Source organism: Brassica rapa, chromosome A09 (assembly GCF_000309985.2).
Source record: "Brassica rapa cultivar Chiifu-401-42 chromosome A09, CAAS_Brap_v3.01, whole genome shotgun sequence".
Taxonomy (NCBI): domain Eukaryota; kingdom Viridiplantae; phylum Streptophyta; class Magnoliopsida; order Brassicales; family Brassicaceae; genus Brassica; species Brassica rapa.
The window spans coordinates 31972776-32252088 of record NC_024803.2 but is presented as its reverse complement, the minus strand read 5'-3'; the positions used below and the strand labels follow the sequence as shown (position 1 = coordinate 32252088).

At 34.9% G+C, this 279313-nt stretch overlaps 21 protein-coding genes, 6 long non-coding RNA genes, 2 other non-coding genes and 4 pseudogenes across 45 annotated transcripts; 18 read left to right on the top strand and 15 right to left on the bottom strand.

Moving 5' to 3' along the window:
- Positions 1–1584: 1584 nt before the first annotated feature.
- On the top strand, positions 1585–3511 carry LOC103840923 (cyclin-D3-3). The gene is made up of 4 exons (XM_009117440.3): positions 1585–2510; positions 2602–2803; positions 2893–3023; positions 3118–3511. Exons 1-4 carry the CDS (start codon positions 2031–2033, stop codon positions 3364–3366), a joined length of 1062 nt encoding a protein of 353 aa, XP_009115688.1. The 5' UTR covers positions 1585–2030; the 3' UTR covers positions 3367–3511.
- Positions 3512–15407: 11896 nt separating this feature from the next.
- On the bottom strand, positions 15408–18023 carry LOC117128548. Its single transcript, XR_004451911.1, has 2 exons — positions 16088–18023; positions 15408–15963 (listed from the first exon to the last, which is right to left on the bottom strand). It is a non-coding gene; the product is annotated as an uncharacterized LOC117128548 (long non-coding RNA).
- Positions 18024–39894: 21871 nt separating this feature from the next.
- On the top strand, positions 39895–40893 carry LOC103840922 (transcription factor MYB77). The gene has a single exon (XM_009117439.3). The coding sequence runs from the start codon at positions 39933–39935 to the stop codon at positions 40731–40733; it is 801 nt and encodes a 266-aa protein (XP_009115687.2). The 5' UTR covers positions 39895–39932; the 3' UTR covers positions 40734–40893.
- A 229-nt stretch (positions 40894–41122) lies between these two features.
- LOC103840920 (protein ASPARTIC PROTEASE IN GUARD CELL 2) lies at positions 41123–45317 on the top strand. 2 transcript variants are annotated; one of them, XM_009117438.3, is made up of 12 exons: positions 41123–42624; positions 42708–42828; positions 42902–43329; positions 43395–43551; positions 43631–43713; positions 43793–43892; positions 43981–44053; positions 44133–44312; positions 44390–44517; positions 44614–44715; positions 44791–44888; positions 44973–45317. In XM_009117438.3, the coding sequence occupies exons 1-12, from the start codon at positions 42395–42397 to the stop codon at positions 45148–45150; spliced, it is 1878 nt and encodes a 625-aa protein (XP_009115686.1). In that variant the 5' UTR covers positions 41123–42394; the 3' UTR covers positions 45151–45317. The 2 variants fall into 2 exon arrangements, with proteins under 2 accessions (XP_009115686.1, XP_018510600.1); XM_018655084.2 differs by having other exon boundaries at positions 44791–45317.
- A 53-nt stretch (positions 45318–45370) lies between these two features.
- LOC103840921 lies at positions 45371–49055 on the bottom strand (annotated as a pseudogene).
- A 1917-nt stretch (positions 49056–50972) lies between these two features.
- On the bottom strand, positions 50973–53306 carry LOC103840918 (casein kinase II subunit alpha-2). Its single transcript, XM_009117437.2, has 10 exons — positions 52980–53306; positions 52691–52820; positions 52406–52600; positions 52172–52329; positions 51979–52069; positions 51832–51897; positions 51652–51734; positions 51505–51568; positions 51359–51427; positions 50973–51223 (listed from the first exon to the last, which is right to left on the bottom strand). Exons 1-10 carry the CDS (start codon positions 53231–53233, stop codon positions 51164–51166), a joined length of 1170 nt encoding a protein of 389 aa, XP_009115685.1. The 5' UTR covers positions 53234–53306; the 3' UTR covers positions 50973–51163.
- A 3806-nt stretch (positions 53307–57112) lies between these two features.
- LOC103840917 (putative BTB/POZ domain-containing protein At3g49970) lies at positions 57113–59797 on the top strand. Of its 2 annotated transcripts, none has more exons than XM_009117435.3 (5): positions 57113–57367; positions 57463–57532; positions 57600–58154; positions 58239–58739; positions 59071–59797. In XM_009117435.3, the coding sequence occupies exons 1-5, from the start codon at positions 57312–57314 to the stop codon at positions 59590–59592; spliced, it is 1704 nt and encodes a 567-aa protein (XP_009115683.1). In that variant the 5' UTR covers positions 57113–57311; the 3' UTR covers positions 59593–59797. The 2 variants fall into 2 exon arrangements, with proteins under 2 accessions (XP_009115683.1, XP_009115684.1); XM_009117436.3 differs by having other exon boundaries at positions 57115–57367; positions 58242–58739.
- A 1151-nt stretch (positions 59798–60948) lies between these two features.
- LOC108869779 lies at positions 60949–64363 on the top strand. 3 transcript variants are annotated; one of them, XR_004451887.1, is made up of 4 exons: positions 60952–62536; positions 62640–62709; positions 63041–63647; positions 63973–64363. It is a non-coding gene; the product is annotated as an uncharacterized LOC108869779 (long non-coding RNA). The 3 variants fall into 3 exon arrangements; XR_001956183.2 differs by having other exon boundaries at positions 60955–62536; positions 63041–63245; positions 63339–64363; XR_004451886.1 differs by having other exon boundaries at positions 60949–62536; positions 63041–64363.
- A 2806-nt stretch (positions 64364–67169) lies between these two features.
- On the top strand, positions 67170–75035 carry LOC103840916 (serpin-Z10). The gene is made up of 3 exons (XM_033278489.1): positions 67170–67419; positions 70421–70887; positions 71055–75035. Exons 1-3 carry the CDS (start codon positions 67170–67172, stop codon positions 71835–71837), a joined length of 1500 nt encoding a protein of 499 aa, XP_033134380.1. The 3' UTR covers positions 71838–75035.
- Positions 75036–75687: 652 nt separating this feature from the next.
- On the top strand, positions 75688–76593 carry LOC103840982 (annotated as a pseudogene).
- A 163-nt stretch (positions 76594–76756) lies between these two features.
- Positions 76757–88308, bottom strand: LOC103840915 (scarecrow-like protein 32). The gene has a single exon (XM_033281140.1). It carries the CDS (start codon positions 78124–78126, stop codon positions 76870–76872), a length of 1257 nt encoding a protein of 418 aa, XP_033137031.1. The 5' UTR covers positions 78127–88308; the 3' UTR covers positions 76757–76869.
- Positions 88309–93706: 5398 nt separating this feature from the next.
- On the bottom strand, positions 93707–104257 carry LOC117128549. The gene is made up of 2 exons (XR_004451912.1): positions 101214–104257; positions 93707–101111 (listed from the first exon to the last, which is right to left on the bottom strand). It is a non-coding gene; the product is annotated as an uncharacterized LOC117128549 (long non-coding RNA).
- Positions 104258–105487: 1230 nt separating this feature from the next.
- On the bottom strand, positions 105488–106543 carry LOC103840914 (LOB domain-containing protein 38). Its single transcript, XM_033281191.1, has 2 exons — positions 106252–106543; positions 105488–106152 (listed from the first exon to the last, which is right to left on the bottom strand). The coding sequence occupies exons 1-2, from the start codon at positions 106433–106435 to the stop codon at positions 105599–105601; spliced, it is 738 nt and encodes a 245-aa protein (XP_033137082.1). The 5' UTR covers positions 106436–106543; the 3' UTR covers positions 105488–105598.
- A 15518-nt stretch (positions 106544–122061) lies between these two features.
- On the bottom strand, positions 122062–123414 carry LOC103840979 (uncharacterized protein At4g02000-like). The gene has a single exon (XM_009117492.1). The coding sequence runs from the start codon at positions 123412–123414 to the stop codon at positions 122062–122064; it is 1353 nt and encodes a 450-aa protein (XP_009115740.1).
- A 2017-nt stretch (positions 123415–125431) lies between these two features.
- On the bottom strand, positions 125432–125505 carry TRNAV-AAC. The gene has a single exon. It is a non-coding gene; the product is annotated as a tRNA-Val (tRNA).
- Positions 125506–126547: 1042 nt separating this feature from the next.
- TRNAG-UCC lies at positions 126548–126619 on the bottom strand. Its single transcript has one exon. It is a non-coding gene; the product is annotated as a tRNA-Gly (tRNA).
- Positions 126620–128153: 1534 nt separating this feature from the next.
- On the bottom strand, positions 128154–128837 carry LOC103840913 (60S ribosomal protein L26-1). The gene has a single exon (XM_009117431.3). It carries the CDS (start codon positions 128752–128754, stop codon positions 128314–128316), a length of 441 nt encoding a protein of 146 aa, XP_009115679.1. The 5' UTR covers positions 128755–128837; the 3' UTR covers positions 128154–128313.
- Positions 128838–129851: 1014 nt separating this feature from the next.
- On the top strand, positions 129852–132232 carry LOC103840911 (BTB/POZ domain-containing protein At3g49900). The gene is made up of 4 exons (XM_009117430.3): positions 129852–130119; positions 130249–130318; positions 130734–131252; positions 131334–132232. The coding sequence occupies exons 1-4, from the start codon at positions 129941–129943 to the stop codon at positions 132075–132077; spliced, it is 1512 nt and encodes a 503-aa protein (XP_009115678.1). The 5' UTR covers positions 129852–129940; the 3' UTR covers positions 132078–132232.
- A 1212-nt stretch (positions 132233–133444) lies between these two features.
- LOC103840910 lies at positions 133445–136123 on the bottom strand. 3 transcript variants are annotated; one of them, XM_009117429.3, is made up of 3 exons: positions 135819–136123; positions 134793–135366; positions 133445–134541 (listed from the first exon to the last, which is right to left on the bottom strand). In XM_009117429.3, exons 2-3 carry the CDS (start codon positions 135327–135329, stop codon positions 133687–133689), a joined length of 1392 nt encoding a protein of 463 aa, XP_009115677.1. In that variant the 5' UTR covers positions 135330–135366; positions 135819–136123; the 3' UTR covers positions 133445–133686. The 3 variants fall into 3 exon arrangements, with proteins under 3 accessions (XP_009115677.1, XP_009115676.1, XP_009115675.1); XM_009117428.3 differs by having other exon boundaries at positions 134793–135350; XM_009117427.3 differs by having other exon boundaries at positions 134793–135355; positions 135819–136122.
- Positions 136124–138152: 2029 nt separating this feature from the next.
- On the top strand, positions 138153–144036 carry LOC103840908. The gene is made up of 2 exons (XR_004451910.1): positions 138153–143358; positions 143445–144036. It is a non-coding gene; the product is annotated as an uncharacterized LOC103840908 (long non-coding RNA).
- LOC103840909 (telomere repeat-binding factor 3) lies at positions 142768–147759 on the bottom strand. Of its 4 annotated transcripts, none has more exons than XM_009117423.2 (7): positions 145897–147759; positions 145239–145414; positions 145015–145163; positions 144803–144887; positions 144628–144711; positions 144153–144469; positions 142768–144058 (listed from the first exon to the last, which is right to left on the bottom strand). In XM_009117423.2, exons 2-7 carry the CDS (start codon positions 145386–145388, stop codon positions 144052–144054), a joined length of 792 nt encoding a protein of 263 aa, XP_009115671.1. In that variant the 5' UTR covers positions 145389–145414; positions 145897–147759; the 3' UTR covers positions 142768–144051. The 4 variants fall into 4 exon arrangements, with proteins under 4 accessions (XP_009115671.1, XP_009115674.1, XP_009115670.1 ...); XM_009117426.2 differs by having other exon boundaries at positions 145239–145404; XM_009117422.2 differs by having other exon boundaries at positions 145905–147759.
- A 2655-nt stretch (positions 147760–150414) lies between these two features.
- Positions 150415–155888, bottom strand: LOC103840907 (cysteine-rich and transmembrane domain-containing protein WIH1). Its single transcript, XM_009117421.3, has 4 exons — positions 155224–155888; positions 154923–155139; positions 150773–154686; positions 150415–150715 (listed from the first exon to the last, which is right to left on the bottom strand). The coding sequence occupies exons 1-3, from the start codon at positions 155267–155269 to the stop codon at positions 154641–154643; spliced, it is 309 nt and encodes a 102-aa protein (XP_009115669.1). The 5' UTR covers positions 155270–155888; the 3' UTR covers positions 150415–150715; positions 150773–154640.
- Positions 155889–162079: 6191 nt separating this feature from the next.
- On the top strand, positions 162080–186364 carry LOC103840904 (F-box/kelch-repeat protein At2g22050-like). Its single transcript, XM_033281154.1, has 2 exons — positions 162080–165781; positions 182699–186364. Exons 1-2 carry the CDS (start codon positions 165215–165217, stop codon positions 183332–183334), a joined length of 1203 nt encoding a protein of 400 aa, XP_033137045.1. The 5' UTR covers positions 162080–165214; the 3' UTR covers positions 183335–186364.
- On the top strand, positions 184606–186386 carry LOC103840903 (F-box/kelch-repeat protein At2g22050). Of its 3 annotated transcripts, none has more exons than XM_009117416.3 (2): positions 184606–184801; positions 184843–186364. In XM_009117416.3, the coding sequence occupies exons 1-2, from the start codon at positions 184756–184758 to the stop codon at positions 185619–185621; spliced, it is 825 nt and encodes a 274-aa protein (XP_009115664.1). In that variant the 5' UTR covers positions 184606–184755; the 3' UTR covers positions 185622–186364. The 3 variants fall into 3 exon arrangements, with proteins under 3 accessions (XP_009115664.1, XP_033137070.1, XP_009115663.1); XM_033281179.1 differs by having other exon boundaries at positions 184741–185789; positions 186132–186386; XM_009117415.3 differs by having other exon boundaries at positions 184741–185738; positions 185831–186364.
- Positions 186387–187183: 797 nt separating this feature from the next.
- LOC103840902 lies at positions 187184–188959 on the top strand (annotated as a pseudogene).
- Positions 188960–190420: 1461 nt separating this feature from the next.
- On the top strand, positions 190421–192342 carry LOC103840976 (protein arginine N-methyltransferase PRMT10). Its single transcript, XM_018654120.2, is given in 6 exon segments — positions 190421–190436; positions 190693–190893; positions 190975–191080; positions 191163–191313; positions 191315–191353; positions 191512–192342. Coding segments are annotated over 6 exon segments (810 nt in total). The 3' UTR covers positions 191809–192342.
- Positions 192343–192588: 246 nt separating this feature from the next.
- LOC103840901 (phytosulfokines 3) lies at positions 192589–208534 on the bottom strand. Its single transcript, XM_009117414.3, has 4 exons — positions 199814–208534; positions 199167–199232; positions 193348–193410; positions 192589–192780 (listed from the first exon to the last, which is right to left on the bottom strand). The coding sequence occupies exons 1-3, from the start codon at positions 199928–199930 to the stop codon at positions 193354–193356; spliced, it is 240 nt and encodes a 79-aa protein (XP_009115662.1). The 5' UTR covers positions 199931–208534; the 3' UTR covers positions 192589–192780; positions 193348–193353.
- An 8053-nt stretch (positions 208535–216587) lies between these two features.
- On the top strand, positions 216588–219000 carry LOC117128527. The gene has a single exon (XM_033281166.1). The coding sequence runs from the start codon at positions 217845–217847 to the stop codon at positions 218919–218921; it is 1077 nt and encodes a 358-aa protein (XP_033137057.1). The 5' UTR covers positions 216588–217844; the 3' UTR covers positions 218922–219000.
- Positions 219001–223042: 4042 nt separating this feature from the next.
- LOC103840899 (basic leucine zipper 4) lies at positions 223043–223933 on the top strand. Its single transcript, XM_009117411.2, has one exon. The coding sequence runs from the start codon at positions 223244–223246 to the stop codon at positions 223814–223816; it is 573 nt and encodes a 190-aa protein (XP_009115659.1). The 5' UTR covers positions 223043–223243; the 3' UTR covers positions 223817–223933.
- Positions 223934–228786: 4853 nt separating this feature from the next.
- LOC103840975 lies at positions 228787–231621 on the top strand (annotated as a pseudogene).
- Positions 231622–235287: 3666 nt separating this feature from the next.
- LOC103840898 lies at positions 235288–238464 on the bottom strand. Of its 2 annotated transcripts, XR_627742.2 has the most exons (3): positions 237017–238464; positions 236778–236899; positions 235288–236325 (listed from the first exon to the last, which is right to left on the bottom strand). It is a non-coding gene; the product is annotated as an uncharacterized LOC103840898 (long non-coding RNA). The 2 variants fall into 2 exon arrangements; XR_004451907.1 differs by having other exon boundaries at positions 235288–236899.
- Positions 238465–243737: 5273 nt separating this feature from the next.
- On the top strand, positions 243738–250715 carry LOC117127816. Its single transcript, XM_033278488.1, has 10 exons — positions 243738–243744; positions 246135–246253; positions 246429–246503; positions 246713–246767; positions 247467–247666; positions 247763–247805; positions 247906–247954; positions 248039–248096; positions 248174–248261; positions 248342–250715. The coding sequence occupies exons 1-10, from the start codon at positions 243738–243740 to the stop codon at positions 248647–248649; spliced, it is 1002 nt and encodes a 333-aa protein (XP_033134379.1). The 3' UTR covers positions 248650–250715.
- A 1727-nt stretch (positions 250716–252442) lies between these two features.
- Positions 252443–257606, top strand: LOC117128536. Of its 5 annotated transcripts, none has more exons than XR_004451866.1 (9): positions 252443–252593; positions 252672–252871; positions 252952–253010; positions 253111–253301; positions 253379–253466; positions 253547–256479; positions 256545–256745; positions 256839–257002; positions 257123–257606. It is a non-coding gene; the product is annotated as an uncharacterized LOC117128536 (long non-coding RNA). The 5 variants fall into 5 exon arrangements; XR_004451869.1 differs by having other exon boundaries at positions 252538–252871; positions 253111–253159; positions 253244–253301; XR_004451868.1 differs by lacking the exons at positions 252443–252593; positions 252672–252871; positions 252952–253010 and having other exon boundaries at positions 253056–253159; positions 253244–253301.
- The last annotated feature ends 21707 nt before the right edge of the window (positions 257607–279313 follow it).

The window sequence follows — 279313 nt, the reverse complement described above, 5'->3', positions numbered from 1 at the left end:
TTTTTCTGTTAAAAGATTTTTTTTAGTTGTATTTATGTATTGAACGTTAAAGTTTGGTACAGCTTTTTTTTAATAGCATAACCGATACATTTTACGTTTCAAGGCTTTCTTGGCATCAGTCTTTAGTATTAGTCTTTTTTTTTGTCACTGTCTTGGTTCCAGTTTTTAGTATTAGACTATTAGCATATAAAGCAGTGAGAATTCAAACTGAGTTCATCCCAATCAAGATATTATATTTTAAAAGGACCTTTATAGGATGCACAAAGAAAATCATAAAACAAGTTTAATGCACTAAACAATAATATAAAAGCGCGAGCGTTTTGCAGTATTTAAATATTGTTTGAGTTTTACTTTTCAAAGGTTTATGTCAGCTCGTTGACCATATAAATCTTCCTATTCGTCCACGTAGATTTTTCTCTGGCATATGTGACCCCACGAGCATTTTATACGATTACTTCAGTTTGGAATCATTGCTTATAATAAGAGTATCTATAATCTAAGTCTATTTTCACATCTATAATACCATTTAAAAGCAAAATCACACTAATCTATCTCTATCTGTGTCTCTAAAATTTATATTGCTATCTTTCTTCTGTTACATAAGAAATAATATTGTTCCATATTTTGTTCTATGTTTTAAAAATACATATTTTAAATAAATACATTAAAGCAAAAATTATCTATATTCTAGAGTTCTTTTATTTTAGAGGTTAAAAACATAAATACACTCGAAATAGTCTAATCGGAGCAGAATATAGAAAAAGAAGATCTAAATACTCATTAGTTTGTAATTAATGTTTGCATCAATTTTACTTGATAGACTTATTTAAATGTCCAAAAATAATGTTGTAAAATACAAAACTATCTGCACATTTACATTTATTTAGAGAAATATCCTCGAATATTACTAAAATTTTCCCAAATAAATAAATAAATTTATATATTTAAATTGAGCTTAATGATTAAAGTTTGAGTTTAGTTTATAGAAGATGAGATTAGGATTAATATTTAAGATGTAATTTAATAAATTCTATTTTACATATTTTCATATTTTCATTTTATTTTATAATAAAACTAAAAAATGCTATTTGTGAGATTTTTCTTATACTTATACTTATAGTTAGAAATTATAAGAATATTAGAACTATTTTTATTTTATGTTCTCTGTTTCATACTATAAACTGTTTAATATTTTTGCACATTATTGAAAGTAACTAAATATGTTGCTTTACTTCCAGTAAATGTATTAATTTTTATGTCTTTGATAACTAATGTAATAAGAGAATATAGGTAAAATAAAAAATCTGATAATTTGTGCATAAAATACTATAAAATGATATTTAAAATGAAATAAATTTTCAAATTTTAAAACGATAATTAATGTGAATAGAAAATTGAACGAGTTAAAAAACATAAATTACCTTAAAGGTGGCAAACATAGTTAATGGTCAACAATTTTTATGCACCAATGAAAATTTCAGCATCACCTCACGAGCGCGTAAGCTCCACTTTCCAAGGGAGAGCAACATGATCGCATCGTACCGACAGGGAGAAAGAACGTGTAATACAAACTAGACAAGAGCGTGAGTGTAAAGATTTTTGTAATAACACGTATCGCAAGCTTAGTAGCTACCCCTCTTTTAAAATAAATCATTATTATCTAATTAATCTGAATATAATTTAAATTATTAAGAAAAAACAGGGGAAGTTATTTCCATTTCTGAGGATAAAACAAAATAAAGTACGGTTTCATCAATTTTCTCGCGGGCCAAACATCCGAATAATAAAAGACAAGAGAGATAATATAAAATTAAATTAAATTAAATTAAATTAAACAAATAACAAAAAGAAAAAAAGGGAAAATAAAATAAAAAGAAAAACAGGACAGGCGTGAGATAAAACCCTACATACTTTGTTAGAGCATTTGTCTTTCACTTCTTGTCTCTCCCCCCTTCCCTCACAGAATAGACAAAGGAGGGAGCTGTAATGGCAGAATAAAACTCCGATCTCATTCTTCTCCAACGAGGAAGATGGCTTTAGAAGAAGAGGAAGAGATTCAAAACGCACCGTTTTGTATGCTTTTCTGCGAGGAAGACAGTTCTGGGTTCGATGAGGAAGACGAAGATTCCTGCGACAAATCTGACGGAAAGTTTCCATTTTTCCATCTGGGTTTTCTCGATCGGTCTATGTCCTGGGAGGAAGACGAGTTATCGAGTCTGATCTTCAAGGAAAACGACTTCAGACCCTCTCTTACCGAAGAGGGTGTCTTAGACGACGAGTATCTGGCTTTGTGTCGTGAAAAGGCTGTTGATTGGATCCTCAGGGTAAAATCTCATTACGGGTTTAGTTCCTTGACGGCTCTTCTCGCTGTTAACTACTTCGATAGGTTTATAACAAGCAGGAAGTTTCAGACAGAGTTTCCATGGATGTCTCAGCTTACAGCTTTGGCTTGTTTGTCTTTAGCTGCAAAAGTTGAGGAGGTCCGTGTTCCTCTGCTCGTAGATCTCCAAGTAAGTTCACTCCTTTTTCTCAGATTTCATCTCGTCTTTGTGTGAGTAATGTCGCTTGACTGTTCTTCTGTGTGTGTGTGTTTTGTTAAAGGTGGAAGAGGCAAGCTATGTCTTTGAGGCTAAAACCATACAGAGAATGGAGCTTTTGATTCTCTCTACTCTTCAATGGAGGATGCATCCCGTGACTCCAATCTCGTATCTTGATCATATTATCCGTCGATTCAGCTTTAAATCTCACCAGCAATTGGAGTTCTTGAGTAGATGTGAATCTCTGTTGCTCTCCATTGTTCCTGGTAATAATGCTTACACCTCTCTATACATGAGTTTCATCAGATCTCTTGGATTCTTGTTGGTGCTCAATTACACTGTTCTTGGTTTTCAGATTCGAGGTTTCTAAGTTATAGCTCGTCTGAGTTAGCAGCTGCAATAATGGTCTCTGTCTTTAGAGGTTTCAAGACGTGTGACGAATCTGAATACGAATCTCAGCTCATGACACTACTCAAAGTTGATTCGGTATGTGGTGTTGTTACTCGTTTGGAACAATAAATGCCAATGTAGCTTGTTATTAGGATCAATAACTGATTCCATCATTATTTAACGTGGACAGGAGAAAGTAAATAAATGCTATGAGTTGGTGTTTGACCACATTCCAAGCAAGAAGAGGATGCAACCCGCTAGTCCAACCGGTGTATTCGATGCGTCATTCAGCTCTGATAGCTCGAATGAGTCATGGGTTGTATCTGCATCACCGTCTCCAGAGCCTCTATTCAAGAGGAGAAGAGTGCAAGAGCAGCAGATGAGGTTGTCTTCAGTAAACAGAGTGTTTCTCGATGTGTTCTCTAGTAGTCCTCGCTAATAATTTCATCAAACGATCAAAAAAAGTCTGTCAGATTTAGAAACATCATGCGTTTTGCTCGTTTATTGTGTTGATGGACGGTTTCAAATGGTGTACTATTCAGTATTTGATAATTTTAAAACAGAGATCTTTTTCTTGTGATCTGCATACTTGTTTCATGATTGAATGATGATCTAATTTCCACCTACCATCATCCTTTGCAATTGTCATGGAAAGATTATAATCAAAGACTAGAAACCTGTCTTTTCATTGTGAGGATCTTTTAGAAGGACCAAAATTTGCCATTACACTGCTTTGTCCTTGTCTGAAAAATCTCATGACATCATTGGTTATTTACTTAGTACATGTTCGAGAATTTTTTTCCATTGAATTGAAGAGAGGACTAAAGAGTTGGTTGGGCAAATAATAGTTTTGAATAATCAAATAAATTGTTATCTTCACAAGCATTGTTGGCGTCCATATAACTTATTTGTTGGTCCCATTTTCACAGGGTTTGATTTGAAAGGATATGAAGTGAGATCAAACAATTGGGTTGGTCTTAGTACTTGTTTCTTTTCAGTTGTGGTGAAAAGCAAAACTTTGTGGAGAGATATGAAGACAGCATACGTACACATATCATATATGTGCCCCATTGCTATGTCATGTCATAACATTAAATAAAAATACCTTCCATGAAGAGTCTTGTTACAGAGGACCAAATAGCATTGAAGAGGTTCACAAAAAAAAACAGGAAAATATAAGGTTTTTGGTTGAAAAGGAGTGAATGTACCAAAACCAATCAAATCCAAAAACCAAATTACTCTCACAAGGATTATATCTCCTGTGATATTTTCAGGTACCTTGTATGTTTCTTGGAAGTACTCCACTGCATTGTAAAATTTTTAATATTAGTAAAACTTTCAAGAAAGAAGAAAAAGCCATTAAATTCTTCAGAAAATAATCATAAAAATGTTAGGCCCCCTTGACCAAAAAAAAATATGTTAAGTGAAGCATGCAGATAAGAAGAGTTTTATAACGTTCCAAAGATAAATCAGGTGTATAAAATATTAGATGTTAACCTCAAAACACGATTAAGCTATTCCACTAAAGCTTATTACATACATAAGCAAGAAAGTGGAAACATCGCATTATTATCTTCGTTACAGAACCAAAGCTGTCATCACTAATGATTATGACTTTACGAGTCCATGGAAAATTCAACATTGGGTCTCCCTATTCATTACTACTAGTCTTTTGAGAAAATATGCTATACCCAATGGTCAAAAAAGCGGTCAACACTACACATGTAGATGACTCAACGCATAGTATTTGATACAACTAAATATTAGAAACAGCCCTAAAGGATTACAGAATAAAATAAGAGTTATTTTCACACTAAGTCAGTTAACAAGTTTTATTAACACTCAAAATCAGTTTGTACTACTGAAGTAAAATAAAATAGACTAAACATATATAATATAATAAATAAAATATCATTTTTTTAATATCTAGTTTGGGGTCCGGATGCCTAATTATCTCCTATAGCAAAATCCAAACCATAAATCTCTTGATTAGAGAAGATTCTTTCTTGAGATGAATTAAACTTATGACTTCTCGGATCTCTAGTATATATATTTTTATTATTAGTTGTCAATTATGAATTTATTATTTGTAAAAAATATCATAATTTACAAAATAATAAATTCAATTATTTATTGTTATAAGATTTTATAACATAATAGATACATCATCATAATATGTAAGTACTAAATTTATGTTTTGTTATTATATTACTATGATTTGTAGGCGAAGAGAATTTTATGGTTTGTAAGTCGTATTGTTTAAATGTGGGCCTTTTGGTTTAATTATGAGTTAGGTTTGGGTTTGATTTGGTTTGAGTTTGGTTTGGTTTGGTTTATTTGGATCTAAAAAAACTTTAACCAAAATCAATCCAAATTAGTTTGGTTTGTGTTCTTCATTTGACACTAAATTATTATTTTATTCATATTTAAGCATAAAACTAAACATCACACTAAACATATTGGAGATTTAATCCAATAAGTTTATATTATTATCTTCAAACATAATATAAATATCAGAAGTAATTTTTTGGTTTTAATGTTAATATATGAGATTCACATTTTTTATTTTATTTTTTGTTGTGTTTATTCTATTCATTTTAAAGTAAAATATATATATTTTTAGTTTAATTGTTTAAGTTAAATAGTTAAATATATTAAATCTTAATATTATTATTTTAGTTGATGTAATTAAAACCAAACCAAACCAAACTATTTGGGTTGATAAAAGCTTGAACCAATAGGTTTATGCATTTTGTTTTGTTTAGTTTAAGTCGGTTGGGTTTGGTTCAGTTTGGCTTTTTTGCTCACTCCCTAAACACCGTCGAAAAGTAAAACGTTTTGTATGACACTCACTAAATCTATAAGGAAATTCAATAATTAAATTTTTCAAAATCATGTGTGGTTTTACTCGTAATTACCGAATCAAAATGCTATAGCTTTTAGTGGTAAACCTAGGTAGATGAGAATGAGTACATACACGGATACACCCACAATATTTTTGAAAATAGTATATTTCTTAACAAATTTAATGTATACACATATTCTAATATGTAACTTTACACGTATTCTAATATTTGTGAATCCATTTTTAAAAAAATATTTGGATTAGCCGCTGATAGCCATAGCTAAGCAACATAGGAAGTTCTATAATGAATAGATTCCCCGCGATTATTCAACAAAAATAGTATCCCTTAACATTATTTGCAAAATGATTTAGATACATGTCTTCTCTACAATTAATTTCACTAAATAAATGTAACATATCATATTAGAAACTAGGGTCGGTCCGCGCTACGCGCGGGACATTCTTTATATGTGATATATGTAACTATATAATTGTATATATTTTGTTAGTTTTTGTAAAAGCGGTGTATATTAACTTTTATGGTTTTAAATAATATCATGGTATATAGTGATTATGTATGAGTTATGGATGTTGTTCTTGTTGTATCTTTTTGATAATTATTAATCTATGATTGGTTGGTCAATTATGGGTTGCTATAATTATTTTAAATATTCAACTTACACAGAGTTCCTTAACCAATTCTTTTCCAATATTATGAAAAAATTATGCTGATATTGAATGTTAAAAGAATTTACAAAACATAGCAAAAAGTAGGTGAAAAGATGTTAAATCAATATTCTAAAAGTTGTCATTATATATAAATATGGTATCTTCAATAGTTTTTCTTTTAACACTGTTTTCATTTTATTAAAAGAAAAATCAGCATAAAAGCATGAAAGTACAAACCACAATGGCCTAGAGGCATATAGCCTAGACCACAATGTTGAAATGAGGTGATGCAAATATGTGATATGAAGCTAGAGAAGGTTAGAGGCTTAAGGATGAAGTTAGGGATGTGAGTGTACGGACAGGCCGTACAAGGTGGCCGTACAAGGTAAAGAAGAAGTTACCATGACCGTTTAACCAAGAGGGGAGTAAACGGATCATTCTTACCTTCTACCATGCTCTACTTGGATCAGACCGTTGAGAGAGCTTGAGGAGCGCATCTGACAGGCTGTGCCAGGTTGTGACAGACTGTCAGCATCCTAGTCAAAGATCCAAGATGCTTCACACGCGGGAAGAAGCTCATTGGATGCTTTATGATATGCGCTCCTCTCCTGGTTGACTACACATGCTTTAGCTTATCTTTAAACCTTGTAAACCCTAAGCTCTCATACTATATAAGTTGTAACCTCATCTGATTAATGATTAACGAGATTGAATCACTCTATCTCTACTCTCTCTCTAGTTTAAATCTCAAAGTCTCTTAATCACTCTCAAACCATGATTCTTGTTTAAATCTTTCACTAAACTTCTCCTTAATCGTTCTTAATCTCTCAATACCTTCTTAAATCTCTAAAATCTCATGGTATCAGAGCCAGGTTGGCTTTGGTATTGAGAGATCTTAGTTCCTTTGTGTGATTCTTACTCATTCCTTCTTTGTGTTCTTGCGTTTGTTCTTGATACTTCCGGGAAGTCTTGTCAGTTTGTTGAAGTGTCTTACCCTTGGTTCTTTGGTCCCGTGTGTTCTTGAAGATCTGGTGTGGTAGAAGCTCAACTGAAGTACAAGATTGAAGACTAGAAGTAACTAGAGGCAAAGAGAAGATGGAAGGAAACTACAGTAAGCTTGTTATGGTTCCGGTTGCCTTAAAAGGTGTAGGGAACTACTTGTTGTGGTCTCGGCTGGTGAAGACTGCTATTGGGAGGCTAGGGTTGTGGAACCACATCACGGATGATGGTCCAGAGCCAGTGGCCAAAGGGAATGAGGAAGCTGAGGGTGGAAAAGTACTCACTGAAGCTGAGGTGAAGAAGAAATGGGTTCAAGAAGATCTGATGGTGCTGTCCGTGCTACACAGTTCTATTGAAGTCCCGTTGCTTGAAGCCTACATCTTCTGTGAGACACCTAAGCATCTATGGGAGACGCTCCAGAAGACATTTGGAGATGTCTCAAACCTTAACCGTGTGTTTGAGTTGAAGAAAGCCATCACCTCCTTGATGCAAGGTGGTGTGGAGCTTACTACACACATTGGGAAGTTCAGAGCTCTTTGGTCTGAGCTGGATAACCTGCGCCCAAGCACCAGTGATCAAGGGATCATCATGGAGAGGAGAGAGCATGATCAAGTGTTTGGGTTGTTGATGACCTTGGATGTGTGCTACCAGGATGTCATAAAGCACATGCTGAGATCGTCAAGCCTACCAACAATGGAGGAGCTGTGCTCTCAACTGCAGAAGGAGGAAGGCTCTCTAGGCTTGTTTGGAGGAAAGGGGGAGCTACCTATGGCTCATCAGGCTGAGGATGTGCAAGCAAACAAGGCGGGTTACAAGAATGATGGAAGGAAGTATGGTGACCGCTTTGAAGGGAATTGTGATCATTGCAAGAAGCCAGGCCATAAGAAGAGCCAATGCTGGATACTTCACCCTCACCTCAAGCCAAGCAAATTCAACAAGGAGAGAGAAGCCAGAGCTCACATGTCCACCGAGACAAACAGTGGCAGTGCATCCGGGGCTGGTACATCCTCACAAGTGAATGAGAGTGAAGGGCGAGCTCTCTCTTCTCACCACTCAGGAGGAAAGAACCTAGAGCATGAGGTGATCAGGAAGTCAGACATAGATGCACTCATCAAAGCTCTTAAGGAGTCTGGTAACAAACTAAGACCCAATACTCTTGGTTATTCTTTTGCTGCTCATACTATGTCTAGTAGAACTGATAGGTTGCTAGACATACTAGAGAGTCCCTTGATTGGTAAAACTGAACATAGCATTGCTAATAAACTCTTAGGAGTTCTTGAAAACTTAAAGAATAACAATGATCATCCTAGAAGTCATCTAGCTAAGGATATACATAAACCTTTGATTATTGATTCTGGTGCATCTCATCACATGATTAGTGATAACAGGTTGATTACGGATATAGAACCTACCCAAGGTCATGTCATGATTGCTAATGGAGATAGAATTCCTATTAGAGGCATTGGTAGGTTGAAACTGTTTAATAAAGAGTCTAATGCATTCTACATGCCTGAATTTACTTCAAACTTGTTATCTGTCAAGAGATGCACTACTGATCTTAATTGCAATGTTATTTTTAGTCCTAATGATGTGAAGTTTCAGGATATTAAGAGCAGTAAGTTGATCGGCCAAGGAGCAACTAAGGGAGACCTTTACATGCTTGAAGATCTCTCTCCTATCTCTAGTTCTTGTTTTTCGTTTAGCTCGGTTTCTTTAAGTAAGGATGCTTTGTGGCATGCTAGGCTAGGACATCCACATGTTAGGGCCTTAAGCATAATGTTACCAGGTGTCATGTTTAAAAATAATGATTGTGAAGCTTGTATTTTGGGAAAACATTGTAAGAATGTGTTTCAAAGATCAGTTACAGTTTATGAGAAATGTTTTGACTTGATCCACTCTGATGTTTGGACTGCACCTTGTTTATCTAGGGATAATTACAAGTATTATGTCACCTTCATTGATGAAAAATCTAAATACACCTGGTTAACACTCATTAAAACAAAGGATAGAGTTCTTGATGCATTTAAAAACTTTCAAAACTATGTTACTAACCACTATAATGCCAAGATTAAGATTTTCAGGTCAGATAATGGTGGGGAGTATACAAGTCATGCATTTAAAGAACATCTAGCTAGCCATGGAATACTTCATCAGACGAGCTGTTCTTATACACCCCAGCAAAATGGAGTGGCTGAAAGGAAGAATAGACACCTCATGGAGGTGGCAAGATCAATGATGTTCTATACGAGTGTGCCTAAGAGGCATTGGAGTGATGCAGTGATGACCGCAAGCTACCTAATCAACAGAACACCAACCAAGATTCTCAATGATCAGTCCCCCTTTGAGGTTCTTAACAAGAGTAAGCCAGTGCTGGAACACTTGAGGATCTTTGGGTGTGTGTGCTATGTGCTAGTACCCGGAGAAATGCGGAACAAGCTAGAAGAGAAGAGTACCAAAGCTATGATGATTGGATACTCAACGTCCCAAAAGGGATACAAATGCTTTGATCCAAATACCAGAAGAGTATTGGTATCAAGGGAGGTGAAGTTCTTTGAAGAAAAGGGCTATTATGATGGGAAGAATTGGGAAGAACTTGAAGATCTATCCCAACCATCAGACAGGGCTGCAAGCTTGAGAAACATCTTGCAAGGACTTGGTATTGGAGTGTCATCAGATCAGTACAAACGCCAAGCAACACCACCTGTTAGAGTTGAAGAATCATCTCACTTAGAACATGAAGGGGGAAGTGAATCTGCTGATACTGAAGTTCAAGGAACAAGTGAAGCCGAAAATCAACAACAAAGCGCAGACTCTCATGTTCATAGTGAAGATGACTCAAGGGGAAGTGATCAACATGGAAGTCAGGAAGCTAGTGAAGAAAACCAGATACCAGAAGAAGCCGTGGAAGAGAATGTAGTAGTTCCATTGAGGAGAAGCACACGGTTAAAGAGAGATGCTTCCAATGGGTAAACACAAGAGTGTACTACAATGCCCAAGCTGTGGAGCATCCCTCTCAAGCTGTGTGCTCCTTTGCGTGCTATCCAGAAGAGCATTGCGCATTTATGATCAGCTTAGATGGAAGCTATGTGCCTAGATCATATGAAGATGCAATGCTACATGAAGACTGGAAGGAATCAGTAGGTGATGAAGCTAATGCCATGATAAAGAATGACACTTGGTTTGAAAGTGAACTGCCAAAAGGAAAGAAGGCAGTAACCAGCAAGTGGATATTCACTATCAAGTACAAGCCTGATGGGACTATTGAGAGAAAGAAAACAAGACTGGTGGCTAGAGGATACACTCAAACATATGGGGAAGACTACATTGACACCTTTGCTCCGGTTGCTAAGCTCCATACAATAAGGATTGTATTATCTCTGGCTGTGAATCTTGAGTGGGAGCTTTGGCAGATGGATGTGAAGAATGCCTTTCTTCAAGGAGAACTAGAAGATGAAGTGTATATGCATCCACCACCAGGCCTAGGGCATCTTGTGAAATCTGGAAATGTGTTGAGACTCAAGAAGGCTATCTATGGGTTGAAACAATCTCCTAGAGCATGGTACAACAAGCTGAGCACTACTTTAAATGGGCGTGGATTCAAGAAATCAGAATTGGACCATACTCTCTTCACACTTACTTCACCCTCAGGTATCATTTGTCTACTTGTGTATGTTGATGATATCATTATAACAGGTAGTGATAAGGCTGGGATAAAAGCCACCAAGGAGTTTTTAAAATCTGTATTTGAAATTAAAGACTTAGGAGAAATGAAATACTTCCTTGGAATTGAGTTGTGTAGATCTAAGGAAGGATTGTTCATTTCCCAAAGGAAGTATACACTTGATCTTTTGAAAGATGCAGGTATACAAGGAGATAAGACAGCAAGGATGCCTCTTGAAGATGGATACAAGGTTCCACGTGAGGGGGAGATTGAAGATAGCAAGGTCTTTCATGATCCAAAGCTATACAGGAAGCTAGTAGGGAAGCTCATCTACCTTACCATCACACGTCCAGATATACGCTTTGCTGTGAATCAAGTGAGCCAGCATATGCAAGTCCCAAAGGAGCATCACTGGCGAATGATGGAGAGACTCCTCTTGTACCTGAACGGTACATCAGGTCTTGGAGTTTGGATGGGATGCAACAAGAGTACTGAAGTGGTGGGCTATTGTGATGCTGATTGGGCAGGAGATAGAGCAGACAGAAGATCAACTACCGGCTATTGTACATTCATTGGAGGTAATCTTGTGACATGGAAGAGCAAGAAGCAGAAAGTAGTATCTTGTTCAAGTGCTGAAGCTGAGTATAGGGCAATGCTGAAGCTAACCAATGAGTTGGTGTGGATCAAAGGGATCTTGAAACACTTGGAGATAGAGCAAGCTACACCAATGACTATGCATTGTGACAACCAAGCAGCTATACACATTGCATCCAACTCAGTGTTCCATGAGAGAACCAAGCACATTGAAGTAGACTGCCACAAGGTGAGGCAGATGATCGTTTTGGGAGTAATCTTGCCATGCTATACAAGGAGTGAGGATCAGTTAGCGGATGTATTCACCAAGGCAGCAAGACAAAAGACAATGGAGTCCATACACATCAGGTTAGGACTCATTGATCTTACACCCATAGAATAGTCCCCTGATCATGAGGTCTTTACTCTTTTTCCCTTATCAAAGTTTTGTCCCAAATGGGTTTTCTTTGGTAAGGTTTTTAATGAGGAAGATCTCATGGTCCTTCCAAGCTTAACTTGTTCCACATGGTTAAGCTTGAGGGGGAGTGTTGAAATGAGGTGATGCAAATATGTGATATGAAGCTAGAGAAGGTTAGAGGCTTAAGGATAAAGTTAGGGATGTGAGTGTACGGACAGGCCGTACAAGGTGGCCGTACAAGGTAAAGAAGAAGTTACCATGACCGTTTAACCAAGAGGGGAGTAAACGGATCATTCTTACCTTCTACCATGCTCTACTTGGATCAGACCGTTGAGAGAGCTTGAGGAGCGCATCTGACAGGCTGTGCCAGGTTGTGACAGACTGTCAGCATCCTAGTCAAAGATCCAAGATGCTTCACACGCGGGAAGAAGCTCATTGGATGCTTTATGATATGCGCTCCTCTCCTGGTTGACTACACATGCTTTAGCTTATCTTTAAACCTTGTAAACCCTAAGCTCTCATACTATATAAGTTGTAACCTCATCTGATTAATGATTAACGAGATTGAATCACTCTATCTCTACTCTCTCTCAAGTTTAAATCTCAAAGTCTCTTAATCACTCTCAAACCATGATTCTTGTTTAAATCTTTCACTAAACTTCTCCTTAATCGTTCTTAATCTCTCAATACCTTCTTAAATCTCTAAAATCTCACACAATGGCCTAGAGGCATATAGCCTCAACGTATAAGCATAACAGAGATGCAACAGTACGAAGAACAAAATATAAAAGGATGTCAAAAGAGATCAAATTGCTTCAACTCATCCTCAATAGTTACATGACTTCTTAGAGCATCTCTAATCTATTGCTTTTTTTTATTATTTCTTTAATAGCAATTAGAGATCAAATTGATTCAGCTCATCACTATCACTTCTTCTATAATAGAGACTGCTATTTATTTTATAAATAACATCACTACTATTTTTTTAATATAAATTTAAATCTTGCTAATTTAGAAGAATACAATGGAGCATATTACACTTTTTTTAGACTTTTTCGATTTTAGAAGTAGAAAGAGTCAAATACTTTAAAGATGTTCTTAGGTGATTTATAACATTAATTAGTCCTCTTTCGCAAATGAACATGTGTATATTTGGTTCAAAATTTGGTTTATTTTGAAGAATTTTATCATATATGTGGTTTGAATTATTATGTTTGTGATTGTTTTCTTATTTTATTTTATGTTTTTTGGTTAAGATTATTTGATGTTAGAATTTTCAACAATTAATTAAATCTCGCAATTTATGGTTGAAATAATTTTAAACCGGATGTATTCTTCTTTACTTTGGTAATATAAATATTGACTTGTTTGTTTTATTTTATATTATTTACTTTCATTTACTTTCATATCTTGTCGGTTTATAGCATTTTTCATCTGTATTTTGAAAATATATACATTTTATTTGTATATCAGTAGTAAATTTATACTTATTTTTGGAAGTCATGACATAAATGCATATATTTCCATACAATATCATTAATCTCTTATTATATCATGAAATTTTTCATTTATGCTCGTGTGCTTAATTTGTTCTTAGTTATTATCTTGTTATATTCTGTTTCTCAATTACTTTTTAAATATTTTTTAAATTATGTGTTAATCTTTTGTGTGTATCTTTGATATTTTGTCAGTTTCTTGTAACTTGAGTCTAATAATAAAAATATGCCAACAATTATTAGATTGATTTTTTGTTTTTTTTTTCTTGACTTTGCTTTAATGAAACGTAAAAGAAAGATTGTTAATGGACTTCCACAAACTGCATTTTTATGATTTTTTGTATATATTTTGAATTTGAAATTTCGTTCTGTTTTATATTTTTGGTTATATTATGTAGTTCACTAAATTATAGATGGTTATTTTTGTATATATTTATTTTCATTTATATTTTTTTTAAAAATTATGATTTGATTATTTATTATTTTTTTAATTGTTAACGGTTGAAGAACATATATATCATTTCCTCATTCTGCCAATTGTTTTACTCTCCCGGTGTTTTTTTTTTTGTTAAACCTCTCCAGGTGATCTTATAAGCTTGTGTGATGGTTAAACATCTAAGACATGGCAGCTTTCTGAAATGTTGCATTCTATAAAATAGCTTAACAAACATAACCATTCCTTTTGTTTTTCACTAATATCAAATCGCAAAATATTGTTCCCCTCCCACCATTTTTATTATCTTCTACCATCATCCAATTTTTTTCTATACATAATAATTTAATTTTCAGATATTGCCGTCTCTCTTGAACCATTCCAAATCTCTTCTATCAAAGTTAATCTTTTTAGGAATCCGTAATTTTTTTATAGTTTTTTTAAATAATCGAACTTAAAATCAGCCATACAACTCAAACACATCATTGGCTGATTTTTTGTACGCAAAGCAAACTTGCTTGAGGGGGTGAGAGTTGTGATGGATACAGCTAATAATGGGATCCCGCTAATGATCTAATTAGGGGTGGGCACTTTACCCGATATCCGAAGTGGCACCCGAACCCGATCCGAAAAAACCAAACCGAAATCCGAACCGAAATAGCAAAATACCCGAACGGGTATTGAATAAGGAGAGATTGGATACCCGAACCCGAACGGATAATACCCGAACCCGAATGGATATCCGAATATAACCGAACATATGTATAATTAACTTTATGTTTCTAGTTTATATCTCTCATTTTATATAAAATATTTATATTGATACTACACATAATTTAAGTTCATATGATATACATACAATTACGGAAAAATGATTTGCTACTCACTTAAAATGCATGTCAAGTTTTTTATTTCAAAAATTAACAAAAAGTTATATCCAAAATTAAAAAAAATAACTAAATTAGTGCCTTTTTAGTTTTAAAATGTTATGTCCAAATCTATTAACCATTCAATCTATTAAAAATAAAAAATTAGTTAACTAAAAGTTATATTTTTAAATACAATAAACTTGAGAAATGAAAATTTTAATTTTTTTTTTCAAAATCTAAATATCCGAACCCGATCCGAAATAACCGAATCCGAACTAAAAATACCCGAACCCGACCCGAAGTACATAAATACCCGAACGGGTTCTAGACCTCTATACCGAAATACCCGAAAATCCGAAATACCCGACCCAAACCCGAACGGGTACCCGAACGCCCACCCCTAGATCTAATATTCTTAGACACATTGCCTAAAATTTATTTACACATGCCACTCAAAAACTTGTCTTTGTTGATTGAGAATACAAAGTAAATTAATGAATCCGTAAAGCTTAAATAATAATAATAATCATTCACTAATATAATTAAAGAGGAAAAAAAAAGAAACTTGGTTAAAGGTTTAATTGAGCAAAAATCTCTCTAATCTTCCAAAAAAGAAATAATATCTATGATCTTTCATCACAAAACAGAAACCATCAAAGGAATGTCTCTTTATAAATCACGCCCACAAAATTTAAGTGGGAAAAGGGATCTAAGTGAGGACCAAAAGACTCTTCAAAGACTTTTTGTTCTTGTAGAGTTGTGGTATTACATTACGAAATTGAAAAGTACATATAAATATAGAATGTATATATTAAAACAGGTTTACAAAATATTTGAACCGGTTTGTAATTTCAAATTGGTTTACACCATTAAACAAAATTAAAAAAAAAATGCAAAACTAAACCTAATCTAGAGGCCGCCGTCTTCTTGTTGAACTCTCCATAAAAAATACAAAACTAAACCTCCGCCTTTTTCATCCTGCCTCTTCCACCGTCTGTTCGTCCAGCTTCTTCCACCCCGTGAAGCTTCTTCTCCGTCCTCCTCCATCAAGCTTCTCTGCCTCCTCCAACTTTCTTTACCAAGACAAAAACAAATCGAAATCAAAACTCGCAGAGAGAGAGAGAGAGAGAGAGAGAGAGAGAGAGATAGAGAGATACAGAGAGAGAGAGACAGATACAGAGAGCGAGAGAGATTTACCCGTGACATAGCGAGGCAGGGAGAGAGAGAGATCCTGCGTGGCGCAGAGAGGAGAGAGACGGTGAGAGAGAGGAGACCGGTGGTGGTGACTCTCGCCTTCTCTACCGTTCAGTCTTAGTCAGTCTTTTCTCCAGCTCTTTCCCGTTTCAGATCTAATAAAGAATCGTGAAAGTCCCCGGCGTCGAAGAAGAAGAAGGATTTTCTTTTTTTTTTTTTTTTTTTTTGTGAATCTATATTAGGGTTAGAAGCCCATCACGAATTATAACAAAATAAAGCCCAAGAAGAATTCACTTAAATGAAACGATGTGGAGAGAAGCGTGGACACGTGTTGGCTTTACAGAAACGGAGTTTCCACGTGGACTCCCAGGAAAACCACCAACATTTTTATATATATATAGATGATAACATGTCTTATGGTTGATGTGACATAGATATTTACATTTAATGGTTATTCATATATTGTATGTAGTAAAATTTATAGAATATAATTGTAAATTATACATTACCATTAAAGTAAATCACTAAATCTATTCAAATATGACATTAAATAGTATAATAATAAAAATATAATAAAATTTTCAAATTTTCAAATGTTATTTATTTCTATTTTGATTATACAATTTTATTACTACAATTGTTTTTAACTTTTTTTAAAAAAAAATTATAAAATTTTAATCGTAATATTTATCAATTTCTTTTATATCTACGAAATTTAGAAATACTGCTTAGTTATAATTTTTTATTATTATACAATATTATATCAATTATTTTTTTAATTTTATACAAATTTATTTAATATATTTTTATCTAAAAGAAGTAGATAAAAAACATTGTCTAAGATTATAATTTTAAATATATTCAAATCTATTTTTAAACATAAATTAAAATAAACAATTTTTTTTATTTTATCTTTATTTTATGTCTAATTAAATAAACAATTTATATTAAAATATTAGTAAGAAAATAATAAAATTTTATTTTTAAATATAATTTAAATTTCAAAATTGAATTACTGCACCTAGGTAGTAAGAAAACACCTAGTTAGTAGTATTTGATCTTTGGTTTTTAGGATTTTAAGATGACGTGATTTACCCTCACATTTTGGGCCAAAAGTTAGCGAAAGTAGGTGGAGTTGGCCCTATTCCGTCCAATTTCGTTTTTTATATGCTTACTGGACTCCGACCGGTTAAACCAGACAGGTCTAGATACGCACGTGCACGTTAGTAGGACACACATGTGTCTCAAAAGCAAGCTCAACACATTTTTTGTTATTTTGTACGGAAAGTTTTTTTTTTTTGTTCAACGTACGGAAAGTCTTTAGTTGCCTAATAAGCAGCTAAATGGTGTCGTGTCAACCGGTCAAAACGTGAACTGCCCAGGGATATTTTGGGCTTCTTATGGTAACCGATCCGCTTCGTAATTAGCAGAGGCCTACCGAACTTTGTTATCTATACTATTAAAACAGAATACTTTTTATGAATCTGCCCCTGAAATTTACTACTAATTACAAAACATTTCATTCTCTATTTAAATTATTTTCAGTGTTATTCGATTGATAAAAAAAGTCCAACGTATTTTCTACTTACATTTATGTTTTCTTAGGCCCATGCAGTAGCGAAAAATCTTATTTAAGAGATTTATGGAATCAAATCAAATAAAAAAGAAAATCTCCTAACTTGAGGAACACGCAGAAAATATTTTAACTGTTTAACATGGTAACTGAATTTTCCAAAACTAATCTTAAAATATAGACATTAAAAAAAATATCCCCAACTTCTACTCAATAAATATTATTAAATATTTCGGTTATTGTAATTTAAAAATTATGCATAAATTAAAAATATGTTGAATGAAAAATGTAAAATCTATTATATTTTTCATATAATATTTCCTTAATAAGTTAAAAAATTATAAATAAATAAATTTACCAAGCATATCATCACAATATGATTAAATTTATTGAGTAGAAGTTTACCTTTTTAAAATCTTTTAACTAATTAATTAGTTCACAAACAAACATTTTAATTTTAATATTAATTAAAAAAATAAAGAAGACAATATTAAAAAAACAAATAAAAATCTATTAAAATATAGATTAGAAAAATATTTATTAATTTAAACGAAATTTAAAAAAAAAACAATCTCGCGCTTTGAAAGTGCGGGTCAAAATCTAGTTAAAAATTAAAGTTATTTTTTTTTCCAACTGGATGATTTTGATTAAAAAAACGGGCCAAACCCAGTACAAAAACTCACACTAAAACCCAACAAACCAAACGGGCATCCCCAATCCCCAATTGGGCCCAGACCTACGGCCTAACTTGAGAAACCCTAGAAACCTAAAGAAGTTAGATTCGGCCGCCTCGCAGATCCGACTTTTGTTGCTTGGACACGTGTTGCCATCCTCGCCGTCGAGGGTACACGTGTCACGAGGCCATCGCGTCATCACCGCTTCCTATCAACTCCGGAGATCCAACCATCGGATCCACCGGCCAACCCGGAGCTCCATCGCTCCGTCACTCTTCACCTCAAACCATCTTTGGGGTTCTAAAACCGGAGAGAATCAATCGCCGTGGCGAGATCTCATCCACCACCGTTAACCAAATCTACCCAAAGATAAATCATCGCATGCATCACCACCCTTTCCGCCGGAGCACTTCACTCTCCTCCGACGAACACACAAACAACCGAACCAAGAAACAAAACCAGTAAGAAGAAAACAAACGATATAAACCTAAACCCTAAAGACTAGGGGACGAAGCCGGCGACGCAAAGATGTGGAAGCCTTCACCCCCCGGAGACTAAAGCCGATAACGTCGGAACTGAAGAAGCTTCCCAGTCACGGAGACAAAAGACCGGCGGTGACAGATCTGTTAGAGTCTCCGCCTCCCGGAGATATAACTCGAAACACTAAGGTCTTTATCTGAAGGAACAAGAGCTCCGGCGACGGCACGGACGCTCAAGCGCCGGCCGACCGCCGAGCCCTCTGAGTTTTACTTTCTCTCTCTTCTCTCCCTTCTCTCTATCAACAGTGGAGAAATTAAAGTTACTTTTATTTGGTATCTTTTCTTTTGGTGTCTTTTTTTAACGCTAATTTATTATGATCTTACAATTATGATATAGGAAAGATTACATAGACGATTCGACAACCGACAATACTACCTGCCTTATGAAGACCACACCTAACTGCATCATCTGAGCCGTCCTATGAAAATCCATGCCTGACCAGATTTACTTGCACCATGTTGAAGATCCCTTGCAAGCTTTTCCTCTGTAGTCTGCATAATTGTTTAATAAACCGCTCTCTCCGGGACTTGAAACCTGGATTTTCTGTAATCTGCATTAAATTGCATAGTCTGGGATTCGAATCCCAGACCTGGGTGTAGAAGTCTTTAAACCTTAACCAATAGGCTACAGTGCTTCCACAACTTTTGGTGTCTTTTTTGGACTTTTTTTTTCAAAAACCAAAATAAAAGAGAAAAAAAACCTCTCTCTCATCTTCTTCATCTCGTGAAGACATCGTCATCAACTCCCTAGCTCCAGCAACCATCGGAACAGTCACCAGAGGCGTAACTTTCTTTCATCCATATGGTTTTCTCTTTCCCCTCTCCTTTCTTGCTTTATCCAAAATCCGAATTTCTGAGCTGTCAAGGCCACGTCCCACGTTTCATCAAGAATGATGGAGCTGGGTCCCAACTTCGTATGGAGTAATGGCGAGACCTAAGGAGGACAACATAAGTAAGGGTTGGCTTTTAGAATCGAGGATTTTGTCATATCTGATTTTCCCCTTTTGAGATCTATAATGGAGCCTCTCGATGACGGCGCGTGAAAACAGCGAGACATCTCTTCGACCCCAGATCTATATGTCCTTGCGATGGAGAGATAACACGACATAAAGAAGTTGTCTTTATTTGATGCTTGAAGATGACGCACAGTGAGGGTTATGTCGACGGAGCTAGTAACCAAAGGGTCCGTCTATCTGTCTGGTAAGGCCTCATCTTAGTTGGGAATGTGACTGGGCTTCTATTTAGGAGTAAGTGGACGCAAAGCGCGTCGTATCCGTATCCAAAGGTTGTATGGATCGAGTAGCGGTTCTTCCTATTGGTTCATGAAGTCGTATGGTTTTGGTTCTTGGACGGTATTGTTTGGCGTGTGTGTGCAGCATCGATAAATCGTGGTAGAGGAGGTGGAGGTTATCGCGTGGCGGGCTATGGGAAGCAGCGGTAATTCCTGATCATTGATCTTTATAAAGGTTTAAAATCAGATAAAATAACTTTCTGATCTCTATCGGGTATTTTCAGCCTTTATCTAGTATTAGTGTCGATTATGGTCTTCTTGTTTTGGTACTGTAAATTGTCCATGTGTGGGTTTTAGTCGTCATCTTCATGTGGATTCTTCTGTATGCGAATTTTTTTCATCCCCTAGTTTATCTCTTAAGTCGCTCTGGTATGAATTCTAGTAGACGCATTCATGTGGGTTCTTGTATGTTCTTTTGGAATGAAATGGAGCACTTTTCCTATGAAAATTTATCTGTTATATTTTCTTTAACTTATTCATCAATGTATTTTAAAAAATATACAAAATGCAATTATTAGAGAGTTGTAATACTCTTCGGACATGATTTGTCCAGAGAGCTATGATAATTTCTCATCTTTGATACTCGTTTTTTGTGTAGAGCTAGTTGGTCCAAAAGCGCACAACAGTATATTGTTTATTAAGTTTGTGGTGAGTCGAGTTAATGTAAATTCTCCTAGCTATCATTAAAGAAAGAATTGGAGATGTCTGTATCAAAAGACTTTTAAGTTTTAAATTATTTTTGTCATTATATACTTCTGTTCTCTTCTTGTAAAACTTGAATTTTCAGTATTGTGACGGATGTTAACTCATTTAATTGGATCAAACGTTTTTTCTGCTATGTTTAGGTTAAAATTCAGCTTTTAAAATTGATTCACAAAAGGGAAATTAACCTCCAACACACACACACACGCGCGCACACACGTGTATATATATATGACCGATATTTTACCTCCAACATATATTTAGGGTGTGAATGATAAATTATGGAGTAACTAAGAGTAATTCAATTGGAGTAATTATGAAAATAGTAGAGTAATAACGACAAGAAAAAATAAAGGTCAAGCGTAATTTAATATCCACGGCATTGCTAAGAAACAGAGAGCGAGAAAAATAAAGTTTGTCACTTTCTCTAGATGACGGTCGTACTGTGAGAAGACGATCTTGTGTTCTAGCTGTTTTAGATGTTTTCTATTTCTAAATGGTTTTCAATTTTAAATAGAGCTTCAAATCTCAGATTTAAAGCTGAGAATCTCAAATCGGACTCCGCTGACTCTGATCTTGACAGATATGGTTGTCTGTGGTGGTTGGTTAATGGTTTTCTTTTTTTGAACAACGGTTGGTTAATGGTTATCGGCTGTAAAATAAGGTTTGTATATGGAAAACTTCTCTTTGCTTTGACGTGGTGTGGTGGCGCGTAGAATGCACGTGGTGAGCCTGTTCAAGGACTGATGGCGAGTTTTAGTTTAGTTGGCGGGCGTTTTACAGCGACAATTTTCCATTACTTACGTGACACCTTGATTTTCTCCTTTTTAATTTCACTAGAGGCTATCCCGGGCTACGCCCGGGCTTTTTCTATATATAAATAAATATAATTCTATCATTCTATCATTTATATTTGATTAAATACATATTAAATATATTTAGATTGATTATAGATATAAAACTATTAGACAAATTTGAACTTTATCTTCTTTTGTATTGTTTTACTTAGCAGTGGACATGAAATTAAATTTTATGACCCTTGTAATAATATATATATATATATATATATGTATATATATATAAATGTTCAAGAGGTTGAATAAATAATTAAACCATATTTTTGATTCATTTATGCTGTTTGTTTGGTTTTTATGAATTTTTTTTTAAATTTACAAATTATGAAAATTTATTTATAATTTTTAAATCAGCCAATATCTATTTTCTACAAACAATCAAATGAAGGAGTTCTCTGAATCATGTGTTACTGACACTTTGCAACCCGTTTATTAATTTTATATGTATACTTTATTATTTTTTTAAATATTTATTTTTATATAAAAAGTGAGTATTTTGGGGTCTGTGAAAATTTCAATTGGTTCTTTAGTACACTGATACTAATTAGTTTGCTAAGTTTACTATATGTTGAAAGTTTTGCAGATACATGTCACCAAAGTTATCGCTAATCTTAATTGTTATGGAAATTAATGTCCCACAAAATAAACATAATCCAACCCTTTCGATCATCTGAACTTCTAACGGTAGTTTAAAAAAGAATTGGGAAAAGGAAATTTTTGATTGAAAAACATAATACTATAAATCGGAGTTGGCTATAATGAAGCAACGCCAAGATTAATGATTGGCATGAGACATTTTTCTTCCGTTAAGAACTTTTGAAGACTGCTTCTAAACTTGTCACTGAAGGATCTCCAAAACAATTTTATCGTCTAATTTTATCTTTCTTTCTTCCCTCACCAACCTTATTCTCCTTTTTCTCTAGGACTATGTGTTTTCTCATCGTTCTTTATCTCATCGTTCTTCATCTTTGTTTTCGGATGATTGCATTTTCTGGGACGGGTTATGAATAGAGAAGACATCAAAAGCTTTACCTCTCACCTCCTTTGGCATCCCTTCAGAAGAGACTCCTGAAGATATTGGAAATTTGATCATTTTGAGATTCCTAAGCCTTTTTTTTTTAATTCTTTGGCCTTGTCGTTTGCTTTATATGAGAAAGAAGCAGAGAACTGAATGAATCAGATTTCTTTCTTGTGGAAAAACAATTTTGAGTTTTTTTCAAAAAAAAAAAACAACTTTGAGTTTTCCTTGCTTTCTCCCATCACTCTAACCGAAAGTAAAGTCTTTCATAACTCCCTCAACATAAATCTAGCAGCTATCATTAACTCGATATTGTTTCTATAACCGCTAGAGTTGCACATCAAAAACAGAGCCAAACGATGCTCCTCCCCTAACATATGACACTCCCGGACGGAATATCAAGTAGAATTAGTTTCAAAAAGAAAGAAAATATAAGTAGAAACTCCGAATAAATCCCTGCAATTTTCCGCTACGCTGAAAACACATATATTCTTTGCTAATTCAATACGTATGTGATTTCTACTTGATAAGAGAAGAATGCTTGTATTGTTCATAATCAATATGACTTGATCATTTAACAAAAAAAAATAAACTTAGTTGATTAAGACGTCAAAGAAGTATAAATTTAAGGAAAAAATATTATAATCAAGTGTAAACTTTTAAAACTCAGAAGAAGTGTTTGTATGTATTGCTCAGAAGGTTCACAAAAAAAAACTAAAATGCTAGTCTCATTTAACAAAAAAAAAAACTAAAACTTCTTGATTGTGGGCTTACTTTAAAATATTTAAAAGGATTTTTTAATAGCTATTTGCCCAAAATCTCTTATCAAGTCTCTGTGTATCACCAAAGAAAGATGGCAAACCAAAATGTGATCTTCTTCTCAAGTCTGTGTATCATCAAAAAAAGATTAAGACAAACCTATTCACCCGAGGTTACAATTCAGAAAGTAACTATAAGGCGTAAATTCAAATCATTGAAGTTGTTACAGAAAACAAAGCAGATTAAGTAAATCAAATAGATTTTCATCTCCATTATGGCCAAAGCAAATACTTTGCTTGTTTTGAGCTATGGACAGAAGACTCTGCATAATCGTTTACCAAAGACAGGTAAAAAGACAGCAAAAGATATTTGAAATAAACTTACTCAGTAGATGCATGAATCACATAGGTTTACTGAGTTGAGGTTATCGATGTATCTTAAGCAATGTTGCACCAACTGATCCGTAGTTCCGCCAATCACACATACGATCCTCCTCCTTCCTGAAATTTGAAAGATCTTCTAAATTATCAACATCACATGAAAAGAACAAAACGTAGATAATGAAAGTGCCACATATACAGTACCACATGGCTTCATTTACTAAAATATGATTGAGCAAAATCGGGAAAAAGCAATTAAAACACATAAGCATTAGAAATAATCGCAAAGAATATGAGCAAATTCACCACACCACAAATCTGAATATAACCTCTTAATCTTGTAGAAATATATCTTCATGTTAATCTCTTTTTATTGAGCTGTAGCTCTTCTCTGTTGACTTCAATATGAGCACCCACCCCGACTCCATACCAAATCGTTTTCCAGAAAAATCTTGAACCTCACCTTCGTTGTCAGATCCATCCCGGAACCGTCGTTCCATTTGTTGGGCTGGATTGTAGAATACACTGTAACTGTATATATATGGGAAATGGAATATATTATAATTTGTTACAATGTTGAAGAGATGAATAATTGATGTAGTAAGTGGTGAGAGATGGTGAGTAATAAAAATTGTAACGGAGATTTTATGTTTGCTTGGCTATGGTGAAAGAGCTGAAGGGTCTTTTGGTGGTAAAAATTATGTGGAGATGTGACTTGGGTTTAAAATTTTTAGGCCTATATTTGGGTTCCGTAAAACACATATTATAGAATTTTAAATGGGCTATGAAAAACAAAGCTCTTTGTTTAATTTCGTTTTAGGAAGAAAGAAATGATCTTGATGAGGTGGCTCTTCCCTATTGGCCTGAATTAATCTGCCTACGTGGAGGGGTTGAGAGTGGAGGATATTCCCCTTTTAGTATTGTAGGATTACCATCTAGATTTCTTAAACTTTGTTATGTTCTGTTTAGTTGTTTTTGTTTTTGTCTCTTTGAGCATTTTTAATGTAAAACTCCATTTTTTTTTCCATAATGGATTAAAATATAACTAGCTGATAACCCACGCCCTACACGGAAAGAGATATATATTAAATTTATTAATATATATTTAAAAGGTGAACATTCGGGTACATTTTCGAGTCCGGTTAGAGTCTTTTCAGGTTTTGAGTTTTCAGGGTTAAAAATTTTAGCTGCATTCGGGTATTTATTAAATTTTTATTCGGATCTTTGTGGGGTTCGGATAACCCATTAAATTTTTTTTTGTAACTTTAAATTCATTATATACTTTAAATTTCTAAAAATCTTAAAAACAAATAATATATTACAATTAAATTTGAACAAAGTGTGTCAAAATAACTAAACCTAACATATAAATTGGTTTACCTTGAATATGTAGATATATGGCTTCGAATGTTACGAACCGCCCTGCCGCGCACCGCAGTTAACAGTAACAAAAATCTTTACATATACCATATATCTATACGTTTTATAACTGTTAAAACCGCACCGCAGTTAAACCGCTTGTCCCGCACCGCTCAAACCGCAGTTATCATTCGGAGCCATAGAATCAATAGATATTTGAAGTATTTTTGGTATTTTTGTATTGTTTAGCTATTTTTGACATTTATTTTTGACTACGTTTATATATTTTCAAGTATTTTGGAAAATTTCAAAATATCGTATATATTTTAGATATTTTTTTTAGATATTAAGTCTAAAAGTGACTAATATGTTTAGGTATATAAATCTATTTCGTATACATTTGGGTACCCAAAATTATTTCGTTCATGTCAGCTTCGGTTCTGGTTCCATAAATATTAAAATTTTGAACCCGTTCGGATATTTAACTAAGTTCAGTTTGGGTTTAATGCTATTTTTGGATTGGATTCGTTTCGTTTCTTCTGATTCTGACTTTTTTTGCCAGCCTTAATATATTTCTAGATTTTTAAGTTTTATTCGTATAGAATAAGAAATATTTTATTTTATCTATGTGTAATTATAAAACATATTTGTTTACGTATTATATATTTATATAAAATGGTGTGTAATATTTCTTTGTCACTTAAAATTATTCTCTCGTATTGGACCTGCAACTTATAAAGCAAACAATAGATAATATGTGGGCTAAAAATATAGTCTTCTCAATAGTGAGACCACCAAAGGTATAATATTGTTTCGAGAGGGGTACGATTTTGACCTTGATTTTCCAACTTTATTGGCTTCAAATCGGAAATCGAGTTAAAGGAAGCCATTGAAAATGAGGAAATCAAATAAATATGGTATCGCTGGTGTGTTGGTAATTTGGTATGATTGAAAGAAAATGGGTCGTACTAATCTTAAATAAGTTAGATGGTGGGGATTAGATTAGGAAAGAGAGAATATGTCACTATATTTATGAAAAATATATCTCCATATATACTCATCTATAGAATCATGTATTGTTGCCAAAACAAATCATGTATATATCATTAAGGTACCTTTGATGCAATTAATAAGATCAATCAATACCTTAAATAGCACTAAATCTACAGAAATCATATCAATTTGAATCTGTAATTTAAGAAATTTATAATGCGCATAATAATTTATGGGACATAAGTATAACCAGTTTCGAAATATTTTGTTATAGATTCATATGCATTATGGGAAATAGATTTAAATATCTATGAGATGTATATTGAGAATACATTGACAGTCTTTCATTTACTTGATTAGCAAGCATATAATCACTTGGTAAAAAAAAGTCTACTCGTGTTGGTGAAACTTTTGGTTCATGTTTAGTAAAAACATCAAGGCGTTATCATAAACCATAGCCATCTTAGGTAGAAAAATCTAATGCATAGCTAAACAACATGCATTAAGTATAGGCTAAACCATAGTTAACCAACAGATAAACTATATATGCAAACGAAGATCAAAAGAATTATGTTCAATAGTATATAATCAATTGAAGTTAGCGTATGTAACTCTCTAATTAAAATTTGGATCTGCTAAATAGCATTAAACTTATCATATAACAAAGTATTCCTTAGTTGTATGTTTTGTTTAGTATAATGTTCCCTAGCAAATTAAAGTTGGACTAACAAATTCTTAAATTGATTCTAATGATGCCACCTCAGCAAAATAGTGATGTAGTTAAGTGACACATCAACAAGTTTCAATTGTAAATATTACAAAATTTAAGGTTACTATTTTTTAAATGTTTCTCAATTAATATATAGCGGATATGAAGTAACAATACTCCAATCTCACTATATTTCTCATTAATGAACAAACAAAAAAATAGATTATTTCTAAGCTATGTTTGTTTGCCTTTGAGTTTTGATCAGACACTATTGTGTGGGCTTTGAGATATTAGTGCTTGCATGCAGATTCCCAAAACTCAATTATGGGTCATAGCGATTTTTGAGAGGGTTCAATGGTTTTAGTTCTTGTTACTTCAATAGATTGGGAGCTTGTTCGAGACTGACATAGACCCCAACCATTTGCTTGTTAATGCAAGTTCTATGAACGGCAATGTGTGAATTTTGGTGGCTTTTCAAAATGTTTGAGGTTGGTTAGGGGTTTAGTTTATGTTCTTTCAGGTTCTAAGTTTGTTATATAGCAATCGCCCGCTTGTGTCTTCAAGATTTAAATATCATCTAAATCGCAGACTTAGATTTGATGTTCAGATTTGTGATCACCTCTTTCGAGATTTGTTATGTATTTGAAAAATAAAATTTTAGATGACAAAAAAGTGTAATCTATTTTTTTGTTTAAAAACAGTAAGAACTAAAGAGAATTGCATTGTATAACCAACACAAAAACTTTAATTAACTATATAGCCATATGAAGCTTATGGTTAGAATATGTTATATATTATTAGGTTTTTGGACAAAAATACCTTTTTAAGTTTGATAAAATGGTCGTGAAAATGTCTATCCTCTTTTTTCCTCTTGTGTTTATATTTTGTTAACAAGAATTTCACTCCATCTTAAATTATTTACATTATAGCTCATTAACACAATATATATAAATAAGTTATCATATTATAAAATTATCTGTAATTTTTACATACGCTATAAATTACTTTTTTTAAAAAAATATATATTTTTATCTTAACATGATCTGGTTAAATAAAAATTTATTCTATTATCTATAATTGATATAGAGCAAAATACTCCTCCATAATGTCAATATGATTTCAAAATCCATACTATATTATATATGCATATAGAATAGTTTAATATCATGCACAGTAATAAATAAATTAGAGGAAACTTGCATTATCTATTGGAAATTGTTTTTCAAAACTCTGTTAATTTGAACTCGTAGTGTTATAACATACTCCTTCAAAATACATAAATATCCATTTGTAAAATTTTCAATCGAAATAAAATCCATTGGGATATTATACTATTTTACGGACACGATATAATATGTTATAAATTTTTTCCATTCTCTTTATTTTCATCTCATCTTCTTCCATTTCTTATTATCATCGTTATTTTTCTCTCAATTCTCCTTATGATCCTCATATCTCCTCCTCTTTCTTATTTTTCTTCACTTCGTCATGATTTTCGTTTTTTTTCTCTTTCTTTTACTTCTTTTCATTTCTTTCTTTTCCTTCTCTTTCACATCTTTTTCCATATAATATTGCTGTGATTCAATTTCTTCCTCTTCATATTTCTCATTCTTTTTTTTATCATTCTATCTATCCTCCTGACACTTATTCTCATTTTTGTGGTTTCTTTTTTACTTCATCTTCTTTCTCATTTTTTCTTTTCATTTTCTTCATTTTCATTTTCATTTTCCTTTTCCTTTTTGCCTCCTCCCTCACCTTTTTCTCCCATATAATATTGCTATAAAACAACTTCTTTTTTTTTTGCATTGTCGCCTTCATATTATATGCTATTTAAATATAATATAATATTTTATTTTATTAAAATAATATAGTATATTAAACATTTTTCTTCTTTTCATTTTTTCTGCCTTTTTCTCATTCTCCTTCTTATACTTCTCACTTTTCTTCTTGCCCTCCTCCTACTTATTTCTTCACTTCATTTTCATTCTTCTTCTTTTTTCTCTCTCTTCATTCTCCTTCTATTTCTTTTTTTTTTTTCCTATCTTGCTCTATCTCTTCCTGCTTACTCTCTTCTTTCACATTTCCTTTTTTTTTTCTAAAATCTTTTGCAGTTATTAAAACGAATAAACCAAATGATTAATATACATATTGATATTAGTTGTTTGAACTATACTGTATGTGTAATATATGCAGTATAATACATAAGATGTACATTTCATAAGATGCAAGCACACAAGCATAAAAAGATAGTTTTGTCCAACTTTATTTCAAATTGTCTCATCCATCACCCACTTTATTACATATTTTGTTAATATTGTCCCTCAATATATCTAGTATGCAAATTAACCCAATATATAATACCGTATATAATTCTAATTACACAGTACCAAACGTAAGAAAGATAAAAAATATTTTCATCTGATTGGTAAATATAAGTGGAACTAAGAGAAAAAATGGCCTTAAAAAAACTAGAGAAAAAATAATTATCACTAGAAGATTATTGGTAAAGTGCTTCTCAATTAAACTTTTATTGTTTTCTTTGCTTTGAATCATCATGGCTATTTAATCGATGTTTGTGACTTGTTTTATTTACATCACAAACTAACCTTAATCCATTAAACATAATCTTTAAGATACTGTTTATTAAAACAATATCCAAAAAAATACTTAACATCATTTTTTATTTGTTATAAAAATAACTAAACTATTTTATCTCTTAATTTAATACTCAATTTATTTTCCAATACAGAACTAATATCTAAATATTAAAAAATTCAATTTTTAACACAACAAAATTAAATAAATAAATAGGAAGAGATGAAAATAAAAGTGAACATTATATTGCATACATATTAAAAATTAAAGTCTATTGAAAATAAACAAAAGATCTGGATATTGAAAGCAAGTACTCATTTCTATTCAAATGGTTCTTCTTCACATACTTACTAAACCAAGTTAGATAGCAAACACAAACTGAAAATTATGTGTTTATTTTGCTGAATCAAAATGACAAATTTTCTTTTAAGAAACATCACTAAAATAACAAGATATCAAGCGCATCAATTACTTACGAATCTTCGGGTCTACTTCACTTAGAATCTTTTTAATATAATACATTTTGGGCTAGTCATTTTATGTGATATTGTCTTTCACTCTAATATAGCTAAAACTTAAGAGATATCACCTAGTCTATAACACATCACCTATAAATTTTTTATTAAAACCAACAAATTTTTATCAAAGTTATTGTGTTGATGTTGGTCTGACATTTGAGTTATCACTTTTATAACTCAAAATTGTAACTCAACAACAATACATTATAACTCAAACAAAACTTTAAAATTTTTAAAAAAATTCATGATTTGTAACCTTTTTTTTTTTTATGTCTAATTCAAACGAAATCAAGTTTAATGCATGTCACCAATTAAAGCTTCTATAAAATGTTTGATGTCGTTGGTTTTACGATTACTTTGGGAAAATTACCAAAAAATAACTTACATAATTTCTATTTACTATAAAGTATCTAAACTATCTGCTCTCCCAGTTTAATACCCATACTATTTTTTGATAACCAACTAATACGTAAACTTTTAAAATTGAAAATCTTACACCGCCAAACTAGCGACATTAACGAATCTGTTTGACGGGGTGACGTAGTTAGTTTGAAGGTGTAAAACTTTCGATTTAAATGTTTGGGCAATAACTGGATATCATAAAATATTTCTTTATTAAATGAAAAACTAAAATAGTTTAGATATTGTTTTAGCAAAAAAAATTATGTCACTTATTTTTTTTTGTAAATTTCCCTATATTAAACAATGAATTGGTAAATCGTCTATTACCTTCTGCTTCTTATAGTTTTTTCTAGCCCTGCGGTTTACAACCAAACCGAACTAAAATTTTCAGTTTCTGATATATGTTTCATTTTGAGTTCGGCTTAATTCGACAAACTGTGATAATGAATTTGGTTACCAGTTCGATTCACTTTGGTTTAAACGAATCAAACGGCTAGCCGCCTTTTTATAAAAACATAAAATAATTTATACCAAAACTATACCGATTTATGCTGAAACTAGATCAATGTTAACCAATAATAAATTAAACTGAACCAAGTTAACCAAATTTAACCAAAAATTGCAAAATGTGTTTTTTTCCGCTTCATATGCGTGTGCAAACAGATTTACGTGTATGTGACAAGATTACACAATTTTCATTCATATGTAAATCCTCAAAAACATTAAAATCCAATCTAAAGAGATTTGTGATTAGTTTATTAATACTAACGACAACTAACTCAACGAACGTACATTTGTTTTTCTTCTCTCACACAGCGACTCATTTAATGACCGTATGTTTGTATTATATGTGTTAGTTAAACTGTATTGCTATATAAATATACTAGGTTAAGACATGCGCCTTACGCGGAATAAATATTATATATAAATTACTTTTACGTATTATGTATTCTTTTATATATTATAAAATAATAAATATATGTTGACAAAAAAAATATATAAAATAATAAATATATATTGAATAGTTGACATTTTTACATATATAATTAAATGGGTGAGAACACATAAATAAATTTAATAATACAAACAAACATTTTTTTCTATTTTATATGGCATGTAATTGAAATGTAAATGATATTAACATATACAGTATATTTTTAATATCGATATCTATTAAACAAAGATTTCTACTCATATTGCTTTTTAATCATTTGTATATTTATTATAAAAATATTAAATCACTGCTAACAAAATTTTCGTTGTGGGATGTTTAAAAGTTTTAGTAATTTATTATTTTTAAAAAATCAATTAAAAGTTTAAAATTTAAATATTAAGTTGTCAATGTTTATTCACAGCTTTTATCAAAAAAAATGTTCAAAGAAAATTTTGAAATTTAAATATTTATGTATTTTATATGGTATATACTGTTTAATTTAAATGATATTAATATATATATATATATGTGTCTTTTAATATTAATATTTATTGAATGAGGTTTCATATTTATATGATTTTGTAATCATTTGTATCTTGTCATAAAAAAAAAATTAAACTATGGATCGCAAAATTTTTAATGTGTAAATTTTAACATTTTTAGTATTTATAGCCGTTTAAAAAAAACATAATATATACTGAAAATTAAATATTAAATATATGGTTAATGTGGTTGTTTAATTTATTTTAATAAGTTAAAATTAAAAAAATGATTGATGATAGACTAATTTTAATCATATATTTATTGTTCAAAATCATTAATTGTCATATATACTTTAGCAACATTAGGCAATTTCGTAATTTTTATTTAAGAAAAAAATAAAGAACATTAATAATTAATTTATGGTTATTTTAATAAAAAACTTATTATATATCTAAATAAACCAACATATTTCTCTAATGATTCTAGGAATCATTGTGGTGAGGACATATAGCTACATTAAATGTTGTAAGACTTCTCTTTTAATATATACTAGATTTTGAGCCGCACGCCCGTGCGGGTGTATCTTTTAAAAAAAATATGATGCTATTTGATTTTTATGTCACTATTTAGGGTTGGGCAAAAAATTCGAATTCGAATAATTGAACCGATCCCAATCCGAATAAATAGTACTAAATCCGAACCGGAATTGATTAAATATCCGAATATTCAAAATTTTGGTATTTGAAGAACTGAAACCTAATTCGATCCGAACCAAAGTATTTTGGGTATCCAAAATAGATTTATATACTTATATATATTAATTATTTTTAGATTTAATGAATATAAAAACATCCATAATATATATGATACTTTTAAGTTCATTTAAATGCTTGAAAATATATACAAATAATCAAACGTAAATATCTTAAATAGTTAAAATATACTCAAAACTCCAAAAATACTTACATAATTATTAATTCTCTATCCAAATATTTAAACCAAACCTATTTAAATTGATTATCCAAATTTGAACCAAATCTTCAAAGATCTAAACTGAACACGAAATCTCAAAAAGACCCAAAAACGAACCCGAACGCCCACCCCTAATCACTATTTTATATCTTATATGTGTCATCATAGGTTACAAAATATGTGTTATCATACAATTAATCATATTTTATATATATCATCAAATCATTTTTCTTATAATTAATAATATTTTATACGTACAATCATATAAATAATCACATATATTATATTTTAAAATTTAATGTGAAATATAAAAACCATAATTTAAGTTGGTGTTTGAAATTGGGCTGTGTATAGTATTTTTCTTATATATATTGGAAACATTTTTATTATAGTTATTAGAAAATATGTTAGTAAAAATCAAATTTTGAATATATTTATATTTTTGAATGAATTTTTGATATAAATAAATTTTAAATTATTATTTTAATTTGAATATATATTTCAAGTAACATAGACCCATTACTTTTTAATATAATGTAATGGACTTCCAATTTTTTTGGTACCATAAGCCCATTATTTTTTTTCCTAACATACTGCTATTCATGTTTTCAAACAGTACTGTTTCCAAACAGTACTATTTCTTAACTACTATCTATATTGCCAAACAATCTCAATGTGTACTTCAACTTTAATAATATAGATGAGATTGAATTTTATGTTTAGCAAAAACCTTACATTAGAGCTTGATCCATCAACCACGTGGGTATTGATTTTTACTTTTTATAAATTGTGTAACGAGATTTCTAAACATACGTGTTATTTGAATATTTTTAGATTTTTACATATTAGAATTGAACCTGCTCAGATTATGATCATACGGAATTGACTCGAAACCCATAAAAAAAATTTATAATATTCGAATGAAACTTAATTTCAAAATCCAAAATGATACCTGAAAATACAACACATAACCGAAAAAAACCCAAAATCCATGCATGACTGATTTTGTATACAAATAAAAAAAAATTATTAACGGTTTTGAATTTTTGTCACAAATGAAACAATTTCATTCGAAAACATGCTGAATTATTATGGTAAATATTTAAAATATAATGTCGAATTATGATAATAAAGACAATTAATGAAATTAAACAGTAAAAAATAGTAAAAAGTAATGTACAAAATGTCATAAAACACTTATAAATAGTTAAGCACTGTTTTGTATTTTGCAATAATGCATTTGAATTATTTAGAAAAATAATAAATTAAATTGTTACAATTAGTTAAAAATAAATAATGAAAATCTATACGATTATATTTAAAAATATACAAGTATTATTTTGTAATTTAGTTTTAATAGAACAGATATTTTAAAAATATAATTAAATTTATTCTTTTTGAAAGCGAAAATAATTGAAAATTAGCTAACAAACCCGACAATCCAAGCATGGATCGTAACAACAAACAGCAAATAATATAATTTATTTTTTTAGGTCTCGCATCGTGCACCGTCTTGTTCCTTTTGACAACAACCTGTTACCAATATTTTAATCAAGAGAAATTTCAATCCATACAACAATTATTGGAATAATTCAACATCTCAGATATTTTAGATAACATGGTCACCAGATGTTCACGTGCATCCTTCAAATCTAGCAATAACCAGGCGTACACATCAAATGTACGTGCAATTATATAATACTACCCAATAATATACATTTCATCGAAAAATATACATTTCGTAACATGCCAATCCTTTCATGTTAATTTATCTTATATCAAGAATTATCAAGAAAGGACCAACTATTAAGAAAGTGGTTCCTAAAATTAAGAATTGAAAAAGATAAGTGAAAAGACATTATAGAAATATGTAAAATCAACTACATGTTTATAATAAAGACAACTTTCTCAGGTACTTGTTAGCAAGAAAAACTTTCTCACGTACTATTAAAACTTGGAAAAATTGTTTCTTTTTAGAGTAAAAAATGATAACTATGTCCTTTTAGACTAATATCCATTTTGTGTAAGTTTTGTCTATAATACCCTTTAATATTTTTGAAAATAAATTTAATAAATAGTTTTACAAATAATTTTTTTTTGGAAAAATGATAAATATTGATAAAATACCTATATGAACTTAGTGGTATTTTTTTCATTTTAAAAAAAAAGTTTAAATCATAAATTTCAGACTATGTTCTAAATAAAGTAGAAATGACATTCTACGAACTAGAAAACGAAATCCACTTTTTTCATTGAATCTACAATGTTTAGAATATGTGATCTACGTAAATAAGAGTATTCTAAAAATACACATTCCGCGCTTAACCTACCGATCTAAAATCTTTAGAAATCAAAATCTACACATTAGTATAAATCTAAAACACGTAGAAACCGACTTCTACAGATTTACTGTAAATCTAAAACATGTAGAAATCAAAATCTACACATTACTATAATTCTAAAAATCTGTAGAAACCGATTTCTACAGATTAGTTGTATTCTACGGATAAGAAATCAGTTCCTAAAAATATGGAAACAAAATATTTGGGAATATTCACTTTCATATTTAAAAAAAAATTGATTTAAAAAAAAAACAAAAAAAAAACAAATTCATTATTTATTGTATTTAAAAATTATAATTTTAAAGGCATTATTACCATTTTGAAAATAATTAGCCTAATGGGACATAAAATATATGAGATTAGTCTAAAGGGACATAGTTGTCATTTTTTTGCTCTAAAAAAACAATTTTCCCTTAAAACTTTAACATCAGTCATACATCTGTTTTTTTTTACGACATCATAGATCTAGAATATACTTCCGTCATTTCATAATAAAAATCGTTTATGATTTTTGCACACATATTAAAAAAATTTGTTTTTTTTTACGTCAACTGATTCATTCATTGATTATATCACATCCAAGAGTTGTTTATACACCAATCTTACATCAATAATAGACAAACTTAAACACAAGTAGAAATGATCAAGAAGTGAATTTCTACGATGCTTTGGATACCGAAGCCTTACTCGCCAACCGATTGTAAACCGATTTCTTTTCTTCTTCAGAATCAACCCCAAAATAATGAAATCGTCGTTTCTGGCCATCGTCTTTTTGATGAGATTAAAAGGTCTTGTAATATTATTGATGCCAAACATTATTTGCTCTTCCATTGATCCGTCAAACCTCCATGAATATAATATGCCTGGGTCCCAAATCCGCTCATCAAAACACAATAACACACTTCGAGATTGAATATCAATCTCATTTGTTAATTGAAGTCTTGGATACCGGGCATCGCAAAGGATAAAGAGATCCTTCACGGAGATTAATGATTCGTTGCGGCTGAAATCAAACCATCGATATACTCCCACAAAGAAAAAGGTCTCCATAACCGGAGGGAATTGTCTAGATAGATATGCAATGTACCTTTTTGATTGTGGATTCACTATCAACACTCCTTGACCCAGTAAAGTCACGCTGACTGCAACCTCCATTATCATCAAAAAGGAGAGAGATGATTGTAGAAACCTTCTCAACGGTAAGTTGAGTTATATACAAGGTTAGCAATATAGTTTTTAATCTGATTTTGGTTCATTTTTCAGGTTTTTTTCTTTATAAAATCTGTTTATAAATAAATTGCATCCAAATTAAAATCTAATCGAATATGAATAATTGTGTATGATTTCGGTTAAGAGTTTAGTCAAATCTATCATTAATTTCAAAGATATTTAAAATCTACTAAAATAAAAAAATATATATATAAATTATTTATTCCAATCATAACACAAATCAAATAAATTGGTCTTTTCGTTAAATCTGCATGGCCTATTCTGGTCTATATTCCACGTACAGTCGATGCATGGATTACCTTTACGAACACCATCTCTATAATCATCATAAATATCAAACGAATGTGCTTGTTGAGCCCACATAAAACGACAGAAAAAGAGTGTTGTTCCAAAAATATTTGGTCTAAAATAAAATGACCAAGAACTATCTGGTGCGATAGTTTGGATACCAAGATCATTATTCTTAGATTTACAATGGAGTACTAGTGTTAAACCACCACCGAGACGATTGCTAATCTGCACCGTTGTTTTCATAAAAGCCCATTTTCCTATGTATGCAGGAGCGTCTACAACAACATTTTCCACTCGTGACGCTGCCAAATGAATGAATAGCGAGATGACCATCACATGAACCTGCGTTTTCTTCATAGTTGCTACCCTTTTTAAGGTCAAAGTGTTTACTACGAATAATATTTTGCAGTGTTAATGATGAGAAGTCTTTGATGAGTCCACATCTCGTTGTTTAAAAAGAAATAGTTAGCCAATAGTACAACGTATATTGAAACAAAACTGAAAGTTAATACCTAATCAAAACATGCATATTACGTTTACAGATTTTACATTACTGTTGTTTATATATATAAAGATATTTTCCCATAAATATGTAATCCTTCACCATTTTGGGGTTGTATCCTTTAAATCACCAGCTAGTCTCTGGCATCGTATATACCAGCCATCTCAAAGATATCTTGTATCATTCTATCGTTTAGTAAAAACTAAAGACTTTCCTGAGAAAAACAAAAATATAATCCATCACCAATAAATGATATGATCCCGTAGTGAATGCAATGCTAAAAAAGTTTAGAATATGTGTTGGATTGTACGTCAAAAGAATCAGAACAATTGGTTTAAAATCTTTATAATATGTGTTGTATACCCTTTTTTTTTGTCATCAGACTCATACAGATTCTGACATCCAAACCGATGGCTCCATATCCATGTAAACAGCAAAAGAAGGATGTTTCCTGACACTGCATGCAAGATTGTCCGCTTCTTATTTTGCGTCCTTGGTACATGAATAATCTCTGAACTAAGAAACTTTTTTTAAGGGTCTTGTACCTTCCAAATAACTTACATCCAAAGTTACTGTTGAAAAGAAAATAAAAACAAATAAAAGAAGAAAATAAGTAATTGTTTTGGATTGATCGCCTTTGTTATCACATTAAAAAAATCGTTATTTTTCTGTTTTATCCATATTTAATACATTGCTTTGTTTGATTTTATTTGTTAATGAATTAAAATTAAGGATAAAAACTAGAAATTTTATTTAATATTTAAATTGGAAATGTAAAACGACATTTATAATGAAACAAATTTAAATCTAAAGACATTTAATATGGAACAGAGGGAATATCTACCTTTTTTTTTAAATTCATAATAAGGGTTGTTCAACGTTTTTGCACATAGATTAAAAATTAAATAATTTTCTATTTTAATTCCATTTAGTACATTAATTTTTTTAATTATTAAATTAAATATAAGGGTAAAAGCTGAAATTTTATTTCATATATAATTAAAAATATATGCCAACACTTAACACTTATAGTGAAATAAAATTTAAATGTTAAAAACGATATTTAATATGAAACGGAAAGAATACTAAATAGAATATTACATGTCATATCTTCTTAAGTCCTTATGTATAATAAGCTAGGAAAACATCAAAAATTTGGTTGAATTCTCCGGTATATTCCGGTTAATGTATATTTTTTTGTAAAAAAAAAGATTAAATCCGGATTTATTAAAGACACAGATTTAATTTCTAAGCGTGGGAAGTGCAGAGTCCATGACAGACCCTCTCTCGGGTATTCATACAGATGTATCCATAGCCGTGGTGAGTAGAACAATGTGACTTAGTTTTTGCAGTAAGAAGATCGAATCCAAAACATGTTTACATACAAGACCCGTATATTACCACTAGACTACAAGACATGCTCCCAGTTCATGTATATATATCAAGTGTAATCAATTATTTTATCATAAATGGTTAAAAATATTATTATTGACATTAAATCGTTTTATTGTTTTATAACTAATTTAACATAAAGAAAACGAGAACGATATGTTTAAAAATAGTTGTATTAATAAAGAATAGTTATGAAACCGTTCAAGAGAAGGTTGGGGGAAGGTGCAGATGACGTTGGGGACTAAAGTGCGTTACTAACGTTAAAGACAGTTACACAACCATTTTCAAAAGAGTCCAAACTGACACGTGGCAGTTTGCTGAATGGACGACAGTTAGTTGTTTGTTGCGGATTACAGCCTGGATTTTTGCCTCCAGTTTTAAACGTTTTTTAATTAAAATGGTAATAGATGATATCACTTTCCAACTGGCCAACTTCTCTTTGTCGTTTTCGCCACGTCATCAACTTCAATTTTTTTATAAAAAAATTCCGACCACTCACTTTAATCTGGTGGCCGTTTCTTTGTAACATGTTTATAGAACCGAATATTAATTAATAAATCAAATCATTTTGAACCATCTATATCATACAGTGAAGTTAACTTTCCTGTATATCTATATAATTTTGAATTGTGACATTTAACTGTTGCTTTTATCCCGCGTGCATTCCGTAAACCGAAATCACAATTTTGGTTCATTATGTACCAAAACTGCACCTACTTTAAACTTCTGTAGTTTCAAAAAACAAATCTCAAAACAGGCGTTTTCTTTTGTAAAATAGTTTTAACAATATGAAAGAAAAGGTATATTGGTATACAGGCTGGCTAGGCCAGTCAAAAGTCAGAAAATGCATAAAAACTGTCTTTACCCAAACGGCCAAACCTAACCGTTATCGTCTTTAATTTTTAGATATTTAACTAATTTAATTAATTAATTGTATTTAAAAACTATACTTTCTAAAATTTGCACCTCAGATTGTGCGAATAATATCAGAGCTTTCCTTGTAGGTTTCCGTGATTTTGTCGCTTTAACTTCCCACTTAACCCCACGCGTTCTCTACTCGCGTGACCTCACTCCTCTCCCTCGACTCCATCGTACGATTGCGTAACAGAAAAAAAAAAAGAGTTAGACACATCAACGCAGCAAGATGGTGACACGTGTAAACCTACAGCTGTATCCCAAAACATTCAAAACCGCTTGCGTGGAAGAAGCGGTGCCCATGGGGCCATGACTTTCTCCACCGACTCAGTCGGTTACCGGTTACGTTTCCCATTTCTCTGTTATAAATACTTTTTCTTCCTCTCTTCAGTTATTGAAAGATCCTCTCTCGCCTGATTCAATGGCGGATCGCGTGAAAGGTCCATGGAGCCAAGAAGAGGACGAGCAGCTGAGGCTGATGGTGGAGAAGTACGGACCGAGAAACTGGTCGGCGATCAGCAAGTCGATTCCAGGTCGATCTGGTAAATCGTGTCGATTACGGTGGTGCAATCAGCTATCTCCGGAGGTTGAGCATCGACCGTTCTCGCCGGAGGAAGACGAGACGATTGTCTCCGCTCGCGCCAAGTTCGGTAACAAATGGGCCACGATCGCTCGTCTTCTCAACGGCCGCACGGACAACGCCGTGAAGAACCACTGGAACTCGACGCTCAAGCGGAAATGTTTAGATGGGAATCCGACGGCGGAGGAGGAACAAGATCCGGCGAAGAAGAGGAGATCGATGAGCTCTGAGTCCGTCCCTCCGGTGGACACTGGGCTGTACATGAGCCCTGAGAGTCCCACCGACGTTGGTAGCGACTCCAGCGCGGTTCCTCCTCAGCTTTTTAAACCAATGACGTCTTCGTCGGAGGAGGATCCGGCAACGACGTTGAGTCTGTCGCTGTCGCTTCCCGTAAGCCAGGAGTCGAGGAACACGGGTTCGAGCGACAACTCGTTGCCGTTTCCGAGGTTTGAGAGGCAGATGAAGATTAATGTAGAGGAGAGAGGGGGGGAGGCGCGTAGAGCTGAGTTTATGACGGTGGTGCATGAGATGGTTAAGGCGGAAGTGAGGAGTTACATGGCGGAGATGCAGAGAAACAACGGTGGTGGATTCGTCGTCGGAGGTTTCTATGATAGTGGTGGAATCACACCTAAGGTTGAGTAGTTTTTTGGCACGTGTGAGAGAGAGAGTTAGGTGATCGAATCGGTTTGGGGATTTGAAGAGCAATTCATTTTTGGGTTGTGGTGAAATGAAAAAGAATGTACAGTTCAATTAAAATTGGATAATAATAATAATATTTATGGAATAATCTTTACCCAAAACATCTGAGCATCTCTTTGTTTGATGCTCATCGATTCAGATCTCAAGTGAATTGAGTTCGTGAACGTTGTGTTATCGAATTTCTGGATTTAAATTGGTTACTGATCAGTGGACCTTGTGACATAGCCTGCGACATATACTCTCAAGTCAATATTTCTATGATTCATATTTTATATAATTCCTTGTATCATTCCGTTGGACTCAATAAACCGTGACTAGCGAGATCTAATAAGTAACAGAGCCTGTGCGATACATAGTACAGTGTCAAAGCCAACCAAACGTATGATTATAAGAAATATTTTGTAGATCCTAGAAGAATTTCTAAAGTGGTTGGGTCGATAAATTTCTTGTTAAGCATTTTACAGTTTTAATTTTCATTTGACATCAAAAGATCACCATGTTTCGTTCTTTTGGTTTAAATAAGCTAGTCTCATATGGATTAGCAACTCATAATTACCGGATATACGCGAGGTCATAAAATCTTCGTGCTCGATCGAGCTGTTTTCCTACGTCTTCCTGAAGAAATAAAGTTCTTGATATGTTAAAAAAGCTCACTGGAAAAAGATGATAGGTGATAAAATTCGAAACCACATCCAAAGACACAACCGTTACTTGCCCAAGACATCAACTTGCATGGAATGAGGCGTCTAAGAGCATTTTCAATGTAAAACTCCATTTTTTCTTCTAAAATAGAGTAAAAGTGAAAATAGAGTAAAATTACTACAACCCTACTTCATTTTCCACTCTATAATGGAGTGATGAACAAACAAAAAATAGATTACTCCATTTATGAAATAAATTTCATTATGGAGTGAGATATGAAATTGGGTTGGAGCATTTATTATTTCATATTCACTTTTACTTCTTTTCCTTTCCTTGCATGTTTTCCTTCTTCAGCTATGTTCCAAATTTCTGCATCATGAGTTGGCGAGTTCTAGTGTGTGTCCATCGAATAGATGTCTTTACAACTAAACTCTTTCTCACTCAGCGTTTTCCGAATGTACTTATACTATTCAAAGAAACATGTTCAGTTGATCCTATGTTGTTTCTACTCCTTTGTTTCTCTATCTATATTAGGTCATCAAAAGTTGCCAAACAGAACATGATTCAAAAAAAAAGGTCTGGAATATACGACATTTTCAAATGGTGGGCACTAGCCGGAAGATAAAAGCTGATTTGTAGATTCATTTTCATGCGACTGTTTTAAACTTTGAATTAAATTAAATAATTCAACAGTCCATAAAAGTATTTCTACTGCTGGTAGAAATCTCTGTATAGTCTTATGCTTGCACATTCGTCTGTCTTTTTACTCTTTACACAAAAATAATTAATGGCTGCTAAACTTATGAACACAAAACTACGTCGTTTCCTGATTTACATGGCCATTAACTGTGTTTTGTCTCAAAGCTAAAGTGGCTTTGGTTCCAAACTTCCAGTAGATCTAACGCTTGTCTTTGTCCCATCTTCTTCCCTCCTCTTACACTGAGAATTACGCCGGCGATTAAATGGCGCTGGCGTCGATCGGCGCGACGGTCTCACTCCTAATCTATCTCTCTCTTCCATGTTCAAATGCGTCAGGTTCTCCCGCCGCTGGATCACGCCGTCCGATGGTGTTCCCGTTGTTTCTCTCTCAACCCAATTCTTCGAGATCTATGTCTCTTCTCCATCGAAAGCTCCACTCAAAATCACTCCCTCACTCTCGCATGAGACTCTACGACGATATTCTTCTTAACGGGTATCAACTGAACAAACTTCCCTTTCTCTCATCAGCACTCTCCGATCTTGATAGAACGTAACGTATCTTCGATCAACATGCAGGTATTACACGACACGGCTGTGGATCGGTACACCCCCACAGATGTTTGCTCTCATTGTTGATTCCGGCAGTACTGTCACTTACGTTCCTTGTTCCGACTGTGAACAATGTGGCAAACATCAGGTACTAATAATACTCATATAAAAAAATAAATAATAATACTCATATCAATAATAATACTCATATAAAACATCAGGACCCAAAGTTTCAGCCGGAGATGTCCACCACGTACCAACCAGTGAAGTGCAACATGGACTGTCACTGTGACGACGAGAAAGAACAATGCCTTTACGAGCGAGAGTACGCCGAACACAGCAGCAGCAAAGGCGTCCTCGGAGAAGATCTTATATCGTTCGGGAACGAAAGCCAGCTTACACCGCAACGAGCTGTGTTCGGCTGTGAGAATGTGGAGACTGGTGATCTCTATAGTCAACGTGCTGATGGCATTATCGGGTTAGGACAGGGAGATCTCAGTCTTGTTGATCAGTTGGTGGATAAAGGTTTGATCAGCAACTCTTTTGCTTTGTGTTATGGAGGGATGGATCTTGGTGGAGGCTCCATGGTTCTTGGTGGGTTTGCTTACCCGTCTGATATGATGTTCACGGACTCTGACCCTGATCGTAGGTATGCTACAAAGAGTTTGTCTTTTGTGTGATTGGTGAATGGATACGGTTTAATACCATACACAGTTCATACTACAATATAGATTTGACGGGGATACGTGTCGCTGGGAAGGACTTGTTGCTGGACTCGAGAGTGTTTGATGGAGAACATGGCGTTGTTTTGGATAGTGGTACAACGTATGCTTACCTCCCTGACGCAGCGTTTTCAGCTTTTGAGGAAGCTGTAAGAACTCTCAAATCTTTGTTTTTTTTTCTTACACGACTAGGGCTCTTTATCTTGTTGTTGTTGTTTAATTGTGTAGTTAATGAGAGAAGCTTCCCCGTTAAAGCAGATTGATGGCCCTGATCCGAACTTTAAAGATACTTGCTTCCTTGTTGCTCCAAGGTATTATGTCTTTGTGATCTATTTTCAAAACATTTCAATCAAGGGAAGTTACTGAAAGTTAGGTTGCGTTATGCTCAAGCAACGATGCGTCTGGACTTTCAAAGATACTTCCATCAGTGGAAATGGTGTTTAAGAGTGGACAGTCATGGCTTTTGTCCCCTGAAAACTACTTGTTTCGAGTAAGTGATTCTCGTATGAGATTTTATTTTCTCTCTATAGCTAATGTTGTAGCAGGCTGATATGATTACTTCTTTTGTTGAATAAAAGCATTCCAAGGTGCATGGTGCATACTGTCTTGGTGTATTCCCAAATGGAAAAGACCATACAACTCTTTTAGGAGGTAAATAGATTATATATTTACTCTGTTTCTGGCTACCTTCACTTTATTACACTGGTAATCTTATGTCTTGTGTTGCAAGGAATTGTGGTTCGCAACACACTTGTTGTGTATGATCGTGAGAATTCTAAGGTTGGATTCTGGAGAACCAATTGTTCTGAGTTATCAGATAGGCTTCATATTGATGATTCAGCACCACCACCTGCCACATTGCCTTCAAATGATTCAAATCCAACCCTCAACACATCAAGCAGTCTCCCAGGTTAGTGACAACTAAAATAAAATAAAAAAACTTATTATATTTAATGTCTACTGATGTTTTGTACATATTTTCCTCAGGAGGGGAGATTCAGATTGGTCAAATAAATCTTGATATCCAACTAACAGTCAATTCGTCATATCTGAAACCTCGCATGGAAGAACTCTCCAAGGTATTATCCAAGGAGCTGGATGTCAAATCTTCACAGGTGAGCCATATTGATGAACACACTATAGTCTATAGCTTGTAAGTAAGTCTTCAACCCTCTTTTGTGTTGCTAATGTATCGGAGTCATTTGTCACAGGTCTATATATCGAACCTCACCTCCAAAGGAAACAACTCTCTCATTGGAATAGTTGTTGTTCCTACTGAACCTTCTGGCTTTTTTTCCAATGTCACAGCAACGGTATACAAAAAAACATCTCTTTTTATTGCTAGATTTTTCATCTTCTTACTTGACTTTTCTTTATTCTCCTTGTAGAGCATAGTTTCTCGGTTTACCAATCATCAAATCAAGCTTCCTGACATCTTTGGAAACTACGAGCTCGTTAGTTACACACTCGAGCCTTCAAGAAAAGGGTACAACACACTCATTCTTAACCTTAAAAAAAGAAGAGATTGTCTCAAAAGAAAAGTCTCTTTTTTTTTTGCATTTGGTTTTAGGGCAAGATGGGTGATGAAAAACACCATTGTGGTGATGGCAATAGTGATCGTTGCTGTAGTTGTTGTTGGCTTAATAGCTTATGGAGTCTGGTTGATGTGGAAACGCAAACAAGCATCAAATCCATATATACATGTAGATGAAGCCATAGTCGCTGAGCAAGAGCTGCTACCTTTATAAAAAAAATAACCCTCCTAGTACCTTGTTTTCCTCAACCTTATCATACAAACTGTTTGGTCTTTACTCAAAAGACAGGATACCAACTGTCTTTTATTTTTATGGCAAAGGATACCAACTGTCTTTATGATCTTTTTTTTTTTGCTTAGTAAATAATACCAAGTTTACTACTTGTATATCCTTTTCACTACTGTCTCGCTCTCTCATGTAAAAGATTGTACAGTGCAGAAACTTTAAGCCTAGTTCTCATATATCTGTGAATAGATAGAGTATAAAGTTACACAAAGGTTTAAAACGAGTAAGGGGATCGATCCCATAGACAGTTTTTAAAATAATTTAATCACTGGTTGCTTCCTTCAACACTGTTTATCGACTGAGTATGGGTATTAGATTTATTTGGCTTTACTGTCAGGCCAGGGTCAAGCTTACAGAAAGGCAAGAAACGCAGTTGAGTGGCTTCGTCTTCCCATTCAACCTCTTTGATCCACTCTTCCTCTCTGTGTTCTATGGAAAATACATCAAACCTGACAACGCTATTAGAATCTAATGGAATCTTTCTCAGCATCAGACAACCTTCAATGCTTATTTTGCTTAAACATGGAAAAGACAAAGGACTCCAGCAAATGCTCTTCAACATAGGTGAATGAGATAAGTAGAGGCTTCTTAGGTTTTGAAAAGGAACACTTGCAGCTTTTTCCTTGCTTATAATCTCTTCCAATTGATGTGAGGAAGTAACTCTAAGATCAACAAGGTTTGGAGCAAACACCAGCCACGTCAAATCTTTTAGAAGATAGCATATACTTATATCAATTCTGGAGAGGTTTGTGAAGTATGGAGTTGTGAAACCAGTATTGTTCGGTGATAATGTTTTGCTCTCAATCTGTATTTCCCCCATTCTGCATCCCGATAGGTTGAGCCTACGTAGATCACATGTAGTTTGCAAAGTCAATACTTTCGTTGATTCTCCAAGGTTGTTGATGCCTACCTTTTGAATGCATTTCACCAACATGTGAGAGCTTAACAATTTCTCCAAAACTATCCCTGAACTGACCTCAATGGTTAGCTTTTCTAGATATTCCAGGAGTTGCAGCTCCTTCAGCAAGCTCATATCTAGCGTCTTGCTGGATCCTTGTAGTCCAAGTGGCCTTAAACTTGACAAATTTAATATACCTGAAATGCTCTCAAGCTTCCGTGTGGACTCCAGATTCAAGTGGATTAGCTTTCCCAACTCTTGTAAGCCAACATGAAATTGCTCCAAGCTTGTTCGTGACAAATCAAGATACCGCAACGATACCAACTGAAACAGCGGTAACTCAGAGAGGTGTACATTGCCTGACAGATCCAAGACAACTAGCATTGGAACATATATGAAGAATCCATGGGAGATATGTACCAATGATTGGTTTTTCTGAAGGAATAAAGTTGTAAGTTGAGTGCATTCGGGGCTGCCATATATTCTTTCAATATCATTACGCATCAATGACATCTTTCTCACAGCCTTCCAATTCTTGACATCTGGCATATTGCGTAAATCAACACCGGCTTGCACTATCCATAGAGCCATGTCACGTACCACATCATGCATAGTCACATATGATATATTATTCATTTCTCCTTCGACCAATAAACATGCGCGGACAAGGGTGCCAAGTATCTCATATACTTGGTTTATAGCCCTTTCTCTACTTTGGCTTTCATCTATGAATCCCTCAGATATCAATAATCCACCAGTCTCTCTTTATCTATAAGATAATCTTCAGGAAATAGAGAGCAATAAAGAAAACATGATTTCACCACCTCTCCATTTAAACTGTCATAGCTATACTTGAGAATAGGAAGGATTTCATCTTTCATGCCTGAAAAATCCGCAGCCGATAAAGTCAAAACGTCTATTGGATGACGCCATTCTTGTACCGTACTTTTGCATGACATAGTTTCCCCGATTACATTTTCCAGAAACTTGTCTTGCAAGATCAGGAATGTCTGCATGGATTTTCAATGTGCTTTCTCCAACTTTCTTTTGGAACAACTCCCATGCTTTGTCGGGGCCTAGACAACTGACTTCCATCAGTTCATCAACCTCCATGCGTCCACACACGTCTCTAGAGCGAGTGGTGAAAGCTACTTTGCATCCATTTACTACATCCGGATAAGGGACTCCATGTTACGTGGCCCATTTAGCTGAGTGGCAATTTGATTAATGGGCTAGAGTATGTGGGCTGGGTTTAACCTAATCTAAGCATTCGTATAAAAGGAGAGGTTAGAGTTAGAGAGAGCTTTATCTAGAGATTAGATCACTCATGTTCATGGAGAGGTGAGAGTACTCTCAAGCAATTCTCTCAAAGTTACTTTCTAAACACTTTTATTATCAATCTATAATCAGTATTTCTCTTGATCAATCGATACCTAAAACGTATCACTCCAATCGTCGGCAAATTCACTTTCGCCCATATATCATCCAAGAACAACACAAACTTCCGTCTCTTGAGAACGTTGTGTATGTCAAGGGCTCTACGGTTCTCATTCTTTTTATCCCACTCCTCATTCCAAAACCCTAGTTTTTTTGCTATGTCTTCTTGAATCCTAAGGATGTCTAAATTCTTAGACACCACAACCCATATCACAACGAAGCTACCTCTTGTTTTAGTAAACTTATTGTTGATCCGCGCAAGAAGAGTGGTTTTGCCAACTCCACCCATACCATACAAACCCAAAACCCCAACTCCATCGTCCATGAGACGGTTCCATACCCTCTCAAGCAATGTTTCATGACCAACAATTGTGGGTTGGATAGGTATCTCTTCAACCTCAGTTACATGAACTTCCTCAGTCACCACATCAAGTTCTCCTTGAGAACTGGTTCTCTTAGCCACTTTCAACAGCCGGTTTACTCTTTTGCCATAACAGTAGCTCATTTTCACATTCTTGGAGCATAATCCACAACAACACAACCTTTGGAGTTCAATGGTGCTAGTACGAAGCAGATCGTTAAATTGATTTTCGATGTCAAGAACATTCTTTAGCCATACCTGGACTTGAGCAAGCATTTGACGACGTCCTGTAAACTCTTCTCTGCTTATCCTTGCTTGCACATCATCTCGCTTTGCCTTGAGCACTTCCATCTCTTTATGCAGAGCTGCTAGATTCTCTGAAAGGTTGTAGATGTAACTTCCATTGACGGATAAACATTGAGAGATTTGATTCACAACTTGATCACATGAAATGGAGACAGACAAACAACTTCCCATTTCTGAAGAGAGGGAGAAGGAACAATAATTCAGAGAGAAAAACCAGAGCTAATTATTACACAAAAATGAAAAAGATAAAGTTGTGTGTTTAATATTTTAAAGACTACCAATGATTTTCAACCACAAACTTTGGCTCCTACAATGATGGCAAACAAGTCAACAATGTCACTCTAGCATGCAGAGTTGAAAATAATGTGTTCGACTAAATTAAATATATTAGTATAAATGTGTGTTGAAAGAAAAATTACAACTGCAAATGGTTTAATGTATTATTGGATTTTCAGAAAATCAATATTAATGAGTTTTAAACCGAGTCCCTATACGCACCCAGATTTGAAAACTAGAACAATGTCACTCACTAGTCATTATACCCACCCATAGTTGATTTTATTTTGAGTTGAAATTTAATACTCCCTGCGTTTAGTAAAGATACACGTTCTAGAAAAAAAAATTTGTTTCAAAAATATACATCTTTAACTTTTTCAATATATTATTTAATAAAAAATAATAAATTTCAAAAAAAATTAATGATGTTTATTGGATTTCTATTGGCTAAAAGTTATGAAAAATTATTATTCATAAAAAACAATGTATTTACGGTCAATTTTTAATGTGTTTTTTAATATGTGTAAAAAATCTAAAATATATATCTTTTTGAAACGGAGAGAGTACTTAACTAGATTTTAGCTAGCAAGGGGTTTTTCTTAGGGCTGGGCAAATAAACCGAACCCAAAAATCCGAACCGAATCCGATCCGATAAAAATGAATCCGAACCAATCCGAATCCGACATAAATACCGAATGGATCTTGTTTTTTGGTATTTTGGGTTATGGGTATTATCCGAACCGAATGCGAACCTAAATGGATATCCGATAGAACCCGAAACATTTAAAATTACAAAAAGAACTTCTACCAAATATGATCTTAATTCTTAATATGTATCCAAAATACTTTAAGATATTATTGAACTTGTAAAATAATTATCTATACATGAAGGTTGATGGTGGAATGTGTCGGTTGAAGCCTGAAGTTTTTAGATTTTGGTCTTGTTTTCATTGAATAATGAGAACTTAGTTTTTTTTTTATGATTTCATTTATGTGGTTTTCTTTCTATCACTAACTATGTTTATCCTTCTCTTGATTTTGGATGATCACGTTTGATGTTTTTTCTTATTTTTGAATCAATTTTACTTATGTTTTGGCTGTTAAAATATGTACAAATCATGTATTTTAAATCCGAAGAACCGATTTTATTTATGTTTTAGTTACAAAATAGGTACAAATTAGGTATTTTTAAACCGAAGAACCGATTGGGACCCGAACCCGAAAGTACAATGGGTTATACCGGTTCTTTGAAGATTTACTAACCCCGACCCGAATTCGATAGAACCCGAACCGGTCACGAACCAAACTTTTATATAACCCGAATGGGGCTGATTTTGATAAACCCGAAAAACTAAAACCCGAATGGATAAAACCGAAACCCGATTGGGACCCCGAATGCCCATGCCTAGTTTTTCTTCTTCTGATGTTTAGTTTTCTTTTTCTTTTCTCGGCAAACTATATTTGTAGATATATTTTCATACAAAGTATCAACACATTTTTTTAGTGAAGTATCAACACATCTTTAAACTTTTAACAGATATTGTCATACAAATTATAAAAATGAAAACAAAATAAAATATAACTCACCCATAATTAAAATTAAAAATTATAGAGCATTTATAGCACAAAATAAACTATTAATATAATTTCAATAGAGTATATATAAATTTTGAAATCAATTAATAATTTATTTTGTGCTAAATATACTCTATAATTTTACTAAATTTTAATCATGGGTGAGTTATATTTTAGTTAGTTTTCATTTTATACTTTATATAAAAACTTTATTAAGTTTGAAAATTCACATTTTATAAATAATTTATATTTAGTTTGTTTTGTTACATATAACCTACTATACATGTTTGTATATATCTTTCAAAATATTAAATAAAATATGAATTGCTATTTATATAAAGTATATTCTAAAATTTTGACTTTAAAAATCTTAATAACAAAAAAGTTAACAAATTATTTTTTAAAATTATAATTTTATGAAAAGCTTAATATATCTTAGAATTATAATTTTACAATTCTCAGTAATACAACATCTTGAGAACGAAATTCTCGCTCAACAGTAGCTAAGCATCATAATTATCAAATTTCAATATTATGGGGGGGGGGGGGGGGGGGGGGGGATTCTATTTTAATGGAGTGATATTAAAGTTTCTTTTCTTATTTTTATTTTTATTTTTGAAAATATATACTATTCAATGAAATCCACATTATTGGACAATATAAAAACTTCAAACTTTGCAATCCCTTTAATTTAAATATTTCTTTGTTCTTAAATATTACTTGGCCATTGGTTATATCCTCTTTGGCTTAAGGAATGTTTGGTGCCTTGTAAAGTAGTTTGATGTTGTTGTCTGATGCTTGGCATCTTGTTTTTTTTTTCACCAAGCTTGGCATCTTCTTTACTGATGGTTTTTGTTGTATCTTGATCATCTTTTAATTTTAATAGAAATTTTCAGATGAAAATAAAAACTTGATTCCTTTTTATAAATATCAAGATTAAACAATAGAAGTTCTACAAAAGTTTGAAAATAGATGAAAATACTCGGATAAACATTTAAAGTTAAACATTAACACCACTTCTTTAAGAGATAACAACAACTTATCGGGAGGACAATCCACCAGTTTCAGATACACACTCAGAGACGTCTCTATTGAGTTCTCATTCTGCTGCTCTCTGCTGCCTTGACTTGTGCGAAATAAGGATGAGCCTGTCATATTCACAAAAGTATCAAACCTAGCTAATCAATCTAATTCTCATGATCATAACCATGTAAACAAACAAGATTCTCTGATCATAAGCAGACCAAGAAATATCAGTGGCTGAATAATGTTCAGTTACATACCATTGCCTCTTTTGCAGTTAACCTGTCTTGATGATCATACCGAAGTAGCTTGTCCAGGAAATCAATCGCCTACACGTAAAGAAAACACAACAAGTTAGAGAGCTCGGGGAAGCAGCAGTGGCAAAAGTCAAATGGATCTGTGTTACCTCAGGTGAGACCAAATGCCTATTGTCAGCATTGATGAATTTGGACCAAGGCTTCCTGCTATGTCTATGGAAATAGCCCCGAGGAGAGTATTAATCATTGGCATTACTATCTATTATAATATAGGGAATACGTGACTTATTGCTTACCTCCCAACAAGTGCCTCTAATTGAGCGTCAAGTTCTAACTGATACTTGTTCAGATATGCATTCAATTCATCGGTTCCAAGGACCTGAGTCAAGAGTCAAACAAATACTCTTTAGATTTGAAAAAACAACTTGATGCTCTCTAAAATCACAATACACATTGCTAAAAAACAATTAAATTACCTTTGCAATTTTAACAAGCTGATCCTGGTTGTCATGGCCATAGAAGAAAGGTTCCTTGCGGAATATCTACAAGGGAAGATAATTAGCCAAATCAGATGAAAACATGGTGCAGATAGATAATAATATAAATGTAGCAAAGGTACTCACCATCCCAGCAAACATGCAACCGAGGCTCCACATGTCCAAGGAATAGTCATAGTCCTGTAAATCCACTAAAAGTTCGGGTCCCTTGAAGTACCTGATCCAACAGATAACATTTCATCGAGCTTTGTTATTGATAAAGACAGTATAATGTAACATGTTTACATTAAAAAACAAAAAAAAAAAGAGATAACAGAACCTGGAGGCCACACGGACGTTATACTCTTTGCCAGGATGATAAAACTCAGCGAGACCCCAATCTATAAGGCGAAGTTTGCGCAGCTCATGGTCGATCATGACATTGTGTGGCTTCACATCTCTGTGCATTATACCTTGTGAGTGGCAGTAGTCCAATGCCTGCAAATTTCAAGGTTATAACTAACATTTATATGTTGTAATGGAGTGATAGATACAGGGATTACACAAAAGTTACCTTCAACAGCTCATAGATGTAGTACCGGATGTCATAGTCAGTCAAAGTAGGATACAGAACCTTAAAGTCAGTGCTGTTAACATACTCAAATATCAAGCTTGGGGTTTTTGAGTGTTGGTCTCTGACAACATCAAGCAGCTTCACAATATTTGGGCCTCCACAGAGATTCTGAAGTATCTTAATCTCTCTTCTAATCTGTTAAAAGGATCACATAAATAACAATTCACAAAAGCTACTCTGCAAAAGAAACTATCTTAACTCTAAGTAATGTAGACAGACACTAACCTTCTTCTTCTTGACAGGCTTAAGGATCTTGATAACACACTTCTCGTTGCTGTTCATGTTAATCCCCTCGAAAACCTCACTGTATTTGCCTCTCCCCACTTTCCTGACTACCTCGTAATCATCTTGCTCCCTGAAGAAACCAAACACAAAGAAGAAAGCTTCAACCTTTTAACAAAACCATCATCATATACAGAACTAAACCAAGCAACTTCTCCTCAAACAGATCAAATATCAAAAGGCTCAAACTTTAGTATCAATCCCGCAAAAAGACGAAAGCTTTGGATCTTACCCCCACTCAACATTGAGAGACTCGTAATCCCAATACTCTTTGGGACGGATCACGTTCACGTCAGTGTAGACACGAGCTTTCGACATCACGGTGGGAAGAGAGATCTCTTCTTCGAGTGGATATGGATCGAGATGAGGATCGAAGCTGCTTCCGTTAAGAGAAAGCGCCGACGGCGCACGCGAGATGAAGATGGCGCAGCTCAATAAGAGGAAGCGTCCAAGAGATGCGTAGGAGGAGGAGCTGATTAGGCGCATATATCATTCAGTGCGCTTCCCCGTGCTGGATTACTCTCCTTTAGTAGCATACACTGACTCAATTATGGAAAGAAAAGTTAAAAAAGAAATATTATACTAATTTGTTTAAAACGGTGCGTGTTGGCTTAACCCTAAAAGGCTTCGAAGCCGTTTATGTACTTCATTATATCTCTGGGCCTCTCTCTCAACCTCCTTTCTTCCTGAACCAATAACAATTAAAAGAAAAGTTATTAAATGAAAAAGCCAGGTTTTTTTTTATCTATTAAAAAGCCAGGTTTTAGTAGATTATTACTTATAAAATCAATTTTTTAATGTTGTTAAATCATATAATAATAATGATACTATTCTGTCTGTTTTTATTAGATAAACTTTTATTGATTTTTTTTAATTTAAATGCCATGACATTTTTATTTTAAACTTTATTAATTTGTTTACTATTATATAATTTTTACCTAAGCCAATCCAAATAAGTCAAAACTAGGTTCTGACCCGCCATTCAAAAGGTGAGTATATTTTTGTTTTAATTTTTTTTACAAATTTAATTTTCATATTTATATTTTTTGTAATCATATTTGTGTTTTTCTTTATAATCATATTTGTGTATAAATTGTAATCAAAATATATTTTATAAAATAATAGCAATGTAAAAGTTAATCCGGCGTACGCTTGGTTCTTTGTAATCTTATGCCCGTATACCCATTTTTTTGTAATCATATTTGTCTTTTTTAGATCTTGATCCGCGGATATAATGTCGCTTTGTAATTTTTTTGTTTTTTTTATGTTTCTATAAATATGTAACATTTTCTGTAGTTTTTTCTTATATGTTATACAGTTATATAACATAGGGCTATCTTAACGTAGTGGTTAGTGTATATTTACAGAAAAACGTAGGGATAAGCGGTTAGATAACCAAATTTCTAAAGCTGAGATTAATAGATTTGATTCCTGGAATGTTATTTTTTGTTAAATAAATACTCAGAATTTAAATTAGATATGGCAATATTATTAGGTAACAAATAGGAGTAAAGAAAAAATACAAAAATATACTTACCCTTTTTGAATAAAGAAAAAGCATATATCACGTTTTAGATGCAGTTTGACTATTCCATGTGGTATTTAGAAGGTGGTATTTACATGCAGTTATCAAATAATTGTTACACTAAACATATATTCAATATTTAAAAGGTGGTTATGGTTATCTAGATGCAGTTATAAAATAATTAGTTAGATTAAACATATATCAATAAGTCATGTTCCTAATTTAATAGAATAGATTTTGGGCAACCAAAGCCAGAAGCTTTCCGAATGGATTATCTAAGAAGACTTAAAATTAGTTGTTTTTATTTATAGTAGATATTCAGTGCCTATAATGAAGGCTTTTATTCAGGCACATATGCTTCATTATAGGCACTAATTATATCGTATCTATAGGAAATTTCACCCAAAAAGAAATTATACACTAATGGTGAGTCACGAAAATTATATCATATCAATTAAATAAGTAAATCAAATTGAGGTGGTTTGTTAATTTAATACAAATGGTTTAAGTCAGTGGCATGTAATGATAACTATTGTGGAAAAGTCAGGATTAAGTACAAAATGTAATTCAGTTTTAATATTAGATTATGTCAAAATGGATAAACTAACACAAGCCAATCTCCATATCCAAATATTTTAAGCTTAAATAGATTATAGATTAATTCTACTATTTGACAAATGGATCTAGGCAATCTATAACTTTTTAAGTTAATGATTAAATAATTTTAATAACTAATCTTGAATAATAATTTTATAATTTAAATAGTTATTGAACTAAAATATTATTACTATTTTGGGTTAGGCATAAAATATTATTTAGATTTTGATAAAACACAATTTTGTGGTTTCGTTGGAATAATGATTTTATGGTTTCGGCAGGATAAACATGATTTTGCGATTTTGACTGTTAATACAATTGTACGATTTTGGCGGAAAACATGATTTTGCGGTTTTAATGAAAAATCAACTTTGTGGTTTTAGCAGAAACACAATTTTGTGATTTTGGAAAAAAAAACATACTTTTACGATTTTGACAACAGAAAAATGATTTCACGATTTTGACAGAAAAATGGGTTCTAATGAAATATTTGAATTTGTGGTTTTAGCAGGAAACACAATTTGTGGTTTTGGAGGAAAAACATTTACTATTTTGATTAAAAACATTTGCGATTTTGATAGAAAACATGTTTTCATGACCAAAAACTTCACTTTATGGTTTTAGCTGGGAACACAATTCTATGGTTTTGGAGGAAAAACATATTCAACGATTTGACAAAAACATGATTTTGCTATTTTGACAAAAAAAAATGTTTTAACGATTTTATGCAAAAATATGTTTAGCAGTTTTGGCCAAAAACACTATTTTGTTCGACATTTTCGTGAGAAAACATAACCTTCAGGTTATTATAGAGGGGAAACATGGTTTAGCGGTTTGAGGGATCCACATAGAGCTAGGAAGAATCTGAGTGAAACAGTAGCTAAACCAAAGAGTTCGAATGGTGGTAGAATATCATTACCCTCCGTCCAAGGTATGGAGAAGCTTCCTGTAGAGTTTCTTCCAGGTAAGAAAGCTGAACAAACCACGTTCAAACCGGCTATTCCGAAAGCTGAACCGATCAAGAGGAAGACTCATGGAATCGAGAAGCGAGAAGCAAGGAAGATGAAGACAGAGGTTTACCGAGAAAGCGGTCGCTGTTTCTGGTCCATCTTCGATTCATCTATAATGTAAAACAAAACGTTCTCGCAGACTGTTAAAAACCAGTTTTCTGTAATATTTTTTTTAACGGTTTCATCATGATTTTCAAATCTTTGATCTTTTTGGATGTGGACGTCTTTAATGTTATTTATTACTATAACTAGTCAAATTTTAAGAAAGTGATTGAACAAAAGACACCATTTATAGGCTTATGGCAAAGATTCAGTTGCGTCTCAATCAGAAATTCAATAACCAAACAAAAATATATACAGATCTGGTAATTAAAACTTGTAGGGATACATATATACAAGATTCATGTTCTGTCACAAAAATCCAACTTTTTTTGTGAAAACAAAAATCCAACATGTGTATTCTCACTCTCTTTTCTTCTTCAATCATGATTCATTCATTGTACATGTTCTATAAGCTGTATGGACAAACACATTTTGGAAGTATTGATAAGTCGACAAAATATAAAATCTTGAAACTTGGAGAAAGAAGCAGACACTAGAAAATTGATGTTACTCAGCCAATAGTGATGAGTTTGATAGTACAAGATGAGTAGTTCTCTTAGCCAGAGAATCGGCCTCGATGTCACTTAATCTAGGAACATGATTAAATCCGATAGAATAATTAAAAGAGTTACATAATAAAAAAATGTACCAGGGATGACTCTTTGAAACCCTGATGCAATATTTGCCTTTGGAGTTGAGCAACGAGATAAAAGATTTAGAATGTGACTAAAGAGAGAGCGTGCTGCGATGTTACCTTAGTGAACAATAGTTTGACCTTTTTCTTGAGCTTTGAGGTTTTTGATTTGTTTCATTCCACATTTTTTGATCTGTGTGTCATTCCACATGTTTTTGTCGGTAAAAAAATATGATAATCGTATTTCATAGTTTCATATTTGGCGGTGTGATCGATCAAGGAATTTTTGTTTGTATTGTTATTATTATTGTAGCTTATTATTACGAAAAGACGTCTCATGTAAACAAGTATCCCTACCTCTTTGAAGTTTGAGCCACATACTCCAAAAACTGTCTCAACTCTCAATCTTGAGCTCTCTTCCTTGTTAACTACGTAACTACCCTCCATGCCTCTCGCTTTTGTCTCCTCACTGACAGGGCTAGTTTAGGTATTTTCGTAGTTTCATCTGAATCACCGAAAATAATAGGGAGGAAACCTTTTTGGTGGATCATCCCTATTCTTAATCGTCTCTTTTGTTTACGTGTAACGATTCCAACTTCAAATGATTTCTCTATATATATGAGTTACACTGAAAAAGAGTCTTGTAAGTAGTTCTATGGTTTATTTCTTGAGCAAGAAGAAACAGAACACCATTAAATGTCCGCAAAGAGGAAGGAGCTTCTGTCCTTAGCCATGGAGAGAACTAGTGAATGGTTTATCACTCTCTTCCTATATTTTCGTCTTATTCTTTTGTTATCAAATGTGAAAATCACTTAAGTTTATTTTCTTCTCGCACAACTTGTTGCAGGATTTCATCTCAAGAGATTCCAAGTGATATCACTGTTTACATAGGAGACACGTCCTTTTCCCTCCATAAGGTGATTATTTTCTAGATTCTTAGTGATATACACTTTTCTTAACACTCAGTCTCTGTCATGTCTGCAGATTCTTCTGTCAAAATGTGGGTTTATAAAGAAACTTACTTCCGAGTCAAGCAACGATTCGAACATCAGCGTCATCAAGATCCCAGATTTTCCAGGAGGTGCAGAAGCATTCGAGCTAGCCATCAAATCTTGCTACGGAATAAACTTAGAGATGAACGCAGAGAACATCGCCATGCTGCGTTGCGCAGCTGAGTATCTTGACATGACAGAGGAACATTCTGTTGCAAACCTTGTGGAGACAACTGAGGTTTACTTAAGCGAAGTGATCCTCAAGAGTTTACCGAGTTCAGTTAAAGTTCTACAAAGATCTGAGGGTTTGGTTCCTATGTCTGAGAGAGTGAAGCTTGTGAGCCGGTGCATCGATGCAATAGCTTATGTAACTTGTCAGGAGAGCCAAAACAAGGAGGATGTAGTTTACTTGTGGGCTGAGGATTTATCTGTTCTAAGGATTGATATGTTTCAACGTGTCTTGATAGCAATGATGGCTAGAGGGTTTAAGCAACACACACTTGGTCCAGTGCTTATGCTATATGCTCAAAAAGCTCTTAGAGGGTTGGTGAGATTCTTGATGTTCTTTAACATAACAATGTATTTATCTTATTTTACTACTATTATAGAAAAAAGATTAATGAAATTTTAGCAGGAGATATCTGGACGAGGGGCCAAGAAGATTGAGGTGGAACAAGAACCGGAGAAAAGAGTGATTCTTGAAACAATAGTGAGCCTTCTTCCAAGGGGGAGAAACGCAGTTTCAGTGAGCTTTCTTTCAATGCTTTTAAGAGCTGCGTTGTACCTCGAAACCACAGTAGCTTGTAGGCTTGATTTGGAGAAGAGAATGGGATTACAGTTAAGACAAGCCGTGCTTGATGATCTATTGATTCCCTCGTTCAATGGAGACAACACAATGTTTGATGTGGACACTGTTCAACGGATCCTCATGAACTATCTCGAGTTTGAAGTTGAAGGAAACACTGTTGATTTTGCTACTGATATTGGTGAACTCATGGAGTCTTATCTTGCTGAAGTCGCTTCTGATAGAAACATAAACTTGGTGAAGTTCATGGGCATAGCAGAATGCATTCCAGAGCAGTCTAGGATAACAGATGATGGCATATATCGAGCCATTGACATGTACCTCAAGGTATAAATTTGCTACAAGACTGAAGTTTTTGTTGATTAGTAAAAAGTCTTTAGTCATAAAACTCCTCGACTATTTTTTAATCGGAAGAAAATCAATCAAGTAATTTTTTAATGCTTAAAACTACCAGCTTACAAATGCTATTTATCTATAATGCTATCTATTTTGGATGGAAAACAGTTAAAATGAAATGCAGTGTTTTAGTTAAAACCATCAACTATTTCTTAATGAATATCTTAAAAAATTCAAAGACAGTACAGTACTGTAGGTTAAAAGAGTATGATCCAAACAAGAGAGATCTCTAGGCTCTACAGACTTTGATGTTGTTGTGCAGGTGCATCCAAATATAAGTGAAGTGGAGAAGAAGAAAATATGCAGCTTAATGAACAGCCAAAAGCTATCGCAAGAAGCTTGTGCTCACGCAGCACAAAACAAACGTCTCCCTGTACATATAGTAGCCCAAGTTCTGCACCAAGAGCAACAAAGTCTCCGCCAAGTTTTATGTGATTCAGATTCTCCAGTAGCCGCAACCGCAATTGCACCAGAAAGTCCTCCTCCTCCTACGCTAAGCTCCTACAACAATGAGCTATCCAAACTAAACCGGGAAAACCAAGACTTGAAGCTCGAGTTGCTCAAAGTGAAAATGACGTTGAAGGAACTGGAGAGGGAGAAAGATTTTGAAATCAAGAGTTGTTCGGATTGTTCTTCGGTTTCAACTGCTTCGGTGGTTAAGTCTCCATTACGGAGAAAGTCATTTATAAGTTCCGTTTCTCGGAAGCTTGGAAAGCTTAACCCTTTTGGCCACACACAAAGACGAACCATGACGCGTAAAGGCCGAAGACATTCTATATCTTAGAGACAATAAACACTTGTTCTTGTTGATGTTTTTTTCAGTTCCTGTTTTAAAAGGAGGTTTTTCTGTATCAACATGTTTCATTGTATAAGGAGAGCATGCGGAGAACATCTATTGAGTTTCTGTGTTTGGTGTAATCCTAAATATGGGTCATGCAATGCATATGTAACGCATCTTCCAGCTTTTACTCAATTTTTTTCATTCCCAAGCTAGAAAATTCTCATTGTGACAAAAAAAAAAAAAAAAAAAAGCTAGAAAATTCTCATAAATAACATCACCCTCCGCTGTGTTCCATTTCATCTCTGACCTATCCTGTGTTTGTTTTTCTTAGAACCAAAAGGCCATTACCGACGGAGGTGCCAATGTTAATCTCTGCAAGGAAGCTGACAAGTTCTGCAAAGTGATTTCGGGGAGACTGTCTCGTGGAAGTTGCAGCTTCAATGGTGCATGCATTACTGCTGGGAGACTGTTTCGTGGATGTTGCAGCCTCAATGGTGCATGCATTACTGCTGTGGTTCTAGTACTTTATATTCTTCGCCTCTACCTACTTAGAAGTTCGTCCCTTACCTCTATTCTTTAGTTTGGAGCAAAAGGAAAAAAAAAAGACATGGAGTTGGGACAATCAACTGAGATGCAATCATGCAAAACGACGTCATGGTGTTACTAGCCAAGCATGTAATCGCTACCGTTGCAAGTGGCTCAAACTTTGTCTTCTCACCAATGTCAGTCAATCTTTTGCTCTGCCTCATTGCCGCCGGTTCTAGTTGCGTCAGTAAACAACAAATCCTCACATTAACGCAGTCTTGGCTAAGACGGTATCTGTTGTCCACGCCAATGGCACTGAGAGAAGTGATTTGCGCTTATCTATGGCTACTGGTGTTTGGATAGACCAATCTCTCTCCATTAAGCCTTCCTTTAAAGAGGTTTTGGAGAACTCCTTCAAGGGTAATTGCAGTCATGTTGACTTCTTTAACAAGGTAACTTCTCTATGTTTTCGGCAACTTTATATATCATTTTATAACCACTTTAATTTATATGTGAGATTCCTAACCATAACATTGCAATTTTTCTTTGTTTTAACATTGAACTAGATTTTGACCCGCGCTTGGAAAGCGCGGATTTTTTGGATTATATTATAATACAAAGTCTTATTATATCGAAAATATAAATTTTAACAGTTATATAATCTATGAATTAGTATATTTGATATTTTATATGTTCACTTTTACGTAAATTTTTTTAGGCATGATAATTATATCCGGATCAAAAAAACAAACCGAACTGACACGAAAATATAGGTTTAGTTCAGGTCCAGAGAAGATAACCTATTGGGGTTTTTTTTGGACCCGCATGTCTTTGTTTGAGTCTGGATCCTACCCTAGACCCGATCATAAATATGTTGTGTTTATTTGGTATATTTGGATATTTTGAATATGTTTCCGGTATTATGAATATTTTTTTTAGGTTATTGGTTTACGATTATAGTTTTTGATTTCAGGTAAAATTTTCAAATTAAATTTTTTTTTGAATATTTGGATAAAATTTTGGGTATTTTCAATTCAGTGTCAGATTCTGAATAAGATTTTGAATTTTTAGGTATTTGAATTTTTTGGGTATTTGTTTGGAGTTTCAAGTACTTTCCGTGTTTCGGATATTTTTCAGATTTTTTAGATATTTCGAATCTTTTTAGGATCCTAAATACCCGAACAGATGTGGATCCATTACGTCCATATCGGGTCCAACAACCTTTTGATATAGATTTTTAACGTTATTGTACAAAAACATGGTTAGTGAAATATTTTTTAGAAAACTCATTTTTAAATATGAAAATATCTATCAAACTATAGACGGTTGAAAATTTAGTATATAATATGAGATTTTAATGGGAAAAATTATACATGATATGATTACATTATTATAAAGGAAATATGAAGTTAAAATGTACACATATATATCGTGCAACTTCTCTTACTTTAAATTATATATTATATGATAAAATGATAATATAAAACATTAGTTTCAATGCTTTTATGATTAAAAGTCAAAATGGTAAACATAATAATAGTAAATTAGTAATGATTGAGATTTAGGAGTGGTATTTTAATAAATAAAGGAATTGAATAAAATATTGTTAGAGAAATATATGGTAACATATTGTTAGTCTAAGTTTAAGGTAAGACCAAAAAATAATGAGTTAAATAAAAGGGTTCAAACAACTTTGTTAGGTAGATTTTTTAAGAATTCTTCCCTTTTAATAGTATTGATTTGTGGGGATTGTCAAATTTTTATGGCCTTTTTGCAGCCTGCTGAAGTGATTGATGAAGTGAACACATGGGCTGAATTCCCACCAATGGACTCATCAAGCAGATTCTTTCACGCGATTCCATCGAAAAATCTAACTATATTAAAAGGAAGATATACTCAATCCTAAAGCTATCCACGTATGATTAAAAAATTAGCCAATCAGAACTCTCTTTTTTAACACGTCATAACTGTTTCTGTCCAAAGAAGAGAGAAACTGGGTTTTCGTCTGGGCTGTCCAGAGATAAAAAGTCAGTTCAAGCCCATTAATGCTTAACCTAACAATCGTGGAAGCGTTGAGCTCATCTTCCCTATCCCGACTCTTAAGCTTCATCTTCACAGGTTGCGATAGTAACTCTGCTACTGCTTCCTCCTCTTCATCAATCAATGATACTATTAAATCTCATATTTATTGTTTCGTTATACCTTCCTCTCCTTCTCCTCATATATAAAATCTATCATATCTTCGTAGAGAATTACTTCGAACCAAATTCAGAAACCTCCTTTCAAGAATCTCAAGCTATGGTGATTGTTAGCTCTTTACCTTTGTGAGTTTACAACTGCTGCAGTATTTTTTGAGATCTGAACGGAAGATTTTCGTGCCACTTTGAAGGAGCACCCCCAAGAACGAATATGTTTTTTTTGTGTAAGTTTCAGACAAATCTCTGGATATAACTTTTTTTCCTGACGAAATATCATTCTCAGTCTTATTACGTTGAATTATTTGTTCCTGCAATTCTTATTTTCAGACTAGCGCAAGGTCGTACTCTCGGATCTCTGGCCTATCTGTCTAACGCAAAGCTTGGATCTGTATTGCAGGTCTAATTCCTTAAAACTGATACTATCAAAAAAAGTTCTAATTTTGTTTCTTAGCCTCTGTCTAATGATTGTGAAACAACCATAAAGCTTTTTACCCGTCATCTCCAGAATTCAATAAATAAAGCATTTTCACTACAATCTTATTTGGTCAATAGTTTGACTTATAACATCTTCCTCATAGGGGTTTTGATGGTTTCAGGCTTAGTTGTTTGTTTAAACTAGGTTTATATATATATTATTGTGTCTTCATAAGCTAAAGCTCCAACCTTATTTGATTTATTTTTGTTTTTGTTTTTGTTGTTCTTTTCGGGTCGGATTCACTCGTGTACAGAGTCTATGCGGCGAATTCCGATGGACAGATCGATTCGACAAGAACGTACGCGGAGCTTTGGATGGGGACTCACGAGCCAGGTCCGAGTTACTTGGAGGATGATGCTGATGGCGTCACGCTTAGATCGTGGATTGCTGAAAACCCTGAGGCTCTTGGAGATAGGGTTTTGGAGAAATGGGGTTGCGATCTCCCGTTTCTCTTCAAGGTACATTGTTAAAGATCTCTGCTATTTTTTTTAGGATTTGGAGAGTTGAATTTCTTACTGTTGTTATGAGTCGCTTGAACGACAACTATGCAGCAATGAAGTCATGGTTCGCCATGAACTTGGACAACGTCAGGAGTCACTCTTGAGATTCAGATATTTGAGGATTTCAAATGCTTTAATGCTTCTTATGTTCCTGTCTTCGAGGGGCTACAAGAATCTCATAGGCATATCTATTATTTCTCTTCACACAACGATAATGGACGAAGACAAAGCAAATTCAAAAACCCCAAATATCCCATGAAGTGTAATATTCTTCAGTCCCAGCTTAGAGATCTTTGACATATTTTGATATTTGAGCTTCTAGGCATTTCACAGATGGCTATGAGTGATGTTCTTCGTGAGGTATGATCCATTTTCTGTACTGCATTTCTACTGGTTCATTGTAGAGAAGTTATTCTTTAACAAAGTTTCCACCTGTTTTGATGAACCGAAAGTCGAATTGAGATGCATTAACAAAGAAGCTATGAAACAAAAAGAAAGGGGAGGTCTAAGCTCTCTCTAGAAAAAGCTAACGTTGCATTTTTAATTAATCAGCTTTTAGTAGACAAATGTCTTGAAACTATTCATTGTTTGTGTTACTCTTTGTTTCCTTTTTGTCTCAAATGTCTCTTATTCTATAGCTGGTTTGTATTGGTTTATTTGGTTCCATATGAATTTTCCTTAACAGTGTGATGATGATCTGTTGGAGAAGACAAAGTAGAGATCACTCATAAAGAAGTCCATGATGCTGTGTTTGGAGGACCTGCCAGAAATAGAGAGGAAGCCAGTAAAGAAGCTAAAGAAGACGTTGAAAATGGTAACCAAGGCTTTGGGTGTGCTAGAGAGGACAAATAGACACAAACTAGCTCAGTGAGTAAATCATGCTGACTAATTACTTGTGATACAGTTTGGAATTATAATATGCAGAACATGATCATATTATTATCGTGAGAAATTACGTACTTCTGTTTTTTCTTAATTCCACCATGTTAGTTTATTGCAGAGTTCTTTGTACTCTTTCCATTACTTGGCATGTCACTGGAATTACATCTTTGAATTTGCAATCTTTATTTTAGGTATTTAAAAACAATCGCAAAGAAACTAACAAAAGAAAGACTTAGACTCTAAGTCTCTAACAAAGAGAAGTAGAATGATATAACCATTGAACCACACAAGAAAAAAAATTCAGTTGATGAGCTTTGGCCTCCTCTCTAAAGTCACCTACAAGATTAACCGTAACCACATTAAACAATAACGGCTAACAAACTTTTTAAAATTTCTGTTCACAAAAAGTAAAGAAAGATTAAAAAAAAATAGTGTATGAAGTTTAGCAAAAAATATTAAAGACACAAAGTAAGAAAAAAACTAAATCACTATTTTTCAATGGAAATTAAAATAACGGGTGTGACTGGTAACCATCGTAGGAACATTAAAAATGAATAAAAAAATAATGAATAGAAATAAAATTTTGAAAATGATAAGAAATGATGGTTCCTTATCAAAATGAACAAGAAACAATTTTGTATTATAATTCTCTACAAAAAAAAGAATGAAAATGAACGAAGAGGAACCACAATTCCTCATAAATGGTAATTTTTATAAGGAACGTTAAGGAATGTTGTTCTTCTCCTTATTCCCTTGGTCACCAGTCACCAGTCACTCCCAATAAGGCTATATCGATAGAAATAATTTGTATTTTCAATTTGTGATATTAGTACAAGATTTTAGAATGTTTTTACTGGAAATGATTAAGTAATAAGAAAATAATGTTTTTGGATCATAGTTTTGACTAAAATATATTAAAAACTCCCCTAATTGGTATATAAAAATCATTTTTAATAATAGCGTAATAACCTGATTGTATTTTTTTAAAAATAGTAATTGTAAAACCAACTAATATATAATAATAAAATTTAAAAAACTTTGAATATATATTGAGAATATTTTGATTATCATTTTACATTGAATTTCAATCTAGAATAATATTTTAACTATAGCTAGATTGTAAGATATTTTTTGTTTATAACTAAACATAAAATATAGTAATAATAATTGCTCGAAAAAATATAGTAATAATCATATTTTCATAGAATTTTCCGTGTATTTAACACATACAACATTTTTAAAAGTTTTTTTTATTTAAAGCAATGAGTAGCTTTACGTATTGCAGATTATAATCGTAAGAAAATATATTATAAAATATTAAATAACATATAAATAAAAACATTAATATGATATAAATAATATATATAACAAAGAAATATGTGATGTGCAGATTAATAATATACTAGGTGTCTTGCCCGCATATGCGGGCTTAATCGTTTAACAAATATTTATTAGTTTATTTTTTATTAATTCAAAAACCATCATAATAACTTATTATTTATGTTTTCAAAAAAATTAAATCAAACATATATATATATATATATGACAAAAATATAATTAAATATATATGTTTAATTAAAATTTATTAAAGATAACATTGACTTTAACCACTAAATTTATTATAATTGTTTTATAGTTTATTTTTAAATTTTATAATTGAAAAATATGTTTTAAGATAACAACACAATATATAAGACTTATCTTATTTTAAAAAAGTTAATATTATTAATAAAAATTCGTTTTTGGTTATATAATTAATTATATATAAAATTCATTAAGGGTATTATAGATATTAACCGCTCTAACTTTTAACGTGAGAGCTCGATTCCAAAAATTTACTTCGCAAATAATAGTATAATTAATTAAAATTTATTAAAGATAACATTGACTTTAACCACTGAATTTATTATAATTGTTTTATAGTTTATTTTTAAATTTTATAATTGAAAAATATGTTTTAAGATAACAACACAATATATAAGAATTATTTTATTTTCCAAAAAGTTAATATTATTAATTAAAATTCGTTTTTGATTATATAATTAATTATTTAGAAAATTCATTAAAGGTATTATAGATATTAACCGCTCTAACTTTTAACGTGAGAGCTCGATTCCAAAAATTTACTTCGCAAATAATAGTATAGATTTTCTTAATTACTTAAATATGTAAGAAAATATATTTTGGATAATAACTAAGGTTTTAACAAATTCTTTATTCATTTCGCATCTGTAAGAAAATATATTTTAGATAGTAAAAAAAATTGTAAATTTTACTCGATTCTAATTCAATTTTTATTTATATTTTTATAACATAGAAGTAATATTTTGTAAAAAATGTTAAATAAAATGTTATTTGAATAAACCCGGGCGTAGCCCGGGCAAAATCTCTAGTCATCTATAAAATTGTTTGAAACTTATTAAATAGGTTTGAATTTGCCATCTTGTTGACTTTCTACCCCCACCAGCCAAAATCTTCATTTTTAATGTATTACTTTAAATGAAAGTCATTTTCATTATATATATTATAAACGATCTACCTAGTGTAATCGTGCTGAGGTGATAAATAATGACTTTTTACGATCTACCTACCATCGGTGAGAAGTTGTACGTCTCAAACATTTTTCATAAAGCTTGCATTGAGGTGGATGAAGAGGGAACTGAAGCTGCAGCCGTTTCTGTTGCCGACATAAGGTTCCTATGTTTGAGGAAAAATCCAGATTTCATAGCTGACCATCCATTTCTATTTACGGTGAGAGAAGACAAGAGTGGAATGATTTTGTTCATGGGTCAAGTTCTTGATCCTTCAAAACATTGATTCAGTTGCTGATGGCGTGGGAGGGAAACATTAAGTCAACAATATGTTTTTTTTTTTTGTAACAGTCAACAATATGTTTTATTCTATATATTTTGTTGTATCTATCATATACTATTTTTTTTGTGATAAATTGGGTTTGTAAAGCTAGCAACTGGGTCCTGGATTAATCAAGGTACAAGAACCATGAAACTGATCAACTCGCCTCTGATTGCGGAAGCTTTAGCTCTCCGATCGGCTCTTCTCTCTGCAGAAGCATTAGGGCTCCCAAAGCTCCGATGTAACTCTGACAACTCAACGCTCATCAGAGCTATCAACACCGACACGCAGGTCAAGGAAATCTATGGTATCATCCAAGATATCAAGCTCATCTCCTCTGCTTTTGTCGCTATTTCCTTTCATCAATTTGCTCGATCTTTGAATGTGGAAGCCGACTGTTTGGCAAAACAATCACTTTCTTCATCTCTGTTTTTGGACCCCTTTGTGGGCTGAACCTGGGCCTGAGGCCTTCTTTTAATTAATGAATGCATGTGTCACAAAAAAAAAAAGCTAGCAACTGACTTTGCTGGTTCTGTCTGTTTGCTATTTTTTTTAGTAATAAAGTTATTTGGTAGTCGAAGAAAAAATAACGTCTTCCAAATGATCAACTCTAGAGTATGTACAATGCTAACAAGATTAGTGGTACTCAACTTGAGTACCACTAATCTTGTTAGCATTGTTAACATGAGGTATAAACTCTTTTCTTCAAAAATTGTGAAGGTGATGTTATTGGAAAAGCCATTTACCGGACTGAAATGAAAAACCACTAACCCTCTGAATCCAAACAACTTGTTTCTCATACACTCTAGGTTTCTTTTTGAAAATCCTCTCGCAAATTATTACCTTCTTCTTTTTTGGGTAAATCGACAATATCCCAAGTTTTATTTTTATAATTTAGAGTCACTAACTCTTCTGTCTTGATACTTATTCGTTCTTTTTCGCATCATTTCTTATAGTTTTCCGAAAACTGGATGGATCACCTATATGCCAACTGCAAGAGTATAATTTGACTATATCTTTAAAACAAAACCTGATAGAAGAGTTAGTTAGATACACATTTCTGTCTGCTCGCATCGTTTTTATCCTTTTTCTCTGTAAACTGTTCACCACTGTTTTCTATTAATCTAATTCCATTAGGCACTTCCTGATCCTGAAATAATTTAGAACCTAGGTTCAATGGTTACAAGTACTCGGTGTGAGCTCGCCTGCTGCACCATTAATTATTGATTAACGATCACATCTTGACTAAACATTCTTTTTTTTAGCCTTAGAAATTGTAGATGCGGCTCCCCGAACAACCATGTTTTCTAACAACTAATATACGATTTCAGATGTTATCTGTTTCTTCATCATAGCTCCTTTGCATATATTCAACATGTCTTTTCGTGTTCTTTGGACTTGAAACCGGCATATATGAAGCATGCCCAAAAAATCAGATCTTCTTATTACTGGAATAAATGAACATCATTCAATGTTGTGATGGTGCCATTATGCATCTGAACTTGATCAGCCTACACCCACGGTATTTCACATCTTGTCATCCTATAGGCATAGGTATTTGGGTCCTTGAGTCGGGTTCGAGTCCTCCAGGTCCTAAACATTTGGACACAACTAAGAACTTAGAAAATTTTGGGTCGGTTCCGGTTCAGGTCCCTTCGGATCCGGGTTGGTTCTAGACTAGTAAACAATTTCTATACCTGTAAAAGAACTGCAAACTTTGGATACAAACTGTTTCGGTTTGATGTCCGGGTCTTGTAAGTTATTTTTGGGTCTTTTCATGTTTTCGATCGGTTTATTTGTAATTTTTAAATCTTTTGAGTATTTTTTGGTTTTTTCTTGTATTAGGGTTAGCTTTTGTAAATTTCAGGTCTTTCGGTATTTTTGGATCTTTTTTATATTTTTGGTTCGGTTACTTGGTAATTTTTTGATCTATTTTATAATTTCGGGTAGAATTTGGGTAATTTAGGTCTATTTATCCTATACCAAAATTTACACCATAAATTTATCATGTATCTGAAGTAGATATTAGGCTAGGGTTATTAAAGTTTGGGTCTAGGGTTCGGTTTAGGTTAGAGTTCGGTTTAGGTCGGGTCCAAGATCTGCGGGTTCTCCGTAATGAGACCCAATGGAGGTAAAATGACATTATTCGTACCTGATCTGAACCGTTTTTTTAGGTCTGTTCCGGTCCGGTTAAAATGCTCAAATCTATCATCCGCTGATAGAACATAACCCTTGTTTTCAACATTATATGTTTCAAACCAATCCTTTTATTAGGAGTTAGTATGGAATGAAAAACATGTATCAATTATCCATGAATTTGTGTGATTTCTTGTGAAAGCCGAAGAGTGATGTTTGTGATGGGTTAATTTTAAGGGTTTCACTTTTTAAAGACTTTGCCTATCGTGTTGTAACTCATCTGTTTATCTTACTTGGTCAACATTTTTTATAATACGAGACTTTTCAAACCGTTGTATTGAAGTATTCAAATCAAGATAAATTTTTCAGTTGGTTCGATCATTAACATATAATATCCGTTTCGTGAGGCCATGTATCGCTTACATAATTACATCTATCAGTTGATGTATAAGAATAATACTAACAAATTATGAATCATCTGAGAAAAACACATTTTAAAACAAGGTTTAACTCTCCATCCAGTATCAGTTGATTGACTTTCTACCGCACAACTCTTTGTTTTCAATTCTGTCAAATACAAAGAAACAACTATCTGTATTTTATTTGATAATTTAAAGTTTGTTTTCAATATACTGACAAAGTCATTTTCAGAAAATATTAAGATAGGTTCTTAATTTGTAAATGTGCTGGAGGTGATGAATCGCAGCCTGTTCAACTTTTCTGAAACTTTGAAAACAATATATAACTAGATCTTGTGCGGGCGATTATTTTTATTTTTACACTCATAATTATTTGCTTAATTACATAATTACTTAGATACTTAATACAAAATTGTACATGAGTTTAATATAATTACATAATTAATTAGATACTTAAAAGGTTTATTTTAGTAAAAATGAAATACACATTTATATTTTAAATAATTATGAAATTAATTAAATAGTTAAAAGTTTTGTTTAAGTGAAAAACAAAATATATATTTATATTTTAAATAAAAGCGAAAGTAATTGCATATTTTAAAATGTTTGCTTTAATGAAAAATGAAATATTTATATATATATATATTGTAAATAAAATATGAAAATATTTTCTTCAGGTGTAATTCAGAGAAAATATAGGAATCCCTATTTGATTTTTTTAGAATAATTAATAATTCAAATATGTATACAAAAATCCATTTAACTAATTTTCTAAAAGATGGTCCAAATAAAAAAAATTACACATGAAATAATTCATGACTTCTCTTTTAATATAATGGATAGATAATAAATTACCGCTGTATATATATGTAGATCCATTCTATACATTATCAAATCATCCGGCACTTTCAAGCCTGAAAAAAAGCTATAAAAAGAACATGGAGAAGCAAAACGACGTTGTGGTAAGATTAGCAAAACACGTCATCGATACCGTCGCTGAAGGCTCCAACCTCGTCTTCTCACCAACGTCAATCAATGTTTTGCTCAGCATCATTGCCGCTGGTTCGTGTGCCACCACCAAAGAACAAATCCTCTCCTTCCTCATGTCACCATCAACAGAGCACCTCAACACTGTCTTGACAGAGATAGTATCGGTTGCCTTAGCCGATGGCAGCGAGAGAAATGACTTGAGCTTGTCTACGGCTAATGGTGCCTGGATTGACAAATCTCTACCCTTGAAGCTTTCCTTTAAAGAGCTTTTGGAGAACTCCTACAAGGCTACTTGCAGCCAGGTTGACTTCTTTAACAAGGTAACTCTTCTATCTTCTTTGTAATGGTTTTTTATTCAAAATAAATTAGCAATTAGTGGATTGACTCAGGTCTATAATATACTATGGTAACCTTGCAATTTTCTCTTTGTGTGGGTGTTTATCACGTTGAATTTTCTGGTTAATTTGATGATCGCTTATTTTTGAAGCCTGCGGATGTAATTGATGAAGTGAATACATGGTCTGAAGATCACACCAATGGACTCATCAAGCAGATTCTTTCAAAGGATTCCATTGAGGATATCCGTCAAAGCACACTAATACTTGCAAATGCAGTGTACTTCAAAGGAGCTTGGAGCGAAAAGTTCGATGCAAGATTTACAAAAGATAATGATTTTCACCTTCTTGATGGCACCTCTGTGAAAGTCCCGTTTATGACCAGCCATAAGGACCAATACCTAAGACGCTATGATGGTTTCCAAGTTGTGCGCCTCCCTTATGTAGAGGATCAACGACAATTCTCCATGTACATTTATCTTCCTGATGCTAGCGACGGATTGCCTACTCTCCTTGAGAAAATAGGCTCCGAACCAGGATTTCTTGATAACCATATTCCAGACTACCAAATAGAATTGGATGCTTTTAGAATTCCAAAGTTTAAGTTTACTTTCGATTTCAAAGCGTCAGATGTTTTGGAGGATATGGGGTTAACTTGCCCGTTTATGTCTACTGGAGGCGGTCTAACTGAGATGGTTGATTCACCTACTGTCGGTGCGAAGTTGTATGTCTCAAAAATTCTTCATAAATCTTGCATTGAGGTGGATGAAGAGGGAACTGAAGCTGCAGCCGTTTCTGTTGGTGTCATACGTCCCCAGTGTTTGAGGAAAAATCCAGATTTTGTAGCTGACCATCCATTTCTTTTTACGGTAAGAGAAGACAAGAGTGGAGTGATTTTGTTCATGGGTCAAGTTCTTGATCCCTCAAAACATTGATTCAATTGCTGGTGGCGTGGAAGAAAACATTAAGCCAATAATATGTGTTATTCTATATATTTTGTTGTATGTATTATTTGTGATGAAATTGGGTTTGTAAAGCTAGCAACTGAATTTGCTGGTTCTGTCACTTTTTCTTTAATAATAAAGTTGTTTGGTAGTAGAAAAAATAAATAACTTCATCCAGATGATCAACTCTAGAGTGTGTATAAACAGAAAGAGTTTAATGTTCCGTCGCGTACCACTAATCTTGTTAGCATTGTTAACATGAGGTATTAACTCTTTTCTTCAAAATTTGTGAAGGTGATGTTTATTGGAAAAACCATTTACAGAACTGAAGTGAAAAAACCACTAACAAACTACTTCATTCTCATACACTTTTGGTTTCCTTTTGAAAATCGCAAACTATCGCCTTTTTCTCTTTTGGTAAATCGATACATCCCAAGTTCGATTTTTTTTTTTTGGTAAAATTTAAATTGTTATCAAATATTTGTTTCCAAGTTCGATTTTTATTTAGACTAACTAACTCTTCTGTCATGACACTTATCCATTCTTCGTTCTCACTGTTTCTTATAGCTTTCAAAAAACTGGATGGATTACATATGCCAACTGCAAAAGTTGTAATTGACTATACCTTCAAAACAAACCTGATAGAAGGCTAATATACACGTTTAAGTCTGCTAGAATACGTATGAAGCATGTCCAAAAATATAGATTCTTTTTCATTACTTAAATGTTAACATCATTCAATGTTGTGATGATGCCATTATGCTTCCATACTTGATCAGTCCTACACCTACGACATTCCACACTTTGTCGTCCTCGGTCCTCTGACCGAACATAACCCTTGTTTCCAACTTTATATGTTTCAAACCATTCTTCAATAGGAAAACTGTGGAATGAAAAACATGTATCCATATCCATGAATTTGTGTGATTCTTTGTGGAAGGCGAAGAGTGATGTTTGTGATGGGTTACCTTTTAAGACTTTGCCTGCGGTGTGGTAACTCACCTGTTTTTCTTCTCATCACTTGGTCAATATGTCTTATTATACGAGATTTTTCAAAAGGTTGCACTGAAGTGTTCAAATCAAGATTAATTGGTCAGTCGGTTCGAGTATTAACATAATTTATCCGTTTCGTGAGACAATATATCGCGTACAACTAGTTGATTTATAAGAAGAACTAGATTTTGACCCGCGTTTGGAAAGCGCGGATTTTTTGGATTATATTATAATACAAAGTCTTATTATATCGAAAATATAATTTTTAACAGTTATATAATCTATGAATTAGTTTATTTGATATTTTATATGTACATTTTTACGTAAATTTCTTTTACGCATGAGAATTATATCCAGATCAAAAAAACAAACCGAACCGACCCGGAAATATAGGTTTAGTTCAGGTCCAGAGAAAATAACCTATTTGAGATTTTTTTGGATCCGCATGTCTTTGTTTAAGTCCGGTTCCTACCCTAGACTCGATCATAAATATGTTGTGTTTATTAGGTATATTTGGATATTTCGAATATGTTTTCAGCATTATGGATATTGTTTTTTGATTTTTGGTTTACGATTATAGTTTTTGATTTCAGGTAAATTTTCAAAGTAAAAAAAAATTGGGTATTTGGATAAAATTTTGGGTATTTTCAGTTCAGTGACATATTTTAAATAAGATTTTGAATTTTTAGGTATTTGAATTTTTTTGGCTCTTTGTTTGAAGTTTCAAGTACTTTTCGTGTTTCAGATATTTTTCAGATTTTTTAGATATTTCGAATTTTTTTAGGATCCTAAATACCCGAACAGATGTGGACCCATTACGTCTATATCGGGTCCAACAACCTTTTGATATAGATTTTTAATGTTATTGTACAAAAACATGGTTGATGAAATAGTTTTAGAAAACTCATTTTTAAATATGAAAATATCTATCAAACTCTAGATGGCTGAAAGTGTAGTATATAATATGAGATTTTAGTAGGAAAATTTATATATGATATGATTACGTTATTATAAAGAAAAGAAGAAGTTAGAATGTACACATATATGTCGTGTAACTTCTCTTGCTTTAAATCATATATTATATGATAAAATTGATAATATAAAACATTAGTTTCAATGTTTTTATGATTAAAAATCAAAATGGTAAATATAGTAATAGTAATGATTAAGATGTATGAGTGATATTTGAATAAATAAAGGAATTGAATAAATTATTGTTAGAGAAATACATGGTAACATATTGTTAGTCTAAGTTTAAGGTAAGACCAAAAAATAATGAGTTAAATGAAAGGGTCCAAACAACTTTATAAGTAGATTTTTTAAGATTCCTTCCTTTTTAATAGTATTGATAATAACAAGTTATAAATTGTTTGAATATAATATTCTTTGTTTCAGACTTCCAGTTGATTGACTTTGAACCACAAATCTTTGTTTTCAATTAGTCAAATACGAAAAGAATCCTCTCTGTATTTCATTTATTATTTTAAAGGCATCGGCCTCTGTATTCACTTCATCAATTACTTTCTTTTCTTAGAAAATTGTGAAAGCGATCTTATTTAGAAAATATTTTTAGATAAGATTTTTTTTTTTATAAAATGTTAAATTTATTGATCATCGCAAAAGAATAGTATATATACAACTATAATGAGTTTTTAGAAATTATAAAATGAAATTTGAAATAGCCAAAAGACTAAACTGCACTAGCATGAGCTTCAAACCAACGTATCATCAGTCCATGTAGTTTGGGATTGAGCACATAGTTTGTGGAGGAGATGCGATTCCTCACAGCCTTGTCAATTAACCTTGCTAGCTGATCCACCGAATTGTTACTGGAGTTGTGTTTCTTTTCATTTCGCTCACGCCAGATAAAATATATGGTGGCTTGCAGGATCAGTCTCAATATAATGAAAGTCAGGCGATCATACGAACCCGTAAGAAGCCTAGACAAGGTAATCGAAAAGTGATTAATTGCTAATTAAAATAAAAAATATTGATGGAGTTTTAATACTCATCCAATAAAATTTCAGAAGAGGGCTTTTGAGACTTTACTAGATGAGTATTAGAACCCCATCAATCATTTTTTATTTAATTAGCAACTAATCAATTTTTAAGAACTCATTCCTCACTCTTAGAACATGATTAGTGATAATATCTGACCAAATCTCTGAGAATGAAAATAACAAAGAGAAATGATAAGAAAAAAAGAGAGAAGGAAGGAAAGGCAGATATATGATTCGTTGGGAAAACACGTGAACAAAACTTAAAGAGACTCTTTGTTTAGGTGTATCTCTCAATGATTCAATTTTCTACACTTTTAAAATTTAACCAACAAAATTAAGTATATTGAAAATGTAAAATCAATTTTTTTCACCAAAATTAGGAAATCGTGTTTTTTTTTGCTAAAATAAAAAAAATCGAGTTTTCTCTACAAATCTGCAAAAAAATAAAAAGAATTTTTTCGTCAAAACCAAAAAAAATTGAGTTTTTCTGCCAAAACCGTAAAACTAGTTTCCCACTAAAACCATAAAATTGCATTTCTCATCATAACCGGAACATCAATTTTTCGTCAAAATCACAAAATTAGGTTTTCAGCTAGAATCAAACTAATTTTTCCGTCAAAATTACAAAATCGCGTTTTCCTACAAAAATGCAAAACTAAATTCAAAAATGTATTTTTGAACATTATACATAGGTCATTGTAAAAAAAAAAATTATGCTGTTTTAGTCTTTTTTTAACTATTAGTATTGAAATGCTATTATTATAATTTTTTAAAAAATGAACAACTTAATATCTAAATGTTGTATTCAAATGCTACATCCATATATTGCATCAAATACAAAAAAGGACATGGCCTTAGATGTTAGATTCTTAATAATAACGTTGCAATTTTCTCCTTGTGTGAATTATGTTTATTACGTTGAATTTTCGGAATTATTGTTTGATGATCGCTTATTTTGAAGCCTGCTGAAGTAATTGATGAAGTGAATACATGGGCTGAATTACAAAAAAAGTTCACACCAACGGACTCGTCAACCAAATTCTTTCAAAGGATTCCATTGAGGTTATCCGTCAAAGCACAGTGATACTTGCAACTGCAGTGTACATCAAAGGAGCTTGGAGCGAAAAATTCAATGTAAGGTTCGCAAAAGATACTGATTTTCACCTTCTTGAAGGCACCTCTGTGAAAGTGCCCTTCATGGCCAGTTACGAGGGACAATACCTAAGACACTATGATGGTTTCCAAGTTGTGCGCCTCCCTTATGTAGAGGATTAACGGCAATTCTCCATGCATATTTTATCTTCCCGATGTTAGAGACGAATTGCCTACTCTGCTTGAAAAACTAGGCTCCGAGCCAGGTTTTCTTGATAACCATATTCTAGACTACCAAATAGAGTTAGCTGATTTTAGAATTCCCAAGTTTAAGTTCTCTTTCGACTTTGAAGCTTCAGGTGTGTTGAAGGATTTGGGCTTGACTTCACCATTTGGAGGTCGTCTAACTGAGATGGTTGATTCACCTACCATCGGTGAGAAGTTGTATGTCTCAAACATTCTTCATAAAGCTTGCATTGAGGTGGATGAAGAGGGAACTGAAGCTGCAGCCGTTTCTATCGGCGTCGTAAGGCCCGTATGTTTTATATTTGATAAAATATCCAGTTTTTGTAGCTGACCATCCATTTCTATTTACGGTGAGAGAAGACAAGAGTGGAGTGATTTTGTTCATGGGTCAAGTTCTTGATCCTTCAAAACATTGATTCAGTTGCTGATGGCGTGGGAGGGAAACATTAGCCAATACATATCTTTGTTGTGTCTATTATTGGTTGGTTCGATTGAATTGAGTTTGTACACCAGTCACTGACTTTGTTATGTTCTTGACTGCTTTGTTTCCTACAATAAAGTTGCTTCTTGACTCATATATATGGTTTAGTTGTTAGTCCAAAATCCTAATTCTTCATAATTAAAATTATATATAACGCAAAATACAGCAATCCTAAATACTAAAATCCAATCAAAAACCAAATCAACCCCAACTACATTGGAACCCAAACGGTAGCAAACACAACACTATGACCTTTCCACGTCAGCACAAGACTCTCGTCGTCATCATCCTTCTTCATTCCCCATCCAACGGCGTGCTCCCCTAGCATCGCCTTCAAATCCGAAACCGCCTCTTCTCTAACCCTAACTCCACCGAAATCATTATCTCTCATCCTCTCAAGCCACCGTCCCTTCGTCTCCGTCCTCTCAACCCTCTCCACACCTTCCTTGGCCACCACGTTTTCTATCTTCCAGCTTATCTCCGCCTCGTACAACCTCCTCTGCTCGCTCATAAAGGTGTCCGTCGTGTCAAAAGGGATCCAGAAGTAGTTAAACGCCGATCTCAGCCGCGTGACGAGATTCTCCGACGTGAGATCTGCGTCTTCTTCGATTAGGGTTACCATTGTGGGGTTCAGGGATCGGAGTTGGTTCAAGAACACGTTTCGGAGAGATAAAGAAGATGGTGATGATGGAGTTAGGGTTTCGTCGGGGATGTAACGGAGCATCATGTGGCAGTTAACGACGAGAGCTTCGTTGTAGGAAGTAGGGTACATCCGTAAGTGTTGGAGGAGGGAGGAGAAGCCATCGGAGTACGTTGAAGGGATGATGGTGAACTGCATTTCTATGTTTCTCGAGGTGGCGAAGTTGACGAGCTTTGAACCGAGATCTTCGTAGGAGATGTTGATGAATGGCGGGAAGTTGGAGGCGGAGGAGACGACGGTGAGTTTGAGAAGCGGTGGCTTGTTGAGTTTGGTTGCCATGGCGTCTATGAGAGTAGGGATTTGCATACAGTGAGTCAAACTTAGGTCAACGATGTGAACCGTTGAGTAGCCTTCCACGGCGGTTAAGATCGCCTCGTTGGCCGCGATGAATCCGAACCTGTGCCACGGAGTTAGGTCGATGAACCCGGCGAGCTCCACGACTGAGAACCGGTGTATTTCATCTGCCGGCGGTTGGAAGACGGTGTTTCCGAAGGTGGAGAAGAGTGTGGGGATTTTGGAGACGGCACGTGAGAGCAACGCGCGCACGAAGGCAGATGTGAGTCGTTGGGTGGAGGAGTCGCCGTCGGGTGAGGCAATGTTGTTGAGGACCCAAAGGAGTTGGTGAGCCAGTGCCGCGTCGTTGGAGTCGATGGCGGTGGCGCAGTGGAGGAGGAGCTGTTCCATGAAGCTAGCGTCGCCGCCGCTGCCGCAGCGTTGGGATTTGAGAGAAGGGAACCGGGTCGGGCTTATGATCCCCGTTCTGGTCATTTGGGTCCGGTTTAGAGAGAAGTTGTGTTACTAGCTAGTCTCTTCTTCTTGTGGTTTTGCATGACACATAAGGAAACAAAAAGAATAAAAAGCGTAGAGAAGGTGACGAAAACGACATGTCCATAATATTATGTATTTTCACGTTGATTAATTAATTTTATGTATTTAATATTCTGAAAAGTGAAGAACGGAGAGAAACGAGACAAAGAGAGGGATGTGGAAAGAAAGAGACGAGTCAATACAGAGAGCCGTGTAAGTATGTGGTAACCTTATCATCGGGAAACACACCGTTTCGGTCGGTCGTTTATGCAGGACAAATCAATACAAGAGCAGCTTTTACTATATAGACATCTATCTAGCTGAATTGTTCGGTATGATTATATCTATCCACATATGTTTGTGCAATATGTCTGAAATAGCAAAAAATAGGAATCTCTAGTTAGATTGTAGGGTGTGCATTCTATGATCGATCATTTGGTATGTTATTTAGGGAAAGTATTGCATTTTATATCGTTGACCCGAGCTGTGGTAAGTTCCATATATGTTTTTTTGTTATAATAGGAGTATATAGTAGGGAAAAAAGAGTACTGCTTGAAGGCGGGTGACATGTGAATATGTAGTGTCTGGTTTGTATTGTATTCATGTGTGTATGTACGGCTGAGTTTTTTTGTCATCTAGGTTACTATTATTCTCTTTTCCCTGAACAATCGCATTCATCAATAAAATCACTGCATGCACTTTACAACGAATTAAAGAATATTAAAACCATACGATTGGCTATATGATTTTGGTACGCCTGTATTTAGCATCCGGATGTTATAGATCAGTTGATTGAATTCGAAATTTAGATGTCAAAGAGCCTAGGAACTTGGCAATTTAATAATTGTATTTGTTATTGGAAATGCTGTGTTTAATTTGATGATATCTAATATTTATAAAAGTTGCAACCTGTCTACAAGCATAGATTTATAAGTTTTTCGCTGAGTTCACCCAAAAGGTGAACCAATAAATAATACTTCATCCGTTCCTAAAAGATCCATGTTATAATTTTTTCACACTTATTAAGAAAAAAATTTAAAATTGCATTTTCCAATACATTGTTTTCCTTAATTAATTATTCCCAATAAATTTTAACCAATGAAATTTTATTAAATACAATTGTATTTTTTGAAAAGTACAATTTTTTATTAATTAATGCCTTGAAAATATAAAAAAATGTCTCTTTTTAAAACAATTTTTTTTAAAAAAAAATGGATCTATAAAGAACAGATGGAGTAGTTAATAAAAATTTGTCATGTCATATTCTGTTTGTAAAAAAAGGAAAAAATAATCAGAAAATAATATTAATGACAAAAAAAATTATTATTAACTATTATTTTAGTGGTTCACCTTTGGGGTGAACTCAGCAAAAAACTTATAAATCTATGCTTGTAGACAGGTTGCAACTTTCTCATTAATCTAAGCCCAAAACCTAAGCCTTAAACCCTAGAAACCCTAACCCTAAACTCTAGGATAGGGTTTTAGGATTTCAAAGATTTTGGGTTTAGGGTTTTGATAATGTCTAAGGTTTAGTGTTTTGTTGCCGGCGTTAACAACATTGGATTTTCTTTTTTTCGGCAGTTAATACTATTTTTTATTATTTTTTATTTTTCTTTTTCCAAACAGAATTAATAAAATGTAGCAAATTTTTATTGTTTATATATCATTTTAGTGGTGAAACAAGAAAAACTTTAGATTTATACAAGCAGCATTATATTGAGAAAGATAACAAACAGATTAAGTAGGCACGTGCAAAAATATAAGATAGTTTCACACGTAATTGGATATTATATTTGCTTTGGTCCAAAACAAATAACTAAATAACTAAATTTGTATTCAAACGGGAAACAACAATGTAGAATTTTAGAAAAGAATAATTATAATTATAATTATAAAGATAAATATATATATATATCTATATATATATCTATATTTATATCTATATATATAGTGAAATATAGTGAAGAAGATATCCAAAAAAATTTAAGCGTGTGTGGATCCGGATCAGTAATACTGCAATCAATATTTGGATCACATACTCCAAAAATTAATATATGCATTTAATTTAGTACTCTCTCCATTTTTAATACTTGATGTTTTAAAAGAAATTGTTCCAAATTGTATAACGTATTACATTTTCAATGTAAAAAATTATTTACTTTTTATGTTGTTTGATATTTATATTAAGAAAACTATTTTTTTTATTGATTGATTTGAGTTATGTGAATACTTAAATGATATTTTTGTATAGAAAATATAAAAAATACTATTTTTAATGTACGTGTATAACTCAAAAAACAGAGAGTATATATATTTTAACTTACAACTATTATATTTTCACACAAAGAGATGAAATAGTTAAATGATGTAAAAATATCTTAATTTTTATTTTAAAATTTTTAAGATATAAAATTTACATTTTTTACCTATAATTTAAAAGTATCTGATGAAAATGTTTGCAATTCAAACATTAAAATTTAGAAAATATTCGCCAATTCAGTGAGTTTATATGGATAAATTGTTTAATACTTTTTCACTAGACATGAATTTTATTATTTCTTGTAAAAGTTATTCAAAAATTTTGCAATATCATGATTGTTTACATATTCTAAATTGGGCTATTTGCAAATATAACCTAACACTCAAAGTCAAACCTAAAACAAACTCGTGCTTTTTTAGATTTTTCTTTTGTCTTATTCACCCCAGAAGTTCATATTATTCACGAAAATGTCATTAATTTTTTTTCTTTTGAAAATCGTCTTTTTATTCTCTCAACCTCATCATTTTCAAGTATTTACAAGATTGTCATTTCCATCAATACACCAACCACCAAGAACAACCAATTTGAAGCTCTTAGTGCACCTAAATCGATTTACACTCCTTCTTTCTCAATTCTTATGAACTAAAAACAACATATCTTTCACTTTCTCTCCATATTCATCCAAAAACTCAAGATTTTGATTCTAAATTTTTTATGTTTCGTAGAGTCATTAAAGCTTACGATTCTTGGTGGGTCACTTTTGTTTGAGATTCTGGGTGGTTGGAGAAGACTTATGTGTGCTAAACAAATTATTTCACTGGTTGAAACTAGAAAATCAATATTTTTTCCAAATATGTTCGCCAAGACGACTTCTGGATAAGTCTTCTTGCTGTAGACGACTTACATAGAAGTCTTCTGTTCAATGCAGAGGTTAGTTTTGCAATTGACTTTTAAATGTGTTTTTAGAGACGACTTACATGGAAGTCGTCCATCTTTGTTTGTTAAAAAAAAATTCGAGACGAGTTCTATGTAAGTCGTCTAGGGTAAACGGGTTAGTTTTGCATTTGACTGGATTGTGTCAGAAATTTGATTTTTCTTGGACGACTTACATAAGTCGTCCAGTAAAAAATTAAAAAATCAATATTTTGTAATACCTAGACGACTTCCATGTAAGTCGTTTCAGGTTAGTTTTGCAAATGAAAAATAAAACTTAAAATTTTATTTTTTCTAGAGGACTAATACGGAAGTCGTCCGTTAGACGACTTACACGAAAGTCGCCCATGATTTTATTCCGAGATTCTGGTCAAACCTTGCTTATCTTGGACGACTTTCGTATAAATCGTCGGTCGGACGACTTTCGTATAAATCGTCGGACGGACGACTTCCGTGTAATTTGTCGGACGGACGACTTCCGTGTAAGTCGTCTAGAAAAAAAATATTTTTAAATTTTTATTTTTTAGTTGCAAAACTAACTTGAAACGACTTACATGGAAGTCGTCTAGGTATAACAAAATATTGATTTTTTAATTTTCTACTGGACGACTTATGTGTAAGTTGTACAGGAAAAATCAAATTTCTGACACAATTCGGTCAAATGCAAAACTAACATGTTTACCCTATAAGACTTACATGGAAGTCGTCTCGAGATTTTTTTTTAACAAACAAAGACGGACGACTTCCATGTAAGTCATTTTGGTTAAAAGTCAATTGCAAAATTAACCTAAATGGACGACTTCCTAGAAGTCTACCAAACGACCTCCTTGGATGTCGTCTGCGTCAATGTTTAATAAGCTTTCAATTTCTCTAAGACTAATTTTTTTTAAACATTTTCTTGTTAATTCATGTATATTAGTCGATATTTGAGCTCCCGAATGAAATTCATGGAAGTCTTCTACGTTAGTTTTTGTAAATTTATTAATTAACTTTAAGGTATGTTTATTTAATATTCAAAGTGTTAAGTAACTTCAAGAATATCAATTAACATGGTTAATATGTTTTCTTAGATCATAAGATACACTTTTTAACTTGCATGAAATTTGAAATTTCAACTTTCACTTAAAATTTTGAGTTTTCTGCTTAAATTTTAATTTTCTGCTTAAATTTGTCGCTTATATTTTCATTTCTCGCTTTAAATTTAAGTATTTTGAGAAGACTTCCAAGAAGACTTCTAATGAAAGTCTTCTAATGAAAGTCTTCTAACTTTGAACTTATGTAATGTTTTATTTTTTGTGAATTTGACTAAGGTTTCTTGAGAATTCATCTCCCTTAGTTGTAACAAATTTAATTAATTTTGTGTTATTATGTTTTGTTATTGAAATTGTATCAATAACTTAAATAATGTCAAGTAATCTTGGCAAGATAATATTGTGAAAAATGAACATATTTACCACCGAGCGTCCTTCAACCATCGGTATAAAAACTGATAACGGGATTTCCTGACCTTCCCTATCGTCCCCTAACAGAGAGAGAGACATAATCCCAACGAGACACCAGAAACCAAGATCATCATAGAGGCCCTCCACGCCATGAAACCCATCCAACAAGCGAAAATGGAAAGCAAAGATCCTTTTGGCGACTCGGGCATGGCTGTTCTGTCTCGTTGTGCAGAGACCGAGAAGGGAGGACCGCAACTGACAGACAAGGCCGCCAGACTGTGCAGTCTCAACCCTAAGATAACGGTGACGAAAATGAAAATAGACAAAAAAATGGTTTGTCCCGTTAGATTTACTCGATATGCTCAGAGGTGTGATTAAAAATGCTTTTATGTGTGTGCATTTTATGCAACTTGGAGAACATAGGCTTCTTGCAATCTGCGAGTTAATATGCACATTTTATGTGTAACCTTTGTCATTACAAAATGAAAGGAAAAAAAATCATATTATGTTAAGTTGTAAGTTGTAACCGTGTTATGGTTTTGTGACTTTTGTAAAATGTCCATGTACACAACGTAGCAACATGAGAAAGTCCACTAGGCTTAGTCAAAATAACACATAGTAGAATTTTCAGGCCCATTTGAATTATTTATCTGTTACTACTGTTTTCTAGTCTCAAAAAAGAAATTGTTTTATTTGGACTAGGATTCCGAGCTAACGGAACCAGTGGATTATTTGGTTTTTCTGGTTTTGTTGGTTAGTTTGTTTCGTATCAAAACTAATTGAGAAAAAAAAAGTTTTGATTCGGTTCAGTTATCTATTATGTGAGGTATTTAAAATTTTATTTCAAACTAACAAAAATTATTTAGGGATATATCATATATTATAACCTAATCGACACCATTTTAACTGATTTGTAACAAGGACAGTTATATTTCCATTGCCAAATGTCTACATAAATATGGATTACCTATTATGGAGGAAAAACAATACTATTGAACCAGAACGAGATAGAAATACTTATCCTTGGATAATCTGGTATATTTGGAAGGCTAGAAATGACAAACTTTTCAGGGGATAAACAAAAATCCTTTGGAGCTAGTTCGACATGCAGAAATTGAATGTCAAACCTGTTTTGATTCGAACGAAGTGGTGCAAACAGTGGTTCAAGATAACAACACGGAGGGACCCCAAGTCATAAGCTTGGGTAACATTTGTTTGTTAGATAGTTCTTGGACAGCCTCTGCTCACTTTAGTGGATGCGGATGGATTTGGATGGACAGTGGTGGGAACATTCAACTTCTGGGGACAAGAAACTTCACTCGACAGGAATCAGCCTTACATTCGGAAGTAGAAGCATTGCTGTGGGCAATGGGGAATATGCTTCAACACTCAACGTGCCAGATTTTTGGGAAAGATTGTAAGGAGCTGATTGCAATGACAAATGAACTTCATGCTTGGCCAAGCTTTGCGACAGAATTGGAGAGGATAGAGACGTTACAAATGTGCTTTCCGGACTTCAACATCATTCATGTTCCACGAGCGCAAAATCATATTTCAGTTTTAAACTGTTAGATCCTTCCATTGGGAGTTACTTTTTATTAGTTGTTATATTCCGGTCTAGTTACTCAAACCACCTCAAGCTTTAGTAATAGAATGATTTTTTAACGTCAAAAAAAAAGTGATTTGTAATTGTCGTTGTCAAAAAAAAAACTGATTAGTCCATTGTCTCACTGACAGTTGAAACTAACCAAAATTATTTAAATTCCAAAATATACACCTCTTTTTTTGACTTCTTATTTTTATCAAGGACTATATTTCCTAATTCGTATATAAAATTATGTATAAATATGTACATATACCGAATGAGGTATATGAGATTAATCAAGGGTCAGAACTCAGAAGCTATTATAGGACCCAAAGCTGAAGAGTGAATATGTTCCAGCGATGAGGGAACCAGTCACATGAAAGTCGCGTGTCGGATCCATTTAAAGTCCTTGTCGCGATCTCTCCCTCAAATCTTTACTGATCCGAGCTCCTTTGAATTTATGAGATTACCCTTCAAGAAAGGATTACGATCCGCAAACAATGTGACGTTATATGTCTATTCATTTTTGTAGAAAATGTGACGTTATATAATCAAGTTCCTATAATCAATGATCATGCTAAACTTGAATTACTCAGACATCAGAAGAATCAATAAAGAAAAAATGAATTTGAGTAAATCTTATTATACATATTATAATTACTGCCAAGACTAGAATCAATCAGACATCAGAAGAATCGATAAAGAAAAACAACTTGAATTATCTGATTTCATATTACTATCAACCTTTTCTGCTTTAACTACGGCCAATAAAGCTTTGAAGGGACAATATGGCTCTTGTGCTTTTTTCGTAAATCCATTTCCAATGTATTTTGCAAAAACAAATTGTTAAAATTGAAAAATTATATAATAAAAATAGAGTTTATTCTAATGTATTTCTAAAATAATGTTTCTCTATTTGAGAGTAAAATTTTTTAAAAAATATTATTTTTTTAAAATAAAAAATAGCAATTTCATTTTTAAATGATAACTGTAAAACAAATATAAAAACTTTGGAAATGCACTAGTTTGAATAAGGATAGCACAAAACCATAAAAAATCTTGTTCATCAACGAAAAACTGTAGACCAAGACTTTATTGTCTAAAAAATGTAGACCAAGTCTTATGGACATCTCCATTTAAAACAGTAACAATTTTCATATCAAATAATAGTAATAATTATTTGAAACAATGATGTTTTTAAGGAATTCGCACTAGATAGACAAATTATGAATTGATATTAGGTAAACGGACATGCAACTGTTGATTTTTTAATAATACCAACATTAACCTTATTCAATGTGACACAGAAGTGGACCTACAACTAACACAACTCCTTTCTTGTCCATGCCAACAACAGGCTTCTGTATTAATAATGAAGTTTTAAAAATTTGAAGAAACTTTTCTACGCAAAAAAACAGAAAAAAACTAAATTCATCACCACTTCCTATTTCAATTTCTCTTTCTTCAGCCTCTATTCATATCTAGAAGCAACTTTGTTCTCAAAGGTGATATATTATTTTCCCAAATCAGTGATTTACCTGAAGATGTCTTCACAAATTTTTGACTTACCTGAAGCTCTAGCCGGTAGATGAAGAAACTGTTTTTCCCGACATGATCTTTGCCGACAGAGAAGATCTCTTTGTTTTTGTTATAAAGCATCTTCTTTGATCTTTTTCATTCTAATATTTTTATTCCAATTATTTTTTTTGAGTTTTTGAATGGTATGAATCTCTGTTTGTTATAGGGAACCATATCAGATTTCCACTGGCTCTGTTTGTTTCTCTTGAACAGATTAATAACCGAGAGTGCTTGTGCGGAGAAGATGAACGGAAGTTGCGTGATGATCCATGTTATTGTCCTCGATTTTTTTTTCTGGTATTTATGTTTTTGTTTCCCTTGTTTGATTAGTTTGAGTTATGCGTTTGTAATGGTGTTTATTTTTTGTGATGATGATGATGAGCTCATTTGTTTTCTGGAGATTTTTCTTATGGTGATATATCTAAATCATGATTTGTTTGATCGTTTCTTTTCTTTGTAACTGGATAGAATGGTCACTACACCCCAACAAATACCCACATTTCCAAATACTTTTGAAATCTGCATGAATACCTAATTACCGTATATATTTTGTATATTCACCTAAACGAGCCATGTTCTTATCTACAAGATAATTTTTTTTAACGAAGTACACTTGAAATATCACAAGCTAACTTGACAAAAACTGAATGCACGAAACCACCTATATATACATCGATCGTGGAACCAATAAAAATAATCTTGTTTGAAGAGATTCCACTAAAGAAAAAATAGAAAAGTCTATATAAGTTAGTTACTTATCTCTTATCCACACAAAAATGTTGCAGAAAGTTTTACCAAAAAAAAAAAAAAAAAATGTTGCAGAAAGAAATACGTATATTACTTTTGTAGTAATGTGCAAAACAAAAATTCATCAATATTCAAATATATTAAGATTTATGATTTAGTTAACGTGCCTTTACCGGTTTGATATGATATTAATTGAAACATAATATTCAGTTAATAGTTTAGCTTTATTTAAGAGCCAGGTGATGATGCATTTCTGACGATTTTATTAGGTTCCACATCGTTTTGTTTAATGTTGTTTTCTACCTCCATGTCTTTATAGATCACCATTTTTGTCGAATCTAGAATAAAGTGTTCCACAAACATACGAGTACTAGTAATATTTATGTTTACTTTTTCTTACTAATTTGTAATATTTTCTTACCTATATAAATCTCGTTTTTAAAGACTACATAAACTCATTTTAGTCTTTAATTCTTAATTACTAATTTGTTATTTGTAAAAAAATATAGGTTAAGAAAATATCTAGTATTCATGATTTTCTTAGGGCATCTCCAAATTTCAATGCTTAATTGCTTACCTTAGTTCTTTTCATCAAAAAGACGTAAATTCAAAACGGATTTGTATTTTGTTTTAGTATTAATTTTGAATTTGAAGGTATATTATTCACAGGCTCATTTTAGTATTAATTTTTTATTTATAGTTAGTCTTTAAACTTTTATATAACTTTTAATATCTAAAAAACAAATAGTTGTGTTTAATACTTAAAAAAATATTAATACTTTCATAATATGATTATTAGTTTATATAAAACATTAAATATTTTTTTAGAAAGTAAACTTATGCATATAATAAAGATTTAGTTCAAATAAAAGTTTTATTTGTGTTATAAAATAATAATATTTTTTAGAATTAATAATAAGTAGTATTACTATAATATACTTGAAATATTCATTTATTATTGAAAAAATGAGAGAAATTATATTTATAAAATATTTTTTACGGGTTTCCTAGAAAGGACCGAAAATGGTCTTAGAACCATCTTTTTTAATATTGATTTCACCTTCATGATTTTATCTAGATCACCATTTAATGTGGAATTAGATTTTGATCCACGCTTAGAAAGCGCGGGTTTTGTTTGTTTTTCATTTATTAATCGAAAACTGATTTACAAACTACTATTATTTTTGTTTCGAACCATAAGAATTGAGTTTTTAGGTTTTTTCTCTTTAAAATATGATATTTGTTCGAAATATGGTAGTTGTTCTATAATAATGTTTGAGTTTTAAGATTTGTTTTCATATCCGACTTAGATTCATGGTTGAAGATCCGAGACATTGTATGTAATCCTGTTCAGATTTAATGAAAAATTAGTTAATTAAAAATCCGATATAACCCGGTAAAAAAACCAAAAACTCACTATTAACCTGCGATATGATACCATTGATCCGACAAAACACAAAATATCTAATAGTATTTTTTTTTAAAAAATGATTAAATTACTAATATATTTTTAATATACATAAATTAGTGTTTCCTTAGAATTTGATAAAATTTTATTATGTTATCCAAATAAAAAATGATAATATAAAAAATCTTATTGATATGACAATATTAGTTTATTTTTGTTATTACCCATTATATGTTTGTGTTTTTATTTTAGATTTAAAATTTGATTTTAAGATAGTTTTTAAAATATTGTTGAACACTCGTAATTGTCACATCAATATTATGTATAAAATAACATGGGTTTTTTGCAAAATTGACCTACAACTTAAAGTCAAACACAAAACTAACCTCCCTTTTTTTGAAAATTAGTTTTGCCCTATTCACCCCACAAGTTCATATAATTTACGAAAATGCCATCAATTTTTTTTTTTTTCGAAAATGACATCTTTACTCTCTCACCCTCATCATCTTCAAGTAATTACAAGATTACCATTGATATCAATACCACAACCACCATGAACAACCAATTTGAAGCTCTTAATGCTCCCAAAATCGATTTACCCTTCTTCTTTTTCCATTCTTGTGAACTAAACACAACATATCTCTCACTTTCTCTCCACAATGAGCTAAAAAAACCCAAGATTTTGATTCTAAAATTTTTATGGTTCATAGAGTCATAGAAGCTAACGATTCTGGGTGGGTGACTTTCGTTTGTGATTCTGTGTGCTTGGAGAAGCCTTATGTATGCTAAGGAACTTATCTCACCAATTTAAGGTATGACATCGAGATTTTTTCCAGATCTGTTCGTCAGACGACTTACTTGGGAATTCGTCTGGCTGTAGACGACTTACCTGGAAGTCGTCTGGTCAACGCAGAGGTTATTTTTGCAATTGACTTTGAAATCTGTAACCTGAGACGACTGAAAGTTAAGTCGTCTACTATTGTTTGGTTTCAAAAAAATTTCCAAAGAACCTAGACGACTTACATTTCAGTCGTCATAGGTTAGTTTTGCATTTGACTGGATAATTTCAGAAGTTTGACTTCCCCAGACGACTTACATTTCAGTCGTCTGGAGAAAATTAAAATAATAATATTTTTTTAAAAGTAAACGACTTACAATTAAGTAGTCATAGGTTAGTTTTGCAATTGAAAAAAAAAACTTCAAGATTTAATTATACACAGACGACTTATAATTCAGTCGTCCACCAGACGATTTAATTGTAAGTCGTCCAGGATTTTTTTCCGAGATTCTGGTCAAACCTGGTAAATCCTGGACGACTTACATTTCAGTCATCTCGTGGACAACTGAATTATAAGTCGTTTGTATATAGTTAAATCTTGAAGTTTTTTTTTTCAATTGCAAAACTAACCTATGATGACTTAACTGTAAGTCGTCTACTTTTAAAAAAATATTATTATTTTAATTTTCACTAGACGACTGAAATGTAAGTCGTCCAAAAAGTCAAACTTCTGAAATAATCCAGTCAAATGCAAAACTAACCTCTGACGACTGAAATGTAAGTCGTCTAGCTTTTTTGGAGTTTTTTTTTAACCAAACAATAGTAGACGACTTAACTTTCAGTCGTCCGAAATAACAGATTTCAAAGTCAATTGCAAAAATAACCTCTGCGTTGACCAGACGACGTATAGTTTAGTCGTCTAGACAACTTAGATTGAAGTCGTCCGCGTCTTCTCCGCTAGTTTTTAAGTCTTCTACGTTAGTTTTTGAATAACTTGTATTTTTAAGAGTGATAAGTAACTTCAAAATATGAAAAACTCATATTTACAAAATATGTTCTTTCCATTAGTTTTACTAAATTTGACTAAGTTTTCAACACAAACTTATAAAAAAATATGATATGCTTTGACTAGTTACTATTGTTTGTTTCCATCTCTTAAGTATTATTGTTATAGACAATAATGATGACTATTGTTATGAGTTGGAAGAAGGGTTAAATGCTTCTTAAAATCTTGTATCAATATGAAGCTAAGCTACCAACATTCTTGTTTATTAAGATGAGAAAAAGGCCATTGGAGTTTATTATTGCCTATGAGAGATCCAAAGATAAGAAAAAGGCTACTGAAGTCTATTATTTCATTGATTTGTAAATGTGTAAGCACATTGTTAGCACATTTAATACATCTTGGAAAACATTATTACTGATTTTACAAAAAATTCACAACTAAAAGAGTAGACATGCAATTCACAAAACAGACCACAAGCTTGGATTCCACTTGAGTAGACAAGACCAGACGACTTTTAAGAAGTCCAGACGACTTTTAGGAAGTCCAGACGACAAAGTTTAGAAGACTTTTAGGAAGTTCAGACGACTTCCAGACGACTTTACAAGAAGTCCAGACGACTTTTAGGAAGTCCAGACGACTTCCAGACGACTTCCAGACGACTAACAGGTAAGTCGTCCCAGAAGTCTTCCAGATCTGAAAAACCTGCATATTAAATCCAGATCTGAAAAACCTTCATATTCAAAAACGTTCAAATGGCTTAAAAACAGAAAAAATGAGTGGAAGATTAGATAAATCTACCTTTACAGAACACACAAAAATACATATCTAAAAATAATAGATCTACCTTTAAATTAGTGGAAAATGAGTATCATCTAATTAAAAACCTGCAAAAAAGATAGATTAGTAAGAAAGACATGAGACAAAACTGAAAAATTCATATAAAATTTGGTGTTTTCAAGTCAAAGAGATTAGAGTGGGTTTGGAGAGTTTTAGTTTGGAAAAAGAGTAAGAACTTTATACAACAAGAAGTTACCAAATGAAGAAAAATCAGACATAAAAACTTACCAAAACGCTCAGAAAAATCCAGACGACTTCCTGGAAGTCCAGACGACTTTGTCAGAAGACTTCCAAGAAGTCCAGACGACTTCCAGACGACTAACAGGTAAGTCGTCCCAGAAGTCTTCCAGATCTGAAAAACCTGCATATCAAATCCAGATCTGAAAAATCTGCATATCCAAAAAAGTTCAAATGACTTAAAAAAAGAAAAAATGAGTGGAAGATTAAATAAATATATATTTACAAAACACACAAAAATACATATCTAAAATTAATAGATCTACCTTTAAATTAATGGAAGATGAGTACCATTTGATTAAAAACCTGCAAAAGAGATAGATTAGTAAGAAATACATGAGACAAAACTGAAAAATTCATATAAAGTTTGGTGTTTTCAAGTCAAAGAGATTAGAGAGAGGTTGGAGAGTTTTAGAATGATGAACATTACATTTTTGTTGCAGCCATTTGAGAGGAGAAGAGAGAATGTGTAAATTTTTCTTTATATAGGGAGACTAAAAATCCAATTAGGTTAAATATTTTTGACTCAGACGACTTCCTGGACGACTTAAATTTCAGTCGTCTGGTGAAAAAATTAAAACAGACGACTTACATGTAAGTCGTCCAGAAGAGTTTAATATTTTTAGCGGGAAACTAAATATTTTTAGCGGGAAACTAAAATAGAAGAATTTCCAGACGACTTACAAGTAAGTCGTTTGGTTTAAATTATTTAAGCGGGAAAATAATTTTTTAAAAAAATTTTAGGCGGGAATATTTGGACGACTTACATGTAAGTCGTCTGTTTTAATTTCTTCACCAGACGACTGAAATGTAAGTCGTCCGAGTAAAATGATCCGGTTAGGTTAAAACGTACATTGGTAAAATTAAAGGTTCGGTACGATGTGGACGACTGAAATATACGTCGTCTGAGTAAATTATTCAACAGACGACTGAAATATAAGTCGTCCACACCCTAAACATAACTCCTAAACTTAATTATCTAATTAAACACTTCATAAAACCAAATCAAACTTGAAAAGTGTTTACTATACACAGAAATAAACACATATAGGTGAAAACTAATTTTTGAAAAAAACATTTTAGTTTTCCAAAATCTAACCCTAACAATCCATACAATACTACAACATATGTTTGCCAAACTCCTAAACCAAAGTATTTCATGATTCACTACTTCCACTCATCTATCTTCAAAACAAATCAATTTTATCATATCTTAATTTATATCTCTTAAAACTGTTTATAATTACTTGATTTTTATTTTTCACGCATCAAAATATTTTTTTACAAGATTTATAAATTATTTTTAAAATAAACTGGTACCAGACGACTTACACTTCAGTCGTCCAGACGACTTCCAACATCTCAGACGACTCAGACGATTTACTGGGGCTATATTCGTAAAAATGGCTTCTGTTTTTTTGTTTGGTCACAAGGGACTGAGCTGTAATTTCACTAGGCTTTTAGGTTAGTTTTGCATTTGATTCAAGTTTGGGTATAGGTTTGGGATTAAAATCAAGTTGTGGGTTAGTTTTGGTAAAAACCCCAAATAACATTATATATGGAAAAATGATATTCAAATATGTATATGATATATGGTATAGGATATATGATTTTGGTTTGTATTGAAAATCTGTATAATATTCAAATGATCTATTTGAATATTGATACGTATATTTAAGAAAATAATATTTTCATGTTTGTTAATTTATTTATAGTTCATAATATATTTATACTTATATTAAATTTAAAGTTAGTATATCTTTTAAATATATATAGGCTCATTATTTATAGATCCATTTAGGTGTATATGTAAGCCCAAAACCAAAAGACTTAAATGTCATTAATGAATTTTATTAATCCCTTGTAAAAACAAGGATATTTTTGAGAAATATACAATTTTCATTAAGAGTATAATTTAGGAATGATCCTCTTTGATCAATGAAAAATGTTTCACAATCCTATGAGTACTAAGATTTACGTTTACTTTTTTCTTACTTATATTCTTTTGTCGGCTTGTATTTTCTTACTAATTTAAGTCCTGTTTTAAATGACTAAAGAAACTCATTTATAGGCTAAATTCATAAGGGAAAATTGTTTTTGAGAGCAAAAAAATGATAAGTATGTCCTTTTAAACTAATATCTATTTTGTGTTATTTTTGCCCATAACATCCTTTAATATTTTTGAAAATAAATTTAATAAATAGTTTTACAAACGAAACAAAATTGGAAAATTAGTAACTTTTGATAAAATACCAATATGAACTTAGTGGTATTTTTTCAGTTCTAAAAAGGTTTAAATCATAAATTTCAGATTATGTTCTAAATAAAGTAGAAATGACATTCTACGAAGTAAAAAACAAAATCCACTTTTTTCATTGAATCTACAATGTTTAGAATACGTGATCTACGTAAATAAGAGTATTCTAAAAATATTTAGAATACACATTCCACGCTTAACCTACCGATCTAAAATATTTAGAAATCAAAATCTACACATTAATATAAATCTACAACATGTAGAAACCGACTTCTATAGATTTACTGTAAATCTAAAACATGTAGAAATCAAAATCTACATATTACTATAATTCTAAAAATCTGTAGAAATTGATTTCTACAGATTAGTTCTATTCTACGGATAAAAAAACAGTTCCTAAAAATATGGAAACAAAATATTTGAGAATATTCACTTTCATATTTTGAAACAAATCGATTTTTTTTATAAAAAACAAAAAAAAAAACAAAAAAAAACAAAAAATTACAACGTTAAGGGCATTATTGCCATTTTAAAAATAATTAGCCTAATGAGACATAAAGTATATGAGATTAGTCTAAAGAGACATAGTTATCATTTTTTTTGCTCTAAAAAAAACAATTTTCCCAATTCTTAATAACTAATTTTTTGTTACATCAAGTGGACTCCCATGACTTAAGTGGAGGAGGTGATGAAACTATATTGGACCCATCGAAAATTGTGGCTGCTCATGCTATTAAACACAAATCTCACTAATGTTATTTATGCTCATTTCATTGATTGACTTTAGTCATTCTATATCTTACTCTCTCCATTGTATAAAGTAGGTCTGGGCATTAGAACCATACCCGCGGAACCGAACCAGTACCGACCTGAAAACAGTTCGGTTCGGTTTCGGTTTTGTTAAAACCCCGAATTAGAGTCTTTTGTTTGATACTCTCGGATAACGGATCGGTTCGGTTAAAACCCGGGATCCGAAATATACCTCATTAATAACGTTACTCATGTTCATTACTTCTCTTCATTACTCTCGTGTGTCGAGTTCGGCCGACGAAAATACTCTCGTGTGTCGAGTTCGGCCGACGAAGAACGAAGAGTCTCTGTCTTCTCACGCGGTAACACCACAGAAGAACGAATAGTCTCTATCTCCTTAGATCGTAGAGTCTCTTTTGCACGCTTGTCTCGACTGTCGAATTTGATTCCATATAAATATGGAGAGTTCCGATTGCATGAGTTCATATTCTCAATTTCATCACTCAAAAACCTTTTCAAATAGGCCTAAGGTAAACTAATCCCTAATCGATTGTAATTGCTTAATAGATTGTTCTCGATTGTTCTATATTAGTTTAATAGATTTGTAAACCGTAAATCCGTAATCGATTGTTCTTATTTGTTTTGCAATCAATTGTTGTTATTTTTTTTTGCAATCGATTGTTCTTACTTTTATGGCAATTGATCTTAAACAAATTTTATATTTTCTCGTTATTTCTGAATTGATTGTATTTGTTTTCACAAAGACATTCTTCAGCATCGCTTAATCCAAACAACAATGACAAAGAAAAAGACTTTGTTCTTGAAGAAACACATGAAGAGCTTATCACTCATGGCAACAGGGGAGAGAGGAAGACGTTTGTGAATTCAAGTGGAGCTACTTCTCAGCCAGCAAAGGAAGCAAAGGTTATGAGCCCAAAGTCCCGTATTTGGGAGCATTACACTCGGACCAAAGGGAATCGAGACAGATGCTTTTGTCACCACTGCAAGAGGAGTTTTGCTTGTGCATCAAAATCTGGTACTTCAAACCTGGACAATCATCTTACAACCAGCAAATTGTATCTGGCATGGGAAGCATGACGAAAAAAGAATCAGGCAACCATTGACGACGATAGAGCAGTGAGGTATACTAGAGTTTCTAAGACTCAATTCAGAGAGGCAACAAACGAGATGGGTGTGATTGGGGAAATGCCACTCTCATTTGTTGAGAGTATGGCTTGGAAGCACTTCTGCAACAAGATAATCGAACTCAAGCCACACTCTATGAGCACGGAAACAAGAGACATTGTTAAATTGTATGTCGAAAAGAAAGCGATATTGAAAGCATGGTTCAAGGCTAATAAACAACGAGTTTCGCTTACCACTGACATATGGGTTGCTCAAACAACATGTAATGTGTAATGGCTTATTCTGTTTTTGAATCGATGAGCTTGTTCTACTATAATAACTCATTTTTGGTACTGTAGGTGTGAGTTCTATGGTAGTCACACTTAATTTTGTGGATGCTTCGTGGCAGCTAATGAGGTTGATCATCGGTTACAAGTACATCACATACCACAAAGGTCAGACCATTTCAACTGTGCTTCTAGATTGTTTGGCTGAAAGGGGAATACAAAAGATTTTTTGCATAACTGTTGATAATGCAACTGCAAATACCTCTGCGCTTAGGAAATTTCAGAGTAGCTTCTCCTTACTTTCAAATGAAGCCTTGTTACGGATGGAGAATTTATGCATATGTGATGTGCAGCACACATCATAAACTTGATCATTAAAGATGGTTTGGCTGAAGTGGATGAGAATGTCTCAGCAATTCGTAATGCAGCTGGGTATATTAGGTCTCGTACGTCTAGATTGAGGTCATTTGAGCTCCGGGTTTATTCGGGAAAACTGAAAAGGGGTAGTTTGCCACTGGATTTTAAAACTAGATGGAATTCAACTTACTTGATGATGTCGAAAGCACTTGAGTTCAGGTTAGTGTTTGACAAGATGGAGGCGAAGGACATGCTTTACAACGACTATTTCATGGAGTTAGAAGGTGGAGCACAACAAGTTGGACCTCCTGCTGTGGTTAACTGGCATTGAGAGTTTAGTAAGGTTTCTGATCATCTTCTACAACTCCAAATTGGTTGTGTCCGCAAGCACATCTCTGAACTCCTATAAGTGCTATGGTGAGATTGTAACAATCCAGAAGAATCTGATGGGGTTGAGTAATAATATATACCTGGGTTTGAAGCCAAAATCTGAAGATATGCTTAGGAAGTTTGATAATTATTGGGATGGTATGAAGAAAATCAACAAGATGTTGATTGTAGCAACAGTTTTTGATCATAGAAAGAAGAAGCAGTTTGCTAAAATGTGTTTTGAGAAACTCTATGGAAAAGAAAGTTTAGATTCCAAGGAGATGTATCAGTCAGTGATTGATGTTTTGCGCTACATGTTTAAGGAGTATAGTGCTCGGTCTAATAGAGGTGAAGCAGTGCAAGGGTCTCAAACCAATCTAGCTGCATCTTTTGGTAGCCAAGAGCAACCCTCTTTCGAAAGAATCAATTTGATCAACAATGAGATGGGTTACGAGAGGATAGATTTCATGTATGAGGAGTTGGTTGGGAAAATAGAAGATCGTGAATCTAGGGATGAGTTGGATACCTACCTTAGAGAGAGTGTTGTCAATTCGAAAGTCATGGTTGGAGTTGAGTATGATGTTTTGTCTTGGTGGAAGTTCAATTGTGAAAAGTTGTTGGTTCTTGCAAAAATGGCAAGAGATACTTGTAATGCAAGTCTCATCAGTTGCTTTCGAGAGTGTTTTTAGCACTAGTGTTCGATTCATAGATTCATACAGGAGCTGTCTTACTCATTATATGGTTGAAGTTTTGATGTGCTCAGAGCAATGACTCAAGGCAGGCATTCGATGTGGTGATGCTAGACTGGTGACAATTGAACAAATTCTCACTGATTTTCAATATGAAGATAAGCTTAAGAGAGGTAATTTTCTTCTCTAATCTTATATGTTAGTTTTTTCAATATGTTTACTAATTATATTAACTTTTTCAGAGTATGATAATCTGAACTTGAACGAAGACTAAGAGAGTTCGTGGTATCTGTTTTTGTTCTTTGCTTACAAGGTAAAGCCGCTTAAGATACTTTATGGATTGAGCTTTGAGGTTGGTTGATCATTTTTATTTGCTAATATAAGTTTATTCTTTTGTTGCAGGACAAGTTTTGGAGTATGGAGAAGTTTTTCTGTTGAAGTTTGGATCTTGAAGGATTGTTGTTTTATGTTTGGTCTTTGTTGTTGCTCTAGTTGTTAATGATCTTGAACTCATTTTCGGAGTATGCTTCTTTGTTTGGTTTTGTTGTTGTGGTTGAACTCATTTTCTATGAATGTTGTTGTTTTTAATTTATGTTATTTGTTTGTTTTTGAACTCATAATCTCGACTTTATATTAACATAATGCTAACTCATGTTCTTCATTTTCAACTCATTTTTTCCATTTTCAACTCATTTCTACTCATGTAACTTTGGATATTTGGATAAATAACAAGCATGTTTGGTTACTTTGGATGTAATTATCCGGACCCGAACCGTGTATAATGGATAACCGCGGGAATTTTCGGGTTTTTTTTTAACATTCGTACCCACCTGAACCCGAGAAGATCTGACTCGAATCCGACCTGAGTTTTTAAAATATCCGAATGGGACTTTTTTCAAAACCCGTAAAACTCGATATCCGAATTACCCTATCCGAACCCGATTGGGTATTCGAATGCACATGCTTAGTATAAAGAGTATCACTTAAACACTTTTTACATATTAAAAATATTAAAATATATTTATGTATTCATTAATATAATTTTTTTAAACTAACAATGTTTGAAATAAATAATTTTTTTATATGAAGTTAAGTATAAAATATATTGGAATTCTAAAATAATATTTTTATGTAACAAAGATAAAATGTTAAAGTAAAACTTTTTAAAAAACAAAACGAGTATTTCAAAATAAACATGTAAAGAGTATAACTACCTCACTTCCATAAAAGTAATACATAAACATTACTTCCACGAAATCATGATTAGACATTAATTAAATGTATTGAAAGTTGGAGGATGTGAATAAACCCCACTTTCACGTCCCAGTATTCTAGAAAATGTTCATTAAAATCTTCAGATTGCGGAATACCAACTTTTAATATTCCAATTTAAAACCAAAAGCATGGAAAATTATTTTTAAAATAGTTATTTTATTTCTTTTAAACATGAATCAAAATACATGTCTATTTCGAACTAGCAAACTATAAATCGCATGTAGCAAATAAAGCTCATTCGTTTATACTTTTCCAGCTCATTATTATATACTAGTATAAATTATAATTCTCTTTTCGTGTTCACTATTCATTTTTACAAAGATTGTGAAAACTAAGGCTTTGAAAGGTAAAAACAGTTCAAGCAGAGCAGATTAAGCGGATCAACTACAGATCAAAGAGATCATGTGAGAGAAAAAGAGATCAAGCGGATCAAACAATTTATTACAATCATTATAGCTAGTATAGCTGTAAGTTATTTTGATACAATTTTATATTATTGTTAAAATCTAAAATGATATAAATAATATATATATTTTTAGAAAATGATATAAAATATGACTAAAACTAATTTATTTATATACATATTAGGAAATAATATGATTTTTCTATGATTTTTTAAAACTTGAATTTAAGAAATCTAGATTTTAATATCAAACCAGGTCACGATTTTAGCGAGTTTGACCGGTTTTTGACTGAATTTATCGGTTTATATTAAATCTGATTTTAACACAACCCAAAACTAGTTAGAAGAACGAGTCATAGTCCGACCGGTTGATCCACCGTTTCACTAGTCCGGTTTCCAAAACATTGATTATAGTTTATAATGACAAAAGCAATTTAAGAATAAATGATATAACTAAATAATAAAAATTACAATAAAATACATAATGTGTCGATACAATACATACATGACAATAAATATTTCACTAAAGTTATGTAACCATATTTTAAAAATTAAAATATGAAAAATTAGTGATTAACCAAATATGTCTTTATGCAATTAATAAATATATATATATTTAAACTACAATATTATATATTTACATAATTCAGAACACACATCATATAAATAATTTAGATAAGTGTTAAATTTATTTGTATAGTAAAAGATGTAAGCAAAATAGAATGAAAATGTATTATTTATAGAATAATATTAAATATATTAACTATTTGTAATAAAATCATTTATTGGTCCAAAAAATAAAAATTGGTGAACAGCTCCAAATGTCTAGTGGACAAATCTACATGTAGAATATCTGTTTTTTTTTTAAAAAAGACAAAAAAATTGGACGGCTTGCGAATCTCTGCAAAACAAATTTTTAAAACAGAAAATGGAGAATGGATGATTCAAGTACAATTCTCCTACAACAGCAGATGATCTGCATTTCTCCTGCCTCTCATTCATAACCTAAGAGGGGTTTGTTGTTGTTGATGATATAGATTAGAAACTTGGATGTGAGATAACAAACTAAGTCCCACATTGGAGAATTAGACAAAGAGTGTCTAATATATAAAGAGATGTCCAACTCTAATTAGTACGAGGCCTTTTGAGATGGAAACCAAAAGTAAATCCATGCGGGCTTGCCAATTAGGTCCAAAGTGGACAATATCGTACTAATCGGATAATAAAGAGTTGGACACGGGATTTCACAATCCCAACAATTGGTATCAGAGCGCAGTTGACGAGAAATCTGCAAGAAAGACCGAAATACCCTTTGAATGATGAATGAGTGATGAATGGGTATCCTATGAGTTAGGAATGAGAGGTGTGTGGCAGAAATCAAGTCAGAAGATCTTGGAAGTCAGTTGTGAGACACGAGATGAATGTGATCCTTAGTTTGAAGGGGAGAATGTGAGATAACAAACTAAGTCCCACATTGGAGAATTAGACAAAGAGTGTCTAATATATAAAGAGATGTCCAACTCTAATTAGTACGAGGCCTTTTGGGATGGAAACCAAAAGTAAATCCATGCGGGCTTGCCAATTAGGTCCAAAGTGGACAATATCGTACTAATCGGATAATAAAGAGTTGGACACGAGATTTCACAATCCCAACAATAATGGACAAAACTAAAAATATTAAGGCTCTGAATGGTAATTATGGATTGAATGATGCAGGATAAGCGGTTCAACTGTGGTGTGATTCTACCAGTTATAAAAATATATAGATACGTTGTATTTATAGATATTTTTGTTATGGTTGATGGTTGGTCGGAATGTATATTTTAAGTTGTTCCCACTTCGTAAGATCTCCAAATCACTTATGTCCAAACAAATATCTATCCTCATTTCAAACGATATTTCTTCTTTTTTTTGTTTGGGATAAAATTTTGACAAGTCTCATTTTACAAGAAATTGAGAGTTGTAATTGTTGATGTACAGTACAGCCTAGGGTCTGAATTCAACTTTTTATAGATATAAGCAATCGATTATTATAGATAAATGTCCTATGAATTATGTGGTAGATTAAGTTGTATATAAACCGTCGCTTTTGAATTTGGGATTTCACCAATATTATTTTAGTTTAAATTGTCAACTAGTACACCGGTTGAGCTACTAACACCGAGTATACCTGGATCATAATTAACAATGACGTATATGATTTTGTAATCCAAAGAACATCATTAGATTTTTCATGTTTTTTAGTTTGAAATTACGCTAGTATTAACGAATGGTAAGTAGACTATATGTATTGTTTTTTAATATAAGTATGTTTATGGAACCAACGTGTTATTGGTCTATTTCACTGGAGCTTCTACGCCATCATCCACAAAGCATAGTAGTGTTATTATACCTTGTTATGTATTAGTTCCTAATTAAACAAATATGAAGAAGAAGAAAACTAAGAAAAACAAAATGCCTTTGAAGATTCCACGAAGGTAAGTTAGTGAAAACCGGCTCTTTACGTTGTCCAAAAGCCGCCTCTCACCCCCACAAAAGCTTTCCCTTTACAACCCAAACTTTTTTTGGTTCTTTCCAACTACATCCAATACATAATCCATATCTATTATATATTTATCTAATACTATAAAGAAGAGGGTGACTCTCTTCTCAGAGAAACACGTCATCAAATAGAGAAATATGGAGGTGACACGTGGCATGGTCATTTAAAAACTAATTGCTTTACTAATATATACTAATGCCATGAGCTTATGACCTAATCGTTCTTAGGTTTAAGGAACTCCATCTACATATTTTTCTTCTAAAATAAAAGACATGTTATAAAAATAATATTTCGTCCAAGATGTATTTCTTTATAACAAAGTTCTTCTGTTTTTTTAAGAGATGAGTGCTATTTATTCTTCTTTTTTGTGCACAAGTGCTATTTATTCCTCTTTCATAATATCATCTTTAATAGTTCACTTTATTTTTTCTTCAAAATAGAATAGTGCTATGATAGAATTATGTTATACTCTAATCAGTCGCGTATGCAGAATTTTATTTTTGAGAGGTCAATTTGATAAAAAATAAATTTTGCAAGGGTCAGTTCGCTTAATTCATCATATTTTTCTTTAGAGATACATGTATTTTTTTTTGTTTGCAAAACTTTACATGGGTCAATTGTCCCCCCCCCCCCCATGTATTTATGGAACCAACGTGTTATTGGTCTATTTCACTGGAGCTTCTACGCCATCATCCACAAAGCATAGTAGTTATTATACCTTGTTATGTATTAGTTCCTAATTAAACAAATATGAAGAAGAAGAAAACTAAGAAAAACAAAATGCCTTTGAAGATTCCACGAAGGTAAGTTAGTGAAAACCGGCTCTTTACGTTGTCCAAAAGCCGCCTCTCACCCCCACAAAAGCTTTCCCTTTACAACCCAAACTTTTTTTGGTTCTTTCCAACTACATCCAATACATAATCCATATCTATTATATATTTATCTAATACTATAAAGAAGAGGGTGACTCTCTTCTCAGAGAAACACGTCATCAAATAGAGAAATATGGAGGTGACACGTGGCATGGTCATTTAAAAACTAATTGCTTTACTAATATATACTAATGCCATGAGCTTATGACCTAATCGTTCTTAGGTTTAAGGAACTCCATCTACATATTTTTCTTCTAAAATAAAAGACATGTTATAAAAATAATATTTCGTCCAAGATGTATTTCTTTATAACAAAGTTCTTCTGTTTTTTTTAAGAGATGAGTGCTATTTATTCTTCTTTTTTGTGCACAAGTGCTATTTATTCCTCTTTCATAATATCATCTTTAATAGTTCACTTTATTTTTTCTTCAAAATAGAATAGTGCTATGATAGAATTATGTTATACTCTAATCAGTCGCGTATGCAGAATTTTATTTTTGAGAGGTCAATTTGATAAAAAATAAATTTTGCAAGGGTCAGTTCGCTTAATTCATCATATTTTTCTTTAGAGATACATGTATTTTTTTTTGTTTGCAAAACTTTACATGGGTCAATTGTCCCCCCCCCCCCCCTATATTTAGTTTTTATTCATCACTCTATTTTTTATTCAAAATAGAGTATCATTAGAATCAGTGGTGGAATTAATAGAGTGATGAATAAAAACTAAATATATTATTGTATATATAGAGTAAACCCATTTTTTACTCTATTTTATAGAGTGAATATAAAGTGAAAGTATTTTTTACTCTAAATTTTATTTTAAAGTAAAAAATTAAGTAAGGTTAAAAATGCTCTAAAGACATGTATTACATCAAATATGAACGCTAAAATAGAGTTTTCTATTTTAGAATAAGATATAGGAGTATATTAAAGATAGTTTAACTAAGTATTCATACGTTATGTGTATTGAGCATAGATGATTAATCACAATATCACATCAATGTATTTTACATTAAAAGGATCTGCAAGACATGATATTTTAGTTGAGAGATGGTTATAAGAAGTTTGGGATGATACATATCTATATCAAAACTGACAAATGAAACCATCTCAAACCCTCTTTTTTAGAAAACGATACCATCTCAACCCCATTTCTATATATTTTTCAAAAACAGAAAAACTTATATAGGTAATTTTATTTCAATATATATATATATATATATATATATATATTTTGAATGAAAGCATAGAAATGAGTCGAATATATTACGAGTGAAGATGTATTAGATGTTAATCAATCAGCAATAGTCACTTTATCTTACGTAATATTCTTATACATGTAGACAATTTTCTTACTTAAGGTTTTAATCTTTATCGTATAACAATAATTGTATCAAACTATTGAATAAAAATGTAGCGAAAGACAAAATAAACAGGGAGATAATGTTTATATATTTAGGGAGTCATCAAGATGATTATCAAAATATCAAGTTGTGTATTATAAATTATATGTAATATGTTGGTCCGAAGTCTGTTGGGTGAAAAGGACTGGCCGGTGCATTGGAAGATGTGTGTGTGCAATTATGCAATTATGAATATCCTTTATATATTAATCGAGAAACATTACAATCTTTAAATGTAGCCACGTGTCATCATCAGAATGAAATTCATAAACTTTAGAAAATATGTTGGTCCAATTAAGTATATATTATACTTTTCAATAAACTAATCATAAAATTAATTAAAGTATACAACTACTATTTTATTTTCTTTCCTTAAATAAAAGCTACGAAATTATCAAATATGACTAATATATATATATATGACAATTAATGATTGTAATAATAAAGATTTGATAATAATTTATATCTCATCCATCGTTTTTGTTTAATTTTATATTATTAAAATAAATTAAACAATCAAAATAGCTATAAAATTAAAATATAAATTTCTACATATATGTTATATTTTTAAAATTAAAAAAAAACGACAAAATTACTAAAACTGTTAAAATTATTATGTTAAAAATTAATGATCAATGGTTTAACATCTCCTATATATTAATAGAAAAACATTTAAAAAGTTTATAACATGTATTTTATACTAGTTAAAAAAAGTGTCATGTTGAGTTGTCAAGTAATTGAAAAGTTAATTTGTTTACGTGGCGGCTTAAAAATCAATTGAGAATTTTGTTAGTCCAAAATTAAATTGTTAAAGAATGTTATATTATATAGTATGTACATTATGGACCATTCATTTATCAAATTGAAATTTATTATATATATAGTAATAAATTTCCTAATGTGATTATGATATATATAGTAATTACCTAATGTGATTATGATATATATAGTAATTAATGATTTTAAATAATGAATATTTGCTAATAATCTGTATATTTTCTATCATTTTTGTTTAAATCTTTATTATTAAAGTAAATTAAACAATTACATTAATCATATATTAAAAATTAAGATATTTTTGTATATGTTGTATATTGAATTTTTTTAAACGATTATAAATTACTAAAACTGTTAAAAGTCTCACATAAACTTTTGTGATCAATGTTTATTTTTTTTTCTATAATAAGATAAAATGATAATGAAATCACATAAATAAATAATTTTATTTTAATAGATGTTTATGTTAATATATATATACTTCATATCGTTTAAATATAATTATATATCATATACGATATATATGATTAATTGTTTTGATTTATTTGTCCTAAAATAATTGTGAATAAATAAGAGTGGTCATTTAGTTTGTATGTGCAAGATAATTTATTAAATAGTAGTAACTGATTTCCTAGTTATTTAATTTTATTATTTCATAATATGCAGAAAATATATAAAATAAGTAATAAATATAAAAAATTTATTCAGCAGAAGGTGCAGATCTTAACCTAAGTATGTATCTTTTCAATAATTTTGAATCTTAAAAGTTTTCTAAATCTCAGGCCAAAATAAAAGAAAAAAATGAGAATAAACTCAAAAATTAATATTTATATCGAGCAATAACCAAAATGACACAAAAAGTAGAAAAATATCGAAGATAGATAGGATTGACACGTGAACGTAAACTTCTCATAACTATAATTAACTTTTAAATTGCTAAATCATGATATAAAACTGAGCTGACATAGTTTCATTGTAACCAAATAGTAGGCATGAGATTCTTCTGCCTAAACGTTAGTAAAAAAGTTTAAATCATGATATAAAACTGAGCTGACATAGTTTCATTAGTAAACAAATTATATAATTAACAAAAAAGTTTTTAAAAAATTGTTTAAGGGTCAAAAATATTAATTTGATCAATAATATAAATTTTATTTTGTATACGATATTTCTTAAATAATTTTCATATAAATTTATTCTGCGCAAGGCGCATATCTTATCCTAGTATACTCTTATAACATCTCCAAAGTATTTTATTTTCTACTTTTTGCTCATTTTTGATCCATCGGTTTTTGGAAGATGTGTGTGTACAACTATGCAATTATTATCGTTATTTTTTAAGCTGAATGCAATGATGATCATGAAGAAAATAGTACACCACCGTCTCTAATTATCTCAGTTACCATTAATCTCAACTTTGGTTAATATCTCATAATTATATAGAAAAATCATTTAATTTGCCGGCGTGCCACATTTTACCGAAATATTATGAAAAACAAAGTTACATAAAGGCCGCTCAAGCAAAAAGGTTGAGCAACTTTGTAGTTTCTCCTCCTACGCGTACGAATCTTTCACCAGCGATGTTGTCCATAAACGGCGTCGTTGTAACGGATTCCCCTGAGTACATAGACGGTGTTTCGGGTCGAACCGTTTCCTCCTTAAGCGGTGTCGTTTTGATCGGGAAAGTAGGTAGTAGAGAGAGATCTAGCTCCGACGACTGTCGTTGTTGTTGTTCTGACGCTAATCGTTTCCGATTAGGCGGAGAAGCGGTAGGCCTACTGGTTCTAGAGCTCGAGAATCGGCAGTGGTGGTAGGCACTCCTGTCACCGCAATCATTCAACATCTCCGTGCAGATCTCCGATGCTTCGTCGGAAGTTGTAGACGGAAACCCTCCGAAACCACCGTCGCGTGTTAGAAGCTCCGGCATGGGTCTCAAAGAACCGCCGCGAAGAACCGTCTCAACCGCGGCTTGACAGATACTCCAGTTCCCTGTCCACAACAACCCGACGGCGCCGTTTACTGGGTTCACAGTTCTCCCACAAGCTTCATAGAGCAAGGACTGGAACAAAGCTGCAAAATAACCCCTAACGACGATCAGACAACGATGACGTCATAAAGAAACCAAACAAAGGAGAAAGAAGATCGCTTGGTTAAGTTTGGTTAAAGTACCAGGGCTTTGAGATTCCGGTACGGAGGAGATAAATGACATTAAACCGGCACGGCCGAAAAACTTAGCGACGAATACGGTGGCATGGCCTTGAGCTTCGGCGGATTCGATCCATTGGATGCAAGGACGGAGGATGCAACTCTCGCTGCAACCTTTTCGAAGCACGCGACAGCCATTGCAACTCATACTTAAATGTTCTCTTAATTAAGTTTGCTATTATCTGGGAGATTCACATTACTTTGAAGAGAGATGGAGAGAGAGAGAGGGACAAGGGTTTCAATGTTTTATTGATGATGAAGCAGACCAATGCTATTATATAGACATTTTTGTAAGAGATTATTATATAAATGTATTGTTTGAGCATATACTTGAGTTACGGAATGGGTCATGCTACAGACTAAAGGGTTTATTTTTAATTGGATAATAACTGTTGAAGTGTCCTCCTACCAATTACAAACAAACTAGGTGATAACCCGCGCCTTGCGCGGAGTGAATTGACTCGGTGATTTAATGTTTGACATTCAAAATAAAGTCTGTATTTGCAATATATGATTGATAAAGTAGGACTTTATAATACCGGAAGAAAGTTTCAAGAACGGTAAAAACATATTTAAACAATAAAATAAGTCTTTTATAACTTAAAAGCTTATTTATTATTAAGATGCATAATTAAAGAATTTATCATAATAGTTCTTAAGTAAGATATTGAAAGCCAAAACAAAAATATAAATGTGAATAGAATACTAATAAAACGAAAAAATCTCCAGTGTGGAGCTGCGCACCTTAGCGAGCTTGGTCATGTCTCGGTTCTAAGATACAGAGTGTACTCTGCTTCAAAGTGTTCTCGTCGAGATGAATAGTCATGTCTCTCTTCTAAGAGAAAAGAGTGGGTTATATAGTTCATACAATATATACACGTTCAAGAACCATTATGCAGTGTGGATGAAAAATGCTTAGCGAGCTCGGTGATGTATCGTTTCTAAGATTCAGAGTATTCTCTTCTTGAAAGTGTTCATGCTGAGTTCTTCGCCGATATGAATGTTCATATCTCCCGTATAAGAGAAAAGTTAATTACGTCTTCATCTTCTCGATTCTGTGTTTCTAACTTACATATGTTACTATCTAGTGCTTCGCGATATGCACTGACAGAGCACACCCGTATATGTTCTGGAAAGTCTTCATGATGGGAAATAATCTTTACGATGGTACGGTGATGTCGTAACTTAAGCTTTACGTGATAACTCATTCCACGAGTGGTTTTTTTAATTTTCTAGATCAATGAAATGTTTCCAAAAATTCTGTAATAGCAAAACTAATTAAGGCAACTAATTTGTGAGAGTCTCTGTACAATGGACACGTGTCATACATGGTGTGAAAGCATTAACTCCAATGCTCCTCTTTTAATATATAAGGGATACAGAATGGTTACTTACTATTAGAGGTTGACAAAAGAAAAAAACTTATTGTTGGAGAATTTGTTATTATTTTCAGCATATTTAATACTGCAAAACTGCTACGATTTTGTAATAAGAAAAAACTATATAATTAAACCGATGAAAAGGAAAATTAATTTAAAATTAGTGTTTATGAAATTTAAATAAAAATAAATAAAAGAATGGTATGTGCTTGTTGACTAGTTGGTGATGAGGAGAGAGAAGAAAAAAAAGTTAGATTCCAAGGTGATGGGTGCGAACGGCTCCGTGTCTCCGCGAATAGTTATGCCTCCTCAACCATTGGTTCTTTTTATTACAAAAGTAATATATTATCTTTTATAAATTTATACACTAAAAAGTTGACAAAAAAAAATTTCTACACTAAAAATATTCATATACATTGTTGCGTCATGCGTGAACGATCTCGAGTATTCGATGGAATTGCCAAATAAAAATAGCTTTTCTACATGTCCAATCATTTTGCTGGTTGACAAATTTTAGTAGTTTCGAGTTTTAATTAATGCTACAACTTTCTCAGCCGATATTCGACTATTTTAGCATAGATTCTCAAATGCAATGTCCTAATTAAATTCGAAATTGATACTTATAACGTATCCCACTTCTTTCAACTTTCAAGTTCGTTTTTCTTAACGTCTATTCGTTAAACTAAATTTCCATATCTTAACTATCACATGTAGGATTCATAGACTTTGTAAACAATTTATTATAATTTATCAAACCGATTAAATTGTGTTGTTTAGGGTTAAGTCTGGCTGACCCTTCAGTAAAACAAATCCACTATCTGACCCTTAAATCATCCTTAAGGGTTTTATTTTAGTGTTTTTTTTAAATAGGCTTTTGTCGACGATATTGTCTCAAGTGTGTGACCAAATCAAATATTTCTTCCTCTTTTACATTAGTAAGCAAGAAAGATAAATATATACTACATCCTTATCATAGTTATATATATTTTTATATTATAAAATTTATTTAATATCTTAATAGTTTGATATACATATTTTTGAAGTTTTTATTGTGTTATCTAAAAGTTAAAACAATATATTAGATCAAAATAAATATAAAAACAAAAATACTTTTAATATGTGTGATTCATTTCAAAAATATACTAATATGATAAAATGCATAACGGTATTATTAAGCAAAACTTTTCATTGAAGTGTATGTAACTACTCACTCGAGGTGATCAAAATGGTGTCATTTGATGTCTTACGTGGTGTCATCCTTTTTTTTTTTTTTTTAACAACATAGCTTTATTTAATTAAATTGTGAAAGGATAATACAAATATTTAATCAACCAAACAGGAGGAATATGAAAATTAACAGAAGAAATAACTTGTTGAGTTGCTTTTCTTGCCAAAACATCAGCCGCTTGATTCTTTTCTCGATTAACAAATTCCAGTGAGCTTTCCGGGAGCATCATCATCCAATATCGAATATCACAGATCAAATTGCCAATTTCTATATGATCCTTCACTTGATTTATAATATTGCATAATTCCTTATTATCTCCTTCGAACCAAACTCTTTGCCATCCTCGAATCCAAACTTGCTGGAGAGCATACAAGAAACTCGATGCTTCGCCCACCAGTGACGACTGTTGCCTTTCCATTTGCGCGTATCCAGATCCCAGATGACATCCTTTATCATCTCTCAATATCCATCCTAAACCAGCTTTATCATTGTTCCCAGAGCTATAATCAAAGTTACATTTAATCCAACCACTTGGAGGCGGCTCCCATTTCGAGGATTTAACTTCTATCACTCGGTGTTGTTGTCCAGGTTGAATAACATTACGATGCCATTCAATATTAGCATCCATCGCACGGCGGACATCCTCTATAGGATGTACATTTCTCTTGGAAAAAATAAACTCATTTCTTGACTTCCAAATCAGCCACAACATCCAGAATACAAGTAACTTGTTTATTTCATGATCGCCCATTGACTCCATCACCCCAAAAAGATTTCTAATATTATCTTCCAGATTATTAGAAAAATTTTGAGTAACAAGCATACCTGAACAACGCCATATTGCATATGCATGAGGGCATAAGAACAACACGTGGTTAATGGATTCATCATCAAGGCAACATCTTTGTCATGTTGGATCCATATTAATTCCCCGTGTACACAATCTAGTAGCAGTAGAAAGAGCTCCTGACACCACCCTCCATAGAAATTGCTTAACCTTTGGGAGAATATTCAAATCTCATATCTTTTTCTTTACTTCCAGTGATCCATCAGGTCTCAGTATTTCCTCCCCCTCATGATAATGGTGAGTAACAGCCCAGTACCCAGATTTGACTGTATATTCCATATCTTTTGTAAAAGGCCATATGAGCTTATCCTCTGTAGAGTATCTAGACAAATTGATCTTCAAAACCTGAACTATGTCCTGCGGCTGTAGAAATTCTTCCAGTTTCTGAAGATCCCAAGATACAGTTTTCTTATCAATAAGTTCCTCCACCTTCATATTTTGATTATAAGAAACTTGTAGAACACGTCTTGGAGGATTTTCCGGTAGTCAATGATCTAACCAAACATTAGTGTTCTTTCCATCTCCAATCATTGTTCTCAAACCTTTTTGAAGTAGGTCCTTTCCTACTTGAATAGACTTCCAGCCATAAGAGGCTTGCTTTGAATTCGATGACTGTAAGAATGTCAACGAATGATGATACCTTCCTTTGTAAATCCTACTAAGGAGAGAGTTTGGATTTTGCCATATTCTCCATGCTTGTTTCGCCAATTGGGCTTTGTTAAAGCTATAGAGGTCGCGAAATCCCATCCCCCCTTCTTTTTTTGGCAAACACAAGCGTTTCCAAGATATCCAAGAAATCTTCCTTCTTTCATCTCCTGTTCCCCACCAAAACTCAGAGATAATGGAGTTTATCTCATCACATATTGTCTTTGGGACAAGAAAACAGCTCATAGGATATACCGGTTTTGCTTGAAGAACCGATTTTATCAAAACCTCTTTACCTGCCTGTGATAAATTTTGATTATACCACTGAGAAGTAGTCTTTCTGATTTGTTCCACAATTCCTTTGAAATCTTGGACTTTACTCTGACCAAACTGCTCAGGGAGACCTAGATATTTACCTCCACCTCCTGTTCGATAGATCTTCAATATATTATGAACCATATTCTTCACTTGATAATCAACCCGCTTTCCAAAGATGACTGAAGATTTCTCTAAATTAACTTTCTGACCCGAAGTCTTCTCATACATATCTAATATGTCTGCCATACATAAAGCATTATCCTCATTAGCACGGCAAAAGAAAAGAGAGTCATCAGCAAATAATAAATGAGAGACCTTAGGGCAATGCCTAGAAAGTTTCATTCCTTGAAATCGATTATTCATCTGAGCTTGATCAATCATTTGGCTTAAGGTTTCAGCACAAAGAAGGAAGAGATATGGTGATAGAGTATCTCCTTTTCTTATCCCCCTGGAAGGCTTTATCATGCCATATGGGCAACCATTAATCAGAACCGAATAGGACACCGTAGTAACACAAGTCATAATCCAAGATATGCAAATAGGATGAAACCCAAGCTTGATCATGATGCTTTCTAAAAATCTCCACTCAACCCGATCATACGCTTTACTAATATCAGTCTTGATGGCCATATATTGTTCAGAACAATCTTTCTTAGACTTCAGAGCGCTTATCAGTTCATGAGCCACTAAAATATTATCAGAAATCTGACGACCTGGAACAAAAGCAGCTTGTGATTCTGAGATTACGACACCCAAACACCTCTGAATTCGAATACCCAAAACCTTTGATATTAGTTTATACGCAACTGTACAGAGACTTATCGGACGGTAGTCACCCATATCTGCAGCCTCTGGAAACTTTGGAAGTAGCACTATATTTGTGTGATTAATCCCATTATCCATAATACCACTCTCAAAGAATCTTCGAACCATGTTACAAACATCTGGACCGATTATATCCCAAAATTGTTTATAAAAAGCAGCCGTGAAGCCATCTGGGCCAGGTGCTCTGTCTGCTCCAATGAGATCCAAAGCATCTTTTATTTCTACATCTGTGACTGGGGCAATGAGGTGAGCGTTCATCTCCATCGTGATCTTAGGTTGAATATTAGGTAAGCACTCATCTAATGGTATTGTTGGAGTAGAAGAAAACATGCTTTCAAAGTAATCTTCAGCAACCTTTGCTATAGTTTCCTCTTGTATGTGGAAGACTCCATTCTTATCTCTTATTTTAGAGATTTTATTTTTGCTTTTCTTCACCTTAGAAACACCATGATAAAATGGAGTGTTACGATCCCCTAAATTCAACCACCGGTTCCTGCTTTTCAGTTTCCAAAACTCTTCTTCCTCTCTGTATGCTTTGTTTAAATTCACTCGTAGCTCTTGGATTACTTCAAGTTGAACTGAGCTATCACGGAGAGCTTGATCTATTTGTCCTCTGATCACACTTATACGAACAGCAGAATTTGTTTGGTGTCTTCTCTTCCAGTTAACAATCTGACTCCGACAATGGCCCAGCTTCTGATTCCAACCTCTGATGAATTCTGTCTGATCCCAAGCTCCAGAAACAGTCTCAACAAAACTCTGATCTTCGAATAGCCTTTTATCATAGCAAAAGAGTCATTTCCTTCGTTGATATTTGTAATCAATTGACACAATCATGGGTCTATGATCCGATTCTGCAATCTCCAAATATTCAGTACTAGAATTTGGAAATTTATTCATCCATGAGGGGTTTACCATCACCCTATCCAAGCAGCATTCAATGATGTCATTTCTTCGACGACCAACCCAACTGAACTGATTACCAAAATGTTTGAGGTCCTTCAAATCACAAATCTGAAGCATCGTATTAAAATTCTGAAAACTCGACATTGATCTTGTTCTTCCCCCTATCTTCTCCTCTGGTTTTGTTATCTCATTACAATCACCACACAACATCCAAGGCCCCACACGTGTAGTGGCTATTCTTTGAAGTCTTTCCCACAGAAGATGTCTATATTTCGGTTGAGGGTGCCCATATACACAAGACAAATAAAACTGAAAACATTGATATTCAACATGAAGGTCTACAAGTCTTTCATCACTGGAAATGCAAGAAACAGAAACATATGACTTCCAAAATACAGTGTTGGGGTCTAAAACGGTTACGACAAATTTAACATCCAAAACATCCGAGGAAGAAAGTGAGAATTTATCCGAAGAGTACTTCTCGCAAAATAGACTCTTTCTTACGAAAAAGCTTTACGGAAGAAAGAATCGAGATGCCCGACGAAGGCTCGAAACAGGTCGCTGCGTAGCGACCGAGCTCGAGCCAAAGCTCGGTCGCTACGTACGATCGCTCGGTCGCTACGTAGCGACCGAGCCCAGCCAAGCTCGGTCGCTACGTAGCGGCTCGTCCCGCTCGGTCGCTACGTAGCGACCGAGCTCAGCCAAGCTCGGTCGCTACGTAGCGACCGAGCGATCGTCCCGCTCGGTCGCTACGTAGCGACCGAGCTCAAGCCAAAGCTCGGTCGCTACGTAGCGACCGAGCACTCGTCTCACTCGGTCGCTACATAGCGACCGGGCTTGAGCCAAAGTTCGGTCGCTGTGTAGCGATTGAACCTTTCCGAACATCGATACGACACCAGTCCATGCATTCTCGTCAAACTTTCGAATGCTATCTCCCGAAGACCGTAGCAAGCTCAGTCCATGTTTCCCGCTATTCTAATTCATCGATCAAACTTCGCGGATTAGAAACCGCGGAAAACTCGTAGTAAACGTGTCGGATCGGAAAACGGCCCAAAGGGACCTAAAACACGATTCGAAGCCCATCCTACGATTTTCCTAACCAGAAGCCCGTAAACCACATCATGGTTCACGCTTGGCCCACGAGGAAGGATAAATGTCAAGTTTCCGTGGATAAATACGGATGTTTTGAAGATAATTGTGAAGAACGGGAAAAATGGAAAATCTCCAGTTTATGCTATGACGGCTTAAGGGCAGAAGAGTAAAAGCGTAAACCGACCTTGGAGCTAGTATATAAGGAGTCCTAGGCGAGGAGCAGAGGAGAACTTTTCAGAGCAAACTTAGCACTTAGAGCAATTTAGGCAATTTTCCGTTTTTGTTATTTCGAGCTGCGACTCAATTAGGTTTAGCCGTCTTAGGGTTGCTAGAACTAGGAATCTCGCCGACAGCTCTCGAGCCCAGGCTTATACCTTGTTGTAACGCTCATACGCAGATTCGGAATAAGATCTACTTTGCTCTCTTTTCGATTTCTTATTTTTATCGTTGTTATTCTCGTGTTCTGATTGCTTGACGTGTGGTAATTAACAGATATCCGGGTCCTCTGGGAAACTAGGGTTTTCTTAGTTTCCTTATTTAAACGGAAATCGACAGTGTGAATTTCGGTTCCCACAGTTTGGCGCTAGAAGGAGGGGGACTTACGGATCAATCTAACCCGCAAAAGCCACTCAACGATCAGGAACGATATGCGAGATTCCACGTGTGCGAACGTCATCTCATTCAAGGGGGGAGAAACGATCGATCGAGCCAAACCTCGAAACGATCTCCTTGTTATCGAGTTGACGATTCGAGATATCGACGTCGCTAGAGTACTAATCGATACCGGAAGCTCGGCCGATATCATCTTCAAAGACACTCTTGAAAAGATGGGGATCAGTCAATCCGAAATCGCGAAATACCCAAGCCCACTGCTAGGACTTTCGGGGGAAACGACCATGGCCTATGGATCGATTAGACTCGCTGTCAAAGCCGGAACCGTGACGAACATCACAGAGTTTCTAGTCGTTGACCGCCCCGCGTCTTACAATGTTATCATGGGGACGCCATGGCTGAACACCATGCGCGCAATCCCATCAACCTACCATCTTTGCCTCAAGTTCCCGACCCCTAACGGAGTCGAGGTAATCTGGGGAAATCCAAGAGTTTCGCAGGTTTGTTTCGCCGCGGAACTAAAACGAAAGAGACCGATCCTCGAAATTACTCCTAAGAAAGCGGAGAAAAAGACCTCCAGCAAAGATGCGCGAAGTCAAAATTCAGCGGAATTCTTCTGGCAATCTCGTATCATCGCAGCTCTAGATGAAAAACGCGAGCCAACATGTGAACCCGTGGTAACGATCTGTCTCGACGAAGCCTTCCCAGAACGCTGCGTCGAGATTGGAGCCAATCTCCACGAACCTTTAAGGACAGAACTCATAACCTGTCTTAAAAAGAACCTTAACACTTTCGCATGGGCTGCGGAAGATATGCCAGGAATCGACATTAACATAACATGTCACGAGCTGAATATCGACCCAACATTCAAACCCGTCAAACAGAAAAGACGAAAGCTGGGACCCGAACGTGCTGCCGCAGTAAACGATGAGGTCGAAAAACTGCTTAAAGTTGGGTCGATAACGGAAGTAAGATACCCGGACTGGCTCGCCAACCCCGTAGTAGTCAAAAAGAAAAACGGGAAGTGGCGAGTTTGCGTAGATTTTACCGACCTAAACAAGGCATGTCCAAAGGATAGCTTCCCTCTACCACATATCGATCGATTGGTAGAAGCAACGGCGGGCAACCAACTCTTGTCCTTCATGGATGCCTTCTCAGGTTATAATCAAATTTGGATGAATCCCGACGATCGTGAGAAGACTGCGTTCATTACCGATCGCGGAACTTATTGCTATAAGGTAATGCCCTTCGGCCTCAAAAACGCTGGAGCAACTTACCAACGACTCGTGAACCGAATGTTCTCCAAACAACTCGGAAAAACGATGGAAGTTTATATCGACGACATGCTCGTCAAATCCCTCAAAGCAAGAGATCACGTGTCACATCTCGAAGAATGCTTTGCACAACTAAACTCCCATAACATGTAGCTCAACCCGACGAAATGTAGATTCACCGTGGCATCAGGAGAATTCCTCGGCTACTTGGTCACCAACCGCGGCATCGAAGCAAATCCAAAACAGATCAACGCACTAATCGAGATGGCTTCACCAAAGAACAAGCGGGAGGTCCAAAGACTGACCGGTAGAATTGCGGCACTTAACCGATTTATTTCACGATCAACAGATAAGTGCCTGCCCTTCTACGACGTCCTGCGAGGAAATAAAAAATTCGAATGGTCGGAAGAGTGCGAAAACGCCTTCCAACAGCTGAAGCGTTATTTAGCTACTCCTCCAGTCCTCGCAAAACCCGTGGAAGGGGAGCCTTTATTCTTGTACATGGCGGTATCGGCAACGGCCGTAAGCGGAGTCCTGATCAGGGAAGAACGCGGAGAGCAGAAACCTATTTTCTACATAAGCAAAACCTTGCTGGATGCCGAATCTAGGTATCCGTTGATGGAAAAATTGGCATGCGCGGTCGTAACATCGGCCCGAAAACTAAGACCATATTTCCAATCCCACACGATTGTCATCCTCACGACTTTTCCCTTGCGGACAATTTTGCATAGCCCAAGTCAATCAGGTCGATTGGCTAAGTGGGCGGTCGAGTTGAGCGAGTATGACATCGAATACCGACCAAGGACGAGCGCAAAATCACAAGTGCTCGCAGACTTCTTAGTCGAACTTCCAACGGGAGCAATAACCAACGAGGAACCAAATTCCACCTGGCTCCTCCACGTCGACGGATCCTCATCCAAGCAAGGATCGGGTATCGGGATCCGTCTCACATCTCCAACGAGCGAGATCTTGGAACAATCGTTCAGGCTGGAATTCCATGCCTCAAACAACGAGGCTGAATACGAAGCATTAATCGCAGGGTTACGTTTGGCTCACGGCTTAAAAATACGTAATCTCCACGCCTACTGCGACTCCCAGTTAGTGGTCAGTCAATTCAGCGGAGAGTATGAAGCCAGAGACGAACGGATGGACGCGTACCTCAAACTGGTCCAAGGTCTAGCTCAAGACTTCGACTGTTTCGCCCTTACCCGGATACCCCGTTCCGAGAATGTCCAAGCGGACGCCCTCGCGGCCTTAGCATCAAGCTCCGATCCAGGACTCAAAAGGGTAATTCCAGTCGAATTCATCGAACATCCAAGCATCGGACCACCAGTCGTTGTCAATCTCATAGAGGGTCAAGACGACGAGGAAGAAGAAGTTACGATACCACCATCATCGGAGCAATCTAATTACGGCTGTGATACCCCATGGCTTCAGACGATTCGAGACTACATTATCGACGGGCAACTGCCCGCCGAAAAATGGGCAGCTCGCAAGATCCGAACACAGGCCGCACGCTACGTAACAGTGGACGGCGAACTCTACAAATGGAGACTCTCCGGACCACTCTTGACGTGCCTGGAAGGAGAAAAGGCAAGGAAAGTAATGGAGGAAATACATTCCGGCTCATGCGGCAACCATTCCGGCGGAAGATCGCTGGCCGTGAAAATCAAACGCCACGGATACTATTGGCCAACAATGATCGGAGATTGCGAGAAATTCGCACGAAAATGCGAAAAATGCCAAAGGCATGCGCCAACTATCCGACAACCGGCCGAAGTTCTTTCTTCCATCACATCGCCTTATCCTTTTATGCGCTGGGCCATGGATATCGTCGGACCTCTACATAATTCAAAGCAAAAGCCTTTCCTTCTAGTCCTTACCGATTTTTTCTCAAAATGGGTAGAGGCGGACTCATACGCAAGTATAAAAGACGTCCAAGTCGAGAATTTCGTATGGAAAAACATTATCTGTAGGCATGGAGTTCCTTACGAAATCGTAACCGATAACGGGTCTCAATTCATTTCCACCCGATTCGAGGCATTCTGCGAAAAGTGGAAGATACGACTCAACAAGTCAACTCCCAGATATCCGCAGTGCAACGGACAGGCTGAAACAATCAACAAGACCATTCTCGACGGACTGAAGAAACGCTTGGAGGCCAAAAAAGGTAGATGGGCCGACGAACTCGAGGGAGTCCTCTGGTCTCACCGTACCACCCCAAGGCGAGCAACGGGAGATACTCCCTTCGCCCTGGTATACAGCACAGAATGCATGATTCCCGCGGAAGTAGAATTTCCTGGTGTTCGAAGAAGGTTCTTACCTGAACGAGAGGAACTCAACAATGCTATGCTCTTGGACGACCTCGACCTCATTAACGAACGCCGGGATCGAGCGCTCATCTGAATTCAAAACTACCAGCACGCCGCTGCGAGATACTATAATTCCAACGTACGGAATCGTAGGTTCAATCAGGGAGATCTGGTCCTTCGCAAAGTCTTCCAAAACACCGCTGAACGAAACGCGGGAAAACTCGGAGCAAACTGGGAAGGTCCCTATAAAATCGAAAAAGTCGTCCGACCAGGTTCTTACGAAATAGCCAACATGCAGGGCATAAAAATCCCTAGAACCTGGAATGCGATGCATCTCAAAAAATACTACCACTAAACAAACCAACTCGCAATCACTGAACTACGAGACGGCTTGATCTCCGTAAGGAGTACGTAGGTAGTTTGCCGAAAGGCAAATTCAGCTGTCCCCCCTCATTAAAAGGGGGGGAAGTGGGTACGTATACTCGTATACTCCCAGAAAATCGAAAAACTTCTTACCACACTTTTGGTGTTTTCGACTTATCTAAAACATCCTCACCCACGAAATCGCAACGAGGTCTTCGGAAGTCAGTCGGCCGCTTGGGAGAATCAACCTTTAGCATCGCGAGACGTCGCAAAAGATGCCTCAAAGTTGGTTTCTTCCGAGCAAACGAAATCTCCGCAAAAAGACACATACATACACACATTAACATTTATTTTGCGCAAAATAATCAAAACAACGGCATACGCCATCAAGTTCGATGCTGATCACATCGAACTCACAAACGTCCTAAACAGACATAGACATCTCACGGAGATGACTCTCTTACATCCGACACAAGGATAATAGCGCTATAAAAGAAATCCGAAATTTTGGTCTAGCACTTCCGGTCTCCGGAGAGATGCTCGATTCGTATCAAACAAGTCGTATAAGCCGAGAACTTTTCGCGGACTTTGCATCGATACGAATCAGGAAGAAATCGCGACAGGAAAAACGATAGCCGGTTAGTCACCGCATAATCCTTAAACCGAAAGTAAACCTAGGTCTTGCCCTAAACCCAGTGCACTGGTCTCTAACATCTCAAAGGCATGATATCAAAAGATACGAGATTCTTAAACCACGCCTCTATGTTTACGTTCGATACCTTCAGCACCCCCGCAGAGTTCACATCTCGCGGAAGAACTCTCGAAACAGGTCTCAAATAAAACATTCCACAATTGAAGAAGGACATGAGACGACAACTCATCACCTTCCTCCCCACTATTCACAAATTCATAAAAAGCGTTATCCGATTATCATATCATAAAGCCGCAGAGCGGCAGGGATTCAAAGCCACACATGGCCAGTCCCGAAATACAAACAAGGCCATTCAAGGCCGAAACATAAAAATATAAAAAAAAATCTCTCGCAAGAGATCTAACCCAAGTCACCCTCAGAACTTACGCCCCCTCTTCACCCGCTGCCTCGTCCGAGCCTGGAGCCACGTCGCTTCCGTTCTCTCCGACCATCGGGTCTTTCCCCTCTGGGTCTTCTGAACACGTCGGAAGGAAGCACGCGGATTTCAGGTCGGCTAGGATGAGACTGAAATCCCCATCCTCGGCCGCCATATCTCCCTTGCAGCTGGACAGCCGGGCCTCTTCAGCCTCCAAGGTCGAGGGAGTCTCACTGTGGAACGACCGAACTACGGCCATCCCGCCCTCAATCGTCGCCAAAGCGAGATCCCTGCTCCGGATACAATCGAGAGAACCCAGGGAAGCAGAAATCCTCGCCAAGCGAGCTTGAAACTCCGCACGAAGAGCATCCGTAGCCTCTTGGATCCCGCGGCGCGCTAGTCCCGCGTCACTCTCGATCTGACGCTGGAGTCGGCGCACCTCCGAGGATTTGGCCTTCCTGGCCTTCTTTTCTTTGAGCAAGGAACTCGCCATCTTCCCAAGGTCCCTCTCGAGCTCTCCTATCGCAACCTCGAGCTTCGACACTTTCGCAGAGTGAGAGTCCTCGACAGCCGTCAACAGAGCCTCGGTTTCGGACCATCTGCCCTGAAGCTCCACCAACTCCCCGGAAAGGCGACTGGTCTTGGAACTACATTCGCTGATCATCCCATCGATCAACAATATGAACTGCGAACGGTAAAAATTCTTAAGACTAGGTCCGTGAAAAGAATGCACGAAAAACGATCGAGATTTCAAACAAGAAACAAACCTTTCCGCGAAGTCCCGATGCTAGGCTCGATCCACCTTGCTGCGAAGTCTCTCCATCACCGCTCTTGGCAAGTTTCCTTTTCCGACTCTTAGGCTGAGTAGCCAGGACAGCACTAGGAGCACGCAATGCCAGGACGATTTTTTTTCTGGCTGGAGGCGGAGGCATAGAGTCAGCGGCTTTCTCTCTGTCCTCGACGAGGATCGGAGTCGTAGAAGATTCCGCAGGAAGGGCTTGCGGGAGAAGAGCCGCGACATCGGTCCCATGACGAGGAGCAACGACCTGCGCGAAAGAAGACGGAAACTCAGAGCCAGTTTGAGCCAATCCTTTCTCGGCTTGGCGACGAACTAGTTTCTCTCGGAAAAAAAGATGACCGGCAACACAAGCCGGCGCTTCCGCCGGAGAAGTTGGAACCGGAGCCGGGGAAGTGGCCTCACCCATCTCGACGTCGGAATCCTTCTTATCACCTTGGGAAGAAGACATGTTGAGAAGAAAGTTATGAAACTAGAGAGGGTTTTGAAGAAATGAAGAAGGGAAGGTGTGAAGAAAATGAATGACAAGAGCTCACTACTTATAGAAGTATGGGTTCGGAATGTCGTCTCGACAACTTTTTTTTCGCGGAATTTTGAATGTAAATTTCGTCTATTACACTTAACCTTGTCAAAATCACCTATCCACCCGTTAGAGTCACGACTCTAAACGGGCTGGGGGGCTAACTGTTGGGGTCTAAAACGGTTACGACAAATTTAACATCCAAAACATCCGAGGAAGAAAGTGAGAATTTATCCGAAGAGTACTTCTCGCAAAATAGACTATTTCTTACGAAAAAGCTTTACGGAAGAAAGAATCGAGATGCCCGACGAAGGCTCGAAACAGGTCGCTGCGTAGCGACCGAGCTCAGCCAAGCTCGGTCGCTACGTAGCGACCGAGCGATCGTCCCGCTCGGTCGCTACGTAGCGACCGAGCGATCGTCCCACTCGGTCGCTACGTAGCGACTGAGCTCAGCCAAGCTTGGTCGCTACGTAGCGACCGAGCGCTCGTCCCGCTCGGTCGCTACGTAGCGACCGAGCTCAAGCCAAAGCTCGGTCGCTACGTAGCGACCGAGCACTCGTCTCACTCGGTCGCTACATAGCGACCGGGCTTGAGCCAAAGTTCGGTCGCTGTGTAGCAATTGAACCTTTCCGAACATCGATACGACACCAGTCCATGCATTCTCGTCAAACTTTCGAATGCTATCTCCCGAAGACCGTAGCAAGCTCAGTCTATGTTTCCCGCTATTCTAATTCATCGATCAAACTTCGCGGATTAGAAACCGCGGAAAACTCGTAGTAAACGTGTCGGATCGGAAAACGGCCCAAAGGGACCTAACCAGAAGCCCGTAAACCACATCATGGTTCACGCTTGGCCCACGAGGAAGGATAAATGTCAAGTTTCCGCGGATAAATACGGAAGTTTTGAAGATAATTGTGAAGAACGGGAAAAATGGAAAATCTCCATTTTATGCTATGACGGCTTAAGGGCAGAAGAGTAAAAGCATAAACCGACCTTGGAGCTAGTATATAAGGAGTCCTAGGCGAGGAGCAGAGGAGAACTTTTCAGAGCAAACTTAGCACTTAGAGCAATTTAGGCAATTTTCCGTTTTTGTTATTTCGAGCTGCGACTCAATTAGGTTTAGCCGTCTTAGGGTTGCTAGAACTAGGAATCTCGCCGACAGCTCTCGAGCCCAGGCTTATACCTTGTTGTAACGCTCATACGCAGATTCGGAATAAGATCTACTTTGCTCTCTTTTCGATTTCTTATTTTTATCGTTGTTATTCTCGTGTTCTGATTGCTTGACGTGTGGTAATTAACAGATATCCGGGTCCTCTGGGAAACTAGGGTTTTCTTAGTTTCCTTATTTAAACGGAAATCGACAGTGTGAATTTCGGTTCCCACATACAGCTAATCCACCACTATAACCAATCGGTGGAACTAATATCATATGATCAAAACCAAGATCCACCCCAATATCTCTAACAACATCGTTAGCTTGCTTGGTTTCAATCAGGAACAACAAGTCTGGATGATACAAACGTTGCATCTCCTTTAGACGTCGAACTGTCAAGCGTTGTCCCAGCCCTCGACAGTTCCACACCTCAACTCTCATGGTTCATCTGGTGGAACCGGGCCCACCGCGCCTCTGTCGATCTGTGGATTGTTGTCATGAGCTTGATCCTGACCATAGTCTTCCTGCAGCTTTCGCAGAGCATTGAACTCATGAGACATCTTCATCCTTCCAACAGGAAATTTATCAACCATCTCAGCATCCATCCTTGGACGTTTACCCAGACATGATATCTCATTCGAAGCACCCTGATCATCCTCATTCTGCATCGCAAGATCGAAGTCATCCTGAAGGAACGATCCATACTGGCTGAAGTCAAAGTCAGAGGATCTCTGTGCTTCCATTTCCAGGATTATGTGATCACTATCCTCATCTGCATCATTCTCTTGCCTCAAACCCATCTCTGTACCACTACCTCTCTGGCGACTAGAGCTTCCTTCTTCTAGCAGAGCAGCCACGAAATCATTCCTTCGCTTCATCCGAGCCTCACCAGTGATTTGCTCATATCCTTGGCTAGTTATAGCCATAGGAGCAATAGAGCTAAGTTGTTGCAGCAATGCAACATGAGAAACAGTAACCATTTCACCATCATTCACCTGATCCATGGGGATGTCGTGAATAGGACCATCTGGTGCCACCACTTCGTCCTCCACATTTTCCTCATCTCCGGCCTGGTCATTTGGAGGATCTTCTTCCTCATTGTTAACATTCATCTGATCCACCACTGGTGCAGGAGGACATTCACCAGAATCATGGGTAATCATCCCACACTGATCACAGAAGCCCTTGAGTCGTTCGTACCGGAACTTCAGAAAAGTATTAACTCCAGGGGAAAATTGGAAGTTTCGCTGAAACTTGAGAGGGTTACCTACGTTCCAATTGAGCCGAATACGAATGAATTCCACCGCAGCATTAACACTTGGGTTGAAGTCCACCGTCATGACTTCCCCCATTCTATCACCAATGTTGTGGATCACCGGTTCGGAAAGATACTCCAAAGGAATACCCCTAATTTGCACCCACAGAGGTATGTAATTGAGATCAGCATCATCCATACCCGGAACCCATCGAGTCATGATCAGCATTCTATCATTAAACGCCCATGGACCTCTGTTGATCACCGACAGAAGCATCTCTTCGGTTGGAAAGACAAACTGGAACTTCCTCCTATCAACGATACGTCCAGAGATGAGACCAGGAAGACCCCACATCTTAGGCAGGGAAGTCAGGAGCGCCCTCACGTTTTGCTTCGTTTGCATAGATGGTCTCCCAATCAAAGAAAATTGATTCACCCGGCGAGCTTCATTGCAAATCGCCGCAGAGAGAGGTACCGGAGCATCATCAATACCCAAATTCAGATCCTGAATCGCTCTTCGCAAATTATCCGCCATGATCGCAAGACTACAATCAAAGCGATATGTATACAGGATTTGTGAAGTGATTTTATGAATCGGGGAGGAAAAGATGTGAAGATATATAAACCCCCATCCATAACAATAACTGTCAGAAACTGTTTCATCGTGGTGAAGTTTGTTCTCCACTACGGAGATGGAGGAATCATGGGGGTTAACTTGCGTAAACCAACCCACTATCAAATCAAATTTGGAACTAAAAGATCTGGAATCTCCGAAGAAAAACCAGAAGAACAATCGCTTCACAATCGCCTTATCGATCGCCATTAACCATTCATTCCACAGGTCGGTCTTCTCTACGTGGTGTCATCCTATTGATTAATTAGATAATTAGAGCAGCATTAATCATGGAGGGAGGTATTTAAAAAATAAGAATAAAATAGTGGGTGAGTCCCACCATTTTCAAAAATAGGGGAGGGGGCTTGTACTGCCTAAATAAGCAGCGATTTTGGGGAGATTTTGTTAGTTTAATGAAAGATAAAAACGTCTTTTTGATTTCATCTCATTCAAAAGAAACCTAAAACCCTAAGAACGTAAAACCGGTAATACCTGATCCAAAACCAAACATATGTCTACTAGGTTCCTATATAGGCAGATCCTGCTCTAGACCAAACCTTATTAAGACATATGCTTATGCGTGAAATGAAGTTGGATATCTAAAGAGCGCCATAAGACAATAACTGTACTGGTTGATTTTACAATAACATGTGGGAGGTGAGTTCAAATCTTTATGGCGACATTTTTTGGACAATATGTTTTATGTATGAACTTGAATTTTTTGGGTTTTAAGCGCTAGTTTGCTGGGTCGGACCCGTATATAGATAAAATTCATTTACCTGACAGATTCTGATTCGATCGGTTTCTACCCGGATAATGCCAAGCCCTAGTTTAATGGTTTAGCCAGGTTAGCGAATATTTTCATTGGCATTGGGTCATAACTGGCTGAGCTTTCGTCTTTTCATTGGCTTGAAGAAGGTTACGATTCTCTGGTTGCTACACGTGGTTAGTTATGTGTGGTGTAAGTGGATGGGGATTTGGTGGAGACTTAAAGAAGACGCCACGAGACGTTCTCGAGGCTCAGGCTAATATATTGGTTGTGATCACCCCCACTTTGGTGGAGTATGTTCTTCTTCTTTTGCTAATTTATGTTTGATTGTAAGTTATTTTTTTTTTACAACAAAAAGGGTTTAAAGATGTATAGCTAGGCTTCTTAAACCAAAATTAGTACTTCCCTTTCATTTCTAAAAGATCTATGTTTTAGAATTTTCACACTTTTTAATAAAATATATTAAAATTTAATTATAAGTGCATAGTTTTTTATAATTTTATATTTTCTATATTTTTAAACCAATAAGATTTTAAGAAATGTAATTAATGTTCTTGAACTTCACAAGTTCTCATTATTAATTGACAAAAATTGCATTAGAAATATAAAATATGTATCTTTTTAAAACAAAAGTTTTCTCTAAAATATAGATCTGTTAAGAACGGAGGGAGTAATAAATTATCGGTTTTTTAGACTCTGGAGGTTTAAGATGTGATCAATTTCTTTTCATGAAATTTCTTGATTTGTTTTCTACTCGATATTTTGGTATTATCATGAACAACCACATATAAAAGGATACATGTACAACAGATAAATTCGAGTCCCATAGAAAAGAAGTGGAGATAGTTACATGGGATGATCATGATGTAGAATAGACAGCGGAGATAAAAGAGGTCCTGAGAGAAAGTGAACAAGTGAACGAGAGATATTTGATGCTAATTTTGATTTATAATTTTACACATGCCTAGGGTGTTACTCGATGTTGGTCTAATCCACTATAAAGTTGTAGCTTTGATTATCCCTTTTTTCCCACCTGTATTAGTCTTGCCATCCTTCCCACCTCTTTTTATTGTTTGAATCGTTGCTTGTTTGTTAGGAGAACAGTTAATTCCAGAAAAACACTAAAGCCCTATGGACTCATTAAAGCCTATATCAGAAGGATAAAAATATTGACTTCGCCCGGGTTCGAACCGGAGACCTTCAGTGTGTTAGACTGACGTGATAACCAACTACACCACGAAACCGTTTCTGTCACCACTTGTTCACATTCTGATAATATCTGCTTATTGTGGATTTTCTACTCGTTCTCCCTCGCAACTACTCAATATGGGTCAAAGCACACCCTAGCTTTTTAATAAAAATAATAAGAAGAGGATCAGAAAAGAATGATGATCAAGTTACCTTCTGCAAGATCCAAGAAGAAGGATGATCATCATGAAGCTACTAGTTATCATCTTTCTTTCTTTTTTTTAGACAGATTATTTTTATCACGGATAAAATATCACAAATCAGAAATTTAGAAAATCTTAAGTTATAAACAGTTAGGAAAAATCTACTTACTACCAATTGGTTTTAAATTAGAAATTTAATAAATCTGAATCTAACAAAGTTTCCTTAAATTTTCGATGTGGGATAATTTATTCCTAATACTTATCATCATTATCTTGACTATTCTTCCTTGGAGCAGCAGCCGATCAATATTACTTTTAACTATGTTCTATCTTCCTCTGAGCAGCAACCGTTTAATATTGATTTCGAGTCTGTTGTAGATTCTTTCTCAGAGCAGCATCTAAAAAAATATTGATCACGAGACTGTTCTAGCTCCTTTCATGGAACAACAGGCGATCAATGATTATTATGACTTTATTATATAGCATATCCCTTGAAGCAGCAGCTGATCAATATTGATTATGAGTCTGTTCCGGAGCAGGAGCCGATCAATATCATATGCAAGGTTCAAGAGAATATTAAGGATGATCATAAAGCTCTTATTTATCATCATCATCATCATCATGACTTTGTTGCAGATTCACTAGAGAAGCAGTCAATCAATGAAGTTCGTCATCATAATCCAGAGATTCCACACCAAGGATATAAAAAAGAATGATCAAGTGTTTGATCAGTATGCTACTCTCCGCCCCCACAGAAAGCTCTGAACATTAGAAATCTGAGCACCGAATATTTTAGATACACCAAGAAGACACAACCAAAGAACTATGTGAACAAAAAACTAAGACATTCTCTGGTTTCAAATTTATTCACTTTACAAGGCTAATGAAAACAAAATGCGTCTGCCGGGAGTCGAACCCGGGTCTATTGCTTGGAAGGCAATTATCCTAACCGTTGGACTACAGACGCTACATGTCCAACAACTACATTTTCCTAACCGTTGGACTTCAGAACTTTATCTTACCTTGTCGTTCCATAAGCTCTTCAAAACATATCGCCACTTCCACGTAAAAATTCTCCACCGTAGTCTTTCTTATACCATACCCATTTCGTCCTGTCACTGTGTCCACAAATCTCTTCACCAATGCCGAAGATTTGCAATCTTGATATATCAGTTGTCAAGCATTTGTTTGTAGACTAAAACCAGCATTGGCTTCTACTTGATGATTATTCTCATGTCTCCTTATCATTTTTGTCCTCGGGAAATTGAAGAGGAGTTCGTGGAGTTTAGTATAACATTGATGTGGTGGATCAAGCCAAAAAGGATAAAATGTTTTGATTTTGAAGAAAGTTCCTAACAATAGCACGAAGAAATGCGGCTTAGCCGAACGTCTCACCTGGTAAGTCCTATTTCCTTGTTCATGCTGTTAACTCTGAATACAGTATAGAAGAGAATATTGATGAGATCAAAGCAACGTTAGCGCAGTGAAAAAAAAAGTCTTGGCTTGCAATAATGCCCTCAAAAGTTTCAAATAAATAAATGGTCGTACTAGTTAGTTTCCATGAAAGACTTTAGCCCTACGATCACCATGAGAAACGGACCATGACTATTCCGCCTACATCCGCAAAAAGAGCCAAAGGTATACTATATACTTCAACTCTTCATCTCCGGGTAGATTATTGCCATGTAGCAAATAGCGATGCGTTAAAAAAAATTTCAAGAATTTTAGATTTAATCTATGAGGTTCGTCAGTCTGTGGTGCTTCCAATGTGCTGTATATCTTATTGTTTTGGAAACTCAGTTAATTTAAACATTGAAGTATCTAGACAGTCATACCAATGCCCTTTTGGTTTAACAATGGAGACGCGAACCTCTCTCTCATCGTATGCAACTGTTCGAGTAAATTTGGCTTTTTTCTTCGTATTCCGTTGAATAATGAAGCATCGTAAATTTTATTCATTGTATAGATTTCAACAGTCTCGAATTTGTTTATTTTTGGTATTCTTGATCCCCGCCAGAGAAACAATTTTAATAACCTAGATCCTAGAGTAAGATTTGGAATCGAGAAACAAAACAACTTGAACCCAATTAATAGACCAAGAGGAAAATGTTGGGGGAGAAATAGAAAAAATCTTAACTATATGGGTCAAATTAGGTTTTGCAATGTGAATTAGGAACCTGAATCGCGAACCAAAAGATAAAAAAGCACTACAGAACAAAAGATTCGAAGTAGAAGCAATGAAATTGATAGGTTGTAAGAAGATTTTCTTCTAATCCATACCAAAGATTAACAAATAAACAACTACTTCAAGAGTAATATTCCAATTTCATAAAATACGAATTATCTTAAAGAAATTGTAATCTAGCTCCAACCTAGAACACAAACAGGTACTCGAATCATTTCACCTAATTACCAATTTCAACGACCAATACTCACAAAATCTCTAGCATAAAACTCACAAAACGCACAGCAATCTCAACAATAACTAACACGAGCAGACATTCAATATAAAAAGCATCAATAAAACTATAGAATATAACTAAAGAGTCAAACTCATTATCGAAACTGAAATCAAAAGACACATTCCCATGTCCGAAACATAAATAACATTCGACGAAACAAAATTTAAAACAACGATAGAACCTTACGACAACCTTTCGCTTAATCAACGTTCTGCATAACATCCTCAGCAGTGAACTTGGTCCCCTTGTCCTTATCAGCAGCAGCACGTCCCTTCGCCTTCCTCTCCAAAAGCGACTTCCTGTCCTTATCAAGACGGAGCTTCGTGATCACCACCTTCGACGGCTGCACTCCGACGTTCACGGTGGTTCCGTTCACCTTCTCCCTCGTGATCCTCTCGATGTGAATCACCCACTTGCGACGGTACACCTGGACGACCTTTCCTTCACGCCCCTTATAGGTCCCACGAACGATCTGAACCTCGTCGTCCTTGCGGATGGGCATGGATCTGACGTTGTACTTTTGGCGAAGGTCGGTGGAGAGAGGTGAGCTCATGATGACGCGCCTCTCGCTTGAGGAGGCTGTGAAATGCGCCTTGCGGTTCTTCCTGCGAGAGGAGGTGACTCTTGGGTTGTACTTCATCTTCGCCGCCGGGTTGTGGAGAAACTCTCTCTCTCTCTCTCTAGGGTTTTTCTCTGTGGACGAGGATGCGGTAGTGAGTGTTAGCGGCGAATATATAGTCTGTACACAGAGCTAGGTTTTAGTTGATGTTAGGACTTTCTTTGTAATGGGCTTGGGCTTGTATGAGACTTCCACTCTTTAGTTCTATAATGGGCTTTCTTGGGCTTATATGAGACTTCCACTCTTTAGTTCTATAGCTAGATTCATTATATGATTATGCAAGTATATATTACACACCACAGTTCTAAATTCTAATATTTGTTTTTATTTAAAGAGATTATAAAAGTTTCAATATCTAGATGCATTAAAAACTCAAAAGTGACATTGCTTGAGCTCGATTTGAGGTGTTCCGTGTTCGCCCAGTTATAATCAATCATGATTTAATTTAGTTTACCAGTCATGTCATGCAATTTAGAGGAGCAACTTATCTGCTGGGAGGAAGAGATAAACAAAATTAAGTGATATATAGGTAAAATCCTTGTTAACTTTTAACCAAATAAATCAGAATTATTCAAAGGAAAATAGATGCTAAGGGATGACAAAGTGAGGATGTGTCAAGAGAACTGGATCTTGTTTAGAAAAACATAAGAACTTTATAGTTTCTTCAAACTAGAGACCATAACATATTAACATGTGAATTTAGTTTCCTTCACAAGATGGGATTAATCAAACAAGTATTTCTCGGTAGAGACTTGTTGCCCGAACAAATTCGAATATAAACAATTCAATGTTATAACCACAAAATTTGTTAGTTAGTAACACAAAACCAATTAAACTTAGATAGGATATTAATGCAATAGTACTATATATACACAAAAGTCTAATTAATATATTTCAAATTTTAGTGAAAATTTGAATGTAGAACCAAACACATCTGCAGCATGTGGACGTGGTCCCTCTATATGAATGAGAAGGTTATTGAAGAAGAAAAGGGAAAACGCATTTAAAGACTTTCACGTATATTATAACGATCACAATAAAATCATTTATTACCTCTATTACCACATTTATTGCCATTCACTGCAAGTTTTCCTTTCTTTTCTTTACTCTCAAAAACCTAACCGGCGATTTCGAATCTTCTCTGAAATCACACAGAACTTTCTTTTTTTCATCTTCTCTCTGGAGAACCAAAGAAAAAAAAAAGAGAATGAAGCGAGGAATAAGTTTAGGGTTTGTAGATACGATCTACGAAGAAGAAGAAGAAGACTACGTGGATCACTCCTCCTCTTTCTCTTCTTCTTCATCATCTATATCTCCTTCTCCTCAACCACGTATCAATCTCTCTTCTTCTTCTTCAATGGAGCTTGAATCTAGACTCCTTAAATGGTAATGTTTCTCTAAACTTTTACCAAAATTTACCGCATTATTTAATATTCTTTTACCGCATTTTAATTTATTTTTAGAGTTATTTGTATGCTATGATTATTATTCTATATTTTGTTTTGATATATTCAGGTCGTTGGTTAATAATTCTAAACCTGATGTGCTGGTACATGTGGGAGGCACAAGGTTCCATCTTCATAAGGTTACGTTTTTCAAACTTTTGTTTGCCAATTTCGGACATTGCCCATTTGTTTGGTTTCATCAAAATCAATAAATATTTCAACGATTTTCCATGGTATGTTGCAACTCATTTTAACCTTTTTAACTACATACTCTTTTTAATTTAAAATAAAATAATAGATTTTAATGTTTTCACTTATATTACAAAACATGATAAAATTTGATTATAAGTACATTGTTTTTCTGTAAATAACAGTTTCATTTTCTAAATCAAACGTAAGTTTATAATAATATTTCAAAAGTATTTTTCTAAAACATTTATCTTTTGAAAACTGATAAAATAAAGCTATTGTTTTAAAAAGTAAAATAAATTACACAGTTAATGTGAATAAGCAAAAAGGTCTGATTTTATTGTATGTCATGTTTTTATCCCATAGGATCTTCTGTCAAGGAGGAGTGGCTATTTAAAACGCCACCTAACGAACGTTAACGAATTAACTCTCTCACCGCCGTTAAACATAACGGCTGAAACGTTCACGTTAGTAACCGCTTTCTGCTACGGCGCTCACCTTGAACTAACGCCGTTTAATGTCGTTTCGCTGAGAGTCGCCGCTGAGCTTCTTCTGATGACGGGAGCTGGAAGAAACGACGTCAGAGATAATCTGAGGAACTTGACGGAGTCCTATCTCCGACGAGTCGTCTTCGTCAACGTTGACTACATCAAGATCGTTCTCCGTTCATGCCTCACCTTGCTTCCGGATTCGGAAACGACGGCGTTTTTAGTCGGAAGATGCATCGAAGCTTTGACGGAAGTCGGAGACGGAGAGTGCGTCAACGAGCTCCTCGAGCAAGCCGTTATACTTCCCGCCGGAGATTTCATCGTCGTTGCCGGCGCCGTGCAGCAAAGGTTCCCGCGCCACGATTTGCTTTACAGAGTCGTTGATGCTTACGTGAAGGTAGGGCTAATTTCGTAATATCGGTATTCAAATTTGATTATGCGACGTGTCGTTCTACAATTGGATGTACATTTTCCGCAGGAGCATGACGGAGAGATAACGGAGGAAGAGAAGGTTCAGATATGTAATTCGATAGAGTGCGACAAACTATCGCCGCCGTTACTCCTCCACGCCGTGCAAAACCCGAAAATGCCCCTGAGGTTCATCGTACGCGCGATGCTACAAGAGCAGCTCAACACGCGCCACTCGATCATAACTGCAGCCGACGCCGTCGCTACGTCTGCGGGACATCGAAACCGAGAGATCACCCAGGCGGAGAGAGACTCCTCCGTGACGCTGGGGTCGCTTCTCCAGCGAGACACGGCGGCGAGGCAAAACTGCAGGCTAAGAGCTGCTATGAACTCAACGAGCTCGAGGATCAAGAGCTTGGAGAAAGAGCTGGACGAGATGAAGAAGCTCATATCGAAAGAATCGGAACGGATGATGGAGTCTAAGTCGAGGAGTGTGATGGACTCTGCTCGGTCCGCGAGTTTCCATTGCGTTCACAGTTCGAGTAACGTAAACAAGATGCAGAGAGGAGAGAGAGGTTCGGTTTCCTCACTGAGCACGACTTTCCGGCGAGGAGGAGCCTCTCCGCCGCCGCAGAAAAGTCTCGGTAAAAGACTAATTAAGGGAATAAAGAACGCTTTCTCATCTAAACAAGAAGGCAAGAAAAATGCAGATACAGTTGAGGAGATTTATGATGGGTTAGAAGATTTCGTCTGGATCAAAGATGATGACAACGTCTCTGAAGAACTTCACTCTCATTACGTCGAGAACAAATGATCTCTCTCTCTCTCTATCTCTTGCATTAATAGCTTGTAGCCAAAGTGATTCTATGTTTCTTCTTTTCAAGTGATGAAATTCCCGATGTAGTGGATGGATGGATCTTTTCACGAATTTGCAGATCTCTGTGTTGAATTTTTGTTTAGCTGCATATATATTATGTTCATGTGTTACTGTTATAGCCCAACGGATAAAACACGAGGATGAGAAGAAACCATATCGTTTCGCCTCGTACTTTCTTCAGCTCCGCGACTCGTTATTCTTCTTTGGAAAAAAGTTTCCTTCTTAGCTACATGAAGTTTACTATAATATGGTGGAAACCATCCGATATATGAGAATGTGTCAACAACTACACGAATTTTATGTTAATACATGTCACATGTACGAAGTAAATAATAATATGGTGGCAACATCACAATCGGGTTTAATTGATTTTAAACTAAGTTAATGGAGTCAATCCGTAATTTATTAAACTTAATAAATTTTATGATTTATTAAGTTTAATAAACTTAATTGATTTTGTTAATAAACTTAATAACTTTATTAAACTTATTAAAATTAATAAATTTATTAAACTTAATCATTTATTAATAATCTTAATAAACTTAATCACTTATTAAACTTAATCATTTATTAAATTTATTAAGTTTGATAATTTATTAATTTTAATAAGTTTAATAAATTATTAAGTTTAAGTTTATTAAATTATTAAGTTTATTAAGTTTAATAAATTTATTAAGTATAATAAATTATTAAGTTAAAGTTTATTAAATTACTAAGTTTATTAATAAATCAATTAAGTTTATTAAACTTAATAAATTATTAAGTTTATTAAGTTTAGTAAATTACGAATTGACCCCATCAACTTAGCTTAAAATCAATTAAACCCGATTGTGATGTCGCCACCATATTATTATTTACTTCATACATGTAACATGTATTAACATAAACTTTGTGTAGTTGTTGACACATTCTCATACATTGGATGGTTTCCACCATATTATAGTAAACTTCGTGTAGTTAGGAAACTTTTTTTCCTTCGAAAATTTCCATCTTCATATGGTTGAGTAGCTGCAGGTTTCGTGGCGGAAGCGCCGCGGTGGTGGTGGCTATCGAATTGATGGCTGCTATCAGCCATTCCTTCACCGTCCTCGTGAAAAGTCTTTCTCTCTCCGTCTAGCGGCAAACTTTAAACTCTCCGGCAGAAGAACATCGTCAACAGTTTATTAGGGGGTAATAACTCAGTTTTATCGGCGCGAATAAAAAAAAAAAGATAACCGGGGATGCGGGTCGGGTTTAGATTCTGTTAATAAACAAATCCAAACCAAGTATAATTCAAGTTTTGTATATCATAACAAAATATTCAATTTAAACCGAACTAAACCGAAACTGAATACTCTTCCTAAAAGAAAGGTAACAGCACTGTGTCCCCCAAACAAAGGTGACACAATTATCCTCAAACTGATCTGTTATTTATTAACAAAGGCCTAAAAACTCTCTATCTCTCTACCTGTAAAGCAGCACAACAACAACAACAACAATAAGCAGCAGCACAAAAGACAAAACAAAGAAGAAGAAGAAGTAACACAAACTCTGCTCTGTCTTCTCCTTAAGCAATATTCTTCCCTCCTCCTAAAGGTAACCGCCATTGTCTATGCCAATACACAGAAACTCTCGACCACATCGGAAACCCGAAAGTAAACTCAAGCGGCCTATCAGCCGGACCCCCAACTATCAACGGCAGCCACAAATACCTCGAATCTCTCAAATCCGCCGGATTCCACCTATCCGCCATAAATATAAACGCACCAGGCACACCAGGTAAGGGTATCACATACGTGCTCTGCGAGAAAAACGTCGTCAGCCTAAACACCTTGTTCCCACCAACGCAAGGGTTCCCCAACGTCTCCCACGGTCCCATTATCGACTCAGCTGCATGAGCCAACGCTTCGTTCGGTGCCCACCCCGTGCAACCTGATGTGATCATGTAGTAAGTGTTCTGGTGTTTGAAGATAGCTGGGGCTTCTCTGTGTTGTCCCACCATGATCCTCTTCATAACCGGTTTTACATCGAGGTAATCCTCGGTTAACGGACCGATGTGTAGCACGCTGTTGTCCTCTGATGAATATATCAAGTAGGCGACGTTATCATCGTCTTTGAAGATGGTCATGTCTCTACTGTCGAAGCCGTGTGGGGATTTGCTGTATAAGTAATCGAATGGACCTGTTGGGGTGTCGCTAATGGCTACACCAACGGAAGCTTTAGTGTAGTTTGCGTCGTCTATGTGCATCCACATCACGTACTTCCCTGTTTCTGAGTTGTAGATCACTTTGGGACGCTCGAGGACGTTGGATTTGTGTAAGTCATGTGTCTCGTCTGTCTCTTCGGCTGCTAATACAACACCTTCGTTCTTCCATGTCCACAAGTCTTGAGACGAGTAGCATCCAACACCGATTATATCAACCTGAAAACAAGTACACAAGAAACTGTTACTTTTATTACATTCCAATATTCTAAAATTCGGCAAATCGGATACAAGCAAACAATTTTTTTCAAACCGAATTTATAAAAAAATTGATCTTAAGTTTTCCAAAACCCAGTCTAAAATCGGTCTAGACATCCGTCTAATCATTTATAAGGCCGCCTAGAGATTTCGTGAACATTGTTACATTCTAACTTTAAAGTTTCAAGAGTGAGACAGTAGTAACAACTTACTCGAGCTGGTCCGTTCTTGTAAGAGAGATACGTTGGTCCATCTTTATATTCACCGTACCAATAGTAACTCTTGGACCTTTCATCATACAAAATGCCACCACCGTGTGCTTGAATCGGATTCCCTTCCGTGTCCAACCAAATCTTCCCAGGGAAGAAGTTGTGCAATGTGTCATTACCATCTTTGGTCGGACCAAAAGCGGTTTTGATGTCTGGAAAGAAAAGATGTCGGATCTGTGAGTTTTCGTCGAGAAACTCTTCTACCAAAGTGGTGGGTCTTTTGGGTTTGCGTTTGATGGCTCGTGCAGAACGCTTCCTAGGAGGGGGCATGTGAATGTTCTCTTCTTCCACTCGTTCTAGCTCACGGACAATGGGATGGTGGGTTAGTAACCGAGAAGATACTTCAAGATCTACGCTATAGTTTCTGCTGTATAGCATGATGAGATGAATCATGAAAACACATCCCGCAAGTGTTGATACTAGAGAAAACGGTGAACAACGTAGTAACGCTGGCTTCTTGTTGTGTTTGCTCTTTGCCATCTTCTTCAAAGATGTATGTATCTACACTGTTAACAAACTATTCAGATTCAATACACCTAAAACAAAAATAATAATATTAAGCATCTAATTAAAGCAAAAAATGTCCTTTTAAAATTTATTGGCAACATCAAAATGTTTTCTTTTAAGTCAAAAAAGAAACTGGTCTATGACAAATGAAGAAACTGTTCTAATTCAAGCTAATTCCTCTTTTGGGAGATGATATATTTTCTGAAAGTGTCATGTTTGTATAGTGTTCAAATTCATCAAATTATAGTTCGCTGGCAGATAATCAAACCCGGTTTAAGAGAATCAAACCGGTATGAGGAGTTACATTAGTGCAATGTTCCTCAATGATTAGCAAAATTAAGCAGTTTCCGACACCAGATCCAAACATAAAGAAGCTAGACCCTTAAAGACAGGTAATTTCCAGCAGAAAATAACAAGAAGTTGTATAAACACATAGACAATTAGGAGACAAAGGGATCTTACCTGAAAGACAAGCCGGAGCCAAATTTTCCGACCGGGATGTACCTTAATGGCGCAATCAAACAACAAACTTTCGGTTTACATGTGGTTCAGATTGTCCGGAGAAGAAGGTCGAAGCTGGGAAGGTAATTACGGAGCTAAATTACAGCAACCCTCAGGATTAGATTTGGGGAAATGAAAGGAATGGGTGGGTGGGTGAGGTTTGGTTAATAAGGATCTGTCACGGTGACAAAGAGAGGTCTTTGATTATGATTCAGACGTGCGACCAAAAGAACGAGACAGATAGTTCCTTCTTTTACTCGTCTGATGAGTTTCTGGTGTTTTTCTTTTTCTTGGGATCTTGTTCTGTCTGGTTATTTAACTAATTTACTTTTTTCATTTTAATTAAATGTAATGATTGTCTTGTTAATGTATTTCTCCATCAGTGTAGGATTCATTAATGTGAATTACATAACCAATTAGTATTTTGCAATTCCAGCTTTAATTGTAGGCTACAAAATATCTATGTTTATATACATCTTAGCTAAATTTGTTTATAATTTTTCATAAAACGCATTTCTTTACATCTAGACAATTCAACCAGATGATTGTCCAAATTACATATCCTTTACCAGGCGTGATTCGATTCAGTTCTCAGAAGTAATGTTTTCTGAATGTAAAATTTTCTAATCAATATTTAGATAATTATTCATGCAATAAAGAAATGTTAAACCTAAACGGCTTTAGTGGTTGACCAATTCGTTGTTCACCCTTTTCTTACTAGCTGCTCATTTATTATGTATACAGCTAATGAAGCCAAAACTTTTATCATTTACATATTTAACGAATGAATGTCTTTCGAGATTTAAGTTCACTTATCCAACTCAACATAATGGTTTTCGATTGTTCGGTCAGCATTAGTGAATGCAGTTATGGGGTAGAATCACCAGTGCATGTAGTCAATAACTTACTCACTTTAATTAAATTCTGAAATCAAATTAAAAATAATAAATGCATGTATAGTACATAAAATATGAAATGAATAATACATATTTTCGTAAATTTGGTAGATAATAAAGATTAACTAGGTGTTTTGCCCGCATATACAGACATAATTATTTTACACATGTTAATAATACTCAAAACCATTGTTTATATGTTCAAAAAGGTTAATACAATAAATTAAACATTCATTTATGTAGGTGTTTGTTAATATATTATACTATTTACTGCATAACATAACTTCAGAATGATGAATATTTTAGGAAGTTTTTACACACTACATTCATTATTATTTTTTCATTAACAACTAAAATAATTTATTTTTATTTTTATTTTGGCAAAAACAGTAAATTCTTCTTTTTTTTTTACAACTTGTGGCCCTAATTTTTATTGATAGTCATAAAAAATCAAAGAAAACAAAATATTGAGTATGTCTCATGTTATATTGAATAATATTAGAATAAATGACCAGTGTTTTCACTAAACTCTCATCTACCGTATAAATGTTAAGAGTTAAAGTACTTACCGGTCCTCATTTTTCTGTTTCTCAAATTTTAAAATTTTATGATTTAAATATGTTTTATTTTTAGATAATGATCATTTTAGCTGCCAGTCATGGTGTCCTACGTGAATGTAAATATTTGCTTTGAGGAGATCCAAATAACATAGCGTTTGATTTGATAAAGTACATTTGGAAAAATCATATATAAAATAGATTTTAATAAAAATATGACAAATAAACAAAACTACTAATTAAAATTGTTGAGAACATGAACATCTCTTATATCAGTTAGATACTAATATTAATTCAAAATAAACACCCAAAATAAGAATCAAACATATATCAAATATATTAAATAGTAATAAAAGATAATATATAGATCGGATTATCCTAAGTCACATATTTGTGGTTTCTAATATAGCTAAAATACTTTAAAATATGACAAAAGAAAAAAATTACTGACTAAATTTATTGAGAACATGAGAAATAAACAAAATTATTAAAGTTATGGAAAAACTGATAACTAAGCAAAATTACTTATCAAATAATAATATAGATTAGTCAAAAAGGAGATTTAGATTTATGAAAAGAGACAAGAGTGTAAATAATTTTTATAATTAATTTTTAATTATTATCTGGGTCGGGCCATTACTAGTGGGTCAATTAGTTAAAGCCCTTGTTCCGAAACTCGCTAGGCGCTACGCGTACGGTCGGGTTGGGCCTAGCGCCTAATGAAAAAATCGGAGATTAATCATAATTTAATCGTCGATTAATTTTGGCTATAATAATTGATTTGTTTAGGTAAATCACTATTCTAACGTGGTCTAGTGGTGAGTGTCTATGTTTAATACACTACTAGATTTTGGATCCGCGCACCCGCGCAGATGTATCTTCAAAATGATTATATGTTAAGCATTCATGTTACTTGTTCATAGTTTATAGAGTTTTGGGATTGGTGTATTTTGTTCAGTTTGTTCAGTATCCATTTTTAAACTATGGGGATGTATTTGTTTTGGTACAAATTTTCATTTTACTTGGTAACGTGAATATTAAAGTGTAAAATATTTGAGTATTAAGTTTATATTGTGTGGGTTTATTAAATTATACTAAAATTTTATGATTTAAAGTATATTTTAAAGTTATAATTATATATAGTTTTTAAACAGTCATAATAAATACTAATGAAAAGATAAAAAAATATACTATTCGATTTTTTTCAAAATTTCTTAGTTTTTTTTTTAAATTAAAGTAATTACGCGAATATATGTCATTAATGGTTAGATATTATATGTGATTTGAAAGATTAGAAGCAAAATAAGAGTATGACTGGTTTTCCCGCTATCACCCGCAAACACAACTTTTGCGGTTGGTAGTGGTTGTTGACGTTTTGCAACAATAATTCAAATCGCTCTAAACCGTTTCAAACCGCTCTAAACCTCATTAATTCAAAAGCTGGTTCCAGCTAGCTTTGCGGTTGCGGGAGGATAATATTTTTTCAAACAATATAAATACAAAAAATAAAAATATTCAATAAAATTTTTAAATTAGAATTATAAAAAATACTAAAATATATCTATTTTATTTAATTAATATTATAAATTTTAAATTTTTTAGTAATTTTTAATAATTTTTAATAATTTTTAAAAATTTAAAACTATAAACTTCTAAATATAATTTTTATATTTATTATAATATTATGATTTTTGATATTTTTATAATTATAAAAAATGTAAATATTGTTAATTTATTATTTAACAGCTGCTTCATTGGTAGTTAATCAGTCATAAGTATTTCACAAATGCACCAATTTCTAACTGCAGATACATTTGTACAAATTTTTTAAAACCGTTAGAAACCGCAACCGTTGCGTTTGGACCAGCCAGACCCTAAGAATATTGTGGTAGTTGATTGATATCAAAATGGTTATGGTGATTGCTTAGATATAGGAAAAGATTTGGAAGATAATTTCAGTTAGGAAAATAATAAATGATAATTTTCAATTTTGAATTACATAATTTATAATACATATACTGGTTTTGATTCGGCAGACGAAAATTAAACCGATGGAATTCTATTGTTAAGCAAAGTTATTAATATGTATATAGGAATGTATCTATTGACTCATTTGATTCATTAGACAAAGATGAACGATCGATCGTAGACAAACAATACAATTTGATTTTGTTTAGTAATGTTATAAAATGATACGAAGGAAAGTACGTATTATATTTAGATGGTGTACAAATGTTCTGGTTTAGTAATGGTATTTTATTTTAAGGGTTTATTAAATAAATCAAACGATTGAGGGTTTAGTAAATCAACCAAACGTCTGTGTTTTACTAATGGTATACAACGATATTTTTACTTTAGTAGCAATTGTAATTAGATGGGCTTGTTATGCTTTGGTTTAGTAACGGTTTTGTAATATCATGAATTAGTATTAGCAATAAATAAAACGGTTGTGTTTTAAGGACAGTGGCATAAGAATGTAATTTTTGAGGAAAATTCAGGGTTAAATAAAATATGTATCATGTTTTAATAGATTAGATGGTATGCTGGGTTCGATAGCCAGTGACTGAGTTTTGGTGTTTTAATGTAAACTCTAGGGCTAATGAATAAAATTACCAGAGTGCCCTCATCTTTAATGTTAGACCTGCAAATTTTACAGTCGACCTGTATTCCACATCTGACTTTTTTTTTCATTTTTTTGCGTTTTCTTCATTTTTTTCTTTTTAATCTTGTTCATTTCGACTTAGGTATATCATATCTGTATTATAAATCATGATTTTGAACTTGAAATCAACAAAATGATGAACTTTTTATTTTTGACTGATTAACCAACCGAATCAGGCTAAATCGCCATGGTGAGAGACCGAATTAAGTTTTCTCGGCGAGTAATCGGATGCGGAGAGCGCATTTTTGAACAAGGGTTAAAAGCTAGGGGTGAGAAAAAAAAAAACCAAATCGATCCAACTGAACCCAACCGATCTAAACCAAACCAAAGTATATGTTTAACCCATTTGGTTCAAGATTTTAACAACCCAAATAGGTCGGTTTGGTTTGGTTTTAACCCGAACCAAACTGAAAAACCAAAGTATTTTTTTAATTAGATTAATTATATATCCTAATAATATTAAGATCTGATATATTTAACCATTTAACCTAAAAAAATTAACATAATCTAATACATTTTAATTTTAAATGAATAGAATAAACATAACTAAAAAATTAAATAAAAAATATAAATCTCATAAAAAAAATATTTTATGATATTTATATTAGGTTTAAAGATAATAATATAAAATTATTGGATTATATTTTTTATATATTTATTGGTGATATTTGGTTTTACGTTTAAATATGAAGAAAATAATGATTAGTCAAATGATGTTTTGTTTATGTTTTTATAAATCATATTTTGTAATTGAACTAAAAAAAAACTAAAAGATCAACTCGGTTGAACTGAAAAATACAGACAAAACCAAATTAAACTGAACCAAACACAAACCAAACTAAAACGAACCGAACCATTGGGTTGACTTTGGTTCAAGTTTTCTTAGACCCAAATAACCCAAACCAAACCGAACCCGTAAATAAATCGAAATGTCCACCCCTGGTTAAAGCCAATGAGAAAGAGTCCATTTAGCTCACGAGTTGTCCCGATTTTTGTATAGGACATGCGTTGTTCCCTTTCCGATCTCCAGTATCAAAACAATGAAGCGCACATGTTCATCACACGCTTCTTTAACGCGAAAGGTTTAGGTGAATTATCCCACTACAAGAAAACACACCACATTCCGACGGCTATACCGATGGACAAGACTTTCGTCGATTTCTTCTGACGGAATTCCGACAAGAAACCGACGAACTATATTTTTGTATTCGTCGGTTTGTCGTCGGAAATTTTCGATGCCAAACCGACGAAACTTGTGTCGTCGGAAATATCCAACATAATTCCGGCGGATATTTTGACCGTTAGGAGCTCCGACGAATTACCGACAAAAATATTCCGATGGCTATTTTGACCGTCCGGATTCCGACAGAATTCCGACGGAGAAATTTGACCGTTTTAGAAGTCTGATGCATTTCCGACGGACATATTTTGACCGTTCGGATTCCGATAGAATTCTGACGAAGAAATTTGACAGTTTTAGAAATCCGATGAATTTCATACGAAATTCCGACGAAATTCAAGTTTCCAACAACGAGATCATTGACAAGATGAAGCGTTTGTTCCCAAATGAATTTTAGTTTTTTTTTTGTTTAAAAACATGAAAATGTTTTTTTATTTATGTAAAACGTTTTTGTATAATAAGATTATCTTTAATTTCAGTTTTTATTGATTTTTTTAAAAAAATTCTAAATTGCACATTTATTTAAAAATAAAATAATAAAATTATTCGAAATAGTAAAATAATAAAAATTCCGACGAAACTTATTCTGTCGGAAAATTCCGACGGGCAGTATCGTCGGAAAAGTCCGTCGAATAGGTTTCCTCGGAAATTTCCGACGAATGTTCACTGTCGGAAATTTCCGACGAAAGAGATCCGTCGAAAATATCCGACGAAACTGCTCGTCGGAGTTTTCCTGCGGACTCCGACGGAATTTGGCTCCCAGAAATTCCGACGGATTCTGGTGTCGTCGGAATATCGGAGTAAAACTATCGTCGGAATTTTGTCGGACATATTTCCGACGACAGCTTCTATCGGAAATACATTCCGACCAATTACCGACGAAACCCTTCCGATGAAACGTGCTGTCGGATATCCGTCAGAATATTATCCATCGGTAAAGATCGGAATTTCGTCAGAATTTGTGACGAATTTCCGACGACCTTTTTTCGACCAGTTGACCGTTTTCGTCGGAATTTTGTCGGAATTGCCATATTCCGACGAAAGTTCGACGAATATGGCCGTCGGATTTCGCGTGTTTTCTTGTAGTGTCCATTTTATTCCGAATATCTGATCTCTGTGTCACTGACTGTATCTCCTGTCTCAATCCAAAATTAAAATAATAAATAATCAAATTATGAGAAAGAGGATCATCAGAAAGCTACGTAGGAGGAGAAGAAGCTTCTCTCTCTTATACACTCAAACCAGTAGAAAATTTGATTTTTGTATCTGTTTCCAAATCTCTGTCAGCTTTTTGAGTCCTTCATCAACTAAGGTTTATGAAAAGCTTTTCTCAATTGGCTTCATAGGTGAGAGACTTCTTCATCCTTTTCAAGTCTGTATTCTCTTAACAGCCAGTTTGATGCTTTGTTGGGGATCCAATATCTTCTTCTTGCTTAGACTTGTGGATGTAGTGAGACATGGTTTCTATGGTAAGAGCATCTCCAATGGTGCTTCATTTTCCAATTTTGCTTCGTTATTTTTTATTCCATTGGTACTTCATTTTTTTCTTCATTTCTTCAAATTTTGAAGAATTGAACAATATTTCTTTAAATTTGAAGAAATATTGTTCGGTTCTTCATTTTTTTAAGATGAACTTTTTTATTTATAAACTAATCCTTAACTTTTATTTATTGTTATTTTTTTTACTTAAACAAATTAAAAGTTTTAATGTCATCCAATTAATTTCAAATTGTACACTATTCCTTTTATCTAATTGAATGTTAATAATGAAGAATATGAAATTATTGATTTCTAAGAATTTTATGTTCAATTTAAAAGAATTTAGAATAAAATAAGCTCAATATTTGTTTTAAAACACATTTTTAATCACTTAAGACATATATGTATTTAGTGCTTTTTATAAAATCCTTTATTTATTTATTTATGTGTAATAATTGTATTATATATAATAATTATTAATTTATAATAACTAGTAATTGAGTCGAATTAATGTTAAAACAAAACAGATGGGTAAAATTAGTAAATTTGAAAAAGTATACGGTATTATTAATAATTAATTATAAAGTGGTGGTAGAATATACTTAGAATATTTCATTTTGAAGAAAAATATGAAGCAAACCATTGGAGAGCTGAGCATGTTACTTTATTTTTGAAAAACTTCAAATTTTGAAGAAAAAAAATGAAGATCATTGGAGATGCTCTAACGGTATACTACATCCTTTTGTTACAATTCATCTTTAAGAAAGACATCAATAGCCCACTTTTTGTAATAACATAATGAGATTGATTCAGGTGGGTTTTAACATGAGGAAAGTGGCAGAAGGAAATGTTACAATCAAATTATGGGATCTTGGCGTTCAACCAAGATTCCTCAGCATGTGGGAACGTTATTGCCGCTCTGTTGCTGCCATTGTGTAAAGGATCTTCGACTCTTGATTGGCTCGTAAAACATTCAAATTTAAAGAATTAAACTTCACCAAGAACAAATGTTCTCTCTCTTCTTGATCATCTTAGTCTTCCTGTCTTGTGTGCTTTGTTGTTGATGATGATGATGGTTGAAGACAATTCTCAGTATGAAACAAGACTTGGTCTCTCCTACTGGTCTGATCAAGTCTTGTCTCTGTATATCAGATGTTGATTGCATTCTATTCATCAGCATTGCAATCTTTGATAACACAAAAACAAAGTTGGCTCAACCTTAAATTCAAAACTCAAAGAAAGAGAAATAAGCAGGGTATCATCAAATCCAAGGTTTTGCTTATTTCTCTTCAAACCAGTTTGTAAATGGGTTACGAGAAACCTCTAAAGTTATTACAAAAACAGATAAACATAGCAATGGGAAAAAGTTTTAGATAGTATAGATAACAATGTTACATTCAAGCTTTGACATTATGTAGCTTCAGCACCTGCACAGGAACAAGAAGACACGTTATACTTAGTCGATACCGCCTTTTTCATTCGGTTTGTGAAGAAGTAACAAATAATTTTCTAGATTCTTACCAAGTTTGGCTACGCATCAAATTCTTCCAAACTTCCTTCACAGCCTTAGCATAATCCTGCATAGCTTCGGCTTCTTCTTCAGCTCTATCTGCCTCTCTAGCCGCTTCTTCAGCCTCTGCCCTTGCAAATTCTGCTTCCTCCAACGCTATTGCAGCGGCTGAAGAAGCTTCTTCCTCTGTCATGCCGTTTATCTTAAATGCTTCTCCATCTTCTTGGGATTTAGTATGATTCACGACACCTTCCAATAAGAGTTGAGGAGAGCTTTGTTCTGCTTCTGCAGCCGCATAGGTTGGAGATATCGTGTATCTGTTATTTTTCTGAGAGACGCAAGACAAACATAGTTAACTAACTCATTAGAAAAATTGATTTTTTTTTCCCTCTAAAAATTATTTTATTTAATATTGTCAATCAAAGACAATAACATAGAAGTTATCTTATAAGAATAAAATTTTCGATCAAAGTGTCCTTTTATTACCTTAATTATTGTTCCAACATTTACCAAATGCTCAAGTCTTGAAGCCACAAGCCATTTCTTACCCGGTTGCATACTGTTTTTCTCCTGAAAAAAATTTACAGCCGCCACACCTAAATTCTTCATGGTTTGAATAAATGACTCAACGGATAAACATAGAAAGAATGCTTAAGAGTACCTCAACATGATGCAAGATCCACTTCTTGTTAGGACGCAGAAGTTTCTTCCAGCTGGTAATAGCCTCCAATATAAATGTATCCACACTACAAGAAAACATATTTTAAACTATCTTAAAGAAACTAAAGTAAGTCTCTAAGCTTCATGATGCAAAACATCCGCAGCATTGATCAGACATCTCATATATTACAAGAAAAAAAAACCCGTCAAGACCTTGCAAAGAGTCCTTCATCATCATCATTAACAGGAGATGCTGGAACAATCTCTTGCTCTCCATCATTATCGTTAGCCACAGCCACAATGGCAAGAACTTTCTTCTTCCTAGATCCAAATGTGCCTGCACCTAGGTTTCTCCATTTGTCCTGTCAAGTGTTTCCAGACCCAAAACAAATGTAAGTTTCAACCTATCTCTTCAAGGTTATTGTCCTTTTTATTACCTTGAGGTCCACGTTTGAGCGAGCCTTCAAAGCTCGGCCATACTTACTGTCTGAGAGTATGCCACTCCACTTTCCACTTCCGTATTTACGTACTCCATCTCTAAGAGCTGTTACTTCTTTCGGTGTCCACATCTTCTTTCGGCCTCCCATTTCACAACTTTGTTCACTTTAAAATTCTCCAGAAACCCACAAAAACATTGAAAACTGTTAATGTCTCTACAGCAATAATAGATTAATTGCATCAGTGAATTAAATATTCAACAGAAAATCCTAGAGATTACGAAGAAGGATGACAAGGGAGTAAAACGATAAAACTATCCATAGAAATGAAAAGAAGACACCCTCATCAAATAACATGAATATTATAAAATACATTTGGACCTTTGTTTTGGATTTCAGTTTACATGCGATGAATTGTGGATTTTTGGGTGCTTGACTGGACCCTTTTAGTTTCTCCATTTTACTTTTTTTTGTGCACAGTTTCTCCATTTTACAAATTTGCTTCAAACTTTGATTGTGTTTAAACAAATTTTGACCAATTAAAAAAAGGATAAATTTTACGAAATAGGAGAAGATTTTTTGACCTTTTACTTAGCGAATCGAACATTGGAAGATCTGCTGTCGATAAAATTTTACGAAATGGTAGAAGATCTTTTACCCGATTACCTAGAGAATTGAGCGTTGGAAGATCTGCTGTCGGAAGATCTGTTGTCGAAAGATCTGTTGTCAGAAGAAAAAATATGATATGTCAACTGTCGGCGACTCTTAAAGGTTGCGGAAAGGTAGTTTTGTTGTCATCTCAACTAACGGCGGCTTTCAGAAGTTGTGAAGGTTTCTAGGGTTTTTAAGTGCTTTGTGTCGGTTTTTATTTGGAACCTTCTTATCTATATAGTTGCCACTAAATCTAATTATCATATAATTTTAAATATCTTAATACTTTTACTAAAAATTTAGATTAATTTTATAAAAATAACCAATATAATAGTACCAAAGTTAGATTTTATTCCATTTTTAGTGATTCAGTGGTTATAAAAAGTTTGTAGTAATATTCATCAGTTGTTTGAGTTTTAGGATTCTTGAAATAATCCAAGTCTCACACACAAATTTTAGACAAATAATATATAGTATAAAAAAAAATCTAAATCTAATTAATATAAGACATTTTGGGGAAAAAAGCAAAAACAAATTTATGTGGATCATGCATTTGTTCATTGTAATATACTAATGGATAAAGTTGGATATAAGCTTGAAAAAAAAATCACAATAGTTCATTGTAATTACTGGACATGGGTATTTTGAGGAACTGAGCGACAAAGAATTCGATTTTGGAAGCCATGTGGGAACTAGTGGATGGATTAAATGCATATATCAATACTGAAGATGGCAAAGAGGTCATTAGCTTAATTGAAAAGAACTCTAACCATTATGTCAGAGGTCCTCAGTTTGAGTGACCGTTGTAACGAAACTAACTGTAACGAAACTAATAGATCTTCCACGCCCGTTCACTCGGCTTGTTGGCTCTATCCCATGCGATGAGTCGTACGTTAACTTTCATGAGACACTAAAGTCCTGTTTACTGATCCTGCAATTACCACATGACTTTTCTCCGTGCTTTGGCCTTACTACTCGCACGATATCACGAATTACTTTCTGATAGGCCGTCCATCCTTTCACAATTTCATTTCAAGTACGCTTAACTTTAAAGTTCTAAACGGATATGTGCCCGAAAAAGTAAGTGCACTTTTGATGACATAGATAACTAAATTAATTCTCTTAACCATTTTCACATATACCAGGAATCGGGATGTTACACTAATATTACATGTTGTGGTTTTGGACCAAGGAGATTACGAACTTTGGCCCCGAACATCCTGATATTCAAAGAACAAAATATTGAAGATGGAAAATGAAATGTTCTGGATAATACAACTGTAAGGATTAATTTATATAAGTTTGATAGCTAAATTGAAAATATTCTGTAATTTTGTCTAAAGAGGACTCTCAAAGTGATACAAAAGATTCGGGTCGGGTGCATGTTAGGCAGGGCGGATTTTCTCTATTAGTTTGATTATCATGATCTAATTGCTTGATTGACATATGAATTACATCTATTAATACAGACGATGTTCTTCTTTAATTAACTTTTTAGATTAGTTAAAGAGGATCCTAACGTGAATTATATTTTATGGAAATACGAAATTATTTAAATTGATATATAAGCTTACTGTCTTTGTATTTATTGTATTTTGTAATGATTTTCCATATGAGTAATATGAATGTTAGCCACTCTTCTCTTCTTACATTTGGCGAGAGCTATGATACAACAAAACAAGTTGTTTAGAGCATCTCAAAAAAAAAACTCTATTTTGAAATTTTTAAAATTCTATATTTGAAGTTTAAAGGTGTTATTCTCCAAAAACAAAACTTCAAACTCAACTTTAAAACTATTTGTATTTTATAATATGGTCCTTATATTTATCATAACTAATTTGAATTCATAAAACTTTTATAAATAACTAGCACATATATAAACATATAAAAATTTAAACAAAATAACTTAATTAATATTAAACTTCAATCAAAATACCATATTATTCTATTAAGTGATTTTCGTAATGCATAGATGATCTACTAGTGCATTTTGAAGCAAAAATGACTATCTTCATTTTTAATTTGTAGATTAGAGATAAAAAATTGTTAAAATCAAGTGATATTAATACTTGTAAATACATTAGATAAGAATCAGAAAGTAAAAGAGAAACATTTTTTTTTTGTCAGCAAACAAACAGACTCATATAGACTCTGTGAACCAAACTGGTAGCTCCGCATCCATGTGGACTACAAACGAGGGTTGCTTTCTTGCACTGCGTGCTAGACTATCTGCCCTTGTGTTTAGCGTCCTTCGTATATGGATGAGCTCTGAGCTGTGGAAACTTCTTTGCAGGATCTTGATATCTTCCAAATAACTTGCAAATGCGGGCCATTCTTCGGGTTCAGAAACCATCTTCACCAACTGAGAAAAATCTGTCGCAAAAGTAACATTATATTGTCTTAAGTTCCTCATACATTCCATTGCCCATATGAGCGCCTCTATCTCCGAGTGCAGTGGGGATTGACCCGCTCTAGTATTCCTTGCTCCCATCAAACTGTCAAAACCTTCTAGAGTACTACACCATACTTGTCCCGAAAACCGATCATTTTCCTTCCATGAACCATCCGTGAAACACCATCTACCGGAGATAGTGGGCAATGTCGCATTCACTACCAATCGGGTCTGATCAGATCCCTGTTCATTTTTAATTTGCGCCTCAGCCCAGAGGGCCGATTCTGTTTCCGCCAACTTGAGGATATCACGGGGATCAATATCCAAATTGCTAAAGACCTTATTGTTCCTTCCTTTCCATATATACCATAGGATCCATGCAAAATGATTATCTTCCATTGGTGGAGACACCCTCCAAAATAAATGATCCATATTTGCAAATAGTGATTGCAGGGGAAAAAAATCTGGGTTTGACGGAATCCGTGACAATGCCCAAACCTGGATTGCCGGAGGACATTCAAAAAATACATGATTGATGGACTCCTCAGGTGCTCCACATCATGCACAGATCGTATCCCCTTGAATACCTCGAGACCTTAGATTTTTCTTTACCGCTATGCAACCTGTAACCAATTGCCAAAGAAAATGTTTTAACTTTGGTGGACAGCGCACTTTCCAACATTGTGCTTTCAATAAAGAAACAGATGGGCCATACTCTGGTGGTGGCCTAACTTTGTCTGGATACACTCGTTCCACCTCATATCCTGATTTAACTGTATATCTCCCATTCATTGTAAAATGCCAGCCATCCCGATCCGCTGTCCGAAACCGGCTTAACTGTATACTCTCAATTATCTGCGCATCATTCGGGTCCACTAAAGTCCTGATAACCTGTGAATTCCATGTTCTTGATGTTTCATCAATAAGAGAATCCACCGTGAGATCCGGGAAAAGATTGTGTTGATTTTTGTTTGCTGGTCTCGGGCGGGAAAATATTGCTAAGAGACTAACTTTTATCGATAATATTAATACTCGTGAATATATTCAATATAAACAACAAAAAATTGTACGAAAAGACATCATCATCTTTAGTTACACAAACAAAATTGGACAATATTTAGAAATTTTGAAGGTTCCGGTTCAAACTTACATGACTATTAGTGTTGTTGTAATATTTAAATTTGTGTAATAGTTATGTCTTCATGTAATTATTTTTTTAAAAAAGTTGTTAAGTTTCTTTTGTATATTTTTGTTATCTAAATCTAGTTTTAAATATTTTAAATCTTATTTTAATGTTTAATTTAATTTTATGTATAAACTTAAATTTTGTAAACATAACTTAAACATAAATGTGATGTGTAATTGTAAGGACCAAAATGCAAATAAAAATATGAAACTTCAAATTTGAAGTTTTGAATAGTAAAACTTTAAATATAGAGTTTCACTCCTCACAACTTCAAATTTGAAGTTTTGAAATTCCTTTTTGGAGAACAGAAAACTTCATATTTGAAGTTATAGAATGTCTTTTGGAGATGCTCAAGGCAACTCAAATTTTAGATATGGGCCTTTGGATGTCAAATCGAGTTTGATTTGGGGTCAATTTGGATATTGGTTTTTGGGAGAATAAAATGGGTATTTTAAAATTTTGTTTCGAGTTTATTTGAGTTCGGTTCAGGTTTAAAAAATTATTACATTTTGATTCGCGCTTTAAAAGCACGGAAATATTTTTTTAACAAAATGTAACTTAGAAATAATATGTTTTAATATTTTTATTTTAGTGTATTTGAAAATATATCATTATATTATTTTTTATTTATAATAAACATGATATTATATAATATTACTTAATTTTGTTTTTCAATTATTTCAACCCATTTCCTTATGATTTTTTAATAAAATCTCCATAATTTGTTTGGTTTTGTCATGTTTTATTTGATATAAATGAAAAAATATATAAATTTAATTGATTTCATATTAAATGAATTTGTAGTATCTTTTTTTTTTTCAATTTTCAATTTTTCTTAAACTATTTTAGCATTTTAGTCAATTATTTTATTGACCGAATAGTTTAAAATAAGATAAATAAAAACTTCTTAAAAAGGTAATATTTAATATTTATATTGTTTGGATACAAGATTAAGTATTGTGTTGTTTGGAAAAATATTTAGTAAATTATTAAAATAAATTAAAAAACCACATTACCATATAAAAAATTTAGGATTTTCGGTATATGTTATATTTTAAATTTTTATAAAAGACTATAAATTAATAAAACTGTTAATAGTGCTACATTCAAATTTTATGATCTATGGTTTAAGACTTTTGTTATGAAAAAATACAAATGATTTCAAAATCATATAAGTAAAAAGTCTAATTTAATTAATTATTTAATTAATTATATATATATATATATCATTTTAAATTAAACTATATACTATATTTCATTAATTAAACTATAAAATATATATATCGTTTTACATTTTAAATATACTATATAAAATACGTAAATATTTTAATTTTGAAATTTATTTTGAAATATTTTATGTTTAGTGGTTAAAATACTGTAGTTTTATGTTCTCAATGTTATATTTGCTTTAAATATTTTCTATGTTTATTCAACTTTGGTTTTATACGAGCTAGTCTGTTGTTTACAAAAAATAATTAAATTAATATATAATATCCGTATAACTATATTATTAAATATAGAAAAATATTTTTTTTGATGTTTAGTGTTATGAATAGTTTTAACCATCTTTATATAGCACTATTCAAAAAACACCAAATTTGTTACATAAAGTCGGAAGCGGGTACGTAGAAGTGGAATCGTATGGAAGCGTAGAAGCAAAATATTTTTAAAAGTTAGGAAGTGGATACGTGTTGGAAACGTATATCCAAAAATATATTTATAGATATAACATAAAAATGATTTTATTAAACTTATGACTAAAATTATATGATTCAAAATAAAAATCACTGACAGATTAAGCTGATAAAAAAATATTTCCAAATTAGTTACTTTTAATTAGTTCATAAATATCTGTCATGATATATATGAATATAGATGTAAAATCTCTTATACAAATTATTACGCACAAAGATAATTTATAGTATTAGTTTTGATATTTGTATATTTTGTATTTTCTCTATATTAATACTATTTATTTTGAAATTTATATAAAATATTTTATATTTTGAACTTACTCATGACACTGATTTTTTTTTAAAATGGAAGTGTTATTCCTAAACAGAAGCTTAAACTTCCAACATGTTCTTAAAAAGACATTTTGGAATCATATTAGAAGTGAGATTCCGGAAGCTTCCACAAGCTTTCGATTCTGATTCCGGTTATGAAGCGAAAAACGGGCGTCTGACAAACCTTCCACTCTACCTAGACTCACATACAAAAATACTATGTTAACAAAAAAAAAAGAACAAACATTAGTACATAAAATAAGGATCTAACAACAAATCATATACAATTTTCAAAATAAATTTGTAAAACTTGTTCTAACAACAAAAATATACACAAAAAAAAGAATATATGCAAGAAGAAATTTCAAAATCATTGTCTAACCAATCTAACCCGATAAACACGAAGCAAAAAAGGATTAATTTCTTCATGATTGTGTACATATCGAGTACATAAAAGAAATATGGAAACTTGTGAATGATCCTTGAAGTCTCTGAAGGAGGAGAAGATTGGAAACAATGATTTTGAGTTTCCATTTGGAGGGAATCAAATAAACTATATAAGAGTTTGTCTTTAGAGTTTTGGGTATATAAAATTGCCGAATGGATAAAGTGAAATCAGAGTGAATATCTGAGAATAAGGTTTATGGAAGGATATGTGAAGAGAATATCACTGTTTGTGGAGATTTAGTGCTTGAATCGATTTATGAGAAAAAAATTAAGATTTGAAGGAAATACGAACACTGGTTATGTATATATTCGTTCGGGCCGGTTTCAAAAATATACTATACCGATCCGAACGCCAGCAAATTTAAAGATCCAATCGGTTTCTTAGCAAGACCCATACCATTTTTATCGGACATGGTTTGGTTCGGGTTATATGATTTTGACCAAATTCTATTTTAGTTTTAATTTCTTAGTATAACACCAAACTTCACACCAAAATCAATATTATGTATATTTTTTCTCTTAAATAATTTAGTTCTTTTAATCTTTTGTAATTACTAATTATTATTTTATTTATATTTTATGTTTAGTGGTTAAAATACTGTAGTTTTATGTTCTCAATGTTATATTTGTTTTAAATATTTTCTATGTTTATTCAACCATGGTTTTATACAAGTCAGTTGTTGACAAAAAATAATTAAATTAATAAATAATATTCGTATAACTATATTATTAAATAAAACATAGTAAAATAATTGTTTTGATGTTTAGTGTTATGAATAGTGTTAACCATATTTATATAACACTATTAAAAAATACCAAATTTGGTGAAATGATAAAAAATTTAATCATATTGAAAATTAATTATCAACTAAATTTGATGTTTTGGAATCGAGAAAATAGTCATTAAAACCATGAACTTTCAAATTTTTAAAAAAACTTCCAATTTGTGTTTGAGCTAAAAAATTCCTCAAATTTTAATTGGACGTTTTAACTCTTATATTTTTTTGACTCAGCCATTTAAGAAATTCGGATAGTCATCTGTTAAACTCATTAAAAACTAAACGTATGTTAAAACTCTAACAACGTCATTTTAAAAACTGATTAAAAACTTAATTATAGGACGTCGTTTTGCATAGATAGTAAGCACTTAATCCCTAATCTCATGGCCTCACGGGAAACCCAGAAAATCCCAATATAGTATAGAGATTTTAGGGTTTTCAATTTGAGATTTCTCGATTCGCGAGAGAGAAGGGATGATTATAATGATGATGATTATGGTCGAGAGTTTTCAGCATTTTCAACTTGGGATATGATTCGGGTTAGGCGTCAACTAGTTCCTTGGCACGAGCTAATTTGGTTTAAGCAAGGTATACCACAGTTTGCGTTTATCACCTGGTTAGCAGTTAAAGATAGGTTATCTACGGGAGTTAAAATGCGTGCCTGGGGTCAGATTCAGGGTTGTCTATTTTGTGGCGAGCAAGAAAAGACTAGAGATCATCTATTTATTTGTGTGCCCCTATATCTATACTCTTTGGTTACAAGTATTAGGCATGCTACTGCAGCCCGCTCCATCTCTGGATTGGATGAATGTTCAGACATTTTTGACAGGCTACCATGGCTTGTGAATTGCTATACTCTTGGGACTGTCATTCCAAATTTCAATATATGACATATGGCGTGAGAGGAATGAGAAAAGACACTCTCAGTAATCCCGGCCAGAGGGTCAGCTTGTAAGGATCATTGACAAAACTATAAGGAAAGAATCATGTCTACTAGATATGCAGAGAAGCCGAAGTTGCAGAGTCTACTCCAGTGTTGGTTAGGAGCTCATACTGAGCATAGTTAGGAGGCAGTTTCTAGCTTTATTTCTCAGTATTCTTTGGATGTACGTAAACATTTTTTTTTTCTAGATGATCAATAAATTTAATATTTCATCAGAAACAAAACTGTATGATTACGTTTTTAATCAGTTTTCGAAACGACATCGTTAAAGAGTTAACAGACATTTAGTTTTTTAATCGAGTTTAACAGTTTGAGTTTTTTTAATTATCGAGTCAACAAAATATGATAGTTAACACATTCAATATTTAAAAGTTGAATAATTTTTTTGGCTTAAACACTAAATGGAGGTTTTTTTTAATTTAATTTGAAAGTTTAGGGTTTTAATAGATGTTTCCTCTTTTGAAACCTCATTGGAGTTGACCGTATTTTATTTTCCTCTACTGAAAAATGAATGTATTTATACAAAAGTGAGTTCACTTTACATATACAAAAGATGAACACTAACATTTAATAATAGTTAGAAACATTTAAAATTGTTGAAAAACACCAAACAAAACTTAAAATTCATAAGATTATTGATACTTAAAAATACATATTTTGGTTTTGGATCTGAGAAATTATGAACTTTGGTCCAGAATATTTTGGTAATTTTAAAAAAAAATTAGCAAAAAACAAAACAAAACAAGAACTTCAGGAAAATTCAAGTTCAAAACCAGAAATAAATAAAAATAAAAAACTTGAACAAACACAAAACGCGAACGCACATATACACACACATACGAGAAGATGTCTAGATGTTTGATCAAAGACGTCCTTTTTAAACAACTATAATTCTTTTTCTTTTTGCTTTTGAACACCTAACAATTATAGTTCTTGTTTCATATAATACGATGGCATCCTGTAGACGGTCAACGGGTCAATATCATCTCAATCTTCAATCAGAAGCAAGCTTCCAACAGAAAGCAACAGCAGAGCATAGCCAAACTGTAACACACACATACATATAAGTTACATTCGCTAGCAAACATATTTACTTTACATGGTTGCACTAGACGAGCGAATCAGATCGTTTACGAACTGGACCGTTCTATTTCGTCATGAAAATTAAACGGTCCACGTTTCTGACCAAAGTTTATGAATGGTGTACAAAAAGTGATAGTGACCAAATTCGGTTGCAAAGCCATATTATATAAACAAAAAGAGAGAGAGAGTCAACGCACCATCCTTCTACAAATCCCGAGTCTTTCTTCTTCTTTTGTGGAGCCTGACCATATTGGGGTGGAGGACCCTGATAAGGATACTGCGGCGGAGGACCTTGAGGATATTGCGGTGGAAGATACCCTTGTGCTGGATATGCCTGACCGTATCCCTGAGGTGGTGGAGGATAACCTGCCGGAGGATATCCCGGTGGTGGATATCCTTCCTTTGGAGGATACCCTATATGCATAACAACCACAACATTAGAATTTAAGAAGCAAAAATAAAAAAAGATAAGAAGAGAATTGTAACAAGGGGAATTACCTTGAGGAGGAGGAGCACCAACGGGGTGTTGTTGATCTTGATACATCTTCTTCTCTGATATCCTCTTGTCTGAGGTGTCTCCCCTTCTTTATATCAAAATATCTGCTTGTCTTCGCTGTGAAATGGTATAAAATAGGGTTTTTGATGATAATGATGATAGTAAAGGAGGTTTAGGAGACAAAAGATATGTTCTCTCCTGTACTAATCTTAGATCTTATAGATCATTAACTAAAAAAATATTACAAGTGAGAGGACGACCAACTCACTTTGTGGAATAATTCAAATTAAAAGGGTATAGAAATTTCATGCAAAATGACTTTTCCATCGTAATTATATCACACATCATCTTCCATTATTCAAGTTAGTACAAATATATATTGATCTTTCACATAATTGATGACTACACACATGGAGAAAAAGCATAATCTTTATTGGTCAAGATCATTCTTTTTGCCAAATGCATCATGTAGTTGGAACTGAATTATCTCATCTAAACTATTAAAACTGAAGTACAATTTTGAAATAACCCTGATTTTTTCTCAAGAATTACCATCTTATGCCATTGATCATTAATAGCCTTTTGGTCAATTACTGATATAACCAAATTTACGCTTAACCGTTAACACAGAATGATGATAAACCGGATTTCATGGCATCTCTCCTCTCCTCGATGAAAAGTCTGTTCTTTTTTTCTTTCATCGGATTTCATTTCCGATTAATGTTTTGTTCTGTTTTTTTTTTTGTCTGGTTTCTTTCTCAGAGTTTCTTTTGTTCGGTTTGATTGTTCTTTTGTTATGTTTGATAAAAAAAAATCCGATTTGAAACAGAATTCTAAGTCTCTATGCCAATCTATTATGAGCGGTGTTTAATTTAATCAGTCGAAGTTTTTCTTACGAGGGAGTAAAATCACCTTCACTCAAGCTTCCCGTCATCTTGATTACTGTGGGTCATTGGGCCATTTTAATTGTTTAGTTGGGAGTAAAATTCTCTTTAGTAGTGAATATTTACAATGATTTATGTTTAAGGTTTTGGTGTAGATCGATAGAGGATGTTGAAGAAATTTAGAAAGCATGGCCAAGATAACGATACGCGACGATGGTTTCTTCCGTCCGGTGATGAAGTGCGACGGAGAAAAGTCGAAGAGGTGGACCACTAATCACGAGATTCTTGACATGTCGGTCCAAAATTTAAATGGTTTAGTTTATTTCACTTACAAATTCATTTTGGTCCATTCGGCTTATTTTTAATTTGATTTTGAGCTATTGGGCTCCAATCTATGTACAATATTGCCTTCGTAGGCTTAATCAAAACAAAAAAAAGGGAGATTACAATTTTGGCCTTCTTCTATAGTGAACATATATAATATAACATTATTAGTACGTTTAATTTCATTAAATGCAAGTATAACCATTTCAAACCAGAACAATCAAATATATTTTCTGTTCAGATAACACATTTTCTCTAATAAAAATATTAATATTTCCGGTCTCATTTAAAAATACTCGGAATCGGTTTTAGGAACGAGTGAGTCTGACCGGTCCGACCGGTCGGGTTTCAAAACACTGCAAATATGTAATATAGAAAATGTATTATATATTATTTAATATATATAAACTATAACTTTTATGAAAAATATACATCCGCGCGGACGCGCGGGTCAAAGGCTAGTATTATATTAATTTTATAAAAACCAGATCCGGGGCAATTTCTACATATTTTTTTGATTAACGATGATTCTTTTAGCATTTGTGAAATTAAGGTTTAAAAGTATATTTTTTAATGTCAAAAAGTATATTTTTAGCCAAGACAAACTGTTGTCACAACTTAATATAGAGTATAATTGATAAGTGATGTGCTTTCATTTTTTTGGTGTAGAACTATAGCTGTGATTATTTTTGCTTTGGCTTTAGATTTTTAATTCTTAAAAATCATTGGATTTGAGTTATAGATATTTGTCTCTCTACAACAATTATAATAACATGATTTTAAAGAAAAACTGTGAATTTATTATAAATTGTTTTTGCTTTGAACATAAAAAAAGTGATAAAGCTTGATTACTTTTGATTAGGCATGGCCATGGGCTAAAGTCCGTGAATCATAGGCTTCGGGGCGCCAAATATTATATGCTATTTTGGGGCACCAATAACAGTAATGTGACGTTGGTATAGTGGTTATAGAGCTTACTCTTCTCCTAGAGATATTGGGTTAAATGGGGCATTATTTTTTAATAAATTTACTCTAGGCGTTTAATTACTCTGGACTGGCACTGCTTTTGATTGAGTGCTGTGAACTTAAATGGTGCTGTCTACAGCTCCCACAACAACTGATACCAACGGAGTATTGTTTTCTTATAAATGCTCTGTCTATACGAGATTGCAGTCGTGTTTGAAACTAATGAACATCTTGCTGTTTACTCGCACAACATGCCGTTTCTTCTCACAGTTTCCCAGTTTTTTCTTTTCACCATAAAATGCTACAACAAGCCTGCCGGGTTTGGGAACCTGTGAACATCATGCTGTTTATTCCCAAAACATCTTGCCGGTTTAGGGCTTGTTCGATTCCATCATCTTAAGTTCTTAACGCAAAAGACTGAACATTTTGAGTTGAATGAAACTTCCGCAATAATGTCAAACTCCAACGCCATAGAGCCAACAAAAAGACACACTACCCATCCTCCTCCGCCACATTCCCTTTCTGCATTGCCTGACGACATCGTTTTGAGATGCTTGGCCCTTGTCCCAACTCTCCTGAGCTCCAAGGACTACGATCTATCCTCCATCTATGTTTCGAAGAAGACAACTTATCATTCCACTGGTTTACTCTCAACGCAACATCAACGAGGGAGTATCAGTTAGTTCCAAACCCAACGCTCTATAAGATTAGAGGCTGAATTGATTCTTTATTAACAACCGTAGAAGGTATTTATACATTATACAAGTAGGGTATTTAGTATTCTATACTAATTACAAGGAGGTCCTCTAGATATATACTTATTGCCTAACACGCCCCCTCAAGATGGTGGGACTGTAGTAACACCAATCTTGTTGCATAAGTTCTGAAACATCGTCCGAGGAAGAGGTTTGGTGAGTCCATCCGCCAACTGATCATGCGTGGAGACATGAGTGACGCGGAGCAAGCCATTCTGAACCTGTCCCCGCACAAAATGAAAATCAATTGCTATGTGTTTCATTCTTGAATGAAAGACCGGATTCGCACAGAGATATGTCGCGCCAACATTGTCGCAGTAAACCGTAGGTGCTGATGGAATAGAGACGCCGAGTTCGGTGAGGAGTGAACAAATCCAAAGCAACTCTGCAGCGGCATTGGCAACGGCTCTATATTCAGCTTCTGTGGATGATCGGGCCACCCCTTGCTGTTTGCGTGATGTCCAAGACACAGGTTGACTTCCCAAATAAATGATGTAGCCATTTGTGGAGACATAGTCATCAGAGTCTCCTGCCCAGTCTGCGTCGGAAAAGGCATGGAGATGCGGCTGGTGTTGCTTGCGGAGAAAAATACCATGATGTAGCGTGCCTGAGAGATAGCGTAGGACTCTCTTGCCCGCTTGCCAGTGATCCGTCGTTGGCTGGTGCATGAATTGCGACAGCCGGTTCACCGCGTAGGAAATATCTGGTCTTGTGAGAGCAAAGTATTGTAAACTACCCACAATCTTCCTGTACTCATGAGGTTCTGTTAAAGGAGTACCAGACCGGAGAGAGAGCTTTGGAGATGACGCCATTGGGGTAGAGACGGGTTTGGCATGAAGCATATCCGTTTTGGTCAGAAGATCCGTGATGTACTTCCTCTGTTTGAGATGTAAGCCATGCTTGGTCCTTGTAGCTTCAACGCCAAGAAAGTAACTTAAGTCTCCCATATCCTTAATCGAGAATTTGCGAGCCAGATTCTGAATCACACTCTGTATGAGATGGGGTGAGGTACCTGTGACCAGAATATCATCGACGTAGACCAGCACATAAACAAAGTCTTGTCCTTGTCTGTATACAAACATGGACGTATCTGCAAGAGAGTTTCGAAACCCGGAGGAGATGAGATAGCGATGAAGTTCAGAGTACCAAGCACGTGGTGCTTGTTTGAGACCGTAAATGGCCTTCCTGAGCTTACAGACATGAGTCGGCCTGTCAGAGTCGATGAAACCAGGAGGCTGACACATGAAAACTTCTTCATTAAGGGTGCCTTGTAAGAATGCCGTGTTGACATCGATTTGTCGAACCGGCCAGTCCTTGTTCACGGCTAAGCCAAGAACCAGACGGATGGTTGTCGACTTTATAACAGGGCTGTAGGTTTCAGTGAAGTCTATCCCAGGTTGCTGATTGTAACCTTTAGCCACAAGCCTTATCTTGTAACGATCAATGTCCCCATTTGGCTTGTATTTGATCGTGAAAATCCACCGGCAACCTACAATGTTCATGTTCTCTGTGACAGCTTTCAGATCCCATGTACGATTGTCAAGCTGAGAGTTTATTTCAGCTAGCATCGCAGCGCGCCATTTTGGATGTTTGAGTGCTTGTTGCCAAGTAGTCGGTATCCAATGAGGGTCGGACTCAAGATTGACGTTGAGATTGTACTTGGTTGCAGGTTTGACAATATTATTCCGTGACCTTGTGGTCATAGAATGTCGAGGCTGCTCGTTGGTCTGAGAAGTGGTGGCTGTTGTCGTCGCTTCTGCGACTACAGGTGATGTTCCTCATTTGCTGTTCCACTTGAGACTTCCTGCTGAGTTGTTGATGGTGCCAACGGTGTTGTCGCAACACTCGGTGAGGAATCAGAGTTCGCAGGCGTAGTGTTCGCAGCCGGTGACGGAGACTGTATGAGTGACGGGGTGAGGTTGATCGTGGTGTGAGGAGGATAGGAGTAAGATGGGTTTGTGGTCTCAGGTATGGTTGTGGGTTGCGGTTTTGTTAGGAGCTGGTATGGGAAGTTGGTTTCATTAAACCGGACGTGGCGCGAAGTATATACGCGGCCAGTAGTTGGATCAAGGCATTGATACGCACTCTGTGTGAGGGAATATCCTATGAAAACACATGGAGTGGATCGGTTTTCAAGCTTGTTAGGAGCATACGGTCGTAGCCAGGGATAACATAAGCAACCAAAAGTTCTCAGTTTCTGATAGTTGGGTTCAGTTTGGAATAGTTTCTGGAAGGGTGATTGGTTTGAGAGTATGGGTGTGGTCAGACGGTTAATGAGAAACACAGCAGTGGCAAAAGCTTCCGGCCAGAGAGTGAGAGGCATTTTGGCGGTGGATAAGAGGGAGAGACCAGTCTCAACAATGTGTTGATGTTTTCTTTCCGACAAACCATTGTGTTCTGGAGTATGGGGTGGAGTGGTCAGGTGAGAGATACCTTGGGCAGCAAGGAATGGTCTGAGGGCGAGAAATTCTCCTCCATTATCGGAGTAGAGGTGTATGATTTTGGTTTGAAATCGTGTTTCCACAAGGGGTTTGAACTGGATGAAGATATTTTTGACATCTGATTTGGCTTTGAGGGGGAAGAACCACGTATAACGTGTGTAATGATCAACTAGGACAAGGTAGTATTTCTGGTTTTGAGAAGAACTGATCGGAGATTGCCATACATCCGAGAAAAGATATTGGAGAGGTTTTGTTGAAACAATTGTACTTTGATGAAAAGGAAGTTTATGAGTTTTATTGAGAAGGCAATCATTGCAAGGAAAAGCACTAGAAGTGTTTAAACAAGGTAAAGAAAACTTGGAAACAACAAATTTGAGAGTGGATGAAGATGGGTGCCCAAGCCGATGATGCCACTGGGTTAAGGTTGCTTTCGTATCAGGGTAGGTAGCAAAAGTTGTAGGGTTGCGGGTAGGCATGGGCCACTCATACAGTTCATCCTTCGTGCGGCCTTGAAGCAACTTCGCCCCCGAGCTGAGATCCTTCACCTGAAAATGAGCAGGAAAGAATTCAACCGATACCTTGTTAGCATTACACAACCGATAAACCGAGACAAGATTCTTGCTAACAGTAGGAACACAGAGTATATCATTAAGCTTAAGAGACTTTGATGATGTAGAGATAGATGCAGAACCAGTGTGAGTTATTGGTAAACTCGAGCCATCGGCTATGGAGACCGCTTCACTTCCATTGTAAGGTTGGTGGAGCGACAGGTTCTGGAGATCAGACGTGAGATGGTGCGTGGCTCCGCTGTCAAGGATCCAGGGAGCGACGTTGTAAGGCGACGCTGTAACAAAGTTGGCGCGCGGCTGCCATGGGACTGAGGCCTGAGACGGTGGTGTTTGAAGCGCATAAGAAGCTCCTGACTGAGGCATCTGAGGGCAGCGACGAGCGCTGTGACCATACACGGATCAAATTTGACAACGTCCTTGGTAGCCACGACCTTGACCCTGAGAAGCAGTGTGCGTGAACTGTTGTTGTTGCCAGTTCTGATTTCCACGGCCTTGATAGCCACCACGACGTCCACCATTATGTTTGTTGTTGTGACTGGACTGTCCCTTGTAGTTGGTGAAGTTCGCCGTAACAGGAGCAGAGGAGACCTGTGTTGTCGCTGTCTGAAGCTTTGCTTCCTGGTTGATCAGCTTCTCATGGAGTTCTGAGAGAGAAGGAGCTGTATCACGGCTCTCAACTTGGTCAACAAGAGTCTTGTAGTCATCCGGAAGACCACCAAGTACCCGCTCAATCTGGTCTTCATGGTCCATTGGCTTCCCAAGAAGTGCAAGCTGATCGAACCTCGTCGTAATACCTTGGAAATAGTCATTGATAGACTTGGTTCCTTTCGTCCAATTGTCAAGCTGCTGTCGAACTTGTTTGATGTGCCCGCGTGTGGGCTTTGCGTATGTCGAGTTCAAGGTGGTCCAGATCTCAGCTGATGTTGTCGTGGTGGAAAGTATGGGCTGGATGGTAGGGGTGATTGCACCGAGGAGACCACTGTAAATGAGCCTATCTTGACGTTTCCAAAGAGTGAATTCATTGTTGGGAACGATTCCCTCATCTGTAGTGATTGTAGGTGGTGGAACGATAGCTGATCCATCTATGTGACCAGCCAAATCGTAGCCATCAAGTAAAGCGTGGACTTGACGGCTCCACATGAGGAAGTTAGAGGAGGTGAGTTTAGTCACGTTCGTCATGTTGACGTTGAGAAGGCGTTTCGTGGTTGAGATCTCGATTGTTTCATGGTTAAAGGTTTGAGTTTCATCGGTGGGAGGCACGGTCGCCGAAGAGAAAAGGAAAAAAAAAAAAAAATTTGAACAATAGAGATGGCGGCTTAGCTTAGGGTTAATGCCAGCTCTGATACCATATAAGATTAGAGGCTGAATTGATTCTTTATTAACAACCGTAGAAGGTATTTATACATTACACAAGTAGGGTATTTAGTATTCTATACTAATTACAAGGAGGTCCTCTAGATATATACTTATTGCCTAACACGCTCTTCCCTTCTCATCCTAACTACGGTTCTTCAACCCTCGTAGTGGGATCAAAGATCTTCTTCATCGGAGGATTTAGAGAACCTTCCTCGGATCTATGGATCCTTGATACACGATCTGGGAACATGACTCAGGGACCAAGCATGAGCGTCCCTCGAGAGAAAAGCAAATTAGCTGTGGGAGTGTTCTCTTTGCTTTCTTTAGGAGGAATGGGATCATGTGGTTCGATACGAAGCTCAGTGTGTGGAGGAGCTTGGTCGGTCCTGATGGGAATAGACTGAAAAAACTGTCAACCTTTTCTGTGAAGGCCATGGCGGAACACGACGGAAAGCTAGCGCTTTTGTATCCGTGTTATAAACTTGAAAATGATTTAACCTTTACCCGGAGTTTTCAGTGTGAGTTAGTCTCATTGCATAGAGCTGGAGACAGGATTTGTGGAACGAGCAATTGGTTTGGTGTTGTGGGTACAGTCCCACTCTCGTTTCCTTTTCTGCACTTTTTAGCTGTTTCCAATTGATTGGTCACATGTGTTCTTGAAAGCATGTGTTTGTAAAACTCATGAGTGGTTGGTTGGTTACCTAAGAAAATGAAACATGATATCGTGTTTGTTCCTTGTAGTGTTGTGATCATCTGTTATTCAAGTTGATATTGTTAGTCTAACTTGAGTTTCACGTCAATGATGACAACATTCCTACAAAGTTTTACAAGAGTCTCAACTTTGGATTGTTTTTGTGGAATGATGAAAGGCAATGCATCAGAATCGTTCAGTAATATTGTCCTTGGCGGCTTCTTCTTTAATCCTACAAAGACCATTTACGATATAAAGAGCTACTTCTATTAAGAACATTACAAATACAGACAGAGCTTATGAGATTAGACCCCTATAGATTTAAAATGTAATCAAAATGAAGCCTAAAAACCTTTAGGAAGAGAAGATGCGAACGTAGTATCATGGATTAATCCCGAGCTACAGTTATTATCATTTTCATCAGCTTTTAACATATCCATAATCCACTAACTGTTTTATATATTGGTTTTAAATATTTTTTATTCTTATTTAATTATTAATTTAAATTAATAAATAATATTACTTGAACTATATTATTAAATAAAACATAATTTTTTTTTAATATTTAGTGTTATGAATAGTATTAACTAAATTTGATTTAATATTATTCACAAAATACCGAATCTAGTGAAATGGTCATTGTGTCAGAGGTCCTCAGTTCGAATTACCGCTGAGACAAAACTATATTACATGGGCTTTGGTTTTGAACCTCCTGGTATTCGGAATTTTTTTTTGTAGCAATGCGAGTTGCCTCGAGGAGGAAGGAGCACCAACGGGTGTTATTGATCTTTGATACATCTTCTTCTCTGATATCCTCGTCGCCTCCCCTTCTTTATATCGAACTCTCTGCTTGTCTTTGAAATGGTATAAATACAGGATTATTGATGATGATGATGACAATAAAGGAAGTTTAGGAGACAAAAGACATGTTCTCTCATGTGCAAATCTTAGATCTTATAGATTAGTAACTAAAAAAATAATACAACTGAGAGGACGACCAACTCGTGATTAACCCTGAAGTTCACCCAAAAATAAGATTTGCAAGTATGGAAACTTGGCTAGCAAGTAAACTATGATCGATTATGAAAAGAGAGTGTTTTATTTGTTGTTTTGTAATGTGTACAAAAGATATTTGATAACAAAGAAGATTGTATCTATGAGAGTATAGTTTTGCTGTGGAAGAATTCGGATCTCAGTTTCCTTGGCTTCTCCTTCTTTTTTGTATAGGTCTTACAGTTAGATCGTAACGATGGTGTGATCTCCGGTGTGGATCAGGTATTTTAATGATGGTCTTAAATGTTTTTGAATTCTGGCTTGTGTTGACTTGCTGCCGAGCTCGGTGTATTTGGCACCTCGAACCCAGGGTGGACCTTGATGATGATTATTTTTTTTGTTTTATTGCATTCAGGTTGAGATTTCAGACCAAATCTGGAGCAAGGCGAGGCTCCAACAACTCACTTTGTGAAATCATTCAAATGAAAATGTTATTTAAATTTGACCCAGTAGCAAAATTATATCACACATCATCATGCATTGATCTTCGCACAATTGATGATTACACACATGGAGTAAACGCATAATCTTTATTTGTCTAGAAGTTTTGCCGAAATGCATCATGTAATTGGAATTAAATCCTCTCATTAAAAATCTATTCCATTAATACATACCCGAAAAAATCAGCATTGAGAAGTTACATCTAAAATAAAACTGAGATCTTGTTGCTTTTTTCTTTTCGGGTCAAGATCGTATTAAAGACCCAAACGGGTCAATTTCTACAGACCAGATTCGAGTTAAGACGAAACTCATCACAATACAGACTTGTGTTGAAATCTTGTTGTTGATTAACGTTGATTCTTTAGCATTTTTGAAATTAAGGGTTTTAAAGTAACGTAATAATTTTTTATAAATGATGTTCATATCTGAATCATAACCTAAACCCAAAAACGTAACGTAATAAATTTTTATAAAGTCCGCTTTGTTCGATTCATCATCATCATCATCATCTTAATGCAAGACCCAACTTTTTCAGTCTCTCCTGTTCAAACAATGTCCAACTTCATCGCCGACGACGAGCCACCGAAAAAACACACAACCCATCCTCCTCCGCCACATTCCCTTTCTTCATTGCCTGCTGATATTGTTTTGAGATGCTTGGTCCGCGTTCCAAAATGCCATCACCTAAACATCTCATGGGTCTCAAAAGACCTAAGATTCCTTGTTCGCTCCCCTGAGCTCAAAGTCTTGCGATCCACCCTCCCCAAGAGCTCCCTTCATTTATGTTTCCAAAAAGATGACGACCACCATTCATCCTTCCACTGGTTTACTCTCAGCGAAACATCAACGACCACGACGGAGTATGGGTTAGTTCCGAACCCAACTCCCTTCCCTCCTCATAAGTACGGTTCTTCCACTGTTACAGTGGGGTCAAAGATCTTCTTCATCGGCGGCGGATCTAGCGAGCCTTCCTCGGATCTATGGATCCTTGATACACGGTCTGGGAACATGACTAAGGGACCAAGCATGAGCGTGCCTCGAGAGAAAGGCGAAGCAGCTGTGGGAGTGATCGACGGGAAGGTATACGTCATCGGAGGCCGAACCTTCTTGGACGGAAGGTTTCATGAAGTTGAAGTTTTTGATGTAAAGTCAGAGACGTGGGAGCTTGCGGGGCTGGAGAACGTGCGTAAGATTTCGCAGCGTAGTGCCTCGGTGGAGGGGAAGGTGTACATGGTGGAGTACAAGAAGACAAGTGTGTACAATCCGAGAGGAGGTGAAGGAAAGCGGTTGGTTCAGATGGTAAACCATAGACTCTCGGAAGGTGGAAGAAAGGATAGGTTAAAGGATATGGCGCATCGTGTGTGTGTGGTGGAGGATGTTCTCTTTGCTTTCTTTAACCGGACTGGGTTGATGTGGTTTGATACAAAGCTTTACGTGTGGAGAAGATTGGTTGGTCGTGATGGGAAGGAACTACCCTTTATCTTATATGCGGGTGCCATTGGCGGAATACGAGGGAAGGCTTGTGGTTTTGTATATGACGGATGAAGATGAAGTTCATATCCCTGTTAATATGAGTGTTCGGTGTATGTTTGTCTCACTGGACCGAGCTGGAGGAAAGGTTTGTGGGACGATCCATTGGTCTGGTATTGTGGCTACAGTCCCATTTTCGTTTCGTTTTCTTCATTGTTTAGCTGTTTCCGATTGACTGATCATAGTATCAGTATATATGTTCTTGAGGCAATTTGTTTTTTTTTTTTTTTGAAACTTTTCTTGAAACAATTTGTTTTGTAAAACTCATGAATGGTTACTCAAGAAAATTGTTTCAAAAAAAAAGAGGTTACTCAAGAAAATAGAAGTTGGTGTCTTTTTTTGTTAGTAGTATTGTTTGCATCGTTATCAATACTATTAAAAGATAAAGAGTTTTAAAAAATCTACTTAAAAAAAATTGTTACACCCGTTCATTTTTTAGTCCAATCTATAATATATAACTAAATATTATAATAACATTTATTATAACAACCAAATAAGATTATAGCGAATATCTTTCTCTAATAGTTTAGGTAATATATTAATTCTCTAATTGTTAGATATTTGTTCATTATTTAGAAAATCTGACATATATGGTCTATTAAAAATATATATATCTAGATATTACGGTTACCAAATAACATTTGAAAATAGATTTTGTATATTATGTAACATTGCATTCAAATATATAGGTTACTTTCGTGGTTTAATCAGTCCAAATCTTATAGTTTTCTAGATTCCCTAATAATATAATTGTACAATATTAAACTATATTTTCTTTTATCACACATTAGTATATTATATATATATTTACTTATTCCATGCGGTAATATAGTACTCATTTTTAAACTGTACTATTAATCAATTTTCACTGTTTGGCTTCTTTAAAATGTTGGTTAGGTAATTTAAAATATACGAATAGTAGCCAATCAAAAACTTTAAGTTCTAAATTAACATTTGATTGTTTAAATTTTTACTAAACTATCCTAGATTTTTTTAATAATAATAATAATAATAGAAAAGAGAGTATGCTTAGGCATTCGATCTTCAGATCATATACAAATCGGTTTCTTTCGAGCATGGGTCTTTCGGATCCTAGACATTTAGACCTAAGTAGGTATTTGAATTTTTTTTTGTTTTGGGTTCGTGTAAGTTCTTCTTGTGTTTGGATAATTAATTAAGATACATGTAAACTACGTATAATTTTTGGATACCTAATAGATCCAGATCGGTTCAAATATTTAGGATCAAAAAAATATTCGAAGTACCAAAAACTTTAAAAATACATGAAACACAAAAATATCCAAAAGTATTTAAATACTCAAAATGACGCAAATTTGACTAGATAAACCAAAAAAAAACTCTAAAATTTCATCTAAATATCAAAATATATTTAAAATTTTGAAATTTTACCTGAAGTCTGAAACTATAAGCAAAAACCAAAATCCGAAACTTAAAATAATATTCGTAGTACAAAAACATAACAGAAATACATAAATATATCTAATATACACAAACATTTCATGTACATTAGTTATCCGATTGGGTCTCGAGTAAGATTCAAACTCAAACCGAGACCCGCATATCTAAAAAAATATTAATAGGTACTTTACCTTGGGCTTGGATCCGAACCAGCATCATTGTATTGTTAGTCTGTATATAATTTTAGCAAGATTTTAATAAGAAAACAAAATCCGCGCTTTAAATCGCGGGTCAAAATCTAGTTCAAGTTTATTGGTCAAGATCATTCCTTTTTGCCAAATGCGTATGTTGCTGGAACTGAATTATCTCATTAATTTTATTAAAACCACATCCAGGTCAATTTCTACAGATTTTTGTTGATTAACGCTAGGCTGATTCTTTTGGCATCTGTGAAATCAAGGGTTTAAACGTATATTTTTAGCCAAGACCAAAACGGTTACGACAACTTGTAATATATCTTATATATTAAAACAGAAGTCATGACTTATTTCATGTGTGATTTTTTATTTGGACCACCTCTTAGAAAGTTGATTAAATGATTTTTTATATAAATATTTGAATTATTCAATTATTTTAAAACTAACTAATCAAATAGATATTCCTTTATTTTCTCTAAATTTGCATCTGAATAAAATCTTTTTATATCTTTTTCATAATATAAATTTATTCTTTTCACTAAAACAAACCTTTTATTTTAATTATTTAATTAATCTCGTATTTATTTAAAATATAATTATATTTTTCATTTTTTCACTAAAACAAACCCTTAAAATATTTAATATTTCGTCTTTGTTTAAAATATAAATGTATTTTCCATTTTTCACTAAAACACACCTTATTAATTTTGTAATTTTAATTAAAATCATGTGCAATTATGCATTAAATTTATGATATTAATTTAATATAAGATTTTTCAATTAAATCTTGGATCCCTAACGATATGATTCAATTTAAAAATTTGTACCACATGATTAAAAATGTGCTATGAATATGAACAATCGGTTTACAAATGCTATTTTGATAGTATAATAGATCTGTGTTATTAAATATAGTGATTGGTTTAATTTATATTTTAATAATAAGATTATATGAATACTTTGTTAACATAAAAGTAATAATTCTTATTTCTATATAGACTAAGCTTATATATTATTCATTAATGCAATTGTTTTTATACTGTTTTTATCTTGTGCAGTTTTGAAAGTGCAATATGTATTCTACTAATTAATGTCATTAACTTAAATGACTGACAAATGATTGAAAAATATATTTTCATATGAATATGTTTATTTTCAATCTGTTCATCATCAAATATAATGGTATGTATAAATGTTAATTGTATAAAGTGATGTATCATAGATGAAAGATTGCAAAAAAAAAATTAACACCAAAAACTCATTGCAAATAATCCAAGAGTTTTGGAGTAATACAACCAAACAATTAAAATCTAAATCACTAATAGACAACATAATAAACCTCAATAAAACAAAGATAATGTAGAAAAATACAGATTTAAAATAACAATGACAATGACAAAGACGATGCACTACTATTTTTGGTTCAATAATTTAAATGAAACATATGTTTTATGAATCAAACTTAGTATAGGTTATTGCGTCAAATATTTAAATCATACAAATAATTCGATACATGACCTATATATTTCATAACCTATATACAATTAATATATATGTATGGCCAAAACCTATATATAGGTTAACATATATGTATGGCAAAAATCTAAAATACAAGTATACCCTGAATGAAATATCTAAGTCAGTGTTAAATTAAGTGTTATTTTCGTAAATATAACTTAAACTTAATAAGAAAAATACCACTAACAGTTTAAAACAATAAATTAAATTATTGTTTGTGAACTATAAAATTTTATATCACTAATCATGTAAAACAAATATGTATGTTTATAAAAGTTAAAATAATTACCCGCACGGTTGTGCGGGTAGAGATCTAGTATACTATTAAAAGGGAAGCAATGTTGAAAAATCTACTTATAAAAGGTTGTTAGACCCTTTCAGTAGACTATTAATATTTTGATCTTATCTTAAATTTATACTAACAATATATTAACATATATTTTTTAACAATAATTTAATCAATTTAATAGGTGATATAACTAGATTTCCTAAATTTTCTAAGATTTACCTTAAATAAAATATTTTAAATTTTTGTGACATGAATCAAAGCATGTGATACTTATATATATTTGTCGATCATATCTACAATATAGCCTGAAATATAATTAGCTATATATTAATTAATAATAAATAATACTCATTTTTTCATGTAAACAAAACATTGTGAGATTCACGAGTGGACTATCATTATTTAAACACATGACATATAGAATATGCAATCAGAAAATATTTACTTACGGTTTTAACAATTTATATGGTTCACGATTTCACATAGTTTTGACTGGTAAAGCTAAAAATACACATATCAGACCTACTGAATACACAGCCTCAATTGTGTATTTCGTATTGGACTTCGAATTTCTCAGGCACTGCTCATGCTAGACTGGTATAGTCTTCTCTTCAGGGATGTCTAAGCACACATGCTTGCGTTAATAAAATATCATTAAGGAGGGATTCGTAGATATCCAAAAGAGTTGAGTAATTTGTTGTCCTACATCAACCGGCAAGAAGATAATTGAATCAAAACTGGGAAACACCTTCAGTGCCGTGCGAAGGTTTTTGAGGACCCAAGGCGAATTAAAAAAAATTATATGATATCGTTTTTCGAAAAAAGTTCTATTTAAATTCAAATTATATAAAATATTTTTTTTGAAAAAACATATAAACATAACACTAAAAAGTTTTGATTTATTACCTAAACATTTTCTAAATTTTCTGCACTAGACTTTTATAAACTAAAAATAAAATAATGATCAAAAGTAGGAATTAGTAATATAAAAACAAAAATACAAATTTTGAATTGAAATATTGGTCGCTGTTAAAAAGCTAAATCTTGGCGTTTAAATTAAATACAATAAACTATATATTCAAAATATTATAATTTGTTAATCAAATTCTATAAATATATAAAATAAATCTAACTCATAACATATACAAAAATGAAAAATATGGATCAAATATTTACAGTTAATTAGAAGTAGAATCTTTATAGTTTTACATAAAATATAGTAAAATTGATCATAATTTAGTTTTTTTTTTAAAACATAAATCGAATTTAGAATCAAATAAAAATAAAAATCTAACTAAAAGAATACATTAACTATCATGTAATTCTTTTTTTTTTGTAATTAGGGACCCTTAAAATTTTACAAAATTTGGGGGCCCTAGACAAATACCTTTTTCATTAAGCTGTAAGCACGGCTCTGAACACCTTGAGGAGGAGGAGCACCAACGGGATGTTCTTGATCTTGATACATCTTCTTCTCTGCTAAGCTCTTAGAGTCTTATCTAAGGTGTGTCTTTTTATTTATATTGAAATCTCTGGCTTGATTATAAGCACACATTTTCAACAAAAACTAAAACCACAATGTCCTATCTCTTTTTATTGTGTCTGAGAGTATATCATAATTTTAGGTTTGACTAGCTATCGGTTTCTAAGTGCTGTGAGATCAAAGATATAAGTAAAATTGATGATTACACTGTGAGATCAAAGATATAGTGGAATTTTTTGAACGTGTTCAAGTTCAACCAAGTACCAACACACTACTAAGGTTTAATTAAATAACTATTTTTTGAATTTAATAATTTTTAATATAAATTTTTATATAAGATAGTTTATAAGTTTGGCCATATTATTCGGAACCGAATAATCAACCCGTACCAAATTGAAAAAATGAAACCAAACTTGAACCAAAATTTATAAATAACCGAACATATCATATATCTCTAGAACCAAGATAAATAAATACCTGAATTTTTAAAATACAAATTATATACCTACAAATATTAATTATATGCAATTTCTAAATAACCAAATATCTTAAAGAGAAAAAGACTAGGATAGCACTAAACCAAGTTTTTGTTCCCAAAGTAGCACTCAAGGCTCAAAGTCACAAAAATATGTTTCATTAAAGAGGTAAATATACACTTATACCCCTTGGATTAATTAATCCAAACCTTAGGGTTTAGAGTTAAGGGGTGGAGTTTTGGAATTAGGGTTTAAAATTTTATAAAAAATAAAAACTAAAATAAAAAATAAAAATTTTAAAAACAGTTTCAAAAAGTATTTTTAAATTATAAAAAGAAAATTTGAAGAAAAAAAAAATTTTTGAAAAAAAAATTTCCCAAAAAAAAAATTATAAGAATTTCGAATCTGAAAACAAATAATCTGAAACTATAAAAAAAATTTCTTTTTTTCATTTTTTTATTTTTATTTTATTTATTTTTATTTATTTTTGTTTGTTTATTTAATTTTAAACCAAGGGTATTAGAGATATTTTACCCTTTAATGAATGTCATTTTTGTGACTTTCTCCTTCTAGTGCTATTTTTGAGACATAAACTTTAAAAGGTGCTATTATTGACAATTGCCCTATCTTAAATATATTATTTATAAGCTGAATTATCCAATAAAAATAAATTACTCAAACATCTTTTTCAAATATTAAAAAAATATCTTAATAAGTCCTCAACATTCATTCTAATTTTCCACTAAAAGGAACCAAAACACCAATAAGTGGTATCCACAGTCAAATCAATAAATGCAGTCACCATATATAATCTAGTTTCAATTTAATAAAAATCTATTATTTAAAATCCTTTAAAATCTAAAACTCATATTAACTCGTGAATCTATACCAGATGATATGGTAAAAATCTAAAATAACATGCTAATATTTTTCAAAATTTGATTAAATTTCTCATATAAATTTTACTAAGATATAAAATTGAATAAACTACATTGTTTTTATGTTATACATTCTAGTTTATAGGTTTTATAATAACTATATTAAGATTAAATTTTTGAGTTTTAGAAATAAAATTATTATTAAGTTGAGTATAGTTGAGTTACCTATGAATGTTAAAAATAAATAATATATTTTATTAAAACATAAAAAACATTCTAAAAATGCTATAATTTCCTGAGAAAATATTAATACAAAACTCTTTCTCCTAATAAACCCAGTTGTAAAAGATTTTCATCACAAAAATAACCTAGAAAAGTTTTCAAAGAAAAAGCTATAATTTTGAAATATAATTAAGTTTGTTGTTGTACTGTGAAGTATTTCTCTAATCGTAATTGGAAGTTAATATGTTTTGACCGTCGAATGGTATCATGTTTTTAACTTTCTGTTAACCGTACTTGCATCATGTTTTTATATTAGTTTGGGTCATAAAACATTTAATATAAATTAAAAGTATGGTATTGTTTAGACTTTAATTACCAATAAATCCAAATGTTTTTATATTAACTGCTTTTGTTAAAGAAAAATGATCGTGGGTTGTATGATTATTAAATCAGTTATAAAATAATCTGTTTTTAATAGGTTTAGTGGCACAAAAGTAATATTCCAAGAAAAAATAGGGATAAAATATATCAATGATTCTGAATTAATAATATTGATTTATAAATTTTTGGTGTATAAATTTTTGGTGTATTATAGTAAGTTGAGTATTAAATAAGAGCATTGGTTATTTTATAGTTAGAAAAATATAAAGTAATTGATTAGTGTATAGTTAGAGAAATATAGGGTGAGACTAAAAAAATAGTTAAATCTAGTAAATAGGTCCAATAACCTTTCATAAGTAAACTTTTTGTGACTCTTTCCCTTTTAATAGTATAGATTAAGTAGAGAATCTTAATTTCGACTATGTTTCAGATAACTGAAAATGATGATTACACTGCCGCCAAAAAAAAAATTGATGGTTACACACATGGAGAAAAAGCATAATTTTTATTGGTCAAAATCTTTCTTTTTTTGCCAAAATTTAAACTGAATCCTCTCATTCAAAATCTATTATATTAATACGTACCTTCAAAATCAGCATTGAGAAGTTACATCTAAATAAAACTGAGAATCTGAGATCTTGTTGATATATTTTTTTTTTGTAAAGTAGCATCTTATTAAAGCCAGAATTAACGGGTCAATTTCTAGATATACCATATACGATATTGTAAGACAAATCTCAAATACAGATTTTTTTTTGAATCTTGTTGATTAACGCTGATTCTTTTAGCATTTTGAAATAAAGGTTTCAAAAGTAACGTAATATAAAAAATTATTTTTATAAATGCTGTCCATATCTGAATCATAACCTAAACCCAAAATAAGGTGTTTACTTCTCTCTCTAAAAAAAAAGGTGTTTACCTTAAGTTAAGAGTCTATACGAGATTGCTGCCGTGTTTGAAACTAATGAACATCTTGCTGTTTTCTCGCACAACATGCCGTTTTGTTGTTTTTTCTTTTACCCTAAAATGCTACTACATGCCTATTTAGGGCATCATCTTAATGCAAAGACGGAACATTTTGAGTTGAAACGTCCCCAACAATGTCTAACTCCAACGCCGTAGAGCCACCGAAAAAATACACTACCCATCCTCCTCCGCCACATTCCCTTTCTTCATTGCCTGATGATATCGTTTTGAGTTGCTTGGCCCGCGTCCCAAGAAGCTATCACCTAAACATCTCATGGGTCTCAAAACACCTAAAAGCCCTTGTCCGCTCTCCTGAGCTCAACCTCTTGCGATCCACCCTCCCCAAGAGCTCCCTCCATGTATGTTTCGAAGAAGAAGAGGACCATGAAGATGACGAAAACCACTCATCCTTCCACTGGTTTACTCTCAAAGAAACATCAACGACAGCTACGACGACGGAGTATGGGTTAGTTCCGAACCCAACTCCTTTCCCTCCTCATCCTAAGTACGGTTCTTCAACCGTGGCAGTGGGGTCAAAGATTTTCTTCATTGGTGGTTTTACAGAACCTTCCAAGGATCTATGGATCCTTGATACACGATCGGGGAACATGACTCAGGGACCAAGCATGACCGTGGCTCGAAAACAGCCCAAAGCAGCTGTGGGTGTGATCGATGGGAAGATATACGTAATCGGAGGTCGACACTTCTCCTTCTCCGACGGAAGGTTTCATGAAGAGGTCCAAGTTGAAGTTTTTGATCCAAAGTCGGAGACTTGGGAGCTTGCGGGGCAGGAGAGGGTGCGTAAGTTTTCACGGTGTAGTGCCTCCGTGGAGGGGAAGGTTTTTATGGTGGAGTACACGAGGACAAGTGTGTACAATCCGAGAGAAGGTGAAGGAGAACGGGTGGTTCATATGGTAAGCAAGACACTCGCGGAAGGCGGAAGAAAGGATAGGTTAAAAAATGTTACGGTGGGTTGCGTGTGTGTGGTGGAGGATGTTCTCTTTGCTTTCTTTAACCCGACTGGGTTGATGTGGTTTGATACAAAGCTTTACGTGTGGAGAAAATTGGTTGGTCGTGATGGGAAGGAACTACCCTTTATCTTACGTGCGGATGCCATGGGGGAATACGAGGGAAGGCTTGTGGTTTTGTATATGTTGGCTGAAAAGGAAGTTCATAACCCCGTTGCCAAGAGTGTTCGGTGTATTTTTGTCTCACTCGACAGAGCTGGAGACATGATTTGTGGGACGATCGATTGGTCTGGTATTGTGGCTACAGTCCCATTTTTGTTTCGTTTTCTTCATTGTTTAGCTGTTTCCGATTGACTGATCACAGTATTTGTGTCTTTGAAGCAATTTATTTGCAAACTATAAAAGATTTATCGTGAAACCAAATAAGGAAACAAGCATGTTTTAAAGTTTGTGGAATGAAGGCATATGTTTGTAAAATCTGTGCTTGCTTGTAAGAACCATAGGAACCATCACTGGACGGATCTTCTATCAGATTTAAGCTGATTCTGTTTGTGTGTTTCCGTTGCCCATTCGCCAAAATTAACTGGGTGAACAAAACAACCCCATCACGTACTGTCTCTTGGTAAACTCTTACTTCCTTCTTTCTTCTCCCTTTAGGTGTTTTGAAGGGAATCCATCAGAATCAGATGGTGGTATTGTCCTTGACAGCTTCTTGTTGATTCCTACAAAGACCACTTACGAAATAAAGAGCTAATTCTTTTAAGAACTTTACAAAATGCGTACATGGCTTATTAGTATCGATGAGTTTTAAAAAGCAATTAAAAAGCCAATAACCTTTAGGAAGAGAAGGAGCAAACGTAGTAGCATGGATTAAGCTGGAGCTACAATTATCATTTTCTATCATCTTTTAACATCCATAACCTGATAAAAGAGTACATTGTTTTTACTCTTCCATTCGCCTATTCATACTTTAAAATGAAAAATCTAAAAATTTATTTTACCAAAATTCTAAATCTCTAATCTATAGTATTTACTTTTCTATCTATTCTATACATAAAAATTTATCCTTTTTTCCAACAAGACATAGTCGTACTTTTATATGCAATTCATTAAAACTAAATTTAATTTAGAGATGAAATTCATTTTGAAGACAAATATAAAAAAAAAAAAATGTGTATATGTTTATATAAAATTTATATGTATGGTAATTATTAATTCATGATTTTAATAGGACCATATATATACTAATATACCTAAGAGTTTTGTAAATATTATTATTTTATTATTTTATCTAATAGTGTCAAACTTTTATACCGGCCCAAGAATTTAGTAGTTTATAGTGTTTGTTAATTTATCGAGTATTAATTTATAGAGTTTTATATTGTATTCAACACATATCAAATAAAAAAATAGTAACATTCAAAAGTTTATAACACTAAAATACTTAATAATGATGATAATCCAAAACTCGAAAATTGTAACCCGTAACACACATGGTATGCATATTGTATACAGAAGAACCTCTATAAATCAATACTTGATAAATTAATAATTTCTATAAATTAATAAAATCGCCGGTCTCAATTTGGATTGGTTCAAAATTTGACACAAATCGATAAAAATAATAAGATAATATTTTTATAGAAAATTCTATGTAATTATATGATCCCAGTAAAACTATAAATAAATAATTTATATGTATACATATTTTATATAAATAAGAAGATGTTATTATATTATTTATTTTATATTCACAATGAAATTATCTTTATATATTGTCTTAACACTTAATATATTTTTGATGAGATTTAGTAACATTATATCTAAAATTACATTTAAGTTCTATGCACTTAGTACTTTTTTAGACACCAAATAATATAATAAAATTAACATAAATGTCAAATTTCAAAAATAACAATTAATGCCTATACAATAAAATCAAATATTTTTTTATCTTAGAATAAACATATCTTAAAATAAAAAATCTAAATAAAGAAATTTTTGTGAATTAATATTTTTATAAATTAATAAACTTTCAAAACTCCAACATTATTAATTTATAGATGTTCTACTGTACATAAATATTTGTTTAGTTTAGTTTGAATTATGTTTTGGTTATCGGGTTAAACCAAACCAAATCCGATATCCGAAGCATCACAATATGAAACCCGATCGGTAATTTGCTGGATCCGAACCAATACAATACCTTAATTTTTAGTCGGCTTTTGGTTCGGATTTTAATTTTTATGTCGAAAGAGCATACATCTTTGATCAGCTGTTTTCTCGCACATCATGCCGTTTTCTAGCACGTTTCTTTTCCTTTTAGCCTAAAATGCTACACCATGCCGTTTAGAACATCTTCTATCAACGCAACGATGCCCTTGAGCTACGACGCCGACGAGCCACCGGGAAAATAAAGTACACATCCTCTTCCGCCGCCGTAGCTTTCTTCACTACCTGACGATATCGTATTGAGATGCTTGTCCCTTGTCCCAAGAAGCTATCACCTCTCGGTGTGGTGCCTCAGTGGAGGAGAAGCTTTATATGGTGGAGTACGAGGAGACAAGTGTGTACAACCCGAGGGAATGTGAAGGAGAACGAATGGTTCATATTGTGAGCCAGAGACTCGAGAAAGGTGGAAGAAAGGATAGGTTAAATGATACGGTGGATTGCGTGTGTGTGGTGGATGATGTTCTCTTCGCTTTCGTCAGGTGGAATGGGATCATGTGGTTCGATACAAAGCTCAGTGTGTGGAGAAGATTGGTGGGTCGTGATGGGAAGCAACTACCTTTTGTCTTACACGAGACTGCCATGGCGGAACACGACGGGAGGCTTGTGGTTTTGTGGGACGGCTTGCGGGGTGAAAATGAAGTTGATAATACTTACACCAAGAATGTTCAGTGTATGTTGGTCTCACTCGATAGATCTGGAGACAGGATTTGTGGGACGGTCGATTGGTCTGGTATTGCGGCTACTGTCCCATATTCGTTTCGTTTTCTGCATTGTTTAGCTGTTTCTGATTGATTGATCATAGTATGTGTTCTTGAGAGCAAAGTGTTTGGTAATTAGAAAGGATTAACCAAAGTAAGAAATGAACATGTTTTAAAGTTTGTGCAATGAAAGAATATGTTTTGTAAAACTGCTGCTTGCTTGTAAGAACCATCACTGGACGGATCTTCTATCAGATTTAAGCTCCTTTTTTTTGTGGGTTTCCGCTGCCCATTCGCCAAAACTGGGTGAAGAAACCAACTTCCTTCATTATATTTCTTCTCCCTTAAGGTGTTTTGTGGAATGAAGAAGGGAATCTATTAAGGGATATGTATCCCACATTGGAAAATCAATGGGACATTAAATAATATATAAAGGGTTAGGGCCAATCCACTCATTACCAATTGGTTTTAAGTTGGAAAGCCCATAATTAACTCGAATCTAACATGGTATCAGAGTCCAGATCCTAATAAGTTCAATACATATTTAATATTAACCCTACCCGACCGAGTATAACTGTATTAAAAAGTTTCTGAGATTTCTGGCCGATAAGAGCCATCATCTCGAGAAGAGGTATTAAGGGATATGTATCCCACATTGAAAAATCATTTCGAAAAAAGATATTAAGGGATATGTATCCCACATTAGAAAATCAATGGGACATTAAGTAATATATAAAGGGTTAGGGCCAATCCACTAATTGCTAATTGTTTTGAGTTGAAAGCTCATAATAAACCTGAATCTAACATGGTATCAGAGCCAGGTTGAGGGAGGGTATTGGGATATCTACAAGATCGATCCAATCCAAGTGGTCAATATTAAGATATACATCAATTTGTCAGAATCCATCACACAGTGGTATTGTCTTTGACAGCTTCTTGTTGCTTCCTACAAAGTAACAAAGACCATTTACGAAATAAAGATCATAAAATGCAACTAAAAGCTGAAAACCTCTAGGAAGAGAAGGAGCGAACATAGTAGCATGGATTAAGCTAGAGCAAAAATTATCATTTTCTATTAGCTTTTAACATCCATAACCCAATAAACAAGTCCATTTTTTTTACTCTTCTATTGGCCCATTCAAACTTAAAAATAAAAATTTATTTTTCCAGAATTCACATTTCTTTCTATTCTTTACATAAAAAATTATCTTGTTTCAACAAGACAAAGTAGTAATTTGTTAGGAGTTAGACAATCAACCAACAGCGATTTAAAATGATTTATAGTTTTTCTTTCGGTGTAATTCTGGGTGAGTCTGGTGAACGAAATTTTGGCAGGTTCCAAACTAATTTTCGGCAGATTATAGATGAATTTTTGGCGAATTCCACACGAGTTTCTGGTGAACTTTTGTAAAATTTCCGGCAATTTTTTAACTAACCTTCTAGTAATTCGTTGCCCATATCTATTTCCGTTATATTTGTTTTTGTCAGCATGTTGGTCCAGCCCGGATCAGCCGGTTGAACTAAGTTGTCCATTTCAGGTAGGATTATCAAGTCATCATCTTCTTCTTCATGTTCCTTTAGGTTGATCGACATTATGTCTACATCATTTATTTTTGAATACTAGGAGGTTCGTGGCCGAAGTCTGTAATATTAGCTTCGTCATGTCAGTCGAACTGAGCACCTCTAACACAACAGTGAGGGTCCTTTTGAGTTGAGCTAATAATATCTGGTTACATGATGTTTGTTTGTTTTGCTTTCGATTGTCATCTTCAGTCAACTAGTAAAGACAAACACACACACAGAAAAAAAAAAACTCTTAGATTTTCAAGAGGCTGAGTAGAAACTTCATGTAAATTTACCACTTATGCTAGCTTGGTATAATCTTCTCTTCAGGGATATCTAAGCACACTTGCTAGTGTTCAAATAGTATTGTTAAGGAGGCCTTCGTAGATATTGAAAAGAGTTGAGTAATCTGTTATCCTACATCATTTGGTAAAGAGAATTGAACAGAACTGGAAACACCTTGAGGAGGAGGAGCACTAAAGGGAGGTTCTTAATTTGATACATCTTCTTCTCTCTAAGCTCTTATCTGAGGCGTATCCCTTTATTTTTATTGAAATACTAGCTCCATTATAAGCACATATTTTCAACAAAAAGCACAATCTCCTATCTTTTCTTTTTATTGTATCTAAGAGTATATCATAGGTTTAAGGTTCAACAAGCGTCGGTTTTTAAGAGCTTCGAGATCAAAGATATTATATCTTGAGATTTTTGAACATATGCAAACTGACACACTACTAACATTTAAAAAATCAAATAGAGAAATCTGAACCTCGACTCTGTTTCTATCCATTTTTTAGTCCGACAATGATATTATAATATTTATTAATCAGTTCTAATTGTACTTATGTTGGTTTACTTTGAGGCTGTTTGTTTCACCATTTGTCATCTTCATCCAAATGATTCATTTGTATTATCTATTCAAATGATCCATTCAGATTTTTGTGATTGTTTGTTTGTCCATCCACATAGTTCATCTAGATGAATAAACTAAATGGATCTTATGTTTGTTTCTTTATTTTCATTTCCATTCAAATGAGTTTAGTAAACAAATTACCAAAATACCCTTTTGTTGATTTAATCATATAAAATATATTAATTTTAACTATATTACATTTAATTATTTAGTTTAATATATTTACATTAGAATTATTTCAAAATTAACGAGTTTTGTTTTTCCGGTTTGGGCGAGAAAACAAGATTTTTCGGTTTTAGCGAAAAAACACATTTTTTTTCTGTTTTGGCGGAAAACAAGATTTTCGGTTATGGCGGGAAAATGAGATTTTTCGGTTTTGGCGGGAAAATACAAATTTTCGGTTTTGGCGAGAAAACAGATTTTTGCGGTTTTGGCGGGAAAACACGTTTTTGTGGTTTTGGAGGGAACCACGTTTTTGCGATTTTGGCGGGAAAACGCGTTTTTGCGGTTTTGGCAGAAAAAACGCGTTTTTGCGGTTTTGGCAGAAAAACACGTTTTTGGCGCGAAAACGCATTTTTTTGGGTTTTTGGAGGGAAACATGTTTTTTGCGTTTGGCGGGAAAACATGCTTTTGCGGTTTTGGCGGGAAAACGCTTTTTTGCAGTTTTGGCGAGAAAATGCGTTTTTGCGGTTTTGGCGAGAAAACACATTTTTGCGGTTTTGGCAAGAAAACACGTGTTTGGCGGGAACACATTTTTACGGTTTTCGCGGGAAACGAGATTTTTCGGTTTTGGCGGGAAAATAAAAATTTTCGGTTTTGGCGAGAAAACATGTTTTTTTTTGTTTTGGCGGGAAAACACGTTTTTGTAATTTTAGCGGGAAACACGTTTTGCGACTTTGGCGGGAAAACACGTTTTTTGTGTTTTGGCGGAAAATATATTTTGGGGTGTTAGCGTGAAAACATTTTTTTGTGATTTTGGCATGAAAACATGTTTTTCGGTTTTTGTGGGAAAACACGTTTTTGCAATTTTGATGGAAAAACATTTTTTTGCAATTTTAGCGGAAAAATGCGTTTTACGGTTTTGGCGTGAAAAAGTAGTGTTTTGCACGGGAAAAAGTGTTTTTGTAGTTTTGTTAGTTTTCGTTTGTGACAAAAATGATATTATGTTTAGGTTTGTGATATGTGAATTACATTAAGGGTATAATAGACATTATACCATTTTGAATGAACCATTTCCATTCAAATGATCCAAATTGGTTCAGCTAAATGGACTTAAAAATTAAGTCTAAATTTCCAAAAGTCATCCGGATAATTCATCTGAATGAATTGCACTTTTAGTGTCTAAACAAACAAAACTCTCATCTTCATCCAGATGGTCCATTCAGATGGAAAAACAAACATGCCCTTTACATATTGGATGGACCATCTTATAAAATGGTGTTTACAACTTGTGGAATCATTTATCATTCGTACTAAAAGGCTATAGAAATTTCAACATTAACAAGAAATATGACTTGCAATCTAGTTATTACGTCATACATCATTTTGCATAATTCAAGTTGATATTAATCTATACTCTATATAGTAAGCTTCACATCAAAATAATTAATGACTCTACACCACACGTGGAGAAAAAGCATATATTTGATCATGTTGTTTTCTCGCACAACATGCCGTTTTCTAGCTAGCACGTTCTTTTTCTTTTTTTACCCTAAAATGCTACATTTTTCCATCTAAGGAAGGCAACGATGGCCAAGCCACCGAGAAAACACACTACCCATCATCCTCCGCCACCCTCGCTTTCTTCACTGCCTGAAGAAATCGTTCTGAGATGCTTAGCCCTTGTGCCAAGAAGCTATCACCTAAGCCTCTCATGGGTGTCACAAAACCTAAGATCCCTCGTTCGCTCGCCTGAGCTCAACGGCTTGCGATCCACCCGCCACAAGAGCTCCCTCTATGTATGTTTACGAAATCATTACAACGACACATCCTTCCACTGGTTTACTCTCTGTCCGACTGAGGAAACAGCAACGACGACGACAGAGTATCGATTAGTTCCGAACCCAACTCCCTTCCCTCATCCTAAGCACGGTTCTTTAACCGTTGTAGCGGGATCAAAGATCTTCTTCATCGGCTGCGGATCTAGCGAGCCTTCCTCGGATCTATGGATCCTTGATACACGATCTGGGAACATGACTAAGGGACCAAGCATGAGCGTGCCTCGAGAGAAAGGCGAAGCAGCTGTGGGAGTGATCGACGGGAAGATATACGTCATTGGAGGCGGAGGAAGTTTCCAGGAAGAAAGGTTTAACGAAGAGATCCAAGTGGAAGCTTTTGATGTGAAGTCGGAAACTTGGGAGCTTGCAGGGATGGAGAACGTGCGTAAAACCTCACGGTGTAGCGCCTCGGTGGAGGGGAAGGTTTATATGGTGGAGTACGGGGAGATAAATGTGTACAACCCGAGAGAATGTGAGAGGGAACGGATGGTTCGTATGGTAAGCCAGAGACTCGAACGTGGTCGAAAGGATATGTTAAATGATTCAGCGTTTATTGTGTGTGTGGTGGAAGATGTTCTCTACGCTTTCTTTTATCAGAGTGGGATCATGTGGTTTAATACAAAGCTCAATGTGTGGAGGAGATTGTTGGATCGTGATGGGAAGGAACTACCTTTTATCTTTCATGTGGATGCCATGGCTGAATACGACGATGGTAAGCTTGTGATTTTGTACATGCTGAGTGAAAAGGAAATTTATCACACTGTTACCAAGAGTATTCGGTGTATGTTGGTCTCACTGCATAGATCTGGAGACATGATTTGTGGGACGGTTGATTGGTCTGGTTCTATGGGTACAGTCCCAGATTCGGTTGATTTTCTGCATTGTTTAGCTGTTTCCGATTGATTGATTGATTGATCATAGTATGTGTCCTTGTCTGTTTCTCGTTGATTCCTGCGAAGACCATTTACTAAATAAAGAGCTAGTTCTTTTATGAACATTACAAAATACGACCAGCGCTTATTAGTAATTAGTAATTAGTATTTGATAAGATTAGATCCCAAGAGATTTAAAAAAAATTAAAATGCATTCAAAATGAAGCCAAAAACCTTTTGGAAGAGGAGAAGAGAACGCAGCAATATGGATTAAGCCGGAGCTACTTTTAAGATAACCCAATAATGAGTCCATTTTTAGTTCTTCCATTGGCCTATTCAAACTTAAAAATGAAAGTTCTAAAACTTTGTTTTACAAAAATTCTTATTCTGTAATCTCCAAAAGTCACAGTTCTCTCTATTCTCTAGATCAGAAATTTAGGGTTATCCGACGAGCTTTCAGGCGAGTTTCTCGCAGGTTTTAAACCAGTTTTTGACAGGTCTAGATGAGTCTTTGGCAAATTTCCAGTGAGTTTGTACAAGTTTTTCTGGGATGTGTGATGAGCCTCCTAGTAATTTTATCGTCCCCTTCTATTTCTGCGGTTTTGGTTCTCCGTCTGACCCGGTCAAACGGAGTTGACCATTTCAGTCAAGATTACCAAGTCATCATCATCATCTTCTTCTTGTTCCTTTAGGTTAGTCGACATAATGTTGTTAGTTTAACTTTAGGTAGACATGTCAATTAGTAAAGACAAACTCGTAGATTTTCAAAGGACCAAGTAGAAACTTTATGCAAGTACTTGAGTACTCATGCTAGATTGGTATCTTCTTCTCTTCAGGGATGTCTAAGCACACGTACACTAGGGTTAAAAGGGTTATTGATAAGGAAGCTTTTAATCTGTAGACATTCAAAAGAGTTGAGCAGGAGCAAAAAATATATACTTCCTAGCACACATGCTAGAGTAGATAAACTAGTGAGCTTGGACCAAGAACACAGTGTCTCTTGTTAGGAACTTTAACTTAATAAAAGAGAAAATAGACCCCACGTTAGCAGGTAGGTAGAAGTTAGGATAAAATCATGGAAAGAATTCGTCGCAGATAGAGTTGGTCAAAGTTTGGCCTTTGGATTAAAGCATGGTCAGAAATTTCAGTTGTCACGAAGCAAAACACGTACGTGGTAAGACCAATGTTTGTCAATCAGTAAAGAGAGAGAGAGAGATGAATTGTATGGAGGCCCAAGTATGAGTTGAAGCCCATCGATGAAGAAAAGCCTCCTTACATCAACAATCACCTAAACAAAAAAAGACAAAAACAGAGGAAGTTGCCGAAGAAACTGGTACGGAAATCCCAACCACAAAACAGATTTGCTGCTCTCTGAGAGGATCAGGATCACGCCATCTGTCTTCTTTACTTTAGGGTAGCACTGTGTGTAGGGTTGAAGCAGATATCTTACAAATGCGAGAGTCTCTTTTGTTGAAAGCAGCAAAATGTCCAACTCCAACGCCGACGAGCCACCGGAAAACTACACTACCCATCCTCCACCGCCGCCGTCGCTTTCTTCACTGCCTGACGAAATCGTTCTGAGATGCTTAGCCCGCGTCCCAAGAAGCTATCACCTAAGCCTCTCATGGGTCTCAAAAAACCTAAAAGCCCTTGTTCGCTCGCTGCCTGAGCTCAATGGACAACGATCTATCCTCCACAAGAGGAGCTCCCTCTATCTATGTTTCCAACAAGAATACAACGACTCATCCTTCCACTGGTTTACTCTCTGTCCCACTGAGGAAACATCAACGACGGAGTATCAGCTACTCTCGAACTCAACGCCCTTCCCTCCTCATAAGTACGGTTCTTCAACCGTCGCAGTGGGTTCGAACATCTTCTTCATCGGCCGATCTAGAAGACCTTCCTCGGATCTATGGATCCTTGACACCCGATCCGGAAACATGACTCAGGGACCAAGCATGAGCGTGCCTCGAAACGTGGAAGACGCAGCTGTGGGTGTAATAGACGGGAAGATATACGTCATCGGAGGCGGAGGGTATCATGAAGAGATCCAAGTTGAAGTTTTCCACCCAAAGTCGGAGACTTGGGAGCTTGCGGGGATAGAGAACATGCGTACGATTCCACGGTCTAGCGCCTCCGTGGAGGGGAAGGTGTACATGGTGGAGTACGAGAAGACGAGCGTGTACAACCCGAGGGAATGTGAAGGACAACGGTTGGTTAAGATTGTAAGCGAGAGACTCTCGGAACGTGGAAGAAAGGAGACGGTGCCTGATACTGTGGAGCGCGTGTGTGTGGTGGAGGATGTTCTCTTTGCTTGATTTAAGCGGTTGGGGTGATGTGGTTTGATACAAAGATTGACGTGTGGAGAAGATTGGTGGGTCGCGATGGGAAGGAGATGTTTATCTTTCATGCGGATGCCATGTCGGAATACGAGGGTAAGCTTGTGGTTTTGTACATGTGGGGTGAGAGTAGAGTTGATGATAGTGTTACTGATAGACTTCTATTATATTGGGTCTGATGTGGCAAGTGATGATGCTGACGTGTTTAATGAAGAAGAGTCAGGAGAGCCTTGGTTTGGTGCAGAAGGTTTGCTGTTACAAGCTTGAAGAAAGAAGTCGAAGTATAAGAGACGAGCCGGGAGGAAGAGAAGAGCTCATGCTTATGATGTTGATGTGATTCAAGCGCTATGAGCTTGGAGGAGATGATCGCCATGAGATCATCTCTGCGATCGCTATGAGATCGTATTTCTATCTTTTATGAGCATCGTTACTCTTGTAATCTGACATTGAAGATCAATAAAGGAGTGAGGGATTTGTAAAGTCTAACAGTTACCAAGAGTGTTCGGTGTAAGTTGGTCTCAGTGCATAGAGCTGGAGACAGGATTTGTGGGACGATCGATTGGTCTGGTGTTGTGGGTACAGTCCCCTCTTCGTTTTGTTTTCTGCATTGTTTAGCTGTTTCTGAGTGATTTGAGAGAGCAAGTTGGTTGGTTGCTAGCTAGAAAGGATTTATCATGGAATCATATTAGGAAGGAAATTAACATGTTTTTAAGTTTGTGGAATGAAAGCATATGTTTTTGTAAAGCTCGGGGAGTATTTCACATATGTTGGTTATAACTATCGCGCACTAAAAATGAAAACTTTCACCTGAACCAATCAAAACTCAAAACCATCTCTGTGGAAACACAACAGTCTAGTGAAACATCGGAGTTTCAGACGGTGAAGCACCCAATCGAGAGCAAGTGCAAACAAGTTGTTGACAAGACTCTGATCAAAGAAAGACCAGCACCAGCGCGCCATGACATGACAAGCCCGTGCACTGGTTCTTCACCTAGACTTATTTTTAACTTCAAGTCTGCTGATGATTGGTTGAAGGATGCAGGAAATGAAGCTGTATATCGTTCTGTGATCTTGAACAAGATGACGACGATGTGCCTGTGAGTTACAACTAACAAGATATGATCCCTGAATCTTCAGACCAAAGAACTAAACTTTTGCTTTCTGTTTAAAGAAATGGTAAACTGATGAGCTTTAATCTTGATGAAGAACATTGTGGATGATAGCTTTTGCACAATGTCTTCTAGGAAAGTGCCTGATTATGTAAACATGATCGGTCTTAGGCAAAATCTAATAGAACATTCCTCTTGGTTCTCAAATTTGAAAAGACAATATAAATAGCTTTTAAAGTTTTCAGTTCAGGGATTTTTGATAAAAAAAAAAATCTGGGGTGAACAACAAAAAAAAACAGTTGTTTAGATCATTTACATTTCTCCTCTGAATTTAATTCCACAATGTTATGTTTTTTTTTTACTTTCAAAGAAAAATAGAAGTTTAAGATGATTTTGTCACCTTCTATGATGTGTGCAGCGTATCGCATATCATTTGTCATAAAACAAATTTGTACACACGGTTGACTGAGGCATGACCATTCACGTTACTGATAAGGGTTTTAAATGACCTGGTATTATTACTCTTCTGAAGTAGGTGTTGAACTTTAAAAACTCCATAACTGACTTTATCATCATCATCTAACAACCCATGCCCGAAACCTCCAATAAAAAGACCCCAATCGATTTCTTCTTGTATTACACGCATGTATACACACACCTTTGCCTACATCATATCTACTTGATAGATCAGTTATCTGCAGCACATTTATAATACAATCTCTCTCTCTCATCTCTCTTGTTACATACAATTCTGTTATTGGCTTGACGTCATGATTTGAATTCTTATCCAATTCAAAGAACTTTTTTTTCACATTCCTCCAAGAATCTTGATTTCTCACTTCCTTTTATACTTTTGCTCTGTTTTAACAATAAAGATTGGTTCTGTGGTTATATGGATTTAGCATTAGGCAAAAAGGGTTTTGATTTTGGTCTAAGAAACAAGAAGTGGATTCTACTTGCACTAAGTGGTTATGGCGCTTTCAGAGTTTATCATTCTCCTTCCATTTCCCAGAAAAGGAAACAAATCTCTAAGCTCCTTAACCTCGTCGAAGCAGCAACACATTCCGCCGAAGCGGTTAACATAATCCCAAAGGATCTAACGGCGTTTCTCGGCTCCGATTCGAATCAAATCCCAAACAGCTTGAAACAGATTTCCAAACTCGCCAAATCGGATGAGCTCAATTCTTCTTTGACCAGATTCACACAAACCGTAACCGTTGGCTTACTCAGAGGATACCGGTCAGATTCCGGTTCGGGTTTCACGGACCGGGTTATCGATAAGCTGTTCACGAAATCAGGGTCCGGTTTCGCGTCTGCGGTCGTTGGTAGCTTCGCTAGAAACTTTTAGTCGTCGCGCTCTTTTCCTCCCGCGAATTCTCTGATTCGAAATTGCTCGACGCGGTTTGCTCCGACGACGGGAGAAATCTAATCGGCGATTGCGTTCAGCGTTTCGTGAGCACCGCGGTTTCGGTTTATCTCGATAAGACGACGGAAGTCAACGTCTTTAACGATCTCTTCGCCGGTTTAACCAATCCGAAACACGAACACAAGGTTAAGCAAACGTTACTAACGGTCTGTAACGGTGCGGTTGAAACGTTCGTGAGAGAGTCAGCAGACCGATCGTTATTTCAAACGTTGACCGTCGGATCAAAACCGGCGTGGTTCGATCGGGTTTCGTTGGCTGTACCGAGTAACCGGGAATACGTGGTGGATTTAACCGGGAGGGTGGCGTTTGAGACGGTTAGGTCGTTGTTAGAAGTGTTGGTCGAGAGAGCGAATGGTAAAGTGGAGAGTTACGTGGAGAAAGTTAGAGAGAGAGGAAACGAAACGAGGAGATTGGTGAGAGTTAAATCATCTCTACTACATAGTTTGTGTTTACAGATTGTCGAAGCTCCTTGGATACTCACTCCAAGAAACTGATCAGGCTATAAGACAAGACACAGTTTTTTTTTTAATTTCAAAACTAACACTGGACTTGTGTTTTGTTTGGGTGATTCTTGGATTCAATCAAAACTTTTGTTTTTTTTTCTCTCTTCAATTTGAGAAGCAAATGATTGTTTTGTCCTTTTTTTTTTCTCTGTGTGATTCTGAATGGGTGTGGGGTTACTTTGTTTGAATGTTTTGGATTTGTATATTTCGATATTTGTGTGACATTATTTGTTATACACTTGTATGTGTTTTGTGGATAAATATGGTATGGAACGGTGGTCGGTGATGTGGATGAAACGAGACCCATATATGAATATGATGAGAGCATTGAGAGGTTTTCATATATGTTCTTTTTTGGTCAAAATAAGCAAACAAAGTTGATAACTCTGTCGTCCTGATTTGATCTCATTGATCTTTAGCTTCAGTTGAACTTGCACTTAATATACTTTCCTCAAATTGCAACATCTAGTATGCGACGCCAACATGGCATTTTCTGGTCGCAAAGATCGCATGGTCAACAATATTAAAAAGTTTCAAAATTTTTATAGGTGTTGGAGATGGGTCTGGCACTGGACCTAGCATAGAGCCCAAAGAAATGTTAGACCTAAAATCGTGTTCCGCCCACGTAAGAAAACATAACATACTCTATCAAATCATACTTTTATAAAGATGATACAATTCATTAAGGATATGCTAACTCGTTCATATACACGCTTTCACAAAGATGATCATCCACATTTCGAAATCGTCACCGTAGATCACTACCTCAAATCTTATTAAAGAGATCTTGTTTTTTTTTTAACACTGATTTATTATGATCTTACAATTATAATATAAGAAATATTACATAGACGATTCGACAACCGACAATACTACCTGCCTTATGAAGATCTACGCCTAACTGCATCACCTGAGCCATCCTATGAAAATCCACGTCTGGCCAGATTTACTTGCACCATGTTGAAGATCCCTTGCAAGTCTTTCCTTTGTAGTCTGCATAATTGTTTAATAAACCGCTCTCTTAGGGACTTGAAACCTGAATTTCCTGTAATCTGCAATAAATTGCATAGTCTGGGATTTGAACTCTAGACCTGGGTGTAGAAGCCTTTAAACCTTAACCAATAGGCTACGGTGCAATAAAGAGATCTTGTTTAGACAACTTTTTTTAGTTTTTCTTATCGCCGAGTTATTTTGTATTTCTGATTATTCGTATGAAAATGTCCAAACCATTCAAACCCAAAAATATACTTTTTACCGATCAACTATGCAATCAACAATAGAGTAAGTGTTAACTCTACTCTAATACCATTAATTACTAGCTTTTTTTCACTAAATTGTGAATATCATTAAAATGAAATGTTGAGGATTGCAAAAGCCTAATTAGGTGTTTCTTTGGCAAAAAAAGAAATAGAAATCAAGGAATACGTACACAGGGAATTGAATTAAATGAAGAAGTTATCTAATCCATAATGACATAAGAAAGTTAAAATTTCTTCTATCCCTCGTAGCCGAGATGGTGTTACATGTCCCTGTCGATGATCTGTCGATGATTCTGAAGGTGGTCTTAGTCGAGGTGAAGCCACTGAGGTGAATAGCTGAGTTGCGGCCTCCACACGTTATATACACTCCAAGAACTCAAGTTCTAGTTAATTCCTAGCCTAACTCACATCGACAATCTTCTTTAATTCCACAATCAGTTTCCAGTCTTGCCACCAGACGCAAATCATCTAACCAAAGACCATGAACTCGAGTTCAAGTTTTTTAAATATAATTATTTTCAGAATGGTGAAGTTTTTATCTTCTTTCCGATGTGTTTGAGGGCCTTAGAGCAAGTCCATCAGGAGTGTCTAACAATAGGTTCCTAACAAAAGTTGAATAAAAATAAATAAAAAAACCTAAAATACTGAAGAATCGCTGCTTAAATTGGGCTTTCTAGAGAAGCTAAGAAGCCCTAACGTGGCAGTTTGTGATTCGACCGCATATCCATCGCTCTCTCTCTCCTTCGTCGTGAGAAAGCCGAAGGACTTTCGGTTTCATTCTCGACATCTCCGTCTTCTCTCTCGTGTCGATTCTCGTAGTCTCTCTTGAATCTCGTCGTCTCTCTCGTCTCGAATCTCGTCGTCACGCTTGTGCTCTTGTCAAAGCTAACAATCGTGAACATGTTGTTGAAGTCATTCAAGGTTCTGTCGAAGATATCTCTTTGCCTGAGAAAGGTATTGTTTTCAATTTGGTTTTGAGTATTAGACATTACATGAATCTGATATGTTGTTATATGTATTCAATTTAATGAGCAGTTGATGTGATTATCTCGGAGTGGATGGGATACTTTCTTCTGCGTGAGTCCATGTTTGATTCTGTGATTTGTGCTCGTGACCGTTGGTTGAAGCCCACCGGTGTCATGTAAGTTGATTTCTGTTAATTTAAATATGCATCATATTTTGGTTTTGTTGTTGTTGTGAACTATTAATGTTGTTACCAATAGGTATCCTAGTCATGCTCGCATGTGGTTTGCACCTATCAAATCCAACATGGCAGATCGGAAGAAGAATGACTTGGATGGGGCAATGGTTCATTGGGATAACTTTTCAGATGAGATCAAAACCTACTACGGCGTTGATCTGAGCGTTTTAACAAAAGCCTTTTGCTGAAGAGCAAGAAAAGTATTATATACATGTAGGTCACTTTTGTAACTCTTTTTGCTGCAATGTTTTGGTTTTAAAGACTTGATATAAGGTCCCTAGGTGTCTGATGAACAATTAGTAAACTCAACATTTTTTCTCTGTAATTTGAATGAAAACTCTTTTTTTTTTTTGTTGTGGGGGGGGGGGCAGACGGGAATGTGGAATGACTTGAATCCACTTCAAGTGATAGGCACACCTACAATTGTCAAAGATATGGATTGTTTGACAGCTACCTTAAGTGAGATCTAGGAAGTCAGATGTAATGTAACGTCAGTCATCAATGGACAGAACACAAGGCTATGTGGTTTTGGTGGATGGTTTGATGTTCACTTCCGGATTAGTTCATTTACATATTCTTTGTGTTGGCGTCACATTATGTGTTGTTTTGGTGGATGGTTGGATGCTTTTATTTTAAATCATTCTAGTTTTAGAGGAGGAAAAAACTAATTGCACTAACTAAGGTTCTTAAATGTTCAAATCATCTGATTAACTATTAATTTTATCTTAAGAGTCCATTTAAGGTTCTAATTGATGGAGGTGCTCTTAGTCCATAAATAACATATCGTAACCTACTACTCTGTTCGCCATGTCCGAACTTTCCAAGTCTAATACAAGAAGTGTAAGAACATGTTTATTGCAGGTCTCTTAGGTTGGGGTTCTTAACGTAATATAAGATACAATATCTTAGTTTTTAACTAAAAAAAGTAATTAACAGACGTTTTTTATATCTCTTATTTAAGAGACGTTTCTTAGTTTTTTTAGTTAAAAGCTAAGAAATCATATCTTATATTACGCTAAGAACCTCAATCTAAGAATCTGCAATAAACATGTTCTAATAAAAGGAAGTAGTCTTCACTCTAAAAGTCAACTAACTTTTTCAATGTCAACTCGTCTAATATTAAGACAAAATACAGCTGGTGGTTACAACCAAACTCGAAATGGAATAAACATATTTGTTGTGACTTTGCGATTTTTTAATACTCTCTCTATTTCATAAAAAATGTTATTTTGTTTTTTTTTTATTAAAAAAAATTCATTTTACATTTGTAATGTGAATTTCATATTAAGTATATTTCTTACCAATAAATATTTAATTAAATTATTTTTATTTAAATGACCGTACAATAAATAAAAATATATTAGTATATTTTACTTTTTTTATAGCCTCGCGAAATATGTCTAAATTAACACTCTTTATGCATACCAGCCTTACAAAATAAATACGGAAAGCTATTTTAAAACCCATGATTATGCAAACGAATGTGAATAATAATCTCTCTTAGTAATATAACAGAAATAGTAATATAACAGAAATGAAAATAGCAACAACGAAATTCAAAAATGGAAAAAGGACAGAGAACCGAAAGTATAGGGATAGAGTTTAATAATGTTACTAGTTAACTATATGGCTTAATACATATAGACAGTGCCGTGCGAAGGTTTAATGGAGCTTGGGGCGACTATAAAAATGGGGCCTCTTATAAAAAAATTTTTCTGTCAAAAGTATAATATATATTTGAAAACATAAAAAAAAAAACTAAAACAATAACTTGAAAATACTAAGACATAATTTTTCTTCCTTCTTTTTCCATAAATTGTTTTACCAAAGTTTCATAATCTAGATTCCTAAGTAAATCTCTTTCTATAGATATGATTGCTAAGCCATTTAGCCTTTCTTGTGACATGGTTGATCGTAGATAAGACTTTATTAACTTTAGCTTGGAAAAGCTTCTTTCAGCAGTGGCGACTGAAACCGGAATCGTCAATAATATTTGGTAAGCAATCCATGAGTTTGGATAACACACTTCTCTTCCTTTTAAGAAGTTCAAAACTTCAAGAGGTCTCTTGCAATCTTGTGGGTAAACAATTAAATAAAACCAATATGTTACTAAATATTTTTAGAAATCTGGGGGCCCTAAAAAATTATTTATTTTGGGGGTCAGGGGCAAAAGCCCTTTTGATAACACTTGAGGCACGGCACTGCATATAGATCTAGTGCTTGTGATTCTGGGTGTAAATGTAATCGGTGTGAGCAACAAGAGTTCGTCTTGGAAAAACAAAAATATCTTAAAGAGCCTTTGACTTTTTCTCTCGACCGTACAAAGCGATTCAAAACGCGATCTTCTTCCTTTGCCCTTCTCCGGCGCCGTTCTCGGCGTCGGAACCCTCCAGCCCTCATGGCTAAAAATAAAAACTCAAAAAAGCCTCCTACCAAGCCATATCCCACTGGATCTGGCTCTTCTCACTCTGTTCTTAAACAACCCACGCCTGAGATTCCCTTGGCCGTGTACAGTGAAATCCGAACAAAGCAAGCAGATCTAAGCCTCTCCTCTGCTCCTCCTGGTCCGATTTCCCCATCTGAGCCTTCGATGCCTGCCTCGGTAGCCATTGCAGCCTCAACACCGAAACTCAATGAAACCCTAACCTCAGCTACAGTCGCAAGTGCTCCACAAGCCTCCGTACCTGAGCAAACAAACAACCCTTCTCCATCGATCCAAATGGGCCTCATCGAGAAGGTTCAGCCACCTACAGCGACTCTCAACGGTCCGTCTGGAAAGTCACTCCCCGCAACAAGCTCCTCAACAGACCTTGACCCGGCGAGTAAATGGAGACGTTTCGTTAGCAAGACCTCCTCTAAAATGGAGCCTGAGCAGACACCTTTCACCCTTGAATCAGGAGAAGCATGCGTCAAAATTCCCAACTCAGTCATTGAACGGAATAAGAAAGCTTGGGACTCCTTCATTCTCGGACAATTCTACGAGGAACCTCCTGCTAAAGGAGCCGTCCACGCAATTGTAAACGGAATTTGGAGCAGACAAAAGCGCGACATCTCTGTTTCGAAAATGGATGGACACGCTTTTCTATTTAGAGTCCCCTGTCCAAATGCTAGAAGGAAAATTCTCAGTCAATGCCTTTGGCAAGTAGAAGGACAAACGATGTTTGTGGCGAAGTGGGCTCCAGGTCCTCTCCAAGAGAAACCCGAGCTATCAATGGTCCCGGTTTGGCTGGATTTCACTGGAGTACCACTGCAATTCTTCAACCGAGACGCCTTGAAGGAAATAGCTGGACTGGTCGGACATCCTATTTGTCTCCACTCCGCAACTGAAAACCTCACTAACCTTGAGGTCGCCCGAGTGTATACTGTTATAGATCCCCGAAAGCCACTGCCGGAAGGGGTCAATGCTCAGTTCGAATCAGGTGAGATTCATAGGATCACAGTTTCCTCGCCTTGGCTCCCATCCTTATGTTCCTTCTGTAAAAAGGTGGGCCACACTATATCCCGCTGCAAATCTGCTCCCACTACTTGTACAATTTGCAACTCTGTCAAGCACGACACTGCTCTTTGTCCTCGCAACAGACCAAAGCAGCGCGAAGGAAAGGCACCGGTAAAAAGCCTGCTCTCAATCTCTTCCCAGCGCCAATCTCAGAAACAAATCTACAGGCGCAAGGAGGTTGAAGCACCTGCAATATCACCGCATCTTGCGGTCCCTATTGACTCTCCCCAGGATGCAGTAGTGGAAAATCCCTCGCTCTTAATTTCAGAAAATCGATTACCTGCTTCACAGACTATTAAGGAAGGGCAACCTCAACTCAAACCAACCTTCGCTGAGATCTCGGCCACCCCAGCATGGAAAAGTGATCTCAACAGTCAAATCTCGCTGCCTATTCGTTCACCAATGCCGATAATCTCTACCTCCAAAGCAGTCACGGATACTCCATCCAGTTCAACTGTTGCCTTTGACTATGATGTTTCTAAAGGAGGTCTCATCGTTGATCTAAGTCCTCACTTTGTCCCTTCATCGGCGGCTCCTTCTGAGGACGAGTCTTATTCGAGTCAGCAGGGTTTTTCAACTCCAGAATCTTTATCTGAAGGGGAAGATAACCCGGATGATGAAAATGATCAGTTCATCCAGGTTATGACCAAACGCATGCGCCGTCAGTTGCTTGCGAGAGCTCGGGGTAGAGGCCCCTTATCCCTCTAATTTTCATCTTTTTATGGATATTTTTTGTTGGAACATAAGAGGTTTCAATGATCCTGTAAAGCGGAGAGGTTTTCGGAAATGGTATAAAGAAAATAAGCCGGTTTTTGGTGGTCTCGTTGAGACGCACGTCTGTCCTGAAAGAGCTGCTTCTTTGGTTGCTCGGTCTTTTCCGGGATGGTCTTCTGTAAATAACTATGAATTCTCGGATTTAGGAAAAATTTGGGTCGTGTGGCACCCCTCCGTTCAAGTCACACTAATCTCCAAGTCTCTTCAGGTCATCACCTGTGCGGTCAAACTTCCATTTCAGCCTTCTGAGATGGTTATCTCAATTGTCTATGGTTCGAACTTCAGGGAAGATAGAAGGAGCCTCTGGTCTGAGCTGATTAGTACATCGTCGACGGTCTCCTCTCATCCTTGGACATGCCTGGGTGATTTCAATGAAATCTTATGGCCAGACGAACACTCAGCTGGTAATGATTATCTCTCTACCTCAGGTATGCGAGAGTTCAATGACTGTGTCAACGCATGCCTTCTCTCTGATCTGCCGTACTTTGGGAACACTCATACTTGGTCTAATAGCCAAGGAAGCACTCTGGTAGCCAAAAAGCTTGATCGTATTCTTGTAAATGATAGATGGCTCCTCCAATTTCAGGATTCAGTGGGGGTGTTTGGAGATCCTGGTATCTCAGATCATAGTCCATGCTGCATCTACATGGACTCATTTTCTCCAAAGCAGAAGAAACCTTTCAAGTTCTTCTCAATGCTCAACAGCCACCCAGAGTTTGCAGAGGTCTTACATCAGTGTTGGAACTCTCTCCCGTTTTCTGGCTCTAGAATGTTCCTGGTGTCCAAGAAACTAAAGGAAATTAAGAGTATCATCAGGGCTTTTAGTAAGGAGAACTTCTCTGAAATTGAAAAGCGTGTGGCTGAGTCCTTTTCAGAACTCCAATCTTGCCAACACGCCCTCCTTGCTTCTCCATCTCCATCTCTAGCAGCCCTGGAAAGAACAGCTCACAGAAAATGGATAATGCTAGCAAAGGCTGAAGAGTCTTTCCTTAGACAGAGAGCCCGTATTCAGTGGCTAGCTGAGGGAGACTGTAACTCGGCATTCTTCTACCGTGCTATTAAATCTCGCTCTGCTCAAAACTTTATTCACATGTTACTGGATTCAAGCGATAGGGTTATTGATGATCTTCAGGGTATCAAAGATCACATCTTGGGTTTCTATCAAAACCTTCTAGGAGGACAAATCCAACCCACTTCCTCGTCTCCAGACTTGATAGGAGACCTGGTCCCGTACAGATGTTCGTCGGAAGCATCGGCTACTCTATTGGCTCGGGTCACACCAGCTGATATTAAAGATGCCTTCTTCTCTCTGCCTAAAAACAAGTCACCTGGCCCTGACGGCTACCCTGCTGAGTTCTTTACTGCAAATTGGAACGCTGTGGGTGCTGACATGGTGGCTGCTGTGCAAGAGTTCTTTGAATCTGGAAAAATTCTAAGGCAGTGGAACTCTACAGCTGTAACCTTGATTCGTAAAAAGCCGAATGCTTCAAAAATAACAGAATTCAGGCCCATTTCTTGCTGCAACACTGTGTACAAGGTTATTTCTAAACTGTTAGCAAATCGCCTCAAGCAGATTCTGCCTTCTATCATCTCAAACTCGCAGTCGGCTTTCATCCCCGGAAGATCTCTTGCTGAAAATGTCCTGCTAGCCACCGAGTTAGTTGCCGGCTACAATTGGAAAACAATATCAAAAAGGGCAATGCTTAAGGTTGATCTTCAAAAGGCATTCGATACAGTAAACTGGGAATTTGTGCTTAACACTTTACAGGCCCTCAACTTTCCGAGGAGCTTTACAAACCTTATCAAGCAGTGCTTAACCACTACCAGTTTCTCAATAGCCATTAATGGGGAGCTATGTGGCTACTTCAAAGGAACACGAGGCTTGAGGCAAGGAGACCCTCTCTCTCCTTACCTCTTTGTTCTAGTAATGGAGGTCTTCTGCTGTATGCTGAATGGAAGTTACTCGGCAGGTCTTATCGGTTACCATCCCAAGGCAGAGCACCCACAGGTAACTCACTTAGCCTTTGCCGATGATATCATGGTCTTCTTTGATGGCACAAAGGATTCCCTCGAAAACATTGCCAAAACTCTTCAGGAATTCACCAGGTGGTCTGGCCTTTCTATGAATCGCTCCAAAACTGATCTCTTCACGGGTGGCTTGAACCTGGATGAAACTAATGACTTAGCTAGCCTCGGTTTCAATCTTGGTTCATTCCCTATCCGCTATTTGGGCCTTCCCTTGATGCATAGAAAGCTCAGAATAGTTGATTACAGGCCTCTCTTAGACAGACTCCGCTCCTACTTCACCTCATGGACTTCTAGAGCTTTGTCTTATGCAGGCCGCCTGCAGATGCTGAAATCAGTCATTTACGGTCTCCTGAACTTTTGGTTTACAGCATTCATATTGCCTAAGGGATGCATCGCGCAGATCCAGTCTCTCTGCTCTCGCTTCCTCTGGTCAGGAGATGTAACGAAGAGATGTGTTCCTAAAGTATCTTGGGAAGTCACATGCTTGCCTAAGAAAGAAGGAGGACTTGGGTTAAGGAACCTCACTGTTTGGAACCGAACTCTGTGTCTTCGCCTAATCTGGGCTTTATTCTGCAGCTCTGAATCTTTATGGGCATCTTGGACTAAAGAGAACAGAATCCAGGATAAAGTTTTTTGGGAAATTGAGCCCGCTGATCACTTCTCTTGGACCTGGAAAACAATCCTGGCACTTCGACATGAAGCCTCTTCGTTACTAAAGTGCAGACTGGGTAATGGTAAGCAAGCAAGCTTTTGGCACGACTCTTGGACCCCTTTTGGGCCTCTGGTTAAATACATTGGCCAGCAAGGTCCACGAGAGTTAGGGATCCCCTCAGACGCTTCTATTGCATCGGTTCTAACTCATGAGGGCTGGAATATGCGACATGCTCGCTCTGATAGAGCAATGGTCCTGCAAATCCACCTCTCCTCGGTTAGGATCCCTCAGCTATCTGATCCCGACGATGAATATTATTGGTGTGTAAATGATGTGGAACTGGATAAATTCTCCACGAAGCACACTTGGGAGTTTCTCCGGCCTCGAGGACCTGTTCAGGACTGGACTGCTACTGTCTGGTTCAAGGGATCGGTGCCGCGTCACGCCTTTCACTTCTGGGTTACTCAACTTGACAGGCTGCCTACCAGAACCCGCTTAGCTTCTTGGGGACTACCAATAGACCAATCTTGCTGTCTGTGTGGTAATGCGCTGGAAAACAGAGATCATCTATTCCTAAGATGTGAGGTCAGTCAATATCTCTGGTCTATGATAACTAGGAGACTAGGATACAGGACTTTCACTTTCCACACATGGACAGCCTTCATAGCTTGGCTGGGGTCTAACCACTCCTCCCATTCAACCACCTTGCGTCGCATTGCGGCCCAAGCAACAATTTACATCCTCTGGTATGAGCGCAATAACCGGCTCCACAACAGCATTTCATCATCACCAGCGGTCCTGTTCAAACTGCTTGACAGACTCATCAAAGACACCATTCTCGCTCGTCGAAACATGAAGTCTTTTAACGGGCTTCTAAGGCGCTGGCTTGCCTTCTCCTAAGAACTCTGTGTCCTTCCCATGTCGTTTATGTTTATTTCAGATCAGGTCTTCATCATGTTTTTCTCTTTTTTGCCATGATGCTCTCCTGTAAGCTTTAACCCTTTGTAACGCACAATCTGCTCATTCTTGCAATGAAATTCAAATTCTTAGCAAAAAAAAAAAACAAGAGTTCGTCTAATCAAACACTCTTCTTCTCCAATTCCTTTGCAGTTTTCTTCTGCAGCTTTAACTCCTTCAGTTTCCTACACATAAATAGCATAATTTGCACGTCAGTGATAACTTTAAACTTCTTTAGATTTTTTTGTCAAACAGTATAGAATCAGTTACGCGAAACAAATTGGGAGAATGTTATATGGACCATGCATGCAAACTTTCTTGGGTTTCCTTCTTGTACGTATTTAGAATCTTAGAAGTAACTCGTAAGCTTATATAGACTAATCTAACTATATGCAGTTTATATATATATGAATTCTATAATCGATCTTGCACTCTTTTTCTTGCTATTTGCTAATTAATTCGTATAATACATGCAAGTTAATTTCATCGTTACAGGTGCTTTAACCCTTAAACGCTTGAATCTGCTCTCAATTTGGACTCCACATACATATGTAGCTTCCAAATACTAGTTTCAACTTATCAAAGTAATAATAATAGAAAAAAACTGTTTTCTAAAGTAATTCAGACTTTTGAGTTTTGACCCATAATATTTCGGAATATTAACCTATAATACATGTTTACAACGGAGCCTTCAATTTTGCAAATATGTTTTGAGTTCCAATATTATGAGACAAAAAAAAAACAAAGAAGGTAGTAGTTAACGAACCTTGACGGAGTCTTCTCTGGAAGAGGAGGTGGTTGTCATCGGAGTCAGCCGGGCTGCGTATGTTAGCGTTGAGCAGAGAAGGAGGGCCATGATAAAAATGGTTGTGAACTTAGCCATATTGATTTGCAGAGATGCGAAGAAAAGGAAAAACGAGATATTAAATATTGTTAGATGTGAGGATGAAGAGATGATGAATCATTAGTTATTATTTATAGAGAACACGATTGAGTTGACAAACAGCGAGATGCCGCCAAATGTGAACCATAGAAACTTCTAAAAGGTAAAGTTATCTACTTTATGACGTCGTAAAACAATTTCGTATAAATCGCTAATATTGACTGAATTTAGTTTTATGTTTGTTAGTGTTAATTAAACAAGAAGATGCTCTTTCTTTTTATCATATCCATGCCGTATCAGATCATTTTATGGCCCTACTAAATAATTTGATGTTGTGGTGTGTGAATGATTGCTCAAAAAAAATTGTAAAGCATCATGTGAGCAGGCAAAAAAGGTGACCGGTGGATGAGATCAAAGACTACATTTTTTTTAAAGACTATACATTTTTATTTAATCTGAAATTTATTATTCCAAATTGATACACATAAAGCAAATAATGGATTAATAAAACGTATAAAAATGTTTTTTTACTTTTTTTATTAACTTTTGCTTACATAAATGTTTCAACACAAGCAAAGACTTTTCCAATATTTAAATTGTAGTTTTCCTCTTTTTTTTTTTTGTCTCTCTTTCCTTTTGAAATCTAAAAAATAATTGCATTTTGCTCCGCGACCGTATGGTTTTCTTCTTCTTCTTCTTCTCCTCTTTTTATCTTTTACTTTGTTCATCAATTATGTTCCTGGTGGGTCAACCGACAACGGCTCTTCTCGAGAGGAAATGCATTTAAGTTTGGTTTCAGGTATGTGACGGAGTCTTGGCGCGGTGTGTGTAGAAAGTGTCGTCGGCGGGGTCAGTTTTTCAGGGTTTTGCAGGCGGTTCCTTAAACTGCTTGGAGAGGTGGTGGCTTGTGAAGGTGGGGGAAGGTTGTCTCTTGTTGCATTCCAATGAGCATTCTTTCTCATATGCTTCTCTCGGCTGGCAGCTTTGCGCGGCACTTATGGGGTTGTTGGTTCTGCTTTGGCGTCTTGGTGAGACACGACTGTTTCGGAAACTGTCTTGATTTCTTATGAATTTTCTTTTGTTCGGAAGCGTTCTCTATTTTAGGAATCGACGTGTGTTGATTTTTCTGGTGGTGGTTCATTTTATCTTTGATCTAGCTCAATCAACTTTCCTCTTCCGGCTCTCAATACGGTTCCATCTTTGGATCTTTGTCGACTATGTCCCTGATGTTTAGCTTTTGCAGTTTACTGTGTTGGGTAGATCTGGTGTCACCAGTTCTTACCTTCAGACAGCTTAAATTATATTTCTTTAGTTCTTAAATGAGGTGATTCGCGGAAGTCATGGAGAGTTCAGCTAGTCAGTTGGATTTTCTGCTCCTTGGTAACTCCTTTCGGCAGGGTGATTTGTTAGAATTGAGTTAATTATGGGCTTCCAACTTAAAACCAATTGACAATTAGTGGATTGGCCCAAGTCTCTTATATATTACTCAAGTTCCTTTCATATTTCCAATGTGGGATCTTCTCTCCAATACCCTCCCTCGAGATAATGGTGCGTATAACCATTAATCTCGCAGAATCCATCATACTTCCTCTGAAATCATGCTTTATGTTTTAGCGATCTCGGTGAAACTGAGCCTTCTATGGGCCATCAACTAATGGGATGATCGGGCCACTGTCCGGGCCGTATTAATGGATCAGGGTATTGGGCCCGCTCTGATACCATGTTAGAATTGAGTTAATTATGGGCTTCCAACTTAAAACCAATTGGCAATTAGTGGATTGGCCCAAGTCTCTTATATATTACTCAAGTCCCTTTTATATTTTCGATGTGGGATCTTCTCTCCAATACCATGACAAATTCTAGTTTGGGATCAAAGAAAGTTATGTTTTATTGATCAGAAAGCTTGGTTTATATACCAAGTTAAGTAAAACAACAATTCGAGTTTATTATGGGCTTCCAACTCAAAACCAATTGGTAATTAGTGGATTGGCCCTAGCCTTTTATATATTACTTAATGTCCCATTTATTTTCCAATGTGGGATACATATCCCTTAATACCCCTCCTCCAGATGATGGCTCATATCGGCCAGAAATCTCGGAAACTTTTTAAGACAGTTATACTCGGTCGAGCGAGTCAATTACGACCTATATACTTGGTCGGGTAGGGTTAATATTAATTAGAGGTTTAACTTATTAGGATCTGGGCTCTGATACCATGTTAGATTCGGGTTTAGTATGGGCTTCCAACTCAAAACCAGTTGGCAATTAGTGGATTGGCCCTAACCCTTTATATATTACTTAATGTCCCTTTGATTTTCCAATGTGGGATACATATTCCTTAATAATTTATCCCAATACTGGGGGCAGTCAATTGGTTGCTTGGTGGAGTAACCATGCTAATAATTTTTGTAGGTCTAAAAATTTCTCCGGGTTTAGTTGCAGCTGCTTTCTCACACCCGTTTTTCTGCATTCCGGTTATTGGCTTAGGATTCCTTTACGATTTCTTGTCCCTTACCGGTCCTTAACGTTGGATTCAAGTAGGAACGATCGGGTTTTAGAGTTCACTCTGGTAAGTGGTTTTGACCATCCTTTCCTCTTTTACGTCTTACGCTTTAGTGACGGCTATAAGTGCAAACTTAGATGAACTCCTCGATATCTAGATAGTCTGGACGAAACGGGAAGGCCCCGACATCCAAGAAAATTAGGTGAATTTCTTGTTTTCACGATCATCGTCAAAGGTGGAGAACGGTTACTGATACATAAGGACATTAAATTCGTTTTAGTAGAACACGCCAGGAAAATGGGTTGAGCGAACTTAGAGTGAAAATAGTTGAATTGTGTAATTTTGTGTGAATCAATTTGTATTCGGATCCTTGTGTTTGTTTTCAGATTTATTTTAATATATTTGATTTTTTTCTAAAAGAAAGAATATATTATCCGATGTTTTACCAAAGAAGAAAAATGTTATATCCGATGTTTCAACGCAGGCAAAGTTTTTATCCGTTTTGTGCGCAAAGTTTTTAATGCAATTTTTGTATAGCAACAGCCGACCTAAGATGTATCGTATATACTTTGAGAATTTTGATCAGAGTCAAATCACATATCCAAGTAATATAATGTAAAGCTATTGGAGAAAAGATCTCACATCGGAAATATGAAAGAAACTTGAGTAATATATAAGGGACTTGAGCCAATCCACTAATTGTTGGAGAGAAAATCCCATATTGGAAATATGAAAGAGACTTGAGTAATATATAAAGGAATTGGGCTTCCAACTTAAAAACTAATTGGCAATTAGTGAATTAACCCAAGTTCCTTATATATTACTCAAGTCTCTTTTATATTTCCAACGTGGTATCTTCTCCGATAAAAGTATCATAAAACAAAATAATTCTCGACGGTTGCTTAAAGTTGTGTGTTTATATGAATAAAAGATTCACCTACTGATTCTCACGTGCAGTTGAATGGAAAGAAGACTTGGGAAAATTTGCTAAAATAAAATAAAATGGTGTAAGAATATTGGAACAAGACTTTCACATTCATAGAGTAGTTTCGGAAGTTTTCTAGAATGGCGTAGAAGTCATAACCTCATCTCTTGTCATTGGTTGAATCGCTGTTGTGTTTGTTTTTATTATTTTTTTTTTGCTAAATTGTAAATATCATTAACTAAATAATGAAAGTTTGATTACAATAGAAATTAAAATCTAAGATTGCTCAAAGAGCTGATCTGATCCTAGAGACCGCAAAAAAAAAAAAAAAACCTATAGCATCCATAAAGATCTAAAGATATTGCAACAATACACTTAGAATTAAAGTTTAACAACAAATATCAACTAATTTCCTAACTCAACCGCTTCCTAAACTCTTTGCTGAACGAAACCTGCAGAGAGAGGAGTTTGGCTAAACGGGGACGGCAAGGTCTCTCAAGTTGCGACGACGGAGATCCTGGCTTACACTCCGGTGCTAGCTGAGGAGGAACTTCGTTGAAACCAAACCCAATGCCACTCGGAAAGTAGCTGTCTAACTTGCCAAGATGTCTTCACTTGAAATAGAGCACATGAAACGATGGTCAAGCGTAATCGGTATAATGCACCCCAATCCGACTACGCGACCCAAGAGATAAACTAACACATCACAGCTATCGGAAAGACAAACCGGAGCTTGAAAAAGGAGATGAAGAACAGGAGAAGTCCGAAGACCCTCAAAACAGGCTAGTCCCACCAATGGCAAGTCTCAGTCGTGGGATATCAAGAGGTAGAGGCATCGGGACTGTCCTCAGAGAACCCTAAACATCCAACCACCCTAAACTCAACAGAGAGAGACCTGAACCAAGTTGACAGGAGAGAGCCATGGTAATGATACCTGAAACTAGATTCAGAGACCCTCAACGGAGACCACAACTCCGCCGCTCTCTGAGGACGAATCCCCTGAGGAGAGGCTCTACACCTTTTGAAGCTTCATAGCCCTAGAACTCGTCGGGAGGCTGGTCGGAGAAAGGAGGAGAGGTAGCTACTTTCTCAACCTAAAACTCGATGACTAGCGATTCAGATCTGACCCAGATCCAACGCCTACGCACTAAAGAGTCAGAAGATCAAGGCCACCGGTGGTTTCAAACGCTCGCGACCTCGCCGCGCTCCAGGAAAGAGAAGCACACACTTCTACTTTCGTTTAAGTCTGAAAAAACAGAGATCTAGAGACACGGGAACAAGAAGGAAGCGACGCCGTAAGATAGGATCGGTGGGTGTGGCTAGAACAAGAAGAAACCGGTGGGGCAGGAGACCAACGGTGAAAACTGTGTCGTCGGCCTCCTTGCAAACGAACGGCAGAGATAGAGGAACTAGGGTTTGACGGCAGAGTGGGGAGAGACACCAGAGAGAAAAACGTTCTCTCTCTCTCTTTTTATTACCTAAAGTAGATGTAACTAATATGAAAATATTGTATCCAGATTATACAATTTATTTATCGTGATAAACAAACAGTTTAATATATATATTGAAAATAAATAATTTATTTTAGTTGTTCTTCTTTTTATCAACATTCTTTTTACATGATCATCATTTAGCATATTCTAATTTACATGATATCATACTATCAGGTTAGAATAGTATATCATATGATCATCATTTAGCATATTCACCCCCAAAACTTATTTACATAAGTGATATACTTAATCTCTGCTCTATATCAAGAATTTTAATTTTCGTGTATTTATCATAGTAAATATATAAATAATAATGTGATGTCTTACTAACCAAAAAATATATAAAGTTTGATAAAATATTGTCATGATTTAATGAAGAACTAGATTTAACCCGCAAGTCCGTGCAAAATTTTTTTATTTTATAAATGTATTTGATATTATTACAAATTTTTTAAATATATAATTTTTATTTTAGTATTATATATTGTGTAACTTTATAATATTATTGTTTATAATTTTTTATTAGGTATTATTAATATATAGTGATATGTTTAATACATTTTACTTTGTTATTATTTTTTATTACTTAGTAATATATTTTTGAGTTAGGTACAATAAAATAACAATATAAAATAATCAAATAGATAACCTCTTTCAAAATATGTTTTTTCCTTTAATTTATACATTTTGCTATAATAATTTTTTTAAATTTATTTATTTATATTATAGAAAAGAAATATGCTTAACACAGTTTATATTTACATGTTGTGTTGAAAAAATATGCTTTACAATATATTATTTTAGTATTTTACAGAATATATAAATAAAAAAATTGTTTTGCTTAAATAATATTGTCCTATTCTTTTAGTAAATTTTATACATAGTAGCATCTATCATATTATTTTAGTAAATTTTATTGATATATAATATTTTTTTGGATGTTATGAAATGAAGTTTTCTTTTTATTTTTAATTAGGATTTCGAAATATTAGATTGCTTTAAATTTTATAACATATACAGTTTTTTGGGTTATTTGCAAAAATGACCTAACACGCAAAGTCAAACCTAAAACTAACCCATGTTTTTTTGGATTTTTTTTTTGCCCTATTCACCCACAAGTTCATATTATTCACGAAAATGCTATTAATTTTTTTTCTTTCAAAAATGGTCTTTTTACTCTCTCAACCTCATCATCTTCAAGCATTTACAAGATTACCATTACCATCAGTACATTAACCACCATGAACAATCAATTTGAAGCTTTGAATGCACCTCAAATCGATTTACATGGAAGTCGTTCAGGTATAACAACATATTGATCTTTTAAATTTCTCATGGACGACTTATGTGTAAGTCGTCGAGGAAAAGTGAAATTTCTAACACAATCCGGTCAAATGCAAAACTAACCCGTTTACCCTAGACGACTTACATGGAAGTCGTCTCGAATTTTTTTTTAACAAACAAAGATGGACGACTTCCATGTAAATCGTCTAAGTTAAAAATCAATTGCAAAACTAACCTAAATAGACGACTTCCTAGAATTCTACCAGACGACCTCCGTGGATGTCGTATGCGTCAATGTTTAATAAACTTTCATTTTCTCTAAGACTATAAAGACTTTTTAATTTTTTTCTTGCTAATTAATGTATATTACTCGATATTTGAGTTCCTGAATGAAATTCATAACTTAATTGGTTTTAGTTATGAGTTTACCAACATTCATGTCGTATGCGTCATGGAAGTCTTTTATGTTAGTTTTTTAAAATTTGTTAAGTAACTTTAAGATATATTTATTTAATTTTTAAAAGTGTTAAGTAACTTCATGAATATCAAGTAACATGGTTTAATGTGTCTTCTTAGATCATAAGATACACTTTTTAACTTTCATGAAATTTGAAATTTCAATTTTCACTTAAAATTTTGAGTTTTCCGCTTAAATTTGCCGCTTATATAATTTCTCGCTTTAAATTTAAGTCTTTCGAGACGACTTCCCAGAAGACTTCTAATGAAAGTGTTCTATCTTTGAACTTATGTAATGTTTTATCTTTTGTGAATTTAACTAAGTTTTCTGAGGAATTCTTCTCCCTTATTTGTAATAAATTTGATTAATTTTTTGTGTTGTTGTGTTTTGCTATTGAAGTTGTATCAGTAACATCAATTATATCAAGTAATTTTGGCAAGATAATATTGTCGAAAATGAACACATTTATCAAAAAAATTTCATTAATATCTCTTCAAATTTACAAAATAAATCACACTAAAAGAATACACATGCAAATCACAAAACAGATCACAAACAAAACTATTATAGATCGTTCATTTAGAAAGACAAGTTTGGACTCCACTTCATATGGAAGAAGACTTCCAAGAAGTCATTTGGAAGACTTTCTGGAAGTCGTCTAGCACATTATATTTTAGAAAATGTCTGAGAAGGCTTCCCAGAAGTGTTTCAGATCTGAAAAATCTGCATATCCAAATCAAGATCTGAAAAATCTGATTATCAAAAAACGTTAAAATGGCTTAAAAACAGATAAAATGAGTAGAAGATTATATAGATATACTTTTATAGAACACACAACGTTCATATCCAAGTGGAAGATGAAAACCATCTGATTAAAAATATGCAACAAAAAAATAGATTAGTAAGAAAGACATGAGACAAAAATGAAAAATACATATAAAATTTGGTGTTATCAAATCAAAGAGATTAGAGTGGTTTTGGAGAGTTTTAGTTTGGGAAAAATATAAGAACTTTATGCAAAAGGAGGTTACCAAATGAAGAAAAACCAGACATAAAAAATTACCAAAACGCTCAGATCTGTTATGAAAAAGAGACATGAGAGAAGACTCTGTCAGAAGACTTCCTGGAAGACTTCTTCGAAGTCTTCTAGCACATTATATATTAGAAGACTTCCGAGAAGACTTCCTAAAAGTCTTCCAGATCTGAAAAACCTTCATATCCAAAAACGTTCAAATGGCTTAAAAGAGAGAAAATGAGTGGAAAATTTGATAGAATTACCTGTATAGAACACACAAAAAAATACATATCTAAAATTAAGAGATATACCTTTAAATAAGTGGAAAATGAGAACCATGTGATGAAAAACTTGAAAAAACAAGATAAATTAGTGAGAAAGACATGAGACAAAACAATAAATTGATATAAAGTTTAGTGTTTAGATGTTCAAAGAAATTAGAGAGAGGTTGGAAAGTCTTAGAATGAGGAACATTACATTTTTGTTGCAGCCATTTGAGAGTAGTAGAGAGAATATGTAAATTTTGCTTTATATATGAAAAAAAAATCTAATTAGGTTAAATATTTTCGATTCAGAAGACTTTTAAGTAAGTCTTCGAATAGAAGACTTCCTAGACGACTTACTTATAAGTCGTCCGAAAAACTTCAATATTTTTACCCGGAAACAAAAATAGTTTTAGCGGGAGTTCGAAGACTTTCAAAGAAGTCTTCTAACCGATAATACTAATCGCCAGACGACTTACCTGTTAGTCGTCTAGACCCTAATCATAACCCCTTAAACTAAATTAACTAACTAAACACTTCATACAATCAAATTAAACTTAAAAAATGTTTACTATATACAAAAAATAAACACATATATGTAAAAAATTAATTTTTCAAAAAAACATTTCTTTCCAAAATCTAACCCTAAGAATACATACAATATTACAACATATGTTGTGAGACCATAAACCAAAGAATATCATGAGTCACTACTTTCACTCATCTATGTTGAACACAATTCAAATTTATTATATCTTAATTTATATCAGTTAAAATTTTTTATAATTACATGATTTTATTTTTTCACTTGTCAAAATATTTTTTTAAAAATTTAAAAATTATTTTTAAAACCAACTACACAAGAAGACTTTCCTGGAAGTCGTTTAGACGACTTACAATGTCTCAGAAGACTCAGCCGACTTTCCGGGGATATATTCGTAAAAATGAATTATGTTTTTTTTATTTGATCACAAGGGACTGCGTGTAATTTCACAAGGTTTTTAGGTTAGTTTTGCATTTAAAATCATGTTTTGAGTCATATTTGACAAATTCTCCCTGGTTTTTTCGTGGTGCATTTCAAAAAAATATTTTTATTATCTGATTTTATATTTTGTAAAATTTGAAATATTATCATTTTTAGTTTGAATAATTATTTTCAAAATTTTATATTTTGTCAAAAAATCATTGAAAAGTTACACTGCAACTTTGAGTTTGGAAGAATACATGAATTTTGAATTTGTTTTTGTTAATACATTAATACATTATTTTATATAAAATATTTGAATTTTGGTTATATCTTATACAGTTTTCTCAACATATTTTGTTATAATTAAAATAAAAATTATAATAAAATTTGATTTGTCATTAATATTTCAAATGAATTACTAAAATTTCATAGTTTTCTATTAACATTTTTTTATAAAGTATATGAGCTAAAGGTTATTATATACTATTATATTTTTGTATATAAAAATTTAAAAAATATATTTTTGAGAGTTTCAAAATAAATAAATAGATAATATATAGTTCTATATATAAAATTTTAGCCTATGTTGATAAATTTATTTTTATATAAAAATATTATATAGTTTACGAATTTTAACCTATTTTAATGATGAGTGATACTTTATTTAAATAAAACAATTTAAAAAATAAAATTTTAATTTACCTATTTATTAGAATTTTGTCATATTTAATTAATATAGCATTTCTATTTTTATGTAGCATAAAATCTAATTATAAAAAATGGTATATACTTTTTATTTTCTTGTTTTATAAAATTTAGTTAATTAAAAATATTTGTTAAGACTTTGTTAGATTAATTAATTTGTTATTTTATAAAAATATTTAAAAATAATTTTGGTTTAAGGTTTACGGTTTGGGTTTAGGATCTATGACTTGGGTTTAGGGTATATAGTTTAGGTTTATAGTCTATCTTTTGGGTATAGGGTTTAGGGTATAGGGTTTGGGTATAGGGTTTGGATTTGGGTTTAGAATTTAGGGTATAGGGTTTATAATTTAAAATTTAGGGTTTAGAGTTTAGCTTGAAGCGTTAACGTCGTTAAAATTAGCGTTTTTATTTTTTGTAACTATTTTTTATTTAATTTAATATTTTTTAATTAATAATCTATGTGTCATTTTGATTAGTTTTAAAGGGTGGAATAAATTTAAATATTCACCCTAAGGAATGAACCTAAGTTCTGTCCTTATTAAAACATAGAACTTAAAGCCTTAACTGCAAGTTTATGTTTGATAGATAGACTTTCTTTTTCTTATATATCACCAATAAATCCAGATAAATCATTAACTAGGTGAATTATTGTTTACAATTTTTACAAACAACAATGTAAAAAATAACTTACATAAGATTAAGATATACGGATGTTAAGATGAAAATATCAAAGGTAAAAGTCATTTATGTACTTGGTTTGTATACATATATGATATATCCAATCTCTAGAGATTTATTTTTTCAGAATTAATTTATAAAGCCTACAGAATGTAAATTCTTCTTGAAGAAGATCATATTTTAAAATGTAAATATTTTAGTGATTTCTCCTCCACTTCACAAATAACACAGGTGGCAGATCCTGAGCTTATTAGTGGATAAGAAAAACTATTCATAAAACATTACAGAATTCTAGTTTATATATCTTCTACACCGTAATGAAGAAAACTGGAAATGTGAATTTGCGTGTGAAATAAGACTTTTGCTGTCTTCTCAACCATGATAAATCTTTTCCGTTTAAGATACTCTTAAATGTTTTGAGGAAAACAAAGATGTTATCTTTAAGAAGTGAGAATTGGGCCAAATGGCCATAGTTCACTGGCATAAGATACCCCTATGTAAGATGAGTTTTAAGATGATCCACAAATATTCTGTGACCAAACCAGAAAAAAAAAATTATTCAAAAAAAAAACAGAAAAGAATGGGCTGAAAAGGGAAAACCCTAACTTACGTAATGATATCTAAGTCGATATTATTGTATCAAACTTTGTTTGTTTTTGAACTTCCGGGTCTTCATTTCCTTAACGCCCAATAACACAAACACATGGGCTAACATTGTGTCTTATTGTTTTCTTTTTGGTTGACACTGAGTATTTTTATTGTATCAAACTTTAGTTTCAGCCTAAAAATTAGTAAGTGCTTTTGCTTAACATTTGTTTTCTTTTGTTCATTGTCTGCGTTCCCACTATATAACTATTGGTCAGCTCTTTTAAAGAAAGTTGTAACATTGGTTGCAAATAACTTTAAATTAGCTTCTTTGAAATTTTAAAATAAAAAGGTTAAAGTGGTCGTGCACATGAACATGATCTCCAACAAACTCGAAACAAAGGCTATAAAGTTGGAAGAGTTTGATAATGAAGCCATGCTTTTTAGTTGTATTGTTGTATTCCTTAAGAACGGCTTCTTTTAACCAGCTTTGCTGTTAAGAAAACTACGTACCATGAAGAATATTCTCTCTCTCTCTCCGCCTCTCGTCCTTTATTTTAGTATTAATAATCTGTGACGATCAATGATAGTAATCATATATAAAATTAGTTCCTCTGTGAAGTTAAGCGCGCTCGCGTAATTAAGCTTCAATATAGCTGAGTCCATCGCAACTAATGTTTTGAAAGGCATATCGTTACACCAGTATCGATAAAGAAAATCTTCGGACCGTCGATTTCTTAAACTAAATATGCTAACTTGTCCAAATGCATTATGCATCTATAAAATAAGACGTATACGTAGTAAGTAGTAACATCAAGTATAGCATATTAACTTAAAGTTAAAATTCAAGATAACCTATTATATATAAATTTCAAGGTAACTTTACTTAATTAATAGATAGATCTCTAGGTCTCAAGCATCGACGGTTCTTCACAGAGTCATCTCTGCGACTTTCCCACTGGAACTGTTATCTTCTATGGAGTTTCCCGGAACTCTTGCTTTCAAAACCCATTAGTTGGGCTATTCAACGTCGATTTCGACTTATGTGCGTTTCTTCGAACGCGAGCTTTAGGACTACAAGTAAAGTGTTTCTATGGGTCTCTTCTCTCCTTAGCCACATCTATCTTTCGACATGTTTTTGTTATTTTTGTCTATCAGTTTATCGTCGAGAATCTCTCCAGTTGTAACCGACTTAGCCCATTGGGTCTTTAATTTTAATATAAGTATTTCGTGTTCAAAAAAAAAAAAAAGATCTCTAGGTCTTTGTCTTCTCCCACTAGTAACAATTAATTATATATATGTCACCTACAATAACCTATCATTTTGATTTAATTACAAAGTTTATATCCTTGCATATCATACCTAATGTATATATACATATATATCTTCTATGTTGTATGCTATATGATACTTTTTCATTGTGTCTGGTCCATGACTTTATCTTTGTCTCAAAACGTAGATTTCACTAACTATATTAATATATTGCTGTTACATATACCAGAAAGAAAGGAATCTTAACGAAACCAAAAAACATATACGTTACATTCAACTTTAATATATAACGAGATTTATACATGCACATATAAAAACAAAAGACTACGGATAAAAACATTTATAATAATTTAATATACAACAATATATATTACTACAACCCTTTTGTCAATATATATATATATATTACTACAAGAATTTGACTAATTGAACTATTACGAAAGTAAAACATTTGTTTTAGTTTTTTTTCATCTGTTTTAGTTTTTAAATTTGTTTTAGTTTTTTAATTTACCAATCAATATTTAGAAAGTACAAAACATTTGACTAAAACTCTATCACACAGCAAAATATTTAGAAAGTACAAAACATTTGGAACTAAATTTTAAGAAATATTAAATTTTAAATTTAAGTTTAAGATTTGTTGTTTAACTTTGAAAATATTAGATTTAATGTCTAGATTAGTGATTTGAGATATATATTTTATATAGAGAGTTTAGGGCTTGGAATGTAGTGTTTGAGTTTAGATTTAAAATTTGAGATTAGATTTAAAATTATTAAATTTGAGTTGAATTTTAAGATTTTGACGTTATAATATGAAAAATAAGAATTTAAGGTTTATTTTTAGGGTTTAGGAGTTAAAAACATATTTAGGGTATATGATTTTAAATAGCCACAAATTTTTCGTAGCAAAATCGTAACAAATTATGCTGCGAAATTGATATGAATTGCTACGTTTTGCATTTCGTAGCAAATTCGCAACAAATTCATGGCTTTTTCAATTTTGCTACGAAATTTATAGATATGGCCATGTTTTTTACTCGTGACTTCGCCTCTTTCTCTTTGGAACTATAAATCTTTAATAAAATTTCAAAATGAAAGCTATACATCTTTATTCTCTCTTACTATAAATGCTTAAAACACACTAACAAAAATCTATCCTCTAAGCATCTCAGATCATCTTCACAGATCAAACCATATGTTCATAGACAACCTAGATCAATGTTAAATATTCATCATTGTTCCTCTTATTCAACTTTCCCTCTCAATCTCATCATCTCCATCTACACTCACTAAATACCCTTGAGTCTTTGTACATGTTGCATTAGTCTAACACCATTATATTTGCTTTGATGTTTCAAGTTATCAATCCAAAGTCTTCATAAACATTGATAATTACATATTTTCTCAACCCATGCATTTTGTATTTGCCACCATTGAGATTTGATAAAATACATTTAGTAAAAAAGATTTGATAAAACTAAATCGTTTTGGGCTAGCGGTAAAAAGATTCCAACTGGAACTTCTACTATATATTAGATATGTTTTGGCAACATAACGGTATCGTATTGATGGATTATTGAATACCCAGATACAAGACCTCGTGGGTTTAGTTTTCAAGTCTAGAAAGTTTTTGGAATCTCCCATCCTACTATATAAAAGCAACTAATTTTGAGGCATCTTATGAGTGCCACAAAGGACAAAATATTCCCCACCAATCAAACTGCCACGTCATCAAGAATGTTTAGATGATGGGTCTCGAACCATCCAAACCCATCAAAATAGTCAGTCCATTGTATAACTTATAGGGTCCTTTTCCTTAGCCTCTTGCCTCAGACGTCTCCAGCGACTCCAAATCTGTTCGTCTATCCAACTTCACCGGTGTAACTCCTACGACTACAACAATGGCACTTCAATGCTCCCTAATAACTCATCAAGTGAAGACTCTTTGTACCTCTCCACATCCCTCCTCTCAATCAAAGATATCTATGCCTCTTCAAGAAACCATCATTACTTACTCAGTTGAAACGCATCACCGTATACAGTATAACCTCTATAAATTAATAATGTTGGGACTTTGAAATTTTATTAATTTATAGAGAAATTAATTTACAATTTTTTCTTTTTTAGTTTTTTTTCTATTTTTTCTATTTTTATTTATAAATTAAAAATATATTTTATTTTACCGTATATACATTAATTTTTTTTTTAGAAATTTGACTTTCACATTGTTTTTATTATATTACTTGATTTATATTTTTATGTTTCATAGAATTTATATGTGGTTTTTTATATAATTTTACTAAATATATCAAAATATATTGAAATGTTAAGAAAAAATATAGGTATTTTCAATGGAAATATAAAACCAACAATATAACGTTTAGTTTGTATTTATATGAAATGTATCTTACAATATGTTTAGTTATCGATTCAGAATACTGAAAATATATGGGCTCGAGAACTATTTTTCTGCAGCATTTAAAATGAAGAGTTTTGACTGTTGATGGTTACTCTGAGTTTGGCTAATCTATTGATTTACTAAATGTACTTTACTTAACCTGCTATTGATATATAAGCTTGTATATGATACTACATTTGTTTAGCTTAAAAGAAGTGCATTATGATACTGTTTACTTTACAGTCAGGAAAAGGAAGTGCAACCAAACAACCTCAAAGGATATGGGGAACGGCTAATGCAAAGGTGGATGAATGGGTGAAGACTACAGTTATAACTTCATTAACAAATTGATGTTGAGCTTTTTGTTATCACATACAAGTTGGGAACGTCCAATTGACGGTATGGTGAAGTGCAACTATGATACTGCTTCCAATACTAACGATGGATGGGTTTTACGGGATCGTCTTGACTGAGGTCATCTCTTTTAGGGATGGCATGACCGAATTTAGAGGCAGAAGCAATGGTACCAAGCACATGCTTATGAGATCATGGATGTAAGCAACAATATCAAATGGTGGGCTTCGAAAAATAGTTTACATAATTCATTTGTCTTGCTTTTTGTTCTCTCAATCACATAGGACATGATAGCATATCTGCACCATATAATTTTTTCAGATTATCATCTATCATAAATCAAGTTAACAAAACAAATCGATGGGCCATATAGACCTATTAGTTTTCAGTCGTAATAATATTATAATTTTTTTTTATTTTTAAATTATGTATTGTAAGAAATTAAACATGGCTGATTTGAATATAAGTATTAAAACTAAAGTTTCGTTTAATAATATTAAAAATTTGAAATTCTATCATTATTTAAGTTTTATATTCTAATATTTTTAACATTATTTTTATAATATATTTTTGTATACAATCACAAACCATTTGACATCTTTAATCTTGAATGAGACCATCTTCTCTTTTTTTTGGACAAATAGACCATCTTCTCTCTATTTCCAAGTTTAATCTTGCAAAATTCACCTATATCAAATAACGTACACTTCTTCTATGGCGAAGCTGTTACTGTTACTATTAACTACATGAAATTGATTTAGTGAAAAAAACTAATGGAATCATTAATTTGATTTGTCACAAAAAGTCAGTGCATCATATAGTTTTTGAGATTCAAATAATATACAAACATATGAAATAAATTACTCCAAATTGTTATAAAATAAATAGTAACGTGTTAACTAAAAGATAACTTAAATTATATCCCCAAACTAAAACTGAATTTATACTCTCAAAATTTTAGTGATACAATTAATTAAAAATAAATCAAACTATTAATTAAAACAGTTTGTTTTATGGGGCTTGAGAGGAGTAACAATTTTGGAACAAAAGAAAAATCAAGTTATTGTTTATTTTAATATTTGATGATTACAAGTGTTTTGGATCAAAAAAGTTCAAATATTATTACAATAATATTTTTCATATATTAAATTAGTGTACAGATTAATAATTAACACTACTTTAAATAAGAACTGATTAGAAAAAGTTACAAAAATTTAATATGAGACAAAATAATGAAAACAATGTGAAGTTCTTCAATTCAAGAAATTGCAATGAAAAAAATTAAAGTTATCATCTGTTTTATTATCTTTTATATTCTATGATTTATAAGAGAAATACTATAAAAATTCCAAATATAAAAATACTATAAAATTTATAATACACACGCGCGGACAAAAGGATCTAGTAGTTGTAAAAGAAATGTTTAAGTAACTGTCATTCACTTAAATATGTTAGCTAGACGTCTATTATGTTACTCATAACTTATAAAAATATAATTTTAAAAAATAATAAATTTTTGGCGAACTTAGAGTAATTAAAAAAAAAAGAAATATTCAATTGAGAAAATGAAGCCTGGCACACTAATTTACTTTTGAGCAAGATATAATCATACAATCGACACGTGTCCCCACTCCTGATGCGACGCACTTTTTTTCTTTTGGTCTTTCTCTGAAAAAATGAAAAAGAGGGAAAATTAGGAAAAAGCCCCATCTGTTAAGAACAATATGGATAGCTGGTAACCAAGCCAAGGAAGAACGGACCGCGTCCAGGTCCAAGACCAAGACCGCGTCCAAGAGAGAAAGAGAGAGAGGCGGCCAATGCATTGGACCGACCTTAAACCTTAGATTTAGGACTTTCCCTTTCTCTTCACGTTTATCTATAAGAGGTTTTCCTTTTTACTTTAGGATAAGGATATGTAATATTTCCTTTTATCCATATCTTGTAATCCCCTATATAAGGGAACACTTTGATTAATGAATAACACACGAATTCCCCTATTGTTCACAACACGTTATCAGCACGATAGCCTCTAATCAACTGAAACCAAAATCGATACCTAAAAGCCTATCACCGGCGACTCAAAGCTAAACCCTAGACGTTCTCCATTGTTCCAAAAGCTTGACATCCTCAAGACCGAACGTCCTCAGCTTCCTGATCGCGTCCTCAGCTCGCACACAAGAAGAACGCATCCGTCCAGCAACTAGCTCGCAGCTCGCGTCCGTTCCCAGCTCGCATCCGACTACATCAGCGACCCGATAGGAGGCAGCAAGCGTTCTTTCTCAACAGCTCGAGGTTCTCAGGTGATCCGGTTCTTTACCTCTACAAAACTAAGGTATGAACACAATCTGAGAACATAGAATAAGATCGAAACCCTAATCCATCATTATGGAAATCTTATTCTTGTTGAAACCTTAAAAGAAAAGTACAAGATCAAAATCGACAAAGTCTTAGAACTAGAAAGTTAAAATCGATTCCAAAACTAGAACTTGATTGTATGATGATTGATTGAATCTGAAACCTGATAAACCCTAATGAAGGAATCGAAACCCTAAAACCCTAAAAGATAGAAATCGATTGTATGATTGATATTGCTTGTTTGATTTCTTGCTTATTTTTGAAGTTTAGGAAAGTTAGATTGTTCTTCTTGAAATAATCTAACTAAGAACACAAAATACTTAAGGCCTTGAAACCTTAACATAAGGTTGATAAGAATTCATAGATTGGAAACCCTAGGTGTTATGAGAAGTAAAATAAGGTAGATTGCTTACATGAATCCGAACATGGTAATGCATTCATAATTGATTGAAACAAGATCGACCAGCATATAGATCATACGAGTTTAGGTTGTTAGAAAGCCTATAGAACCGTGCGGTTCATGATTGATAGCACCATGGTCGATTAGAATTGTTTGAATACCATAAATGCATAAGACGTGTTGTGGCCGAGCTTGCTTATATCCTGCGGCCACGTGAATCACATTGTGAACCTAATACCTTACATGATGATGTGGTTCAGATGTCGAAAATAGCAAACAGAGACTATGCACCCCTCAATCTCTCCGGAGACAATTACTTACAGTGGGCACTAGACACAAGGATTAGTCTAAAGTCCAAAGGACTCGGTGATACTATCATCGAAGACAACAATGAGAATGAGAAGAACCGATACAGAGCCTTAGGCCTTATGCGGCATCATCTCATTGATGGTCTTAAAGATCAGTACATGACAATCGAGAATCCACTAGATCTTTGGATGGCTTTAAAGAATAGATATGATCACCACAGGATGGTGTTGCTTCCTAAAGCAAGGCATGATTGGATGCATCTAAGATTCTTAGACTATAAGTCGGTGGATGATTACAATTCAGCTCTATTCAAGATTGTCTCAATACTAAAGTTGTGTGGTGAAGAGGTAACCGATAGCATGATGCTTGAAAAGACTTATACTACCTTTAATCACTCGAATTCTGTGTTGCAAGAGCAATACAGGACGAAGGGTTTTGCCACATACACTGATCTGATCTCATGTCTACTCCTGGCCGAGGCAAACAATGAACTCCTACTAAAGAGTAACGGAGTTAGACCGGCCGGGACAGCACCACCACCCGAAGCCCATGAGGTTGAGAAGAAGGATCCCAATGAGACATACTTTGTCCAAGACAACAAGAAACCATACGGCAATAGCCGTGGTGGATTCAAGAGGCGTGGACGTGATAACTCAAACGGCCGAGATGGCTACTCAACTGGCCGGAAAGGAAACCACAATAACCGTGGTCGTGGTTCCAATTACGGCCGGGGTCGAGGCAGCTACGGCCGCGGACGAGGTGGCATATCCAAACCATCTTACACGTCCAACAAGTCTCTATGCCATAGATGCGGCAGTGACAATCATTGGGCAAAGAATTGTAGAACTCCGAAACACTTGTGCGACCTCTACCAAGAGAGCATCAAGAACAAGAACCCGGAGGCAAACATGATCCAAGAAAACACCCATGAGGACAAGGGATATGGGTATGATGCTGACAATGAATCCGACAAGGACAAACAAGATGACCTAATGGATTATGAGACATCCGATTGTCTCAAGGACTAGTTTTCGAGTCACATTGTCTTATTGCTTTATGTTTTGATTTGGTGTTTTTATTTTATGTAATGGAATTTTAATAAGAAGAGTTTTAAACATCTTATGAAGTCTCTAAAGTTTAGAAAATTTTGTTTATAGAATGAATGATGAGATGAGTGTACTTGTGGTGGATAGTGGCACAAGTCACACAATACTTAGAGACAAAAGGTACTTTATAAATCTCATAATGAAAAGTGTAAAGGTACACACCATTGCGGGTGAGGCTAGCCTGATTGAAGGTCACGGCCAAGCCTATGTGATGATGCCTAAGGGCACTCACCTAGAGATCAAAACCGCCTTGTATTCCCCAAGCTCTAGAAGAAGCTTATTGAGCTTCAAGGACATAAGGTTAAACGGTTTTCACCTTGAAACATGGGAAGAAGGAAACAAAGAATTCCTTAACATAACCTTGATCACCAAAGGCAATAAAAAGATCCTAGAGACAATGCCCGCAATGACCACTGGTCTGTACTATGCAAGGATCAGTATGATCGAGGCAAATGCCTCCGAACTATTCACTTTATGGCATAACCGGCTTGGCCATCCCGGAACAGGAATGATGCGAAAACTGATGATGAATTCACAAGGGCACACATTCAAAGGAGTTATCCCACGAAATCTCACATGTGCAGCATGTGCACAAGGGAAACTCATAATCAGGCCATCACCAGCTAAGGTTCACAAAGAAACCTTAAACTTTCTGGAAAGGATTCAAGGAGACATATGTGGACCAATACACCCACCTTGTGGGACGTTTAGATACTTCATGGTCCTCATTGATGCATCGACCAGATGGTCACATGTCTGCCTACTATCCACTAGGAACCTAGCCTTTGCACGGCTGCTTGCCCAAATGATAAGGCTGAGAGCACACTTTCCAGATTTCCCTCTTAAGACTATACGTCTAGACAATGCTGGTGAATTCACGTCCCAAGCGTTTAATGAATACTGTATGTCCATGGGGGTAAGAGTAGAGCACTCCCTGGCACATGTCCATACACAGAACGGCTTGGCCGAATCATTCATTAAACGGATCCAGCTGATAGCCCGGCCACTGCTTATGAAGTCTCAACTTCCGGTATCAGCATGGGGACATGCGGTTTTACATGCAACGGAACTGATTCGCATCAGGCCATCTAGTGAACATATATATTCACCATCCCAATTACTCACGGGTCAAGAGCCAGACGTGTCCCACATCAAGACATTCGGATGTGCCGTCTACGTTCCAATTGCTCCACCACAGAGAACTAAGATGGGACCACAAAGGAGGATGGGAATATACGTAGGATATGACTCCCCAAGTATCATAAAGTATCTTGAGCCAACAACCGGTGATTTGTTTAAGGCCAGATACGAAGACTCACAGTTTGATGAGTCCAAATATCCGTCCTTAGGGGGAGATAACAGCCGGTTGATTTCAAAAGATTTAGAATGGTTTAGACCATCAATATCTTGGCAAGATCCTCGGACTAGAGAGTGTGATCTAGAAGTCCAGAAGATAATACATCTACAAGAGCTAGCTAACAAGTTGCCAGATACATTTGCTGACCCCAATAGAGTAACAATGTCACACAACCCGGCTTGTAATGCACCCATAAGATTGAACGTCCAAGATGGACAATGTCAAGTGGCTACAGAGTCTAAGCAACGTTTAAAACGTGGTAGACCAATTGGTTCCAAAGATAAACAGCCTCGGAAGTCCAAGAGAGGTGCTGGATCCGAGAGCATCAAAGAAACCGTCCAGGACATTGATGGACCGGTCGAGCCATGCGTACCGGCCACACCCGATGATCCGGCCGTTCCTCAAAGTGAGGTCCGGGACGCTGGGCTTCACGGGACAGAAGAGCCGGACAACCAAGAGATCTCTATAGACCATGTAATGTCTGGAAAACAATGGAACAGAAAAGATATCAACGTTGATGATTTATTTGCATACAAGGTAGCACTTGAGATCATGGATAAAGATGAGGATCTAGAACCCACGTCCATACAAGAATGCATGCTAAGATCAGATTGGATCAAATGGAAAGAAGCTATAAACGTGGAGTTAGAATCATTGAGAAAGAGAGGCGTTTTTGGCCCTATAAGATTGACACCAAGAGATGTCAAACCAGTGGGATACAAATGGGTCTTTGTAAGGAAGAGAAACGAGAAAGGAGAAGTAGTGAGATACAAAGCACGGCTTGTAGCACAAGGATTCTCCCAAAGACCTGGAATAGATTATGAGGAGACTTACTCCCCTGTGGTGGATGCAACTACACTAAGATATCTAATCAGTCTGGCAGTGAAAGAAAACATTGACTTACGCCTAATGGATGTAGTAACTGCATACCTATACGGACCACTGGATAATGAAATACACATGAAAGTTCCAGAGGGCATTGAGCTCAAAGATAAGAAAGGTTCTCGAGAACAACATTGCATAAAGTTGAACAAAGCTTTATATGGTTTAAAGCAATCAGGTCGAATGTGGTACAACAGATTATCCGAGTACCTAGTGAAAGAGGGTTATAAGAATGATCCAATAAGTCCATGTATATTCATAAAGAAGTTTGACAGCAAGGGCTACGTGATCATGTCTGTCTATGTGGACGACCTGAATATTATAGGAACCTCTGGAGAGATTTCCCAAACAGTTGAATGTCTAAAGAAAGAATTCGAGATGAAAGACTTAGGGAAGACTAAGTTTTGTTTGGGATTACAGTTTGAGTATAAAGATAATGGCATCCTTGTGCACCAAGAAACTTATACAGAAAAGATACTCAAGCAATTCTATATGGACAAGGCTCATCCCTTGCCATGTCCTATGGTCGTAAGGGCCTTAGACCTTGAGAAGGACCCATTCGGACCAAAGAAGCCGGACGAGGAAGCACTCGGACCGGAAGTGCCTTACCTAAGTGCCATTGGGGCCTTAATGTACTTGGCTAGTCATACTAGACCGGACATAAGCTTTGCCGTGAGCTTACTATCAAGATTTGGTTCTTGTCCAACCTTAAGGCACTGGAACGGAGTGAAACATCTGTTCAGATATCTGCAAGGAACAAAGGATCTCGGTTTGTTCTACACCAACCGGCCAGGAGAGAGCTTGGTTGGATATGCAGATGCTGGGTATTTATCTGACCCACACCAGGCTAGATCTCAAACGGGATATGTATTCACACATAGTGGAGCCGCAATAAGCTGGCGTTCTACCAAGCAGTCCTTAGTAGCCACATCATCCAATCATGCCGAGATCATAGCCATGTATGAGGCAAGCCGGGAGCTTGTCTGGTTGAGGAACATGACCGGCCATGTCTTAAGAGAGAGTGGTCTGGCCGTGGGACAAGAGAAGGAGGAACCAACGATCATCTACGAAGACAATGCGGCGTGCATTGCTCAGCTCAAGGAAGGATACATCAAGGGAGACAGGACCAAGCACATCCTGCCCAAGTTCTTCTTCACCCACGACTTGCAGAAGACAGAGGAGGTTCAAGTAGTTCAAGTTCGATCAAGCGACAACTCAGCCGACCTTTTCACCAAGTCTCTGCCGACCTCAACGTTCAGGAAGCTGGTTCATCAGATAGGGATGCGCCGGCTGAAGGATCTTCAATGATGCCTTCATCAGGGGGAGTATCATGCGTTGTACTCTTTTTCCTGTCTATGGTTTCCATTTTTCCCACCTTGGGTTTTTGGTTTTCCTAGAGAGGTTTTAACGAGGCAACATCGTGCATGGTACGAGCCCATATGGTTACAGCATCCAAGGGGGAGTGTTAAGAACAATATGGATAGCTGGTAACCAAGCCAAGGAAGAACGGACCGCGTCCAGGCCCAAGACCAAGACCGCGTCCAAGAGAGAAAGAGAGAGAGGCGGCCAATGCATTGGACCGACCTTAAACCTTAGATTTAGGACTTTCATTTTCTCTTCATGTTTATCTATAAGAGGTTTTCCTTTTTACTTTAGAATAAGGATATGTAATATTTCCTTTTATCCATATCTTGTAATCCCCTATATAAGGGAACACTTTGATTAATGAATAACACACGAATTCCCCTATATCTTGTAATCCCCTATATAAGGGAACACTTTTTTTCTTTTGGTCTTTCTCTGAAAAAATGAAAAAGAGGGAAAATTAGGAAAAAGCCCCATCGATATTTTACTAATATCTGACCAGAATAACCTCATGTGAGTCCCATTACCCGTCCATAAATATGGGCTTCCAACAATGCAATTCTTCCCTTTTCTCCTTCTAATCTCACTCTTTATATATTTGGAAGATTTTTTTTATTCTTTTTTTTTTGGTTAAGCCAGGATGTCTACAATTCATCCGGTTTTATCATGTGAACCGGGTCAAACAACCCATGTCCCAGCTTTCGAAACCGGGTTCACTCCATGGGACAACTCACACCTCTTCTCGGTCTTCGACTCATCAATGAATAAAATAACTCACTCGGTTCATGAGTACCTAAGCCCTGATTCGGTAAACCGGTCTGGTCCAGACGTTGTTGCAACAGATAGTTATACAGATGAGCGGAGAAAGAAACGGAAGTTATCGAACCGGGAATCGGCTAAGCGGTCAAGGGTGAAGAAACAAAAGCACTTGGAGGAGATGAATATCCAGCTAAACCAGCTCAAGATTGAGAACCGGGAATTAGAAAACCAGATCCGGTACGTTATACAGCATTTTCAACGAACAGAGACGGAGAATAATCGTCTGCGTCTTGAACAACGTTTGCTCCATAGTACGTTGTTGAACATCAGACAAGTTTGGATGTTACATCAGATCGACCGGAGCTCAGACTATGTCACATGGCCTTACGATGAAAATACTCGTGTTACGGTCCAACATGATCCATCGGTCATAACAAATCATATCATCTTATAGTTTGTGATTTCTGAAATTGATTTCGACTTTAGTAAAACGAGAATACCTTTGTAAAAAAGTTTTTATAAAAAATGCATGCATGATCTCTCTTGTAACGTTAACAAATTAAATCTCGTTTTCTTTAATATGTTTTCCATTTCATTACATAATTATTTAATCTTGTCGTGTTTGAACTTTTTGATAAAGAAAAAGGTTACTGGTGTAGTGTTACAAAAAAAAAAGAAGGTTACTGGTAGAATGTGTCGCGCGCGCGAACCTTTTCATTCAACTGGTTCTTTTTTTTTTGTAACTTACATTCAACGATTTCTTTTCATTCTAAATATTGCGGGGTTGATCTAGTGGTTCATGAAAGTTCGGGTCATTAGGTTCAATTCTTGCTGGAAGGGGATTAAACAACCGGTTCTTGTTTCCATCCGTTAACATTACTTGTTTTTTTTGTACATCCCGAATGACTTGACTTATAAACACTTTGTTTGAATATCATTTTTATATTTTCAAAAATAGCACAAATAATTTAAATGACAATAATTTTAAACATTTTTATAAGACTGATAATCAATTACAGTGTACCGCATTAAGGTGTCGTCAACTCTTGATCACCAACAAGTTGATTTCGAGTCTTTAAAGACTAGTCGAAACCCTAAAGAGAACTATGCTAACATAATAATTAGCCATTTTTCAAGCATGAAATCCAAAACAACGTCACACAAGAAACATTGAGTTGGCTTACATGAGATGCCACAGCTAGCTTTCTAGTGATTAAGAAAATAGAACAATTCCCGGAAAAGGATTAAACGACGCGTGCATGGAAAAATAGATGGGTCTTTGGGTCCTATATGGAGTATAACTTTTGTCCCAATTTATATAATAGTTTCTGGAATTCAAATTCTTAGTCGTCTAGTCCTAAACACATTTAATGTCCTAAACACCTTTAATGACATATATGGATTACTGTTTTGGTCTTTCTTAATGCATAGGTTTAATGCTTTTCATAATCAGCTTGGTAATCCTAATAGCAATATCTGTACTTTGAACATTATACGCCTCGAAAATGATTTCTATGATGTATTTCGGTCCATCTAATTAAGCCAATAAAAGGAAAACAAATAGGCGTTATTATTAATAATTAAGATCACATGACAAATTTTCACTACATGTTATTTACATCGCGACGAATAAGTAGGTGGCTGATAAGGATAGTGTGATGCCCAAATTGATCCATTAATCATGCACTTAATCGTGCACAAATGGAAATCAAACAATGGAGCGGCTAGGGTTTTGCGACGCAAAAGGCGATTTCGAGATCTGGCCTTCCTCCACCACCGAAGGGCTCTCACCTCCGCTCTAAGAATCCTCTGCGACTCCCACATCACACAAGGGAGACTTCCCACACTCCTTGTGTTGTGTTTCCCATTTCTCTTCGTGTTTCGAAAGTTACTTCTCTGGCTTCACTGCCAAGCAACGTAATATTCTCTCTCATAAATTGCGTGTCCGTTAAGGTAATATCCTTTCATCAGATCTAGTCCAAACCCTAGTGCTACCACATCTACTTAAGTACCTCTCTAGCCCTCTGCCCCCAAACCTACCCTCTCAACAGCTCTTGCCCTCAAACCTCTCTAGCTTTTGCTAAGTTTTGAAACCTAATCTCAAGATGAGCCAATCATCCCTGATCGCGCGCAAAGGAGGTCCCTCCAATGGAGATCGCCGACAAGCAAACACGGAAGATGACATCATCCCCATTCCAGACTGTGACATTAACGATGTAAAAGAGCGGTTCCGTCTCACCCTCATCGGACGAGTCTTCCACCTCCGAGGACGCAGTACTGAGGCCCTGATCCATCTTCTTCCCAGGCCGAGGATCTGGAACGTTGAAGGTAGAGTACGTGGACTCAACCTTGGTAACGGGCGTTTCCAATTTGATTTTAACAATGAAACGGATCTCCAGATGGTACTGAATAAACGACCTTGCCACTTCAACCAATGGAGCTTCGCCTTGGAACGTTGGGAACCCCTCACGAGTGAAAATTTTCCAAATACTATTCCGTTCTGGATAACCGTTACAGGAGTCCCAGTTCACTTCTGGAATGACAAAACTTTTACGCAGATTGCAAATGCACTGGGGAAAAAGCTCAGCATCGACTCGACGAAGGCGAGAATTCATGTCTCCATTGAGGCTGACAAACCCCTTCAGTTTGAGCGCAGGATTGACTTCCCGAATGGAGATATCGGCAAAGTCACTCTCACCTATGAAGGTCTACATCGCTACTGTTTCACATGTAAGCACATCTCTCACGATGAGAACTCCTGCCCTCTACTTACTCCAGAAGAACGTGATCTCAAAAGGAAGCAGAGAGCAGAAAGTTATGCCAATGATGACTATGCGCGACTCCCTAGTCAGAGTACTCAAGGTTACAACTCGCGGAGCTCACTCAAGAGACCCCGATCCCCACCCTCTGGGAGACATCTCAGCCCTCCGTCATCTCCAAGGAATAACCGCAAGCTCCACGATGATAAGAGAAGAAAGAGCATTACCTCTTCTTTCTCAACCCACCAAACAAGAGCCTCTGAATACTCGAACAAGGACCGTACAAACTCTGGCCGGCTTGAAAACCGTCAACCTCACGATAGCAACGAAGTTTGGAGCAGATTGGCCCTTCCATATAGGAGAGAAGGAACCGACAGACGCAGAAACGATCAGCTTTACTCTAGGAGCAAATCGCATCATGAAAACTCTCAGAAGGGAAGAAACTCAACTTACGAATGGCGTCCAAGACGCCATAATGAGGCACCAAGAAATCGCGCCCCGACAACACGCGAACCTCATTCCGGCCCCTATGATCGTGAGGAAAAGTCCAGAGCCACCTATGACTCACAGAAAACTATATCGGACAACCGTGTATCCCTGGAATCAGGAGAGATCGACACAAACCGAAGGCACGAAGCGGCAACGGCAACCACAGAAAGGGAAACAGAAGAGGAACGAACCCGTCGTCTTAAGGGGAAAGCCATCGCAACTGGCTCTCCCTCCCCCCAAGAGAAAGCTGCGCATCTTGCCTCACTAGCGGCACGGGGTACCAGTCTGATGATCAGGGAAGCTCCTGCTGCACCAACCCACCGAACCCCATACACAAGCCCAAGGTATGACAGTAATCAAACAAAACAGGCGGACAAGCCCTTAGACAATGAGTTTGGTCTTGATCTGGATTTAGATATGCCCATGACTGATCTTGAATTAGCTGAGGTAGATAACCTAGTCCTAGAAACTGAACGTTTAGAGATGGACGAGAACATGATGGATAATGATGATCTTCTCGGAGATAGTCCTGCTTATGATGCAGAGCAAATCGAGGCTATTTCTCAGCTTTCTCCAGCAATTACTGGGTCACCAAGAGCTCCTCCATCCGCCTCTCTTGCTCCACCAGCGGCCTCTGTCCCAAAGACAGCAGCAAGAGCTCAACCAAATCCATATATCCCAAAAGGCCTGCTCAAGAAGAAAGCTCCCCGTTCCCCAGACATCAAAGGAGCAAATGCATCAAAAAAGCTGCTCTCACTTAAAAGCCGTGCTTCCCCAAAGAAAAAGGCAACATCGGGTAAATACCAAGCGGCTTCCTCAACTATGGTCCTCGCACTGAGGTGTTTCCTTCTGCACTAAGCAAAAAATCTGTGTCTCTTTCAGGTTCGATGGTGTCCCAGAAACCATCCAGTAAGAAGATATGAGTGCAATCGCCTGGAATTGTCAGGGGGCGGGAGCGTACCTGACTAAGCAACACCTTCGAGAGTTGCACCGTTTTTTTACTCCTTCTTTTCTTTTCCTTTCAGAAACAAAAAACAATTCTACTTTTCTGCAAGATTTTCAGTTTGAATTTGGTTATAATAAACTGTTCACCGTTGATCCAGTGGGGAGAAGCGGTGGACTAGCTCTTTTTTATTTAGATTCTTATGAAGTTACTATTTTGTACTCCGACAATCGTATGATTGACATCGAGGCTGTCATAGATGGACACAAAGTTCATATCACTTTTGTCTATGGCGATCCGGTCATTGAGTACCGAGAATATGTATGGGAGAGGCTAACTAGCATGAGTTTGAACAGAACAGGGGCCTGGCTCATGCTAGGAGACTTCAACGAGATTACATGCCACTCAGAGAAAAAAGGAGGTAGAAAGCGAACTGATTCCTCCTTCCTCCCCTTTAAGACTATGCTTGCGAACTGTGGTATGCTTGAGTTTCCTTTTAAAGGGAACTCTCTTTCTTGGGTTGGAAACCGAAGGTCCGGGAAAGTACAGTGCAGACTCGATCGTGCAGTAGGCAACGAAGACTGGCACCAAGAATTTTCCCACACAAATGTGGAGTACCTTAAACTCTGGGGCTCAGACCACAGGCCCATTTTCACTAGATTCCTTTCAAAACGAGCACCAAAGAGGAAAGGATTTCGCTTTGACAAGAGATGGCTTGGAAAAGATGGTCTTCGTGAAGCAATCCTAGATGGATGGACGAACACAGAGGCCTGCACGCAAAATGATCTCCACGGAAGGATCGAAATGTGTAGGAAATCCATTGCTAGATGGAAACGAGCAAACCCCTTAAACTCAAAGAAAAAGATTGAAGAAATAAAGGAACAGCTCGAAAAGGCGCAACTTGACGACTCCTTCACAAATGAAGCGATTCTAAACCTGAAGTGGAACCTCTGCCAAGCTTTTAGAGATGAGGAACTATACTGGAAACAGAAAAGCAGAGCCAACTGGTTGAGAGAAGGAGATCGAAACACCAAGTTTTTCCATGCGACTACAAAACAGAGAAGAGCGAGGAACCGGATCACCAAACTCAAAAAAGAAAATGGTAGCTGGGCTGAAAAAGATGAAGAAGTTGAAGAAGTAGCTTCACACTACTTTCAGAACCTTTTTACGTCATCCAACCCAGGAGATTTTGAGGACTCGCTCCGCTTTATCACCGCAAAGGTCACGCCTACGATGAACGACTCACTCACAAAAATTCCCTCGGATGAGGAGATCAAGAAAGCCGCTTTTGACATTCACCCGGAGAAGGCACCAGGACCAGACGGCATGACGGGACTCTTCTTTCAGAAGTTCTAAGGAGATACGGCAAAGGAAATTTGCGCCACAGTAAAAGACTTCTTCACGACTAGCTCCTTTGACCCAAGGCTAAACCAGACGAACATCTGTCTCATCCCAAAGAATGATCGACCTTCTGAGATGTCTGAATTTCGGCCCATCAGTCTCTGCAATGTGAGCTATAAGATCATCTCTAAGATCATGAGCAGCCGTTTGAAGCGATTCCTCCCAACACTTATATCAGAAACACAATCCGCTTTCGTGGCGAAGAGGCTTATCACCGATAATATTCTGGTAGCTCATGAAGTTTTCCACGCGCTACGCACTAACGCAAGCTGTAAATCTAAATTCGTGGCTATCAAGACTGACATGAGCAAAGCTTTTGATAGAGTTGAATGGGGATTCCTCGAAGCTCTTATGCTGAAAATGGGATTCTCAGCACAATGGGTGTCCTGGATATACTTCTGTCTCTCCTCGGTAACCTACCAGATCCTTATCAATGGTGAAGCAAAAGGCCACATAGCCCCGTCACGAGGTATAAGGCAAGGAGATCCCCTCTCTCCGTTTCTATTCATAATTCTAACAGAAGCTCTAATCAGCCAAATACAAGGTGCAGAACGAGAAGGAAGGATCACAGGCCTCAAGATCGCAAGAGGAAGCCCCCCGATATCGCACCTCCTCTTTGCTGACGACAGTTTGTTTTTCTGTAAAGCTGATATCCTTCAATGTGCAGAGCTAATGAAGATCATAAATGACTATGGTAAAGCCTCAGGACAGCAACTCAACATCTCAAAATCCTCCATCCTCTTCGGAACCAAAGTTCCACAGGAAACGAAGGCAGACATAAAGCAAGCACTGGGAATTACGAAGGAAGGAGGCATGGGCGTGTATCTAGGCCTACCAGAGAAAATATGTGGTTCGAAACGCCAGGCGTTCGCCTATATACAAGATCGACTTAACTCCCGCGTCAACTCGTGGTCAGCCAAACTCCTCTCAAAAGGTGGCAAAGAAGTCTTGTTAAAGTCGGTGGCTCAAGCCCTCCCTACCTACGTCATGTCCTGTTTTCTACTGCCCCAGGATATCATTAGGAAGCTTACAAGCTCAATCTCAAGGTTTTGGTGGAGCTCTAAGCAAAATAGCCGAGGACTCCACTGGATAGCCTGGCATAAAATCTGCAAACCTAAAGATAAGGGAGGCCTAGGATTTCGAGACCTTAAAAACTTCAATCTCGCCCTTCTTGCGAAGCAGTTATGGAGAATTCTCCATCATCCGACCTCTCTCCTAGCAAGAGTTTTGAAAGGCCGCTATTTCCGAGCCACAGATCCCATCTTGGCAAGCAAAGCGAACTCCCCCTCTTATGTATGGAGAAGCCTTATGGCAGCTAAACCACTACTACAGGCCGGACTGAGAAGAACGATATGCTCAGGAGCAAACACAAAAGTTTGGTCTGCCAATTGGTTACCAACCACCCCGCCACGTCCACCCCTATGCATAAGGCCTTCTTTTAACCCGGATCTAAAAGTCGCAGAACTCTTCATGCCACACTCGAGGACTTGGAATTTGGATTCTCTGCGTAGCTTTTTTGCGACTGAAGATATCTCTCTCATATGCAGCATCAAACCGAGACCAAATAGCCAAAACGATGATTACTGCTGGAGTCATACAAATAATGGCATATACTCGGTCAAAACAGGGTATGACCTCGCAATGGAGATGCAAGATTTGTCAGAAGAAACCACATATACAGAGCCTAGTACGACACAGCTACAAGAAAAGGTCTGGAAAGTAAAAGCCCCTAGCAAGATTAAACACTTCGTGTGGCAGGCCCTATCAAATTGCGTACCCGTATGCGATCAGTTAGTCAACCGGCACTGTGGTAGAGACCGATCTTGCGCTCGCTGTGGTGCTGAGGCTGAGACGATAAATCACATGCTGTTCGAATGCCCTCCTGCTGTACAGACCTGGGCTCTCACTGATGTACCCTTCACTCCGGGAATATTCCCGTGTACCTCAACTTTCAGTAATATTGATCACCTCTTATGGAGAATAACAGAGCAAAGCGGCCCCGAACCTCTAACTTTCAGAGTCCCATGGATCCTCTGGTACCTCTGGAAAGCTCGAAACGATAAGGTATTCAATGGCAAGGACGTTTCTCCTCTCGACACACTCCAGCTAGCTACAAGCGAGGCTGACATTTGGAAACTCGCTCAGATCGTTCCAACGATACAGGAGGAGGTAGCTACCAATCGATCACCAACTGAATTTGAACCTACCGGACCTCACTGCAAGGTCGACGCCTCATGGCAAAAACATGCCCTTTTCTTCGGAGGAGGCTTCTCACTCAAAGATGGAGAAGGGAGAGATTTCTCTGGTTCATTCGCTAGTAACCAAACGATCTCTCCCATACAGGCGGAATTTCGTACCCTCTTATGGGCTATGAACTCCACCCTGCTCCTAGGCTTTCAAGCCATGTCATTTGAGTCCGACTGCCACCAACTCGTGAAACTCCTCAACAATGAAGAAATGGAAGAATGGCCAGCTTTAATGGCCGAATCAGATGAATTTCTACAGCTTTTTTCTAAGTTTCAATTCTGTTCTATCAGTTTCATTCCCAGAACTTTAAACTCCCGTGCGGACTCTCTTGCAAAAGAAGCCCGATTTCGCAATGCTGTATTTTCCCATGTTCAGGTTCCGAATAGGTTGGCCCTAGCCAACCTCTTAGAACCAAGATAATAAAATATGGTGCTTTCGACGTTAAAAAAAAAAATCATGCACTTAATCAAACCCTAATTAGCTAAATTATATATTCTTAATAAATACACAAGGCACGCATATATGTATATATACATTCAGGAGCGGAAGTTTTAGGCTCTATCTAACCTTTCACGATATATGGAGACATGATATATAGTTTCAGTGTTATTAAATTAAAAAATTAAAATCAATAATACAAAACTAAAGTTATACTGTCGTCGATTTTTTTTTTGACATCCGTCGATTTGTTTAAATGCATAGGAATATCAAATATGACTCTAAATCAATTAAAGTTGCGGCCATTATTTAGATTAGATAAATAAAGATTACGGTGTAAATTAGGACAAGTGTTAGATGCCACGCGCAACTTTTTCCCTACTTTTTGCACCCCAAATGTTGGGCGTCCACGATTAGACCTTGAAGTCGGCTTGATTATAAACATTAGCTAACTTTTTAAGCCATAAACAAATTATTGAAATGTTTTCGGTAACATTTGTTATAATGTGTTTCTGTCTTGAATTAAGTCATGGGGTTCTTGTGATATACTATATAGTTAAGGTCTTCGTATGCATTAAATTTAGGGGAGAAAAAAGCCTTATTATGTTGCTACATATGTATAATTTAGCAACGTGCATGAAACAAAAAAAATTAATACGCAAAGATCAAATGTTTTATAGAACAAGTACAAATGTAGTTCAAACGATCAGTCATAATCAACATAAACATAATACATACAACAACAGTTTAACTACAACTGTTGAGTGCTGAAGAATCTATCAAGAAAAAAGTTCATTTGAGTTTTTCTTTAACTTTGTAATTTTATTGGCCGTCTCTTTTGATCTTTTCTCTTTGGAGGAAGAAAAGAAAGATTAAAAGTGTAATAAAAATCTGATTTTGATCTTTAGATATTTTACTTACGAGAACTTTGGTACCTTTTCATGATCTTGTAATTTTATGACAGATGGAAAATCAAGAACTAGAAAGTTCAACAATGCGAAATTTTTAAGGTTCATGATAAGATGCTTTATTATTCATGATATATTCACATATAATTAAAAAACATATAAAAATAGAATAGAAGTGAAATAAACATCTTAATATTGAATATATAAAATGATTGAAAAAATTGTCTTTAACACAAGGAGCTTCAAGAAAGTAGAGACTTAAGGCTATTCTTTCTTGTAGACACACAACCTTGTCATCGGCTGAACGCTTCTTCTTTTTTTTGATAAATCATCTGAACGCTTTTTCATCCCAATAATACCATATATGATAGTTTCAGAAAAAAAAAACCATATATGATATCACACGGTCTTATTAGGTTTCGAATGGAGGTGCGGTTGAGACAAGACAAAAGCATGAACAATATAGCAAAAACAGTTAAGGAGGAGACATGTTAACGTTTGTTAGCTTTATGCTTATTGAAATAATGTTTCCACTACAAAAAGGGGGATATTGTTACAATTTTTTGAGACTAAAATTTTCAATCACATATTTATGACATAATAAAACTATTTTGTTACTTATATTTTACGTTACAAAAAGTAGCTTTTTTGTCACAATATATCGTGACTAGTTGTTATGTAACAAAGCCGCAATTAGTGACATATATATATATATATATAAGACGAAAATAAATGTAACAATTTCTTTACATTTTTACCAAAAAATAAATAAATATAACATGTCGTGACAAAATTGTGACAACGTTTACTGTTATTAATACTAGAATCGTTATCCGCGCTACGCGCGGAAAATACTTTTAAATATGTTAATTTTAAGATTTTAAGATGGAAATCTCTTAAAATAATGGAAATATAATTTCTAATATTAATTAAGATTTGATTGGATGTTGATGAAGATAGATTTAGTGCACTTATTATATCCAAAGGCATAATACAATAATTTGCTAGGATACTATAAAGAAACATAAATAGGTTGGAGAGTGTATTTTTTTCTCTATTGATTTAATTTGTCTTGATGTTTTTGTTTCGTTGAATAGGTGAAGTTGCTCTTGAGTTCATTATTTGGTTGACTTCTTGTTCGTTCTTTGAAGTGCTTAACATATTTGATTGAGCTGTTAAAGTAAAGTCTTGTTGCTAGTGATGAAGCGAGTTGAAATTTTTCTGTAATAGTCAGTGTATTATTTGTATGAACAAAAAATTAAATATAGATCGTTTACCTTTAGATAGTCATGGGATGATGCTTGTGATGATAACAACTTAAAATTTATGAGCTTGTGATGATAAAATTATTTAAGGTAATTCTTTCAATTAGATCATTTTAAGTTTTATCACAAAAATAAATTTCAAAAACTAAAATGATCAAAATAGTTTTTTTTGTGAATTTTTTTTAAATTTGAAATCATATTCTTAAAACCCCACTCTTCAACTCTAAATCTCAAACCTTAAACTCTAAACCCTAAACCTTAAACCCTAAAACATATCCCTTAACTCTAAACCCTAATGTCTAGATTAATTAACTCTAGGGATATAAGTGTATATTTACTTATTTTGATAAAATATTTAAGTCTATTTTGTTCATTTTTATTTTTAAGGTTTATATTTGTGACAAATACTTTTTAGGTATATCTTAGGGAATTTCTCAATTAGTTATTTAAATATTATTCTCACATATTAGTGATTTTTTATGTCAAATTTGTATTTTGTATATTTAATAACACCTTCTTGTGTGTCATTCTTTGGTTTTAATAAAGATTATTCTTGGGTCTACCCCTACCAATGTCGTTATTTCATTTTCGATATTTTTAGAAAAATAAAATAAAATAAAATATTGTCAAGTTATATTATATTTTTAAAATAAAAAAGATAAAAATTAAAAAATAAAAGTAATTACAAAAAAACAGAATTTACAAAAAAAAAATATTTTTAACATCGTCAGCAAAATACTAAACTCTAAACCTTAAATTCTAAACCCTTAGGTAAATCATAAATCCTTGGAGAAATCCTAAACTATAAATCAAAACACTAAACCTTAATTCCTAAACACTAAATTTTAACCCTAAACCTTAAATCTTAAATTTTAAACTCTTGAGTATTTAGTGTTAAGTGTTTTTTTATTTAAATAATTAGGATTTGTTCAAAGGTATAGGGTTTACCTAAAGATTAAAAAATATTTTTCAAATTTTGTTTTTATAACTTCTACTATTTTTTTTCATTTTTATCTTTTATTTTTAAAACATAATATAAATTGACAATATTTTGTTTTTTTTTTAATATATCCAATATGAAATAACAAATTTTATTGGTTGATTAACCTAGATGTTCACTCTAGGGATAAAACCAAAAATAAGTCTTCAATAAATGTGTTTGTCATTTCATTTTATTGCTACCAACATGATTTTTTTAGTGATCGATGATAATGCAACTTTAACATTATATATTATATTTTATCTTATATTTTGTATTTAGATTTTCCAATCTTCATGTTGTCATTTATTTTAGAATCATTTTCAATAGGTAATAGGTTTAAAAGATGTAAATAATACTATGTTGTAAATTTAGACTTTTTAGCACAACTGAACGCTATAAATTATGAAAATTATAAATTAAAATAGATTGTTTAATGATTTTATTTTACTAAATATTTTTCTGTGTTTATTTGTTGTTTTATTTCATATTTTTAAAATTTTATTGCTTTATTCTTTAATTGCAGAGAATTGCTATTTCCAATTTTTGTACCTTCTTTCTATCTTTTTTTTTTGTTATTATTTAAAGGATCTAATAATTTTTAGTAGTGTATATGATATATACAAATTTGTTTACTATTTTGCTATGATGGAAAAAATGTTATGAAAATATTAATGTGACTGAAAATATATATCAAAACTATATTATTTATTTTGATGACATATGAAAATTTATTTGTAAATAAGTTGTATGTTGCTATCTGTATATATCATGTATTCACTCGTTAATGATTTGATATTTATTTATTATTTGGACTTCATTTCTATTGCTTTCTTGAACTAACTATTAGTGATGACTCATTTTTCAGAACTTCTTTTTTGAACGAAGGCATCATTTTCTTAAAACTTTCATTATGTTCTTCTTAATTAAACAAATCTTTTATTATATTTTTAGCTTCCATTTCTTTCTTCTTCCCTCAACACTGATTACATCATTTTGTCTCTTTAGCTAAAAAAAAAATCTAGAATTCCACCGATTCTAGATCAGCGTGAGGTTCGATTGTGGTTCCAAAACCTAGAGTTCCTGAGATTCAGACGAAGTGATAATATGTAAGGCGAAGCCTCGGATCTGTAACCACCAGTCATCCATAACACGCAACGAATGATTCTGCAATTTGAAAGGTCTCCTTTGTGTCTACTAATCTAAAGATCCGAGTCTGAGATATGTGAAAAAGGACGATGATGAGCTTACGTTAACCCTGAAGTTGAGATTCAATCATTCTAAAAATTCCAACTATACATACAAAAGGAAAGTTCTTCCATGAGATTATTTAATAAAGGAAAGATGTAAAATGATTCTCACATTTCCTTCGGTTTCAGAACCTTCATAGCTTGACAGACTGTAGAGAAGGACCATGACTTGCCTTTTTGATCAGTTCTTTGTATTCCTAGAGAACAACATATTGATGGAGTGATATATTCTTGGTCTTGTTCCTTTTGATCTTATCTTCCACTGAATCTCCTCTTTAATGAATCTGACAAACATTAAAAAACAGGCAACGAAGTTGACTTTTGTTTTCGGTCTTAGTGGTTCGATCCGATAGCTATTAAACTTAAGCGGCATTCCTCTAAAATACATAAGATGAGACTTTGTTTAACTGAAGAAGATGATGTCCTGATGACATAAACTTAACACGTTTTACATAGTATTTTTTAGATTATCACGTCGGAACTATCAAATGATGCCTTAGAGAATTACCATAATATCACATCAATATCTCAGTCACAAATCTAAACACATCAAGGAGATCCTATGTTAATTCACATTTAGTTTGAGAGTTCATTTTAAGACTAAGAACGCAATAACTGAATCAGTATCCATATTACTGATTCAATACTCCTAAAACACGTACAGTAGGTAAAGGATACAGTGATCTAGGAAAATAATTTATGGTGGATCCAGAAAGAAGGAGATCAAAGAACGAACCAGAGTTAGCGTTGTACTAATAGTGATGATCATGATAGCAGGAAGTGATTGTATTTTGTTGTGTAGGCTGAGGCTGAGAAGTACCCTGACAGGCACCTTCGTAAGGCGCAGATTGGTAATACCTAATCAATTTGATCACCAGGAAAAAAAGAGATTTAGAGTCGTGCCAGAAGATCAAAAGGTTCATTCTACCGCAAGGAATCCAAACAAAATAAGAAGTCTTTTACAATATTACATACCTGGAGGAGGATACGATTCATGCGCTTTAGCTTTGGAACTGTTAGGCTTACATCGCCATTACTTCAGTTCAGGGGATCTTCAGGTTTATTTGGAAGTAAGTTTATAAAGGAGGAGAAAGAAAGGGAGGTGAGACGAATTCATTAAGAGGGAGTGAAGAACATAATTGATTGTTGAAGAGAGTAATGGAGATTTATTGCCTGCTATAGGAAACGGAGAAGACGGAGTCTCTATGGAAGAAACAATCAACGCTTCATTAGGAATTTAGAATTTTGAGATGTGGGCTCGATCTGGGCCAATCTTTAATATTGTAAACCCACACGGAGAAGTTTATTGTTATTCATTTTTAGACTGATATGACGTGTCAAAAAATATGTTCTTCATTGGTAGATTTTTTAGTCCTACGTGGAGGGGCTGAGAAGGGAGGATATCCCCCTTTTAGTATAGGATAGATGACGAATATGTGACTGAATCTTGTGTGGCCAGTTTATGACGATTGAAGGACTAAATGTATGTCACGAATTTCTACGAAACAATGACAAAAAAGAAATTGTTGTGAGTTGTGACTTTAAAATATAACAATTACGTTACAATAGTTGGTTTCGCTAAACTATGCAAGCGGCTCGTTTGATGGCATGGTCTCTCATCTTGTTCAAGATGTCAAGGATAAAGAAACACTTGTCTAGCATTGTGTTTTGAGTCTGTGTTATTACACACTTTTCACTTCCCCCACAGTATCTTGTTTGAGGTTACATGAAAGAACACTTGATTGACTGCTGCGTTTTTTATCAGTGCATAAGCCGATGAAGAGTAAGTTTTTTTAGTGACAATATTAGTTAAGTTTAGGAATCATTAATTTAGTATATTCTCTTTTTTTTTAAAGAATATTAAGTTTATTCATCTCAAAAACATTTTTACAAAATTAATGCATCTTAGTTCAAGAGTTTTGGAAACTAAAACTTCATGATCACTAACACATAGAAATATCACCGTGTGCTAAACCACATCTCCATTGCCTTATCATATCCTCCTTGCCCTCGTAAAGAAGTGATTTGATTACGGATTTGCTTGTCAAGAAAGCGAATAAGTGAAGAAGTTGCAACCATCGTAAAGAAGTTTTCTATTACGGACAGAGAACTTCTGGACGCTGTAACCATCGAGTCGAGGAAGTTGGATTTGGAAATCTCTGTGTAAGTTGAGGGCTGAAGCGAGACCTTTTATTCATTGTCAGATTGGTTAGGGGATTACAGCAAGCTTCTCGTTGGATAATTGGACCTCCCTTGGCCTCCTTATTGATTTGGTTGGCGAGAGAGGACCAGTTGTGACTGGCATTAGTTTAAATGCGGTGGTGGCAGACGCATTAACGAGCGAGGGGTGGTGCTTTGAGAGGAGTAGAAGTAGGAATTCGATCATTACTTTCCTGAGGGATAATCTGCCTGAGTCATCACCAATTATGGCCTCAGAAGTTGATGATCAATACGTTTGGAGTATTAATGGGCAGAATGGTTCAGAGATTTTCTCTACCAGTGGGAGAGCCCTATTTCCCTGCATGTTGGAGGTGTTCTGGCACGATGTGGTATGGTTCTCGGGGAGGATTCCTAAGCATGCTTTCTTATCTTGGGTGGCAGCAAGAGATAGGATGGTAACGAGAGATAGACTTCTACGATGGGGATTGATAGTACCACCATCTTGCGTGCTGTGCGTGGGTCATAATGAGTGCATACAACATTTGTTTTTTGATTGCGAGTTCAGTGAGCAAGTGTGGTCGTTTTTCACAACGAGACTCCACCTTATTTCTCCTCGGTTGTTTGAAAATAGGTTGAGATGGTTGAAGGCTCCTGCAAGAGATAAGAATGTGAAGTTGATTGTGAGGTTGATTTATCAATCTTACGTGTGCTTGATTTGGAAAGAGAGGAACTCCAGAATACACACTGATACTGCTCGGCCCCCTGAAACCATCATTGCAGAGATAAAGCAAACGATTTGGTTGAGGTTGGATCCCTTAGCTCGTGCACAAGTTCTGGGACTAGGAGAAAGTTCAGTTCTTGCTGTTTGGCTCTCGATTTTTTAATTGCCTTAGGAGTTTTTATTGCCTTGGTTTGGGCCTTTGTTAGGTGGGGTTAGACTTGTGTTAGATCCAGTATAGATACTGTAGTGGGTTTTAATTGTAACCCAAAATTAAATAAATAAATAAGAAGGGATTTAAAAAAAAAAGAATAAGTGAAGAAGAAGTTGCTGCCACCTCTCCATGTCGTCGTCTATTACGCTCTCGCCATAAGGAATGTACAGTGGCCTGACAAACATAGCAGAAAAGGAAAATATTAGTCCAATCTTGCTAGCTCACCAAAATTTCTACTTTTACTACTTATTACTTTGAACCACATATCAAGACAAAAAAGCCGTAGAGAAGATCGACACTATAATGGATGTAGGCTAGATACAAACTAGAACCACGAGAATATGATTAAATTTGGCGTTATAGTTTTATATTTTATATAATTGACATAGTTTTATGGTGTTGGTTTTGGAACTAAATTTAAACTGCTTTTCACTAATTTTTTGGTTATAATAGGTTACAAAATTAAGATTTTAAATTAGTCATGAATAATGACGGTTAGGAACAATATATGATGTCAGAATTTGTGACGGTAAAAAGGCTATACCGTCCTCTATATTAGTGACATTTTGTGCAATAGATCCACCACTACAAGTGACAGGTGTCACATTAAACAGTCACAAATTAAGACAGTTTGAGACAATTTGATAAGTAAGAAATTATAACAGTTTTGTTACCAATATACAACGTAACAATGTGTGACGATTTGGCACAAAACATTTAGTGGCAAGAAATTGTGACGTTATTGTTTTTCCAGAACATTTGTGACACACGTATTGCAACAATTAATAATTGGTCACAAAAACGTAACAATGATGATATTGTTATGCCTTCTAGTGATTCGGTTCTTCCGGTTAGCTCTGAGGATGTAGTGGGCGTGGTGTGGAGTTTGCTGCTGCCTTCAGCCCGAAGAAAGGAGGATTTTACGACGGCGGATGCAGCTGAGGCAGAGAGAGCATTTTAGAACGGGTTTAAACGGAGCTTGTTCAGCGGATGCAGCTGAGGCAGAGAGAGCGCCTTTGAACAGGTTTAATGGAGCTGTGTTGTTTGAGCTGTTGGGCTATTGCAGTGGAGTAATCTGTGAGATTGTAGAGAGAGAGAGAGAGAGAGAGAGAGAGAGAGAGAGAGAGAGAGAGAGAGAGAGAGAGAGAGAGAGAGAGAGAGAGAGGTAAGGGTAGACATGTCAATTAGCGCCGAAGTCCGCAGTCCGAACCTGCTCAGCCCTAAAAATTACCGGACTTGAGCTTAGTTTTATAAACCTACAAAAATTGGGCCTTTCTTGCTAAGCCCATTTGGGCTTTGGGTATTTTGGATTTAAGCCCGTTTGGGCTAAGATCTGCCCGAAAATCCAAAATTTTATATTTTAGCTTAAATATTATCATTCTTTCTTGTAATCGAAACTATTATTAGTATTGACATAGTATTTTAGTATTTTTATTCAAACTCTAATAAAGCAACTATAAAAGTTGTTAATGCATTTTATTGTTTCATCGTTACAAGTGTTACATTTAAATTTTGCAAATGTACCTTCTTCTTTTATGTATTATGATATATGATGTTTATTTCCTGTAAAGGAGATATATAGACTTGTCACGAAAAGTGATTAACCCATTCAAATATGACTATTCAGTGCGTAGATTAAACTCTTAGATGGTTGTCGTAATTAAGGAATCAATTAGTTCAACGCACAAACGAGTAGGTTCTACCATCTATCTATATATATATAAAGTAATATTCTTCTCTCCTGTGAGAGCGCCACGTCATCAAATACTATCACCATAAGCTGACACCTGTCCGCCTAATTTAAACGGTGTGTTTCGCCTTTGGTTACGGTCTCATGTTTGGGCTTCATATTCCATGAAATCCAGCCCGTTTTGCGTGAAGCAGTGATATTATTGATACGCAACGTTTCGTTGATTACGGTTACACGGTACAGGGTTCCACCACAATCGTCACAATCTGCCATTAGAGAGACTGAGGTGCAGAAGTCGGTGTGACGATTCAATTTGTTGGTTTCGATAAGGTCCTTTCGCCTTCTTTCCATCAATCGAAATGAGGTAGCTTCCAGATCCATCGCATTAAACATGTTATTAACTCTTTCGGCCACGATCTACACTTAATGTGTGTTAATCTTCTTAGACGCGGTGCTTTCACGGTATAAATAGGTATGTTTGGCTCCTCTTCAGATTATCTTTGCCGGCTTTCATGGCCAAATAAGAGGAGATCGAGAAGAAGAAGAGAGAGGTTTGGAAAAGGAATTATAATATTTTTTGTTGTGTCGAAGAAGAGACCGGTCGATTGGTAAGGTGTATATAATTCTATCATCCTCATCAGAATCTTATTTATTGAACACAAAAACTTCCCTTCTAGATTTTGTTTCTGTAAAAGATCAGAATTTAATGATATAGTATGTTTTTTTGGCGCTTATATGAGTTATCTATACTATATTAAAAGGGTTATATGAGCTTCATACAGCATGTCCACGTCGGATTAAAAATTCATCCAATCAAAAGTTTATGTTTTGACACGTCATTTTTCATTCACTTGAAATTATACGCTTCATCTTCCTCCAACTCGCGGAGCAAACCTCCGTTCCAACACTTCTGATTCTCTTTTGCCGTTTCATAAATTTCATGTGTTATCATAACCCAAACGACATATATCTCCCTTTTTTCTTCTCCCCTTCACTCTCTATCCATCCATCAAAATCTACGGCCAAAGACGAATCAGAATCGCTCTGGCCCCCACAAGCCACCTTCGTCGCAACATGCATCATCGGCGACCTTAACGCCAACGACATCAGAGGCTGAACAGCAAGAACGTAATTTTCTCTTATGTTAAATATCAAAAAGTCAAAGACTTTTTCATGCTCATATGAAATAAAAAAAGGAAATCTTTTTGTTCAAAGAATCATAACTTCGACAAAAGTATTGAACTTTGTGACGATTGAGCGAAGATGGAGAGACTGAGAGATTGTATAAAGGAGCTTAGAGCTTACCGGAGATTTCTGCTCCGGTCTTCTCTCCGGCGACTCGCTTCTTCACGCCGGTGATGGTATCGAACCTCTTTTCCAAAACCCATTTGTTTTCTGTTCGAGTTTCATTGAATCGGTCTGTGTTTTTGTGGACGCAGAGACTGTAGAAGCATTTGCAGGTGTTCCTGAGTATCCTCTGTACAAGCGTCTAGCTTTAAGCCTATTGAAATCGATTGCTTCTGGTTGTTTCTGTGGGAGTTTTGAGAAGGTTTCGTTGGGGAAAGAGGTTACCTGGTTGAAGGCGAAAGAGGAGGAGTGGAGCAACATGATAACCCAAAAGGGTTCTGAGTTAGTCAACGTGAGTTTGATCAAGAGTCATCAATGCTTATTAGAGTTTTTGTTTGATTTTGACTGTTCCTTTTGCAATAATCTTAACAGGCCTTGAAGTATATAGCTTGTGAGCTTCAAGTTCAAGAGCCCTTATTCTCCCTCGAAAGGTACAATCTTGTCTGAAAATGTTATGTGTGTTTGTCAATGTCAACAACATCAAGTTCTTGATTAGAGTTTGTGTTGCTTAATTTGAATTGGATACATTAGATGGTGTCAAAACAGTTGAGGCGAGGTGTTTTGAAGCGGAGTATGATAGGTAATGAGAAGTGAAAAGTTACTGAGCATGATTCCAAACCTTTGTGAATGTTGTGTGTTCACAAGTGTTGTTTGCATTCTTCAGAGTTCAACAGAGAGGCTCTCTGGTTATGATAAATAAATGTCTCCTGTTTGAAGTTATGGTAAGATTATATTTCTTTTGCTTTCATGTTTTTGCAATAGATATCTTGTGATAGATCCTCCTCTTCTAAATATATAGGAAATGCACAAATATTCATCTTTCTACGAGCTGTTAAAAGCTGAGAGTCCAGAGAAAGTCTTCCCTGGAACCAATACACTTGAAGAAGGTAAGCTTCTTTCTTTATCTCAATCCCTAGCCATTACCTTCTGTGTAAGTTAATTTCTCTAATGGTTTTCACATTCTTAGGTATGCAAATGTTCAAGAAGTTGTGTGATGTTGTTGATCAAGAGAAGAAGAACAACGGTGTTGTTGCAATCCATCTTAGTAAATCAGTTTCTCAGCCTTGTGTAGCTTTGTCTCACATACTCTCTGTACGTTCTAGCTTTTTCCATGTCTCTACTTCTGTTGTTCATATGATTCATTCTCTTATGCTTCTTCCAAAAACTACAGGGGTTAGGAAAGCTAGAAAACTAACCTTTACAGATATTGAGTGTGAACTTCTTCATGTTATTATCGTGTCACACTATACTGTATTTGCAGCACTGTTTGTATAAAGTTACAAGAATATAGTACTGCTAAAAGAGCTAGAAAAAGGCGTTGCAGTTGCACCTAATGAATCAAAGTTTAAGATGATGGTAGATGAATGCAATTGAAGGTAACTATTAAATTTATAAAAAAAAATAATGTTTATGTACACCATGTACATATACAAACAACCTCACAAAAAAAAATTGATTTCAATTTTATATTTTATAAAATGATCATTAAACTATGTCGACTTACTTTTAATTTTCATAGTTTTAATTTTCATAGAACTAAAACTGTAAAAAATTAAAAGCAATAATAATGACAGGTATATGAATAACTATTAATTCATCAGTCTCTGCGACCCGAAGACGTTCAAAATACCATAATCATAAATTACTAAATGAATTATACAGTAATTCAAAAAATAATTGACAATTATTACACCATTGATTCCAATCATGGGTAAGGAACTAAGGATTCATCGAGTAGAGTTTGAAAGTATGCTTCACATTCTTTGTCTCAATTCAAGGAGTGTCCTATTTGTTGATATTCGAATATATGATCACTTATGCATGTTTTGTGGAAACTAAGTTTCCCAAATTGAATCAGTAAAATATGCTACATATTTTTATCGGTTTAACTTCTAAGGCATCCGTTTTGATGATATTGAAATATATTAGATCCCTTACGTATCTTATTTATTTTGATTAATAATATCCACTTGGTTTTTCTTTATTAAAGATTCAGTGTACGAAAACAAGTTCACTTTTTGATTAAGATCATTGTGAATTGATGAGATGTGGCTATCCATTATCAATGTACAACTCCTTTCAAATGTAAGAACATAATATCTCTTTTGTGGTCAAATGAACATAATATCTTTTTTTTAAACACAAATGAACATAATATCTATTATGATAATTTTTCATAAAGTAACATATATTCAGACAAAAGGTTATAAAATATTATTCTATAAATGGTTAATTAATGCATAAGTTAATATTCACTTTCTTTAAAATGATTTCAGGACCAATTATTTTATAAATGGTTAATTAATTTATGCATAAGTTAAAATTCACTTTCTTTACAATGATTTCAGGATCATTGGTGTAGAAAGTGAAATAAATTATATCTACATACTTTTGATAAATATTTTAAGCCAGGGAATTATTCAAAACTAGAAAAGTATATTTAGTTTTTATTCAAATCTACAATATTTTTTATTTTATTTGAAATTATTTATTTTCTTCAAAGAATTTTTTTCAATAATATAAATATATTTCCTTATTCTAATTATTGAGCAGAGATATAAATAATTTTAATAAGGAAATATATTTATTACATTGGTTAAGTCTTTACTAAACAATATGAACATATTTTCTCAAAATATGGGAAAATAATTGTACGAAAATTAAGTTTTATTTTTTCATAAGCTTATGTTTCAAAATATATATTAAACTATAATAGTTTTTACTTTTTAAAATTTGAAAAAAAAATATTTAGAATATAATCCGCAAAACCACAATCAGACTTGAGATCAAGGTATTGTTTTACTATATCCATGTTGTATTTTGGAGATTTCTTTTAGATCATTCACTATGATTTTCACTGTTTTTAATGATTCAATGTATGTTTTTTATTTTGAATCAGAAAGAACTAGCTCAAAGATTTGAGAGAGTAAAGTCTATTGATCTGCATCTTAAATAGAACCATGGTAATTTCAAGCATTTGATTGTGCTCCCATGCAACTTAGTTGTAGTGATTGAAAGACAACTTTAGACCACTTGGTATCATTAATTTTGTGGAGTAGCAACATATTTTTTGCTTTTATAGTTCTTACCTTTATTTTATGACCGGAACCGATATCACATTATTTTGCAGGTTTCTAGAAAGTTTATGTTCTAGAATTTTGTGTATTTGGAACTATCTGACACATGTGGATGAATAGTTTTATTTTCTTTATCTGTTTTCATATGCACTAATATTCAATGAAAAAAATTTGTGATGAGTAATGACCAAAAGTGCAATTGGAAGATTATTTTTATGTATTCTATGAGGTTCCATAAAAGAAAAGACTAAGATTTTTGAGAAGAGGCTAAAATTCTTAGTTTAGAGTCATTGTTGGTTTGTATGATTTAAATATCAAGTTCGGGTAGATTTAAATATCATAGTTGTATGTTTGTTAGTTTTTACTCTTCCTATATATGATTTCCAGTAATAAAAAACAAAAATTGTGAATTCAAATTATTTTAAATTTGTTAGACACAAATCGATGAATAAATACAAACAAATTTTAAAATTTCTACCAATTTAATAGTTTAAAATCGATTGTATTATATATTCACGAAATATGGTCATATATAAGTGTCAATTTTTTAAGTTAACTAAAAACTATACGAATACCCCGGGCGTAGCCCGGAAAAATCTCTAGTGTTGATAAAAGCTCTTTCCTTTTTATGAGAAGAACCATTTGCTTATTCTCAGTAATTTTATGCTTGATGACTAAGAAGCTTAGTGGTGGAATTACATATCAGGAATTTAAAGGTTTAGCTGACCCCATGAGGAAAGAAGTTGCTTTGGTCAGGAAGGAGATTGATTCTGTCAACAAATAATTAAAGCCATTGGCAACGTAAGCTCTCTCTCCATCAACGTAAGCTCTCTCTCAACGTAAGCCATTTCATCTTTCAATCTGCCATTGATAGATTTGTGTGTCAGGTTGTTTGAAGCTTCTGCCTCCTGAAGAGCTTGAGCATCTTGATATCTTAGAGCGCAAAGAGTCAAGCTCCCCTGTTAAGAAACTTGTGTACCTAACCGGTACAGATTCAAGCTCTCATGTTCGTGGGAACGGGACACGTTTTAATTTGTTTACTGGGAACGGGGAACCAGACTTTTGCTGAGAGAGAGAATAGTTTTCAGGTCATCACTTAGTAACTCTTACAATGCTAATAAATTGAGTTTCCTTATCATTCTATGGTTCTTGATTGCTGCGTGCTGTTTTGTTGTGATCAGGTGAGTGAGACAGTTTGTGGGTTTTTCAACGTGAATGGAGGGTTTAGGATTTCAGATGAGGATAAGATATGCGAAGTTGCCAAATTGTAGTCTCCACATGTGCTTTTGGTGGGGGAGATAACCTTTACCAACCTATTGGAATGTCTAAGGCATCAACTCAAAAGGTTTGTCACTCTGATTCTCTTGAACTGTTTTTATTTTTGAACACATCTTTAGTTCTTTTGTTGAACTATTCTGTCTGCGGCATTCATTCCTATGTTGAAGTTTTTTTATTGTGAATTCAGGTTTGCTACGTTACGTTTTGGGACGATGTTACACACGCAACGCAGGAAGCAGAGGGTCATAAGATTGACGATGTTACGTTATATGAGCTTCATACAGCATGTCCACGTCGGATTAAAAATTCATCCAATCAAAAGTTTATGTTTTGACACGTCATTTTTCATTCACTTGAAATTATACGCTTCATCTTCCTCCAACTCGCGGAGCAAACCTCCGTTCCAACACTTCTGATTCTCTTTTGCCGTTTCATAAATTTCATGTGTTATCATAACCCAAACGACATATATCTCCCTTTTTTCTTCTCCCCTTCACTCTCTATCCATCCATCAAAATCTACGGCCAAAGACGAATCAGAATCGCTCTGGCCCCCACAAGCCACCTTCGTCGCAACATGCATCATCGGCGACCTTAACGCCAACGACATCAGAGGCTGAACAGCAAGAACGTAATTTTCTCTTATGTTAAATATCAAAAAGTCAAAGACTTTTTCATGCTCATATGAAATAAAAAAAGGAAATCTTTTTGTTCAAAGAATCATAACTTCGACAAAAGTATTGAACTTTGTGACGATTGAGCGAAGATGGAGAGACTGAGAGATTGTATAAAGGAGCTTAGAGCTTACCGGAGATTTCTGCTCCGGTCTTCTCTCCGGCGACTCGCTTCTTCACGCCGGTGATGGTATCGAACCTCTTTTCCAAAACCCATTTGTTTTCTGTTCGAGTTTCATTGAATCGGTCTGTGTTTTTGTGGACGCAGAGACTGTAGAAGCATTTGCAGGTGTTCCTGAGTATCCTCTGTACAAGCGTCTAGCTTTAAGCCTATTGAAATCGATTGCTTCTGGTTGTTTCTGTGGGAGTTTTGAGAAGGTTTCGTTGGGGAAAGAGGTTACCTGGTTGAAGGCGAAAGAGGAGGAGTGGAGCAACATGATAACCCAAAAGGGTTCTGAGTTAGTCAACGTGAGTTTGATCAAGAGTCATCAATGCTTATTAGAGTTTTTGTTTGATTTTGACTGTTCCTTTTGCAATAATCTTAACAGGCCTTGAAGTATATAGCTTGTGAGCTTCAAGTTCAAGAGCCCTTATTCTCCCTCGAAAGGTACAATCTTGTCTGAAAATGTTATGTGTGTTTGTCAATGTCAACAACATCAAGTTCTTGATTAGAGTTTGTGTTGCTTAATTTGAATTGGATACATTAGATGGTGTCAAAACAGTTGAGGCGAGGTGTTTTGAAGCGGAGTATGATAGGTAATGAGAAGTGAAAAGTTACTGAGCATGATTCCAAACCTTTGTGAATGTTGTGTGTTCACAAGTGTTGTTTGCATTCTTCAGAGTTCAACAGAGAGGCTCTCTGGTTATGATAAATAAATGTCTCCTGTTTGAAGTTATGGTAAGATTATATTTCTTTTGCTTTCATGTTTTTGCAATAGATATCTTGTGATAGATCCTCCTCTTCTAAATATATAGGAAATGCACAAATATTCATCTTTCTACGAGCTGTTAAAAGCTGAGAGTCCAGAGAAAGTCTTCCCTGGAACCAATACACTTGAAGAAGGTAAGCTTCTTTCTTTATCTCAATCCCTAGCCATTACCTTCTGTGTAAGTTAATTTCTCTAATGGTTTTCACATTCTTAGGTATGCAAATGTTCAAGAAGTTGTGTGATGTTGTTGATCAAGAGAAGAAGAACAACGGTGTTGTTGCAATCCATCTTAGTAAATCAGTTTCTCAGCCTTGTGTAGCTTTGTCTCACATACTCTCTGTACGTTCTAGCTTTTTCCATGTCTCTACTTCTGTTGTTCATATGATTCATTCTCTTATGCTTCTTCCAAAAACTACAGGGGTTAGGAAAGCTAGAAAACTAACCTTTACAGATATTGAGTGTGAACTTCTTCATGTTATTATCGTGTCACACTATACTGTATTTGCAGCACTGTTTGTATAAAGTTACAAGAATATAGTACTGCTAAAAGAGCTAGAAAAAGGCGTTGCAGTTGCACCTAATGAATCAAAGTTTAAGATGATGGTAGATGAATGCAATTGAAGGTAACTATTAAATTTATAAAAAAAAATAATGTTTATGTACACCATGTACATATACAAACAACCTCACAAAAAAAAAATTGATTTCAATTTTATATTTTATAAAATGATCATTAAACTATGTCGACTTACTTTTAATTTTCATAGTTTTAATTTTCATAGAACTAAAACTGTAAAAAATTAAAAGCAATAATAATGACAGGTATATGAATAGCTATTAATTCATCAGTCTCTGCGACCCGAAGACGTTCAAAATACCATAATCATAAATTACTAAATGAATTATACAGTAATTCAAAAAATAATTGACAATTATTACACCATTGATTCCAATCATGGGTAAGGAACTAAGGATTCATCGAGTAGAGTTTGAAAGTATGCTTCACATTCTTTGTCTCAATTCAAGGAGTGTCCTATTTGTTGATATTCGAATATATGATCACTTATGCATGTTTTGTGGAAACTAAGTTTCCCAAATTGAATCAGTAAAATATGCTACATATTTTTATCGGTTTAACTTCTAAGGCATCCGTTTTGATGATATTGAAATATATTAGATCCCTTACGTATCTTATTTATTTTGATTAATAATATCCACTTGGTTTTTCTTTATTAAAGATTCAGTGTACGAAAACAAGTTCACTTTTTGATTAAGATCATTGTGAATTGATGAGATGTGGCTATCCATTATCAATGTACAACTCCTTTCAAATGTAAGAACATAATATCTCTTTTGTGGTCAAATGAACATAATATCTTTTTTTTAAACACAAATGAACATAATATCTATTATGATAATTTTTCATAAAGTAACATATATTCAGACAAAAGGTTATAAAATATTATTCTATAAATGGTTAATTAATGCATAAGTTAATATTCACTTTCTTTAAAATGATTTCAGGACCAATTATTTTATAAATGGTTAATTAATTTATGCATAAGTTAAAATTCACTTTCTTTACAATGATTTCAGGATCATTGGTGTAGAAAGTGAAATAAATTATATCTACATACTTTTGATAAATATTTTAAGCCAGGGAATTATTCAAAACTAGAAAAGTATATTTAGTTTTTATTCAAATCTACAATATTTTTTATTTTATTTGAAATTATTTATTTTCTTCAAAGAATTTTTTTCAATAATATAAATATATTTCCTTATTCTAATTATTGAGCAGAGATATAAATAATTTTAATAAGGAAATATATTTATTACATTGGTTAAGTCTTTACTAAACAATATGAACATATTTTCTCAAAATATGGGAAAATAATTGTACGAAAATTAAGTTTTATTTTTTCATAAGCTTATGTTTCAAAATATATATTAAACTATAATAGTTTTTACTTTTTAAAATTTGAAAAAAAAATATTTAGAATATAATCCGCAAAACCACAATCAGACTTGAGATCAAGGTATTGTTTTACTATATCCATGTTGTATTTTGGAGATTTCTTTTAGATCATTCACTATGATTTTCACTGTTTTTAATGATTCAATGTATGTTTTTTATTTTGAATCAGAAAGAACTAGCTCAAAGATTTGAGAGAGTAAAGTCTATTGATCTGCATCTTAAATAGAACCATGGTAATTTCAAGCATTTGATTGTGCTCCCATGCAACTTAGTTGTAGTGATTGAAAGACAACTTTAGACCACTTGGTATCATTAATTTTGTGGAGTAGCAACATATTTTTTGCTTTTATAGTTCTTACCTTTATTTTATGACCGGAACCGATATCACATTATTTTGCAGGTTTCTAGAAAGTTTATGTTCTAGAATTTTGTGTATTTGGAACTATCTGACACATGTGGATGAATAGTTTTATTTTCTTTATCTGTTTTCATATGCACTAATATTCAATGAAAAAAATTTGTGATGAGTAATGACCAAAAGTGCAATTGGAAGATTATTTTTATGTATTCTATGAGGTTCCATAAAAGAAAAGACTAAGATTTTTGAGAAGAGGCTAAAATTCTTAGTTTAGAGTCATTGTTGGTTTGTATGATTTAAATATCAAGTTCGGGTAGATTTAAATATCATAGTTGTATGTTTGTTAGTTTTTACTCTTCCTATATATGATTTCCAGTAATAAAAAACAAAAATTGTGAATTCAAATTATTTTAAATTTGTTAGACACAAATCGATGAATAAATACAAACAAATTTTAAAATTTCTACCAATTTAATAGTTTAAAATCGATTGTATTATATATTCACGAAATATGGTCATATATAAGTGTCAATTTTTTAAGTTAACTAAAAACTATACGAATACCCCGGGCGTAGCCCGGAAAAATCTCTAGTGTTGATAAAAGCTCTTTCCTTTTTATGAGAAGAACCATTTGCTTATTCTCAGTAATTTTATGCTTGATGACTAAGAAGCTTAGTGGTGGAATTACATATCAGGAATTTAAAGGTTTAGCTGACCCCATGAGGAAAGAAGTTGCTTTGGTCAGGAAGGAGATTGATTCTGTCAACAAATAATTAAAGCCATTGGCAACGTAAGCTCTCTCTCCATCAACGTAAGCTCTCTCTCAACGTAAGCCATTTCATCTTTCAATCTGCCATTGATAGATTTGTGTGTCAGGTTGTTTGAAGCTTCTGCCTCCTGAAGAGCTTGAGCATCTTGATATCTTAGAGCGCAAAGAGTCAAGCTCCCCTGTTAAGAAACTTGTGTACCTAACCGGTACAGATTCAAGCTCTCATGTTCGTGGGAACGGGACACGTTTTAATTTGTTTACTGGGAACGGGGAACCAGACTTTTGCTGAGAGAGAGAATAGTTTTCAGGTCATCACTTAGTAACTCTTACAATGCTAATAAATTGAGTTTCCTTATCATTCTATGGTTCTTGATTGCTGCGTGCTGTTTTGTTGTGATCAGGTGAGTGAGACAGTTTGTGGGTTTTTCAACGTGAATGGAGGGTTTAGGATTTCAGATGAGGATAAGATATGCGAAGTTGCCAAATTGTAGTCTCCACATGTGCTTTTGGTGGGGGAGATAACCTTTACCAACCTATTGGAATGTCTAAGGCATCAACTCAAAAGGTTTGTCACTCTGATTCTCTTGAACTGTTTTTATTTTTGAACACATCTTTAGTTCTTTTGTTGAACTATTCTGTCTGCGGCATTCATTCCTATGTTGAAGTTTTTTTATTGTGAATTCAGGTTTGCTACGTTACGTTTTGGGACGATGTTACACACGCAACGCAGGAAGCAGAGGGTCATAAGATTGACGATGTTACGTTATATGAGCTTCATACAGCATGTCCACGTCGGATTAAAAATTCATCCAATCAAAAGTTTATGTTTTGACACGTCATTTTTCATTCACTTGAAATTATACGCTTCATCTTCCTCCAACTCGCGGAGCAAACCTCCGTTCCAACACTTCTGATTCTCTTTTGCCGTTTCATAAATTTCATGTGTTATCATAACCCAAACGACATATATCTCCCTTTTTTCTTCTCCCCTTCACTCTCTATCCATCCATCAAAATCTACGGCCAAAGACGAATCAGAATCGCTCTGGCCCCCACAAGCCACCTTCGTCGCAACATGCATCATCGGCGACCTTAACGCCAACGACATCAGAGGCTGAACAGCAAGAACGTAATTTTCTCTTATGTTAAATATCAAAAAGTCAAAGACTTTTTCATGCTCATATGAAATAAAAAAAGGAAATCTTTTTGTTCAAAGAATCATAACTTCGACAAAAGTATTGAACTTTGTGACGATTGAGCGAAGATGGAGAGACTGAGAGATTGTATAAAGGAGCTTAGAGCTTACCGGAGATTTCTGCTCCGGTCTTCTCTCCGGCGACTCGCTTCTTCACGCCGGTGATGGTATCGAACCTCTTTTCCAAAACCCATTTGTTTTCTGTTCGAGTTTCATTGAATCGGTCTGTGTTTTTGTGGACGCAGAGACTGTAGAAGCATTTGCAGGTGTTCCTGAGTATCCTCTGTACAAGCGTCTAGCTTTAAGCCTATTGAAATCGATTGCTTCTGGTTGTTTCTGTGGGAGTTTTGAGAAGGTTTCGTTGGGGAAAGAGGTTACCTGGTTGAAGGCGAAAGAGGAGGAGTGGAGCAACATGATAACCCAAAAGGGTTCTGAGTTAGTCAACGTGAGTTTGATCAAGAGTCATCAATGCTTATTAGAGTTTTTGTTTGATTTTGACTGTTCCTTTTGCAATAATCTTAACAGGCCTTGAAGTATATAGCTTGTGAGCTTCAAGTTCAAGAGCCCTTATTCTCCCTCGAAAGGTACAATCTTGTCTGAAAATGTTATGTGTGTTTGTCAATGTCAACAACATCAAGTTCTTGATTAGAGTTTGTGTTGCTTAATTTGAATTGGATACATTAGATGGTGTCAAAACAGTTGAGGCGAGGTGTTTTGAAGCGGAGTATGATAGGTAATGAGAAGTGAAAAGTTACTGAGCATGATTCCAAACCTTTGTGAATGTTGTGTGTTCACAAGTGTTGTTTGCATTCTTCAGAGTTCAACAGAGAGGCTCTCTGGTTATGATAAATAAATGTCTCCTGTTTGAAGTTATGGTAAGATTATATTTCTTTTGCTTTCATGTTTTTGCAATAGATATCTTGTGATAGATCCTCCTCTTCTAAATATATAGGAAATGCACAAATATTCATCTTTCTACGAGCTGTTAAAAGCTGAGAGTCCAGAGAAAGTCTTCCCTGGAACCAATACACTTGAAGAAGGTAAGCTTCTTTCTTTATCTCAATCCCTAGCCATTACCTTCTGTGTAAGTTAATTTCTCTAATGGTTTTCACATTCTTAGGTATGCAAATGTTCAAGAAGTTGTGTGATGTTGTTGATCAAGAGAAGAAGAACAACGGTGTTGTTGCAATCCATCTTAGTAAATCAGTTTCTCAGCCTTGTGTAGCTTTGTCTCACATACTCTCTGTACGTTCTAGCTTTTTCCATGTCTCTACTTCTGTTGTTCATATGATTCATTCTCTTATGCTTCTTCCAAAAACTACAGGGGTTAGGAAAGCTAGAAAACTAACCTTTACAGATATTGAGTGTGAACTTCTTCATGTTATTATCGTGTCACACTATACTGTATTTGCAGCACTGTTTGTATAAAGTTACAAGAATATAGTACTGCTAAAAGAGCTAGAAAAAGGCGTTGCAGTTGCACCTAATGAATCAAAGTTTAAGATGATGGTAGATGAATGCAATTGAAGGTAACTATTAAATTTATAAAAAAAAATAATGTTTATGTACACCATGTACATATACAAACAACCTCACAAAAAAAAAATTGATTTCAATTTTATATTTTATAAAATGATCATTAAACTATGTCGACTTACTTTTAATTTTCATAGTTTTAATTTTCATAGAACTAAAACTGTAAAAAATTAAAAGCAATAATAATGACAGGTATATGAATAGCTATTAATTCATCAGTCTCTGCGACCCGAAGACGTTCAAAATACCATAATCATAAATTACTAAATGAATTATACAGTAATTCAAAAAATAATTGACAATTATTACACCATTGATTCCAATCATGGGTAAGGAACTAAGGATTCATCGAGTAGAGTTTGAAAGTATGCTTCACATTCTTTGTCTCAATTCAAGGAGTGTCCTATTTGTTGATATTCGAATATATGATCACTTATGCATGTTTTGTGGAAACTAAGTTTCCCAAATTGAATCAGTAAAATATGCTACATATTTTTATCGGTTTAACTTCTAAGGCATCCGTTTTGATGATATTGAAATATATTAGATCCCTTACGTATCTTATTTATTTTGATTAATAATATCCACTTGGTTTTTCTTTATTAAAGATTCAGTGTACGAAAACAAGTTCACTTTTTGATTAAGATCATTGTGAATTGATGAGATGTGGCTATCCATTATCAATGTACAACTCCTTTCAAATGTAAGAACATAATATCTCTTTTGTGGTCAAATGAACATAATATCTTTTTTTTAAACACAAATGAACATAATATCTATTATGATAATTTTTCATAAAGTAACATATATTCAGACAAAAGGTTATAAAATATTATTCTATAAATGGTTAATTAATGCATAAGTTAATATTCACTTTCTTTAAAATGATTTCAGGACCAATTATTTTATAAATGGTTAATTAATTTATGCATAAGTTAAAATTCACTTTCTTTACAATGATTTCAGGATCATTGGTGTAGAAAGTGAAATAAATTATATCTACATACTTTTGATAAATATTTTAAGCCAGGGAATTATTCAAAACTAGAAAAGTATATTTAGTTTTTATTCAAATCTACAATATTTTTTATTTTATTTGAAATTATTTATTTTCTTCAAAGAATTTTTTTCAATAATATAAATATATTTCCTTATTCTAATTATTGAGCAGAGATATAAATAATTTTAATAAGGAAATATATTTATTACATTGGTTAAGTCTTTACTAAACAATATGAACATATTTTCTCAAAATATGGGAAAATAATTGTACGAAAATTAAGTTTTATTTTTTCATAAGCTTATGTTTCAAAATATATATTAAACTATAATAGTTTTTACTTTTTAAAATTTGAAAAAAAAATATTTAGAATATAATCCGCAAAACCACAATCAGACTTGAGATCAAGGTATTGTTTTACTATATCCATGTTGTATTTTGGAGATTTCTTTTAGATCATTCACTATGATTTTCACTGTTTTTAATGATTCAATGTATGTTTTTTATTTTGAATCAGAAAGAACTAGCTCAAAGATTTGAGAGAGTAAAGTCTATTGATCTGCATCTTAAATAGAACCATGGTAATTTCAAGCATTTGATTGTGCTCCCATGCAACTTAGTTGTAGTGATTGAAAGACAACTTTAGACCACTTGGTATCATTAATTTTGTGGAGTAGCAACATATTTTTTGCTTTTATAGTTCTTACCTTTATTTTATGACCGGAACCGATATCACATTATTTTGCAGGTTTCTAGAAAGTTTATGTTCTAGAATTTTGTGTATTTGGAACTATCTGACACATGTGGATGAATAGTTTTATTTTCTTTATCTGTTTTCATATGCACTAATATTCAATGAAAAAAATTTGTGATGAGTAATGACCAAAAGTGCAATTGGAAGATTATTTTTATGTATTCTATGAGGTTCCATAAAAGAAAAGACTAAGATTTTTGAGAAGAGGCTAAAATTCTTAGTTTAGAGTCATTGTTGGTTTGTATGATTTAAATATCAAGTTCGGGTAGATTTAAATATCATAGTTGTATGTTTGTTAGTTTTTACTCTTCCTATATATGATTTCCAGTAATAAAAAACAAAAATTGTGAATTCAAATTATTTTAAATTTGTTAGACACAAATCGATGAATAAATACAAAAAAATTTTAAAATTTCTACCAATTTAATAGTTTAAAATCGATTGTATTATATATTCACGAAATATGGTCATATATAAGTGTCAATTTTTTAAGTTAACTAAAAACTATACGAATACCCCGGGCGTAGCCCGGAAAAATCTCTAGTGTTGATAAAAGCTCTTTCCTTTTTATGAGAAGAACCATTTGCTTATTCTCAGTAATTTTATGCTTGATGACTAAGAAGCTTAGTGGTGGAATTACATATCAGGAATTTAAAGGTTTAGCTGACCCCATGAGGAAAGAAGTTGCTTTGGTCAGGAAGGAGATTGATTCTGTCAACAAATAATTAAAGCCATTGGCAACGTAAGCTCTCTCTCCATCAACGTAAGCTCTCTCTCAACGTAAGCCATTTCATCTTTCAATCTGCCATTGATAGATTTGTGTGTCAGGTTGTTTGAAGCTTCTGCCTCCTGAAGAGCTTGAGCATCTTGATATCTTAGAGCGCAAAGAGTCAAGCTCCCCTGTTAAGAAACTTGTGTACCTAACCGGTACAGATTCAAGCTCTCATGTTCGTGGGAACGGGACACGTTTTAATTTGTTTACTGGGAACGGGGAACCAGACTTTTGCTGAGAGAGAGAATAGTTTTCAGGTCATCACTTAGTAACTCTTACAATGCTAATAAATTGAGTTTCCTTATCATTCTATGGTTCTTGATTGCTGCGTGCTGTTTTGTTGTGATCAGGTGAGTGAGACAGTTTGTGGGTTTTTCAACGTGAATGGAGGGTTTAGGATTTCAGATGAGGATAAGATATGCGAAGTTGCCAAATTGTAGTCTCCACATGTGCTTTTGGTGGGGGAGATAACCTTTACCAACCTATTGGAATGTCTAAGGCATCAACTCAAAAGGTTTGTCACTCTGATTCTCTTGAACTGTTTTTATTTTTGAACACATCTTTAGTTCTTTTGTTGAACTATTCTGTCTGCGGCATTCATTCCTATGTTGAAGTTTTTTTATTGTGAATTCAGGTTTGCTACGTTACGTTTTGGGACGATGTTACACACGCAACGCAGGAAGCAGAGGGTCATAAGATTGGCGAGAATTCTCTTTTAATAAAGGCCTGGATAATATCAAAAGTTTCATTAAAGCAAAAGCAACATTTCATAAGCCATTATAGTAAATATCAAAATCAGTAGAAGCGAAGATAACATTTGATATAAATTTTGTTGATGTGCCAAGCTCTCACATGCAATATGTAGATGGTATTATTCATCTTCGACAGCCAGAAAATTGCATTGTAATAAACTTAAAGAACCTTATTTGTTTGATTTTCTGAACTGGAGAACCTTATGTGTTACTAATCACACCCTCTCTACATAAGTTTAATAAATTTACACAAAAATCGAAAAGCAAATGATAGTTTGTTATACTAATAACTTGAGCATTTTAAGAGAAACACACATCAAACACAAACAACGAGACATGAAATAAAAATTGAATACAAAAAAAAAATTGAATGCAAATAAAAAACAAAAAGATAATATGTTTATAAGCTCTTTTGAAAAACCAATATCTTATAAGTTAAATCACAACCGCTCATATACGAAGTATATATTAAATTTAATTTGCATGTACTCCCTCCATTTGGTGAATGTATATGTTTTAGAATTTTTTATGTATAGTTTCTATAAAAAAATTTAGTTGATAATAAAAAATAATTAAACTACAAAAAATAATTAGACCTATTTAAAATTCATATATGGCTATTACTTCTTATATAAGTTTAAAAAAAACTCTAAATTAGTCAACAATAAATTTTAAAATCACTCAACAAAAGGTAATTTTATTATCAAAAATAATTTTAATAATAAATGTTACATAACGTAAAGGAAGTGGTTTAATATGGGGATTGCCAACAATAGTCTGCCATATTTGGTTGTGGAAACGAAAGTGAAAACACGATCAATACATATTTTAATAGCTTAGCTTGGGTGTCTATATTGTTTTGTTTAAAGAGGAAAGACCTCAGTTTTACATATCCGTGCATTATCATGTGATGTCACAACTATAATATATAAAAACCACAACACGAAATTTGTTATGCTTTGGTAATAACTATTTTGGTCAACAGCCATTTTAAAATAACAATATGATTATGGTCATTGCTCAAAATTGATTATATAAAAAGATGGTGTAGGACAAAGTGGAACAAAAAAGTTTAAAAAGGTAAATTTTCAAACATCTATGAAAGTTATGAAATCAATGGTTCTAAAACTAAAAAAAAATTTATTGGTTGTCTATTTAACAATATTTAACCCAAAAACTTATATAAGTGAGATTAAAGAATATTTAGATCATGGGTCCGATTAGTTGGGTTATAAATCAAGAAACTTTGATGAAAAAAAATTAGTCTGTAATTTTTAGTGAAATGATTGTAAGTGTTTTTATGTAAAAAATAATATAACATTTAAACCGTTGATTTTAAAAAAAAAACATTAAGTAAGGTTGTAGATCTAAAAGGGGAGAATCCATTAAATTATTTAGAGACTAATTGGAAACATAAGATAGTTGTAAGTGAAATGATACATATTTATAGTCCAACCAATCAAACACCATAACTAAAATTTAATTAATATTAGTTCATTTTGCATATCACCTTATATATATTTTTCAATAAAAAATTGGGACTGAAATTTTAAATCCATAAAACAACAGAAATTAAAATTAAAATAATTTGATAATTATATAACTACTTTTTTTATAATATATTATACTTAAATAAACATACAAAATATATAATCAAAATTAAAATTTAAACAAAAAACCCGGGCGTAGCCCGGGCCGATCCTAGTTTGCTATTAAAAATATGTTTTCTTTCTTTTACTCACTCGTAGATCCAGATGGGTCATAAATCTATGGATATCGCTCGTGGATCAAGATGGGCCAAAAAACTCTGGATCTGGTTCAATTGAGGTTGTGGCTATGAATAGAAGTGAGCTTTTATGGAGTTTTAAAATGACTAAAATTGTTATTTCGAACCGGTTTGAATAAGAAAATCTGGTTCAATGGAGGTTGTGGCTGTGAATAGAAGTGAATTTTAATGGAATTTTAAAATGACTAAGATTGTTATTTCGAACCAGTTTTAATAAGAAAAACAAGGTGTACTAACTCACCCACCCGTAAACACGAACACAAACAATCAAGGCGTAAAACACAACCCCTCACTTATCTTCGTTTGGTATGGTGATATGATATAGCGAATAGCCATACAAAAAGTCAGTCTGTTTAGTGAACAAAATGTGGTGAATGCAGTCGCCTAGATTGATGAAAACCAAAATAAGCATTCACAACCTAAAGCTCAGGATACAGCTCAAGCGTAAATAAATGAGAAATCTTCTCCCCATTCTATCACAAAATTACACAGACTATGTTTGTGAAAATCCGTCCCGCTCACTCAGAACCCGGCTTACAGCTCTGCATGGCACCGACCCCAACTCCTCACTTATGAACATTCATTGGCTCCATAATAAGATTGTTGATGTGCTTGGTGTTTTTCGAACTCAAAACCTCACATTTTAACAACATTCCCACAGGACGAGCTGTCACCAATGATCTACAGGTCAATTGGTAACAACTTGTTCTGTGGGAGTGTTGTTAAAGGGTGATGTCTTGGGTTCAAGGAATACCAAGCGCATCGACAACCTAAGAGAATCTCCAATGTATTACTCTATTTTCTACTCCAAAATTGAGTTAAGTTTTACTCCTATGTATTACTCCATTTTTTACTTCAAAATAGAATATTCCTAATATATTATTTTTTTATTTTTTTTAATTAGTAATATCACATTTCATTTATACTATTTGAAAAACAGTCCATTTACTACATTACATAGCTTAAACACAATAATAAATCAACTTAAATTATTCATTAGAATTAGTATAATTTTCCCACAAATGAAAAATGAACTTCTTTATTTTTTATTTTTTATATGTATGATCTATTAGTTTTTATATTATATATATTTTGTTGCATAAAATAGTTCATTAGATGGCTATATATAATCAAGAAATATTAACAGTAAACTTTATAATATATATAGTAAAATTATTATTATTATTACTTATTTATAAAAAATTATTGAAAACGAAAATATGTATATGTGGAGGACTATTTTATAATAAAAAAAAAGTTCAACGCCATTTTGGAGTAATGAGTTGGTTTACTCCATATTTGGAGTAATCATGTCTATTACTCCATTTTAGAGTGGGTTTTGGAGTGGGGTTGGAGATGATTTTACTACAAAATGGAGTTTGGAATGAGTTTTGCAGTGGGGTTGGAGATGCTCTAATTATGGAGCCAGTGAGGGCTCATAAGTGAGGGGTTGAGATCGGTGCCATGCAGGGCTGTGAGCCGGGTTTTGAGTGAGCGGGACGAGTTGTCACATAAAAGTCGACTTTTATGTGACAACCCGTCCCGTGGACCCCAAGCTGGCTCTGCAGAGCATCAACCCCAACCCCTCACTTATGAGTCCTCACTGACTTCATAATTAGGTTGTTGGTATGTTTGGTGTTACTCGAACCTAAGGCTTCACCCTTTAACAACTCTTCCACAGGCATGGGGTCCACGGGACTGGTTGTCACAAATTGTAACATCTCGAGTTGTGATATATAGAAAGGTTTAAGAGAATTGATTTGGCTACTTGTGTCACCAAAGTTGACTTATCTTTTCTGTCACACATCCGTTTAGAACTCAAGAGTTAAGCATGCTTGGGCTGGAGGAGTGAAAGGATGGGTGATCTATCGGGAAGTTATTCGTGATATCGTGCGAGTAAGGTCAAAGCATGGGAAAAGGTTGGTTGGTGATTGCAGGGTCAGTAAACACTGATTTCGAGCCTTCATTAAAAGTAACGCACCGACCGTTGAAATGGGATGGGCCCACAGGCCGAGAGAGCGGGCATGTGTGGCCTATTAGCCGTGGGCGGTCGGGGCATTACAAGTGGTATCAGAGCTGGTTAGCCAGCTCGGTTCTGACCCGAGAGACGCCTTGAGACCTGTCGTGGGGCGCAATGAGGACGTTGCGTTCTTTGAGAGGAGGTGAATTGTGACATCTTGAGTTGTGATATATGGAAAGGCTTAAGAGAAATGATTTGGCTGCCTATGTCACCAAAGTTGACTTACCTTTTCCGTCACATCCGTTTAGAACTCTAGAGTTAAGCGTGCTTGGGCTGGAGTAGTGAAAGTATGGGTAACCTATCGGAAAGTGATTCACGATATCGTAAAAACACGGAAAAAGGTCGGATGGTGATTGCAGGGTCAGTAAATAATGATTTCGAACCTTCGGAAAAATTAACGCACCAATCGTTGGAATGGGATGGGACTCACAGGTTAAAAGAACAGGTGTGTGGTCTATTAGTCGTGGACGGTCAGGACATTACAATATTGTGCGCTTTTGTTTGCATTTTTTCACCTGGCTGAGGAATCTTGTGTGGGTATCAAGAATTTAAAATAGGTTTATGTATTTCATTTTACATTGTGGAAACCAAGTAACCCTTTAAAGGCCCATACGTTATATTCACGAAGGCCATTTTCTCAAATTGTTTTGGATTTTCAGTCTCTACAAAACATCGTTCAAATTGCAAATTTTTAAGACTTGATTGATGCATGAGTTGGCTTGGCTCAGACAATAATTTCACTAAGTCCAACTTTTTTCTAAAAACCGAATTGGAAATCGCATTAAATAAATTAGGTGACCCGTATAACGAGATGCCTACCGAGAATCAGCCAGCAGGTGGAATCACTTTTGAACCCTACGAGATGCCAACCGAGAATCAGCCAGCAGGTGGAATCACTTTTGAACCCTGTTCATAATCGCGCTAGGCGTAACACGTATGATGAGGTACCACCTAGCGTCTAATCTATTATTCAGGGATTATACGGAAATTAATTATAGGGTTTTTATACAATTTCAATGGCTATATATTTAAATATGGGAAGTTAACATGTTGTTCTGATCGGTCTAGTGGTTTATCTTGGCTTTAATGACGAAGAGTTGGGCGGTTTGAGTCCAGGGGACTATATATGTTTTGATCTTTTTTTTTTTCATTTTAAGGGTTAATGAGTAAAATGACCACATCCCTCGTCTTCAACCTTTGTTTTCTGAAGCTGCAGCTGTTTTACGTTTTATTTTTTTTTTGACGATTTCAAGGTTTTTTCTCTTTAATCTTCTAAGATTTAATCGAAATTCATCAGGTCTCTAACATATCATGTTATTTTAACATTGAAATCTTCAAAATCGTGAACTGTTTACACAGCCTGAGTAATACACCGAACATGGTCAACTCGCAACGGTTGATGTCTGTGTAACAGATTTGCGGCGATTAAACGTCCACCTAGAACACATTTTTGAACAAGGCTTTTGAGTAGATAGATAGAATATCTTTTCCAAGGGGATACACACAAACCACATTCAGACAAAATCAACCGCTCGAAACGCTCCTCCACAGATAGTCACAACGCACCAAACGCATTTCATGAATCTCACTCACGTGAAGCATGTAAACTTACCTAAAGACATCTCCAATGGGACACAAAAATGTTTTCTATATTTCATTCTAAAATAGAGTAACTCTATTACAGAGTTAGATTTGATCTAATAGTTCATTTTATAATAGAGTTAAAGTGGAATATTGAGTAGTATTGTTTTTTACTCTATATTTGGAGTGAAAACAACATTAATCTATATTTCACTCTATTATATTATTTGGTGTATATAAAATATGTTTCATAAAATTAAAATTTTGTTTTAGATATAATTTTACTAAAGGTCACCAAAAATATATTTAAGTACTAAAAACAATGATGAATTTTACTGTGAATATAAAATACAATACAATTTTTTGTACATATATAAACTATATATATATATAATTATTGATTTATGATTACAATGAGACCATATATTTACATAGGACTTTCTACAAAAATATACTTTATTATTTTATCGATTTGTATCTTGGGACCGTAGAAATTTATTAATTAATTGTGTGTTTATTAATTGGCAGAGTTTCTACTGTATATATGTAAGCAGTCTAAATAAATTTTTAAATCTTCACATTATTTATATATCAAAATTAAACCAATTATGTTTTGTATTTGGTTGAAGTTGAACTAGGTGTTATGGCTGACCGGTGTTGGCACAATATTTTTATTTAATTCAAAACCGATTATTAGCTCAACTTGGATTCGGTTAATTAAGAGACACCATTGGTACAATCTGGCTAATCGACTTCGCTTTGATTTCAAAATACTGTTTAAATTAACATCATAATAATATTTTTTAATATGATTCTGATAAAGAAAAAAAACAAATCTTCCGGTTTTTAAAGCGCCAAACAAAATCTAGTTGAAATTTTAAATTAGACCTATGACTAATCATTTGGTACAAAACATTCGTAAATGGGCTTGCAATGCCTTCTCAACTATCTTTTGTCAAACGATCTTTGAACAATCACAATATAAAGCCTTTTTATATACGGAAAGAGAAAGATATCATTCTTTTCTTTTCTTTTTGCTAGAGAGAACAAATATGTATGAGCTGAGTCTTCTTTTTTAAATATACCAAATGACAATTAATATGTATGTAGTATAACCTATTTCATGTCCCCACTTGAATGTTAACTTTATCAAAACCGACTAAATCATAGATTTGGATATACAAAAAAAGATTTGGTGGTTGAAACTAGTTCACTGGATCCATTATACATGGCTGAACCTTCAACGTACATGGTACATATTTAATGAAAAGAAAAATAAATTAAAGGCATTCAACGTAATTTCTTTTATAAAAAAGTTTCGTCTTCCTCGAAATTTCCTAGCCATGCTGTAACATACTAATCCTCCGAGTTTGTTATAAAGATATAGACACAAAAAAAATTAATGTAAAACTTATTGAGGTCGAGATTGTGTTGTAGTGATCTCTTTAAGTCCGTGTTGAGAGTAGGTACGAAAGCAGTACGGTGCCAGTTAATTCATGGGTCATCAAGATAACATTTGTTTTCTGACTCATAACTCAGATAGTGTTGTTTTCACATTTCAGAATTAATATACCAGTTGTGTATCATTGACAAGTTTCTAGATTCTTGTTCAATTCTAAAATTTCACTGAAATAAATGTCAGAGGACCAGAAAAATGGGCAAGTGTTACAACTCAAAAGTGAAACTGAAAGAAGCCACGATCCAGATGCTTCTTTTCTCTTCATGCAAACGCATATTGTTTTCTGGAAAGCTGACAAAATACGCCCATATTCTTTCATACGCTCTGACATTTGCTGAGTTTTGCGTAAGACCGAAGTGTGAAATCTCAAGACGAAGACAACAAAGTACCATCCCATGATTAGTCGTAAGCTTCGTGAGAAAGTCAAGGCTAACATGTCATCTATCATCTTTTCCTACATATGATCATGTGCATATCTTTGCGTGTCTTAAAGCTACATGATGCTTTTTACTCTCATTTAGTTGTTTATATCAAATCTTAGCATATACATATTTGTTCGCATAAATTTATATATATTGCTGTGGATTATGAATGGACAGAAATTTAGTTGGAAACTTAAATAATGCTATACCAGTTTGAAAATCTTCCAAAAAGAACGAATTATATCTATTTCTTATGAAAAAGAAAAAAAAAATCAGACAAATTTCTATATACTCCTTTTTAAAATAACACAAATTGTGGAGAAACAATTATTTTGGTTAAAAGATGATTACGAGTGAGTGTGACGAGAGAAAACGCGGTTTGGGTTTGGGTAGCAACTAGCAAAGAGACAGAGTGAGAACAGCTGTAATTTGAAGTCACTCTCTTATCAATTCAGGCATCATCACCACCTTCTCTCGCACTCTTCTGACTTCACTCTTCACTATTTTGGTTTATCCTTTTCATTTATCTACCATATTTTGTGATGTTTATTTCATAATATCTACTGTTCTATGTGTCTACTTATGTGCGGAAACGCAGTATCACTCTTGCTAGTTAATACTCCATATGTTTCAAATATAGATGTTGTCTAAAGTTTTTGTACTGAAAATACAAAATTTTATACAATTAATTTAGCGTACATAAAAATATCATTAAATAAAATTAGGTCAACCACTAAAAAATACAATATTGTGTAATTAGACGCAACTTTCAAATAACAGTAAATTTTATCTATAATAGTGAAAACATCAATTATTTTAAAACAAAAATATTTTCTTTAAATATCAAATAAATTAAAACAGAGGAAATATTCGTTAATGTTGTTTATATAAGCAAAACGTTTCTATGTTTTATTATAATTTATATATTACAAATGGTTATAAATATAGGGTCCCATAAATATATGAAACGTTGTGGAAGCACCGTAGCCTATTGGTTAAGGTTTAAAGGCTTTTACACCCAGGTCTGGGGTTCGAATCCCAGACTATGCAATTTATTGCAGATTACAGGAAATCCAGGTTTCAAGTCTCGGAGAGAGCGGTTTATTAAAAACAATTATGCAGACTACAGAGGAAAGGCTTGCAAGGGATCTTCAACATGGTGCAAGTAAATCTGGTCAGGCGTGGATCTTCATAGGACGGCTCAAGTGATGCAGTTAGGCGTAGGTCTTCATAAGGCAGGTAGTATTGTCGGTTGTCGAATCGTCTATATAATCTTTCCTATATCATAATTGTAAAATCATAATAAATCAGCGTTAAAAAAAAATATATCAAACGTACGATGTCTCTATATTGTAAACGCGTAAGTTACTCACACACAGATTCACAGCTCACAAGCCAAGATAATAAGCTAATTAAATATAATATACCAAGTTGCTATGCAGATCTAAATCATACCTTCTTCGGACTTTGATACCAAGCAGACGTCAATCTAATAAACACAATCAAGGTAAATCAATACTAATAAACATAGGAAACTATTACACGGAATAACATGTATGTGCACGTACGTAAACTATTTTGTTTCAAAATAACATGATACGATGAATTAGAGAGTATACCTAAAAAATAAAGGAAATTCTCGCAAATACCACATTTATAGTACTATTTTTCATTTTTACATTCATTACTTTTATCGTCAATTTTAATGAAAAGGAAAAGACACTTATACTCATAGGGTTAACTAATCTAGACTAAAGGTTTTGAGTTGAAAGGGTGAAGTAAGATTTTTGGAATGTGAAATTTAGGATTCTAATAAATATATAAATAAATAATTTTTTTAAAAAAAAATTCAAACATAAATTCTGATTTTTAAAAAGAGATTTTGAAAAAAAAAAGTAATTCGAAAAAAAAAATTAGAAAAAATGTTCGAATTTAAAAAGTAATTCGAAAACATAAAAAAAAATAATTTTTATTTATTTTTTATTTATTTAAATAATAATTTATTATATATATATATATAACAAATGTATAAGAGTTTTTTGCCACTTAATAAAGAATATATTTTTAAAAATAATTTTTTTTGTGACGGTAAAGATGAAAAGTTGTAGTATACAAGTGGTAAATATGAAATTTTCTCGCAATAGTTTAATCGGTAAAGAATAAACATAGTCCAATAACTAACCATTCTCTTTCTCGGAAATATCATATACGACTTAACGCGTTAAGACATAGCTGTAATTTGTAATCTCCTTCCTGACACTGATGATAGCTACGTATATTATATAGAGGAAAATTTGATATTTCAATATAAGATTATTGTACTCAGAATCTCTCCTCGTTTTGCTCACCAAGTCGCTTCCGTACAGCTAGCTACTGTATACGCTTACCAATCAACTATTCCAATGGGTAAAATACAAACTGTAAAATTACATATAGAAAAGTGTTGAGAAATTAGTAAAGAAGATTAAGATAAAAAGCAAGCTTAAGCGTGGAGGGAAAATTAAAGAGGTCAAAGTACAATTCACATGACTTACTGGAACTGCGGGACCACAAGTAGAGATGTCAAAGAGGTTTTGCTCATCCCGTTCTGTCCAGTACCGCAGTAGGTTAGTCATCAAACGGGACACAGCGAGTCGGTCCCGTGCGAGCTGCGGTCCTCGGATTGCCGGCCCAAATCTGTACCGCATAACATATATGCTTTCGCGGGCCGTCCTGCGAGATGCCTCCTTATCAAACCGCCTACTACAACTTCCTCCATGAATGTTCAAGTGGAAGAGTTTTGTGAGAGAGTTGAATAGAGTTCATTAAGCTTCACCAAATTCTTTTCGAAATCAATGCCATAAAACTCTGTTTGTGCTTGCGTTCTTGAGTTAAAAGCTTTTTTTTTTGTTATCAGCATATGATTTATTAAGTTTGAATCCGATTGAGTAGTTGTCTTTGTAATAACTTGGCTCAAAGTGTTGTACGTATTCATCAAACCATCTCCTTTTGTAATTCTTTGGATTTCAAAAAATATCGTGAATCACTTTGTCAAATTATACAAATGACATGATATACAACTAACTTTTCTCTTAAACAACATCATTGTAACCAAATTCAATTTAAGAAAAATGCCATTTCACATTACTGAAAACTAAACCAATCAACTTAAACAAGAAATCCTAGCTCATATTGTAATAAAGCAATTCATAGTTGTGTGTAATAAAAAGAAAAACCAAATCAAACCACCACCAGCTCGAATCGTCATCGCTGGAGTCGTCATCACCGGATCTCGAATCATCATCACCTGAGCTCGAATCATCATCGCCGGAACTCCTTATGTTTTCTGGGGGGGGGGAAATCACAAGAATCGTTTTCTTCTCACTCTCTCTCTCTCGTTTTTTCCAGGTAAAATAAGAAATGAAAAAATGCGGGTCCATGTTGTAACAGCCCGATCCCCCGGCGTCCGACCGGGGTTATTGAAGGAGCGTTATGGACACGTGTCTACTCATTTAGACAACCCTACGTGTCCCATTACTGGTCCCGAGAGACGAGCGCATAACCTTCTTTGAAATACCGTCACACCCACATCCATATACTTCTACTTACAGTCCTGCGCACAGGGAAAAATGGAAATGGAGGGAGGGTGAGCAACAAGTTACTCAGTGAAGTGACTCTAGACCAGCCTGCCCGCATGACACTCTATACTACTCTATGCGGGAACTAGGACCGACTAGCCACTACAATCAGTTAATGCATTTTTATCATTTCCTATCACCATCTGTAATTTCTACACACACTTCCATTCATTTCTAACAACCTAGTAATCAATCAATACAATGATCTCACTCATTGCCACACACGCCAACCCTAGACCTAACCGACTCATCTTACCAGTCCGACTCGATCCTATGACTTCTTTAACTTCCTGTTACCCGACCATGAGCTAAAACCCTACAATGCACATCCTTTTCATCTTTTCATCCTTTTCATCTTTTCCTCAGTGGGTAGCCCCCCACTAGGCTTCTACCCCATATTCATGTGGATTGGCCACATCTCCTATGGGTGCTTCCATATTCATGTGGATTCGCCACATCTCCTATGGATACCTAGCGTGGACTACTACCCCACCTACTTTCCTTAGACTCTCTATATGCTTTCCCACCCATGCTTAACCTTAACAACATTCTTTCATACTTTTACTTATCCTTTCACTTCCTTATCGTTTTCACTTAACCCTTCCCATTCCCAATTACCTCCCTTTTCATTCCTACTTGAACTTGGACTCAATCACTAGACGCCACCCGTTATCAGTGTCACCCACAATACACATCGCATTCAAGTTCTACCTCAAATACTTCGATAATCATTGCTCATCTATCATCCCAGCATTTATTTCTCTCTAGCATCCTAACTTCAATCACAACCACACATGGGACAACACAACCTAACAGACAAGTATCAACTACCAATCAACCATTACCACAACAATTCAATTCAGTTCATCAAGTCCCATTTATCAATATGAGAGTTCTTATGCATCATGATCCATTCATCTATCATCCTAGCAATACCATGTACTATCAACCTAACTCCCAAACAGGGCCTAATCAAACCTAACTCCAACATATAGGAGTATACAGAACCATGAAAGAAGGTTGGGTTCGAAACACTCCACCTTAGTCTAGATCTGGATCTGGATCTGGAAACAAGGATGAGGAGATCTGAACAGATCTGGAACAAGTAAACAAGAGAGAGACGAGAGATCTGGTCACCACCACCACGGCACCGGCGAGGAGGAGGGAGAGAGAAGAGAGATCACGGAGAGGGAGAGAAGAAGAAGAGAGAGACGGCGCAGGAGGGAGAGAGGTCGACGGCTAGGGTTTTCGGCCTCCGGGAATTCTCTGCAGAGCTTCGCTTCAGATTTGTGATGAGACAAAAGAAGGTGGCTGCAGCTCCTTTTATAGGATGGAAGGAAGAAACCCTAGGTTTTTTGTCAAACGGGCCGTAGAGAAGCCCATTTCTTTATAAAAGTTTTTGGGCCAGGAACCGGGCCGTTACAATTCTCCCCCACTTGAATGGAATTCGTCCCCGAATTCCGTGTGTCGATACTCCAACTCTAACATCCCGAACCCAAATGGGTAAACAACTCGTCCTTTGAAATCTAATGGTTCATGCAACAGACCAGGTTCCATATTGCTCACGGAGATCCAACGTCCTCTTAAATCCCAAATCGATTCTCCAACAGCGTTCTCATCCCTAGATTGCTTTCATCTCATATGCATTTCTATATCACCACCTCTCTTGTCGACGTAATTCTCTGATGGTCATGTACCTCTTCTATCCTTTCATAAAATAGCTCATCATCAACAATTATATCTGCTAAGCGGTTTCCTGGATCATCTCAGGCTCGAGATTCTGATCTCCCCCACTTTGGTCCAACATAAGGGATTCAACATGGTTGTTCCTACAATTCTCATAGGGGATATCCATTTGCTCGAGTCGTAACTAATGTCTTGCATGGATTCAACTAATATCATATCCATTAACCAACTTCCTCTCTAAGCTCAACACACATGTACACCACATAGGTTGATTGCCATGTCCTTGGCGACCCAACAACAAAAATATATTGTTATCATATTCCATTTCCATTTTGACACATACAACTCTTGCATCAATCATATACGGCCTCACACCCCACTGTTCTCAACTAAAAAAAAGAAAGATCTCAACTGCAAAGCTCCATTAAAATTCTCTTTATCTTTACCCATGGCAGTTCCTCTTCGAATTCTGATAAATCTGTTTGATGCCCAATATAATGCCCATTGCGACCAATAAACTTGTCCCATGATCTTCCTTCACCGTTGCGTGGTACCCAACCACATCTCCGTTGATTAACTTAGCGAGCACTTCATCTTACGAAACTTAACAAGCTACTCCCAAGTACCATCACACTTTTCTGGTGGAATAGAATATTGTGTCTTCGATCATCACTACTGCGTGCTGATCTTAATACGCTTGCGGCATCGTACATCCACTTCTACAACTGGTAATGTCCATTACCAACTCGTAATGTTGTCTTCTGGATATTTTTCTTTGATATCAGAATCTGGCAATACCGTAATGTCAAATCGCTCTTAGTGAACTCCAAAACTACTTGTTGTAGGTTACGACAACTCAACGAATTATATGGTGCTAACCGATATGGTTCCTTTGACTAGACGATGTTCTGTATTTCTGCTCTATGGTGTATGCACTCTCTCAGTTCCATGGGTCCTTAAAAAATGCTCAAAAGCGTCTGCATACCCGGCTACTTCAGCAATGGTATCCAATATTTAAAGCTTTCACTTCCAAATACAAATCATTCTCCTTTCCACTTAACTCTTCAGCTTTCAACATCAAGATAGCTTATATCCATATCCTAATCCTTATTCCATTAAGGACTACTCTCCTCTCCTATCGAGGATTATGAGTACATGCCAATACAATACATTAACTCCACATGCTTGGTCTCGGTCTGCTTTCCTAGCTCTCTTCCTATTCATTAATCTTTGACCTCCGTATAGATTCTCGCTAAGTCCCGATGCTATCCCTAACACACTGCAACATCCCCGAACACTGGTACACCTTTAAATACGCATCCCAAAATTCTATCAGTTTATATCATTCCAAACTCCAACCCCAACAGATCTCCATGTAGGTTCACACCGTCGAGAGATATTAACACTACCACATACACTCTATGGTCATCATTCTCTATACTCCCTCGGTCCTAATCCAGGTAGCCCCAATTGAAGTTGCCCTTGCCGGGACCGGTAGTTAGGATAACACTTCAACCGTGGATCCTACTAGTTGAGTCCATCAGCCCCGACTTGGTGTTTAGCTACTCCACACCGAACATATCCTCGTCCTCTGAGTCCTTCGGTCTAACCATGTTTTCTTTGATGAACGAACCTCCTATCATAGCCCTACTGATTGTACTGGTAGTATGCTCCCATCCATTATATCATAGTGTGGTTCTTCTCGCACTTCCGCTCTTGTCACAACGAAACCGCCTTGTGGTAATGGTGATGTCGCAAGTTCCCCTTGGGCTCTGAGTATGTGATGCTTGGTTAGCCTATGATCTTCTTACAACCAAAACTATAGCTCTGCACCCTTCTAGATTAGCTCATGATCCCAGTAATCTTGTACGTTACAACTATTCTTCAGATCGGTTCTCATTTCCTTCAGGAAGCGGTGAATCAGTTCTCGCCCCCTTAGAGAGTGCCCGACAAATCTTCTTAGGGGGTTACATCCTTATTGTATTCCCTTACAATCATGTCTCTTTGGCGGATATCCTAGAACTAGCCCTCTATTAGATATATGTCCTTCCTCGGGAAATACCTTCATTGACTTATGACCTCAACTTGTTTCACTGCACCTCTAATGTTCCTCCAAACCCATGATATCCGCCACAACCTTCACGCTCTCGGTAGTTACATTAGTCGGGTTTCCATCTCTGGCTTTCCTCCAACCACTCCAACTCATGTGTCTGGCGATGGAACTTCATTAATGGGCGTCACCGATGGGGTACCACCTTTCTCTTTATGATGCGCTGAGTCCGAGTGTAGTTCGGGTTCCACCATGCAGGTCCACGATACCCGTAATTATCGAAGACATCCTTCAAGTAGACATCCGATCAGAACCATAATAGAAGCATAGATATAGTGGATGGTTTTGAAATCGTTCACAACTTTCAGAAAAATCAAAACTTTCACACGCTCTTTTCTTTTAGTGAAAACAAGTTTTTTTTTTTTTTTTTTTTGAAAACGTCGGAAATGCCGATCCCTTAGGACAGAACTAAGGGATCTTAACCCGCTCTGATACCAATTGTAACAGCCCGATCCCCCGGCGTCCGACCGGGGTTATTGAAGGGGCGTTATGGACACGTGTCTACTCATTTAGACAACCCTACGTGTCCCGTTACTGGTCCCGAGAGACGAGCGCATAACCTTCTTTGAAATACCGTCACACCCACATCCATATACTTCTACTTACAGTTCTGCGCACAGGGAAAAATGGAAATGGAGGGAGGGTGAGCAACAAGTTACTCAGTGAAGTGACTCTAGACCAGCCTGCCCGCATGACACTCTATACTACTCTATGCGGAACTAGGACCGACTAGCCACTACAATCAGTTAATGCATTTTTATCATTTCCTATCACCATCTGTAATTTCTACACACACTTCCATTCATTTCTAACAACCTAGTAATCAATCAATACAATGATCTCACTCATTGCCACACACGCCAACCCTAGACCTAACCGAATCATCTTACCAGTCCGACTCGATCCTATGACTTCTTTAACTTCCTGTTACCCGACCATGAGCTAAAACCCTACAATGCACATCCTTTTCATCTTTTCATCCTTTTCATCTTTTCCTCAGTGGGTAGCCCCCCCACTAGGCTTCTACCCCATATTCATGTGGATTGGCCACATCTCCTATGGGTGCTTCCATATTCATGTGGATTCGCCACATCTCCTATGGATACCTAGCGTGGACTACTACCCCACCTACTTTCCTTAGACTCTCTATATGCTTTCCCACCCATGCTTAACCTTAACAACATTCTTTCATACTTTTACTTATCCTTTCACTTCCTTATCGTTTTCACTTAACCCTTCCCATTCCCAATTACCTCCCTTTTCATTCCTACTTGAACTTGGACTCAATCACTAGACGCCACCCGTTATCAGTGTCACCCACAATACACATTGCATTCAAGTTCTACCTCAAATACTTCGATAATCATTGCTCATCTATCATCCCAGCATTTATTTCTCTCTAGCATCCTAACTTCAATCACAACCACACATGGGACAACATAACCTAACAGACAAGTATCAACTACCAATCAACCATTACCACAACAATTCAATTCAGTTCATCAAGTCCCATTTATCAATATGAGAGTTCTTATGCATCATGATCCATTCATCTATCATCCTAGCAATACCATGTACTATCAACCTAGCTAACTCCCAAACAGGGCCTAATCAAACCTAACTCCAACATATAGGAGTATACAGAACCATGAAAGAAGGTTGGGTTCGAAACACTCCACCTTAGTCTAGATCTGGATCTGGATCTGGAAACAAGGATGAGGAGATCTGAACAGATCTGGAACAAGTAAACAAGAGAGAGACGAGATCTGGTCACCACCACCACGGCACCGGCGAGGAGGAGGGAGAGAGAAGAGAGATCACGGAGAGGGAGAGAAGAAGAAGAGAGAGACGGCGCAGGAGGGAGAGTGGTCGACGGTTAGGGTTTTCGGCCTCCGGGAATTCTCTGCAGAGCTTCGCTTCAGATTTGTGATGAGACAAAAGAAGGTGGCTGCAGCTCCTTTTATAGGATGGAAGGAAGAAACCCTAGGTTTTTTGTCAAACGGGCCGTAGAGAAGCCCATTTCTTTATAAAAGTTTTTGGGCCAGGAACCGGGCCGTTACACATGTAATCTCGCATGACCCGATTCGGCCTGTCCCGCAAAAGGTCCAGTCTTGCAAATTTACGGGCCTAGAAAACTTCATCCCAATACTGTCTCGCGATAATTCTTTATGGACCAGACCCGCGGTCCAAGTCCATGATTGCCATTACTAACCACAAGAAGAACTGTTTGTCTGTATCTGATAAAGCAAAACAAAACAACAGTTTGTCGGCTTCTGTACAAGAAGTTAACATTGTGTATTTAATGAACTGTACGGATGAGCATGCTTAGCTGGTGCAACCCAGAGGTGCTTTAGGTCAAGTGGGAGTTGTATTTAAAGCAGACATTGTAGAGAGAGATTAGTGTTGAGTTTGCAGGTCAACCTGCCCCGCTCCGAGCGGGTTGAATCATTTTTTCGATTCAAAAATTCTACCTGCATAATACGCAAACAAAAAATTTTCTACCCGCACCCGCCCAGCAAAAACTAGCGGGTACACCGCCAAAACCCGCGGTAATATTAATTATATTAAAAAATTTAAATTAATTAAAAATAATTATTTTAATTAAAAATTCCATTAAAATAATATATTTATAATTAAAATTATAATTAAATATTTAGGATATTTATATATTTTTACAAAAAAAAACATTTCTAAAAAAAAATATTTCTTTAAAAAAAAATTTGCGGGTTAATCGGTACCATCGACTTCAACTGACGTGTACCCGTCCCGCTTAAAATGATCTTGACCCGCACCGGTAATTGAAAATTTTCAAATTGTTCGACTTGCACCTGCCCTGCAGCGGATCAAACGGGGTGGGGACCGCGGGCAATGACTAAAATTCCCAGCTCTAAGAGAGATAGGTGTAAGCAAAAAGAGAGAGCATTTTTCAAAGTATAAGCTTGTGAGTGTTCTTGAGAGATTAGAAGCTAAGTTTAAACCAAGACAGATACTGCAAAGATCTTGAGGTTAAAATACACTTGTAATCTCTAATATTTAGTGGATTCCGGGAGACAGTTCCAGGCCCAGACTAACACCCTCTTTAACAGGTGTAATTGAGTTAACAATGTTGTGTGTTGCTCTGTTTACTATGTTCTGATGTTCTATTCTTGAAGCTTCATAACTATTAGCATCTCAAGTCTTGATCAGGTCAGAGTAAAGCTTGCATCTTGGTGTGTGTTGAAATCTACAACAAGGAGAAGTCCCGAAGTTGAGAGATTCTTCACATAGCTCAGGTTCTGAGTGTGGTTTTTTCGGGGAAATCATGTCTTCATCAAGAGTGGAGCTGGAGAAGTTTGATGGTCATGGATATTACATGTTATGGAAGGATAAGCTCTTGGCTCAGATGGATCTTCAAGGGCTGAGGAAAGCTTTAGAAGAATTTGATAAAGTCAAAGAGAAAGTTAGAGATCTAGATAAAACACCTGAAGAAAAGAAGGTAGCTGAAGAAAAGGAAGAAGCTTTACCTGAAAAAATCAAGAAGGTCAAGAGTACAATTGTTCTGAGCGTAACTAACAGAGTTCTGAGGAAGATAAGAAAAGAGGAAACCGCTGCAAGGATGCTTAAGGCATTAGACATGTTGTATCTTGCCAAAGCACTCCCAAATCGTTTCTATCTCAAGCAGAAACTCTATGGATTCAAGATGTCTGGAAGTATGTCCACTGAAAGCAACATTGATGAGTTTCTACATCTCATAACAGATCTAGAGAACATTGATGTTCAAGTACCAGATGAAGACCAAGCTATATTGCTTCTCATGTCTCTCCCAAGACAGTTTGACCAACTGAGTGACACGTTGAGATATGGTACATGAAGAACAACTCTCACTCTGGATGAAGTTGTTGCTGCAATATACGCAAAGGAACTTGAGACTAGGTCAAATTCAAGAGGGTCAAAAGGTCAAGCATAAAGCTTATATGCAAGATAGAAAAGAGATCAACGTGGAAGATCAGACAGTAGAGACATAAACTCCAGACATTCTAAATCACACTCAAAGTCTAGAGGCAGGAAAGTTTGCTGGTCTTGTGGTGAAGAGGGGCACTTCAAGGGTTCTTGTCCAAACAAACGCAAGTCTCTAAACAAACCAAAGCACCAAGGAAACAGTTCTTGTCCAAACAAAGGCAAGTCTCTAAGCAAACCAAAGCACCAGGGAAACAAAAGCAGAGGAGAGGCTGCAATGGTGAAAGACAACAAGAATGAAGCTGCATGATTATATGTACTAGAAGCTCTTTATTCAACAGACAAAAATCTTGAGAATGAATAGGGTTTTGGACACTGGTTGCAGCTATCATATGACGTACAAGAAGAAGTGGTTTGAAACACTCAGGGACGTCAATGGAGGCTCAGTACGCATGGGAAACAAAACAACATCAAAGGTCAGAGGAGTTGGGACTGTAAGGATCAAGAATGAAGATGGCTCCATGTTTCTATTAACTGGAGTCAGATACATCCGTGAAATGGACCAGAACTTGTTGTCAGTAGGAACTATGGAAGAGTTAGGATACATTTTTTGAGTCTAAAGAAGGAATCTTGAGTATCCATAAAGATAACAAGATTGTCTTGAAGGGAAAATACATGATAAATTGTATCTTCTACAAGGTAAACCAGAGATTGGTCAGTCCTATGCTACTGAGAAGAGAAACGATGACACTGTCCTATGGCATAGAAGATTAGGACACCCAAAAGAATCTCAGTCTACTAGTGAAGAAAGTTTTACTTGATAAGAAGAAGGTCTCAGTGCTTGATATGTGTGAAGATTGTGTTTATGGAAGAGCGAAGAATGTCAATTTCTCTGTTGCAACTCATGATACAAAGGACAAACTGGACTATGTCCAGTCAGACCTATGGGGAGCACTTAGTGTTCTATTCTCTCTTGGAAAATGCCAATATTTCATCTCATTTATAGACGACTGTACAAGAAAGACATGGGTCTATTTCTTGAAGCACAAGGATGAATCATTTGGTACTTTTGCGAAATGGTGTATCATGGTCGAGAATCAAACTGATAAGAAGCTGAAGGTGTTGAGAACCGACAACGGTCTTGAGTTCTGTAACGCAAGATTTGATAACTTTTGAAAAGAAAAGGGAACCGTAAGGAATAGAACATGTGCCTATCCACCTCAGCAAAACAGTGTGGCTGAGAAAATGAACCGAACCATACTGGAGAAACTCCGGAACATGCTAAGTGATTCAGGTCTACCTAGAAGGTTTTGGGCAGAAGCTACTCAAATTGCAGTCACACTGATCAACAAGAAACCTTCCTCTGCAATTAAATTTGAAATACCAGACAAGAAGTGGACATGAAGATCACCAGTAAATAGCTATCTGAGAAGGTTTGGCTGTGTATGTTTCAGTCACACAGATGAAGGGAAGCTCAGTCCAAGAGCAAAGAAGGCAGTTCAAGATAGGACAAGTTTGCTTGTTGAACAAAGCCTTGTACGGGTTAAAACAGACACCAAGAAAATGGAACCAGAAGTTTGATGGATTCATGGCGGAACTAAACTTTGTAAGAAGTTACAGAGACAGTTGTGTATATGTCAAGATGGTTCAAAGGTTTACTTGTTAATCTATATCGATGACATGTTGGTGGCTGCTAAAGACAAAAGGTTAATCTTAGAGTTGAAGGAGCAACTCAGTATGAAGTTGAGATGAAGGATCTCGGTCCAAAAAGAAAATTTTTGGGATTGAGATCACGAGGGACAAAGCAAATGGGAAGTTGTGGCTATCTCAGGAAGGTTACATGGAGAAGGTTTTGGAACTGTACAAGATGAAACAAGTCAAAGAAGTTCTAACACCTTTGGGAGCTCACATGAGATTTTGCACTGCAACAAAAGATTAGCTAAGTGATGATGAAGAATACATGAAGATTCTTCCATACGCAAATGCAGTTGGAAGCTTGAAGTATTATATGATCTGTACTAGGCCGGACCTGGCCTACCATGTGGGAATCGTCAGTAGATTAATGGGAAATCCTATCAAGGATCATTGGTTGGGAGTAGTGTTGGGTTTGCGGATCAACCCGTCCTGACCCACCCCGCCCCGCTGCGGGTTGAATCATTTTTTTGATTCAAAAAATTGACCCGCACAACCCGCAAACAAAAACTTTTCTACCCGTCCCCGCCCCGCATAAACCCGCAGATAACCCGCCAAACCCACGGGTAATATTAATTATATTAAAAATAATTATTTTGATTAAAAATAATTATTATATAGTTAAAAATTATTATTTTAAAAATATATATATTAAAATAATATATTTATAATTAAAATTATATAAATATTTACGAGATTTTATATATTTTTATAAAAAAAACATTTTTTAAAAAATAATCTTTTTTTTTTAATTTGCGGGTTAGTGAGTATCCGCGACTCAAATTCGACTGACCCGCACCCGCTTCTCTTAAAATAATCTTGACTCGCACCCGCACCTGCCATTGAAAATTTTCAAATTGTTCGACCTGCACCCGCCCCGCAGCGGGTCAAACAGGGCGGGGCCCGCAGGCATTGATTCAAATTCCCAGCTCTAGGAGTAAAGTGGATCATGAAATACATCAGAGGATCAATGAATACAAAACTTTGTTACAGGAAAGGTTCAGAGTTTGTATTGAAGGGGTATTGTGATTCAGATTATGTTGTGGATCGTGATAAGAAAAGATCAATCAGTGGAGTTGTGTTTACTCTCAGGGAAAGATTATAAGTTGGAGATCAAAGTTACATGAGGTTGTGAAACTCTCCACTACTGAAGCTGAATATGTGGCGATGAATGATGCAGACAAGGAAGCTTTGTGGCTTAAAGGTTTGCTAATGGATTTTGGATATGAATAGAGATGTGTTGAGATATTTTTCGACTCTCAGAGTGCCATTGCTCTATCCAACGACAACGTGTATCATGAGAGAACGAAACACGTTGATTCCAAGTATCAAAAGATCAGAGAGATCATAGAGAAGGGTCTTGTGAAAGTTACAAAGATATCCACACTAATCAATCCAGTTGATATCTTCACAAAGATAGTACTAGTCAGTAAGTTCAGAGTTGCAATGAACTTACAGATGGTCAAGTCTGAGTAACCTAGCTCAGGCTCCGGGAACAAGAATCTAAGAAACTAGATAATGATCATCTATCTCTATTTCTCAAGTTAAAATCGCTTACTAAGGTTTTGTTGATCTGTTTTACTAGGTGGAGATCTGTTGAGAAATTAGTAAAGAAGATCAAGATAAAAAGGCAAGCTTAAGCGTGGAGGAAAAGCTAAAGATGTCAAGGTACAACTCACGTGACTCATTGGGATTGCAGGATTACAAGGAGAGTCGTTTGTCTCAGTCTGATAAAGCAAAAGAAAACAACAGTTTGTCTCGGCT

What these genes read in the sequence shown, in the direction of transcription:
- LOC103840923 (XM_009117440.3), top strand. Translation starts at nt 2,031, where the DNA reads ATGGCTTTAGAAGAAGAGGAAGAGATTCAAAACGCACCGTTTTGTATG. An exon ending in GTTGCTCTCCATTGTTCCTG is followed by an intron (nt 2,804 to 2,892) that starts GTAATAATGCTT and finishes CTTGGTTTTCAG; the next exon opens with ATTCGAGGTTTCTAAGTTAT. An exon ending in CACTACTCAAAGTTGATTCG is followed by an intron (nt 3,024 to 3,117) that starts GTATGTGGTGTT and finishes TAACGTGGACAG; the next exon opens with GAGAAAGTAAATAAATGCTA.
- LOC103840922 (XM_009117439.3), top strand. Translation starts at nt 39,933, where the DNA reads ATGGCGGATCGCGTGAAAGGTCCATGGAGCCAAGAAGAGGACGAGCAG.
- LOC103840920 (XM_018655084.2), top strand. Translation starts at nt 42,395, where the DNA reads ATGGCGCTGGCGTCGATCGGCGCGACGGTCTCACTCCTAATCTATCTC. An exon ending in AACAATGTGGCAAACATCAG is followed by an intron (nt 42,829 to 42,901) that starts GTACTAATAATA and finishes ATAAAACATCAG; the next exon opens with GACCCAAAGTTTCAGCCGGA. An exon ending in GACTCTGACCCTGATCGTAG is followed by an intron (nt 43,330 to 43,394) that starts GTATGCTACAAA and finishes TACCATACACAG; the next exon opens with TTCATACTACAATATAGATT.
- LOC103840918 (XM_009117437.2), bottom strand. Translation starts at nt 53,233, where the DNA reads ATGCGCCTAATCAGCTCCTCCTCCTACGCATCTCTTGGACGCTTCCTC. An exon ending in AGCCTGTCAAGAAGAAGAAG is followed by an intron (nt 52,601 to 52,690) that starts GTTAGTGTCTGT and finishes TCCTTTTAACAG; the next exon opens with ATTAGAAGAGAGATTAAGAT. An exon ending in TTAGAGGCACTTGTTGGGAG is followed by an intron (nt 51,569 to 51,651) that starts GTAAGCAATAAG and finishes CTATTTCCATAG; the next exon opens with ACATAGCAGGAAGCCTTGGT.
- LOC103840917 (XM_009117435.3), top strand. Translation starts at nt 57,312, where the DNA reads ATGTCCGCAAAGAGGAAGGAGCTTCTGTCCTTAGCCATGGAGAGAACT. An exon ending in CGTCCTTTTCCCTCCATAAG is followed by an intron (nt 57,533 to 57,599) that starts GTGATTATTTTC and finishes TCATGTCTGCAG; the next exon opens with ATTCTTCTGTCAAAATGTGG. An exon ending in AAAAAGCTCTTAGAGGGTTG is followed by an intron (nt 58,155 to 58,238) that starts GTGAGATTCTTG and finishes ATGAAATTTTAG; the next exon opens with CAGGAGATATCTGGACGAGG.
- LOC103840916 (XM_033278489.1), top strand. Translation starts at nt 67,170, where the DNA reads ATGAAACTGATCAACTCGCCTCTGATTGCGGAAGCTTTAGCTCTCCGA. An exon ending in TTTGAATGTGGAAGCCGACT is followed by an intron (nt 67,420 to 70,420) that starts GTTTGGCAAAAC and finishes TATAATGGATAG; the next exon opens with ATAATAAATTACCGCTGTAT. An exon ending in AGGTTGACTTCTTTAACAAG is followed by an intron (nt 70,888 to 71,054) that starts GTAACTCTTCTA and finishes TTATTTTTGAAG; the next exon opens with CCTGCGGATGTAATTGATGA.
- LOC103840915 (XM_033281140.1), bottom strand. Translation starts at nt 78,126, where the DNA reads ATGACCAGAACGGGGATCATAAGCCCGACCCGGTTCCCTTCTCTCAAA.
- LOC103840914 (XM_033281191.1), bottom strand. Translation starts at nt 106,435, where the DNA reads ATGAGTTGCAATGGCTGTCGCGTGCTTCGAAAAGGTTGCAGCGAGAGT. An exon ending in ACCGGAATCTCAAAGCCCTG is followed by an intron (nt 106,153 to 106,251) that starts GTACTTTAACCA and finishes GTTATTTTGCAG; the next exon opens with CTTTGTTCCAGTCCTTGCTC.
- LOC103840979 (XM_009117492.1), bottom strand. Translation starts at nt 123,414, where the DNA reads ATGGCGGATAATTTGCGAAGAGCGATTCAGGATCTGAATTTGGGTATT.
- LOC103840913 (XM_009117431.3), bottom strand. Translation starts at nt 128,754, where the DNA reads ATGAAGTACAACCCAAGAGTCACCTCCTCTCGCAGGAAGAACCGCAAG.
- LOC103840911 (XM_009117430.3), top strand. Translation starts at nt 129,941, where the DNA reads ATGAAGCGAGGAATAAGTTTAGGGTTTGTAGATACGATCTACGAAGAA. An exon ending in GAATCTAGACTCCTTAAATG is followed by an intron (nt 130,120 to 130,248) that starts GTAATGTTTCTC and finishes TGATATATTCAG; the next exon opens with GTCGTTGGTTAATAATTCTA. An exon ending in TCGTTGATGCTTACGTGAAG is followed by an intron (nt 131,253 to 131,333) that starts GTAGGGCTAATT and finishes CATTTTCCGCAG; the next exon opens with GAGCATGACGGAGAGATAAC.
- LOC103840910 (XM_009117429.3), bottom strand. Translation starts at nt 135,329, where the DNA reads ATGGCAAAGAGCAAACACAACAAGAAGCCAGCGTTACTACGTTGTTCA. An exon ending in ACAAGAACGGACCAGCTCGA is followed by an intron (nt 134,542 to 134,792) that starts GTAAGTTGTTAC and finishes ACTTGTTTTCAG; the next exon opens with GTTGATATAATCGGTGTTGG.
- LOC103840909 (XM_009117423.2), bottom strand. Translation starts at nt 145,388, where the DNA reads ATGGGAGGCCGAAAGAAGATGTGGACACCGAAAGAAGTAACAGCTCTT. An exon ending in GCTCAAACGTGGACCTCAAG is followed by an intron (nt 145,164 to 145,238) that starts GTAATAAAAAGG and finishes AACACTTGACAG; the next exon opens with GACAAATGGAGAAACCTAGG. An exon ending in GGATCTTGCATCATGTTGAG is followed by an intron (nt 144,712 to 144,802) that starts GTACTCTTAAGC and finishes AATTTTTTTCAG; the next exon opens with GAGAAAAACAGTATGCAACC.
- LOC103840907 (XM_009117421.3), bottom strand. Translation starts at nt 155,269, where the DNA reads ATGTATCAAGATCAACAACACCCCGTTGGTGCTCCTCCTCCTCAAG. An exon ending in TGGTGCTCCTCCTCCTCAAG is followed by an intron (nt 155,140 to 155,223) that starts GTAATTCCCCTT and finishes TTATGCATATAG; the next exon opens with GGTATCCTCCAAAGGAAGGA. An exon ending in TCGGGATTTGTAGAAGGATG is followed by an intron (nt 154,687 to 154,922) that starts GTGCGTTGACTC and finishes TGTGTGTTACAG; the next exon opens with TTTGGCTATGCTCTGCTGTT.
- LOC103840904 (XM_033281154.1), top strand. Translation starts at nt 165,215, where the DNA reads ATGCAAGACCCAACTTTTTCAGTCTCTCCTGTTCAAACAATGTCCAAC. An exon ending in TGGGAGTGATCGACGGGAAG is followed by an intron (nt 165,782 to 182,698) that starts GTATACGTCATC and finishes ATCGACGGGAAG; the next exon opens with ATATACGTCATTGGAGGCGG.
- LOC103840903 (XM_033281179.1), top strand. Translation starts at nt 184,788, where the DNA reads ATGTCCAACTCCAACGCCGACGAGCCACCGGAAAACTACACTACCCAT.
- LOC103840901 (XM_009117414.3), bottom strand. Translation starts at nt 199,930, where the DNA reads ATGGCTAAGTTCACAACCATTTTTATCATGGCCCTCCTTCTCTGCTCA. An exon ending in CCAGAGAAGACTCCGTCAAG is followed by an intron (nt 199,233 to 199,813) that starts GTTCGTTAACTA and finishes ATTTATGTGTAG; the next exon opens with GAAACTGAAGGAGTTAAAGC. An exon ending in GAGAAGAAGAGTGTTTGATT is followed by an intron (nt 193,411 to 199,166) that starts AGACGAACTCTT and finishes TTTGTTTTTCCA; the next exon opens with AGACGAACTCTTGTTGCTCA.
- LOC117128527 (XM_033281166.1), top strand. Translation starts at nt 217,845, where the DNA reads ATGTCGAAAATAGCAAACAGAGACTATGCACCCCTCAATCTCTCCGGA.
- LOC103840899 (XM_009117411.2), top strand. Translation starts at nt 223,244, where the DNA reads ATGTCTACAATTCATCCGGTTTTATCATGTGAACCGGGTCAAACAACC.
- LOC117127816 (XM_033278488.1), top strand. An exon ending in AGGGTTCTGAGTTAGTCAAC is followed by an intron (nt 247,667 to 247,762) that starts GTGAGTTTGATC and finishes TGAAGTATATAG; the next exon opens with CTTGTGAGCTTCAAGTTCAA. An exon ending in CCCTTATTCTCCCTCGAAAG is followed by an intron (nt 247,806 to 247,905) that starts GTACAATCTTGT and finishes TGGATACATTAG; the next exon opens with ATGGTGTCAAAACAGTTGAG.